The 288,358-nt window shown below is 46.5% G+C and overlaps 2 protein-coding genes across 2 annotated transcripts; both read left to right on the top strand.

Annotated features, from left to right (window-relative positions):
- The first annotated feature begins 122,601 nt into the window (after window positions 1–122,601).
- LOC146830223 (uncharacterized) lies at window positions 122,602–258,877 on the top strand. Its single transcript, XM_085604435.1, has 2 exons — window positions 122,602–122,730; window positions 255,656–258,877. The coding sequence occupies exon 2, from the start codon at window positions 256,716–256,718 to the stop codon at window positions 258,231–258,233; it is 1,518 nt and encodes a 505-aa protein (XP_085460561.1). The 5' UTR covers window positions 122,602–122,730; window positions 255,656–256,715; the 3' UTR covers window positions 258,234–258,877.
- Window positions 122,607–159,665, top strand: LOC146830224 (uncharacterized). Its single transcript, XM_085604436.1, has 2 exons — window positions 122,607–122,730; window positions 156,526–159,665. Exon 2 carries the CDS (start codon window positions 157,495–157,497, stop codon window positions 158,452–158,454), a length of 960 nt encoding a protein of 319 aa, XP_085460562.1. The 5' UTR covers window positions 122,607–122,730; window positions 156,526–157,494; the 3' UTR covers window positions 158,455–159,665.
- Window positions 258,878–288,358: the final 29,481 nt, after the last annotated feature.

Here is a 288,358-nt window from a genome sequence, read left to right as displayed (position 1 = left end):
CTGAGGCTGTTGGACATCAGAGAGGGCCCACTACTCTTCCCTCTGTAGTCCTGCAGCGGTATGTGAGTGGTGAGGACCCTGACTATTTTTTCAACAACTTTGAACGAATGGCCACCGCAGCCTCCTGGCCTGCCGATAAATGGGGTCCACTCCTGTCAGGTGACTTGCAGGCAGCCTATCAGGCTGCAACGGCACAAGGCGTGGTTCCCTACATTGACATAAAGCGCTGCATCATGGAGCGGCCGGGTGTAGACGATGAGACATATAGAATGAAGTTACGACAGATGAAAGAGGGATCCCAAGAGAACCCTAGAACCCTGTACTTTGGGGTTAAAGACATGGCTGATCGCTGGCTAAGACAAGCCACTACTGATAAGAATGGGATCATGGGCAAAATATATTTGGAGCAATACCTATCCTCCCTTCATCTGCCCATTCAGAGGTGGGTATGACAACAGGCTCATTTAACACTCGAAACAGCAGTGGAAATCACCAGTGCGTACAGCAGAGCCCAAGAGAACCAAAAAGGGCGGGAAGACCCAACCGGGAGACCCGGGGGAACCGGGATACATCGACCACCCCGTCCACCTCTAGTAAAGAAACAGGAACCTGTCACCATCATACCCGGAACCCCGATAGTCTGACCCCCGCCTGTAGGACCACAATGCTTTCAGTGTGGAGGGATGGGACATATTGCCCGGTTCTGTCCCCAGAAAGAAGAACCCATGGAAATAGGGATGGCCCGCAACTACTATTGCTCCCCCTCGGAGAAAAAATAAAACCCTCCCTATCGTTGCACAGTATCAGTGAACGGACAACCAGTTACCGCTTTGGCCGATACAGGATGCCTACAAAGCTTAGTTCAGCCCCAAGACCTTGGACCAGGAATTGGTCCGATCGATGGGACAGTAGCCATACGGTGTGTTCATGGCGATACCAAGCCTTACCCCACAACGCAAGTACAGATACAACACCCTCATGATCCGGGGACCACTCTGAAGGCGGGTCTCATACCTTGTTTGCCTGAACAAGCCATCCTTGGGAATTATTATCCAAACCTTACACAGTTGCTGAAAAATGATGCCCCAGAGGAAGAAGAATGGTGGTCCATGGCTCCCTTTTCCCAAGAAACAGATAAGGACTGGTCCCCGTTAAAATCCTGGAAAAGCCGAAAGCAAAGAAGGGCTGAAAAAGGCAAAACCCCGTTGGTTTTACCAGTCCTACAAGATGAGAATCCATGGGAAACGGAAAGAAGTTTCCATGCAGCACAAAGAGAAGACCCCATACTACAAGAAGCCTGGGACAAGGCCCTAGCGGGCGAAGACCCCCTCCACGTATGTCCCTACTTCTTTACTAGCAATGGGTTGCTATAGAGGAAAGGGAGTCCCACACAAACACCCCAGTTGCTGGTCCCAGGTCCATTACGAGAGGAAGTGTTATTCCTAGCTCACAGTCACCTCCTGGGGGGGCTCTTTGGTACCGATAAGACCGAAAAACAGATCACAGAATGGTTCTACTGGCCCGGCATATACCAGCAAGTCAAAAGTTATTGCCGAGAATGCCCGATTTGCCAGAAAAACAGCCGTTATCATCCTCCCTGGGCCCCCCTGCAACCTCTTCCTATCATAGGTGAACCATTCAGCTGGATAGGGATGGACATAATAGGCCCGTTGTTACCATCTAGAAGCGGGTGTCGTTATGTTCTCATGATGGTCGATTATGCCACCCGCTTTCCGGAAGCCATACATTTGCGTCCCCCAGATGCCCCTAATATCGCCAAGGCTATGATAACAGTGTTCTCACGGGTGGGTTTCCCAAAGGAGATCTTAACAGATCAGAGGACCACCTTTGTGTCTCGACTCATGAGGCAGGTATGTGTCCAGCTGGGGGTGAAGCAGATAAGGACCGCGGCATATCATCCCCAGACGGATGGTTTAGTCGAACGATATAACGCCACTATCAAGGCCACCCTTAAGAAGCTCCTCGCTCTAGAGTCTAGAAAATGGGAAGACATGTTGCCCTTGGCGCTATTTGCCATCAGGTGCAAAGAACAAAAGAGTACTGGGTATTCCCCCTTCGAATTGTTGTATGGCCATAAACCCCGTACATTTTTAGAGATGGCACAAGAGAAATGGGAAACCGAACCGAACGATTCAAAGCCGCTGATAGAATAGGTGTCTAATTTACGAACACACTTAGGACAACTAAGGACGATAGTCAGGAATAACCTGGAGGAGGCACAGACAGCACAAAAGGGACAATACGATAAAAAGGCAAAAGAAAGGTCCTTTGATGTAGGCGACTCCGTGTTACTAATGATGGCTTCCTCAGATCACAAATTACTAGTGCAGTGGCAGGGTCCCTATACTGTAGTGGAGAAGGTGACTCCTGTGACGTACCGCATTGAAACGGACCCGACCAGGCATACCTTCCAGATCTATCACGTCAATTTGTTAAAGAGGTGGGAGGGACCCCTGCTGGCACTCGTAAGCGTAGCGGACACACAGGCTCCTTTATTCCACCAGTGTGTGGATCCTGACCTTCCGGGAGAACTGAGAAGTGAATTATCGGAGGCGCTGTACCCTCTCCAGGATAACTTCTCCACCTCTCCGGGATGAACGTCCTTCTTTGAACACGCCATAAAAACTCCTCCGGGGAAACGGGTATGTCTTAGGCCTTACCGTTTCCCCGAGGCCCGCCGACAGACCATTAGAGACGAAGTACAACAGATGTTGCGGATGGACATCATTGAACCCTCTGTAAGCGAATGGAATTCACCCATTGTCCTTGTACCGAAGCAGGATGGATCGTTACGCTTCTGTATTGACTTCCCCAACAAACCCTTACCTGTGTACTTTTTCGCCACCACCGGAGTCATTGTTGTGGTGGTCCCGACGACCGGAGGAGTCCAGGGACTACCACTCCCAGCGCCACAAGTGGCTCACGCCGCAAACGTCATCGCTAGACGCCCGGAGGCGCACATAAGCGGCACGGGACTCTCGCAGCGCGGGTTCCCCAATGAAGGCTTACCTGTGTACTTTTTCGCCGCCACCGGAGTCATTGTTGTGGTGGTCCCGACGACCGGTGGAGTCCAGGGACTACCACTCCCAGCGCCACAAGCGGCGCACGCCACAAACGTCATCGCTCCGCGCCCGGAGGTGCACATAAGCGGCAAGGGACTCTCGAAGCGCGGGACGCACACGGGCGTGCCCGTGCCGTGCCTGGGTGAAGCACGGGCCAAGGGTGGGCCCGTCTGCGCCCGTCAGCGACTGGAGGAGACTGGACTGGGCTACCCCCTTTGCAATTCATACTGTCACTACACGGTGTGGTAAGGACTCTTTAAACAAAACGGGACAACGAAATAGTTAGCTGGGACTTAAGAAATATTAAGTGTTAACTTCTGTTTGGTAAATTAAAGAAGTATGAGCTCAAATAGACATAAGGGGGCTGCTGGCACCCTGGATGCCTTTATTAACAGAGCAGAGTCTCTTTTAACCCACGAGATACAGCTAGCAGAGAGACGCCTCTCGCTTGACCCCTCTAAACTAGCTGCATATAGACAAACAAACCCATCAACTACTAAGGCTCCATTACAGTCACCAAGGCTAAGTCCAACAGTGATTATCCATAACAAGCAACGCACATTAACTTCACCGAAATCACCCTTAATTGATTTGGACAATGTGGAAGTTATTGGAGATGGCCCAAACAAAAGGGGAATGACAACTAGGTTGCGCGCGCCAAGGTTAACTGAAGAATTAAATGAGACGGGGCAATCGGTAAAACATAGACAAACAAACAGGCATAGAAAAGACAAAACAAAGAAAGCAGGAGGGCATGGTAAATTTAAACCAAAATACCGATGAGCACCCTGAGATTGAAACACAGAACAGAACAGTTAGCACGCAGACAGAGACAGACCTTGGTATATATCCCTCTTTTTTTTAGAACAGACTAGGACAATTCTAGAGGGCTCTATAGCATCAATGCTAGAAACTGCTCTTGGGATAATGTTAACACATATTAGTGATCAAATGGATAAGAAACTTAGTCCAATAGGAATAAAGATGGAGCAACTGAATAGTGCAATAGAACATTTAAAAATTAGCAGCAATACCGTCCACATTGAAAAAGCCACAGGGACATATCCATTATTACAAGCAGAAGGGTTGCTAGCACAGCAAACTAAAATGAGTAATGTGGGTAAAGAGCAATTACCAGCAAATCATATACCAAAGCTGTTTGGCAGGGACTTAGATCAATTGGGTAGAGCATGGAATACACAAGATAATTCAGTAGGGCTTCAAAACAGTAACACTCAACATATAACTCCTAATGTACCAGAGACTCATACTGGTTTAAGACTAACACAAAGTCCCCAAGGGACTGACCCTATACCCAATAATGAAGTTTTAGGTCTTCCACCGGCCTCGTGCCCTTATGCGCTAATTTTAGCTGCAGTCCCACCGCTTAAAAGAGAGCAAAAAGAATCATGGCATAATTTGCGAAATAAGACGGTTGATTGGCTCACTAAACACAAACAATTCCATCCCTCGAACATGAAAGATATCCTTATGGTCCTTAGGGTTGGGTGGATAGGGAAATCCCCAAAGAATATGGTAAGCGATTGCGTAGTAGTACATTTTCGGCGACCACAGTTGGTAAGCAGAATACTAAATATGCATTAGGAGATATCCCCCCAAGGTAGTTGTATTACTGCTCTTCCACTGGGCTTTTTCTACAGACCCCGATTTGGAAATTCCCATAATAGTGATGGTACACAAGTAGTACTCTCCAATAGGTTTCAGGGGCTATCTGATCTAGATGCATTAGATTGACAACAAAAGATATTACATCAGAGAGATATCCAACCTGGGATTATTGGGCAAAATTGTGAAATGGTTCAAACTCGCTTAATAAATGTTCACAGTGTGGAAATGCCCCATTATGTCTTAGATTCTGGTAGGATACAGGAAACAAGGCAGTATTGTGTGGAGGAGAATATAAGTATTACTCAAGGCAATCTCTTAGAGATTCCATCTGACCACATGATTAGTAGTATTATAACCGAGAAATCTAATTGTAGTCCGAGTAACAACCTACATCTAGATGCTGAACGAGGCTCACGGTCAGAAATACGTCTTATTCATGGAATACAGCAGGCCTCAATAGGAATCTCAGAGATATGGAATGGAACGAGAGATAGAGCAGAATGATATTTGCCTTTTGCAGGAGACTTCGGCATTGGAAATCCCCCACAGAGTAGGATACAAGACATTTAATGTGTAAGCTATTCAGTCGGCTAGAGGTAGGCCATCGGGGGGCCTAACAATTTGGGTAAGGATCAGCCTTGAAGTTGATATAACCCAAATATCTTTACCATCACATGATATAATTGGGATCAAAATAATTGCTAGGGATGGAAAAAAGATCTATTTAATTAACATCTACAATAGACCGATCCCAGCAGTAAAGGAATCATCGGTGATAGACCAACTTGATTCCTTTTTAAATACATTGGAACCAAAGGCACGGGTAATTGTTGGGGGGGACTTGAATTGCTGCTTTGAACCAGTGGTGGGTTTTGAAAACCGTTTTGAGGGCGAAGATGCAGCAAAAAATATCCCTAATACAGAAAGCGACAAGCTAGTGCTGTGCACTGTGGCAGTGGCGCAAATTATGAAATTGACTATAGGGAATGGACTAAGAGCTTGCAATGGCCGTTTACCCTCGGATAGACCAAGTGCGTATACTTTCTGTAGAGGTAAATCTCGGAGCAATATAGACTATATAATGGTTTCAATGGAGCTATGGCCAATTGTCCTTGATTTGAGAGTGACCATAGACCACTTCAGCTGACATTATCAGCGCAGCTATTTCTTCCTGCGTTTTTGTGTAGTGAAGGAAATAATAATCTTGTAGATGAAACCCTAGTAAGTAACAACCGCCGAGCCCTTAAATGGCCATATATTCTAGGGAACACCCATTCTTTGGAATGCATTTATAAGACCTTCGCAGATATTATTTTGCCCTATATTGATAAACTACCTGATCCAATTTTAATGCTAGAGCTACATAATGCCCTGGTAGATGCATTAAATCCATTAGTGAGCAACACTCTGAAGGAAGGTAGTAGAGGCAAGCAAGATGAGAAACCAGGGATGAATCCTTGGTATAATAAGGAGTGTCGCGAAGCAAAGGCTGAACTAATAGTGGCAATCAAAACCAACAATGTAGACCTAATAAGGGAGAATAGGGCCCGTTACAAGAGAATCCTAATTAAAACAAAACAAATCTGGGAAGATAACATCTGGTCAGAACTAATAAGAGCTGCGAAAACAAAAGACCAGCTAAGTTTCTGGAGGTTAATAGCAAAAGGGAACAGGTCAGGTAGAGACACTAAGGATCTTTTCCCTGACGCTAATACCTGGGTTGAGCATTTTACTGGTCTTTACGCAGCAGTTGAAACTGACCAGCCTAATATTGCTGTCGACTTGGCGTCAAACTTAAGGATCGAGTATTTACATTTTAGTTTGGAGGAAACCATCTTGGCCATTGATGCAGTAAAGCCCGGGAAAGTCCCAGGTCCGGATAAAATACCAGGTGATCTGCTAAAGCACGATATTAGTGTTTGGGGACCATATATTAATTGTTTATGCAACGCAATAGCCTCGGGAATGCCAATACCTGAGTCATGGAAAGGGGGAGAAATTGTGACGATTTTTAAGAAGGGCAACCGCTATGACCCCGTAAACTATCGCCCAATTAGTTTAATTGACATTTTACAAAAGATTTATGCCAGGCATATTTTAAATAGGTTAAGTGATTGGATAGAAGAAGAAAATGTGCTTTCAAAATTTCAGGCAAGATTCAGAGTTAAAACCAGCACAATTGATCAAGTATTTAGATTCATGTGTATCTGTTGGAAGTATATAAATCTAAGAAAGGGCCATTTGTATATTGGCTTTGTAGATCTGAGAGCTGCATTCGACTCGATACCACGGAATTTATTATGCGATTCACTAAAATGCCAAGGTGTGCCTAGCGAATTGTTAGTACAAATTATGAGACTGCATGAGGAAAACTTCACTAAAGTGAGATGGGGACCACGGGGCGAACTCACAGAGCGAATCCCTGTAAAAAGAGGTGTGCGCCAGGGGTGCGTACTGGCGCCCACCTTATTTTCTTTATATGTGAATGATATTTCTGAGTATCTGTATGGTTGCGCTAATGATGCTCCTAAGTTGGGGGGGGAGATCTGGTACCAGCATTATTATTTGCTGATGATACTATATTAATATCACAGACCCCGAAAAGATTAGTGTTTAATAGATCGTTTTTATACATACTGCATTACTAAAGGCCTTGAAATAAACTCCAACAAAACTAAGTATATGGCAATAAATCCGGACAGATCATTTAAAAAGAATCTAGTACTAAATAACGAAAAACTAGAGTATGTGCAAAGTTTTAATTATTTGGGTATAACCCTAGATACAAAAATGTGTTGGAAACCTCAGTTGGAAAAAAACAAGATAATTCTTCTGCAAAATGTGGTGCCGATAGCCAAAAAACACCAAGCCAGCACTTCAAAAGCAGTTTCTCCAGCTTTGGAGGTTTTTAAACACAAAGCCTAATCAGCTTCCCTTTACGGGGCTGAAATCTGGGGGGAAAAAAATTGGGAGAAAACAAATTCTTTAGGAAAATATTAAGTCTTCCCATAAGAACTCCCCTGATTCCTATCACCATGGACTTGAATGTTAAACGCACTGACCCTGCTGCCCAATTAAGACCGCTCCTATTCTGGGTAAGACTTTGAATAGCCCCGGAACTGAAACACTATAGGGAAGGCCTAGAGGAGATATTAAAGAACGATAGGAGCAAGGATATTCCTTGGTTCAAGCATATCTCCTTCTGGTTCTCAAAGCTGGGTATATCTTATTTTTGGGAAGATCCGACCCAGCTGATATTATCATCAAAGAAACTGCTAAAAATAACCTTTTGGGCTCATATCCAAAATAATATGTTACACAGCTCCAATAAAGGGTCACTTACAAATAAGTTTCTTCTTTTGAAAGATGTTCCAAGTTTTGAGCCATTTATGGACGAGGTGCACCCACAATTAGCTAAGTCCCTATATGTAAAATTTAGGTACGGGGTGCTACAAACAAATGTTAACAGATCCAGATGGCGCAGCAATCCTGGAAGGGAAAGTAGTGAACTGTGTCTACTATGTCAAAGCGAAGCCAGAGAAAATGATCTGCATGAACATTTTTTCTGCCCATCGTATAACATACCAAGGAAGAAATGGATTATACCCATTTGTAAAAACTTGAACATTAGGGTTTGTAAAGAGGCAGAGAGAATTTTGAAAACTGACACATTGCAAGTAATTGTCTTTGGCGTAAGTAGGTACTCTTTTAATGTAAATCTCATAAGAGCCAAAGTAGGATTAAAGCTCTAAAGATGGATACTTTCGTAAACAATAGACGAACCGGAGGAAAACTGCACCTATGTTATAATCCTGCATAAAGTACTTTATGTTCCTTTTTATGTTGTATTAGGAAGTTGAAATATTTATATCCACGATAGAATGGTGGAATATTAGAATTATGAAGTGAGACCCACATTGATGTTACCCGTGGTATTATGAAATTACAAAGGGATCCTGTGAGGAAGCACAGTCTATATAGAAATGTTATTGAATTAGCTTAAATTGATTTTATGATTATAAATGCCTGCTTTTAGATATTGATTGTATTATATTGTTTTATTGGCTGTAGTAGGGGCTGGTTGCACTCCATAAATTCGTCCTAAAGCCCCTTATTGTGATGTATGTATTGTATAGTATTTATATTTTAACAAATTTATTTGAATTATGGAATGTGATTTAATATGCATCTTTTATGGTTCTAAATTAATCGAAATAAAGAATTCTTGACTTTAGAGAAGTTCACAAAATCTTAGAGTTCGACACATACCCCCTTCCGAGGGTTGACAAAATGGTCGAGAGAATAGGTCGGGCTAAATATATCAGTACCCTAGATCTGTGCAAAGGGTACTGGAAAATTCCCTTGAGAAAACAGGATAGAGAAGAGACTGCGTTCTCTACTCCTGATGGTTTATATCAGTTCAAGGTATTACCCTTTGGGTTACACGGGGCCCCAGCCACTTGTCAGAGAGCCATGAATGTGATATTACGGCCCCATGAGAGCTATGCTGGGGCATACATCAATGACTTAATCATCTATAGCGATACCTGGGAACAGCATTTGCTACATCTATCCCGAGTGGTACACACTTTAGGACGACATGGTCTCAAAATAAACCCAGCGAAAAGCCATCTCGCAGCTCAGACAGTTCGTTATTTGGGATACTTGTTGGGGTAAGAGGTTATAAGACCTCAAAATACCAAACTTACCGCCATAGCTAAGATACCCCTACCACGGTCAAAAAAAGATCTCCGAGCCTTCCTGGGTTTACTCGGACACTACCGTCGCTTTATCCTCAGATTCTCACAAATAGCTGCTCCCCTTACCAATCTCCTCCAGAAAAACGTTAAAACTGAGATAGTGCATGCCTTTGAATCCCTCAAGACCTCCCTCACGTCCGAGACAGTGTTAGCTAGTCCTGACTATTCACTTCCCTTCATCCTTCAGACGGATGCATCAGACCAGGGATTAGGGACAGTACTATCACAGGTCACCAAATAGGGGGCGAAACCCACACTATACATCAGCCGGAAGCTGTTTCCCAGAGAAAGGAACTACACAACCATAGAGAAAGAAGCCCTAGCCATTAAGTGGGCTATAGACACCCTGCAATACTATCTTGAAGGACGTGAGTTTATGTTATACACAGACCACGCACCCCTGGAATGGCTAGCTAGGTATAAGGGCAACAACGAGAGAGTCCTTAGATGGTTTCTGTCCTTACAGCCATATTGGTTCCAAACAAAACACCGAAAGGGATCTGAGCAAGGGAAGGTGGACTACCTGTCTAGGTTTCCCCAAGACCACAACCCTAGTAGAAAGACAGCAAGGGAAAGGGGATGTGAGAAGGCGAGCGAGGGGCTCACGTTCGTACCGGACTCGGAGGACCCTCCCAGTAGAAATATTGTGCCCTGTGAACTGCGATCCCCGAGAGCTACATACCAGACGGCAGAGGCAAAACGAAGAAACACACCCACCTCTCCTATCTCCCTACAGCGGGACCACGACCCGAGACGGAAGTGGGAGGAAATGACCTCGGAAGTCCTTTACCAGAACCAATGAAAGGGAGTTGGAGCGAAGGAGGGGCGTCTTGGACCGACGAGGGAGCGAGGACAAGCGGGAAGCAGAGTGAGGAGGAGAGGAGAAGCGAAGACGGTGAATTCGGGAGAAAGGACGAGGAAGAACTGCAGAACGAAGACGACATCGGAGAAGACGAGGAAACTAACGAGCGTGGGTGCCCACCGGAGGAGGCTGGAGAGAGGCCACAACTCAGGAGAGTTGTGGCGGAGCTACCTCCATGGTGACACCGAAAAAGTCAGAAGAGACTAATCCGTCCACCTCCAATCCCCAGCCCAGCGCCACAAGGACGGAGCAACGGTAAGAGAGTGACGGAACATCAGAAACTCCATCTGTTACCTCAATCACTGAGTATAAAAACCCCATCCTTGGAAAGTATATTCAGCATCCGCGTTTGTTTATCCGACCTGCTCTCCCACAATAGGACAATGCCTCTGCAGCAAAATTTTAAAGTAACTCTGTTACCCTAGCTGAGAACAACCCGGGGCTTTTCTTATACCCTTGGGGCAGTCTACAAAATTGATGCTGGAGCCTAAGGCTGGGAATGCTGTCAAATAACTGCTTTGATTGGCTATCTGTTGGCAGAAAAATCCATTTGAGATATCTATTGCTGTTTTCTATTTTTTCCGCATGTTATTCATTAATACGGCACTCTGTACATTCTGTACTGCAAATGTCTTTGTGCATGTATTCAAATGTCTGTAGTCTAAAACTAGACGATATGAACTGTCAGGCTTCATTACGGGAAACAAAGGATTGTATTTTATTGCTTGTCAATAGAATGCTTCAAGGGTACGCTATCCAACCCTCTTTTTTTAAAGGGAACGTTGTAAACTGCCTGAAGAATGGCAAGGATGCTGACGATCCAAATTCGTAACACCCTATCATATTATTCAATACGGATTTTAAAATTATTACAAAGTTGCTTGCCAAGAGATTTAATTTAATAGCCGCTGGATTGATCCACATAGATCAGAATGGCTTCGTCGAAGGGCGGCAGTTTGGGACTAATACGCACTATTTGGCAGAAGCTCTGGATTATTTTGCAGTTAATGACACAAGCTGTAGTGCTTCTGCTGGATGCGGAAAAAGATTTTGACCTTGTGGTCTGGGAAACTTTATTTAATATCTTGACCAGATTTGGCATCTCATCCCAGATCACAAGGTTTATTTAGAATAAGTACTGTAAAGCCGAAGCTGGCATCATTATCAATTCAGTAGAAGTGGGGCAAATGAAGGTGTTGCGGGGCACAAGGCAGGGGTTCCTGCTTTCCCCTATTTTATTTGCCTTCTTCATAGAGCCCCTGGGTAGAGCAATCAGAGATAACAATAGCATTCAGCATTCTATCCCAGAGATGGATACGATAAAACTGTATGCCAGTGATATCATGTTAATTTTGGATAGTAGGAAGAAGACGCAAGAAAAGGCTTTCCCAGGAACTGGGAGGGTATAAAATTAACAAGACGAAGTCCGAAATAATACTGTGTGGATGTAATCTTATGTTTTACACCCAGACATGGTTGTTTGTGTTAACTCCCGTCTGAACCGATATCTAGGCATAAGGTTCTCTTCAAAGATTGAGGATTTGTATGGTCTTAACTTCGTTCACCTCCTTTTAAAAATTCAAAATCTATTTTCTCAGTGGAATTCTATCCCGTTGACAGGAAAACCCAGAGTACTGGAAAAGAATGCTCTCTGCTAATAAAGGCCCCGACCTTGCCCAAAAAGCGATAAATAAATGGGAGAAATATGAAAGTTTAAAAATAAAAATAAGATGTGGAAGGAAGTTAATATACTTAGCTTTAGTGTCCTGAGGGGGGCTAATTGGGGTTGAATGCTTTATTTTCTAAGTGGCTTCTACACAGAACTCTGTCTTTCTTAACACATACTAACCCCAGTCTCCCTGGAAATTGTTTTAGATGTTTAGGTCATTCCACGGCCAATCGGACACATGTAATTAGTCATTGCTCATCCATTCGGGGATTCTGGGATGCAGTATTTCAGTATCTTGTAAATTAATGGAAGATTAATTTGGCTTCAACCACTTACTGGGTCTGTCCAACAGATGAGTAAAATTAGTATATATAGCAACAGCGTCAGCTCGGTCCCTTCTACTTCAAAATTGGTGGACTCAGGTGATTCCTACAATGAAGGACTGGCTACAGAAAATGAGTAGAGTTAGAACCAGCGAACAGCTATATGCAATTTGAACGGTTTGAGTCAAGAAAATTTGAAAAACGTTTGGGGGCAATGTCTCCTTTCTGAAGAATAAGGATGAGTTTAAAGGGACTAATTAAATGATCAAATCTCTTCTCTTGCATCTCGTTGCCAAGCATTTTATGATTGATCTTTGTTTTTTATCTGCCTTTAAGTCAACTGCATGTATACTATGTGTGCCCCAGGCGTATTGGTTAATAACTGTTTTTTGGTAATTTGCTATGTCGTGTGTATTTATTAAGCTATATAATATAAAATTTGTATGTATATTTATTGATTACTTGTATGATGAGTTTATGATGAATATTACCTGGAATGTATATTTATATGAATGAATGAATGAATGAATGAATGAATGAAAGGCATTTGTAAAGCGCATGGCTACCCGGAAGTGTCCCAGCGCTGTGGACCAACATGGACGGGGGCGGACTAAGGAAACAGTAGAGTTTTGAGTTGTTTTCTGAAGGTCTGATGATTGGGGATCAAGCGTAGATGGAGTGGCAAGGAATTCCAGAGTTTGGAAGCATTGTAGGAGAACGGTCGTCCGCCACTTTTGGATCTTCTTATTCTGGGGACCTCGGCCAGACGCAGATCATCTGACCGAAGTTTTCTGTTGGCTTTATATGGAAGGATCAGGGCTGAGTTGATGGCGGGGCCTGTTCCTGTCAGAGTTTTATGAGCTATACACAACGTTTTAAATTTGATGCGTTCATGCACGGGGAGCCAGTGGAGGGAACGTATTGACGGTTTTCCTGATTGTCTTTTGGATGAAACCGTCAGTAATCTGGCTGCGCTGTTCTGGACTAGCTGGAGTTTTGAAATTACTGAGGAGGGGGAGCCCAGATATAATGCATTCCCGTAGTCCAGCCTAAAGAGTATGAGGGATTGTATCAGTACCTTTTTGCTGGTGGGGGAAGGAGAGGGAGGATTTTCCGGGCCATTCTAAGCAGGCCGAAACAAGTTGCTGCTGTCTTCCTAGCCTCTGTCCTAAAATTCAAGTCCTGGTCCAGCCAGATGCCCAGACTCTTGATTTCCGTCTTGGGGGTAGGGGAAGAACCCATGCTAGATGGCCACATCAGGTTGGGGTGGAAGCTGCAGTGGTTACCCAAGACCATCATCTCCGTTTTTCCACTGTTGAGCTGGGATATATCCATCCATTTTGAAATGTCTTCTAGGCAGGTATAGAGACTATTGATGTTATGGTGTGCCTGATTGAGTGCAACCACCAGTTGCGTGTCGTCCGCGTAGGTCACCATGCGGATTCCGGAGGGGGCTACCATGGCTGCCAAGGGGGCCATATACACGTTAAAAAGGTTCGGGCTAAGAGAGGAGCCCTGCAGGATCCCACTTGTTAAGGTGGCCGGTTTGGCTATAACATTCTCCTCAAAACCCTGAAAGGTTCTACCTTCTAAGAAGGAGTGCAGCCATTGAAGCACGGTGCCCGTGACTCCTATATTCCTTAGACGGTTAATTAGGGTCAAGTGGTTCACTGTATCGAACGCTGCGCTTAGGTCGAGGAGAATGATGGCAGTGGAACCTCCTGAGTCGAGGATTTTTCTGCTTTCCTCTACTACTGCCAACAGGGCCGTTTCAGTGCTCTGACAAGGGCAGAACCCTGTTTGAGAGGAGTGAAGTAGATTGTGTGTTTCAAGAAAACCTGAAAGGGTTAGGTTAACAAACTTTTCCGTCAGTTTACTTATTCCTGGAAGAAGAGATATTGGACGGTAAATTCCCAGTTCAGCTGGATCTAGGTTAGGTTTCTTAAGTAAGGCCTTGACCATAGCCTTTTTCCAGCTGGGGGGGACCATTCCTGTATTTAATGAAGCGTTAATCAGGTTCAATATGTTAGGTGCTAAGGTGGCTACTTCTTTTTTCAGGATATTGAGTGGAGTTGGGTCCCTTGGTGATCCGCTCATAACGGAGAACAGCAAAGTGAACTGAGTTTCCAGGGGCAGAGGGGAGAAGATCTCAAGAATGGGTTTGGTGGTACGTGGATCTGTATTGATCTACATTTCCAAAGCTTCATCCCTCTGTGGTAGAGATTCAAGGATAGCTTGTACTTTGTTGATAAAGAAGTTTTCTAAATTATTGCACCGTTGGCCAGACGGGTCTGGGACAGTGCGGGGGACAGGTGATTTGAGTAATTTTTAAATAATGGTGAATGTTTCCCTGGGCGAGTTATGTGCTAATAGGATCTTATCTTCATAGTAAGATGCTTGTGCTTTTTTTATTTCTGCCTTATACGTATGGATAGCAGCTCTGTATTCAGATTTTTTTGCGGGGAGGAATTGTTTCCTCCATTGCCTTTCCTTGATATTGCATTGCTGTTTAAGTGCACGCAACTCAAGGGAGAACCAGGGGGCGTTGTAAGACCTTTCAGACTTTTTTATTCTGGTTTTAGGGAGGACTGAATCCAATGATTGTGCTATCCAGTTTGAGAAATCTTTGTTTGCAATGATTGGGCAGGGATTAGGTTGGAGTTTATTTTTTTCTAGTGCTTGAATCCATTTCTCTAAGGGAAGCTTGGACCAGGGACGGCCAATGGTCCAGGAGGGTTGAGAGGAGTGATTTGTATGTTGATGGGACCAGGAAAGGTTGATCAAGAAATGGTCAGTTCATGGTAGGGGGATAGGGTCAGATCCTTGGAGGTCCTCTAGACTTGAGAAAACCTGGTCTAAAAGGTGACCTTTCACATGGGTGGCTTGTAAATGTAACTGTAATGTAAATGTCAAGGTACTTATAGAGCGCACTGTCACCAGACGGCCACCTTGCGGTGTCGCCTTTGCGGTTTCCTTGCGCTGATACTCATACCGCTGTGGAACCCCTCCTGGCTTTCCCTGTGAAGTGTCCACTCCTGGGCACCCCCAGGGTGAAGCCAGGCATCCTTAGCGCTGTCGGGGCTTGTATAATCTTTTGCATCAATTGAAGCGCTGAGAGGTCCCTAGTCAGCTCGTTTGCGTTAGCAGCTAGTTTATCATCAAAGTGGAGATTGAAATCTCCAAGGAGGGGAAAATTGGGCGCTAAGCTTGCTAGGTTAGCTGCAGCCTCCAGTAGTGATTGACTGAATGAGCTCATTGCTCCGGGGGGCGATATATGAGGATACCTGTGAATGAAAGGCGGGGTGAAAATTCTATGTTGAAGTGAGTGTTCTTGAGAACACACAAAAAGGAATGGGGGTCCAAGGGGATGGGTTTAAAGACCTGCAAGAAGTTTTTTCCCCAGTGAGTAATCACAGAACACACAATTAACCTCTCGGGTCTGAACAACCTTAAAACCTGAGCATGGGAAGAAAGAATGCTATGATCAATCGGTGTCTAACATGACAGTGCCCTAATAAGGAAAGGAATCCCTTTTAAGGATGAATGCCCTCACTCACCAAAAGGTGACATGCTTCATCATTTGGGCTTTCTCCTCTCAGTGGGAAAACCTAGTCCCACTGAGGGCTACAACCACCGCACTGAGTGGTGGGAGCTCAGGGATGTTTTTCAATTATGTGGAGAATTAGGATGCTAAAATCCAAAAGATGAGCACTTGTGTGATGTGAGGGTGCAGCGCAAAAAATAAAATAAAAATAAGTGAATGTGATCTAAAACTGGCTAGTGCTAGTGAAAAATAATTTTTATTGGCTCATTAGCCCTGCCAGAGATAAAAAAAACAGTGCAAGGCAGTAACTATTGAAAAAAGGTCAACATGTTTCAGCCAATAACCATCTCAAGAGTATGTGTGGCTTTCATCAGGACCAAAACAAAGCTGCTGCTAAGAAGTGTAACAAACTGTTGCAGGGATTCTGCTTTTGCACAGAACTATGCGCAGGAGACCAGGACCTCAGAGAATTGTGGTGTACCAGAAAATCCTCCTCAGAACCCAGAACCCCTTATCCGACTAGCTTAGTATCCCATTCGTTAACCTAGATCTAGCTACGTGGTCCCAATGTATAGACAAACCAGAACAAGCGACTTAGATATTTCTCAGGAGTGGTGGGAATCTGAAATACCTGTTCGTACTTATTTATTAGTCCACAACGAAATAATACAGACACGGTAAAGTTTAAAGAGTTTATTTTATAAACCTCGCGTCCTAAGATGCAGTACTTTGGCTAACACGAGCAGACTAACAATACAGATCAGAATCATGAGACTTATTACAATACCATATATAATGAAAGGAGCAATCATACTATTAATGACAGTGGTTTACGGCCACACTCCTTTTACTATAATCTAATACATTATTATTATTAGACTATTAGAAGGTCTCTTAGGCTAACAGGGGGGACCCCATACCGTATAGATCAGCTTAGTAGAATCACATCAAAGGATCAGCTCTCACAGCATACACCAGCTCTTCTTGTTCGAATGAATGTAAAACCAAACTGTTCTGCAATATTAAAGACGCTCGTCCTTCAAACATTGGCAGCTGTATGCATGATATGTCTAACAAGTGTCTACGATCAATCTAAACACAACACTCTGTACCTTCTAGTGACCCAGACGCGTTCTTTGCATGCTGTACAGACCAAGGGCACATTGCACAGTTAAGAATGTATAACAACTGTTTGTTATTCTGTAGGGCAAAGACGAGTCAGCATTTTACAAAATGAATAACACATAACAACAGTGTCGTGTGCAGCGCAGCAGAAACAACAAGCTTGCTTGTTAACTATGATCTCGGTTATGCTAACTTAGTGTTGTAAATAGGGCGTGGCTTAGTCCATCTCACACCCCCCCATGATCGGAGCACTAACCAATAGGGATACATTTATAAAGAACGCAGAGTTCAAGTGATTTAGAACGGACTCAAGGGCATATAAGGTAAGTGTAAAGTCCGAGAATAAAAAAAATGTTCGTTTAAAAAATGAAAAAATGATGTGAAAAAAGGGAAGCAAAAGTTTCGTAGAAATTGAACAATTCTGGATGCAAGCTGCATTGACAATGTCAAACAGTCAATCCATGAAGGTATATGCACCGTAAGTTGCGACTGCTTCCAAGAGGAAATCATTGGAGCGTTCCGCAAAAGTATCTGCCATCCAGTTGAGCAAAGGAAAGGAACATACATGTTCGTCAATTATCGGAGCATTCAGCACCATGATAGGACAACTGTCAGTCTCCTCAATATAACTCCTTTCAAGGAAATCAATAGCTGCCTCTCCGATATCCCAGTTTCCACAGACTCCGTGTGCCGCACCCAAAGCCATAAACGCGACACCAGAACAGTCGAATTCATGAGCCACTAAGGGACACATTAGTTCATCAAAATCTGGGTCAGGTGACGCCAAGTTTGACAGGCACAAATCCAGAGCCCATTGGAAGGGACAATCTAGGCAATGAAAAACAGGTTGCACACACGTAAAAAAGGGAAACCGGAAAGACAATCCATACTTGACGCTTAATACCGCCAGTGGTAATGTGCCGTAGAAATCAAGCATCCGGCTACGAAGATGTAGCAAGCGCAGCATTCTGTCTTGCAGCTCCCAGTGTGCAGCCATAGCGAAGAGCGCAAATCAACAAGAGGATCCCAGCCACCAAAGCGAGGAGCAAGGGGAACCCTCCGAAGACACTCGAAAAAATTGAATGTAAAAATGCGGGGATCACACCAAAAACAGTCTGGAAAGATGTCACGAGGCCGGAGCCCACAATTTTAAAAAAATGTACAAGGCCAGTCGTAGACGAAGCATTAAAGATAGTTTGAATCAAAGTTCCAAAATGGAGGGGGAGGTCAGTATTTAAAAGAGCTTGTACCTCAGTGCGTGTGTTTGCAACATTAAGAAGAAATGTTTCACGGGATGAAGTTAACGCAACCTCTTTTTTAGACAAAAGAGCCCTTATTCTGCTCATCCTATTGAACTCTGCGTTCAAGGTTGGAATCGCTGGCCAGATGGATATATCGAGTTGGCCTTGCGGGGGTGGGAAAAGGACGTTATTACAGCAAACTACTTTTTGTGTAACAGTCACTATGTAAGGAATACCCACTAGCATCCCACAGCAAGCTTCACTATTTAAAAGCAAATAACTACTGTTGGCAAGCAGCTTAAAAGAAGACGTTATAACTGGCATTGGAATCCCCTTTAAGACACAAGCTAAATTAGGAGCGTGTATATTGCAAGCACCATGTAATTGTATATGCCAGCAAACAACAGAGTGATCAGGAGCGGAACTGCATTCTTCACCTTTTAAGTAAACTTCCTTGCCATCTCTCACGCATCTGTAAGTGAACGGAAGTGACCAAACTTCATGCAGAAACGGATCACCAAGTTGTTCATATCTGCCGATAGCATAATGTTTCATACACGAACTAAACTTAAACAAACTGAACGGTAAAGTTACTAATCCGTGTACTAACCACACGGCTGAATTTAACTCAGCTATAGAAAAAGGCAAAGGTTCTAATTTTTCAATGTGCAGCAATGCATAAGTAGCATCTTTCATGGACATGAGCTGCTGCTTGTCAGTCAAATTAAATGGAAGGAACAACGATGTAATGTTCATGTAATCCCAAGGGACTTTCCCTGCCTTTAACGTTTGCAATGTCCATGCAAACTGCATAATTGAACGCAATTGATTTTGACCATGATAAAAAAACAGATACATCATCTTGCACAATGTCTACAACAGAAGAAACGATATTATCTAATGTATAAATTCTTGAAGACAACGTATTAATACTATTATCTATCACAGCCAATACTTTTTCCATATTCGCCTGGTCAATAGCACGTAGTCTAGAGGCAGCCTCAATTTGCGACAACTTCCAAACTTCATTGTAAATAGCATAAGCCCATCGTTCAGTTCTACCATTAACAGGACCCTTAATGAAATCATTCAAATCTATTTTTTCATTTAAACGTGACAAATGAAGTTTAACTGAAGTTAAGGTGGAATGTTGCAGCCATGACTGACATAACTTACCTACAGAGTAGGTAGTCACCGTGTGTGAAGATGTGAAACGAGGGTCAACCCTAAGTTGTGTATACCCCGGGGTCAAATCCAGAAACCGACGTTGACAGGAATCTGAGCTTGTTTGCCATACTAGCCAACCCTCAGGATTCAATGTTGAAATATCGAAGGTGCCATTGGAAACAAGCGACTGCAACCCAGTAAGGGACAGATCTGAGTGATTTTCCCAACCAGGATAAGCGCCCAGATCAGGGATCGCGGGGGAAATTAATTTTTTAGATATAGCCAATCCAAAACAGGTTGTCTGAAAAATTGATGACTTTAAAAATAAAATATGGTTAGGGATAAGACAGGACAATGTTCCCATTGGGTGTAATTAACAAAATTTCTGAAAGTATTTGCTCTGTGTAGGAAATGTGTGCCATAATGCTGAAAACAATACTGCTCCTCATAGTTTGCAGTATTTAAATACAGATCTTCAGCATCAAATGCAGCATAATATTTTAAATCAGAAAACAGTGCTTCTATTGCTTGTACATCCCAATCATCTGAGCGGATGTTTTGTTTAACTACATCACCCATAGAAACACGAAAAACAGTTGGCACATTAATAACTGCGGTGGGACCATGAATTTGAAAGTTCACCGCATCCCAAGCAATCCCATCACGTACAGGCCAGGCGGTGATGTTCACAAACGTCTGGTCTCTTTTCATGATGTGTGATGAGGAATGGGGGGCCAAAGTTCCATCAATTAATTGAATTGTAGAACGTTCATTCAGGTAGTGTCCATTGATAAGTCTAAAAAACACTTCCACAAAGCCAATTGTCATGAATAAAAAAATACAAATCAGCACCAACCAGATGTAAGTCCAAGGTGCAACCAAAAAATGTCTCTTGAACCAGGCAAAAAATATAGAGATTTTGGAAGGGACAGTGGAAGTCAATGATTCAGTTTCAAAGGAAGACTGGGACTGGGCAAGTGTTGTTGTATTTAAAAGGGGCAAAGCAACTTCTGTAGGATAAGCATACTCAGGATCAGCGGGCAAACCACCAGCACTAGGTGGCGGATCATTAACTGTGATAATCTCAATGGAAACTTCAGGTACGATGATGGAGGGTGGCACCACAACAGAGTTTCTCAGCATTGAAGGGCAGGAAACCGAAGGTGTCATACTATGGAGAATCGGCCACCCTGTGTAGCTTGACATTTTCAATTGAAATGTACCTTTTTTCTTTGCGACCAGGAAGTGGTGGTAAAACAACTGTACGTGTACCCAATACTCCAAGCACTGGGACTGGTGCACGATAAGAGGGGCCAAACTCCTTCTTATTCTCCACCTTCTCACGGACCAGATCACCAACTCTAGGCAGCCAGCCGACCACCGGAATCAGGAGCGCTTCTTCTGATGCAGAGGGCACGTGTTCTTTTGCCAGAGTGTCTCTTGCTTCTTGTAGATTCTGCAATACAGCACAGTGGTCATCGAGGTCAAAAGGGGCGGCAGCCGCCGCCATGTCTAGACCATCAAGGTCCGGAACAAACATTCTCACTCCAAAGAGCATCATGTATGGGGTCCTCCCACCCAGATACCTTCTAGGGAGATTATTAAGTGCACGTTGGACGTCATACAAGTGGGCAAGCCAGTTCCGGCCTGTACCTAACACCTTGGCTGTCAACGATTGCTTTAGGTCACGGTTCATCCGTTCCACAACACTATTGCCCTCAGGCCGGTATGGAGACGAAAATTTGACTTGGACCCCCAAACTTCTCATTGCCTCTTTGTAAGCCTTAGAGGCGAACGCCGGGCCCTGATCAGAGTGAAGGGTACCACACGCAAAACTCCCTATAAAGACACGCAATACTTTGATGACAGTCCTGGCATCAGCACTCCTTTGTGGCCACACCCACAGAAAACGTGTGCACGAATCCACTGCAACCAAAATGCACTTGTACGCAGTATCAGAGGTAAAAGGACCGCAGTGATCTAAATAAACACACGCTAGTGGTTGATTAGATATATGCAGCTGCGTTGGAGGTGGACGTGCAACAGAAGAAGGTTTGATCTGCTGGCAAATGTCACATTCAAGTACATAGGCCCGCGCTTGTTTATACAAACCGTACCACCAGTAACGTTGCTGCAATAGAGAAACAGTCGCTGACACTCCAGCGTGCGCAGACGCAACACCTTCGTGAGCAGCTGTTATCAGATTTGGTCTGCAGTCCGCGTTGGGAATCAATCTATCACCAACGTCGTTAATCCTCACTAACGGGACGTTATCAGGACTTAAGTGATAATGGTATCGAGAAGGGAAACCTCTAGGGAAGTTTTTCCCTGTCTCTGTTGCCGCAATAGCTGCTAAGATGTCTGCATCTATCTTTGATTTTGATCTTGTAACTGCTGCTACTAAATATGTTGCCACTGCTGTTTTAGCTGCCTCATGAGCCAAACTGTTACCGACAGCATGGACACCAACTCGTTGGTGACCAAGAGTGTGAATTACATCCACAAGTGGCAAACTCCCTTTGAGTTCTGACACTCGAGCCCAAATTGTCTTATGCTTTACTGAGCAACCTTTGGAGTCACGAAAACCATTCATAATCCAAAAAAGTATATTGTCATTGTTAGATTGAACACAGTAGTAAGAGTCACTCACTATAAGAGTAGTGACTCGGTGATCAGCAAACTCAAGTGCAAGCACCAGAGCACGTAGCTCCGCCAGTTGCGCGGTACAATCACCCAATGACTGCGTATGCACTGCATCAGATTTGAACTCTCCATTCACGAAAGTACCGACTACAATTGCGCAAGCCGCTGAATAAGCGTGCCTTGATCCAGTTGCGGGTTGCGCCGACCCGTCAGTGTATATGACACAATGGTATTCCTCGATAGGGCGCAACGACTGTGGAGCTGGATGAACGAATTCATACTCCAAACTCTCTTGAGTCTGCAACGCTGCGTCAAAGATGTATTCGACGTCAGGCGAAGCTAAGGAGGCCGCCCATTGTATCCACCTCGGATACAAAGCCTTAGAATTTGGTACACTAGCTTTAGTGACTGCTTCAAGAGCAGGAAACGGTGTTACCACCAGCATGCGTTTTCCTTGTGATAGCGCTCGTTCTTTCAGGATCGCCATCTGAACTGCTGTCAAGACTTTTTCAACAGTGGAAAACCGCAGCTCAGCCGAAGTGTACAGATGAGATTTGTAAGCAATGGGGACTGTGTCACCCTCATTGAACGTTAAGTACGTGAAACCTTCCGCGCCTGGAACAATTCTAATGACCAGGTTGGTGTGGTTGTCACGAGTTTTTAGATATTTAGCTGTAAGAAGATCAGTTTGCAAAGTATATAATGCCAACGAGTGCTCTGGCAGCCAGCAAGATCTGGTATAAGTTGGTTGTATCAAGGCATAAAGGGCCTCATGTAGGTAGCCAAATACCGGTCGGTAACGGCCGAAATTCGGTAAATATCCCGTTACCGACCGGTATTCAGACAAGTGAGATGTAGGAGTCCAAAAACCACTTTTCGGTAAATATGAGGCGGTAAATACCGATTCATAGTTACCGAATTCTAAAATACCGATTCATATTTACCGAATACATTATTAACGAATCGGTAAATATGAAGTGGTAAATATGAAGTGGTAAAAATTTAAAATGACATGTAGGAGCAGTCGGTAATTAAGAAATCCAGGAAAATCGGTAAATAAGAGTCGGTAATTAACACGGATGGAAAGCAGGTGGTAACCATCAACAATGCACATAAGCAATCCCAAAATGCAACTGCGTGGACAACATGGCCGCCATGTACGTCATTGCAAGGCGCCTACGTCTACAGGCAGCAGGACTGAGGGTGTGGCGACGGGAGGAACAAATCTACAGACAGCGCATCACACTATTCCAGCTGACTGATGCAGAGATACATGAGAGGTACAGGCTACACCCCGAAACCATCATGGACTTAATCAGGGACCTTCACCCACTCCTGGACCAGCCAATAAGAAGGGCGCACGCCATACCCCCACATGTGCAGGTGCTCTGCAGCCTACATCTGTTGGCATCCGGCAGTTATCAGGTGGTGATAGCTGCGGTGGGTGGGGTATCCCAGAGTTGCCTGTCACGTTTCTTCAGGAAGTTCCTGGATGCCATGATGCAGAGAATGCACCACTACATAAGCTTCCCAAACACACAGGCTGCACTGCAGAAAACAAAAACAGACTTTTATCACATGGCACAGTTCCCCCATGTCATCGGCTGTATTGATGGTACACACATCCCAATCTGTCCTCCAGCTGACACAGAGCACATCTACAGGAACAGGAAGTCCACCCACTCCATCAATGTGCAGGTCATCTGTGATGCAGGGAACATCATCACAGATATTGTTGCAAAGTTTCCTGGGAGCACCCACGACTCTTACATCTTCCAGAATAGTGGGATCTACACACGACTGAGAGCCGGAGAATTCGGAGAGGGATACCTGCTGGGTAAGTAACAGTGACGCCCCTTGAAACCTGCAAATCAGAGTGTATAGAGGCATGTAACTGATGGTTCCCTTTTACTCATCCAGGCGACAGTGCATATGCATGCCGTTCATTCATCCTCACTCCCTACCTACACCCAGCAACCCAGAGTGAGAGACGATACAACGTGGCCCACAAATCTACACGCAATGTGGTGGAGCGCACGTTTGGACTGCTGAAGAGCAGGTTCCGCTGCCTCCACAAGAGCGGAGGCGCACGCCAGTACAAACCCATCACCTGCTGCAAGATCATTGCCACTTGTGCAATGCTGCACAACCTTGCCACGAAAAAAGGTACAGATGTGGAACTAACATATTTTGAGGACAACGAGGATGAGTCAGGCCAGCCAGAGGGCAGCGCAGCTAGAGTGCCAACTGCAATCGATGGGAGAGAGAGACGGGCAGAGATCACATGCAACTATTTCTGAGTAAGTGAGGGGACACAGCGAGTCGTGAGAAGTCATGACGTAGTTTAATGTGGCACCACGCCATGAACACATGAACAGGCCAATCTGGCAATATGCCATCTATACAATGAGTATGTCCAGGGTTACGTCACCCAATGGCAAGTGGATAAGCAGGGCCACATCAATGTTTGCGCATACGCGCTGCAGTGGTGGATTGCACGGCCTGTGCATCCTCACTAGAGCCAACCCCAAGCCGCCTGCTGCTCCTGCGTGCTTCTGGGACGGGGGGGTGTGATGCTGCTGCTGGTGTCGATGCTCTCCGCAGCATCCCCTGCAGCAGTTGTCGACGCCTGACTTGTCAATAGCACCCCTAGTGCACTTGTCACCTGCACCATCCCCCGTGACAGGTCGCTGCAGCACTGTGTTAGGCCCTCCTGCATCGTCACAGAGCGCCGGCAAAGTAGGGAAGTCGCAGTTGCCAGACGGTTGAGTGCCCTGCTGGTAGTGTCCCTTCTCTGGCGTTCCCGGCGCCGTGCTTCGATGTCAGCATCTAATTTGCTGCACAACTGCTGGATTGACTGGGACATGTCCCGAATGCCCGCAGCCATGCCGCCAATGTTTGTGTCCATGTTGACTAAGCTTGTCCTCATCACCCGCATGTGCCTCTGGACTGACATTACTGCCTTTGATTGCAGGCGCTGTTGCTTCAACATTTGGCCCTCGAGCCCCAAGAAGACACCATGGCCGTCAGTGGGTGCTGGTGGACTCTGGACACGCGACCTGCGGCGCCCTCTTGCTCCCGTCTGTGCTGCCTGTGAGGTGTGGGGCACAGTGGGATGGCTCCCTTCCTGGGGCCCGGTGCGGTCTTCTGGGCCCATGCTGTCGTCTGACGAGGTGTCGAAGGCTCGTAGCCTGGCTGCTGGACGCCTCCTCATTCTCACACCTGCAAGCGGAGATGTGGCCGGTGAATCGAACATGAGTGGCGATGCTGGCTCTGGTGGTGGTGATGCTGGCTCTCGGTGAGGTGATGGTGGCTCTGTGTGCGGCGTGGCTGGCTGCGTAGGTGGTGCGGCTGAAAGTGGGCCTGCTCCCTGGTCTGAACTCGTGGTGGCTAGAGGTGATTTTTGTGGCCGGTGTGCCGTCTCCCCTGCAGCATGCCCTGTACTGCATGATGTCACATCTGTGGACAGAAAAACAACATTGGCTCAGTGTCCCCGAAGGGCTGCATTGCAAGCGTCACAATAAATCATTTCACATTCCAATCTGTCCTCTGTATCCTTGTGCCTCGAGTGCGTGACATGCCTTGTTGCCCTGTGACATTTACGTCATGGTTAGTGTTGCCCTGACTACATCTCCCGGAATGCATTGCCTGTCTGCACTGACACGTGTGGACTGCAGTGTGATTCTCGTTTCACAATGGGGGATGTGGGATAGGGGTAGGGGCGGCTACATTGCTGTGCTTTCGTCTTACCTTGGTGTGTTGCGGCTCTGGCAGAGCTGTCGGCGTCCCCAAGACCCACGACGCTCTCTTGCTCGAGTGTGGCCGCCACCAGCTCCTCCAGTTCGGTGAGGGCAGGTGCCCTGTTGGTTCCACCTCCGGTCTGGCTGGCCTCCTTCTGGATGTCGCCCATCTTCCTCTTGGTCACAATCCTCAGGTCATACCAGCGCTTTTTGAGGACCTCAATTTCCCTGTGGGTCACTCCCACAGCATTGACCTGCGCCTGGATGGCCAGCCATATGTTGCGCTTTTCGGCCTCAGGCACTTGCAGGGATTGCCTCCCAAACAGCTTCTGGTGCTGCTTCACCACCTCCTCCACCAGCACCTGGAGTTCCTTGGGGCTGAATTTGAGCTTCCTCCTCCTTTCCCCTCCGTCTTTCTGTGTGCTCTGGCTGGACATGCTGTTCGTTTCCCGCTCGCACATGCAACTGCTCCCTGCCTCTCCTCTGCACTCCGAGCCTCTCCAGGGTCGGCTAATTATGTACACCTGCCTGGGTGTGGCCACTTCGGCTAATTGTGTACACCTGCCTGGGTGTGGGCAGTTCCTGGTTGGGTGGGCTGTCGTTGCACAGGATTAGCTGTTTCGTCAAGTCATGTGATGTTATTTACCGAATCCGTACGTACCGATTCGGTATTTTCCGATTCGATAGATACCACCTCGGTATTTTCCGATTCGGTAGATACCACCTCGGTATTTTCCGAATCGGTAATTATCACCTCGGTATTTACCGATTCGGTGAATTCCGATTCGTATTTACCGAATGTTACCGAATCGGTAACTGTTACCGAATTTTTACCTACATATAACTTACCGATTCTAATTTACCGATTCGGTACGGCTCGGTATTTAAGAACCGGTAACATTTATTTACCTACATGAGGCCCAAAGTGTCTTGATACGCTGGGCATAATCAGGAATGTAGGATCGACCGAAATTCAGAAAACCCAGTAAGGATTGAAGTTTTTTCAGTGTCGTAGGGATACGAAGGTTTGCGCATTTGTCAAGGAACTGCGGTGCCAAGCCTCGACCTTCATTATTGAGTTCGTACCCCAAGAACAACACTGTAAATTCAGCAACGTGCGACTTCTTAAAGTTAAACTTGTAACCGAAGTCCGCAAACATTGTCACTATGTTATCCACACGAGCAAGGTGCGGAAGCAACTCGTCGTCTGTCAGATAGATGTCATCGACATACGAGTATGCTTCTAGGTCTACCATCTCTAAGAGAGAGACCACGTGAGCGGCAAAAACTCCAGGGCTGTTTTTATAGCCCATCGGGAGCCTCTTGAACAATTTTTGTTTGCCACCCGAGGTAAATGCTGTCCACTCATAACTAAGAGGGGCCAGATTATGGCAATAAAAGCCATTGGATAAGTCGAGCGTAGTTTTGAAACGTTTTCTCACAAGACTATCTACGAGAGCCGAACTATGAGTATTCTGTACCGCACACGTCCGGCAATGTGAGTTTAAATGCCGGTAATCCAAAACTAGGCGGTACGACCCGTCAGGCTTCGTTACAGTGAATAAAGGATTATTCATGGGTGACACACATGTCTCAATTACTCCTTGATATTCCAATTGTTCAAGGATTGACGCGACGTGAGGTCTAGCCTCGCGACGCATGGGATATTGGGATTGAGGCTGGGGATCGGATCGCAATGGTATCTCGTGATTGGGAGAACATTTATCCCAGCCAACCTGATTACGATATAACGCAGGTGCAAGCACCTGCGCCCACTCCCCGGCCAACCTAGTAGACTCCTCCGTGGGCACTGCGTGCCCAAACGAAGGAAGTATAACTTCCTCTCCCCTAGGGGAGTCTAAAATGAAAGCCGGAGGCCAATCTTTCTCCGCCAAAAGAATATCATATGTGGTGGTAAGATTATCCCAAAAAACCCCTTTAATTTTGCGTTGTATGTCACCCTCAATATTAAGGACTATTTCAAATAATCTTTCGGGGGGGGCTACGCGAGTATCAGCAGTTTCTACTGTCACATAAATGTCAGTTGCTGTCCCCTCCAGAAATGGACGCAATGCTTCCCGCACTACTGTAACTTCCGCCGCGCTGTCTAGCAGCGTTAGTGCCCATGTCAGGTTCCGAAGCTGTGTCATGACCATCTGAGGCATATCTCGCTGAGATAGCAGCAACTTTCTTTTTCTGAAACGGTGGACGTGGTCTAGCAGCGTCTTCCTGCTTGCCTTTACCGTCAGTCTGGCGGGGCTGGTCACGACCCTGAGTGCCCCGTCCTCTTCCACGCTCTCCACCACCAGAGTGCGAAGTCGATGTTTCCTGTGAAGAACGAGGAGAGCGTTGTTCAGAAACCTGAAACCTATCAGGTGACTTAATACGAGTACGATCGCGCAAATCATAAGTGCGTTCACTATACGACTGAACTGGTGAGGCAGGACGAGAAACCTGTTTCTGTTGCTGCTTCTCTTGTTTTTTGGCTCGCCAACTTTGTTTAGGAAAGTTGGGCTTTTCGTCTTTTGTAGACGAACTCACCTTAGTTTGTTGTACTACATCAGGAATTTTGATGGTGGGCTTTACACCTAAGGCACTACGTCCAACCATCCTGTAGGCTTTCGCAATAATTTTTGCGAATTGCCGAGGCTTGTCTTCATCAGCCAGAAGCTCAAGCATATTGCCAACTTGAAACTGCATGGCATCTCCTTTGAGGTTGCCCATTACCATGGAACAAACCACATCGAAACTGTCGACAAGCCGCATTCCCAACTCAATAGCTGCCTCCGCACCATGACTTTCTTGAACTTTCTTGATGACTGAGGGTAGCACAGCCATAGACGGAGTGCCGTAGCACTTCGAATATGTCGCCGCAAAGATCTTGCCCCAATTGTCACAATCAACAAGCTCAGGGACCAGGTCTTTGGGCAAAGTAATGGTGAGTATCCTGTGTTTATCCACAGGTGTAGTGTTTGGAAACACGGCTTCTAATTGATCAAATTTTTCTGCAAGCCAGTAAGGAAATTCATCCTTACTGAGGGGGCGCTTGCCGACAACCGCGTTAACCATAACAGGGCTTATCACCACCGCGTGATGGTGATCCGCCCCGTGTCCAGCAACCGCAGGTGTTCCCACCTGAACTGTGCATGACACGTACTGCACTAAAGCCCTATGGACCGTAATCAGGGCTGTGTGTAGTGTTCTTAAATCACCCACTCCCACCGTCAGGTAGCGTGGGTGTGGAGTATATCCGGCCAGTACCGGCCATGTAGCTCCCGCAATTGATAACGGGCCCATTCTCGCCGGTACGACCTCATGGGGGAGGGCGCCATTAAACCAAATTGTATGCTGCCAGGCAGAAATAGGAATTTCCAGAGTCCGATACGGGGCATAAGCCGCAGGTGCAGCCAAGGCTGTATATTCGTGGAACAAATTATCGTCTGCATCCACCTCCGCAAAGGTCACCCATGAGTAAAACAACTCATACGGGTAGGTGGTATCAGCACTGACCACAAAAACTACGAACATCCCGTCATCAGGTACCCCATATGCCCTCAGATGAGTGCGCAGAGGAACCCGACTATGAGCGGGAATATTAACCGCCATAAGGACTCCTAAAAGAAGAACAACGATCTACTCAGTAGCACTTGGGCTCAAAATTTATAACCTTTTTAATTTTCAAGCTTGATAGAACCTTTAGTCTAAACCTAGGTAGGTTAAACCGTCACCCAAGTTTTCCGGAAACGAGAGCGAGGGTTGTTGTGGACTAAAATCTGCACTACTAAAGCATATCAGACGTTAAGACCAAACGTTAGGTGCGCCATGTTGCAGGGATTCTGCTTTTGCACAGAACTATGCGCAGGAGACCAGGACCTCAGAGAATTGTGGTGTACCAGACAATCCTCCTCAGAACCCAGAACCCCTTATCCGACTAGCTTAGTATCCCATTCGTTAACCTAGATCTAGCTAGGTGGTCCCAATGTATAGACAAACCAGAACAAGTGACTTAGATATTTCTCAGGAGTGGTGGGAATCTGAAATACCTGTTCGTACTTATTTATTAGCCCACAACGAAATAATACAGACACGGTAAAGTTTAAAGAGTTTATTTTATTAACCTCGCGTCCTAAGAAGCAGTACTTTGGCTAACACGAGCAGACTAACAATACAGATCAGAATCATGAGCCTTATTACAATACCATATATAATGAAAGGAGCAATCATACTATTAATGACAGTGGTTTATGGCCACACTCCGTTTACTATAATCTAATACATTATTATTATTAGACTATTAGAAGGTCTCTTAGGCTAACAGGGGGGACCCCATACCGTATAGATCAGCTTAGTAGAATCACATCAAAGGATCAGCTCTCACAGCATACACCAGCTCTTCTTGTTCGAATGAATGTAAAACCAAACTGTTCTGCAATATTAAAGACGCTCGTCCTTCAAACATTGGCAGCTGTATGCATGATATGTCTAACAAGTGTCTACGATCAATCTGTACCTTCTAGTGACCCAGACGCGTTCTTTGCATGCTGTACAGACCAAGGGCACATTTCACGGTTAAGAATGTACAACAACCGTTTGTTATTCTGTAGGGCAAAGACGAGTCAGCATTTTACAAAATGAATAACACATAACAACAGTGTTGTGTGCAGCGCAGCAGAAACAACAAGCTTGCTTGTTAACTATGATCTCGGTTATGCTAACTTAGTGTTGTAAATAGGGCGTGGCTTAGTCCATCTCACAAAACGTGCAAAAAAAGTTTGAAAGAAACCAAACCAGTTAATGCTCTTGCGGATACAATCTCGCTGGAACTCGCTTAATCTTCCCGACGGCGCCTAGAGACCCTTACGGGTGATTGTTCGCGCTTTAGAAATGTGGATTATTGTTGTGTGCGTTTGTGACTGTATTCAGTGTACTCTGGGCCTTTGCTGTTTGTCTCCTTACAAGTGACTTAATAGCCAGGGAATTGCCCACTCATGTTGTCCGGGGTTTATGTTCAGAATTATGTTGTAATGGCTGCTGTTGTAAGAGGTAGTTGCGATTGTGCTCTGCTAAGGCTCACGGCATTCCTTTTACTGGTGTGTGCTGGGTGGGTGTTCAGTCTGTCATTTGGTGTGGGGTCATACATTGATTGTGAACAGTAGGGGGCGTGAGCTCGCTGGGTTCAAGCATACGGTGCCACTGCAGTGACTCACAAGAGTGCAGTGCTGTCTAATGTGTTCCACTAGGAGTCATGACGAACTCCATTTCTATCTGCCCTTCCGTAATATCCCGAATGCACCTACCCCCTGGCATTGTTGCAGGGATTCTGCTTATACACAGAACTATGCGTAGAACCCCAGGACCTCAGTGAATTGTGGTGTACCAGAAACTCACCTCAGAACCCAGAACCCAGTATCCGGCTAGCATAAGTGTCCCATTCGTTATCCGAGATTTGGCTCGGCGATCACAATGAAAAGACAACCCAGAACAAGCGACTCAGTGTACTCTCAGGAATGGTGGGAATCGGAAATACCTGTTCGTATATTATTCTCACATCAGTCCACAACAAGAATAAACAGAGACACGGTGAAAATAAAAAGAGTTTATTTTTATAGACCACGTGTCCTCAGATGCAGTACTTTGGCTAATACAAGCAGACAAATGATTATAATTAAAACCATCAGCATCGTTACAATACCATAGAATATAAAAGGAGTGATCATGTTATAAATGACAGTGGATACTACCACCTTCCCTTTACGAAGAAGCTAATATTATTAATATGCTAATAAAAGGTCTCTTAGGCTTGAATAGGGGACCCCATACCTCAAAGATCAGCTTAGTGAAATCACATCACAGGAGCATCAGGAGTCTTCTCGCAGGAAGGCTCGTCTTCGGTCTGAACATTAAACATGATGTCTGCAATATTAAAAGCACCAACTTTCAGGTATTCGCAGCTGCCTGTGTGTTATGGCTAAATAGTGGGTCGATCAACCTGAAGTGGAAAACATGCATTGTCTAAAGACCCAGACTGTTTTTTACACTATGTACAGACCAAGGTCACTGCGCAGAGCTCGGGATGGTAACAACAGATTCCTCTCGTGTGAGGCAAAGCGCGAGTCAGCAGTTTGTTTTAAACAATAACATGTAGACGCAGTGTCGTGCGCAAAAGCAGCAAGATGGCTTTCTAACATCTAACGTGGTTATGCTAACTTAACAATGTATGTACGTATTAAGGGATTCCTTACTACATGCCCCCTTGATCGAAGCACTAACCATTAGGGAAGAAATGAGAGAACGCAGAGTTCAAATTCGACAGAGCAGAACAAGGCGTATTCAATTTCGAAACCAAGTATCGGTTAAGAGCAAGTTCGAAAAGAAGTAAGTAAGTAATGTTTATTATTTAGTTAATTAAAACCATAATAATCTAAAACAGGTAGCAAAAGCACAAAATTACAGTGAAGAGTTAAAAACAGCAATTTAGTATAAAATCGTTTTGGTTTTTAAAAATTCAAGCAGAAAATTAAACATCATTTGCCCAACTTCCGACCCTTTTTAGCAATGCTTTTTGAAGGCTTTAAGAAATTTGATCAGTCTACTATGCAATGGAGGGTCTGAGGGGCTTAGGCATGCCATTATTGCGGCTCTACAGGATCTAATTCTTCTTTCATTGAAACTTGTCTTTAGAAAGATTACACGTTCAACCCGCAATTTTTTACATGTGCAGATTATATGAATAAAGTCTTCTTTATAATGATTGCACAGCCGGCACGATATAGGGCCTGTGTGCCGCCAAGCTGGCTGCTCAGCCTGAGATGGTAATGTTCCAAAACGCAGTGCCATAAGTTGTTTTTTTATGTTAATTGAGTAAGTTTCACATAAATAAGCTGCCGGTGCGAGGGACTTATAGTGGTTTATCACCATCCAAGCATGCGACCTTGATCTTAGAATATTTTTGTCCAATAGCAATGAATGAGTTTTTGAAGCTTTATTTACGACTTGTTTGAACGATTGGTATGGTAAGTTTTTGTTCCATATTTCCGTCGTACATGTGACCGAAAGGGATTTACAAAGGTATTGATTAAAAGGAGAAGATGTATCTTGATTAAGTTCAGTCCAGATGGCCTTGTTGATTTTTGATTTTACAGCATTTAGCTTAAAGCGGTACCAGGTTTTCACCGTCTCATACCTTCTGCCAACGACTACATTTATGAGACCGAATTCCAGCCGGACCTGAGCTGGGGAAGCTGACCTTGGAATCTGGAATACTTTTTTGTAAATAGAAGCTATTAGTTGGTTTAGGAGCTCTCCATCCTCGCCATGGAACGCCGCACTGGCATATGTTAGAGTTGGCAAGATTTTTGCCTTCATTACGGTGAGCAAGGGTTTATAAGAGGGGCCCTTCAGCTTTTTGGCTAATAGGCTAAACGCAAATATTAGTGCACTTGTTCTCTGAGACATATATTTTTTGTGCTCCATAAGATTTCTTGAGTTGTCGATATAAAAGCCTAAGTATTTGTATTTTTTTACCTCCTCGAGTTGGACTCCGTTGAGCCAGATTGTCTGTTTTCTTAACTGTTTTTTCCCAATCACCATAGTTTTTGTCTTAGTTGTATTTATTTCAAGTTTGTTTTCTGAAATGTAGATTGACATTTCATTCAGGCATCTTTGCAGGCCGATCTTAGTTTGGCTCATTAGTACCACATCATCCGCGTAAGAAAGATGCGAAAGTCTCAGTTCGCCAAGCTTTGGTGGGTGGGAATTGGTACAATCTAGCCTTGGAGAGAGGTCAGATAAAAATAAATTAAAAAGGTGAGGGGCCAGAACACACCCTTGTTTCAAGCCTCTGGTGGTTGTCAGCTTCCTTGAGAGTCTGGACCCATCACCTATCTTAATTCTTAGCCAGGTGTTTGGAATAAAATAACAAGATGCCTTTTAGAAGCCTCTCGGGGATACCCCAGGCTCGCAGCTTTTTCCACAGAAGATGGCGATCAACGCTGTCGAAGGCAGCTTTTAGGTCTATGAAGCAGAGGTAAAGATGCAGTTTCTTCTGCTTACACTTGTTTGTAATTAGGGAGAGACCTAAAATGTTTGTCATCGTACCAAGGCCTTGTCTGAAGCCCGTCTGGTTTCCCGGAATTAGGTTATGGTCATCAGACCATGCCTTAAGCTCTTCAAGTACCAGGGAGGCATAATATTTGGCCTCTACATCCAGCAGGGCTATCAATCTGTAGTGCGCTGGGTTTGCTCTGTCTCCTCCTTTAAATAAAGGTGTCAAAATCGAACCTTGCCAGTTTACCGGTATGATGTTTAGTTTCTCTATTTCTTGGTATAAGTTGAGAAGGTGTTTGCCCCAAAACGGAATATCATATTTAAAAATTGCTTGGGGGATTCCGTTGGGGCCAGGTGCGCCGTCGTTTCTGCCTTTCTTAATTACTCTTCTAACTCCTTCAATTGAAGTGGACGAGTAACTTATGGCTGGGATCAGAGGGACATTTTCCTCCAGTGGATTTCTGACCACGTTCCGTTGCTCCTTCTGTTTTGAAGTTGCGACGTCAACTGGGCTGATGCTTTCCAATAACCCAGTGGGCTTCGCATGAACTGCCCCTTGATCGTCGGTGTTTCCCACTGATAGTTCTAACAAGGGAGCTTCCCAAAATCTCCCGGATAGAAATTCCACCCACTCAAATTCTTGTATGTTTGAGGATAACACTGTAACTGGTCGATTCAGGTTATTTATAATGGTCCAAAACTGTTTTGAATTGGATTTTTTTGAGCTACAGAGGAGTTCGGCCCAGAATTTGTCATTGCTCTTTCTTTTTTCTTCCCAAATGTCTTTTTTGTAACATTTCCTGAGCTATCTCACACTGTCCCATGCTGCTGTGTCAGGAGTTGTTCTTTTTAGCGTCCTTATGCATTTTTGGAGTTTGCGTTTCATGATTCGCAGACCTAACGTTGTTGTTTTTTCCTGGCCGATGGGCTGTTTTTGTCCTGAAGCCATTAATGATTTTAACTCAGCTGTGAAATTTTCCCATGCTTGTATTTTATCCTGGGCTCCAATTTTGCCAATAATTAACAAGTTTTTTATTTTTAGCTGTAATGTTTCAATTGTGTCGTTTGACCATTTTAGACGTTTTAGATCCACTGTGTGTATGTTGCCATCAATAGTTGTATTTACTTGATGTTTGGTAATTTTTGACCTAAAGTGTATCAACTGGTATGAATGGTCACTCCTGGTTGTAAACTCTATCGAAAACTGAGATAGGGATGGTATCAGCGAAGCTGAAATTGCTGTATAGTCCAGTCTTGACCTTGTCTTCCCCCCGTGGAATGTAAACTTAGGGGGGAAGTCATCTGCTGTTCTACCATTCAGAACTCTGAGCCCAAGAAACTCTAGGGCATTAACCAACCCTTGACCTATGCGGTCCACTTTTGGCCTTATTGGCTGGAATTGATGTGGGACGGACCAATATATGTTGTCTGCTGAGATAGATTCGTCCTCGTCCGGGGTATGAATTAGGTTTGAATTAAAGTCCCCTGTGAGTATCAAGTCCCACATGGGAAAGGTGCTCCGGATGTTAGTGATGATATCGATTAGTTGTTTATTGTGGGCCAATTTTTTCCTGACCGAAGGATGTGTGTATGTATTTATCAAAAGGACGATTTGTAATCTATTAGCAGGCCCTAATGACAATTTGATTAATTGAATATTTGGTCCTTCTGAATCCAGTTGTTCACTCACAATCTTTAACTCCGAAGAGATATAGACTGCCAAGCCCCCTTTAGGACGACCAAAGGTTTTGGTTTTGGTTGCTGGAACTGTATAGTAGATGTAATTTGCCAGTGGGAGTGCTTCTAGAGCCCAGGTTTCCTGCAAGGCTATTATACCATAATTTTCCCATTTTCTTGGGGGTTCTCCGTTCTCCAACCATTTTTTTGCCCCCGCGATGTTCCACGAGAGCACCTGTATGTTGCTTGAGTCTTGAGTTAATAATTTATTTTCTGTTGGTCAGGGACATGCTTTCGAAGTTAGCACTCCAGGCAACCATCCCCAGTTGTCCTTATTCCTGTGCATTCTATTTAGCCGGTCATTTTGTTGCTCCTCTTTCTGTGTTGTAGGGAGGTTGCCGCCAATTGCCCCTTTGAGTAATGTTTGAATGTTAGGTGTGTTATCATTTCGCCTTTGAACTTTTCCTTTCCTAAGGTTAAGAGCGTTGTTTAGAGGGCCGGGATAGCGGGGGGTCGCTGGTTTTAGCAATTTAATTCCCCATGCTTCAAATTGAACCTTAGAATCCATGATGTGCTGCGCGTCTTCTTCAGTCAGCCAGGTGGTCAGTGTTTGTTCCTTACTCTTTTGGTGTTCCATTCCTATGAATTCTACTGTCAGTAGATTCACTGATGTTAAGTATTTTAATGCCGGAATGTTTGATGTTAACTGCAAGATGTTCCCTCTATTTAATATATCGTGGGGTCCTTTTGAATCATATTCAGGGATTAGCAACAATTGCCGTTCTGTTGGTGCATTGCAATGGCCTGCGAGGGGCGTTGGGTGTTCTTCCTTATTTCCAAATGTAATTTGTTTTAAGTCACCTGTAATTTCGACTTTTATATTGGCCCGGTGGGACTCGAGATCCATCGCCGGTTGCTCAACCTGAGGGTCGTCCACCCAACATCCGGCGCTCGAGGAGGTTTCTGCTTCCTGTGCCCTACTCCTTAAAATTGTGTCGGCTTCTTGTATTAGTTGTGGTCTCTTTTGGTTTACCACCAATCCGTTGGTTCCCCCTGGTCTAAGCATTTGGAACTTGGGAATGACCGTTTTCAGGATAACTTTCGTGCTGTCACCGTGTTTTTCGTTCCCCATCTTTGGAGTTTCTTGGTTTTCACCATGTTTTTCGTTCCCCATGTTTGGAGTTTCTTGGTTGACAGGGAGTTTCCATGTTTCTCTTTGACCATCTACAGAATCTCTATTGATGTCATCAACCGATTCTGATTTATGTTGACCTTGATTAATTGCAGCTTTGTTTCTACTGCATTTTTCTTCAGGGCAATTTTGAGCTAACAAGTTACTAATCGTAGCTCGTTGTTCGCCGTGACTTCTCGCATCTTCAATGATTGTATCCATTCCTTTCCCTTTTTTTTTTTTCTTTGAGCTTTTCTTCTTTGTTGTTTGTTGGGTTCCAGTAAGAACTCCAACTCGGGACTCCTCTTTGTTAGGGCCTTGTTTTTTTTTTTTTTTTCTCCTGTTCCTTCTGCTTGTTTTTCAGTTTCTGCCGGGTCTAAGCAAGCTCGGGTCACCTCTTTATTTGGGCCTTGTTTATTATCACCCATTCCTTCTGCTTGTTTTTCAATTGCTCCCAGTTCTAAGCAAATAACACTATCGGTGAGGTCATCTGATGAACTAACCGAGGCTGTTGTTGTAAAACCAATCTATGGTAAGCGAAACATTGGATAGATCTTTGTTGTATGCTGCTCTAGAGGCAGAGACAATTTGTTCCGTGCTTTCCTGTTGCGTTTTTTTTGTTTCTGTGATAATTTTGGATCTTTGAAGCTAGATCTGTCCTGATTGTCTGTCTGTTTGTCTGCTTTTATGTCATTGTGGTGCTTTGGGCTTGAAAGAGCTTTATGGTTATCTGCTTTTACCTTTGTCAATTCCTTTTCTTTGGTTATGCCCTTCTCACCCAAGGTGGATTTATTAAGTTGAATTATCTGATCTAGGAGTGTTGGCAACAAGCTTAGTTTGTCTATTATTGGACTGCATGCGCACTGAACGGAATATTTTGCCTGGGCTCTGGAAATAAGATTGTTCATACTCGCCAGTTTAGTATTGATCCCTGCTATTTGTGTTGCTATAATGTTCATCAGATCTATTTGAATGTCCATCTTATCGTTTTGCATGTTGAACGCTGTTATTGTTGTCCGTAGTGTGTTCAATAAAGATTTAGATGTCTCCGAAAAGGAACTATGGTTATTAGCTGTTTCTCCTTGTTTCAACTGTGAATTGAAATTTTTGGTCTCCTTTGTGTCTTGATCTTGGTTAAGCTGATGAATATTATCGTCCCTGCTGAAGCTGGTGTTGGAGTACCTTTGATAGCTATTTGATCCCAGTGCGGTTTCCTGTGGCGTTATATTATTTTTGGAATTAGCATGATGCATTCCTCCCGCTATAGCAGGCATTTCGGATGCCGTTAATTGCATGGTGGCTTTGTTTGGTGATGACATTCTTAGAATTTGACGACCGTTGTCAATACATTCTTGGTCGTCTTGGTCCGGCTGGTGCACCTGAGCGGCTATATGAAGCCTTATTGATCTGGCATTGTTTATTACAGGCTTCGGGGTGGACGATGACATTTCCCCTCTGGTTGTTTTGAGTGTTGTTATTGGCGAGTAGGATTTTTCACAGAGACTTAGCGCCCTTTGGTCAGAGATTGTTAAACCTACTGTCTGATTCATGCGGACTGTGGGGTTAATTAGTTCTGTGTTGCATTCAGTGATATTGTGTATGGTACCCTCGTTGTTTAACCTGTATGCCAGTGCTATGTCAGAGCACAGACTCAAAACTTCTTTAGGTGCCGTTCCAATGCTGGTGCCGTTCATCAGCTCCTCCCTTTCTGTCGCTGACAGAACGATCTTTTCCTCTTCCAGGCTTGGTTTCCGTAGAAGCCACTGTTTGATAGCACAGGCTGAGTTATGTACCGCTTCCTTTTGAGGCTTATATTTTCCATTCCAAGGCAAAGAAAGTGTCTGAGGGGCTAGAGGAGTCATAAGGCCTGGGATCTCCGCTGTAGTTGAGAAAATGGCTGCACCAGGATCTTTCAGCAATAACAGTCTGGCACCATCCTTTGGGTTTCTAAACATTGTTGTAATCGGTGATATTAAAGGGCTTTTTTGCTTGATGATACAGCTTTCTGCTTCTGTTTTTGAGCCTTGTTTTTTCTTTTTCTTACTCTGCCTGTCGATCTTAATTTTCTGTGTGGGGGTCTGTCTAACTCTCCCCGATCTCATCTCCCTGGGTTGTCTGACCTCTGAGTTTTTTTTTTTTTTGTCAAAGATAGCAGGTTGGGACTTGACTGGTTGACTGTTTATGAAGTTATGCGGACAGACTCCTTGTTGGTGCGCCCTAAATTCTCAGAGTAGCTGATATTGATCGTTATCAACTCTGTTGGATTTATCAGGCCACTACGATTTTTTTTTTTCCGTTTTTCCTGCAGTTTATCTAAACTTTTCCTTACTTTTCCTTGCTGATCTGAGGCTCCTGTTGACTGCAAGGGCCGGATGCACTAAGAAGGGCTGGCCAGAGATGAGAATGTGGCGTGGATGAAGAGGGGGCAGTCTGAAATCCTATACCCCCACAGAGCCTCTGCCTTCACTTCGCCTCTCGATTCACCTCTCCTTGCCCCTCTTTCAACACGTCATGGTCTCAGGGTTATTCAACGTCTGGCCCTTGCAGCGGTGTCTCAGCACGGCTCACTACTCCTCACCCCCGGCTTTGGCTGCCGTCAACCCTCCTGCTAGGCTTAATTCACTTAAGTCACTTAAATTGCGCTTAAATCACACTTACTCTGGCATGCTGGTAGGTCCTTGTGATATCGCGATATATGCAGTGGATTTGCCGCTGCCCCCTTATTCTCAGGGATCACCGTCTTGCGGCTCTCCCAGACCAGGCTTGTACCCGTGGGCACTTCACGACGTCCACGTTCTCTGCTGCTCACTGCTGCTGCCGCTGCTCTGCTGCACTATCAGCAGCTCCTGCAGTTCCTGCTCTTTTTTTTTTTTGGGGGGGGAGACTCTCGTGGCTCGTGGCTCCTGCTGCTGCTGCGGGGGCACTGGTGCGGCACCTGCCACTGCAGAGGCAAAAAACGCAGCTTCCACTGTGAGGGGGAGACTCATGCGGCTCCTACCGCTGTGGCACTGATGCGGCTCCTGCCGGTTCTGGGACACTAGTCGTGCGGTTTTCAGGGCTCCGAGGCGAACCCCTCGCACCACAGTGACTCCTTGCAGGCAACCCCGCACCACCCCCACTCCAGTCCCGCTACCACGCGGCGGTGGCAGAGAACCGCGGGCCGGCAACGGCAACGAAAAGCAGGGAAACCGCAGCGGCAGCCACTGACAGCTTCTGGCTCCGACTGGGAACAGCTGACCGGAATTCTCGCGATGAAACGCCTCCTCTGATTACCAAACTCGAAAAGAAAAAAGAAAACGGGAGAAAAAGAAAAAAAATAAAACCTCAAAAAGGGAAAGGAAAAAAATGAAAAAAACGCTGTTTTGGCCAGCAATCCAAAGTCACCGGTAATGTTCAGTACATGGTAGAAAAAATATAGTGGATGACAGTTCACTCAATCCATGAACGTATATGCAGCATACGTAGCAACAGCTTCCAACAGGAAATCGTTGGCACAGCCACTAAAAGTTTTAGCCATCCAGTTAATCAACGAAAAGGAACATACATGTTCTTCAATGAGCGGAGCCTCTAGCACCATCAGAGGGCAACCGACGTGTTCCTCCAGATAACTCATATTCAAGAAGTCATAGGCAGCCCTTGCGATGTCCCAATTACCCAGGATACCATGCGCCGCACCACAGGCCATAATCCGAACACCAGAACAGCAAAACTCGTGAGACACTAAGGGCCTCATCAGTTGATCATAATCCGGCACCGGAGACACCGTGTTGGTTAAGCACAAATCCAGAGGCCATTCAAAGGGACAATCTAGGCAGTGAAAAACAGGTTGCACGCAGGTGAAGTAGGAATACCGGAAGGATAATCCATACGCCAGGCTCAAAGTCGCCAACGGCAGCGTACCATAATATTCAAGCATCCTGTCACGAAGAAGAAGCAGACGGGACAGGTTGTCGTGTGGCACAGAAAGAGCAGCCATTTCGTAGTATGAAAAGTAAAAATAGCACACCTGCCACCAGCGCCAGAATCAGCGGGACACCGCCAAAGACGCTCGAGAAAATAGAATGAAAAAATGCCGGAATCACACCAAAAATAGTTTGGAAGGAGGTCACGAGGCCTGAGCCTACAAGTTTAAAAAAATGATCCAGGCCAGTTGTGGACGAGGCATTGAAAATTGTTTGGATCAAAGCACCAAAATGCAGGGGGAGGTCAGTATTCAAAAGCGCCTGTACCTCAGTGCGCGTATTTGCTACGTGAAGGACAAACGTTTCTCGGGAGGAAGTCAATGGCACCTCCTTTTCGGACAATAGAGCTCTTATTCTGCTCATCTTGTTGAACTCTGCTTTCAAGGTCGGAATCGAAGGCCAGATGTAAACATCCAGCCGCCCATGCGGGGGAGGAAATAGAACATTATTGCAGCAGACTACTCTCTGCGATACAGTTACTATATATGGGATTCCCACTAACATCCTGCAGCAAGCTTCATTATTCAAAATCAAATAACTACCGTTTGCAAGCAGCGTGAAAGATGGTGTAATCACTGGCACTGGGATACCTTTGAGGACGCAGGCCAAATTCGGGGCGTGTACATTGCATGCACCGTGTAACTGAATGTGCCTACATACTACAGAATGATAAGGTGTCGAGGTACACTCCTCACCTTTCAGGTAAACCTCTGTACCGTCTCTTGTACATCTATACGTAAAAGGGAGAGACCAAACCTCATGCAGGAACGCGGTACCCAACTGTTCATATCTACCCATGGCATAGTGTTTCATGCATGACGTAAACTTAAAAAGCGCGAAAGGGAGCGTGATCAACCCATGTACTAACCACACGGCTGAATTCAATTCCGCCACAGAGAAAGGTAACGGTTCCAACTTTTCAATGTGTAACAATGAATATGTAGCATCTTTCATGGACATGAACTGTTGCTTTACAGTAAGGTTAAAGGGAAGGAATAATGATGTCGTATTCAGATAGTCCCAGGGGACCTTTCCTGCCTTTAACATTTGTAAAGTCCATGCAAACTGCATAACAGAACGCAACTGGTTTTGACCATGGTACAATACAGACATATCATCATGTACAATATCAACAATTGAAGAAACAATATTGTCTAATGTATAAATTCTGGAAGAAAGAGTGTTAATGCTGTTATCTATAACGGCTAATACCTTTTCCATATTTGCTTGATCAATAGCTCTCAATCTAGAAGCCGCCTCAATTTGCGACAATTTCCATACTTCGTTGTAAATAGCATACGCCCACCTCTTGGATCTGCCACTCACAGGACCTTTAACAAAATCATTCAAATCTATTTTGTCATGTAATTTTGATAAATGAACTTTGACAGATGCCAAGGTGGAATGTCGCAGCCAGGATTGACATAATTTCCCTACAGAGTAGGTAGTTACTGTATGAGAGGACTCAAACCGAGGGTCTACGCGTTGCTGAGTATACCCCGGTTTCAGACCTAGAAAACGACGTTGACAGGTATCGGAACTGCTTTGCCAAATTAACCATCCTTCACTACTAAATTTCGAAATATTGAAAGATGTATTAGAAACTAATGACTGCAAAGCAAGAAGGGACAGATCTGTGTGGTTATCCCAATTTGGGTAAGCGCCCAGATCTGGAACAGAAGGGAAATTTAGTTTTTTAGAAGTGGCCAATCCGAAACAGGTGGTCTGGAAGATGGTTGAATTTAAAAACAACATATGATTTGGTACAAGACAGGCACGATGTAAAGCTTCAGTTCCCTGAACCTGCCACGGTTTGGAACCCCAAACCGATTTAAGATCAATAGTAGCCTTCTACAGATCATAACCTTTGATTGACAACTCATCCATAAAGGACTTAGAATAGAGCAATTTGGTGTGTGTCAGTCTAACCTTCGAGGCAGACTCAGGCATCACTTTAAAATAAAAGGATGCCGGGTTGGAAACACTGAAATCAGTAAAATAAGTATACTTATCAACCAATGTAGGTGAACTGCCGAAAGAGGGGGTGGGACAGTGTTCCCATTGGGTAAAATTTACAAAATTACGAAATGTGTTCGCTTTATGCAGGAAGTGATTGCCATAATGCTGAAAACAATACTGTTCTGCATAGTTAGCCGCATTTTCATATAAATCTTCTGCATCAAAAGCGGCATAATATTTCAAATCAGAAAACAGTGCTTCAATGGCATGAACATCCCAATCATCAGAACGAATGTTCTGCTTAACCACATCACCCATAGAAACACGAAACACATTAGGTACATTGATGACCTCCGTAGGACCATGAATTTGGAATTTAACAGCATCCCATGCAATTCCATCCAAAACGGGCCAGGCAGTAATATTCACAAAAGTCTGGTCCCTTTTCATGATGTGGGACGATGAGTGGGGGGCCAAAGTTCCATTGATAAGTCTAATTGTAGATCTTTCTTTAAGATAGTGGCCATTCACCAGACGGAAAAATACTATTACAAATCCAATGGACATAAACAAAAAAATACTAAAAAAATACTTATAAGCACCAGCCAGATGTATGTCCAAGGGGGAATCAAAAAATGTCTTTTGAACCAACTAGCAAAAACAGCAATGTTCGAAGGGGAAGTATGAGGCAATGAGTTAGTGTCAAAGGAGAAACATGACTGGTCAACCGCCGTAGATTGTAAAACAGGCGAGTGACCATTTGTAGGATAAGCATACTCAGTCTCTTCGGGCAGACCACCAGCCGGCGGTATTAACAAGGGATCAGTAACTGACTGCATCTCGATGGCAACATCAGACAAGGTGTTAGAAGCAGGAACCAACACTGAATTTCTTTGCATTGTCTGGCAGGAAACTGCTGGAGTTAGACTAAGAAGTATCGGCCACTCGCTGAAGCTTGACATTGTCAATAGAGATGTACCTGTTTTCTTTGCGACCAGGAAGTGGAGGTAAAATGACTGTTCTTGTACCCTGCACTCCAAGCACTGGAACCGGTGCACGATAAGAGGGGCCGAACTCCTTCTTGTTCTCCACCTTCTCACGGGCCAGGTCTCCAACTCGGGGTAGCCAGCCGACTACCGGAATCTGAAGCTCAGCATCAGACGTGGAGGGCAAGTGTTCCTTCGAAAGAGTGTCTCTGGCTTCTTGTAGGGTCTGCAAAACAGCACAGTGATCATCTACGTCAAAGGGTGCGGTCGACGCCGCCATGTCTAGACCATCAAGGTCTGGGACAAACATTCTGATTCCGAAGAGCATCATGTATGGGGTCCGCCCACCCAGAGACCTTCTAGGGAGATTATTAAGTGCACGTTGGACGTTATACAAATGGGCTAGCCAATTCCGGCCTGTGCCTAAAACACGTGCTGTCAAAGATTGCTTTAAGTCACGGTTCATTCGCTCCACCACACTATTACCCTCAGGTCGGTAGGGGGACGAAAATTTGACTTGGACCCCCAAATTTCTCATAGCCTCCTTGTAAGCCTTAGAGGCGAACGCAGGGACCTGATCAGAATGGAAGGTACCACACGCAAAAGTTCCCACAAAGACACGCAAATCCCTGATGACAGTCCGCGAGTCAGCACTCCTTTGTGGCCATACCCAGAGAAAACGTGTGCATGAATCCACTGCAACCAAGATATACTTGTACGCAGTATCAGAAGAAAAAGGACCGCAGTGATCTAGATAAACACAACCAAATGGTTTATTAGATATGTACAACTGTGTTTGTGGTGGGCGCGCAACAGTGGAAGGTTTAATCTGTTGGCAAATGTCACAATCAAGAACATAAGCGCGCGCTTGTTTATATAAACCAAACCACCAGTAACGTTGTTGTAACAGAGATATAGTAGCGGACACGCCGGCGTGGGCTGACGCCAACCCCTCGTGCGCTGCTAGTATCAGAGATGGTCTGAAGTCCGCGTTGGGAATAATTCTGTCACCAACGTCGTTAATCCTCACTAACGGGACGTTATCAGGACTTAAGTGATAAAAATAACGAGAAGGAAAACCCTTCGGGTAATCACTTCCCTTCTCTGTAGCAGCAATAGCTGCCAAGATGTCATCATCAATCTTACTTTTGGATCTTGTAACTGCTGCCACTAAGTATGTAGCCACTGCGGTTTTTGCTGCCTCGTCAGCCAAGCTGTTACCGACAGCATGGACACCAAGTCGTTGGTGACCAAGAGTGTGAATAACATTCACGAGAGGGAGACGTTCTTTAAAGTCTGCCACTCGAACCCAAAGCAGTTTATGCTTAATTGTGCTACCTTTGGTATCACGATAATCGTTTTGAGACCAGAAGTGTAAATTGTCATTGTAGGACTGGACACAATAAAAGGAGTCACTTACTATAAGAGTCGTGACTCGGGGATCAGCAAACTCCAGTGCAAGCACCAGAGCCCGGAGCTCCGCCAATTGCGCGGTACAATCACCCAATGACTGTGTATGCACGGCATCAGATTGGAATTCACCATTTACGAATGTACCCACGACAATTGCGCAAGCCGCAGAATAGGCATGCTTTGATCCAATCGCCGGCTGTGCCGAGCCGTCAGTGTATATGACACAATGGTATTCTTCGAGCGGGCGCAAAGACAGAGGAGCCGGATGAACGAATTCATACTGTAAGTATTCCTGAGTCTGTAAAGAGGCGTCAAAGATATAAGTGACATCTGGTGATGTCAGAGTTGTGGCCCATTGTATCCACCGTGGATGCAAAGCTTTAGAATTTGGTACACTTGCTTTTGTCACTGCCTCTAGGGCAGGATACGGTGTTACAACCAGTATCTGTTTTCCATGCGACAGTGCGCGTTCTTTAAGGATCGCCATCTGTACTGCCGTCAGAACTTTCTCGACAATTCAGCAGAGGTGTACAAGTGTGATTTATACGCAATGGGGACTGTATCGCCCTCATTGAACGTCAAATACGTGAAACCCACTGCGCCTGGTACTATTCTTATTACCAGGTTAGCGCGGTTATCACGCGTCAGTAAGTATTGTGAAGCAAGAAGATCAGCCTGTAAAGACTGTAGAATAGCAGAATGTTCTAGCTGCCAGCTAGACTTCGAAAAAGAAGGTTGTACCAAGGCGTAAAGCGGCTTGATACGCTGGGCATAATCAGGAATATACGTACGTCCGAAATTCAGAAAGCCCAGCAGAGATTGTAATTTCTTCAGTGTTGTAGGAGCACGCAAGCATGCGCACTTCTCCAGAAAGTGAGGAGCCAATCCCTTACCTTCATTGTTGAGCTCGTAGCCCAAAAACAACACTGTATATTCCGCGATGTGAGACTTCGCAAAATTAAATTTGTAGCCATAGTCTGCAAAACTCACAATAATATTGTCGACTCGAGACAGATGTGGCATCAGCTCATCATCCGTGAGGTAGATATCGTCAACATAGGAGTATGCGTCGGGGTCAATTCTCTCTAAGAGAGAGACCACGCGAGCGGAAAAGACTCCAGGGCTGTTTTTATAGCCCATGGCTAATCTTGTGAACTGTTTTTGTTTGCCGCCCGAAGTAAACGCCGTCCACTGGCTACTCAGTGTGGACAGGTTATGGCTAAAAAAGCCATTGGAGATGTCAATTGTCGTTTTAAATCTCTTACGCACGAGACTGTCGACAAGAGCCGAGCTGTGAGTATTTTGTACCGCGCAGGTCCGGCAATGCGAATTTAAGTGCCGGTAATCCAAAACTAAACGGTACGACCCGTCGGGCTTCGTCACAGTGAATAAAGGGTTATTCATAGGGGACACACAAGTTTCAATAACACCCTGATATTCCAATTGTTCAAGGATTACAGCGACGTGCGGTCTAGCTTCACGACGCATGGGATATTGGGGTTGAGGCTGGGGCATAGACCGCAATGGAATCTCATGGCAGGGGGACAACCGGTCCCATCCCACTTGAGTACGATACACCGCCGGCGCAAGCGCCAGTGCCCACTCCTCAGCGTACACTTCAGCCTGGTCCTTAGGCACTGTGTGCGCAAAGGACGGGAGGATTACCTCCTCCCCTCTAGGAGCTTCTAAAATGAAAGCTGGGGGCCAATCTGCCTCCGCTAGGAGGATATCATAGGTGGTAGTCAGATTATCCCAAAAAATCCCCTTTATTGTACGTTGTATGTCACCCTCAATTAGTAAGACTATTTCGTAAAGTCTGTCAGGGGGAGCCACTCTGGTGTCAGCTGTTTCAACAGTAACCAATATATCAGTTGCTGTCGCCGCCAGAAATGGACGCAGAGCTTGACGGACTATGGTAATTTCCGCCGCGCTGTCCAGTAGCGTCAGCGCCAATGTCCGGTTCCGAAGCTGTGTCCGCACTATCTGAGGCATACCTTGCCGTCAGAGCAGCCACTTTCTTCTTCTGAAACGGGGGTCTTTGTCGTGCAAATTCATCCTGCTTGCCTTTACCCTCAGTCTGTCGGGGCTGGTCACGTGTTTGTGGAGCACCCCGACCTTTGCCACCGCCTCCGCCACCGGACTGTGAAGCCGATGTTTCCTGTGAAGAACGAGGAGAACGTTGTTCAGAAACCTGAAATCTATCAGGAGACTTAATAGTAGCACTATCACGCAGATCATAAGTGCGCTCACTACCTGACTGAACGGGAGAGGCAGGCCGAGACCCCTGTTTCTGCTGCTGCTTTCCCTGTTGTTTTGACCGCCAATTCTGTTTCGGAAAGCTTGGACGGTCATCCTTACCAGTGGCTTCCGCCTTACCCTGCTGCTTAATTTCGGGAGTTTTGATCACAGGTTTAACTCCTAAAGAGCTACGACCCAAATCTCTGTACGCCGACGAGATTATTTTGCCAAACTCCCGCGGCTTATCCTCATCAGCAACTTTCTTCAGTTCATTACGAACTTGGAACTGCATAGCATCACCCTTAAGGTTACACATTATCATGGTAGCCACCAGGTCAAACTGTCCGAGGAGCCGCATGCCTAATTCTATCGCAGACTCCGCACCGTGGTTATCTTGAACACGTTTAATAACGGAGGGTAGTACCGACATAGACGGAGTGCCAAAGCACTGCGAGTACGTCGCTGCAAAGACCTTGCCCCAGTTTACACAATCATCAATGTCGGGGACCAAGTCTTTAGGCAAACTAATGGTAAGGATCCTGTGTTTCTCCACAGGAGATGTATTCGGGTATACCGCTTCTATTTGGTCAAATTTCTCAGCAAGCCAAAAAGGGAAATCATCCCTAGTTTGGGGGCGCTTGCCCATAACAGAATTAACCATAACAGGACTAATGACCACCGCGTGGTGGTCAGTAGGCTGTCCCGCAACAGCAGGTGCCCCCGCCTGCACATTGCGTGACACGTACTGTACCAACGCCCTATATACTGTAATAAGGGCAGTGTGTAGTACACGCAATTCAGCCACCGTCACCGTGAGGTAACGGGGATGAGGCGTAAATCCGGCTAGTACCGGCCAAGTGGCCCCTGCAATTGATAAAGGGCCCATTCTCGGCGGTATAACCGCATGGGGAAGGGCGCCATTAAACCAAATACGATGCTGCCAAGCAGATATTGGTATTTCCTGTGTCCTATACGGTGTATAGTTCGCTGGCACGACAGTGGCAGTGTAAGAATGAAAGGAGTTATCGTCCTCACTCACTGCCGGAAGCGTCACCCAAGAGTAGAACAACTCATAAGGATGAGCCGCATCGGCTCCTACCACAAAGATGACGTTCATACCAGTGTCCGGCACCCTATACTGCGTCAAATGACGTTTCAGAGCTGCACGGCTGTGCGCCGCTATATCTACCGCCATAAGGACAAGCTACACTCGAAGTAATCAGTAGCACAAGGGTTCAATAACCTTTTTAATGATCAAGCTTGAAGAAACCTATATCAACAGAAACAGGTAGGTTTAAATCCGTCAGACTTGTTATCCGGAAACAAGAATGAGGGTGTTGTGGACTAATATAAGCACTACTAAGGCGTTTCAACTCATAGACCAAAGGTTACGTGCGCCATGTTGCAGGGATTCTGCTTATACACAGAACTATGCGTAGAACCCCAGGACCTCAGTGAATTGTGGTGTACCAGAAACTCACCTCAGAACCCAGAACCCAGTATCCGGCTAGCATAAGTGTCCCATTCGTTATCCGAGATTTGGCTCGGCGATCCCAATGAAAAGACAACCCAGAACAAGCGACTCAGTGTACTCTCAGGAATGGTGGGAATCGGAAATACCTGTTCGTATATTATTCTCACATCAGTCCACAACAAGAATAAACAGAGACACGGTGAAAATAAAAAGAGTTTATTTTTATAGACCACGTGTCCTCAGATGCAGTACTTTGGCTAATACAAGCAGACAAATGATTATAATTAAAACCATCAGCATCGTTACAATACCATAGAATATAAAAGGAGTGATCATGTTATAAATGACAGTGGATACTACCACCTTCCCTTTACTAAGAAGCTAATATTATTATTATGCTAATAAAAGGTCTCTCAGGCTTGAATAGGGGACCCCATACCTCAAAGATCAGCTTAGTGAAATCACATCACAGGAGCATCAGGAGTCTTCTCGCAGGAAGGCTCGTCTTCGGTCTGAATATTAAACATGATGTCTGCAATATTAAAAGCACCAACTTTCAGGTATTCGCAGCTGCCTGTGTGTTATGGCTAAATAGTGGGTCGATCAACCTGAAGTGGAAAACATGCATTGTCTAAAGACCCAGACTGTTTTTTACACTATGTACAGACCAAGGTCACTGCGCAGAGCTCGGGATGGTAACAACAGATTCCTCTCGTGTGAGGCAAAGCGCGAGTCAGCAGTTTGTTTTAAACAATAACATGTAGACGCAGTGTCGTGCGCAAAAGCAGCAAGATGGCTTTCTAACATCTAACGTGGTTATGCTAACTTAACAATGTATGTACGTATTAAGGGATTCCTTACTACAGCATTGTGACATATTATGGCTTTTTTGACTGGAATACCCGAGTAAAGAAATGCCGGACTCTCCCTATTTTCTTTCTTTGTGGACACACATGTAAATTTAGAAATCAAAATTTGCATCGACGAAATATATTTGACGATCACGTCTCTGCATACTTATCCTAAATGCAGCCCCTTTGAAAAGTCACGGTGCCCTTTTCCATGATAAAAGCTGCAGTCAAAGTAGGGCGACTGGGAGTTGGAAGGCCGCCTACGCCCACTTCACAAAATGTCACAGTCAAACCTCTCGTGCAATCCTCTCCTATAGTGATACCATTACAAGAGTGTCAGGAACTCTAGACAGATCTAGGGGCTCATTCGATTCCTGGGGGTTTCTGTGCTTCTGGGCATATGGGTTTATAGAAGACTCCACGCGGCAGCCCACCGGATACGATAAGCGCTCAGGCCCATTAACAGCCCATCATCCCCAGACTCACTGTAAATATTACTGAAAACTCAGACAAACAAATAACTTGGGGCAGCTGACCCGCGCACAGCCCCTCCGCAACGTGTACAGTGAGTCCAGAAGAGGGAAACGGGAGGCACGGGGGAGGGGGCTATGCTTCCTCTGAGCAGTATCACTATACGTGTTTCCAGAAAAACAAGCATTTGCAATGCAATAGGACTCGCATTTACGCGAGTTTAAGCTATTGCCATTATAAATGACAATGCCTTTTATTTATGTTTTAAAAACAAAAACAAAAAAAAGGCATTGATATTTGCAAGGTCAATAGCTCAAACTCGCGTAAATGTAAGACCTATTGCATTGCAAATGCTTTTATTAATTGTATTCATTGAATGTGTCTTGAACATGCTTGAAAGAAATGGTACCACATACATCACCTTGAACCTGTGGTTTTTGCCAGTGCTTGATCATATTGCATTAAAATGAGCATATCCCTGTATACCATATGTTGGTATGCATAGGTTAACAAACATATACAGTGCAATTGCATCGCACGATCCTGTATATAAACCCGTATGTATGGAATAAATTGCACATGTGTATGTATGGATTCGAAGTACCCTTCTGAGAGTGCAGGGGCCGTATGAATGAATGTGCAGACTTGCATAATACACTCCAGTTGTGTGCATGTGTAAATGTACTCCGTGGATAGTACACCCCGAACATGTGAATGCACTGGGATTATCCAACAGTGTGCATGAATGTATTAATGCACACCTGGGTGTATGTATGCATGAATAAAGCAATGCGCAAACTGGAATAACACTCCTGAGTGTGAGTATGAAAGCACACATTAGAATTACACACCCGGAGTGTGTATGTATGTTGGTACTAAAACACAGTATTATTAGTACACATACTGGAAACGCACCTTTCCGAGTGAGCTTGAATGCTGTGTTAATACGCTCACCGAAAACGGAATGATTCATGCCTGGCTGCCTCAGCGCTGCCCTCCCTTTCACAGGAAACTTCATTAGGGTACTCCAAGTTTTCCCATTCAGCGCAGCCCTTGCGGAGAAGTGTGTGTGTTTTTTTTTCTTTTTTTGTTTTATCCTCCGGTTCCTCGCTGTTGGTCGCTGTCTCTGCGCAACGCAGCCCTTGGCCACCTGTTTTACGCTAGCCGCAGACGTTTACACATACCAGCTTCGGCTGCTGGTGGTCTGACCACTGACTGCATAAGATAACTCAGCGCTGACGGTCGGTGGCCTGTGGAAGCCAGACCCAACCCTGCCCCATCCATATTTAGTGCCAGGCACTGTGCGCCCGGACCCTCGCCTCCAGCTCCAAGCAGAGACTCGCTGCCTCGAGTACACATGCGGGTACTTGCACTTAACGCATAGCTCCCCCTTTAGTGATCTTGTTATACTCCCACAGTTTAGCGGTTCTCGTGTTTTTACTTATTCCTCTGTGTAAGGGAGCATAAACATACTCCCCCCAAGCCATTTTTTGTTGGCTTTGTTGTGCCCCTTGTAATTACATCCATTTTATAGCGCACACGGAATCGCGTTTAGGCGCGTTGGACAAGCTTTTTTTTATTAACCCTCTCTGATAGTCATTCGGTTGGCTTGGGATGGGTCCAATCTGCCAGTCGCAGGTGATCGGAAATACAGACCTGCAACAGAGGTTGCACTTTTAATCGATGCCCTTTCAGGAAGTCAGACTTCAGTTGATGTACCCAGCTGATAAACAGTTTTCCTTTCTTGTTGAGAGACTTGCACAGGAATGGGTTTGATTCTGGGGTCCGTTTAGAGGCCCATAACAACGTTCCAATAAAGCTCCCCGGGTTCTGTGTGTGTGGGAACCTTTCAGGGTCCCTTGTGCCCACGTGCAGGCCTCTTTACAACCGAGTCCTCGGAATACCTAGACGCGACGGGGTGACTGTGTGAAGAGAAGTACGTCATCAAAAGAGAACTATGTCACAGTTTAAAATCTCATCTCACTGCCTGTCAGGATTGCGCATTTGTATCCATTACATGAGGCACAAGAACACGACTAACATTAACAAGGCATGCATGAGAAGATTCAGTATTGTAGAGCTATTTTGTAGAGTTACCGCTGGACACAACGGCAATCTCTGGGGTGGGGTGGGGTGGAGGGGGGAACCCTATTTAGAAGAGTGGATCATTGATATTCTAAATTGAAAGCGTATCCCAAAGGTACCAGTCTATTTAAAAGTTAAAATGCGTTTAAAATCCTTACCGCCACAGCAATTCATTTTTAGCATGTTAACATTTCAATTAAAAAACATCCTCCTTGGGGTGTCATCATCCCTCAATATGCAATTGTCAAGTTATATTATATTATCAGAACGCGATGTCCATTCGGTTATTTATTTTTTTGTAATTGGGGGATTTAAATATATCTAATGCCTTTCACATAAATGTCCACCAAAAAACAACCGGAATTGAAAAAGGAACAAACCAGGGATCACATACACACACAGCACTTACGATGTTATGATGTTCTCGCACATGTGCACATGTTCAGGGAGGTATGGCAAATTTGAGCATTTTGTATGACGGAAATAAACGTGACGTAGTAGCTCCTTTAAATGAGTGGTGCGCGCGCGAGCGCCACTGCGAGCCACGGCCTATTGGTGTCTATTACGCGCACCAAGCGCGTAATAGACACCAATAGGCCATGGGCGGAGCAATGCGCCCGCCTTTGGCCAATTGCGTGCAGTCTTTCATAAAAAGACGCACGCAAAGGCCAATCGCGTAGCACAAAAGGAATCGCACACGCACCAGCGTGTGCGGTTCCAGGATCCGTTTTCAAACCCCGGACAAAAGGGCTCTCGTCTGCGCGAGCACTGCTACGCAGTGCAACGCAGGGCGCAAGCCCTAAAAAAAGCATTTGCAATGCAATAGGTCGCACATTTTAAGAGAGTTTAAGCTATTGGCATTGTAAATGACAATGCCTTTCATTTATCTGTTTTAAAAACCAACACATACATAAAAGGCATCGTCATTTACAATGCCAATAGCTCAAAGTCTTGCAAATGTGAGACCTATTGCATCGCAAATGCTTGATTCAAAACAGACTTTGTTTGCTGGTGTGAGTTGAACTGGCACACAAAAAGAAGAGAAAAAGTAGCGCTGAAGGGGAGAGCAACAGGAAGTGGGGCTTGTGAGGAATCACAGAGGGTGGGTGGGTGAAACAATATTGGGGCACGGGTGGGGGAAGGAATATGGGGGTGGTGGGAGAACACAGAGGAAGAGCAATGGAGTGAGATGTTGCACCAGACGTATTCTGCAAGAAGGGTGGTGATTAAGTGCCTTGGCACGGGTGAAGCATACAGGTGAAAGGAGGAGAGTAGTGTGAAAACGGAGAGCTTAACAGGAAAAGGGTGGATATGAGATCTGGCTAAAGAGCTACAGCTGCCACTTTTGGAACCTGGTAGGAATCCCGGCATCGGTTGAACACCCTGTGATTCTGGGCAAGTCACTTAATCTCCCCGTGCCTAAAGCAAAATGAACGTGCCCTCAGGGGCGGCTGGTGTACACGGGTGAGATGGGTGTCGCCCTGCCCCCCTGGGGGACTAAAAAAAATGCCTGATGGAAAACACTGAGCAGCTAGAAATAAATTGTGCTGGCTGCTCGTGTGCAAATTTGGGTTTTTCTTTAAGGGGGTGGGGGGAATGGCCTTTGCTCTGCACATGCTTTTGGCTGGGCGAAGATTTCTTCGACCTGGAGCCAGAGAGCAGGGCAGTGACGACACACTAGTGGGTGTAGCCTGTGTCTCACTTGCAGAATAGCATTTCGATTTTGGGCGTTATTCCCTTTGCCCAGGGAGGAGTTGGAGGCCCTCCATTAATTTCATTGGCTGGGGGCGGGGCAGTCTGGCAGGCTTAGAGTTTGTGGGGGTGTGGCAGTGGCCTTTGCCTCTTCCACCAGACCCTCAAAAAAGTCTAATGGGGCATACCCAAATAACCCTCCCACGCCTGGGTAAGGAACATCTAATAAGAATAAAGAAACTTGGCTAAGAGGGATCAATCTCTTGTTTATTTTTACTCAAGAAACAATTAATTTTCTCGGTAATTACTTATTTCTTATAAAAAACTGTATTCATCATTATTTATCAGGGACGAATATCTCTTGGTGGACATCAGAACACTTCAACACATAATATATACAAATTTGAACAGACATGAAACAAAACAAAAACCTCTATCTACAATTTCATTAAATCATATGAATGCAAATACACATACACTTTATGTACACAGAAAATTATCAAATGTCAATTCCCACCAGACCCAGCAACAGTTGTTGTTTTCAAGTGATTGGTTTACTAGGGTCTGGGGAAGGAGTCCAAAGACCAAATCCAGTATTTTCCAGTTTTGTCTTGCTTCATCGTGGCTTGTGCGTGCTATCATTTCTATTGCCACGCTGTGCACTGCAGTCCTCTTGGTCACGGCGAGGAGCCCGGCTTGAGAACATCGAGGTCATCACGTCAGTAACGCACGGGTACCACCCACAACAACCTCCTATTTATAGGGGCACTACACTGTTCAAGTATTGTTTTAAATTTTTATCACTGCTGCGAATCCAATAATTTACTTTACTGACGCCTGGTGGCCCGGCCGGCAGGGTGACTTTGATTCTGTGGCGGTAGTTGGGGCGTAGGGGAATGTGGCTCTGAGGCCTTGGTGCTTGTTAATGTATGTTACATACACACGCGGCACAGGTTGGACTTGTTGGAAAACCACTCCCACACTAGAGGGGGTGGTGGTGGTCTCCCGGACACACTGTGGTAGCTTGGCTCGAGTGGTCAGGAATCAGGCTCCGTGCTAAGCATACAACATACCCAAACAATAACCATGCGTGCATCCGTTCCAAAAACAACTCTACACCGTAAAAATTATGAAAATAACTTTCTTTATCTGCTTTTTCTCTTAGTTGCTGATTGGAGAAAATAAATAACAATCACAATATACAAACTTTTTAGAAAGTGCAGGACAAATAAATACTTAATGATTCAATAAATAGGGGTGATCATAAATACTGAAGGCATAAATAAAAGTGCAATACAGACAGGCAATTAAATATTCTGAGGCAATAAATACTGTAACCAATAAATATTGTGCATCAATAAATACTGTGGACCAATAAATACAGTGGAACAATAAATAGGTTAAATACAATAAATACAGTGCCCCTAATAAATACTTAAAAGCTGACAGTGACACTCATGGAATCAGATCACTTTTGAATTCCTAAGGGCTGATTTGGCCCAGGCACAGCTTGTGGGGATGTGGAAGGCTTGAGGGTGTCTACTCCCTGGCTTGGACAAGGCTGAGGCCTAAACTGAGGTAGATAAAGGGGGAAATTACCAGAGACCTGGCTCTCTCTCTCCACACAACTTCTCTAGATTAGTCCCAGTTCACCCCTGGCACAGTCAGGTTGGTTCCAGCACCTCCCTAGCCCCTTAGAGCAGTCTCTCAGGTCTCCACAGGGCCTTAGGCGCCCTCTACTCCACTTACTGCCCTTTTTCTGATGCTCCGACGCCGCTGGAGTCGGGTCGATGCCGTGAGGCGGTTCCAGCTCAATGTCGGCGGCCTCGGCACAATGTCAGTTCTTTGACGACGCCGGCAGGCGGCTCCGGTCTCGATGTCAGCGGCCTCGGTTCGATCTTGGCCTCCGATTCGATGGCGTCGGGCAGTCTTACTCGATGTCGACTTCGGGCGGCTCCGGTCCGATGGCGACCTCGGCTTCGATGACGTCGGCCGGCCTTGCCTCGATGTCGACTTCCGGCGGCTCCGGAGTGCGATCCTCACTCCCGACCTCCGGTGCTCCTCACAGGTTTCCGGCGACTCCGGAGTGCGACCTCCACTCCCGACCTCCGGCACGATTCTCACAGGTTCCGGCGACTCCGGAGTGCGATCCTCACTCCCGACCTCCGTTACCCTTCACCTCGGTCTCCGACGACTCCGGAGGGCGGACTTCACTCCTCCGATGACGCCGCTCACTCGACCTCGGGTGACTTCCTCCTCGACCTCTGGTATTCCTCACGACCTCTGACGGCGCCCTCTCTCGACCTCTGGCGGCTCCGGGTACGACGTCTGCTTTTCCAGTCAGCGCCGCTTCCCCACCTCGGGCTCCAGGTCTTAGGCTACTCGACGTCGGACTTCAGGGAAACCAGCTTCCAGGTCAGGATCTTGCTGTTCTCTTGTTTCTAAGGCCTGTTCCTGCTGTCCAGGTCCTCAGGATGGTTTTTCTGACTTCTTCCCACACAGGGCTCTAGGCTGGGCTCCGTCAGTAGGGACTAGTATCAAGGGTGGGTTTATGGACCCCACTCCAGGCACAAGTTTCCACCCCTGCTGCTTCACTCCTTCCTCCTTCACGTTTGTGCTGCTCACTCTTCACCAGTCAGGTGCCAACTGCCAGCTCCAACTGCCAACTCTCTCTCTTAGCTTCCCAACATTCTAAACCGCCTCCAACTGTCACAGGGTTCTGGAATGTTCTGGAAGGTGCTGGTAGGTTCCAGTGGATGCTGGTGATGTCACAGGTGGCCACCATTTTGTGCTTCAGGCCCTCAGACAGAAGTTTCAGGGGTAGGTAAAATGGCTCCCTGAATCTGCAGCAACACTAAAAAGTCTGGTGGTTCCCAAAAAGGAAAAATTCAAACAGGGTTTGAGGCAAAAGTGGGACAAAATAAATAATGATGAGGAGGGACCACCCAAAGGGCTGACAGGTCTAACACGCGTCCCCCCCAGCTGAAAGTGGGGAGAGCTACCCAACCCCTTGGGAGTTCTCATCACTAAGGCGGAAATACCTTGAGAGACCGTCTGCATTGGCGTGGTCCACTCCAGGCCGATGTTCCACCTGAAAGTCCATCCCCTGTAGGGAAATAGACCACCTCAACAACTTGGGATTCTCCCCCTTCATTTGCATCAGCCAACGAAGGGGTCTGTGGTCGGTCTGAACTAGGAAGTGCGAGCCAAACAGGTATGGCCGCAACTTCTTCAGAGCCCATACCACTGCAAAGGCTTCACGCTCTATTGCACTCCACTTCTGTTCCCTGGGAAGTAGTCTCCGGGATAGGAAGACCACGGGTTGATCCAGACCCTCTTCGTTGAGTTGCGATAACACTGCCCCAATGCCATGTTCTGATGCATCTGTCTGGACAATGAACTCCTTGGAAAAGTCTGGGGCCCTTAAGACCGGGGCCTCGCACATGGCTTTCTTCAATCTCTCAAAGGCTTGCTGACAAGCCTCCGTCCAGACTACCCGTCGAGGTTGTTTCTTGGACGTGAGCTCCGTGAGGGGGGTTACGATGGTACCGTACCCCTTCACGAAGCGGCGGTAGTATCCCGTGAGGCCCAAAAATGCTCGGACCTCAGTCTGAGTCTTGGGGGGTTCCCAGGCCATGATGGCCTCGATCTTCGCCTGGAGGGGTTGCACCGCTCCCCTACCCACCAAGTGTCCAAGGTACACTACCGACCCCTGCCCGATCTGGCACTTGCTGGCCTTGATCGTCAATCCAGCTTGTCTCAGGGCCTGGAGAACAGCTTGCAGGTGACGCAAGTGATCCTCCCAGCTGTTACTGAAGACGGCTATGTCATCCAGATAAGCAGCAGAGAAACTCTCCATTCCGGTGAGGATCTGGTTTACCAGGCGCTGAAACGTGGCAGGTGCGTTCTTGAGCCCAAAGGGCATCACACAGAACTGGTAGTGGCCATTGGGCGTGGAGAAGGCTGACCTTTCCCTTGCTCCATCAGTCAAAGAGATCTGCCAGTACCCTGAAGTAAGGTCAAAGGTACTTAGATATTGGGCAGCTCCCAGCCGGTCAATCAATTCATCCGCCCTAGGGATCGGATGAGCATCAGTTTTGGTCACTGAATTCAGTCCCCGATAGTTCTGGTTGGGCACCCGGTGGTGCAGCTTTTGGTACTAACACCACCGGACTGGACCAGGGGCTGCTAGAAGGTTCGATCACTCCTAGCTCCAGCATCTTAGTGACTTCACTATGAATGCTGGCCTTCACCTTGTCTGACATCCGGTAGATCTTGGACTTCACAGGTGGGCTGTCTCCTGTGTCCACGTCATGGACGCACAGGTGAGTCCTACCCGGGACAAGGGAGAACAACGAGGAGTACTGCCCCAGGACCTGGCGACAGTCCTCCTGCTGTTCAGGAGTTAGAGATGGGGAGAGAATCACTCCCTCCACCGACCCATCCTTCTCTTGAGACGCAAACAGATCAGGGAGAGGCTCGCTTTCCACGTCCTCTCCTCCGTCAGTCACCATCATCAAGATGACTTCGGGCCTCTCGTGGTGGGGTTTGAGGCGGTTGGCATGCAGCACCCGCAGGGGCTGACGAGGGGTCTTCAAGTCCACCAAGTAGGTAGCCTTACCCTTCTTCTCCAACACCTCAAAGGGTCCTGACCAGCGATCCTGGAGGGCACTAAGCTCTCCTGGTTCGATCACCCACACCTTCTGGCCAGGCTCCAACTCCACCGGGTGAGCATTGTGGTCATACCACGCCTTCATCACTGCTTGGCTGGCTTCCAAGTTGTCAGAAGCTTGCTTCCACAACTTAGCCATTTGGCTCCGGAAGGCCAGCATGTAGCTCACCACATCCTGGGGAAGCTTTCTGGGAGTTCTTTCCCATCCGTCTCTCACCAGGTTGAGAGGTCCACGTACAGGGTGCCCATACAGAAGCTCGAAGGGGCTGAAGCCCACTCCCTTCTGTGGCACTTCCCTGTAGGAAAAAAGTAAACAGGGTAGGAGGACGTCCCATTTCCTCCGCAGGCTTTCAGGCAGACTTCTGATCATGCCCTTCAAGGTTTTGTTAAACCTCTCCACCAGACCATTTGTCTGGGGGTGGTAAGGAGTGGTGAACCGGTATGTCACTCCACACTCCTTCCACATTGCCCGCATATACGCTGACATGAAGTTGGTCCCCCTGTCGGACACAACTTCCTTGGGAAAACCCACTCGGGTAAAGATTCCCATCAGGGCCCTTGCCACAACAGGTGCTGTTATGGTCCTCAGAGGTATTGCCTCTGGGTACCGTGTGGCATGATCCACCAGAACCAGGATAAACCTGTGACCAGCTGTAGTTGGCGGATCTAATGGACCCACAATGTCGATGCCCACCCTTTCAAAGGGGGTGCTAACGACAGGAAGTGGTTCCAGGGGAGCTTTCAGCTTCACCCCTGTTTTCCCACTGGCTTGGCAAGACACACATGTCCGGCAGTAGGTATCGGACGACACTTTCATCTGAGGCCAATAAAAGTGTGGGACCAGACGGGCGAAGGTCTTGTCTTGCCCCAAGTGTCCTGCCAATGGTATCTCGTGAGCCAACTCCAGAAGGAAGGCTCGATAACGTTGAGGAACTACCAAGGCTCGTGACGATCCGTGTAGGGGTGCCTTGGGTTCACTGTAGAGGAGGCCATCCTCCCAGTAAACACTGTAGTTCCCTTCAACGTTCCCCGCTGCCTGGGCTTCGGCCTGTCGCCTCAGCCCCTCAAGGGTAGGGCACTCCCTCTGGCCCTGGCAGAATTCCTCCCTGGACGGGCCTCCCTCCACGTGCCACTCGGCCGGGATGGGTAGGTCCTCCAGGTTGGTAACGTCCCCCACCGCAGACTCCTGGTCCACCACCTCCGGTGGCCTATCCGTCCTACGGGGTGGGGACGCCGAGGCAGGCTCCTCCTGTCCTCGGTTCTTCCCTTGACTGGCAGCTGGCTGGGCCTTTGTTCCAGGCTCCAGCCGGAATGAACTCCCTCTTCGGGTAGTCGTGGACCTTGTGCTAACACAGGCCCAGTCAGGTGTACCCAGCATCTCGGTGTGAGTCCGGTATTCCACCTCCTTCCAAGCGTTGTGCTCCATGTCATTCCCCAGCAGACAATCGACTGGCACGGCAGGGCTTATGGCAACTCGAAGTGAACCTGCAACCCCCCCCCATTCAAAGGGAACCTCGGCCACTGGATAGTGGCCTGTTCTGCCGTCAGCCATCGCGGCTGGGTGGAGTACATCGGGAATTACCTGCTCTGGAGACACCAGTTGGCTACGCACCATAGTCATACTGGCTCCTGTGTCTCTCAGAGCCTCCCCTCTTTGGCCGTTGATGGTGACCCACTGCCCATACTTTGCGGTATTTGCGGGCACCTGGATCTTAGGAACCATCTCCCGTTCTCCCAGGGACACTAAAGTGACACCCGCCCACTCCCTTCCCTTAGTTAAGGGCATCTCCTCCCCGAGCACTACACTAGCTACTCCGGGGGTCTTTCCTCCAGTGGGAGGGGGTGGTCGTTTCAAGCACTTCGGATCTCCTTTATAGTGTCCAACGCCACCGCACTCATAGCAATGGACAACCCTTGGCTGCTGACTCTGGCCAGGATTAGGGTTTCTGGGCGGGTTAGCCTTAGGGGTGAATCCTGTTCCCTTCCCTTGGAAGTTATTTTGGGGGCCTTTGGAGAACTCCTTTTTCTTTTCCCCTCCCTCTTTCTTCTGGGGGGCGCCCTGTCCGGCCTTTTGAGTATCCCCTCCAGTCCCCCTTGTGGACACCCGGGTACTAGCCCAAATGTCCGCCTCCTCAGCAAGCTTCCGGGGACTGGTCAGCTTGCTATCCACCAGGTGTTGCCGCAGTTCAGGGAAACATTTCTCGAGCAGGTGTTCCTTCAGTACCAGGTCAAACAACCCCTCGTAGTTCCTCACTTCACTGCCCTGAATCCAACCTTCCAGTGCCTTCTTTGCATAGTCCAGGAAGTCCACCCAATTCTGCGTGCCCAGTTTGTGACTACCCCTGAACTTCTGTCTGTACTTTTCAGGTGTTAGTCCAAACTTTCTGATGAGCGCCAGTTTCATGGCGGGGTAGTGGGTCTGCTCATCCTCTTCGAGGGCCAATAAAGCATCCCTACCAGCTGGAGGCATGTACTTGTACAATCCCCCTCCCCAGTACTTCTCTGGAACCCCATGGGCCCTCAACGAGACCTCATAGGCCGCTAGCCACTTGGCGATATCGTCGCCCACTCCATAGCTAGCTACTATGTCCTTTGGCAGGTATGGTTTAGGTTCCCTGGTGATCTCTTGGGTTTGGCTGCCACCATTAGGAACAGGTTGTGCCCCGATTCTCAAGATCTGAAGATCTATTTCTTTCAGTCGTAATTCATGGGCCATCCTCTGCTCCTCCTTCTCCTTTTCCAGCCTTGCTAAGTCCCATGTGAGCTGTCTTTTCTCCCTCCGGTCTGTTAACTCCACCTCAGACAAGCCACCGCTAGAGGCACTGCTGCCCTTCCTAGAAATGGTTCTGGGCCCTGCTGACAGGTTCCCCACCTCAGGTTGGTACATCTCAGCCCCCTCGGGGTCAGGCTCTCCATCCCTGTCTTCCTCCTCAGCCTTGCTTTCTCGGCGTGCCTCCCCCCAAGCCCTTAAGCTGGTTTGCAGTGCACCCTTCTTTGCTCCTGGGGGACAGTACACCCCCTCCCGCTGGCAAAACTCCCTGAGTTGGGCCACAGTGTACGTTTCTAGATTTTCTAGTACAAACTCCATCTTGCCCACTCAGGTTAGAGGACAGGTTTTGTGCAGTAACTATGCAGGGGGGTACCTTTAATAATACCTCCTCCCACCACCAGAGTAAATTTGGAAAAAACAAAAACCCACAATTAGGAAGGCCGCTTTTGAGAAAACTCCCGGTGTAGGCCTATGGACTACCCACAGTTATTGTTGAGTATGCGTAGGCACAGCTCTATCCCACCACTGAACACCAATTTATGTTGGAAAACCACTCCCACACTAGATGGGGTGGTGGTGGTCTCCCGGACACACTGTGGTAGCTTGGCTCGAGTGGTCAGGAATCAGGCTCCGTGCTAAGCATACAACATACCCAAACAATAACCATGCGTGCATCCGTTCCAAAAACGACTCTACACCGTAAAAATTATGAAAATAACTTTCTTTATCTGCTTTTTCTCTTAGTTGCTGATTGGAGAAAATAAATAACAATCACAATATACAAACTTTTTAGAAAGTGCAGGACAAATAAATACTTAATGATTCAATAAATAGGGGTGATCATAAATACTGAAGGCATAAATAAAAGTGCAATACAGACAGGCAATTAAATATTCTGAGGCAATAAATACTGTAACCAATAAATATTGTGCATCAATAAATACTGTGGACCAATAAATACAGTGGAACAATAAATAGGTTAAATACAATAAATACAGTGCCCCTAATAAATACTTAAAAGCTGACAGTGACACTCATGGAATCAGATCACTTTTGAATTCCTAAGGGCTGATTTGGCCCAGGCACAGCTTGTGGGGATGTGGAAGGCTTGAGGGTGTCTACTCCCTGGCTTGGACAAGGCTGAGGCCTAAACTGAGGTAGATAAAGGGGGAAATTACCAGAGACCTGGCTCTCTCTCTCCACACAACTTCTCTAGATTAGTCCCAGTTCACCCCTGGCACAGTCAGGTTGGTTCCAGCACCTCCCTAGCCCCTTAGAGCAGTCTCTCAGGTCTCCACAGGGCCTTAGGCGCCCTCTACTCCACTTACTGCCCTTTTTCTGATGCTCCGACGCCGCTGGAGTCGGGTCGATGCCGTGAGGCGGTTCCAGCTCAATGTCGGCGGCCTCGGCACAATGTCAGTTCTTTGACGACGCCGGCAGGCGGCTCCGGTCTCGATGTCAGCGGCCTCGGTTCGATCTCGGCCTCCGATTCGATGGCGTCGGGCAGTCTTACTCGATGTCGACTTCGGGCGGCTCCGGTCTGATGGCGACCTCGGCTTCGATGACGTCGGCCGGCCTTGCCTCGATGTCGACTTCCGGCGGCTCCGGAGTGCGATCCTCACTCCCGACCTCCGGTGCTCCTCACAGGTTTCCGGCGACTCCGGAGTGCGACCTCCACTCCCGACCTCCGGCACGATTTTCACAGGTTCCGGCGACTCCGGAGTGCGATCCTCACTCCCGACCTCCGTTACCCTTCACCTCGGTCTCCGACGACTCCGGAGGGCGGACTTCACTCCTCCGATGACGCCGCTCACTCGACCTCGGGTGACTTCCTCCTCGACCTCTGGTATTCCTCACGACCTCTGACGGCGCCCTCTCTCGACCTCTGGCGGCTCCGGGTACGACGTCTGCTTTTCCAGTCAGCGCCGCTTCCCCACCTCGGGCTCCAGGTCTTAGGCTACTCGACGTCGGACTTCAGGGAAACCAGCTTCCAGGTCAGGATCTTGCTGTTCTCTTGTTTCTAAGGCCTGTTCCTGCTGTCCAGGTCCTCAGGATGGTTTTTCTGACTTCTTCCCACACAGGGCTCTAGGCTGGGCTCCGTCAGTAGGGACTAGTATCAAGGGTGGGTTTATGGACCCCACTCCAGGCACAAGTTTCCACCCCTGCTGCTTCACTCCTTCCTCCTTCACGTTTGTGCTGCTCACTCTTCACCAGTCAGGTGCCAACTGCCAGCTCCAACTGCCAACTCTCTCTCTTAGCTTCCCAACATTCTAAACCGCCTCCAACTGTCACAGGGTTCTGGAATGTTCTGGAAGGTGCTGGTAGGTTCCAGTGGATGCTGGTGATGTCACAGGTGGCCACCATTTTGTGCTTCAGGCCCTCAGACAGAAGTTTCAGGGGTAGGTAAAATGGCTCCCTGAATCTGCAGCAACACTAAAAAGTCTGGTGGTTCCCAAAAAGGAAAAATTCAAACAGGGTTTGAGGCAAAAGTGGGACAAAATAAATAATGATGAGGAGGGACCACCCAAAGGGCTGACAGGTCTAACACGACTCATACGTGCAGACAGGGGCCCAGGCACAAGCGGAACGGGAACACGCATTCCCTGGCTCCCGGTGCTGCCCTCACACTAAAACATGCATGCCCGAAGACTGTTTAAGTGTTGTTTTTCATTTTGTCACTGCTGCGATAATTTACTTTACTGATGTCTGGGGGCCCGGCTGGCGGGGTGACTTTGATTCCGTGGTGGTAGTTGCCGGGGGGTGGAGGGTGGATTAGAGGCCTTGCCCTGGGGGCATACGTACGTTGTTGTTGTTGGTAGCTTTTGGTTTCGTTTGTTGGGCAGCAGACAGTTTGAGGCCCAGTGCGCCTTTGTGTAACCGGCATGCCCCCAAAGGTCACTCCATACCATAGGTAGGTGGGGTGGTGGCGCTTGTTAGCGTATGTTACACACACGCACGCAGGTCGGACTCATACGTGCAGACAGGGGCCCAGGCACAAGCGGAAACACGTGTTCCCTGGCTCCCTGTGCTGCCCTAAGGGCCTCTCAGACTAAAACATGCATGCCCGAAGAGTAGGCCACGACTCCTGGGGGCCATCAGAAGCTTAATTAGCATCCTAAGATAGAGGCCCACAAGGCCCGTGATGTATGCCCACTTCCTGTGTCCGATGCAATATCTCAGAGTAGACCATATGTGAATGTGAGGAGGCCAGAAGTCAAATGCATTATTTTGCTCAAACGTGCAGAATCACGGAGAAGGAGAGTGGGCTTGCCACTGGGTGGCACGATCCATCCAAATTTACGTGACGGTGTCAGACTAATTGACTGCACGAGCGGCGTTTGTGATGACTTTCTGTATTGCTTCAATTGTCTGTTTTGTAAAAATTAAGTATGTTTACAGTGCCCCAAAGAGCAATGCAGTGTCTGGCACATGACTTTGACATGCTATAAAACACGACATGTTTATTTCCATTATTCCTCCTTGTCTCCGCCTGTTCTTCCAAGTTCCCCTCGCTTCTTCCCGCTCTCATTACAAATCAGATCTCGGGGTTCAGATTAGAAGCGCAGAGAGCTCAAGTAATCAGCGACCATACGACACAACTCTGTACAAAGACCCAGTAACGTGACTATGCAGAAGTGGGCATGCTGGCGTGACTTAACGTTTTTACCAATATGCGTCTCCACACCCGTGCTTATCTTTACAAACTACGAAGCCAAGGCTCGCCTGCCGTAGAGTCAAGCACGTGACCTTCAGGCTCCACATCGATTGCTGACTAGTGAACTCACCTCATTGACTGACTTATGTACTCACCCTACCCTTTCTAAACTGCTCTTTGTGACATCAGGGTTGGTTCTGAGTAGAACCTTGCTAGAGGTTCCATGTGGAATCTCACTATGTTTGGGTTCTTAAGTTGTCAGTTGCTGAACTGCTGTCGATGGCTGAGGTGAATAAACCGGACCTGACCATAATTTGGTGTTTATGAGTAATTTATTAATGTGGTAGACACCACATTAATTTGGCCACGAGCGTGGTACTCACCTCAACATCCAGCGAAGTATCCTGTATCCCCTTTTATCTTCAAGGAAATATCTGGTGATTTATCCTCCTCCAGCGGCTGAATTAATCACAGTTGAGAAGGTTTATGTCAAACTTCTCCAGCAGTAGCCAGTGTTTTCGCCGACACGTCGATTTGCAGAACAAAACTGGTGAGGAGGTCCACGGGAAGGGTATGAGGTTAAACGCATTTGCGTTTCACCTGTACCGTTAATCACAGGCCTTGGAAAAGTGCTGGAACGCATCTGCGTTCAGTCTTTGAAGAATATTCGGCGTGTCAACGTGTGTCGTCACACACAGGTGCCATCTTGCATCATTGGGAAGGAGAGAAAGGAAGATTTTCTGTAGCGGCTGGACGTGCGTCGTATCGCACGGAGGCCATTTTGTCTCTTTGGGAAGGTTTATATCCAGTAACATTGTTTGCGAGTTAATATGCTCAAGAGTGTTACGGAGTTTGAGCGTGATTTACCTGTGCATCATTTATTCATATCTGAAATATCAGTGACTGGAACATTTTGTCTATTCATCGTTATTTAAAGTCACACAGTTCTACAGTGACTAGCACACCTTCAGTATTAGTGTGTTTACATCGTTTACCGGTACTTCACTTTTCAATTTGTCTTTGACAGCTGACAGCCTGCACATTTATTGTGCCATTTCACTAGTACAGCGGTGATTGGCACACATTTATGAATTTACGTTTGGCACAGCTTTACAAATTTAAGTTTAGTAAGTTTTTGACCTAATTATTTTAGAGGTATACTCTTTGCTCCTTTGTGCATGAGTACAATTTTAAAGAAAAAAAAAGAGAGAGGCGGCTCATGTTTGGATTGTCTACCTACTTAAAAGGTTTATGTTCCTGCATGTATGCGCATGATTTTGATGCAGTGGAAACTCATAGTTTTTTGCTTAAAAATTTATAGTGAGTTATGTGTTGGTATATTTAAAAATATATAAAGAGCTACAGGAAGTCATTACAAGGTAACTCTGTGTTAGTTTAGATCTACTAATAAGGATCTTTTAAATTTGATAGTTTGTTACAGTGTGTAAAGTACATTACATTCCTTCTTTTGATTCTTATACATAATGCAAAACGTAATTCAGCCACCATTTTTCTTGACAAGCCCAGGAGAACCAACAATAAAGTGGCAGAAGATCTTCGAGAATTATGCGAAAGTTTGTGGGACAAACTTAAGCGCAGAATAAAAACATTCTTTATCGCACAATAAATCACCAACCACCACTTACTTGTTAGCAAAAAAGGCCACTTTATTAAGACAGGTGCCAAATCATAATTTTCTGCAATGCAATAACTTTCCAAAGTTTGTCTTCAAATCTCCCCAAACCTAACCCCCAATGTAAAAACCCCACCCCTAAACAGAATCCTGACCCCTGTGTGCATTTTCCCCTACTTCTCATTTCCTGTTCACGTGACTGCTCCCCCCCCTCCCCCGTTGGAGGATAGGCTAACCCGCTCAAGGCTGCCCACCCCCCCAGCAAAACCCCGCCTACCCAGGACACTATCAAGCCGGAAAAACAAAACACAAGAAAAACCTGTCTTATCGTGGCAAAAGGAAAAAGAACTTCGGTGTAATGCCAACACCAGGAAAAGTGGGGAAGAAAAACAATGGCTATGAAAAAAGAGGGTGGGTGGGTGGGACAAAAAGTGTAAACCAGCCCCTTCTCCCCGCTCCCGAGGGCCCAGTGATTTTCCCGCCCCTGCCTCCCTCTACTTATCACTTTCCCCGCGCCGCGCGCCCCTAATCAAATCCCCTAACCTGCACCTGGGTGGCCGCTCCATTGTGCGAAGCCACCCAGGGGGAGACCTGGCTCACGCCCTGCACCCCCTGGGTCCCCCCTCGCACAATAAATCACCAACCACCACTTACTTGTTAGCAAAAAAGGCCACTTTATTAAGACAGGTGCCAAATCATAATTTTCTGCAATGCAATAACTTTCCAAAGTTTGTCTTCAAATCTCCCCAAACCTAACCCCCAATGTAAAAACCCCACCCCTAAACAGAATCCTGACCCCTGTGTGCATTTTCCCCTACTTCTCATTTCCTGTTCACATGACTGCTCCCCCCCTCCCCCGTTGGAGGATAGGCTAACCCACTCAAGGCTGCCCACCCCCCCAGCAAAACCCCGCCACCCAGGAAAACCAACAGAGTTTTCCTGCCCCACCCATCAACTTGGTGGTAGTGCACAAACCCCTTTTCAAGAGCACCATATCTGTTCCTTCCAAATTTGCGCAATCAAATCACGTAACTCCAGCAGGTAATATGCTTACCCCATTGTAGATAAATGTACCCCATCCTCACGAAACATATACCCTTCGGTGCATTTTATGTTGGGATGAGCGAGGACCCGCACCCCATGACCCCCACAAAAGTGTCTCATAGTACGGTTAACCTTCCGTCTCGCTTTTTCCATCGCTGCATGATGCCGTGCTCCTCTCCAGTGCAACCTTGTAATGAACTCTGTCCAGATCAACTGGGTGCTCTCCCAAGTAGCCTGGAGGACCTCCAAATCATGTTTCATCAACTTTATTAACGACAGCCCTGACAAATCAACGAGGTCATTTTCACCCAAATGAATAATGAGCAAATGTGGCGGTCCCCTTCCAGAACACATCGTGGCCAGCACCGGAAACAAACCCTCCCAACGCATTCCCCCTTTGCCTTTCCATACCACCTCGTGGCTGGCACTGCGCAGTCCAAGGGAACGCCCACACATCTGTTGTTCGGCATAGACTGCAGCCCATTTAACGAAGGAGTGTCCTACTATCCATGTTGATTTTTTCGAACTTACGGGCCCCGGTGCCATACCTAGACAGAAAAACAATGATTAACCAAAGAAAAAACGAGGAGCTATGCAGAGACTTTCCGAACATATTTCTCACAACATTTGGACTTCCATCTCCCAATACGGCGTATGTCTGCCCAGGACCACCCCAACCTGGCCGCCTCTGTGGCTGCCCCGATCCGAAAAGAGTGTGTCCCAAAACATAAAGGGTTTTCTCCCAAAAGAAGAAGTACCTTCCTCATCACCGCCAGCAACTGAGCCACAGAAATAGGTTGCCCCGAGGCGTGGCAAAATACAAGACCCAGAGCAAAACCACTAGAAGCCTTGAAACTTTCCCATTCCCCGACAGGACAGCATAAACCGTCATCACTTCTGTTTAAGAAAACCCATTTACCCCTGCCCAGCTGATCCGTCTTTGACATTCTCAACCACAGGCTCAACCTGTGCCCCTCAATAAATACCTCATCACTGCGGATACCTGGCCTATGACGCAGCCCAAGCAGCTCTGAAGCTCTGAAAGCCCCAAAAAAACAACCATAAGAAACATAATCTAAACAGCCTGCACTCAGACTCATCATAACATACCAAAGGTATCTGCCGCAGCATTCTTTGCAGCAAATCATAAGTTACCGCCCTGCGTAACTGTTTCGTCCCCGCCTGCACCCTGCTTAAACCTTTGAGGACCCTTTTCACCAAAACCCCCTGAACCAGATCCCTCCCCCACCACAACTGCCCGTAAAAGGAAATCCCCGCCAACTTGCCAGAAATAGTAGTATGTGTGAGGCCTTTGTCAATCAAGTGTAACACAAAACCTAGCACCAGATGAGCATCGGTCCAACTCCCCCTATTCTCAGCACACAGTTTACCATAGCTCAAGAACTCTCTCCACGCCTGCTGATAGCTCCGTCGTGTAGAAGCCGCTATGGAGTTTTCCACGAAAGCGACAAGTCTCAATCCCCCCACTCCCAGACACACTGCGGGATTGGCGTCTTGGTGTGTTCCGCCCCAGGGGCCAGCCTGCGAAATCTCGCCCACTGTAAACGAGACAGAGAGTCCGCTATACTGTTATGCACTCCCGGGATATGATGCGCCTTAAACACAACATTGAGCTGTAAACATTTGAGCATAAAAGCGCGCAGCAAGCGTAAAACTCTCAAATCCCTGGCTTTCTGCTTGTTAATCAACTGCACCACCGTTAAATTGTCAACGTGGAAAAGCACTGAACGATTCTGAAACTCATCGCCCCAAACATATAGGGCAACCAAAAGTGGAAAAAACTCTAGAAAAGCAATACTGCGACCTTGCAACATCCAATGACGTGGCCAACTCTCAGCGCACCAGCGGCCCTCCCAAAAGACGCCAAAGCCATGCGCACCAGAGGCATCCGAGTAGATCTGCACTTGCCAAATCATGTCTTCGTCCGCAAAAAACAAAGACACACCATTAAACTCTGCTAGAAATGTCAACCATATAGCCAAATCAGCCCGTGTAGCCGCTGAAATACGCACTCTGTGGTGAGGAAGAAAAGCCCCAGACATGGCCATGCCCAACCTCCTGCAAAATGTTCTCCCAGCCCGGACCACCCTGCATGCAAAGTTAAGATAACCCAACAGCTTCTGCACCTTCCTGAGCTCCAACTTGTGCTCTTCAATCACAGAGGACAAAAATGCAGTGATTTCCTGAACTTTCCCAGCTGGCAACCTTGCTACCATCGCAACGGTGTCTATTTCAATACCCAAAAACACCATCGTCGTATTGGGACCCTCTGTCTTATCCGGGGCCAATGGCACACCCAGCTCCTGCGCCAACTTCTGAAAAGCCAGCAAAGCCTCCTGGCACTGACCTGTGCCCTGAACTCCAATGAAAAGAAAATCATCCAAATAATGACAAATGAGGGCATGACCAGTAACGTGAGTGAAGCACCAACGCAAAAACGAGCTGAAAAGTTCAAAGAGGGCACAAGAGATAGAGCAGCCCATAGGAAGCATTCGATCTACATAAAAAGCTCCCTGCATCTGCATTCCCAAAAGTTCAAAGTCAGAAGGATGAATGGGTAACAGCCTAAAAGCAGATTGGATATCACTCTTGGCCAATTGAGCCTCCCTCCCTGCCGATCTAACCAAACGCAAGGCATCATCCACAGAAGCGTAGGACACACAGGCATCGTCGGGCGATATGAAATCATTAATGGAGGAGCCCTCAGGCCAAGACAGGTGGTGTATCATACGAAACTCCCCTGCTTTCTTTTTTAGGGACCACCCCCAGTGGAGAGACAATCAAATTGGGCATAGGACAGCTGGAAAAAGGACCAACAACTCTTCCGGCCTCCACTTCACCCTGCAACTTCAGCTGAACCACCTGTGGCAACTCCTTAACTGACTTCAAATTATCGGACCACCTACCCAGTCTAGGCCCCTGGTAACCTATTTTGAAGCCGTCCTTGAAACCCCAAAAAAGCCTACTGGCGGCCTCAACATCTGGATACTCCTGCAACCATTGCCCCAAAACCTCCAACTTAACCGGAGTAGGACCCCTTTCCTGCAAACTGGAAAGCATTGCCCCTTCCCCTCTGCCCCCTGCCCATGTCACCGAACCGCTGGCCAGCGAAGCATTGCGTAAGGGGATGCCTTCCACCACACTGGGAACACTCATGCTTATATCGGCAAAACTGCCTATTGCAGAAACCCCTGTTGAAATTCCAACAGGCTCCAAAAATAGGGGTCTGACCTCTGCCCCCAAACCCCTCCCCAGGCTCCCCAGGCTGGGCGGGACGAGCGGGAAAGGGCCGATAAGAAATAGGTAAACCACTAGCCGTGTGCGTAGTAGCCGGCGGCTGAGAAGACGCCATCCATTTGAGCCACAGCTCGGAATCCACATCGCCCCAAGGTCTGTCCTGAGACACACTTAGACGAGCTCTGAACTCCTCATCATATGACAGCCATGCGAAACCCCCAAAGTAACTCTGAGCCTTCCGAATAATATCCATGTATTTGAAAATTGCAACCGCCCTATCTGGATATTTTTCACAATATACGCTGGCATATATCAGGAAAGCAGAAGACCAGTTCTCAATAGACTTAGGGACCCTAGGCCGCCTCGCCAGCTCCCACTCCTCCTCCTTGGAGCCCTCCTTTGCCTGAATATCACGGTGCAATAATTTGAAAACATCCACAAACTCATGACGCCAAATCCTGCTTTTTGTCTTGTCTGATAGATGCGGCATAGCAATCCCCATGTAAGGCAACTTTTTGTGTATATTTTTATCCTCCTCCACTGCCTCCGGGGCACCCTTACTCTGATCCGCAAGAGGCTGTGACCCAGGGACGGAGGCAGCCCCCCCCCCTCCCCTCACCCCCTGAAGAACCTTGCTTCTCAGAAGATGACTTGTCCCCCAAAGTATCCCCCCCAATGCCAATAGACCTGCTGGCTTTCGGCGGTTGACCCCCTGGCTGCCAAACCGACCACCACCCCGTCGTACCTGTAGACAATGGAGCTGATCGAAGGCTGCTGCCTTGCCGGTCCACTTGCTTGCGACTGGTAGCTGCCAGAGCCTGTTCCTTTGCATTGTCCGCACTAGACGTCTGCAAAAAACTAAGCACATGTGGTTGCCCCAAACAACCCCTCTGACCCTTCACAGCTTTCCCCACTCTTTTTCCCCCGTCACCATCCCCGTCTCTCAATTCCCCATCCTCCAATTCCTCACTGTCCACCTCCATATTCCCCAAAGCATCCAAAACACCAAAGCATCCAAAACACCTGAAGGTGCCCCACTGTTCCCCATCTTGTCCAAAAAAAAACCACTCCCCGAACCCAAATGCCACTGTGCATCCGTGTGAGCAGAGGGGTGACCTAACTGAGAAAGGAAATCCGCTCCAGATCGCCCTCCCGTAGTAGGCCCCCCAGACAGAGCCACAGTGTGCTCCATCCGTCTGGAACGCTGGCCGGCCGCAAACCGCGTGGCTAAAACCGGCATATCTTCCTGGAAGCCGCTCAAACCCTGTGGTTCCTGCTCGCCCTCCGCAACCTGTCCGCTGAACTCACCCTGCGAAACCAGGGGGCATGCGCCCAATACTGCAGGCGATCTGTCCGGCAACTGCGGGTAATCCACCCCTCCCTGTTTACTCCTCGGCCCCAGTGCGCCTCCTCCTGCTTGGCCTGCCCTCGTCCCCACCACACCCGGGGCCCCCTCCACACTTTGCAGTGACTATATCCCCGATGTCCCCCCAGAGGGGCCCTCAGAAGTGATGTCCGTATTAACGAGCACAGGCAATGCAGGTGCCGGGCTCAACAGAAAATTCTGCCCATTTAACTGCACCAATTGCGGACTGCTCTGCCACCCCAACCCCTCAGACCCTGACAGCGGGGGGGTAGCTTGCTCCTGAACCGGCCCGGGGGACTCCAGCCCACTACAACTCTTTGCCCTCCTTCCGCGTGTAGCACGCATAGGCAGCCCGCCGGCCCTGCCCCCAGCGCTCCTCCCACGAAGCCCGGTCGATGCCAGGGACCGCCCCCGCCTTCCCCGCACTGTAGCGCGCCTCCCAGCCACAGCAAAGCAGGCGGGCGCACGTACCTTCAGCAATGCGGACACCTCGTCGGAAGGGCCAGCCTGCGCCTCCTCACCCTCAAAACGGGCCGGTTCCAGACCCACCTCCGGACCCTGCGGGACCTCAATAACTGCTGCTGGCCCCGGGGATAAACAGGCCGCCACCGCCTTCGCGACCCCGCTGCTGGCCTTCCGCGGTGCGCGCGTGAGGCCCACCCATGCCTGTCCAGCAACTCCCGGCTTCAGTAGGTCGCTTCTGCCTGCCTCGCAGAGCACCCGGACCGCCTCCCGCACCGCCTCCTGGGACGTCATTCTTCCGATGCAGGCCTACGGTATGGCAAAATGGACAAAAAGTGTAAACCAGCCCCTCCTCCCCGCTCCCGAGGGCCCAGTGATTTTCCCGCCCTGCCTCCCTCTACTTATCACTTTCCCCGCGCCGCGCGCCCCTAATCAAATCCCCTAACCTGCACCTGGGTGGCCGCTCCATTGTGCGAAGCCACCCAGGGGGAGACCTGGCTCACGCCCTGCACCCCCTGGGTCCCCCCTTGTTACACTGTTTAGGGGGCGAGGGACAGGAGGTTCTTGAACATTTGCCAGAACTAAGTACTGCTGACCAGAGAACATTAAATGAGTACGAGATTTGTATACTGCAGTTGGATCGGCACTATCTCCCTCGACTAAGCACAATAATGGAGAGGTATCATTTTGGGCTGCGTGAGCAAAAGAAAGGTGAGTCTATTGAGGAGTTTGTTTCAGCTTTAAGAAAGCTTTCTTCTACATGTAAGTTTGGTGGTGCTGTGGAGGAAAGGATTAGGGATCCATTTGTTTTGAAATGTGCTCAAGACAAAATTAGAGAAGAATTGTGGTTAAAAGATGAGCCACCATTGGATGAAGTTCTGGCAATTGCCAGGTTACTTCTTAGCTTGTATCGAACTGAGTGGATGGATGACTGATGCTAAAATACATGTGGCCAAGCGAGGTGACGACTTTTAGGGTGGCCTCATCAATGTTTACTTGGTGTTCTTCTTAATTCCAATGCTGTGCCACAAGTCCAACTTCAGGTGGTGGATGATTCTATTTCTAGTTTGGCTGAATGTTTTGCGGATGTTTTTGGAGAGAAACTAGGATGTCTGAAGGGGTGAAGGGTTAACCTCTGAGCTGAGATACAAAAGATGCAGTGTAATTAAATGCAAATTTCAGCCTCGACAGCTCGAGTGTGCCAGAAAGGAGGCCAGTGGCGTGCATCATGTGTGTTTTCTTAATGTTAGTCAAGCCTCTCTTAGGAACTTGACTCACAACACCAGCTGGGGTCCGAGGTGGTTCCCTGCTGTGCTGGTGCCCTTGAAAGTCCTATTGGGTTGGGGGAGTGTTGTTACTTGTCAAATTAGATAGCTCTGTAAAGGCCAGCACAGTCAACATAAAAGCCCAATCTGTGGGAATATCTCCCAAAACTAGCATGCTTTTCAGCGAAATGCTGTGTTACTACACTTGAGGAGGTTGTGGGCATTTGCTTAACAGGGAAAATAAAAGAAGCCCCAGTGTGTTTACTTAGTGATGGTAGTAGTTGAAATGAACACCTCATGGCTTAGGGAGAGATGACAAGCATGTGTGATAAGATAATTTTCTCCATTATGCATTCACATAGGTTCTGCGTTGCTCTATAGCTCGAAGTACAGCGTGTGCTGCAAAGATTTACCTTGAACCTGCAGGTAGTGTAGCAGTGGTACCTCTAGAAAGAACCTGGAACTATGGAAGTTTTGTGTCATCTGAGCAGTGGCGGGCATGGGCAGAAGGGAGATACTCAGAGTCGACCAGCGCTCAGGCTCTGCACTGCACATGAAGGTCCGTCGATGAGTGGCATGATTGTTGGCATCGGCAGAGAGAGATCACAGGACCCTGCATCTTAGCACGGGCTGCTTCGGTGTCTATCCATGCTAATGCTACTGAGCTGCTCGTGGACCCTGCAGTGGCGGACATGGGAACCGTCTCACCGACCATACTGAGAGCTGCTGAGACGTTCTGTACACCGTCAAACAGAGAGCAGGCTGATGAGAAGTGCCGGCACTGTCCTAGTGAAAGTGTAGCCGTGCTGGCATCAAATACTGGTACATTATGATCCCATTCAAAGTATATCAGCCCTGATGAGAAGTGCTGATACTGTGCCCTTAAAATATAGCAGGCTGGGCTGGTGAGAAGTGATGATACTGTCCTAAAAAAAATAATAGCTGTGCTGATGGGAAGTGATGATACTGTTGCATTCAATTTATAAGAGCCCTGATTAAAAAAAAAAGAGTTGGTATTGTCCTATTAAAATTAACACATGAGAATCCTGGCACAGCTCATTAAAGTATAGTCATCTGATGAGAAGTGCTGGACTGGTACTGTCGCATTACAATATAGCAGCCTGGTGAAAAGTGCATTACTGCCATGTTAAAAGTATAGCAGGGCTGATAAGAAGTGCTGGCGCTGGCACATTAAAATATAGCAGCCTGCAAAGAACTGATGGCAGTGCCCCCTTCTAAATATAACAAAGCTGGTTAGAACGGCTGACATTGATCCATTACAAGCACTGTTTGAAGTGCGACATTTAAAACTACAGCATCTGCATCGCGGGGTATGAGTCAGAGCCAATTTTGATTTCTAGAGGTACGCGACAGGGCTGCCCCTGTTCACCCCTATTATTTTCTTTATATATAGACACATTTTTAAATATGTTGGAGCGCTCCCCAAGAATAGACTCTATGGTATGTGGGCTGGAATCTTGCCGAGTACTCGCCTATGCCGATGATATAGCGGTTGTTACACCTAACCCTATGGCCGCAATACAGGGAATTGAAAACTTGGCCAATAACTATGGTACCGCGTCGGGTTACAAGTTAAATACGGCCAAAACTCAAATATTGAGCTTAAATCAACCAATTACTAACGATCCAAGAAATATGACCGAAGTAACATACCTGGGGATTAAACTTCGCACTTGCTTAAAATCAATGGTCGAGGTCAATTGGACTAGTATCGAGCAGGCGACTAAAACACAACTAGATCGATATGAGTGTCTTCATCTCACTCTAGTTGGTCGTTGTAACGTTTTAAAAATGGTGATTTTACCAAAAGTTCTTTATTTTTTTCGATCTGTCCCACTTGAGATTACATGTACACAACTTCAAAAATTACAGTCAATATGTGCCAGATTCCTATGGGCACAAGGAAAAGCCCACAGAGCCATGCGTTACATGACACTCCCTCGAGAAAGAGGAGGTTGGGCGGTGCCAGACTTTACATTATATTACTACGCCTGTATGCTTCAACATATGCGTATATTATTATCTGGGGAAGAGGTGGAAAACACTGCAGAATATCCATCAATATTTCAAATTTTGTTAGGCACTGATGCCAATAAACGTTTCTTTATATCTCTCGAATTTAACTATTATAAGCGGACCAGATTTAAAGTTTTAATCGCAGCCTTTAAAATATGGAGAACTATAAGGAAATGGTATAAGATCACAAAAATCTCGCATTATACACCAACAACAGCATCTTTACTACTTCCGCCTGTTTTCTGGGACATGATTGCTAAGAAGTGGAGGGAATTTGGCATAACTTGCATTGGGGATTTGTATCTGGATGGGGCTATATCATCATTTACCGATCTCTCCGGGAAATTTGGTATACCCAGAAATAACTTCTTCAAATATCTGCAATTACGAGACTTTTTATCTAAAAGAGGAGGGATAATCGAATCTAACCCCATAGTAGAAGGGATAAGGCAGCGGGCTCGTATTGGGGTGTTATATAATATTCTTCAACAGACCCAAGTGGATGATCTTACCAAACACAATCTGCTCTGGGATATTAGGTTAGGGAGAATAGGCACTAACCTTGAAGAATATATTAACGTTGCGGAAAAAGGTTTTTCTCTCTGCCAATCTTAAAACACAATATTATAAAACAATGTTTAACCTCTACTATACACCTGCTAGAATTGCTAAGTGGGGAAGTTTAAATGATGGTAAATGTTTTCGGTGTGGTAGTGAAGCTGCTGACATTGTGCAAATTTTTTACACCTGCACTGAATTAGACACTTTGTTTTCTCATATTGAACAGTTTTTACTCGAAATATCAGGAGTAACCATCAAATTATCTGTGATGGATATGCTATTAGGGATGGACATAGAAGTTATACCTACTCATCCCCGATATAAAATGCGTTACTTAATTTTCTTAATTACAGCTATCACTAGGCTATGTATTGCCTCTATGTGGCTTCAAAAAGAGGCTCCAATGTTTGAACAATGGCGGGCAAGATTCTTTAATATTTTTTATATAGAATATAATTTATATGCTGTGAAAGGCTTGACTAAACAAAAGCTCGGTAAGGAAATCTGGGGATTAGTAATTGATTATATGGGAGACTGAGAACTTTATTCTCTTTATGTAATTTGGTTTAGCTGTATGATCTCCTTATAGTTTGCTCTTTGCTGCTAATTCGCTAATACATTTGCATCCGCTTATACTTGACTTTGTTAAATTTTAAACACTTATAAACTTATTTGTTGATTCTTAATGTATTATTTTGTATAAGACAACGTGTATACCATGAACTGAAATGAAATAAAAAAAAATAAAAAAAATAAAACTACAGCATCACTGCTCAGAAGTGCCACCGCTACTTCATTAAAAGCATAGCCGCCGTACTTTGAAGTGCTTATACTGTCCCATTCAAAGTGCATCAGCCCTATTGAAGTGCTTGTGCTGTCATTTAAAAGTATAGCTGCTCGGATGAGCAGGGCTGGTGCCATACAAGTACAGTATCTCTTCCCTGAAGTGCTAATAACATCCCATTAGAAGAACAGCATTCAGGCTGAGAAGGGTTTATTCTATCTATTAAAACCATAGCAGACCCGATGAAAAGTGCCAGTGCTAGCTGAGGAAGTACAACAACTCTAGTACAGAGAAGTGCAAAAACGGCGCCCATGAAAGTTCAACAGCCCCACTTCCGTATGGCAGTCACTGTCCAATTAAAAGGACAGCATCCCCACTAAAAGGGTTGATAATGTACCCAAAAACTATCTACTGAGAACAAGTAAAGATACTGAAAGATACGGTGTCATTAAAAATTCAGCAGCCAAGTTTTGGAATTCTAGTGCTGACTCATTAACAGAGCTGAGAAGCGTGGACACTGAACAATTAAATATACATCAGCATTGTTAAGAAGTAGCAACCGGTACTGTACCATTAAAAGTCCATCAGCCCTACTGAAGTTCCTGTACTGTTGTAATAAAGGTACAGCAGCCCTGCTGGCACTACTGCTTCCTGTAAAGGGCCACTTCTGGAAAGCGGATAGTGGCCGCCGATTAGAGCTCAGTTCTGAGTTGCTGGGGCTCCTATACATAGGGTGAAGTCAACCTTGTACCGTATGGCGACCGAGTTCCTGGGTGTATTCTAAACCAGCACAGTTCCAAAGAACATTATTAAGTATAAAAGGGCAGGGCGAAGTGGTGCAGATCGGGGTGTACATAATCTCCCTACTTCCACGGATAGAGTAATTTCACAGATACACGCACATTCACTCATCATACGCTTGGGCCCATTTTACTAACATACGCTCAAATACTCTACCAGCACTGAACCTGTGGAAAGAAAAACTCCTAAACACCCTGCATCTACACTGAGGACGATAAGACCTAGTTATTGTAACTGTCCTGTGTCATAATCTAAACAATCTATACAACAATAATCAAAATAGAGTACTCAATAATTGACAAGAAATAATCACCAACACCGTATTTAAAATTATGGTACTTTATCTAAAATTAGTCAAAGGAAATCAATCAGAGTAAATCATTTTTTTCATAATTACCTATTCTAGCTAAATGTCAGAATGGGTCAGGACAGGTCTCTCAGTAGAAGTCTCCCGAGTCGCCGTCCTCACAGCGTAGATCCTCACCAACGCAGGTTTGGGAAGAAGTGGCCTTAGACCCTCTCTAGGCTAACAATATTTATAATGTTTTTAACAAAAGAAAGCAACATAAAATGTTTTAGATATCCGCTGAACCGCTGAGCAGAGCGAGCAGGAAAGGATGTAGCATCGCTACATTTGGAAAATCTCCGCTCAGAAGAAATCACAAAAATAAAAAAAACAGAACAGGAACTAAAAATTAATAAAGTATCTCTCCACATTCACATTTCCTCGGAACTAACATCGTGATCTCAGAGTTCGTTCATTATGGCTCCTTTGTCCTCCAAGGCTACTCGGATGTATCTGGAGACTTGCCCAGAACTGCTGCTGGTCTCACGGAAAATTTTTAACCAGGCGAAGACTGTGGTCAGATGACTCTTGACCATGTTCAGCAAGGCCTTCTCATCACAAATCTCTCACTCGAGACCAGGCTGCAAACGGCGGCCATTTTACATTAGGCCAAAATAGACCATCTTAATTAAAAGAAACAAAAACAACGTTACCACAGCATAGTGATTAAACAGTGTTAACCCCACTAATACCCCTATGTGTATGTAATTATCTAGCCTTTGCAACATAGGAAAGCATTAATTCAAAAGCGTTTCGTGCTTTAAAATAAACAGCACTCAGCAACGTTTATTTAATAAAACATGCACATTATTAATCAGCAAAACAAAAGCATTCCCACGTGTCGTTTTTCTCTCATTAGTACGTATTGGTTAGTTAAAACATTTACACAAAACAAATAATTAGTAATTAATAATTAATATTTTTAATTATGACAAATAGACAAACTAGAGCTTAAAAACCCAATAGATTTTCATCAGAAAACTCTGCTCTGCCCTACTGAAGTTCCTGTACTGTTGTAATAAAGGTACAGCAGCCCTGCTGGCACTACTGCTTCCTGTAAAGGGCCACTTCTGGAAAGCGGATAGTGGCCGCCGATTAGAGCCCAGTTCTGAGTTGCTGGGGCTCCTATACATAGGGTGAAGTCAACCTTGTACCGTATGGCGACAGAGTTCCTGGGTGTATTCTAAACCAGCACAGTTCCAAAGAACATTATTAAGTATAAAAGGGCAGGGCGAAGTGGTGCAGATCGGGGTGTACATAATCTCCCTACTTCCACGGATAGAGTAATTTCACAGATACACGCACATTCACTCATCATACGCTTGGGCCCATTTTACTAACATACGCTCAAATACTCTACCAGCACTGAACCTGTGGAAAGAAAAACTCCTAAACACCCTGCATCTACACTGAGGTCGATAAGACCTAGTTATTGTAACTGTCCTGTGTCATAATCTAAACAATCTATACAACAATAATCAAAATAGAGTACTCAATAATTGACAAGAAATAATCACCAACACCGTATTTAAAATTATGGTACTTTATCTAAAATTAGTCAAAGGAAATCAATCAGAGTAAATCATTTTTTTCATAATTACCTATTCTAGCTAAATGTCAGAATGGGTCAGGACAGGTCTCTCAGTAGAAGTCTCCCGAGTCGCCGTCCTCACAGCGTAGATCCTCACCAACGCAGGTTTGGGAAGAAGTGGCCTTAGACCCTCTCTAGGCTAACAATATTTATAATGTTTTTAACAAAAGAAAGCAACATAAAATGTTTTAGATATCCGCTGAACCGCTGAGCAGAGCGAGCAGGAAAGGATGTAGCATCGCTACATTTGGAAAATCTCCGCTCAGAAGAAATCACAAAAATAAAAAAAACAGAACAGGAACTAAAAATTAATAAAGTATCTCTCCACATTCACATTTCCTCGGAACTAACATCGTGATCTCAGAGTTCATTCATTATGGCTCCTTTGTCCTCCAAGGCTACTCGGATGTATCTGGAGACTTGCCCAGAACTGCTGCTGTCCTCACGGAAAATTTTTAACCAGGCGAAGACTGTGGTCAGATGACTCTTGACCATGTTCAGCAAGGCCTTCTCATCACAAATCTCTCACTCGAGACCAGGCTGCAAACGGCGGCCATTTTACATTAGGCCAAAATAGACCATCTTAATTAAAAGAAACAAAAACAACGTTACCACAGCATAGTGATTAAACAGTGTTAACCCCACTAATACCCCTATGTGTATGTAATTATCTAGCCTTTGCAACATAGGAAAGCATTAATTCAAAAGCGTTTCGTGCTTTAAAATAAACAGCACTCAGCAACGTTTATTTAATAAAACATGCACATTATTAATAAGCAAAACAAAAGCATTCCCACGTGTCGTTTTTCTCTCATTAGTACGTATTGGTTAGTTAAAACATTTACACAAAACAAATAATTAGTAATTAATAATTAATATTTTTAATTATGACAAATAGACAAACCAGAGCTTAAAAACCCAATAGATTTTCATCAGAAAACTCTGCTCTGCCCTACTGAAGTTCCTGTACTGTTGTAATAAAGGTACAGCAGCCCTGCTGGCACTACTGCTTCCTGTAAAGGGCCACTTCTGGAAAGCGGATAGTGGCCGCCGATTAGAGCCCAGTTCTGAGTTGCTGGGGCTCCTATACATAGGGTGAAGTCAACCTTGTACCGTATGGCGACAGAGTTCCTGGGTGTATTCTAAACCAGCACAGTTCCAAAGAACATTATTAAGTATAAAAGGGCAGGGCGAAGCACTTAGGTTTAAAAAATAAGTAAAGGGGGCCCCATTGCAAGCATGCAACAGCCCTGGCATGCAAACCTTTCATTGTGTATTTTAAACTATAAAAAGTTCAGAGAAATTCTCCCGTACTTTTTATAGATTAAAATACACGATGAAAGGTTTGCATACATCGCATGCTTCACCACCTTTAGCTTTTAATATCCTATCAGTGTGTGCCGGCTTAAAGGCTGAGAATGCCAGAGGGAAACACAATTCGTGCACCCGCAGAATTCTTTCTAAAATTGTCTATTTTTTAATGCATAATTATTTAAGCTAATAACTTCAAGTCTGGCGCTTTATTTTTGAGCTTAGCAGATATGCACATTATGTAATTAATAGCATCATATGGAAGAGAAAAAGGAGGGAAAATGTGTAATATCTACCGCAGGAGTTATTTTCGTCACACAGATGGCTTGATTCTTTTTAGGTATTGCTGAGCTAGCGCATGCGCTGCTCTGCGAGAATTTTAGTGTGTGGGTTTACAAAGTGCTGCCACAGGCTTTTGGTGGCCTTGCGCTTGCATTCACGCGAGCGTGCACGCGCGCAGCCGCCATCTGCCTCCCTTCCAGCGCGATCACTGCTCGTCCTCGCGATCACTTTCACTTTCACCGCAATCGCTTTTACGGCCGCGCGGCTGTTACTTTTACGGCCGTGCGGCCAATGCTTGTTATGCTTGTTGTTATATCACAATATTTGCATCTTTTATATTTCTTGTTATATTGTAATAGCTGCATTTTTGTATGTATTAAGCCTTGCATGGTTTGCACAAAGCCGAAATAAAGGAAATGACGATGACTTGAACTTACCATTTACCCCTCTGACGCAGTCTGTCTTTGGTTTCGTACTCTGTCAGTGCCAAGGGGAAGGTACTACTTTAGTTCTTGAGGTCTGACCTGTCTCACAATAAGAGCCTTTCCCCTTTTCTGGTTGATGATGCTACCCACACCATTGAACCTGTGCTTCCCGCTCCCCATTTGGAACCTGCACAGCCCCCCACCACCCCAACTCCGTGCTGACCCGGTCTCCTCCAAGGGCTGGACATTACTGCTACGCTATCCATATCCAACTTCTTTTTATCAGGTAGTTTGCGAAGAGCCTTTCAATATGGAGAAGCTAGAATGACTGGCATTGCCAATGCTTGTTTCCGTGGCGTGTAGGGTTGGTGACTCAGACTGTAAAGGGTCTGCTGAGATATTTATAAGGTTAGGCTGTACTTGTTCAGCATTCCAGCGTGTCAACTATCACGTTATGTAAACCAAGTGTGAGACCAAGAACTGTGCGGTTTGATCCCCGGTATGTGGTTTTCTTATGAATTCCTTAAACGTGGTTTCCCTCTGTAGGACTTGGCCCTTTTTCCCTCATTTGTTTTCATTTTTTAGTGTTGCTGCAGATTCAGGGAGCCATTTTATCTACCCCTGAAACTTCTGTCTGAGGGCCTGGAGCACAAAATGGTGGCCACCTGTGACATCACCAGCATCCACTGGAACCTACCAGCACCTTCCAGAACATTCCAGAACTCTGTGACAGTTGGAGGCGGTTTAGAATGTTGGGGAGTTAAGACAGAGTGTTGGCAGTTGGAGCTGGCAGTTGGCACCTGACTGGTGAAGAGAGAGCAGCACAACAGTGAAGGAGGAAGGAGTGAAGCAGCAGGGGTGGAAACTTGTGCCTGGAGTGGGGTCCATAAACCCACCCTTGATACTAGTCCCTACTGATGGATCCCAGCCTGTAGCCCTGTGTGGGAAGAAGCCAGAAAAACTCATCCTAAGGACCTGGACAGCAGGAACAGGCCTTAGAAGCAGAAAGCAGCAAGATCCTGACCTGGAAACTGGTTTCCCTGGAGTCCGGTGTCGAGTAGCCTAAGACCTGGAGCCCGAGGTGAAGAAGCGGCGCTGACTGGAGAAGCAGACGTCGTACCCGGAGCCGCCTGAGGTCGTGAGAGGGCGCCGACGGAGGTCGTGAGGAATACCAAAGGTCGAGGAGGAAGTTAACCGAGGTCGAGTGAGCGGCGTCATCGGAGGAGTGAAGTCCGCCCTCCGGAGTCGTCGGAGACCGAGGTGAAGTGTACCGGAGGTCGGGAGTGAGGATCGCACTCCGGAGTCGCCCGGAACCTGAGAGGAGGAGCACCGGAGGTCGGGGGTGAGGATCGCACCCCGGAGTCGCCGGAAGTCGACATCGAGGCCAGGCCGGCCGACGTCATCGAAGCCGAGAGCGCCATCGGACCGGATCCGCCCGAAGTCGACATCGAGTAGAGACTGCCCGACGCCGTCGAATCGGAGGTCGAGATCGAACCGAGGCCGCCGACATCGGACCGGAACCGCCTACCGGCGTCGTCTAGAACTGACATTGTGCCGAGGCCGCCGAGACCGAACCGGAACCGCCTCACGGCATCGACACGACTCCAGCGGCGTCGGAACATCAGAAAAAGGGCAGTAAGTGGAGTAGAGGGCGCCTAAGGCCCTGTGGAGACCTGAGAGACTGCTCTAAGGGGCTAGGGAGGTGCTGGAACCAACCTGACTGTGCCAGGGGTGAATTGGGACTAACCTAGAGAGGTTGTGTGGAGAGAGAAAGCCAGGGCACTGGTATTCCCCCCTTGATCTACCTCAGTTTAGGCCTCAGCCTTGTCCCAGCCAGGGAGTAGAACCCCTCAAGCCTTCCACAACCCTACAAGCTGTGCCTGGGCCAAATCAGCCCTTAGGAATTGAAAAGTGATCTGATTACATGAGTGCTGCTGTATACTTTTAATTATTTATTGGGGGGCACTGTATTTATTGTGTTAACCTATTTATTGCTTCACTATATTTATTGGTCTACAGGACTTGTTGGTGTACAATATTTATTGGTTCAGTATTTATTGCCTCAGAATATTTAATTGCCTGTATTACCTGCACTTATATTTATGTCCCTTGTATTTATGATCATCCCTATTTATTGAATCTTCAGACAGTATTTATTTGACCTGCACTATTTAAGATTTATATATTGTGATTGACTTATTTATTTTTCCAATCAGCAACTAAGAGAAAAAGATAAAGAAAGATATTTTCATAATTTTTACGGTGTAGAGTCGTTTTTGGAACGGATGCATGCATGGTTATTGTTTGGGTATGTTGTATGCTTAGCACGGAGCCTGATTCCTGACCACTCGAGCCAAGCTACCACAGTGTGTTCGGGGAGTCCATCACCACCCTGCGGAGTGGGAGTGGGCTGTTTCCAACATAAATTGGTGTTCAGTGGTGGGATCGAGCTGTGCCTACGTATACTCAACAATAACTGTGGGTAGTCCATAGGCCTACACCGGGAGTTTTCTCAAAGCGGCCTTCCTAATTGTGGGTTTTTGTTTTTTCCAAATTTACTCTGGTGGTGGGAGGAGGTATTATTAAAGGTACCCCCCTGCATTGTTACTGCACAAAACCTGTCCTCTAACCTGAGTGGGCAAGATGGAGTTTGTACTAGAAAATCTAGAAACGTACACTGTGGCCCAACTCAGGGAGTTTTGCCAGCGGGAGGGGGTGTACTGTCCCCCAGGAGCAAAGAAGGGTGCACTCCAAACCAGCTTAAGGGCTTGGGGGGAGGCACGCCGAGAAAGCAAGGCTGAGGAGGAAGACAGGGATGGAGAGCCTGACCCCGAGGGGGCTGGTTTGTACCAACCTGAGGTGGGGAACCTGTCAGCAGGGCCCAGAACCATTTCTAGGAAGGGCAGCAGTGCCTCTAGCGGTGGCTTGTCTGAGGTGGAGTTAACAGACCGGAGGGAGAAAAGACAGCTCACATGGGACTTAGCAAGGCTGGAAAAGGAGAAGGAGGAGCAGAGGATGGCCCATGAATTACGACTGAAAGAAATAGATCTTCAGATCTTGAGAATCGGGGCACAACCTGTTCCTAATGGTGGCAGCCAAACCCAAGAGATCACCAGGGAACCTAAACCATACCTGCCAAAGGACATAGTAGCTAGCTATGAGATAGCACAAATAGAAAGGTCATCTCATTATAACTCAACTCTCTTCCTATCTTATTTCTCTCTAGACCTTGCCCCTTGGGTTGGCACCTTTCTTACCAGCCTACATTTAAAACTGCATGCCAGGCCTCGAAAAACAAGCATTGGCATAGCCAATAGGTCTCGCCTTTGGGAACTTATAAGTTTTTAGCCATGCAACAGTTGATGTTATTGCACCAAGGATATTGTGCTGCATAACTAAATACTTATAAGGTCCCAAAAGCGAGACCTATTGGCTATGCCAATGCTTGTTTTTAGTTGCAAGGAAATGTGTGAATAATGTCCTAAAAGGCTTTAATTGGCACTTGCCATTTAAAGTGCTGAACCACTGAAGTTGAGTGATTTCAAATTATAGCATAGAAGGAGGCAGTGTATAATTTAAACCCCTGGAGGGCTTTTCCATTGACGTTTTCTTTAGGATTCTTTCCAGTGAATTGAATTCTTCGTCTTCCCCTGCACTTTATGAGACACTTTTCTGATATCACACCTGACACCTGCAGCCAAATAAATCATGTAACATTATTAACACATGTATGTTGACTGAAATTGCCTGCCTGGGTGCAAGCAATGCAGCTTGAGTTAAAGGCCTAGTCCAGACTGAAGGTTCACTGTGGCACCCAGCGGTAGCACAAACCATTAGGCAATACAGATATTTGCCACGGCTGCCGCTGCCAACCATAAGATGAGTAGATTAGGTCAACACAGCATGCAGAATTCCTTTTTTGGGTTCCCCCTGACAAGTAACCAACTGCTTAGCCCACACTCCTGGAGAAACACAGTTCAAAATTCAGGAGGTGCTACTTCTATTTTTGAATTGGAAAGAGCTTGAGCAAGCTTCCTTTACAGAGGCTTAACAACTTATTGTGATTATTTGTAAGATAATTTGCTTTGACAACTGACCTAATGTGCTTTTTGAACAACCAAAAGTGGGGAGTAAAGCAGTGGGGAGTAAATCAAAAGACAGGAAGGAGGTAGAGGATGAAGTGGTTTGTGACAGATTAAAAGCAAGGTCATACCAGCCGCATGCCTGGGAACAGTGTGTAGTGGAGATATGAGGGTTCAATGGTACTCGTGTGCTTCGATTCCCAGTGCAGAACATTATCGGGCCTGGCCTGACTCAGGAGTGAGGTTTATTGCTGTCATCACACGCACTTGCAGTTAATCGCTTACAACGCAGAAACACTAACCCTTACCGAGTATGTATACCAATGAAGTGGAACGTCACTCAGACCCGCCAACTCAGACAATGTCTTCACCATGTGAGAGGGCTGGATCTTGGAGATTGGGTCTGTCTATGGCGCTGCTGTTTCAAGTCATGATTTCTAGCTGCATTCTTCCCTACTTCATATTAACTACTTGCTGGCTATCATTTGTATCTAGCACAGATACTGTGAGCCTCATGGTAGTGAAAGGGCCGGGCCCATTTGTACTGGATCTTTCTAGGAATGCCAACTGATGAATCTATTAAGCAGCATGAAAGTGTGAAGGGGAGACCATCAATTGAGTCAACAAACCAATTCAAGGTAACTCACCTCAATACTTAATAACTCACAGACAACTGGAACAGGTTAGTTAGATTTATTACAATGTCAAAAACAGTGGGACATAAACGCATCTCAGTACAGAGGAAAAAATAAAAAAACAAATTATTGTAGGCACCCCTTTCCCATATTTCCCTTCATTCACATACTCCAATGATGGTCACACAGCCTAGGATAGACCTTCCCACTGTGTTCTCCAAGTTCCTCTTCGGCAACATTTATTTTGCCCTTGGTTCCCGTGCCTTTTTCTGTGCAAAACTGACTCCAGAGTCTTGTATGTCTTACGGCATACAATTCTAACCTCTACTTTCCTTGACTAGCTGCTAAAATGAAGAAGTTACTATTCCTACGAGAAAGCTTCTCCACCAACAATGAAAACGTGAGAAAGTACAAATCCACAGAGCACATGAAATTTAACGTTAGTTCAGAATGAGAACTACCAAGGACTGGTATTTCAGGCCTACAACTTGAGCCAACATAAGAACGTATTTGAAGCATTCATGTTACATAACTTTAGTTTAGCACAACTACATTATAATTCTGCTAATGCGGATTATCAAACTAAAATGAAGCATTAATATTAAACCACAACTAAAACATTATGGATGTAACACGGGTTTCTTCACATGCGTAAATCCAGCCGTCGCGTCTAATGCCTATGTTATTTCGTTCATCGTCTAGATAATTGCTAAAATATGGCATGTAAATGCATTAACATGGCTTACATTTCTAACACACGTTTGCATGAAACAGGATTATATGTGGGTGCTCTCGACGTGTGGTTATGATGCACCCTGAATGAATAAACCCCAAAACGAAAATTCCACTCGTTTAGCAGTGTAAAGTAAGTCCTATGCGTATTCAAAAACAAGCTCTGTTGATGGGCATGAGCAGCAAGCAAGGGTTCATTTGCAAAGCAACAGACATTGTGTGTGAAAAGGCAAACAGTAATCAATGTCCCAGTCTAAAATGTCAAAGCGATACAAAAGGGGATGTTGGACGGAGCGTTACAGCAAATCAAACACTCACCCCTAGTCAACTGATCTGGGTTTAATCCATCATCATTCTTTAGCTCACTCCACCACCCCAGTTCAGACATGGCCATATGCAAATCAGTCTGATCCTGTGCCTCACGGGAACAGTCCAGCCCGAACTGCCAAGCCATGTCTTCCCTGGACCTGAAACAAGCATCCTGGGACCGGTTTCGGGTTAATAACCCTCGTCAGCCAGGCTATCTTGAATCCAGTGGCAAAGTGAGCAAGGGACCCACGTCTGGGCATACCTTGCCAACTTAGGGCGAACAAAGCGATACCAAAGGGGATGATGGACGGAGCGTTAGAGCAAATCAAACACTCACCCTCAGTCAACTGATCTGGGTTTAATCCATCATTCTTCAGCTCACTCCACCACCCCAGTTCAGACATGGCCATATGCAAATCAGTCTGACCCTGTGCCTCATGGGAACAGTCCAGCACGAACTGCCAAGCCATGTCTTTCCTGGACCGGAAACAAGCATCCTGGGACCGGTGGCTTGTCGGTTCGGGCTGGACTGTTCCCATGAGGCACAGGGTCAAGACTGATTTGCATATGGCTGGGTTCAAACTGGAATGGCATGGTGAGCAAAAAAACCTGATGGATTTAGGCCCAGATCGCTGTACTGGGGTGAATGTATGACATTGTTCTGCATTCTGTCCATCAAATGTTGTTTTTGCATTTGTCACCCCGAGTGGGACGGGTATGCTCAGACGTGAGTCCCGTGCTCTCCATGCCACTGGAATCAAGCTATCCTGGCTGAAGAGGGGTGAAACCCCGAAACCGGACCTAGGATGCTTGGTTCCAGTCCAGGTAGATCCTGGCTTGGCAGTTCGGGCTGGACTGTTCCCATGAGGCATAGGGTCAAGACTGATTTGCATATGGCTGGATTCAAACTGGAATGGCATGGTGAGCAAAAAAACAATGGATTTAGTCCCAGATCGCTGTACTGGGGTGAATGTATGACATTGTTCTGCATTCTGTCCATCAACTGTTGTTTTTGCGCCAGTCTAAAATGGCACCATTTCATCGGGGGTGAGGCAGATGTTGCCAGTGTGATAATCTGATAAATGTTTCTAATTCAAGCCATCATCGTAAGCAGGTCCTGTTTTTATAGTTAAAATGGATTTCAATAACATAACATGCATCTGATATAAGAAGGGGTCAACTGTTTAGATTGCACCTTGCAGTATTTTAATAACTTGTCTATAAAGCGCTTTCTGGCATACTTCCGAGACTTTGATGATAAGCCATTGGCATTTAGGACCATTCTGCATTACCTGGTTCATGGAAATTCCATGTTGCACTACTCACTGCTGTTTGTTCTGTGCATTATCTTACATCTCATTTTTACTTATGCACTATCTAGTGTCAAAATTTACACCCACTTTTTACTTATTCGCAGGGGCCATCGATTGACCCAGTAACTGGCAGAAAGACCAGCCAGCATCACTACAAGACTCAAAGCAATGCCCTACTCCATCACATCACTTGAATCACTAGCTAATTTTCTGTTATACAAAATGAATACAGTTGACCAGCTACTCCTCACACCATTTTTTTAGGCTTAAAGAAGAAGAGAAAATGCAGATGAAAAGTTTAGGACCTGATAAGCCTGAAATCAAGCTTGAACAGTCTACAAAAGATCGTGGAAAAGATTACACTAGAATATTCACTACTACATGGTATACAAAGAAAATGTTGCTTACTGCTAGCACTACTAAAAATTCGCTGTTCTGCTTTCCCTGCTTACTGTTTGGTGGTGAAGCACCATGGACAAAAACAGGAGTTACAGATTTAAAGCATCTCTCTGAAAAAATAAAGGCACATGAGGCATGTAAATCTCATCTAGATAGCTCAATAAAGCTTGCCATGTTTGGAAGAATGAATTTTGCTTCACAGCTGGATGACCGCTATCGCATTGGAATAAGGAATCATAACCTAGTAGTAGATAAAAACAGATACATTTTTATCTAAATTGACTGTGCTTTTTGTGGTGCTTTTGAATTGGCATTACGTGGTCACGATGAGCAGTAAGGCTCTTCAAATAAAGGAATCTTTAGAGGGCTAGTTGATTTTGTTGCCAGCTTAGACAGTGCAATGGACACTCACTTAAAATCAGCAACAGTTTTTAAAGGCACTTCCAAAACCATCCAGAACGAACTCCTGGACTGTATGTTAGAAGTAACATGAGACGTCATAATACAGCAGCTACGAAGCTCTGAATTTGTGGCTATTCAGGTGAATGATACTACTGATGTATCCACACAGACTCAGTCCGTACTGGTTTTCTGCTATATTGATGCCAGCAATAAAGTTGTGGAGAGATTCTATTTGTGAGAAGTTGGCCTGGTATATGCTGTCCACTAGTTATAGTGGGCACCTTGCACCAGTCCAAACAACCCCTTATTGATTATAGGTTAAAGACAACCTTTATTGAAAGCTATCCTAGTGGTAGCTATGGAGAGCAGCCTTCATGCTAAGTCTTGAATGAATGTAAAGCAGCTTCTTTTGCCAGTCTATAATCTCTTGAATGACCAAATAAAAGGCAACCACACCAGGTATATATATATATAAAATATATGTATTCATTTCTAAACACACCCTACTAGTCTCTTTATGAGGCTAGAGGTCCAAACACATAAGTTACACTACAAATATTACAGTAAATTAGCACAAATACACGTTCGGCCCTAGGGGCGAGCCAAACCATATACTAAAATAGTGGTATAAGAACCACGACTTAACTAGATACAAGGTCTAGAGCCTGTAGAATCGCTGGGACCCCAAGGAACCACCCAAGGTAGTGACACAGGGGCCGTGTGCAGTGTCAAAACACAGCCGCAAGCTCCCGTTAGCTTCTATGGGGAAAGTCACGGTTAGATTTTTAAAGATTAGGGACACTTAGAGATGAGCTAGGACCAAACCCTTTTGGAATTAGGAAGTTCTAGGGTCAACACCCACGGAAGCACCGGAGTACTCGTGTCACCTCACCCAGGGAAGCCAGGTGCATAGGTGTCAAATGGTGTCGGGTTGCGTCGTTGTTTTCAATGGGAGCTGGCGAAGAAGTGCTGCTGCCGGGAAGGGCACAATAGACAAATGCCCACCGATGTCGGGTGATTTCAGGTGAAGAAGGTGAAGCTTGACTCTTCAGCCACGTGGACCAGGTGGCGTCGAGGACGACCAGGAGCGGGATTCGAGCTGTCCCATGAAGGATGTCGAGTGCTGCAGCGTCGGTCCCCGGATTGGACACAACAATCCTTGGCAACGGCAACCCACGCAGAAAGGAGAAAGGCTTTGGTGCAGACCAGCGCGGTCTGAGGGACTTACCATGTGGTGGGGAGTCAGGGCACGTCTGGAGCAACCATAGAAGCCCAAGGAAAATCAAAGTTGCCTTCACAGGGACCCACCAGTCGACGGACCAGGGATCGCGAAGGAGCCTCGAGCTGAAGTGCAAGAAGCGGGCTCACGGAACACTCGTGGAGTGTAGGCCCACAATCTTTGGTGTAGATTGGACTCGGGGTGTGGGCTACAAGTAACCCAAAGCACGACTTCGAGAGACGTCGGGAAGTCCATGCACTTGCAAATGTGCACGGTGACCAGGAGTTCCGGTTCCACGTTACTCACAAGGGCTGCGGGTCTCAGCTTTGCTGGGGACTCGGGTCGGCCTCTGAGAAGTCTGGAAATCCTCTTCCTGGGCTGCAGATATTTCGGAGTCCGGCCGGAGATTCGGAGATGCAGACCGGCAATTGCTTCGTTGGTGCCTGCCAAGCAGGGGAGTCACTCCTTGACTGCAAAGGAGATTTCTTCAGTCCTCTATTCGTTAGTAGAGCGTCGAAGTTCCAGGATTCAGTTGCAGAGTTTCGTCCAGGGATATCTAAAGTCCTGTTGCCAGGGGTTCCTTACTTATACCTAAGAAAGGGGTTGGACTAACTCTAGGAACCCACCTATGGGAGGGTTTGGAAAGAGTGGTGACTACACCCATTTCCTTTGTCCAGTTTCGCGCCAGAGCAGGGGCTGGAAGCCCCTGAACCAGCTTGAGCTGGACTATGCACAGGGACACCAAATGTGCCCCCTGTGCAGGACTGTAAAGCACTCAGAGTGCTCCCACCCAGCCCCAATACACATCAGCCTGTCTGGGATGTGGTTACACCTCCCTGTGACAGGAAACCTATTGTCCAGGCCTCCCCTGCCGGAGTTTCGGTCAGCAGCAGGAGGGCAGACCCGTGTCTGTGGCTGCAGCATCCATTTTGTGATGCCAGGGCTCTGTTAAGTTGGTACCGGGTATACCGGTGCTGTCATGTCTCTCCCTCTAGAAGGGTGGGATCATACTCCCATGGTGTGGGGGTATGATTCCAAGGTGATTCCATGTCTTTCCTGGACCGGAAACAAGCATCCTGGGACCGGTGGCTTGTCAGTTCGGGCTGGACTGTTCCCATGAGGCACAGGGTCAAGACTGATTTGCATATGGCTGGGTTCAAAGTGGAATGGCATGGTGAGCAAAAAACCCCGATGGATTTAGGCCCAGATCGCTGTACTGGGGTGAATGTATGACATTGTTCTGCATTCTGTCCATCAAATGTTGTTTTTGCATTTGTCACCCCGAGTGGGACGGGTATGCTCAGACCTGAGTCCCGTGCTCTCCATGCCACTGGAATCAAGCTATCCTGGCTGAAGAGGGGTGAAACCCCGAAACCGGACCTAGGATGCTTGGTTCCAGTCCAGGTAGATCCTGGCTTGGCAGTTCGGGCTGGACTGTTCCCATGAGGCATAGGGTCAAGACTGATTTGCATATGGCTGGGTTCAAACTGGAATGGCATGGTGAGCAAAAAAACGATGGATTTAGTCCCAGATCGCTGTACTGGGGTGAATGTATGACATTGTTCTGCATTCTGTCCATCAACTGTTGTTTTTGCGCCAGTCTAAAATGGCACCATTTCATCGGGGGTGAGGCAGATGTTGCCAGTGTGATAATCTGATAAATGTTTCTAATTCAAGCCATCATCGTAAGCAGGTCCTGTTTTTATAGTTAAAATGGATTTCAATAACATAACATGCATCTGATATAAGAATGGGTCAACTGTTTAGATTGCACCTTGCAGTATTTTAATAACTTGTCTATAAAGCGCTTTCTGGCATACTTCCGAGACTTTGATGATAAGCCATTGGCATTTAGGACCATTCTGCATTACCTGGTTCATGGAAATTCCATGTTGCACTACTCACTGCTGTTTGTTCTGTGCGTTATCTTACATCTCATTTTTACTTATGCACTATCTAGTGTCAAAATTTACACCCACTTTTTACTTATTCGCAGGGGCCATCGATTGACCCAGTAACTGGCAGAAAGACCAGCCAGCATCACTACAAGACTCAAAGCAATGCCCTACTCCATCACATCACTTGAATCACTAGCTAAGTTTCTGTTATACAAAATGAATACAGTTGACCAGCTACTCCTCACACCATTTTTTTAGGCTTAAAGAAGAAGAGAAAATGCAGATGAAAAGTTTAGGACCTGATAAGCCTGAAATCAAGCTTGAACAGTCTACAAAAGATCGTGGAAAAGATTACACTAGAATATTCACTACTACATGGTATACAAAGAAAATGTTGCTTACTGCTAGCACTACTAAAAATTTGCTGTTCTGCTTTCCCTGCTTACTGTTTGGTGGTGAAGCACCATGGACAAAAACAGGAGTTACAGATTTAAAGCATCTCTCTGAAAAAATAAAGGCACATGAGGCATGTAAATCTCATCTAGATAGCTCAATAAAGCTTGCCATGTTTGGAAGAATGAATTTTGCTTCACAGCTGGATGACAGCTATCGCATTGGAATAAGGAATCATAACCTAGAAGTAGATAAAAACAGATACATTTTATCTAAATTGACTGTGTGCTTTTTGTGGTGCTTTTGAATTGGCATTACATGGTCACGATGAGCAGTAAGGCTCTTCAAATAAAGGAATCTTTAGAGGGCTAGTTGATTTTGTTGCCAGCTTAGACAGTGCAATGGACACTCACTTAAAATCAGCAACAGTTTTTAAAGGCACTTCCAAAACCATCCAGAACGAACTCCTGGACTGTATGTTAGAAATAACATGAGACGTCATAATACAGCAGCTACGAAGCTCTGAATTTGTGGCTATTCAGGTGAATGATACTACTGATGTATCCACACAGACTCAGTCCGTACTGGTTTTCTGCTATATTGATGCCAGCAATAAAGTTGTGGAGAGATTCTATTTGTGAGAAGTTGGCCTGGTATATGCTGTCCACTAGTTATAGTGGGCACCTTGCACCAGTCCAAACAACCCCTTATTGATGATAGGTTAAAGACAACCTTTATTGAAAGCTATCCTAGTGGTAGCTATGGAGAGCAGCCTTCATGCTAAGTCTTGAAGGAATGTAAAGCAGCTTCTTTTGCCAGTCTATAATCTCTTGAATGACCAAATAAAAGGCAACCACACCAGGTATGTATATAAAATATATGTATTCATTTCTAAACACACCCTACTAGTCTCTTTATGAGGCTAGAGGTCCAAACACATAAGTTACACTACAAATATTACAGTAAAATAGCACAAATACACGTTAGGCCCTAGGGGCGAGTCAAACCATATACTAAAATAGTGGTATAAGAACCACGAATTAACTAGATACAAGGCCTAGAGCCTGTAGAATCGCTGGGACCCCAAGGAACCACCCAAGGTAGTGACACAGGGGACCCACAGGGGCCGTGTGCAGTGTCAGAACACAGCCGCAAGCTCCCGTTAGCTTCTATGGGGAAAGTCACGGTTAGATTTTTAAAGATTAGGGACACTTAGAGATGAGCTAGGACCAAACCCTTTTGGAATTAGGAAGTTCTAGGGTCAACACCCACGGAAGCACCGGAGTACTCGTGTCACCTCACCCAGGGAAGCCAGGTGCATAGGTGTCAAATGGTGTCGGGTTGCGTCGTTGTTTTCAAAGGGAGCTGGCGAAGAAGTGCTGCTGCCGGGAAGGGCACAATAGACGAATGCCCACCGATGTCGGGTGATTTCAGGTGAAGAAGGTGAAGCTTGACTCTTCAGCCACGTGGACCAGGTGGCGTCGAGGACGACCAGGAGCGGGATTCGAGCTGTCCCATGAAGGATGTCGAGTGCTGCAGCGTCGGTCCCCGGATTGGACACAACAAGCCTTGGCAACAGCAACCCACGCAGAAAGGAGAAAGGCTTCGGTGCAGACCAGCACGGCCTGAGGGACTTACCATGTGGTGGGGAGTCAGGGCACGTCTGGAGCAACCATGGAAGCCCAAGGAAAATCAAAGTTGCCTTCACAGGGATCCACCAGTCCACGGACCAGGGATCGCGAAGGAGCCTCGAGCTGAAATGCAAGAAGCGGGCTCACGGAACACTCGTGGAGTGTAGGCCGACAATCTTTGGTGTAGATTGGACTTGGGGTGTGGGCTACAAGTGACCCAAAGCACGATTTCGAGAGACGTCGGGAAGTCAATGCACTTGCAAATGTGCACGGTGACCAAGAGTTCCGGTTCCACGTTACTCACGAGGGCTGCGGGTCTCAGCTTTGCTGGGGACTCGGGTCGGCCTCTGAGAAGTCTGGAAATCCTCTTCCTGGGCTGCAGATATTTCGGAGTCCGGCCGGAGATTCGGAGATGCAGACCGGAAATTGCTTCGTTGGTGCCTGCCAAGCAGGGGAGTCACTCCTTGAGCGCAAAGGAGATTTCTTCAGTCCTCTATTCGTTAGTAGAGCGTCGAAGTTCCAGGATTCAGTTGCAGAGTTTCGTCCAGGGATATCTAAAGTCCTGTTGCCAGGGGTTCCTTACTTATACCTAAGAAAGAGGTTGGACTAACTCTAGGAACCCACCTATGGGAGGGTTTGGAAAGAGGGGTGACTACACCCATTTCCTTTGTCCAGTTTCGTGCCAGAGCAGGGGCTGGAAGCCCCTGAACCAGCTTGAGCTGGACTATGCACAGGGACACCAAATGTGCCCCCTGTGCAGGACTGTAAAGCACTCAGAGTGCTCCCACCCAGCCCCAATACACATCAGCCTGTATGGGATGTGGTTACACCTCCCTGTGACAGGAAACCTATTGTTTAGGCCTCCCCTGACGGAGTTTCGGTCAGCAGCAGAAGGCCAGACCCGTGTCTGTGGCTGCAGCATCCATTTTGTGATGCCAGGGCTCAGTTAAGTTGGTACCGGGTATACCGGTGCTGTCATGTCTCTCCCTCTAGAAGGGTGGGATCATACTCCCATGGTGTGGGGGTATGATTTCAAGGTGTTTGCCACCAAACACGACTTGTTTCCGTGCAGCCAGTCCAAAGTTAGCATTTACCGTTTGGTTTTAATGCACTTAAGAGTATATGGTCAGGCTGCACCACTGACAACCCCGGAAAAGAGAGATCCCGAAGGCTGCAGAGGGGCTCAGCTCATGCCTGGGAACCCTCTCACATATAACCAAGCACTCTGCCTTCAGGATAGTTAAGGCCTGCCATAAGAGTGACTGATAGGTGTGTATGTGCAGTGATAGGTGAGGTATACTGAACCTATGCCTCAGTAAGGGGTGCATGCACCACCTTACCCAGGCTGCAGTAGCAGACCTGTGGTGTCATTTTGGGTGGCTGTCCAGGGGCGGCATAATACATGCTTCAGCCCCTGGTAGGCCTCTGGGGTACCTATGCCCTGGGTACATAGTATACCATATACTAGGGACTCACAAGGGTACCTCAGTATCCAATCTGTGGTGTACCTAAAGTATATGCAATCAATTTAGAGAGGAAGCAGCTAGGCTGGGGCCCTGAATAGCAGGGTCCCAGCCAGACTAAAGTTGAAAAACAGTGAAACACCAGCAAAAAGTGGGGGTAAACATGTGAAGCAGATCCTACTCTCCTACAAATAAAATGGAATGAAGTTTGAGATTTGTCATCAGTTTCTGGTGGCTGGGAAAGCAATCCGAACACTCGTTTCCTGCTCATTAAAGAGAGTTACTTGCTGATTGGTGTTGTGGACTTATTCTGAGTACCTTTTTTTGCTTCATCAATAACCTCTGAATACCCGAAATGGGTGGAAAAAAAACCCTTCAGAAATCTGCAGTACTACAGAAAAGCATCCACTTCTTCCGTACACTGATCTGATCTATAGCCAAAATATATTAGAAGCTGGGTTGTCAACCTTGACGCACATATATCTACCTTCAGAGGACACCAAACCTTCTGAATTCTCCTAAATACCAATTGATTTAATTTCCAATCACTGTAATCCTGGAATTCTTGAGAATTCCACAGCTATCTCATTACACTGACCTTGTAAAAACTCTGCCATCACAGACATTTTGTACTTACCACAATAATTCCAAAACTCTAGTGCCAAATCTGTCAGCTTCTTTGATCTGCTTCCCCTTAGACAATATTTTAGCTGTTCATTACACAAATTATTTATTGTGGAAGAAATGCAAATTTGTCTGCATGGTCTGAAAAACACTGAAGTGGAAACAAGCCCAAATAATTTACATGAGATAATCTCTCTCTTCATCCATTCACCCTCAATGCTTAAACTGTCTAATCTTGCACTGCAACCAATTTGGCTGTCATCCAATTCTACAACATACTCTGAGGACACGCCAAATACAGCTCCCCTTTCTAGGCTTCCAAGTTGTCTAAGTACCATGCCAGTTCCTCTCTGGCTTCTTTTGCCGAAGACAAATAATCGCCGTACCAAGCTCCCTTTCAAAGATGATTCGCTTTCAACCTTTGAACACACCAATAATGAGGGGAACAGCCTGAACAGAAAAAGTTAGGAGACCCAAAACTCAAGCAAAAATTCCTAAAGGAATTCGATCCAGATTTAACAAGCAATGATTCATTTCACTTTCTTGAAAGGAAGACTCAACAGTGCTGCAAACCCAGAAACTCCAATATTCTACTTGGAAGTATAAGTGATTTTTCCAAATTTATTAGAAAACCTAAATCCTGCAGCATCTTTGCTAATTCTCAAATGATCTACCAATTCTCTCAAATCCTAAGACGTAATTAGTAAGTCGTCCAGATACATAATCAAACGCATACCTCTCTCGCTCGACCATGCTGCTACTGGTCTCATTACCTTTGGGAAACACAATGCTGCTGATGCCATGCCAAAAGATAGACAAAAGAATTGGTAAAGATGACATCCCATCTGAATTGGAGTTAACTCTGACTCAAGTAATCCATATGAATCGTAAAATACGCATCCCACAGATCTAGTTTCACTAATCAATCTTCCTCCTGAAGGATATCGCTAAGTAGTTGAATTACCCACCATCTTGAAATTATGATATTCCAGAAACAAATTCAGATCTCTGAAATTTATCACTGGATGCCGTCCTTTGTCCTCCTGGTTGGCAGAGCCCCAGCACACTTACAGTTCGAAGTTATATTGTATACCAGGCAAGAAGTGGGATCTAACTATGCAAAAAGAGGCAATTTTCTACATGACCCCCGCTAACGAATGAGGATGAGACCAACCTTCCCCTAGAGAGTCTTCATCGTCTAAGTGGAAGAACCTGCAAAGGCCATCTCTGTTAGCATGGACAGTGCCAGGTTTGTGTTCCACTTTAATGTCCATTCCCTGTAAGGAGACGGACCACCTTAGCAGTTTGGGATTTTCACCTTTCATTTACATAAGTCATCTGAGAGGTCTGTGGTCAGTTTCAATATAGAAGTTGGATCCAAATAGGTATGGTCTCAGCTTCTTCAGGGACCAAGCCACATTGAAGGCTTCCCTCTCGATGGCACTTCAACGCTATTCCCGGGTGAGTAGCCTCCTACTAATGAAAGCCACGGGATGGTCATGAAGTGGTCAGTAATTTGGGATAGGACCGCTCCTATCTAATGTTCAGAGGCATCAGTCTGCACAATGAATTGCTTGTTATAATCTGGAGCTTGCAGGACAGGTGCCGAGCACATTGCTTTCTTCAGAGCATCAAAAGCCTTTTGACAGCTCACCGTCCAGTTCACCTTTTTGGGCATTCTTTTGAATGTCAGTTCAGTGAGGGGTGTTACTATGGTGCCATAATCCATCATGAACCTCCGGCAGTACCCAGTCAAGCCAAGGAAGGCCCTGACTTGATTCTGAGTACTTAGAGCCACCCAGTCCAGAATTGTCTGGATCTTGGGCTGTAGAGGTTAAACTTGGTCTCGACCACCAAGGTGTCCCAGGTATACAGCCTTATCTGGCACCAGTTTGCGTGGATAGTGAGGCCTGTGTTACACAAAGCCTCTAAAACTTTCATGAAGTAGATCAGGTGATCCTGCCAGCAATATTGTCAAGATATGCTGCACTGTGGGATTCCAATCTAGCAAGGACTTTGTTCACCAACATCTGAAAAGTGGCAGGTGCATTTTTCAAAAGGAAGGGCATCACAGTGAACTGATAATTCCAGTCTGAGGTCAAAAATGCTGATTTTTCTTTGGCTCCGGGAGTCAAGCATATCTGCCACTACCACGTTGTAAGACAAAAGGTACTCAGATACTTAGCCATTCATAACCTGTCAATTAACTCATTAGCCCTAGGAATTGGGTGCGCATCTGTTCTGGTCACAGCATTGAGGCCCTGTAATACGGGCGTTACGGGGGAAGAACCATCCATGCCCTTCAAAATGGCGGCGTCCCGATCCTCAGAAGACGAGGTTAGCGGACTAGTTACGGCGGCCGACGCGGGACTGACGTCACACGCCGGAACAAGAGGGGAGGCAGGAACACGGAAGGGGGAGGAGACGGCGGCGAGAGAGGAGAGTCAATCGGCGAGCGCGAAGGACAAGGAAGCGGCGAGAAAGCGAGCCACGGATCCTGTGGGAGAGCCGTGCGGTGAAAAGAATCAGTGGAGGAACAGAGAGGAAGAATCGGAGGGCCAGGGGCCACCACCCTGTATCGCTTCCGTGTCCAGACGTCCCCTGGAGAAACAGGACGCCGAGACACCCCACGCTACGGTCCTGGAGGATCATAGCTTCAGGTCAGTGCCTTTCCTGCATTTATTCAAACGATTGGCGGGGAGGGGAGAACAGGGAGGACGATCTAAACCAGGCACTAGATAGGACCGCTCTGTCCCTCACACCCTCTGCCCTCACAAACCGTGGTGCCTGTTCAAACAGGTGGAGGACCAACATCACTCAATAGAGAATTATAAACCAGACTACTGACTGGTGGTTGTCTTTGTGTTTTCTTTGTTTTTCCGGGGACACCAAGCCAAGCAAAGACCCTACAAAGAATAGATGGGAAGCGGTTATAAGAAGAGGGACCTGAGTAAGCGCACACCGGACTCCCTTGTACCTCGTTGAAAATATATATATATATATATATATATCTTCCACCAAAAATGCCCCTGCATTTAGGAACGCACTCCTCCAGCCAGTGATTTTTCCAAACCTTTATTTTCAAAAGGAGCAGGAACTGTTACTCCGATAATTGCTGTCCTCCTGCCTTACGCGTTTCAGAGCATCGTGCTCTTTCATCAGAGGCATTTGAAAACACACTTTGTACTGGCTCCCACAGTTCCCTGCGTGCTTCTGTATTTTATAGGCCTCCGGTGTGCCTTTCTTGTTAGATGTCATTATGATGCACACTGGAACTTGTGGTTTAACTCACGCCATTTTCTACCCTCCAGTGGGCTGTGTGTAGTTCAATCCATAACAAGGACCGGTAGCTGCCCTCTAGTGGGCCTCAGAGTGGCATTCCCTGTTCCAAAATTACAAGCTGGCTGCGCCGTCTTGACATCCCCAATTAATTCAGGAAAGACGATCCCATTTGAATTTGGAAGGGCGGTGCGTCTTCCTCACGGCTGGACTCGCCGTGTTTAAATCTTCCACCAAAAATGCCCCTGCATTTAGGAACGCACTCCTCCAGCCAGTGATTTTTCCAAACCTTTATTTTCAAAAGGAGCAGGAACTGTTACTCCGATAATTGCTGTCCTCCTGCCTTACGCGTTGCAGAGCATCGTGCTCTTTCATCAGAGGCATTTGAAAACACACTTTGTACTGGCTCCCACAGTTCCCTGCGTGCTTCTGTATTTTATAGGCCTCCGGTGTGCCTTTCTTGTTAGATGTCATTATGATGCACACTGGAACTTGTGGTTTAACTCACGCCATTTTCTACCCTCCAGTGGGCTGTGTGTAGTTCAATCCATAACAAGGACCGGTAGCTGCCCTCTAGTGGGCCTCAGAGTGGCATTCCCTGTTCCAAAATTACAAGCTGGCTGCGCCGTCTTGACATCCCCAATTAATTCAGGAAAGACGATCCCATTTGAATTTGGAAGGGCGGTGCGTCTTCCTCACGGCTGGACTCGCCGTGTTTAAATCTTCCACCAAAAATGCCCCTGCATTTAGGAACGCACTCCTCCAGCCAGTGATTTTTCCAAACCTTTATTTTCAAAAGGAGCAGGAACTGTTACTCCGATAATTGCTGTCCTCCTGCCTTACATATATATATATATATATTTTTTTTTTTTTTGGACACTCTTGTATCCCAGACTGTGTCTCTGAGTTACCCTTGCCTTGATCATTTCTTTAAACCCTAATAAACGGGCCGGAGTGTTCCTACCTCTTTTGGTCCTAAGAAATATTCAAAGTTGTACTGCCTATGTTGAGAAGGAAGAAAGGGCGGGGACCGGTTGTAGGCGGGGAGGTCAAAAAGCCCACAGTGGTGTCAGAAGTGGGATTGTCGTCCAGGGCTTGAAGATGACACAACCCGTGACCCTTCAAGACATCATCACACAGCTAGTTGAGGGACAGCGACATTTACAGCTAGTCATGGAACAACAAAATCAAAATGCCCAAAAGGAAAGGGAATCTTTCCATAAGGCTCTGACCGAACAGGCAGCGCTGCTATCAAATAACCAACAGGTGCAAGATACGGCCATTCTAAGGCTCACGGATGTTATCGCCAACACACGGGTGCATCCGCATGTCCCTGGGAGCGTACTACAGAAATTCCAAGAGGGAGAGGATCCGGATTATTTTTTTACAAACTTTGAAAGAGTAGCTACCACCGCTGCGTGACCCCCTGAGAGGTGGGGTCAGTATATCGCCCTGCTATTGTCGGGGGAGTTACAGGCCGCATACCAAGCCGCCAACCCCGCCGGCGTCACCCCCTATCAGGACATCAAGAAAGCCATCCTAGAAAGACTTGGGTGTGACCCAGAATACTACAGATCCAGGTTTCGCAAGGAGAAATGGGGGACGGGGGACAATCCTAGAGCCTTGTTTTACCGTATTAAAGATTTCGGAACCCGTTGGCTTCAACCCAGTACCGCATCGGTAGAGGAGGTGGTGGAGAAGGTGTTCTTGGAACAACACTTGGAAGCACTCCCCAGTAACACCAGAGCGTGGGTGAAACAACATCCGGGCCTGACACAACAGTCCGCCATAGAATTAGCCTGTGCCTATCACAGATCCCCAGACTTCAAAGCGCAGTCAGCAAGAGTCCCGACATCTTCCCTTAAACCCCTCTTTAGACTCGCCAGTGAAGGAGACAGACGACCCTTTTCTGTCACGAAACCAGTTGCTAAATCACTCCCAAAACCCTCTCCAGCACACATGGGGCCTCAGTGTTTTCGCTGTGCCGACTGGGGGCACATAGCTAGGAATTGTCCCTTAAATACCGATAGCACAGAGCCCATGGAGGTCGGGTGGTCCCGCGGACAGGTGTTAACGACAGGAGACAATAGACAGAGGTATAAGAAGGCTGTTAGGATCAACGGGAGACCGATAGACGATTTACTGGACACTGGCTGCCACCATACCGTCGTAGCAAAAGAGGTTCTTCCGGGGGCAAAAGAGTGTGAAGGGGAGACAGTACTAGTGTCCTGTGTACATGGTGATGTTAGGTCCTACCCCTTAGCCGAGGTATTGTTAGAGATAGACGGATACCCACAAGTTAGAAAGGTAGGGATAGTACCCGGACTACCTGAAACTGTGTTGTTAGGTACCGACCTTCCCCACTTCCATGAGTATCTAACCGGACTCATGCAGCCCGGGGATGAAGTAGAATGGCTACAGGAGGCCCCATTCTGTACTGAGTCCATAACCAGCCCCAAAGACAGGGAAAAGAAGTCACGTAGTGAGAAAAGAAGAGCTAGAGAACACTATGCACAGGCTTACCCTAGTGTGTCTTCATGTATGCTTTCTTTCCCAGACGATGGCACTACTCCTGCTTGCAGTTTTCGAGCGGCACAGAAAGACGACAGCACCTTGTTACAGGCCTGGAAGCAAGTGCAGGAAGTCGACCACAACAAGGTAGGCCCTTATTTTTTCATAAAAAAAGGTCTGTTGTATAGATCTGTTAAAGGTCCTGGCCGGAGGTTTGAACAATTACTTATTCCGATAGCGTTCAGAGAACAGGCGTTACAACTGGCACATAGTCAAACGGGGGGGGTCACTATGGCCAAGAACACACCCTAAAGTACCTATTGGAACGGTTTTATTGGCCAGGAGTGTATCAGGAGACAGCCAGGTTCTGTGCAGCCTGTCCCAGGTACCAGTTGATAAATCCCTCCAAGGACCGAAGGGTGCCACTGTATCCTTTGCCCATCATTGACATTCCCTTCCAGAGGGTAGGTATGGATTTGGTAGGACCACTAATAAAGTCCGCAAGGGGACACCAGTATATATTAGTTTTGGTGGATTACGCCACCCGCTATCCGGAGGCTATTCCCCTCACCAGTATGACCACAGTAGCAGTGGCCCAGGCTATGATCTCATTCTTTTCACGAGTAGGATTTCCCTTAGAGCTCCTAACAGATCAGGGAACCCCTTTCATGGCCAAACTAATGGAAGAAATATGCAAAATACTAGGAGTACAACAAATTCGAACAGCAGTGTACCAACCCCAGGTGGATGGTCTGGTGGAAAGGTACAATCGAACCATCAAGACCATCCTAAAAAAACTAATAGGGGATACAGGAAAAGACTGGGACCGAAAACTGCCTCTGGTGCTCTTTGCCATCAGAACACATGAGCAAAAATCCACAGGATTCAGTCCCTTTTGAACTCCTGTTTGGACGCACCCCTCGCACCTTACTGGAGATGGCCGCCGAACAGTGGACTGAAGAGGAGGACGAAGGGAAACCTCTTTTGGGATATGTACACACACTGAAGGAAACCTTAGCTACTTTATGGGACATGGTTCATCAGAATATGGAGAAAGCCCAAGCTAATCAAAAGGAACAGTATGATCGTACTAGCCGAATGATGGAATTGAAGGTAGGGGATAAAGTACTGATTCTGTTGCCCTCTTCGGAAAAGAAGCTGTTGGCAACGTGGCAAGGACAGTATACCGTGACCCAGAGAATCACTCCGGTGTCATACCGAGTTGCGGTACCCCATACCAATAGCCTTGGGCAGATTTACCATATAGATCTCTTGAAGAATTGGGAGGAGAGGGAATCCCATAACGGGGAGACGAGAGAGATACGACCAGTATGCCAGGTTACTATCAACAAACCCCTGGATATACATATGAACCTCGAGGGGGAGCCCAAGAAGGAGAGACCCCAGTTGGGATCTCAGCTTTTCCCCGAACAACGGGCACAGGTAGAACACCTATTGGACCGATACAAAGGGTTAAGTTCAGGTAACCCAGGACGTACCTCATTAGTAGCTCATGACATTATAACCCAAGAAGGGGTGAACCTGAAACCATACAGGATACAAGAAGTTAGGAGAAAAGCTGTGGAAGCAGAGGTGGAGTCCATGCTCAAGGCTGATATAATAGAACCATCTCACAGTCAGTGGCGCTCGCCCATCGTGTTAGTGCCCAAACCGGACGGAAGCCTCCGATTTTGCATAGACTTTCGCCAGGTGAACGCCCACTCCAAATTCGACAACTATCCCGTGCCCCGTGTGGACGAATTGATAGAGAGGCTAGGCGAAGCTAGAGTCATGTCCACTATCTATTTGACGAAAGGATATTGGCAAATTCCATTAACAAACACAGCCAAAAGAAAAGACAGCATTTTCAACCCCGTCAGTTTTATCACATTTCAAGGTGATGCCGTTTGGTCTCCATGGGGCACCGGCAACCTTCCAAAGGCTTATGGATGTTCTGCTACGAGCACATCAGGAGTATGCTGTCGCCTACTTAGACGACATAGTGGTATATAGTCAGGAGTGGGAAATACACTTAGCTCACCCCAAGAGCGTTTTTGATACCTTGAGGCAAGCCGGTCTCACTCTAAACCCAAAGAAAACCACCCTTGGGACACACCAAATAGAATACCTGGGCTACACCATCAAGGGAGGTAAACTTTTTCCACAACACGACAAGCTAGAGGCTATACAGAAGATTCCCCGGCCCTCTACTAGGAAAGAGGTTCGAGCCTTTCTGGGGCTAGTAGGGTACTATCGCAGATTTATTCCACAGTTTTCTGAGCTTGCTATCCCCCTCACAGACTTGTTTAGACACAAAACCACAAAGACCAAAATAGAATGGGAGAAGAGACAAGAAGATAGTTTCAATTCCCTAAAGAGCAAACTATGTAGCGCCCCTGTCCTGTCATGTCCGGACTTCAGAAAATCGTATGTACTACAAACAGACGCTTCCGATAGAGGTGTAGGAGCAGTACTGTCTCAACCAGATGCACAAGGTCTTCTGCGACCTGTATTATTCTTGAGTCGAAAATTATTCCCGAGGGAAACCAGGTATGCCACCATGGAGAAAGAGTGCATGGCTATTAAATGGGCTATGGAGTCACTACAATATTACCTGTTGGGGCGACATTTCTTTCTGCTAACAGACCACGCTCCTTTAACCTGGCTAGCCACTAATAAAGACACCAACGCCAAAATATTGAGATGGTTTTTAGCTTTACAGCCCTTTTCGTTTCAGACTATACACATCCCTGGCCGATTGCAAGGCAATGCGGACTACCTCTCCCGATTTCCTGTATCTGAATGGCCAGATCGTCCATCCCAAGGAGAAAAGCAGTGTAATACGGGCGTTACGGGGGAAGAACCGTCCGTGCCCTTCAAAATGGCGGCATCCCGATCCTCAGAAGACGAGATTAGCTGACTAGTTACGGCGGCCGACGCAGGACTGACGTCACACGCCGGAACAAGAGGGGAGGCAGGAACACGGAAGGGGGAGGAGACGGCGGCGAGAGAGGAGAGTCAATCGGCGAGCGCAAAGGACAAGAAAGCGGCGAGAAAGCGAGCCCCGGATCCTGTGGGAGAGCCGTGCGGTAAAAAGAATCAGCGGAGGACAGAGAGGAAGAATCGGAGGGCCAGGGGCGTCCACCCTGTATCGTTTCCGTGTCCAGACGTCCCCTGGAGAAACAGGACGCCGAGACACCCCACGCTACGGTCCTGGAGGATCGTAGCTTCAGGTCAGTGCCTTTCCTGCATTTATTCAAACGATTGGCGGGGAGGGGAGAACAGGGAGGACGATCTAAGCCAGGCACTAGATAGGACCGCTCTGTCCCTCACACCCTCTGCCCTCACAAACCGTGGTGCTAGTTCAAACAGGTGGAGGACCAACATCACTCAATAGAGAATTATAAACCAGACTACTGACTGGTGGTTGTCTTTGTGTTTTCTTTGTTTTTCCGGGGACACCAAGCCAAGCAAAGACCCTACAAAGAAGCTGAAGGGAAGCGGTTATAAGAAGAGGGACCTGAGGAAGCGCACACCGGACTCCCTTGTACCTCGTTGGATATTTTTTTTTTTTTGGACACTCTTGTATCCCAGACTGTGTCTCCGAGTTACCCTTGCCTTGATCATTTCTTTAAACCCTAATAAACGGGCCGGAGTGTTCCTACCTCTTTTGGTCCTAAGAAACATTCAAAGTTGTACTGACTATCTTGAGAAGGAAGAAAGGGCGGGGACCGGTTGTAGGCCGGGGAGGTCAAAAAGCCCACAGGCCCCTATGGTGCACGCAGAACCTCATCTCTGTTTTACCACCCTAGGTATGAGGTTTGGGGACAAAGACAACGGGCTAGCCCAGGGGCTCTCAGATGGCTCTATGATTCTCAATTCCAGTGCCATGCTTTCTTCAGCTTTGATGCTCCCCTTGATGTGATCAGACTGCCTATAGATTTTATTTTTGACAGGAAGGCTTTCGCCAGTGTCCACGTCGTGGGTAAACCAGCTAGTCTGACCAGGGGTCAAGGAAAAGAGCTCAGAACTGATTTAGGACTTGCCTGCAATCAGTCTGCCATTGGGCAGTGAGGGTGTCTTACAAGACCACTACCTCGACTAACCCATGTTTGGGTTGTTGGAAAGGAGGTCAGGGAAAGTTTCACTCTCTGCTTCCTTATCCTCATCTGTAACCATGAGTGTGGTCACATCAGCCCTGTCATAATACGGCTTAAGGTGGTTCATATGGGTGAGGTTCCTGGAACTACCAAGGTCCACCAGGTAGGTGACTTCCCTTTTTTCTCTAGTATGGGATAGGGCCCACTCCACCAATCTTGGAGAGCCCTAGGATCCAGACGGTCGAACACCCATATCATATGCCCTGGTTCAAACTCGACCATTGCAGCCATTTGGTCATACCACTGCTTCTAGAGCTCTTGCTGGCCTGAAGGTTTTTGTTAGCATTTTCCATGTTCTCAGTCATCAGAGAGTGGAGGCCCAGCACATAGTCCACTATGTCCTGTTTGGGTTGGACAAGAGAACGCTACTATCCTTCCCATATGAGGCACCATGGTCCCTTAACAGGATGACCAAACAGAAGTTTGAATGGGGTAAACTCCACTCCCTTCTGTGGCACTTCCCTGTAGGCGAAAAGCATAGATGGCAGCAGGACATCCAATCTCCTGTGGAGTTTTTTTTTCATAACAGATTTTATTGTTGACAGACAATAGAGGCCAAGACAATGTCCAGGGCCAAGCGTCGCATATGCAATATAACAAGAGGAAGGATGCCAATGTTTTACAAAGAGGCCCTCTGAAACATGAGGGTATATAAAAGAGGATCTGTACAAAATGAACATTACAAACCAAAAACAACGGTGTCACCTGATCAACATATCCGGCAGTTATACATGAGTCTAATATCAATATTACAGTACGTGCACAGCCAGGTCTAGAGCCTGCATCCGACATGAAATCAACAGGGCACATCTTCAATGTTTTGCGCAGGTGGAACTGGTTCAAGGAAAAGACTGCGATAGTCGGCCCATCGCTTCCATATTTTCAGGTGTTTCTGAGGGCAGCCGCACTCCTGTGGAGTTTTTCAGGGAGTCCTTTAATCATACCCCTCAAGGTCTTGTTGAATCTCTCAACAAGGCCATTACAAGGGGTAGTGAACCAGTATGTCACTCTACACTCCCTCCACATGTTTCAGGCAGCCAGACATAAAGTTGACACCTCTGGCTGATACCAACTCCTTAGGGAAGCCCACTCTGGTAAAAGTTCCAATGAGGGCACTGCACTAGCCACTGCATGGGCAGTGGTACTCCTAATGAGAATAGCCTCAGGACATCAGGTGGCATTAACCACTACCACCAGGATATAAGTATTTCCTGATGCTTTTGGAGGGTCAATGGGACCAACGAGGTTGATCCTTACCCTTTCAAAGGGAACCCCAACTACCGGGAGTGTAATTAAGGGGGCCTTTGGTTTCTCACCTGCCTTGCCACTGGCTTGACAGATGGGACAGTAGTTGCAGAACTCCTTCACCTTCTGGTTCATCCATGGCCAATATAAGTGGCTGACAAGCCTGCTTCACATTTGTTCTGACCAAGATGTCCAGCTAGTGGGATGTCGTGGGCAAACAGTAGGAGGAACTCCCTAAACACCTGAGGCACTTCCACTCGCCGAGTGGCACTAGGTTTTGGGTCTCTGGCCTCAGTTCAAAAGATCCCATCCTTCCAATAGGTTTTGTGGGAACCCCTAATATCACCACTTTCCTGTGCAGCAGCTTGCTGTCGCAGGCTTTCAAGAGTGGAGCCGGTTCTCTGCCCCTGGCCCAGATTTTCCCTAGAGGGTCCCTCTGGGTCCAAGAGCTCAGCATTGTAAGGCTCCAACTCCCGTGACTCAAGTTCCCTCTGGTGCTGACTCTTCTTCTCCCTGGGGAGAGAGGTCGGGTGTCTGTTTTGCGGCCGGTTCCCCAGTCTGCTTGTCTTTTTTCTTGGAGGATTGGGCACCTTTCCCAGGCTCCAACACCTGTTTTTAATGCTCTGTGCTTGGTTTTTGCACACATCCAGTGTGTGATTCCAAGAATTCCAGCATGGATCCTTAGTTCTGCCTCAGCCCAGGGTGAGGTCTCCAAATCGTTACCAAGCAAACATTCAACTGTGAGTGTTGGAGAGACCGCTACCTCTTTCTTACCAGCAACACCCCCCCAGCCCAAGTCAAAGGACACCATTGCCATGGGATGGTTTGCCATCACAATTTCAGTGTTGACTGGATAGGACCTTCCAGGAATGTAGTGAGACTAGTTTATGGGTCACCATGGTGATGCTGGCACCAATGTCTCTCAACCCTTCTGTAGTACTTGAAATTTTCATTCTCAGGGTAATATAACAAAGAACTTGGCAAAGAAGCTGAAATATGAAAAGACATCTTTATTAAAACTCAAATGAGTGAGACTACGTCACACAGAAGCCTTAGCAACTGAATGAGGCAGTCCCCAGAATGGTCTTAGCTCAGACCTTTTATACCATTTATTATGCCCTAGGCATGCAAGGGAGTTGTACCAGTCACATTCCTAAACAAATGAAAAAGCTAGAGAGGCAACAGGTGAGTAGCCTTTGGGGTTTTAGCAGGATATGAGCAAAACATTATAATTACAGGGTTTCATAAAGGTTACAGTTGACAAAGGTAAAAAGACCGGACAAAACCAACATTCTTCCTTAGACAAGCTGGACAAACCCATAATAAAAATGGTCACCTCCCCATCGTAAATAGACCATAAAAACAAGAACAGAAACAGATAGGAATAGGATAAAGCATGTTTGTGTGTAATAATTATTTACAATGTCCTGTGCTCTGATCCTTAATCTTGATCAGCTAAAGGGCAGGAACTGGCTTGGCAAGGTCGGCCTCAGGCAATAGAGTCAGCTTTCGCCAGGTCATGCAGGAGTCAGAACAAACCCAAGCTAAAGTGTATGTGTCCCAAATACTTATTCAGCCACAGTCAGGGCCTAAGTAAAGGGCAACCACAAAATGGCTGCCATGCAAAAAATGGAACCCAAGGGTTCAGAACAAAACCTTCAAATACACAGTGAATCCATTGGTGTAACATGATGCAAACACTCGTATTTGCTGAACTTCACTGTTTACGGTTTGCTGTTACCAAAATCATAACAGAATCATGACATTTAAAACACAGGTTCAGAATTCACGGAACCACAGACCCTCCTTTTGCCCTTACATAGGCAATCACTCAGTCTCTATATTTGCAATTGTGCCCAAAGTCCGTTATAAGCCTCTTTGGAAGGCTTCTATTGTCCATCAAATCTGCTTCCGTTGTCTTCTTCCGCGCTGGGCCTCTCAGTTCAGGCCTCTTCGTGAGAAAAGTACTGCTTAGTTGGAGTGCCCTCCTGGCAAACACCCACAGCTCACTCGAAAGTCTCAATGTCTTAAGGCAATACACCAGTGTCTCTCCTCTGTGGCAGGCACTACAAACAATGTGCTCTTCATTGATCAAGGGCACAAATCATCTCGTGCAGACCCAAGCACTATTAATTGGGAAATAGCTCAAGCTCAGCAGCACTTTCAGACTCCAACACTCATTATTTAGTGTCAGAGGACGCTCAAGCAGCTCTTTCATTGGCACCACAATATAGTGCCTTTTTCCAAACTTGAATCCTCAGGTGTACTGCCTTTCCGCCGGAGCAAAGGAAAAGAGGTGTGTGGCCAAAACTCAGGCCAAGGGGCTCAAGGGATTGCACACTGTCAGAGGTTACCAGCACATGACAGGTAGAGAAATGAAACCTCAAACCAGCTCTGCCATCAACAACAGGAATCCTTCTCTTTAGCTCTTTTACACTGAAACTTTTTGGTTTTGTGATGTCCAACGCCGTCTGATGGAGCAAGTACGATACCGTGTGCTGGCGATCGCTGTCCAGCTTTGCTACTTTCTGGGTGCTGAGACTGTAGGGCCAAGACGTCCGTCTTTCATCTGTAGCTGTCACTGATGGGAATTAGGCTTAAATCAATGTTCTGCAGGTTATTATGACTTGATACCCGCAGAATCTAGTGACGTAGGAAATGTGACACAGTTGTTAGTTTCCTTCAATTTAGTACAAAAACAGTTCATGGTTTTTAACAAGGGGCCTGCAAGCAGGTGGTCTGCAATCTTCAAAGGAGTAGCCATACACCATGGGCATAGAATACAAAGACAAAGGCAGAAGGGCAAAACAGGGTCTCTAGCATCTTCAATTGGGTTCTCTGCCATCTATAGCTACATGAGAATTCTATCTGAATGGATTTCCTCACACAGTGGCATTGTCTAATGGGGTAAACACATATTTTCCTCAATGATTAAGTCTAGGTGTTCCTCCTTATCTTAGAACATCTCAATAGAGCAGGGACATGTAGAAAACGTTCACATCAGGTGCACTATGCAATACACAGGCTAATAGTCAAATATGCAAACAAAAGACAAGAACTAGAGGGTCCTGATATTTGCATGATTAGAACACATCTGATCCCACCAAAAATTAAAGCAGCAGGAACAGAAGGGAACTGAAAACCAAATTAAAATAGACATTGATAATTCGTCATGTTCAAAAAGGTAAACATAAGATATCTCCTATTGAGATGGAAAACTTGTCTTACTATAATATTGAGTCAGTTAACCAGTCTATCACTACCCTGACAGTCAGGCTGGAAAACATTGAAGTAGGCCTAAGGAAAATTCTTGCAAACCAGTCTGGTCATACAAAAGGGAATTATACATAACATGGGGGTCCCTGGTACATCACTGCAGTCTGGAAGTGTGAACCTGAACAATAAACCTACAATGATAAATGGGCTGACTGGTGAAAGGAATACGGAAAAGGGAAATGGAACTAGGACACAACTAAAATCCCCAATAACTAAGCATGATGCGGCATTGGTCAGGGGAGAAGTAACAAAAGGAAAAAATCTATAGGAAGAACAAAAAAATTATTTGGGTGATAGTCAGGCATGTGACACAACACCAAGAGTACGGGTGATACACAAAGGCCAAAGTTACACAAATTTTAACTCTACCGCAGGCGACTACACCATATACGGTAATCCTAGCTAATGTTCCAGTTCCTTCTTCGGGGAAAAATGAAAACCTGGTTTTCTTTTTAAGGAACAAAAAGCCATATGCTACTTAGGAAACAGAACATCATTAACTAATGTAATATAGAAAGTAGGCCACCTTGAGTCACAGATCTATATTTTCATCCTTAGGTCCAATCAAGGATACATAAATGTAAGGCTGCCTGTTCCTTTAAGGGAAGGGGCAGTAACGTGACTAACTGCAGGTGACACACTTTGATCCTGATAGATCTCTTTTGTTTTCTGTAATACCATTATAGCCAATTTAGACATGCACTGGTAAAGTGCTGCCTGTCTTCCTCATAGTATGAAAACCATATCTGTGAAATTTATTATTATACCAAATCCACCCAACTGTTATGTAACGATACATATCGTCATACGCATCCCTTCACAACACAGGGGAACTTGTAATAGTATAAAAGCAACAACATAAAACAAAACATACAAACATTTTTTTAAAAAGCACAAATAAAAAAATGCACATGTCAAGCCATCAGATATAATCGCTGTATATCAAGCACAAGAAGCATAGACAAAACAATAGCATATGTGAATAAGCGGTGACAGACAACACCATGTCATGTACTTTATGCACTGTAAACCTGCAGCCCAAAACCCAATATTTGGGCCTATTTAATTTGTCAGGTTTAAAATCCTTACCCTCCTTTTGACAGTAGATCACCAGGCAATGGAAATCCGCTGTCAAATATAACTTTACTGTCTCTCTTCTAACATACAGGACCAGCAATAACAATTCATGATAGGACCAAATACACAAAAATAAATTTCCATTACTTAACTGTTACCCTCTTGTCAGTCACCTTGCAACATCAAGCCACCTTAGTTTTACCTTTCTGAAAGTAAAAATTGTTACACTGACACTCCATATTAATTTGGCACCTACAATTTCCACTGTGAAAAATAATTCTTAATTGGCAAATCGTTCTCACTGAGGCATGTAGCCTTCAAAATTTTAGAAAAGGGCTGCATTTTATTTTCTGTCTAAGACTTAATGCAACACTTCGTTTTCTGTCAAATAAAAGCAACTAGCAGGCATTATTCTTTTTTTTTTTAGAGCGGAGACACAAATGTATCAGTTCTGCAGAGCATTTAACATGATGTTGGGACTTTCGAAGAAACCCTTTTTTTTATATTTTCCCTTTGGAATTAAGTTCTTTAATTGTATTGATGTTCTTATGGAGAAACCAGAAACCCCACCTTTAGAGGCCCATTTAGCAAGGTCATTCTGCATTCCACAGAGACAAGGCCCTAATTTAAAAGGTCACAAATGTCAACATGACAGCCTTCTCCATTGTTTACAGGGAAACAAAAGATAGCATCTCAGCGCGGCTTGAGCCAGCCTCTGCAGCTCCCAGCTTCTGCCACTCTGAATCTGTCAAAGAAAGTAGGCCTTCCTAATTCCTCCTAACCTGCAACAATTCACTCTATTTTGAAAAATAATTTCTCCTTTTTAGGCGCTAAAAATTATCTCTACTCCCAGTTTATTAAACTACATTTACTGTGAATAATTCACAAAACCTAATAACACACATACCAGTTTTTAGAATAAATGCTTGTTGCAATGGTACTTATTTCATCAACCTTAAATGGATCTCACTGGGCCATTAAAAAAACAAAAAACAACCCCAAATGGGAACAATCCTGCAAATTTGTATTATACCTAAATGTATGCATTTACTAAAACCTGAGACACTTTAAAAGCTACTCTGAATGAAAGAAAATGCAGTTTAAACAGTGCTTTTGCCCAAAATCGACTTTGATATTTTAGGCATTAAAAATGAATATCCTACAAATTTCTTGCATAATATGCATTACCAGAATGTCTATTACACAACCCATGAGTCAGCCATTGAAAATATTAACTTATACTTAATAGAAATTAGCTTGTTTGCTCCTGCGCCAAGGGAAAATTGCACATACAAATGTCATTTTAGCTGTGCAACATAACTTAAATTAAATTTTAACGCTAGGAGGTCATAGCATATGTATTAAGCTTTATAAATATTAAAAAACGATTTTTGAAAGGCACTTATTTTTTAAATAATTTTTCCATAATTAATAATTTTCTTTAAAAAAAATAATTTTCTTCTAAAAAACCCAATTATTCGTTTTTGTGATAATTCCACATATAAAAGCAAGCTGCATCCCTTGCCTATCATTTTTGGACACATTAACTCACAAGCCTAAGCGCATAAGCCTAACTTGAAACGCGTCACATTTTTGCGCCACTTTCATTTAAAAAGGACGGTTATGCAAAATTCCACCCGTGTTTAACTGGGAAAGTGCTGGCTGAATGAACATTCCTATCAAATATACTGCAGCTGAAAATTTTGCCTGTGAACATCCAATACAATGCATCTAAGGAAAATGCTGTAAATTTATTAATTTTTTTGCAAAAATAGATAATTTCGTTTTTGGGGCCTTATGTATATCTATTGAATGTGTTTTCTAATTTTATCCTTTAAGCATTTAACGGCAGTTTTGTATATGTGCACAATTGCTCATTCTATAAATTAAAGAGCAACATATAGCTATTTTAGCACATCACATGGTTCATTTCTGGATTTTTTCTAAGTTTCTACTTAATATTAATTAATCAACATTTTACTTAACAGACTGAAAACATCAAGAAGACCCACAAACACACATTGAGCTCATTTCAGACATAAACAGAAAGGGGTCAAAAACTCAGGACACATAATACAGCGCGCTTTAGCCATTTTTCATAAATAGCGCCGTCGCAATTTACTCACAGAACCGTTTGCAGATACTAGTTGTAAGTCATATTTACAAGAGAAAAGAAAACTTTTCTCAATAGTGTTCCAAAAACTGCAAAAACAGCCTCACAGACCTTTATTTCCAAGAATAGCGGACCCATACTTTATTAAACGTGATGGGGCCCACGCCGTGTTTAGAATAGAGCTCATAAGTTGGAGTTCCCTTCGGAGGTATCAGACATGAATCCTCCAATCGGGAATCCCTGTTGCAACAAAAACCAAACCAAGTACCAAATTTGCTACGTATAGGCATCTTCGCTCACTAACCGAGCTTCAAACTTCAAGGGGCTATCTCTATCGATACACTCGCAAATGCACGAGACCCTCGATTTTTCAAAATTGCAATCTTCAAATAAAACTAAGGACCAATATTAAGAACCAAAAACTAAGAACCAAAGGACCAAAGAACTAGGGACTGGGTGCGACCCACTTATACTTCAACTAAAGCAGATGGAGAAAAAGTCTCTTCATTACCTGCCTACACAAATTGCAATTCGCGTATACAAACCTATCAAAGCTATACCAAACAAATAGTTGACCAAATTCTAACTGCCAAGTTCTAACTGCCAAGTTCTAAATTACCTAACAGTCCTTTTTTTTTTAAATACTTACGCCAAAAAGGTTCTCAGTCAGGAGTGACATCTTGTGGAGAGTCAAAGTCAGAAAGATCAGAGATATACTGGGCCGCAGAGACAAAGAATCCCCCAGAACCTCTGTGCACAGAGTACCTGCTTAGTGGATTTCTGTCCTGTTCTCCCCAGTAGATTTCTGTCCCCTAACAAGATCGCTCCTCCAGATAGCCACTTCTGATGATGCCTCCGTTGTTGGGCGCCATCTGTAGTACCAGTCATTATTCTTTTTTTTTTTTCTACTTAAAATTAGTTTTATTTATTTTTATATACATATATATTTGTTTTGTAGACCAATGGTGAAGCAATTGTAGATACATAGTTATGATAAAAAGATTTAGTTATTTATACACTCATATATATATATATATATATATATTAAAAACATAGAATATATAATATAATATATACATTTGTTAATCCAAACTAATGAATATCTATATATAATCATTTTTTTAACATAAGTATTCTAAACATTTATACAATACAATACACATATATTGTAGTACATTCTTCACTTCCACCCTCATCCCATTAACAACAGGATGCTGTCTGTATTTTTGCATGTAAGTGGGCCGGACAGCTAGGCTAAATCTACCTCCCCTAATAAAGTCGCCTCAGTGAGCTCTCTGGCCTGGCCAGTGCTCTTCTGGGATTCCATCTGGAGATTGGCAACAGGCAGGTGGAGTAGAGGCATTTTTCTTGTTTTTGCAGCCCGGGTCTCTAGTTTGGTGTCATAGGGACCTACAGTTCTGGCACCAAGCCTTCTTGAGATCCAGTTCTTAACCTGGTACCCACCATTGGGCTGTGAAGAGTCATGGGACTCACCCTCCTGAACAGGTTTTTGGGGGCCTGACAAAAAGTCTTTGTTTTTAGGGTTCCCCTTTTTCCTTTGGGGGGGGGGGCTTTTGGTCTCTTTCCTTTGATCTGCCCTGCCAGTGGTAGTTCTGGTCACCCTTGATTTGACCCAGTAGTTTCCCTTCTTTCCCAACTTTAGAGGAGAAAGTGGACCAGATGATTATGTAACTTCTCATTATAATAATTTCTTGAGAGAATCTCTTTCGTGATTAAACTGTAAAGCCCTTCCCATTCATTCACATTGTTACTTGTTAGCCACTCATCTAGTGTGTTCAGTGAAAAGTCGACAAAGTCAATCTGGGACTGACTGTGTTTTGAGAGTCTCCCGGAACCTTATCCTATACTCCTCAGCACTGAGTCCAAAGCCCTCAATCAGGGGACCCTTCATCAGGTCATAGACTTAGCATATTTTTCAAGTAATGTCAGGAATCTATTGCTGCATTTCCCTCAGAATAGCTCCCACACTGGAGGAGTCGAATTGTTGGGCTACTTTTCTACCTATGTAGGCTCTCTCGAATGCAGTGAACTATTTGGTGATAACATCACCCTCTGTGTAGTTGGGGACAATCCCTTTGGAGAGTTTAGATGCATTATACCCTTCCCTCTCCCTATGTACTTGTATGCTGCCACTAGAGATAGGTCCTAGGCCCATCTTTTTTCTGTGTCTTTCTATGTCCATGAGTTGGGCTTCTAAGCTCTGCCTCTTGGCCAACCTTTCTAGCTGGAAGTCCTCATCCTAGGGCATCGCTGCTATTTCTGAGGGGACTGATTCATGTCCGTTCTCAGCATCGTTTTCATCGGAATTAGCTTTTTCTCAGGACTTGTCTACTGTCTGGATAATCTTTCTCAAACTGCGCTAGCAGTTGTCTGAGATTGGCTGTCGTAGGACTTTGCCTGTTCTTATACTGTAGCCTTTTCAGAGGGTCCTGCACCGGGCGTGGTTCAGGTTTATGTAAGGGGTCAGGTCGAGCTCCTGATCCTGGCTACTGGTTTCAGGCATTATTGTACTAACATTGGGACTGTTTTGGAAAGAAACAAAAATCTACCAAAACGTTTTGTCCTAACTAGAGTACAGATCTTTAAATGTCTAACTACTTAGTTTCAGGAACTTAACCAAGGCCCAAGCAGTTAATTTTCAAAATTTTGAAAAATCGACCAATCAAAACTGACTAGACTAAAGACATTTTTTTAGATTTATTCATGTGATCACCTATTGACAAAGTGGTTTTAGCAAACGCAAAGTCGTAGATCCACCGCTGCACCACCAAATGTAGGAGGATGGCTCTCTGTATAGTGCACTAAAATTAAGTACACTATGTAGAGATTCCAAGAATCCCCACAAAGTGGTCAGAGGTAAAGTAGATAGTACTAACGATCTATTTTGTTGTAATGTAGGCGAGCAGTTAGGCTTATCCCGGGGTCGGGTTTGTTGTCACACACAGAGGCAATTAGCGAGTCACACGATCAAGAATAAATCTCTGACCAATTGTGTATAAAAATAACCAGTATCTTCATGTAGCAGTTAAGAAGCAAGACTACAAAATACAAATATACTTTGTGCACTTTTTATGATCGAATAAAGAGCTGCAGTGCAGTTCAAAAATGTAATACGTCTAGAATCTTGCCACTCTGTCGTCGATAAAGCTGAATAAATACCACAGAGCTATGGCCAGAAGGCAGCGGATCGATTGGAGTTAGGAAGACCTCCAACATAATTAACATTGCGGTCACTGGAAGGAGGCCAATGGGGTTCAATGGAGCCAAAGCACTGCCACGCAGGGACCGTCGCGGTCGAAGGCAGGAGGTGCAGAGTTGAATAGCGGAGGACCGCCACGCAGGTGCCGCTGTGGTTATGAGGCGCAGGACTCCGCCATGGAGTTTCACACGACCACGGTCACTTGGAGGTAGAAGCTTGAGTTTATTGCAAGGATGCAAGGTTCATTGGAGGCCCAGGACTCAGGCACAGCAGGCAGTGGAAACTTCACCTGGTTTAGGTGTACCGTGGTTCGTGGGCTGGTCTTGGTCGGCACTGGCAGCAGTCAGGCTCCAGGTGCGGGGCATTCCATCACTGAAGAGGAAGTTGCGCCACTGATGATGCTTCACGCCGTAGAAGCCACTGGCAGAAGGGCACATGCTCACTGAAGTGGAGCTGTTTTGAGCATCAGTCACTTCGCTGTGAGGATCTCTCGAGTTGATGGAGGCATGCAGATGTCGAAGTCCTGTTACAGTGGTGCGTCGCGTCGACACCAAGGGCCAGTTACCAACCATTGTGGTTTCTTTACCGGCGGTCGGCGGGACTTGAGCCTCTGGCCCAAAGGGAGGTTCTTGGCAATTGGCGAAGACTGGAGAGGCATTGGAGTTTCTTGGAGGTCTCTTCAGGGTTCAGGTAGGACAGCAGGCCTGTTCTGTTGCAGTTGGCAGAGTTTTTGACAGGTTTCTTCTGCAGCAGGGCTCAGTTCCTGGACCACCAGTGGTCGTCTTTCTCTTTTCGTCCGTCAAATCTGAAGTCAGGTGCTTGAGGAGCCACCTAAATACTGAATTTTGGGACATTTTAGAAGAGGCCAAGTAGTAGCCAATTGGCACACCTATCCGTAGGGTGCCCATACCATCTTTATGTTCACCTCACTTGGGGGGTGGGCATACCCTGACTCCTAACAGGCTACTATTCCCATCCTCAAGATGGCGGATAGTGAAAATTGAGGTCTACCTCGCCTGTCCCACCTGAGAGGTGGTACAGGGTGAAGGTAGACACACCTCCTGCTTTAACTAATTTTCCCGCCAGTCCTCCCGTCAAAAATGGAGCTGGACCGGCAGTCGCCATCTGCTTTTAACTTTTAAGAGAAGTTTGTAAATACCAATACCCATGTTCAAAAAACATAAGCAGCAATTTGTTGATGACATAGACTGACAGTTGACCCTCTGATTATGAAGCGCAATGAATGTGACAAGATAAATACAGAATTTAAAGGCATCTTTAGTTATTGCTTGGACATTCACACCCCACCAGCTCATGAGCGACCACAGGGTCGGGACCCACAGTTTGGGAAACATTGATATAGATGATCTCCTTCTTTAATAGTGGAGACAACATACAATGCAGTGGACTGGTGTGCTTCCAAGAGGAAGGCCTCATGGTTGCCTTGATTTCACTCATCTAAGTCTACCATATTTTGACTTGTTAAATTTGTGTCTCTGTAGCTGCTAGCAGAGAGACCCTCGTCAGTAAAATCTCTTACATAAGGATCGTTGCAGTCTTTTGTGGCCTCCCTGAGCCTCCCAAAGTAACACTCTGCCTCAGTTGCACGCTCTCCAGACTTATCAAAATGAACCACCCACTCGAGTGGCACAAGCTTGTCAGGCAAAACCCGCTAGAGCTTATCCTGACACACATTCACCTTGTTACCAGAGTTATCTTCCTAAATGTGCCCAGGGTAATAGATGCAGTTACTCTGTATGTCTCAACACCTCTCGGACCTAAAGTGGAATCCCCAATCCCGGCAAACGGCCTTCGCGGTCACTCTTGAAGCCTACTTAGAAGAACTTACTCTCTAAACAACCAACTCCATCTAGCCCTTTTTCCTTCTTCAACCTAAGGATAAGTGCTCTGTTCCAGGATCTTCGTGGCACGGATGTGCTGAAAGACTTGCCATGCTGAACTTCTGTTACCAAACATCAATATCAAATGTATTCTGAGACTGGTAAAGGCCATTTCTGTGGCCAAGATTTTCCTATTGTAGGCAACAAGAATATACCAGATTTCATGTTGCCCTCTATTGTCTTTGCTTTCGAAAATGAATGTCTCGAATTGCATCAAAATGACATCACTAATTGGCATAATGATCAGACTGTTGCCACAAGGAGTGTATGTCATTGTAAATCATGGGTAAGAGTATTAAAGGAGACAAGAATGCATGGGGGTGTTCCAGAAAAAGGCATTAGTGATGCCTCTTTGGGGGATACAGCTGGACCACTAGAGTTGACCAGAGTCTTATTGTAAATCTGCTTTAGATTTTCATGCAAGCCATAAAACAATGCTTTTCTTAAAGAGCATTTCCTACTTCAATCCAATTAAATATGTGGGACTTTTATAAAGCGGGAATGTATCAACAGGCAGTGTACAAGAGCGAGGTTTACAAAGAGGATGCAAAAGGGGCAGTGTCATGCACACTGGGGATGGGATGCGTAAGGGGGTTTACAGTGACAAATGAGAGGCTTGAGAGAATGGAATGCCAGTGAAGTAAGAGTTCCTATTTTCTGCTGTGGACTTGAATAGGGATGCAGAACAGGTATAGCAGAACAGCAAATGTGATTAGGATAGTGAGCAATGACATGGACTGCTGCACTGGAACATTACCATCCAAAGCCAAACACTGCTCAGGCGCCTCAGCCTACAATCGGCACTGCTTGCGGCCCGACAGCCCCCTTTCCTAGCCTGGACTGTATTTATTTATTATTTATTTATTTTAGAGTTTTATATAGCGCTAGCTAGAGCCGGAGGTATCAGAGCACTTTATATAAGGAAACAGCGTGTTAATAGTTACAGAAATGTCACATTAATTACGGACAAATTATAAATTTAATACAGGAGTTATTGGCAAGACGAGTGTCAGGATTAAAAAAGAATAGGGGGAGCTGGGAGTCCATTGAAAGGAGGCAGCGGCGGAGAGAAGGGCAAAACATATGTCCGAAGTCCGGCTGGGTAGGTGACGGCCAAAGCGGTGTGCCAGGGCCAATCTCCCCTATAGCTGTCGGTGCAGCTCCACCGGGAATCGGCCATGCGGTTCGGGCTCCGCCGGACGAGTTTCAAGATTCCAAAAGAACAGGGGGAGCTGGGAGACCAATTGGAAGGAGACAGCGGTGGAGAATAGGCGAGACGAATGTCTGAAGTAGATGGACTGTAGATGCTCTCTGATTCAGCCTGGCAGTTACTGAGGAGGCACTTATAATCAGGGCAACTGGAATTATGTGTCGGGGTGTTCCAAATTATGCAGCAGTGTTTACTAAATTGTGCAGCAAGAAAAAGGCAAAATGTGCAGCATAATGCAGCACAATTTTTGATAGTATTACTTCAATATTTTGTGCTTTTTACACATGGTAATACTGTCTGGGCAAATATTTCACTTCATTAGTAACACTTAAACAACCAAATACATACATAGAAACTGAAAGGTGACCAGTTAACCTTTGAGAATGGTCATCCAATGTGCGTGAACTCATATCACCACGTATCACCGTGTGTTTTGTAACTTTTGATCGTTTGAGCTAGAAACTTTTTTAAAATAAAATCTGCAGATTATGCAGCAGATGATGGAATATGAGGCAAGTCCTTCATTATGCAGAAAAAACCTGGAGCTGAAGAATCGCATAATTCCAGTGGTCTTGCTTACAACGGCATGGGTGAGTGTAGTAGAGCACTGAACTCATGAGTACAATTACCGTGGCAGTGTCATTGCTTGCTGTAACTTGTGTGGAAGTGTCACTTTACGTGTCACACATTTGGTAGTTGAATGTCACTCATAAGTACACTGAAACAATGGACATGTCACACATAAGCAACCTGAAAACTTGACAGGTATGACGTAAAAATAGAGGTCATACTGGTATAAACGACCCCGGTGGCAACCCTAGCTGATCCATAGCGAAGTCTGAAAACTATAACACGGTTTTTAACAAAGTGCCTCTTCTAATTAAACGTAACATATGTGTGCCCAAATTAAGTTAAAATGCCGATCCTTAAACTACAGGTTATTCGCAGTTATAATGTCAAAAGGTAAATATTGGAATTATTTATTCCTGCCTGCTCGGGTCTTGGGACCTCCCTGATGCATCTGTTCCTGTCCTCATCCATGTGCAGTGAGGGGGAACACTGGGGCCCGTGGTAGAACGAGACAGAGGCCCGAGGGAGGCGGTGATGCTGGGTATGGAGGGAAAGCACAGAGCAGGCAATGATCGCCTACATTAATTTCCATTCTGTGCTTTCCCAAATGTTGCCATGCACGTCCTGGTGACGTTTTAAATAAAGAATTTCGAACTCGGACTTCAGAAGAAGATCCTCTACTGTCACAGTTACTTTCGTTTCTTTCCGCACTAGAAGTGCATCAAGCAGCTCTTCCGGTCTGATGACGTCACTAGCGTGTCATTGGCCACGGCTCTCTATACTGCTGACGATAGGCCGTTCCCTTGAAACGTCTACTCCCACGAGTTACAAGGTCGAGGGACCCGGGCAAGTGACGCGTTTCCAGTTTCCATTTTACTTCCGGCAGTAGTCCTTGCTCATTAATGAAAACAAATTAATCAAGGACTGTGGGGGCCGCAGGACGGGCCTGGGACCTGATCTGAAGGTAACGGAGGAGTTCTGAATTGAAGGACAGGTGAGGAGCGGTGACCCGGTTGAAAAGCATTGGAATGGAGGGCTGTGGCGGGAGTATTTGTTGTTTATTGTGCTATCCTGTAACAGTATTCATTCACTCTCTTTCGGAGTGTCCAGCTGGCAGCGGTCACTAGGGTGTGTGGACAGAGCGCCTTTGAGTACACAGAGGCTAGGTCTCTGGTGGCTCTGTCTTTCCTGTTTCCGAGAGAATGCAAATATTTGAAAGGACACTTAAGGCAGCTACAGCAGGTATCACCTGATCATTTGTGCCTACACTTCTCCTTCCCCCCACGACACGGGATTGGGGGGCATAACTCAAAAAGATGTATAGCCCGAAGCCCCAAATTATACATTTGATTTTGAATTTCGGCCCTCCCTTACACTCAACATGGACCATTCCCCTTTTAACCCGCTGGGGGTTAGATCTGTGGTGTGTGTGCCTTCCTTACCTCGCCACCGATTCCCGCCTGTGTCCTATCATATTCTGACAGCTGAAGCACATGCAAGTGCTCGGGTAACTTTACCTTGCCCAGTCAGGGTGGCTCGTGTTTTTGAATTCAGCAACTGATGTGTTTGCTAAGCCGAACGTTCTCCTTCTATAATCTTATCTATCCGGCTAGTCGAGCTCCAAGGGTTGCTTACTGCCAGTGTCCTTTATTTGTTTTCATGCTTCAAGGGTTACCTACTGCCCATGCTCTTTATTAGGTCGAGCCTGGGCTGCGCATGCACTGCTGCGAGGCATGCAGTATTGGAGTAAGGTTTTGAAGCCCCACTCACTCTCCACCCATATTTTTAATTGGCTTTGTCATTGTCCTTCGTAAACGCTGGCTTCCAATTCGTTATTAGGCTTGTTAGTCCCTCCTTAGTACTGCCTGTCTGCATTTGCGGCATGGGCGCTTTTACAAAAAATAAAAACATCTGTTTGTCATCTTGACAAACAGATGCTTTTTTTTATCACAGCGCACCATGCCATGCTTTCACTTTAATGGTGACCACGCCCCTTTCTTTAGACGCTGCTTGTATAAAGAAAGGGGCGCGGCCTCCGTGAATGTGAAAGCGCGCATGGGCGCTAGTAAACACAAGCATTTGCAATGTAATAGGTCTCACATTTACGTGAGTTTAAGCTATTGGTATTGGAAATGACAATGCCTTTTATTTATGTTTTACAAACCAAAACATAAATAAAAGGCATTGTCATTTACAATCACATATGTGAGTACTCTTGTCAGAACTATGTCATTTTACTAGTGGCCTGCAAAGGGCTGAATAGGGCTATTCCACAATGATCAGTCTTTCCATACAAAGTTGCACATAAGAGAATACATGTTATTGATAATTTTTTCCATTTTGTACATGTTCATCATTTTCTATTTTTTAAGAATTTTTCTTTTTATAAAGTCTTAATTTGTAAAAATATACACATTTCTATTTAGAGATGTCAATGTGCAAAAATACCAACAAATGAATAGTAAACATTTCCTTTTTAACATGTGCAGGATATATTATTTACAAATAAAATACATGGAAAGACATATGTACATTCTGTTGATTCGTACCTATACCCCCAATAGAAACAAATGCTACCTCAAACAAACCATATTCTCACAAACAAAACAATCGCACACAAAAGAAATAAGTGGGAAAGAGAGCCTCTGTTCATTTGTATGATATACACCAATGATTATCAAGCAGACTGAATGAATCACAGTGTATCCACCTTGGTGTTCTCTTTGAGGGCTTTCCCATAATCTGGTCAACGTATGTTTCGGTGGATGTACATGACTACCATCTTCATCAGGACCACTCTTTCTATATATGTTCAGGTGAGTGGACGGGGGTCCTCTGTGGATAGGTCAAAAGATTGTTGATTAAATGCGAAAATAAGTGGACTGCCCTATATATGCCATTTTTATAATTTAATATAATAGGATCAAATTAAATCCTTAGGTGCAAGTATCGTGCATGTGCTCAAACCTCTTATCTAGGGAGTGCTTTCCCTCATGCTGGTAGGTTAGATTAGGTTTCTTTAGATTAAATCTGTATCCAGAGTGTTTCCCAAAGAGAAACAGAAGGATATATGGAAAACAGGACATGGAGCTAGGTGGTCCGAGTAGGATCAGTGAAGCTAGCAACTCTTATGCTAGATTTCTATGTTGGACATTTTATCTTTTTGAAACTCTGGCACATAACTAATGCAAAGCGGAGGACATCGTTGCCAATAAAAAGGGAAAGCATCAATTTCTTTCGACATTCATTGTCATTTACGATGCTAATAGCTCAAACTCACCTAAATGCGAGAACTATTTTGTTTTGATACTGGATGTAGCTGTATCTGAGGAGCCGGCGCACTACATTTTTATTTCATTCAGTTCACCTGCAAAGAAAATTGACAAATGTCTGCATGGTACTGGAGCAGAATGTGCACCTTAGCTGAGAGACCGCTCTGCTCCTATCTGCCTGCTTTAAGCAATGGGTACTTGTGAGGTGCACCAAGAAAAGGAGGAAACCAGGGCAGCTGCCTGGACCGGGATCTCTGACACTACTGATTCTAAATGATAATCAGAGCCTTTGCCTGATCTCCGATAAGTTAGTGAGTCCTGTAATTGGCCAGTCTCTTCTCAATAAAATTATATTTTTTAGCAATACATATATAATAATAAATTGTATTGGCAAGCAGTGGTAGCGTTACGTGTAAATGTGACCAACTTGAAGCAGGCCACTCGGGTCTCAATCAAGCTGAGCACCCCCAGCCCACCCAACCTCTGTGTGGATTACGTGATCTCTTGCAGCGTGGCCTGTTCGAACTTTAAAGACAACAAAAATTAGTCTGGCAGCACTGACTGCTCTCACGTGGGTCAGGGCGGTGCCTGGCCTGGTGTTTTTCTGGCAAGGCACCACCCATCCCCTGCGACCTCGCAGCATTCTCCGATTGACCCAAGGTGACATCTTTGATTTTTCGCCTGAGCTGCATGGCGTCTCGTCTAACACATACTCACCTCTCACAGTGCAGCTCTATGGAGAGTTTCTGCTGGCAGGATGTTTTTCCCTGCCCAAGTCCTCCTGGCCTCAGCAGTACCTGCACAAAGATGGGGGCACACAACGGAAGCAAAGCCTTTTTGATTTGATTATGCCGCAGGCTTGAGTCAGTCAGGTCTTGATTAGGCTTTTTGTGAAATTTTTGTTTTTGTCAGCGTAATCTTTGGCAACTATGTATTGCATGAAATGAACACTTTTTGGCATTTTGCATAAAGCAGAACTTTGCCTCATTTTTGCCTGATGTAAACTGGTTTGAGTAGAAAATGTCTACTCCAGAGATATCTTCTCCTTATACCAGTAACCCACCAGTACCTTGTGTGACAATACATGTAATGTCATGTGCACACCATCCTGCTGTATGCAGTAGTGTTTGTTGTGGTGCATAACAACCTTCCGATAGAAACTGTTAGCTTAAGATCTGGCTGTGCTAAATATTTCAGTAACTTTCATGGGCATTCCTCATTCACTTTCCTAAGTACTGTTTGCATGTAATTTGTGCAGCAAATGGTAACTGGTTTGAAGCAAATTCGTAGCTCTGCATTTTGATAAATGGTCTGTTGAGTTTACATTTCTCGGGTGTGTTGGGGCAACGATGATGTTGTGACATGTAAACACTGTAGTCCAATTTTCGTCTCTGGGTAATATTTTAATTTGTAAATTTATCCGGTTCCTAAAAAAGTGTAGGGGCAAAACTTTCTTAGGAGCCGGCCACTGGCACTATTGAAAGCTGGGGTTGACAAATACATGGACTGCAAATTCTTGTTTCTAACTTCATGGTTTCTGGTCATGGCTTCTCACCTCTATAAAGCGGTGTGGTCTTGGGCATTTGGCCTTCTTTTTTATATGTACTAATTTCTTTGCATAGAACCCTTTGGAGCACATGTATCCCGTAGATATTATATGGAATCTTAGACATTCAGCCTAGAGTTTTTGGTGCAGTATTATCATTAATATTGTGTGGAAACAGCCACCATTGCACACGCTGTATGCAATGCTACTCCGCCTTACTCGATGCCATACCACTCCACACAACTGCATTCCACTCTGCCACGCCACTACACTCAATGCCACTCCACGCAATATCACTCTGCTTTACACTATGGTACTCCACTCTATGCCACGCCACTCCATACAACTGCACTCCTCTCGATGCCACTCCACGCAACTGCACACCACTCCACTCAACTGCACTCTACGCCACTCTTTGCAGCGCCACTCCGCTCTACGCTGCACCACTCCATAACACTATACTCTACTTCCCTTTAGAACACTTCACACCATGCCTCTTTATACCAGTAACTGTTAGCCATACTAAATAGCCATACTAGTTTTTCACACCCACCAGCCTGTTTAATCTGTGGAGTCCACAGTCTAAATTAACTCAAGGAAGATTATAGATGCCTAGTGCTGCCTTTGTGCAGCTGGATAGAATGGTCCAGGTTAACCAGCTAATATCTGTAGGCTGTGCATTCAGATGGTTTGAGTGTTCTGTGCTTGTTAACATCATTGCCCATGTATGGCACCAATGCAGTGCTTGTCACAGGTCAGGCCTAAGGTGTGCAGCATAATTTCTATTTTGGCCCAGAAAGTCTGTGCTGGTGTGACCATCTGAGCTGCTTCACTCCGACTCCGAGGCAGATCCTCATCAAAAGGGACAAGTTTATGAACTCTTTACAAATTAACTTCATTAATGGCCGATACAGATTTTCTGGGGTTGGGAGCACCACCTCTGCATCACTCAACACTAGTGCAGCTCCACATCAGCACCACCTCAACATCACTCAGCACCATCACAATATCACTCAGCACATCACCACTCTAGCACCCCCTAAACACCACCGCTGCACTAACTCCGCACTAGTGCATCAGTGCAACAACGACTCGGTACTGCGGCAGCACCATCTCAGCATCCGTGCGGCACCACTTAAGCCACACTCAGCACCACCTCACCATTATTCAGCCACAGCACCACTATAGCACCACCTGACCACCACCGCAGTTTCAGCGCAGCATCACCTCAGCACAAGTGCAACACCACCTTACGCCAACTTCGCATCACTAAAGCGCAGCACCACTTTAGCACCAATCGGCGTCACTCTGCTCCACTTCAGCAGCACCACTTGAGCATCACTTAGCAGCACCTGAGGACCACCTCAGCATCAATCAGCACCAGCGCAGCAGCACCTCTCTCTCTCTAAAGCACATAAACACAATTTCATGCTCTCTCTTGTTTCTCTTTCTGTCACCCTATGTCCTTCCTGTGGGTGTCATTCTTACCCCATACACACACCCTCTTACCTCCGTGTTTCATTCTCCATCGCTGGCCTCAACGCATATCTATCTATCCAATCTATCCCTTGCAAAAGCAGCACTCCACACCAGCGTTCCTCATTAAGGCATTTATTCGAGTACAAAGGTGCACTGCCTCACAAACGTGTCTGTCTCCCCAACCATCAATGCCGACGCGTTTCGAAGGAATCTCCTTCTTCTTCAAAGGCTGGATGGAAAGTTATGTACACGCCTCCCATTTCACTTAAATTATGTGTTTCCACACCCCCCTGAATAGGAGGTCACATGGCCTGTGGAGCACTATGGGAGATGTAGTCTTATCAAACCAAGATGGTACTGTCCCTTCAGATTGTTGCAAGCCCGTTGATGGGCCTCGTGTGGCACTGTCCGTTTTAATCCCTCGCTGGTGTTCCGCGACGCGGTTCCGTTGAATACAAAAACCTGCGGCCCCCACTGATACTGGGGTGGTGCACGCTTGGCGGCAGGGCCGCCGCCTAATATCAACGCTCCAAACTTGCCCTTGCAAAAGCAGTACTCCACACCAGCGTTCCTCATCAAGGCATTTATTAGAGTACAAACGTGCACTGCCTCAGGAACGGGTCTCAGTCCCCCCATCCATCAATGCCGACGCGTTTCGAAGGAATCTCCTTCTTCTTCAAAGGCTGGATGGAAAGTTATGTACACGCCTCCCATTTCACTTAACTTGCGTGTTTCCACACCCCCCTGAATAGGAGGTCACATGGCCTGTGGACCACTAGGGGAGACGTAGTCTTATCAAACCAAGATGGTACTGTCCCTTCAGATTGTTGCAAGCCCGTTGATGGGCCTCGTGTGGCACTGTCCGTTTTAATCCCTCGCTGGTGTTCCGCAACGTGGTTCCGTTGAATACAAAAACCTGTGGCCCCCACTGATACTGGGGTATATATATATTACTTTATACAGATTTCACACTACCCACACAGTTTCTAATGTGTCCCATTGCCTTAAGTGCAGTCGTCTACACTCTGAATCCAGCACCTGTTGATTCTCCTCTGGTGTCCGTCTGCTGCTTGTGCTGTAATTCAGGTACTGTTTCCCGACCTCCACCCTCCTATTGTTTATGTCCTCCCCCCTCCCCCCCCAAACAAGCATTAGAATAGGTAGGAAGAAGTTGCCAGCATTGCACGGACAAAAAAACCTCCAGTATGTTAAGCAATACTCCGTCTGCAGTGCACCTCCCAATCTGTTGGTGCGTGCAGAAGTTATAGATAATGTGCTGCATGGCTAAACACTTATAAGTTCCCAAAGGCAAACACATAGATGAAATACATTATAATTTCAATGCCAATAGCTCCAACCCTCCCAAATGCGGACCTATTGCTTCGCAAATGTTTGTGACAGTATTACTTCAATATTTTGAAATTTTTACACATGGTAATACTGTCTATGCAAAGATTTCTCTTAACCAGTACCGGTTTAACAACCAAATACATTCATAAGCAAATGAAAAGTGACCAGTTAACCTTTGCGAAGAGTCCTCAACGCTTGCGAACACATATCGCCACGTTGTATAACTGTTGATTGAGCTAGAAACAATTTGCTTTTTGTTAAAATCTGCAGATTATGCATTATGTGGCAAATCCTTAATAATGTGGAAAAAAGCTGGGGCTGCAGAATCACACAATTCCTGTGGCCCTGCTTACAACGGCATGGGTGAGTGTAGCAGAGCACTGAACTCATGAGTGCAATTATCGAGGCGGTGTCATTGCTTGCTGTAACTTGTGTGAAAGTGTCATCTTAAGTGTCACACTTTGGCAGCGGAATGTCTCTCATGTACACTGAAACAATGGACATTTCACACCTAAGCAACTTGAAAACTTAACAGCTACCACATAACAAAGTGCCTCCGCTAATTAAACATGCCATTTGTGTGCCCAAATTAAGTTAAAATTTCGACCCTTTAAATACAGGTTATTTGCCCATTGTCCATGTGCAGTGAGGGGTGCAACAAGCTACCCAGCAGCAGCCCCTGGAGTGCTGGGGAGACTGGGGGCCAGGGGGGAACAAGGCAGGGGCCGAGGGAGGCGGTGCAGGTGGATATGTTATGTTATGTACTGGTCTAGAGTCAGATCTTCTGTTCATGTCTGCTGAAAGTCTTCAGGTCCGTGCTCTGCTGCTGAACCTGTAGCTTCTCAGTGCTCTGCTGCTGATCATGTATCCCCTCCGGTCAGTGCTCTACTGCTGATTCTGTAGCTCTGGTCAGTGCTGTGCTGCTTATCCTGTAGCTCCTCCTGTCAGTGCTCTGCTGCTGATCTTGTAGCTCCTCCTGTCAGTACTCTGCTGCTGATCCTGTAGCTCCCCAGGTTAGTACCCTGCTGCTGACCCTGTATTATCTTGTGTCCTAGTCATCCCGCAGGCAGACTCGCCTGCTTTATGTACATGGCTCCTGCATAGCTGCCAAGTGTTTTTATTGCTTCCCATGGTTTCCGTGTACTCAAGAGTGACAAGCTACTACCTATAGTGTGATACTTTCTCCGTAGTAAAATCAAGTAGCCGTATCGCTATGAAGAACTGAATATCCGGCATTACCGCCTTCTGTGCAATGATAAGCACTATAATGACTATATGGTCCATTCTAACCGCTTTAACCTCCATTGAATTTAGCCTGAACTAACCCAGTCCGTCCTAACTCCATTAACAGTATCAGAACAAGCTAGGCAGTGCCATGTTGTTGAAACCCTGTACACATCCATCACGTCTACTCCTGCTCAATCAGCTTTCACCTTGTTTATATCCATCCGAGCCAGCCCAGGCAGTTCAAAACCACTCTTGCTCCATTCCCAGAACCAGGGTGGCCGTGCCAGGTCCACTCTTGCTCTATTAACACCCATCAGAGCCAGCATGGTCCTGACCAGTCTCCGAATGAAAAAAACAAAAGGGGGAGAGGAGAGGTACTACTTTACAACAGTAGTTGGAGGTGGATACATCCTCCTTAGATAGTCTATAGACCATAAAGATCCACCCCGAGAACAGTTTATTTATGAATAAGTAACTTAAATGGCCTCCCGGGTCGAATGCGTTCTCCACAATGGTAGAGAGGAACACACCGTGTTGTTAAAATACCCCTCACACACCAAAAGGGCCCTTGGTGTCATGCTTCATCATAGGGGTCTTCCCGCCCCTCTACGGGATGGGGCGTGCTACTACCTACGACTATGTGGGAGCACCTTTTGGTCTGTGAGAAAAAGACTATGTGTTACGTGAGGGTCAGAGGTGGATAGGTATGTGGTGTTAAAAAAATACCCGGCTCGTCGGTTATAAAGAATTTTAAATGGACTTATGAGCTGGTACTAGTAAAAACAGGGGGGGCGGAGGTAAATATGCCTCAATGAGCTGTTCCTCCTTAGTCTGTCTACATGTTTCGAAGCTCCCCAAGCTTCTTCTTCAGGACTTGAAAGATCCCTGTCTACACTCACGAATGTACTATGTGATGCAAAATTATGCTAAGAATCATGAGAGATTGGGTGCATATCGACTCTCAATGCACCAGTTGGATACTTAATTAAGTATCATGAAAATTACTCTTCTGAAATAAAGAAGGGAGGCACATAAGTAATAACATTGCGACAGATAATAAAGCCAACCATGATACGCATGAATATGCCTGCAAAATAAGTGAAAATGAGTGATCTTGTATGTCTATATCATTGATCAGAGTGCAGTTCAATGGTGGCACGTACTGCTGTGATTAAGGAAGGAAAAAGCAACGCGCAGAGACACACAAACATTGAACATGAAGCACACACACTAATGCCAAAGGATCGGACTTGCGATCCCTAGGTGTATTAAGAATATCCTTTATTACTTAAAAAAGAAGAAAGGGTTAATGCCAGTGTCGCCAGGGCACTACGTATGAAAAAAAGGGGGGGGGGGGGAGGAAAAGCAAATTAAATGGAGGAAGGAAACCTACTCAAAAATGCGAGGTCAAATTGCCCCATGAACATTTAACGGGATGCCTGAATAGTCGACCTAAAAAGAAAAAGTCTTTGTGAAATGACCAAACACGGGAAATCGGGTGTGCCGTCAAAAGGTGACTGGGCAAGTCTCGTCAGCGGCTGTGCCGTACTCGCTGTTACTGGGATAGTTTCCCGTCGTCTTAGGTCTCCCCGCGGCTCCGATGGACAAGGAGTATAATGGGAGGGGGGGTATGTATATTGACATTGATTGGTGTTCCCGCCCTGGCATTGATTGGTGTTCCCGCCCTGGCGAGGAAAGTCGGAAGGCTAGGATGCCGACCGGCAGTGATAGGGAGTACATCTGGTTCAGGGATCAACCGGAAGTCACCAGGTGTAAGGGTGCGCGAAGTCGCTTGAAAGACACGTGTGACGCTCTGTAGATGCAGGCGTACTAGCGCGGTAACAAAAAGGGGTGGTAGATGGAGCGAAGGAAATGCGCTGAGGTCACGAAGCTGTAATACACGTGACCTGGTGAGAAGTGGTTATAATGTTGAAACCAACTGGGAAAGAAAATGATAAAACAAAATAAAAACGTAAAAGGTCTCAGAAAGAGACGCAACTGTCCTCCAAGTTTAGGTAGGGTGTTAATGCTGATGGAGAGGACATTTTACAGAAGAGAGCCCATAAGTGAACTCAGGGCGGAAGTACAAAGGACACTAATGGGAAAACTTTATAAGGTCAAACCAAAAGGGGGGTGCTGAAGGGACACTGGCAAGAGTAAAAAAAAAATGAAAAAATCTCATGGGATAATTTGTCAATGTCCCACTATTAATAATATGACCAAAAGGGTACAGGAGAGTGTCCTATAAACCCATTGGTTGAAGGTACGGGGAAAAAACCTTAGATAAACGGAAAGGGGGGCTCATGAAAATTGGTTCCATGGTATTTCATCGTTGAGCCCCTGGATGTTGGTGCCCAAACGAAAAACCCATCTTTGTTCTTTTTCCAGGAGGCCAACCTCACTGTTCATTTGCTCAATGACTGTCCACTTTAGGTAATTTATCCCATGATTTTTAGTAAGGTAGTGGGTGGCCATCTTTGTTGTGCTGCGTTTACAGTGAATGTTACTCCTATGCTCCCCTATACGGACCTTGACAGGTCTGGAAGACATTCCAATGTATTCAAGTTGGCATGGGCATGTGATCATATAGATGATGTTCTTACTGTTGCAATTCGTGAAACCTCTTTGTTCCCATTGGCTACCATTTCTGAATCGTAAAAACCTGCTTTTGCAGGTTAGGTGGTAAGTGCTGCAGGTGCCACAGATGTAGTGGCCCTGGACTGGGGGAAGAAGTTGATCCGCAGGTCTTATGCTTTGCTTCTTCTTGGGTCTGGTATTTACAAGCATGTCTTTCAGATTTCTCCCTCTCTTGTGTGCGAACATTGGTTTCGGAAAATCCAAATGGCAACTATTGAGGAGTCTCCAGTGCTTGTTGACCGCCTTAGTAATCTGATTGGAATGAGTATTGAAGGTGGTTACACAGATCGGGCGTTCCTGTTGGTCGTTGGCCATCCTATCTTCCAAAAGGGAGTCACGATTATTGTTTTTTGCTCTCTTCATGGCTTTATCAATAATGTCCATGGGATATTCACGTTGCATCAGCTTAGTTTTTAGATCCGTTGCCTGACTCTTGTAGTGGGTGAGTTCTGTGCAGTTCCTTCGAAGACGGAGAAATTGTCCGTACGGGAGGTTGTCCCTAAGGTGTTGTGGATGGAAGCTATTGTACATGAGCAAGCAGTTTTTAGCCGTGGGTTTGAAGTGCATCGTAGTTTTAAGGATACCTCCACTAGGGTAGATGTTAAGGTCTAAAAAAAAACAGATTGGTACTGAAGGTGGTACTGGTAAATTTCAGAAAATTGTTCTGATCATTCAGCCATATCATGAAGGCTTCAGTCGAACGGGTGTCACCTTCCCAAATCACTAGTACGTCATCTATATAACGCTTCCACAATTTTATTCTCTCAAAAAAGGGGTTTGTGGGGTTCAAGATTTTATTGGATTCCAGATGGTGTTTGTAGCGACCCGCTAGACTTGGAGCGAAGGTGCTCCCCATGCTGGTACCGTGTTTTTGTAAAAAGTACGAGTCCACGTACATGAAATAATTTTTAGTAAGAGCCAAAGATACACATGTCATGGTGTGTGATATTGCCAAAGGCCTGAGAACAAAACCTCCTCAATTATAGTCAATGTTTCGTCGTGAGGAAGACTCTTATAAAGGCTTTCCACATCAAGCCCCATTAGGATATGTTTAGATGTATCAAACTCAATATCCTGGAGTAACTGTAGTACTGCCTTGGTATCTTTAAGATAGGTATCCGTTGCTTGAACCATTGGGCGAAGGAATGCATCTGCAAATTTGGATAGAGGTTCCAAAATGGAATCAATCCCAGAAACGATAGGGCGTCCTGGTGGTTTTTCTAGATTTTTATGGATTTTGGGTATCGTGTAAAAGTATGGGACTTTGGGGGATTTTTTGGTGAGGAATTCAGCCTCCTTCTTCGATATCCAATCGTGGGCCGAAGCCTCTTCGACCATTGTAGCTATAAGGATCCTAGTGGATTCGGTAGGGTCACCACGGATAATCTCATAATTTCTTGTGTCATCAAGGAGTTTCCTGCATTCATAATCGTAGGAGGCGCTTGTATGGATCACAATTGCACCGCCCTTATCAGCTGGTTTTATGACAATGTCTCTATTGAGGGACAGTTGGCGTATTGCTTCTCTCTCCTCATTGGAGGTATTCTGAAAGGTAGTGTTGCTTGTCACGGATAGATCTTGCATCTCCTTCATAACGGCTTTCTCAAAAGCCAGTAATTCCACTGGTAGGACTGAATCTGGGGGGACAAAGGTCGATTTTAATCGGAGACCGGTGTCCTGACCCTACCGAATCCACTAGGATCCTCATAGCTACAATGGTCGAAGAGGCTTCGGCCCATGATTGGATATCAAAGAAGGAGGCTGACTTCCTCACCCAAAAATCCCTGAGAGTCCAATACTTTTACACGATACCCAAAATCCATAAAAATCTAGAAAAACCACCAGGACGCCCTATCGTTTCTGGGATTGATTCAATTTTGGAACCTCTATCCAAATTTGCAGATGCATTCCTTCGCCCAATGGTTCAAGCAATGGATACTTATATCTTAAGGATACCAAGGCAGTACTGCAGTTACTCCAGGATATTGAGTTTGATACATCTAAACATATCCTAATGGGGCTTGATGTGGAAAGCCTTTATACGAGTCTTCCTCACGACGAAACATTGACTATAATTGAGGAGGTTTTGTTCTCAGGCCTTTGGGAATATCACACACCACGGCATGTGGTGATTGAATGTGTATCTTTGGCTCTTACTAAAAATTATTTCATGTATGAGGGCTCGTACTTTTTACAAAAACACGGTACCAGCATGGGGAGCACCTTCGCTCCAAGTCTAGCGGGTCTCTACATACACCATCTAGAATCCAATAAAATCTTGAACCCCACAAATCCCTTTTTTGAGAGAATAAAATTGTGGAAGCGTTATATAGATGACGTACTAGTCATTTGGGAAGGTGACACCCGTTCGACTGAAGCCTTCATGATATGGCTGAATGATCAGAACAATTTTCTGAAATTTACCAGTACCACCTCCAGTACCAATCTGTTTTTTTTAGACGTTAACATCTACCCTAGTGGAGGTATCCTTAAAACTACGACGCACTTCAAACCCACAGCTAAAAACTGCTTGCTCATGTACAATAGCTTCCATCCACGACACCTTAGGGACAACCTCCCGGACGAACAATTCCTCAGTCTTCGAAGGAACTGCACAGAATTCACCCACTACAAGAGTCAGGCAGCAGATCTAAAAACTAAACTGATGCAACATGAATATCCCATGGACATTATTGATAAAGCCATGAAGAGAGCAAAAAACAATAATCGTGACTCCCTTTTGGAAGATAGGATGGCCAACGACCAACAGGAACGCCCAATCTGTGTAACCACCTTCAATACGCATTCCAACCAGATTACTAAGGCGGTCAACAAGCACTGGAGACTCCTCAATAGTTGCCATTTGGATTTTCCGAAACCAATGTTCGCACACAAGAGAGGGAGAAATCTGAAAGACATGCTTGTAAATACCAGACCCAAGAAGAAGCAAAGCATAAGACCTGCGGATCAACTTCTTCCCCCAGTCCAGGGCCACTACCCCTGTGGCACCTGCAGCACTTGCCACCTAACCTGCAAAAGCAGGTTTTTACGATTCAGAAATGGTAGCCAATGGGAACAAAGAGGTTTCATGAATTGTAACAGTAAGAACATCATCTATATTATCACATGCCCATGCCAACTTGAATACATTGGAATGTCTTCCAGACCTGTCAAGGTCCGTATAGGGGAGCATAGGAGTAACATTCACTGTAAACGCAGCACAACAAAGATGGCCACCCACTACCTTACAGAAAATCATGGGATAAATGACCTAAAGTGGACAGTCATTGAGCAAATGAACAGTGAGGTAGGCCTCCTGGAAAAAGAACAAAGATGGGTTTTTTGTTTGGGCACTAACATCCAGGGGCTCAACGATGAAATACAGTGGAACCAATTTTCATGAGCCCCCCTTTCCGTTTTTCTGTTTATCTAAGGTTTTTTCCCGTACCTTCAACCAATGGGTTTATAGGACACTCCTGTACCCTTTTGGTCCTATTATTAATAGTGGGACATTGACAAATTATCCCATGAGATTTTTTTTTCTTTTTTTTTACTCCTGCCAGTGTCCCTTAAGCACCCCCCTTTTGGTTTGACCTTATTAAGTTTTCCCATTAGTGTCCTTTGTACTTCCGCCCTGAGTTCATTTATGGGCTCTCTTCTGTAAAATGTCCTCTCCATCAGCATTAACACCCTACCTAAACTTGGAGGACAGTTACGTCTCTTACTGAGACCTTTTTACTTTTTTATTTTGTTTTATCATTTTCTTTCCCAGTTGGTTTCAACATTAGAACCACTTCTCACCAGGTCACGTGTATTACAGCTTCGTGACCTCAGCGCATTTCCTTCGCTCCATCTACCACCCCTTTTTGATACCGCGCTAGTACGCCTGCATCTACAGCGCGTCACGCATGTCTTTCAAGCGACTTCGCGCACCCTTACACTGGTGACTTCCGGTTTAACCCTGAACCGGATGTACTCCCTATCACTGCCGGTCGGCATCCTAGCCTTCCTGCCCTGGCGAGGAAAGTCGGAACACCAATCCATGTCAATATATATACCCCCTCCCACTATACTCCTTGTCCATCGGAGCCGCGGGGGGACCTAAGACGACGGGAAACTATCCCAGTAACAGTGAGTACGGCACAGCCGCTGACGAGAGTTGCCCAGTCACCTTTTGAAGGCACACCCGATTTCCCGTGTTCGGTCATTTCACAAAAACTTTTTCTTTTTAGGTCGACTATTCAGGCATCCCGTTAAATGTTCATGGGGCAATTTGACCTCGCATTTTTGAGTAGGTTTCCTTCCCCTATTTCATTTGCTTTTCCTCCCCCCTCCCCCCCCCTTTTTCATACGTAGTGCGCTGGTGACAATGGCATTAACCCTTTCTTCTTTTTTAAGTAATAAAGGATATTCTTAATACACCTAGGGATCGCAAGTACGATCCTTTGGCATTAGTGTGTGTGCTTTATGTTCAATGTTTGTGTGTCTGTGTGTTTCTTTTTCCTTCCTTAATCACAGCGGTACGTGCCACCATTGACATACAAGATCACTCATTTTCACTTACTTTGCAGGCATATTCATGCGCATCATGGTTGGCTTTATTATCTGTCGCAATGCAATTACTTATGTGCCTCCCTTCTTTATTTCAGAAGAGTAATTTTCATGATACTTAATTAAGTATCCAACTGGTGCATTGGGAGTGGATATGCACCCAATCTCTCATGATTCTTAGCATAATTTTGCATCACATAGTACATTCGTGAGTGTAGACAGGGATCTTTCAAGTCCTGAAGAAGAAGCTTGGGGAGCTTTGAAACATGTAGACAGACTAAGGAGGAACAGCTCATTGAGGCATATTTACCTCCGCCCCCTGTTTTTACTAGTACCAGCTCATAAGTCCATTAAAAATTCTTTATAACTGACGAGCCAGGTATTTTTTAACGCCACATACCTATCCACCTCTGACCCTCTCTCCTCACGTAACACATAGTCTTTTTCTCACAGACCAAAAGGTGCTCCCACGTAGTCGTAGATAGTAGCACGCCCCGTCCCGTAGAGGGGCGGGAAGACCCCTATGATGAAGCATGACACCAAGGGCCCTTTTGGTGTGTGAGGAATATTTTAACAACACTGTGTGTTCCTCTCTACCATTGTGGAGAACGCACTCGACCCGGGAGGCCATTTAAGTTACTTATTCATAAATAAACTGTTCTCTGGGGTGGATCTTTATGGTTTATAGCCTGACCAGTCTCCTCCAGTAGCCTCATCCTAATCTGAACCAGCCATTCCTTTCCAGTGCATGCAAACCCCAGTTCAAACCATTTGAGCAACAGGTACTAAAACCACAGGGTCGCCACATGGCTGTTTTTTTTACCGGCCTGCACAAAAATAAAGAAAATCACCTAGAGACGATATTTTTTCCCTCTTTTCAGTGCATACTTAAACCGCAAACATAATAAAAAAGGACTTTAGAATTTGTGTTCTAGAACTATCTGAATGATCTGTGACTGATAATTAAAAAAAGGCAGAAAAGCAGTACAAAAATTAATAACACCGCCTTTTATATAAAGTCCTGTTTATTATGGCTCACCTGTGTCAAGAGTCACAAGTGGCGCTGCCAGGCTCAGCCTGGGTATCTCGACCGGACAGGTAGGCAGACCTGGAGGAAATCAGATGGTGCTCTGCAGTAGTGAATATTTCAGCGAGAGACCGACCCTCATCAGTCTAGCGGCAGGCAGCTGGCTACAGTGGTGCACTGCCATCTGAGGGCCATGCCGCATGGACCCGAGAGGCACCATTCCCACTCCCTGGCAGCAGGCTCCGCACACAATGAAAAAGCAAAACTAATTTGCCCATGAATGCCAGCCAATGAAGGTCAGTGACGCTACTCCATTGGGGTGACCCAGATGCCAGAAAAACAAGGGGCAAGGTGCCACCTCCCAGATCCATGTAAGGACACTGCTTCATTCGGGATAGAATGATGATCTTGTGATAGGCAGACCTAGTGACACTGTGCGGTCTCTTAAGCTGCGGCTGGGTCTGCGCTTGAATCAATGCAGTCAGCCAATCCCAGCCCATGGCGTGCTGTGGTGGGGGTTCAGTTGCAGACTGCTTGTAGTGGCACATTTTAATTTCTCATAAAATAAACACATACAGAGACTGAGGCCTGTGCGCACATTGGGTTTCATCTGTAGCACAGAGTTCATAGCTAATGTAGGTCCTCTGCTCCGCCTGGCACGGTCTTGGTCTGTGCCTAGCAGCGTGCAAGTGAAGTCAAGGCGCTAATAATGCATGAACATGCATTTTGTAGTGCGGTGACGGGGTCCTGCACAACAAAATGTGTTAGTCTAACACCTTGAACTCGGCATGGGTGCTTCTGAGCACCAGTGTTGCTTCAGCGCACCACAGATCAGTCTGTGTCGCTGCCTCTAAGTGCCCTACCCTTTGGTGCGCCGTGGACCCCCTACACCCTCTGTGCTCCTCTAAGCCTCATGCAGCCTCAGTGCTCCTCCCTAAGCCTCCTGCTGCCACAGTGCTCTTCTGAGCTCTCTGCAGCATCAGAGCTCCTCAGAGCCCCCACAGCCTCTGTGCTCTTCTGAGCTCCCTCCACTCACCCCGTGCAGCCTCACTGCTCCCCTGAACCCCTGTAGCCTTCTTGCTCGTCTGAGCCCCCTGGAGGCTCGGTGCTTTCTGAGCTGCCTACAAGCTCCCCCCGAAGCATCAGCACTCCTCTGAGCTCCCTACACTCTCAGTGCTCCTCTGCCCCATTCTGATTCCTGCAGCCTCAGTGCTCTCTGCTCAGAGGAGCACTGAGGCTGCGGGGGCTCAGAGGGGCACTGAGACTGAGGGGAGCTCAGAGGCACTGGGGCTCCCAGCAGCCTCTTTGCTCCTCTGAGCCCCCCGCAGCCTCTGTGCTCCTCTGAGCTCCTGCAGCGTTTGTGCTCCTCTGAGCCCCCCTCAGCCTCGGTGCTCCTCTGAGCCCCCCTCAGCCTCGGTGCTCCTCTGAGCCCCCCTCAGCCTCGGTGCTCCTCTGAGCCCCCCTCAGCCTCGGTGCTCCTCTGAGCCCCCCGCAGCCTCGGTGCTCCTCTGAGCCCCCCCCAGCAGCCTCGGTGCTCCTCTGAGCCCCCCCGCAGCCTCGGTGCTCCTCTGAGCCCCCCCGCAGCCTCGGTGCTCCTCTGAGCCCCCCCCCCCGCAGCCTCGGTGCTCCTCTGAGACCCCCCCCCCCGCAGCCTCGGTGCTCCTCTGATCCCCCCCCCCGCAGCCTCGGTGCTCCTCTGATCCCCCCCCCCGCAGCCTCGGTGCTCCTCTGAGCCCCCCTCAGCCTCGGTGCTCCTCTGAGCCCCCCGCAGCCTCGGTGCTCCTCTGAGCCCCCCCGCAGCCTCGGGCCTCCTCTGAGCCCCCCCCGCAGCCTCGGTGCTCCTCTGAGCCCCCACCCGCAGCCTCGGTGCTCCTCTGAGCCCCCCCGCAGCCTCGGTGCTCCTCTGAGCCCCCCCCCCGCAGCCTCGGTGCTCCTCTGAGCCCCCCCCCCGCAGCCTCGGTGCTCCTCTGAGCCCCCCCCCGCAGCCTCGGTGCTCCTCTGAGCCCCCCCCCGCAGCCTCGGTGCTCCTCTGAGCCCCCCCCGCAGCCTCGGTGCTCCTCTGAGCCCCCCCCCGCAGCCTCGGTGCTCCTCTGAGCCCCCCCGCAGCCTCGGTGCTCATCCAAACCCCCCCCCCAGCAGCCTCGGTGCTCATCTAAACCCCCCCCCTCAGCCTCGGTGCTCATCTAAACCCCCCCCCCGCAGCCTCGGTGCTCATCTAAACCCCCCCCCGCAGCCTCGGTGCTCATCTAAACCCCCCCCCCGCAGCCTCGGTGCTCATCTAAACCCCCCCCCCCGCAGCCTCGGTGCTCATCTAAACCCCCCCCCCCGCAGCCACGGTGCTCATCTAAACCCCCCCCCCGCAGCCTCGGTGCTCATCTAAACCCCCCCCCCCGCAGCCTCGGTGCTCATCTAAACCCCCCCCCCCCCGCAGCCTCGGTGCTCATCTAAACCCCCCCCCGCAGCCTCGGTGCTCATCTAAACCCCCCCCCCGCAGCCTCGGTGCTCATCTAAACCCCCCCCCCCCCCGCAGCCTCGGTGCTCATCTAAACCCCCCAGCAGCCTCAGTGCTCATCTAAACCCCCCGCAGCCTCAGTGCTCCTCTGCAGCCTCAGTTTTCTTCTGACCCCCGCTGCCTCATTGCTTCTCTGCAGCATTAGTGCTCTTTTGAGCCTCCCCACAGCCCCAATGCTCCTCTGAGCTCCTATAGCTTCAGTGCTTCTCTAAGCTCCCTGAGCCTGTGCTCTTCTGACCTCCTGCAGCCTGTGCTCTTCTGACCTCCCTCAGCCTCCGTGTTTCCCTGAGCCCCCGCAGCCTCGGTGCTTCTCTGAGCTGCCTGTAGTCTTGGTGCTGCTCTGTCCCCCCCTCCCCCCACATCCTCGTTGCTTCTCTGAGCACTATGAAGCCAGCGTGCTCCTCTGAGCTCCCTAAAGCCCCAATGCTCTCCTGAGCTCCCTGCAGCCTTAGTGCACCTCTGAGCCCCCGAAGGCTAAGTGCTTTCTGAGCTGCCTGCAAGCTCCCCCAAAGCATCAGCACTCCTCTGAGCTCCCTACAGTCTCCGTGATCCTCAGACTCCTGGCAGCCTCAGTATTCCTCTGACCCTTACCTGCAGCCTCAGTGCTCCTCTGACCCTTACCTGCAGCCTCAGTGCTCCTCTGACCCTTACCTGCAGCCTCCGTGCTCCTCTGACCCTTACCTGCAGCCTCCGTGCTCCTCTGACCCTTACCTGCAGCCTCATTACCCTTCTGAGGTTTTCTGGTAATGTGGAGATTTTTCTCTACTTTGGAAGACTTTTGAATAGTAATATTTTACTATAATTTGGTAGCATGCCTGCTCCTAGCACACTTTGTAGGTTGTGTTGCTGTCCTGGTGGTACCAAAATGGATTTAGAAAGAAGTCAGCCGGCTCCCCTAGAGGGGACACCTAATAGGTACATGTATATTAAATACAGTATTTCTTCCATAATGCATAGTACACTGTGGAACAAATATATGAAAAAGGATCCTGATCTACGATGGCCAGTAAATGGGTCATTTGATTTTAAAGATTCAGTATGTAGAGCAGTGTCTGTTTAAACGAAAGAGTCAACAAGATATGTTTGAATGTGTACGAATGTGGGAGAAAGAAGTGCATGAGAGAGTGAGGAAAGAAGAAGCTATAGTAGAAAAAACAGCAAAAACAATATATCAAAACGCATTGGAATTGAAAAATAAGGATATGAAGGAAATAAAATAAAAGGATGGGGAGTATAGTTTAGAGGTAACTGGCCAGTACCCTATTAGGCCATACTTAATAGACCTCAAGATGATTCTATTTTGTTAGATCGACCTCCGCCCCCGTATAAGTTTCTCTCTGTCCTGAGAATGATCTTTCTGAAGAAGAACATTTTTCTTCAAATGAGAAAGGCGTAGATAAACAAAGTGGACGGCAGACTCGCTCTACTTGGACTACTGAATGCAAAGCCACTCTTAGATCCGCTGCTTGTTAAGCAGCTTGTGGGAATACTTCTGCTCCAGAACTCATAGCAGTGGTTCAGCAATGGTCCGATTTAGAGCAGTTATATTTTGTAAAGACGTTTACTTGGGAAGTAATACTTCGTTTTAGAAAACATTCTGGTGCTCTAGAGCCCTCTGATAAAATTCTGATTATAAACCGTTAAGTGATGGCACCTTTCTTTATTTACAGGTGCCCCATCTAATTAGGCGAGTGGTTAAAATGCGAACTGACGCATTACGATTGCGAGAGGAGAAAAAAGCAGCTGGTAAAGCTACAGCTGAACAAACAGTTCAGATCCCAGCGCGACAAGAAGGAGCTACAGGGACCGATAAAGACACTAGTGATACTGTAGTTACTGTAAAACCGATGCATGAAGCTGCGCCTTTGTTTGTTCCTTCAAAGGGTACGGGAACAAGTGACGATAAAACTTCAGATGATGCGTAGCGATATTGTATTTATTATTGGGTCCATACCCATTGGAGTAGAGCTGACGATATGGCTCTGAAGGCTGCTTTGCCTGATCCGTGAAAACAACTGGACACTTTTTATGAAGAAGTAGAAGGAGCTATTAGCTCCTTCACTATGACGTTGCCTGATATCGACATGTTTTTGGGACTTTTTTTTACCCCCTGATATGTGGAGATCGATTTGGAAGATAGATGATAATGTAGCCTATGGTGATACTTGGGTGCATTTAGAGGAAATAGATGCTGCTAGAGAACCTGCGTAGAAACCGCAACAGATGATATTAGATCTTCGTAAAATTATTGTAACTAAGTTGAAAACTCTTATACCCCCTAAGAAAATAGATTGGACTACATTAGCGTCTTGTAAGCAGAAAGCGGATGAGTCAGTTTCTGATTTCTTTACGCGATTTGAAGAGACATTTCATGACTTTAGTGGGCAGTCATTGACAGATGACACCGGTAAGCATCTGTTCATCGATAAATTTGTCGCCAACATGTTACCAGAAATAGCTAGTCACCTAAAGGCCAGCTAGAGGTCATGGACTAAGTCTTCCCCCGTCTCTCTTTTGAAAATTGCCCAGTATTATGAGCGACAGGAATTGGAAGCAAAAGGCAAGGAGGATAAAAAGGTTAAGGATTTAAAGACAAAAGTTATGTTGGCTCAAGTCTATGGTCCATCATTTAGAGGTAGTGGACGAGGTGGACGTGCGATGTATCGCCCTGGTGTACCTCCTTTTTCTTGAGCAACTTTGTCTTCTGATCAGTGTGCTTATTGTAAAGAAATTGGACATTGGCATTCTGAGTGCCCCCTTTTGCAAGGTCAACAGTATCAGCGGGGTAGAGGAAGCATGAGAGGTCACCCAGAGAACTGGGGAAATAGGGGAGGCATGGATAGTCGTACCAGAATTGAGGCTGTTGAACACAACCCAAATTCTTTTAATGCCTTTGATAGACGAAACCAATACCAAATCTCTGATTATTCGGCTGATGGTCCTCAGGATTCCGATTATGCATAGGAATGCTTAGGATGGGGTAAGGAACCGTTTTAGGTCCCAGTAGATCAGAAGGGTCCCTATGTCGATGCAAACGTCTTGGGTTCTACTGATCGGTTTCTGGTTGATACAGGAGCTACTCGTAGTGCTCTGTTTAAACAATTGGTTCCTAGGCTCCCTTGTCTGTCACAATGATAACTCGATAGGATTCAATGGGACACCTTCCCTTAGCCCACTGTCGCAGCCACTTGCATTTGGTCTTGATAAAGTCAATGCAACATGTCCATTTCTGCTTTTCCCCATACACGCTGGATAAGATTGTGGGTATCGATTTGCTTAAACATTTTCGTGCTACAATACGTTGTTCTCCAGAGGGTGTGCGTGTTATTTTAAACGATAACTATCCAATAGTTGAGAGATCTTGTCTTATTAAAGAGGATATTGCTTTGGCATCATTACCTAGCACTTTGTGGCCTACTTCAGAAACTGATGTAGGACAAATGGTTATCCCACCAGTACATATTCAATTGAAGGTAGGCGCTTTGTTGCCTCGACTGCCCCAATATAAAATATCTTTGGAAGGCGAGAAAGCATTGATGCATATTTTCAGGATTTGATCAGAGTGGGGGTTGTAGAAGAAGCTCCTTACAATACCTGTAATAGCCCTATTCCTATTTTGAAAAAAGATACTGACACTAAAGTTTACAGATTCATTATTGATTTGCGAGAAGTTAATAAAATAGTAATATCCCAATACCCGGTAGTCTCTGACATCACAACACTTCTTACTATGGTTCCTCCTACGGCAACTACATTTAGTGTAATCTATTTGAAAAAAGCATTTTTCTCAAAACCTATTCATCCTGACACTTTTGGCTCCTCTTATCACACTGAAAAGATGTTAGACTCTGAATCCTGCTACGTTATCTCCATTTCCAGCTTCTCAGTCGCGAGAGTTACATGATTGTATATCCCTTACTGAAGAACAAACAAAGGGTCGTGTTGACCTAAAAGATACGCCCCTTTCTAGTGTTGATGGGGAACTCTGGGTTGATGGGTCCTGCTTGAAGTTGCCTGATGGTGCTACGTCTGCTGCTTATGCAATTACAACACTTCAGACAGTAGTTGAGACGGCTCGCATCCCACAGAAGTCAGCTCAAGCAGCCGAGTTGGTAGCCCTGACAGGTGCATGTGAGCTTAGTACAGATCTGCTTGTTAACAGCTACACCGATAGCCAATATGCTTTTGGAGTTGCTCATGATTTTGGGCAACTCTGGAAAGAAAGAGGCTTTCTTACTTTTCATGAGACACAAATAGTGCATGGGGAATTAGTACATAATCTCCTTACTGCCTTGACGTATCCTAATAAAGTGGCAATTGTTAAGTGTAGCACACACAAGAAATTGACTGACAAAATAGGAGCAGGCAATGCCTTTGCGGATTGTACAGCTCGTGAGACTGCAATAAAGCGAAGTACTACACCCATGTATGTAGTCAAGTCACCGGCTGAACGTTCGCATGATGGCAGGTAAGAGGTGCTGGACATGCAACAATCTGCTTCTGTTGATGAATTAGACCAATGGTCTAACAAGGGAACATTGGATGATGAGGGTTGTTGGAGGAATAAAGAAATTACAAAATGGAAGTTACCCACAGCATATTTATATCCTATGATTCACATGGCATATGGGCCAGCACATGTTGGAGTATCCTCAATGACGAAACAACTTATGCAAGTTTGGGATCATCAAGATATTGCTGGCACAGCTAAAAAGATAGTCCAGTCTTGTCTGATTTGTCTCCAGTATAATCCTGGAAAGGGAACACTAACTCCAACAGGAGGGTTTGCCATACCTACTGCACCTTTTGAAGTTTTGCAAATGGACTATATTCAACTCGAGAGCTGTAACAATCTGAAGTATATCCTAGTAGTGGTTTGTAGCTTTAGTAAACGGATAGAGGCATACGCTCCGAAAGCTAATACAGCTCTTACTACAGCAAAGGTGCTCCTAAAAGTTTTTCCCCAGATTCGGCATTTGTCGAGTTTTGTGGCGTGACAACAGACCCCATTTCATTGGGCAAGTTGTTGATTACCTCATGAAAAGATTGGGAATTAAGCAGAAGTTCCATGCTACTTTTCACCCACAATCAGCAGGGCTAGTGGAACGTTACAATTCTACCCTCAAACTACCCCAAAACAATACGTTCATTCAAACGTTGCATCGTACCCATAATGCTACGAACATTACCACCTTGTGGGTGTGTGGAATGATGCCAGCTCATCAGAACAAGCATTTGCAATGCAATAGGTCTCGCATTTGCGAGAGTTTGAGCTATTTTTATTGTAAGTGACATTGCCTTTTATTTATATTTTGGTTTTGAAACATAAATAAAAGCCATTGTCATTTACAATGCCAATAGGTCAAACTCGCGCAAATGCAAGACCTATTGCATTGCAAATGCTTGTTTTAGTAGATATGGTTTTGCATCGAAAAACCATGAGGAGTAGGTGCATCGGAACGCCCATGCACATCCCATGGATCACCCTTTTGGCGCTGACTAATACAAAGCAGTGCAATATACTGCTTTGTGTTATTTACAAGTGGCTTTCCAGCGCAAATCAAGTTTTGCACTGCAAAGTAAATTGGGGGGAAAAAAGATTTAGCATCGATTTTGTGTCACAAAACAGCACAAAATTGTATTAAATATACCCCTAAGTAAGGCAAAGCAGTGCTTCGTACTGCTTTACATTAATTTAAAGTAGCTAACAAAAAAAACCCATTTTATGCCGGTTTATGTCACTTGTGATGCAAATACAGCGCATAATGTTGGTTAATCTGTCCCCTTGTGCCTATCCTGTAATGGACATTGCCCCCCCCCTTTCTGATTTAAGCCGGCATCTCATAATTGGCTCCTTCACTACCCTAGTTAGGGAAAATCATATGTGGTGTCCCCCCAAGGGTCTGTTCTAGGTATCTGCACTCGTGTGTCCACAGCAGAAATTGGAGTTTGAGACGTGACCCTCCGAAACAGCTCTAGCATAGAAACAGGCTCACCGGTTGCCTGAGGCACATCTGATTATGCATGCGTGACATGCCCCAGTGCCTCCCCGGGACCGACACGCGATGCTGGTGACTGGAAGTACACACGAGGAGAGGCTGCCATTTACCTGGCCACAAGAATAGGGAGTGGCAGCAACACCCACGCGGAAGGTAAAAATGGCGGCGTCTGGTTGGACGTGTATGTCATGAAGCCAATCTATGCAGTAATACAAACCACCAGCCGCCCACTTGTGGTGCACAGAAGATACACCCACTTCTGCATACAGATCACTGAGCGGACACAACAAGGGCACTGATGCATCCCAGCCTTACTGTTGCAATATAGACTACGTCAACACCAAAACAAACCAACACAAACACTCCTAAGAATCAAAACCATCCAACCAGCCTGCCGGATCAAAAAACAGACAGCAGCACCACCCCAGCCCTCAGTAACGTGCTCGCTTTCGGAGGAGCAAAGTGTCAAGTTTATACAGAAAGCCTACGGAAGTAGAATCTGTGAGTAAGCGAGTGAACTGCCTCCACACTACACACCCGGCTGAATACTCAGGTCCGGCAATGCCAGGCTTTTATGGACTGGTCGGTAAGAAAAGGGTTCTCCTGTCTGTAGAACGCTCAGGTGTTTTTTTGCACTTTAAAAAAGGCTTATTTACAAGCCCCTTGCACCACCTGTACGTCACTTTACCCCATATTAAAAGTGACACACCAGCGGTGCAAGGGGCTTGTAAATAAGCCGCGATATTTATCACAGTGGCCTCAGAACAGCAGGGGGCATCAATGGCAAACTCCCTAGGCATGAGCAGAATTCGGCATACTGCCCCGCGACAGTACCACAGAACAAGCATTGGCAAGGGACATCGGGAATAGGAGGGGGAGGGACCGCTGCAAAGCAGGAAGGGTTGGGAAGGATAGGGTCGTGGAAGCAGTGCTCCTGTGCAAGGGACGGGGGAGGGGGTGCGGCTTAACAACCAGAGCTGCCAACTTTGAAGCTGGGAAACTGGGTTCGAGTCTGGTGGGAGGCTCTGACATCCCATGATTCTGGGCAAATCACTTAATCTCCCGGTGCCTAAAATGAATGTGTCCGTCTGTAAGACAACTGGAGCTCATGTAAAGCACTCGGATACCTTTGTGTCGAGTTCGCCCATTGTAGAACTGTTAGAAGAAAAACTCCCTGTGGGGGTGAGGAGGGCATTGCACCGGCCAGGGGGCATTGCACCATGTGCAGCGCCAAGCGCATCACGGCTCAGGAGTGAAGGTGTGATCCGTGATCTGCATACAGCGCCCATAGCTGTAGTGTTGAGACTGCTTATGTGTGACATTTCCAAGTTTTGTGTGTGTCTGTATGCGACAGTCACGTTTTACGAGTGACACTTTAGCACCATTAGGTGCAAGTAGTTATGCCTATGTAATGAGATGCATTTCAGAAATTATTGTGTAAAATGAACAGAACAAGAATAGCTTCACACACGTTTGCTGTGTGCTCGTATCCATATAAAAACATGCTTCCAGCGCCGCAGCATTATTTAAAAGAACAGCCAGACGTGATGCTGTAACGGGATCTAATAAAAGCACGGTATATTCTAACTTCAGGTAGATCTGATTGATGAATTACTCATTGAAACTACATTCAGCCAAAACCTACGGAGATCGCTGCTAGCACTTCGCCTCTTCTCCGCCTCAGACAGAGGACCTCTCGCTGGCTGGCACACTGTCATGCGAGAGCACCTGGAGCAACTTGAAGGCAGAAAAGCGATATAAAAGTGGCGCGACATGGCATTTCAGTGCAGTAATGCGGAGATCTGCACTAAAATGCATTTTTCTAAAATATGATACGTGGCACTTGGCAGTGCAGAGTGCAGTGAAAGTGTGATCATGATCAGTAATCCGCCACAGCACCAAGTGCAGTGAAAGTCTGATCATATGATCTGCATACAGCGTCGTGTGCGGTGAAAGTATAATGATGTAGTTAGTTATCCCTGTAAAGCGCTAGCGGACCGTGTGTTGTACAGTCAAAGTATGATGATTGGTGTGCTCAGTTATCCGGGCTGTCTTTGAAGCTGTGTCTGGCTGGAGGTTCAAGCATCCAGTGATTCGGGGGAAAAAAAATCACATTATCTACATAATGTCCATCTGTAACGCAACTGGTACTCTTGTAATCGGCTCTGATATCTTGGGATCGAGTTCCCGCTATGTAAAACAAGAAAAACAAGCCTGGCGGAGCGTGGCGCGCGTGTGGTTGGGGGCGGGGGAGCGCATTCCAGGCGGGGAGCGGACCCTTTGAAGTGCTTCCAAAAGGCGGATTGCATGGCGGCACGATGCGCGTGATTGTGCGCGTGCTAGCAATGCAATCCGCTTTTTGGGAGCACTTTTCAAACCCGCTTTCTATAGTCTCGCTTTGCGATCGCTTACGCGATAGCAAGGTCGAGACCTAAAAAGGGAGGAACGCCTTTAATCCCTCTGCCGTTTTCACACGATGGCTCCTGCAAAGCCTGGTTTGCATTGTTGTGGGCGTCTGAAATTGCTAACATTACTTATTCTGATGTAGGTGGACTGAATGCCCAACTGAACAGAGCTTGTTACCCTGAGGAAGGAGATCCACAAGCTAAGGAACTGTATGGGAAATGGAGGAGTATTGCAGAGGAAATTCCTCCTTTTCCCTAACACTCGAACTGTCAAGGGTGATAGACCTCCTCTTATAGCTGTTACTAGAGCTCGAGCAGACCTTTGTGTGAGTAGTATTGGCAGTATCCCTGTGGGACAAAGTGACTATACTATAATATTGAACATTACTGGAATAAACCATAGCAGTTTTTTGTCATCACATAACACCTATTTCATTTGTGCAAGTAAAGGTTATTACCACCTACCTGTTGGGTGGTCAGGTAGCTGTTATGTGTCCTTTTTGCTACCACCTGTGTTTTTGGCACCTGCTTCCTACCACAAAGACTAATAAACTGTATAATGACATTTCTAGGAGTCGATTTAAGAGGACAGTAAATCATGATGAGGTGGATCAAACTGATACTGCATTACAGCAGTACGTTGACTTTAATTTGGGACTATTCTTCTTTGTTGGCGCAACCTTAAACAGCAGAAAGATCAGGCGCTTGACACGTGTTGTAGAGGCTGTAACCAATCAGACAGCCATGGCCCTTGGAAATATCACGGAAGAACTACAAATTGCGAGAGTTGTGGCGCTCCAAAACAGGATGGTTTTGGATGTCATCCTGGCAGACCGTACCACGCCCCTTCAGTTTTTGAGGCAATTTCCAAGCTGCACAAGATAGCCACTGAAATCCATCAGGATTCAGGAACATGGACTTTGACTGGATGGCTATGGACTTTGTTTACTTTATGGGGCTGGAAACTATTGTCAGCTCTATGTATATTTGTTGCGATTCTTTTCACTTGTTGTCTATGTATCTAATGTGGCCCGATGCTCTGTTCCCTTTGTGCTTCTACCTGTAGCTCATGTATACCAGCCAAACAAAATGTCAAGAATGTAAATGCCCAACTAGTAACAGACCAAAAATGAGTTAATGATGATTGATGTCCATGATATCTTCCATTCTCCTTCCAAATCATTGAGATGTCTGTAGCTAATTCTAAAAGGGCCATCTGTGGAAATCCGAAATAATTTCCCTTAGCATAAGCTGAAGCCATCTTGGTTGTAGCATCCATGATCTCTGTATTAGATGTACTGCCTCCTACAGCGCTTGAGGGTGTTCTATTGACGTAGTCCCCCCTCATGAGTGATTAATCAACTTGTTATTTGATATTCCAGCTTCAGTGCCAATCTCTATTTTGTTGGTCTAAGGACCTGTGGACAAAGATAAGGGTGACCCCTGCACCGGTGTGCCCCTAAAAAGGCACATTTCCACAACACCTTTGAGGTTCCTGCAGGCCTGGTGCTCCTGAGCCCCTTGCAGCCTCACTGCTCCTGTGAGCACTCTGCAGCCACAGTATGCCTCTGAGCTCTTTGCATCCTTAGTGCTCCTCTGAGATACTTGCAGCTTCAGTGCATCTTTTAGCCCTCTGCAGCCTCCGTTATCCTCTCAGCCCCCTGAACCATCTGTATGCTTTTGAGCCCTCCGCATTTGAAGGATGAGGAACAAGAGATTACAAAGGGATAAATCTCACATTTATTTGCCGACAAGGCACAATTAATTACCCTGACGTTTATCAATAGCTTTCCAACAAATAATTACCAATGATTTATTTTCACACACATGCCGTTGGTTCAGTCTCTGACCCACCAATTGATTTCACATAAATTAATCAAAAGCACAAACTATAATGTATACATATACATAAACTTATAAAAAGGACATATATATATATATATATATACATGCTTCCCTTTTGGTCACCCCACTGAGCCTTGATGTAATAAGCGGTAGACCTGCCGCTGAGCAAGCACCACCCCATATGAACGGGGCCACGAGCTCCGAATACGCTGGGCCCAATGTGGAGCACGGTGCATGGAATGTGTTGATTGGTACTTTATCATTATGGGATGAGAGTCCAGATGCCCTGCCTTCCTAGGAGATTGTGGGATCATCACGCATAGCGTACAACATACTGTTATTGGTGCACCGAGTGGAAGGTTCAACTATTTTCGTATGCAGTGGGCGTCGGAGAGTGTAGGGAAGGTATAATACCTTCTAGGTATTGAGTTCTTTACATTATTGTTGGACCACGTTTTGGCATTTAAGATTATAAACTTCTAGATTCCTTCTGTATATAGTTTTGAGTGTAGCAGCACTTTTTTGCAGGGTGATCACATGAGCAACGCGGAGTCTGTCGTATGGCGATCTGGCTTATCCGGACACCGATAGGGAGCACGCGGAGTGAGTCTCTCTTCTATTTTTTTGGGCTTACGTCGGAATACACTACGATGCGTAAAACAACCGAACGCTGAACGAAGGATCAGTGTGGATCGTCCCAACCTCGGTGGACAGACAAAATTGGGTTGCGATGTTGATCTAGGAAGGTAAGAGTATGGGAGTAGGAACGTGGAAAGTGAACGAGAGAATAGCCTATAATTGGCCCGTGATTTGTATACATTTTGTATATTTCTGTGGAAGGACAGCGATTGGCAGCTTACGAGAAAAGATTGCCAGGGAAGAAACTAGTGATTGGAGCTATATAAGGTAATTGCTTGCTATGATTATGTAGTTGTCGAGCATGGAAGCTGACCTGTAGCAAACATGAGGTTCAGAAGACCCCCTTCATAATTTTCGTATAGTTCTTCTTCCATGGATACAGGCAACACTATTCACTATTGGAATTTTGAAACGCTGAGGGCGTGTTTACTCTCGGGAGTGGAATCCCACCTGACCCCTGAGAGCTGTTGTTACCAAGGTATTGAGGCAGAGGGAAGTGGGCCCCTGCCATATTTCTTTTTACTGGGGAGCACCACTATAGGGATAGAAGCACAGAGCACTCTGAGTTGGCCTTTGTTTGTTTGACTGAATTACGATTAGGCACCATGTGGAGACCTGCAGCATGCATACTTAACCATCATTATTCGTGGCATAAAGGCCCGGTGGTGTAGCTGAGCAGGAGTAGTGTATCGAAGGTCACTTGCACTGGTTGATGGTAGGTTTTGTTGGGAGCGGTGTCACTGCATTGGCGCACTGTGTGGGCAAATATGGCATAGTATATTTGGTGTTTAGATATGTAATTAGAGGCTTCCATTGTTGTTTAGATATTGTTGTACCCTTGTCCTGAGGAAGCCGGAAGAAATTGACGGCTGAAACGTGACCGCGTCGACCGCTATAATTGAGGAGTCCAATCAATTCAAGCATGTTATAAGGTTGTGTACGCACATAATGAAAAAGTAGAGAGGTGTGATACCTCGTGTGCGAATAAGACTATCTCTCAGTGTATCACTCAGACACATGAGTGAACACTAGTATTTCGAATTGTCAGGGTATTGTAAAATTGTATGTAGTGTATATGTGTGTGTGTGTGTATATATTTATATAATTTGTATGTCATTTTTGTAAGTTTATATATACACATTATAGTTTGTGCTTTTGATTAATATATGTGAAATCAATTGGTGGGTCAGAGACTGAATCAACGGCATGTGTGTGAAAATAAATCATTGGTAATTATTTTTTGGAAAGCTATTGATAAACGTCAGGGTAATTAATTGTGCCTTGTCGGCAAATAAATGTGAGATTTATCCCTTTGTACTCTCTTGTTCCTCATCCTTCAGATGTTTCATCCCCATGTATAGGAGGGTCATTTGGGACCCCCCCCCTTTTTTGGTTGCTTTGAGCCCTCCGCAGCCTCAGTGCTCCCCCGAGCTCCCTGCAGCCTCAGTATTTCTGTGAGCCCTCAGCATCCTCAGTGCTCCCCTTAGTTACCTGCAACCCCCGTGTCTGTTCTGAGCTCTCTGCAGCCTTTCGTGCTCGCCTGGGCTCCCTGCAGCCTTATTGCTCCCTGAAGCCTTATTGTTCCCGAGCTCCCTGCATCCTTAGTTCTCCTCTGAGCTGCTGCACCCTTGAAGCTCTCTGAACTCCCTGCAATCTCAGTACTCCTCTGATCCCCCTGCAATTCCACTGCAGCATTTGTATGTCTCTTAGTTCCCTGCAGCCTCACTGCTCCACTGAGCTCCCTGTAGGCTTAGTGCTCCCCTGAGGCAACTGCAGCATCTAAACTTCTGAGCCCGCTGCAACCTCAGTACCCCCTTGGGCTCCTTGCAGCCTCAGTACTCCTCTGAGCCCCCTGCACAATCAGTGCTCCTGTAGTCTCAGTGCTTCTCTGAGCTCTTGCAGCCTCAGTCCTTCCCTGAGCCTCCTGCAGACTCTGTGCTCTTCTAAGCCCACTGCTGTCCAAGACCTCACTAAGTCCTCTCTGGCCTTATTGCTTCTCTGAGCTCCTGCTTGCGACAGTGCTCATCCACACTCCCTGCAGCCTTACAACTCCTCTGAGCCCCCTTCAGCCCCAGTGCTCTTTTGAGCCCCCGGCAGCCTTGAGTTCGTCTGATCTCTCTGCATCCTCAAAGCTCCTCTGAGCTGCCTGCAGCCACAGTGCTTCCCATGCAGCCTCAGCACTCCTCTGAGCTCCCTGCAGCCTCGGTGCTCCTCTGAGCTCCCTGCAGCCTCGGTGCTCCTCTGAGCTCCCTGCAGCCTCGGGGCTCCTCTGAGCTCCCTGCAGCCTCGGGGCTCCTCTGAGCTCCCTGCAGCCTCGGGGCTCCTCTGAGCTCCCTGCAGCCTCGGGGCTCCTCTGAGCTCCCTGCAGCCTCGGGGGTCCTCTGAGCCCCCTGCAGCCTCGGGGGTCCTTCTAGCCTTCCTGCTGCCCCCTGGGCTGTCTGTGTTCCCCGGGGCTCCTGCAGCCCAAGTGCTCCTCTGAACTGCCTGTAGCATCAAAGGAACAATGAACAATGGAAACTTTAGGAGAGAAATTGGTCGATAGATCCTGTATTGTACCTTTGTAATAACTATATGCATAATAGTCTCACACTGGAAGTTCCCTTTAAAATCACTTGCACATCTAGTGTTCACTTTAAATTGTATTAACTCATAAAGCGTCTCAACTTCAGAATAGGCCTGATGTGGTATAAAGAAATACAACCTGAAAAAAACATTTCTCCACATTTGTGGTTTTACACCTCTGAGCACATGTCATGTTAGACCCTGCATGATTGTAGTTCTGAGCTCTCTCTGGAAAGTGCTTTTTTCCCCTGTGGACTATGAACTTCAGAATTTTCATGTTTCTCCCTTGGTATGTGTGGAATGCATAGAGAGCTGGGAAAGAATTATTGGTGTTTTGGGAGTGTGTGCATAAAGAGTGCAGGACTTTGTGGGAAAATGGTTGTGTAAAAAAAGTATCAGTGAAAGGTTATCTGAGGTTTGTCTAGAGTCTGTTGTGTGTTCAGGACCAGGTCTCTTATCTGCGTCTCAAAAATACTCTCTTTACTAAGGTAACAAAATTTGGACCATGCAGGAGGGAGGTGGTCAGACACTCCCCGTCGTGCTCAGTCTTAGGGAGGTGACTTTTTGCCCAGCAGTCAGTTGTGGTGAGCATGATCAGTGGATTCTGGCAGGGGCGAGTGTAACTCTCCCAGATCCCACTGAACCTTTATCACACCTCTTACCCCAACCCCTATTCCCTTGGAACAGCATGGTGTTATTGTGGGGGAACACCTTCAGGACAAGATTGCTGGTGGGTGTGAGTGTGCTTCCTAAGGGGTATAGCTTACTGTACAAGGCTGGGGATGCTCTCATGGTCCTGGATTCTTATCTTGCGAGAGAAAGATGTTGTCTACCGTTCATCACCAGGCCTTGGCTGTCTTGAATCCCACATGTGCTCTGCGAGGTCGGGCTGCCTGTGTTGGGATCATAAATAATTCTTGGCTTTGTACTCCCATGTATGCTTGTGTGATATATGATTCACTGATGTGTGTCTTTTACTAGTAGTGGGTTACTAAATATAGAATATGTTCCTCTAAAGACCATTTGTCCGTGTCTATTCTCTGTTTGTTGTTTCGTGCTTCCTTACCCAGTTAGTCATTGAGTAGAAGTGGAGAAAGATTCTACTGCAACATCTCTATATGGATTTATGAAATGGCATGACACGCCCTCACATCGCTGCTTTATGGGAGAAAACGAACTTGCTTAGGACATTGTAGGTCTGCAATGTTATGAAACAGCTACTTAAATTTTAAATACTGTTAATTTGCTCAGAGAAGTAATCCAATATTACTTGCATTATGGAAGTTTACTTCACAAAGTCAATACGTTTCTAAGGCGGTTCCAGTAGTGCTTTCAGGGATCTGGTATTTGGAGTGTGAGTCATTAGAGGGACGGTTCACACACTCTACTAGTCCTAGAAGTTACTGGTCAATCTTGTGAGTACTAGTGCTGTAGCCAGGCTAGCAACCAGTTAAGTGTCATGTTAAGGGGCACACATTTTTTCAAAACTGAATAGTTCGGTGGAGGCACCAAATAGATCGACTAGTTAACCCCTTGCAATCAGAAAAGTGTACTTTTACATTTATGCTCTGTGACATTAAACCTAAAGATCTTGAGTGCATACCCCGTTGGTTTTCTCCTCCCACCGCCCTCCTTCTCTGCCTTTTCTCATCCAGTTTCTGTATTTTATAGACCCTTTGATGAAAGCAGGTACCTGATTTTATTACCACCATCACAGAGATTTGTTTCTCATTCACAGAATCAAAGAACCTGATAAAGAGACCTGCAACACCCCAGCACCAGAAAAACCCTTGGCATCATCACCAGATGATCAACTGTATCAGTGTGTAGAGTCTGAGAAAACCCTCATCTGGAGGTTGGACATGGGTACACACCCTATGATGTACTTTCAGGGGAGAAATAAAAAGGCCTAGTGTGTGAAAAAGCTCATGGAGAGCTCATCTTCAAGGACCGTCTTAAAAGATGCACACCATAAATCCTCTTTTTGAGAATACCTGGTGTGAAAACCTTTGGTTCACTCAGCACTCCCACAATTGTAATTCTAATGCGAAATTAGAGCAGTTAATCTGAATATCCTGAGGATAGGTCATACCAGTGTAAGGAGTGTGAAAAAAGCACAACCCCCAGAACATTTCTGTTGAAAAATCAGAGAATGCTTACAGGAGAGAAGATTTAGCTGTATATAGAATGTGGATAAACCTGCACTGAGGGCACTTAGCTGCACAGGCCTCAAATAGTTCATTCTGAGGATGGGTCGTACCAGTATACTGAATGTGGGAAAAGCTCCATTGAACCAAAGAAGCTGTTGAAAGACCAGAGAGTCCATACAGGCGATGAGCGCTATAATTGTTCAGAATGTGGGATTAGCTACACTGAGAATGGCACACTGGTGAAGTAAGAAGATAATCCGTGCTCATGACAAACCTTTACAGTGTAATGAATGTGAGAAACACTTCGCTAAGAAGAAATCACTGTTGTCATATAGTTCATACTGGTTAGAAACCACGTGACTGCACAGAAATTGGAAAAAGATTCACTGGTGACGCATAGGATAATGTGTACTGGTGAGGAGCCCTATCAGTTGACCGAATGTGAGAAAATCTTCACTTAGAATAGCATACAGTACATTCATCAGAGTACCCATTCTGTTTAGAAGCCGTATCACTGTACAGCACGTAGGAAATGCTTCAGTGAGAACGACACATTGATGATGCATCAGACAAGCCATTCCGCTGAGAAACCCTATCCGTGTACGGAATGTGGGAAAAGCTTCATTAAGACATACAGTTTGTTGAAACACCAGAGAGTCCATATTGGAGAGAAACCCTTCTACTGCACAGAATTTGGAAAAAGGTTCTCTCAGAAGGTCACACCGTTGAATCATCAGAGAATCCACACTGGTGAGAAACCCTATCATTGCACAGAATGCGGGAAAAGCTTTACTGTGAAAAGCAATTTGTTAATACATCAGAGAATCCACACTGGTGAGAAACCCCATCAGTGTACAGAATGTGAGAAAAGCTTTACTCAGAAGGGTACGCTGTTGAGGCATCAGAGAATCCATACTGGTGAGAAACCCTATCGGTGTATAGAATGTGGTAAAAGCTTTACTGAGAATGGTACGCTATTGAGCCATCAGAGAATTCATACTGGTGAGAAACCCTATCATTGCACAGAATGCGGAAAAAGCTTTACTGTGAAAAGCAAATTGTTGATGCATCAGAGAATCCACACTGGTGAGAAACCTTATCAGTGTACTGAATGCCAAAAAAGCTTTACTCAGAATGGTGCGCTGTTCACTCATCAGAGAATCCACACTGGTGAGAAACCCTATCACTGTACTGAATGCGGGAAAAGCTTTACTCAGAAGGGTACGCTGTTGAGGCATCAGAGAATCCATACTGGTGAGAAATCCTATCAGTGTATAGTATGCAGGAAAAGATTTACTGTGAATGGTACACTGTTGAGGCAACCGAGAATCCACACTGGTGAGAAAATGCATTTGTGTACTGAATGTGGGAGAGGCTTCACTAAGAAGAAAGCTATACTAATACACAGTTTTATCTTAAGGCCTCAAATAACCCTCACTGGTGAGAAACCATATGCGTGCAAAGAATATGAGGAAAGCTTCACTGATAAGAAATCGCTGTCGGCGAATCCATACTGATAAAAAACCTTTACATTGTTCCGATCTAGGAAAAGCTTCACTCTGATACCAGATCAGACAATGCATTGTGGCAAACATGAGAAAAGCTTCACAAGAATGCAGATATTGTAAAATAATCAGAGAATCTGTTCATTGTAGAAATCTCCAAGCCCAGAATGTGGAATACTAGTGAAGCAAGGGGACTTGAAATATATCCGTATTTGGGAGATTGAATGGATAGAAAAGCAAATCCAGAAGACCAATTCAAAATGCATTGAGTCCTCTCTTTCACCATACGTATTCTATTATTTGACAATTTCTTTATATTATAAACTTTGCCATCTTGCCCTGCACAGGGATACATGACTGGTAAATATAATTTTGTGCAGATTTGTTGAAATTAGAATGGCAAAGATCATCTTCGCCATGGTGTCAGATCAAGAGCTTTTTTAAAGTCCATTTTACCCCATTCACTTGCTTTCTAAGATTCCCTCGCCATGACAACTGTTTGTCCTTTTTAAAAAAAATACTTTTATCATAAATTAATATGCACAAATGTAGACACACACCTGTGAAAATAAATGTTATTTGCAGCAAAAAAGCATTTCTTACTGTGACAAAATTCCATGTTTTAGCCTCCGTGCAATGTGACTGACGTGACTAATTCTCGTGAGAAAACATAATGGCGTATGAATGTCCTTAACATCTAATATGCTGTTTATTATCATTGTTTGTTTTTTTAAAGACATTTTTATTTCATGAGTAGGTGAAATACTATACTGTTTGGTTATTTGTAGTGCAAGAACAAAAGCAATGCTTAATTTTGTAGTTGGGTGAGTTTTTTTTTTTGCAGGCCCCACCCCTGTATACTTTGTCCTACTGTTGCAGGATTTAGTGCTGTGTAATGATTCTGTAGTGCCTGTGGACCCTGCATTGAACTTTTTCACACCTTTATTTCTGGCTTCAATTCAATTGAATTCTCTTCCCTCCATTATACTTGTTTTAAAGTTTTGTTTTTAAAGTGTGCTTGTCTTTGTAAATATTGTGACACATTGTTTTGTCTTATATGGTTCCTTAATTTTAATTGTGGTCTATATACATGTTGTATTGTACTTTTATATGTATGTTGTATTATACACTGTTTTTGTATGCTTTAATTCCGCCACAGAGAGTGGACTAAATGCGTTGACTGTTTCTATACTAAACGAATAAAGAATACATGATGAACATCATGGATGGGATGGACTAATTTACTGTGGAAACTTACATCTGTGGTGCACTCCACACTTGGGATTGGTTGTTTTAGAGGGTTATGTAAGTGAGTGGCACAATAAGTCCTGCAGGCCCAGTAGTAGCATTTAATTTATAGGCCCTGGGTACATGTAGTACTTCTTTACTATGGACGTATGAGTAAATTAAATGTGCCAATTAGTGTAAGCCAGTTTTACCTTGTTTTAAGGTGCAAGCACTTTAGCATTGGCTACCAGCAATAAAGTGCACAGTGTCCTAAGTCCAACAAAAGCTAATTTCAGGAAAATGGAGGGGATCAGGAAAACATTTGGTGGAAGAGCACACCAAAGGCTGTCTGGTCTAATGTATTCTCCGCAGCTGAAAGCTGTGATAGCTACCCACCCTCCTGGTAGTTCTGAATAAACCATCTGCTTTAGAGTGGTCAGACTTAGGGCGATGTTTCACTGTAAAGTCTCCTGTAGGGAGTTGGACCACCTCAACAGTTTAGGATTCTCAACCCTCCTCTGCATGAACCATTTAAGGGGCATGTGGTCTGTCTAAACTCGGAAGTGCGTCCCAAACAGGTATGATCTCAGCTTCTTCAATACAAAGGCCACAGCAAAGACTTCTCTCTTAATAGCACTCTGCCTCCTGGAGAATAACCACCTATTTATGAACGCTACAGGTTGGTCTAGTCCCACCTCATTTAGCTGTATGATCACAGCTCCTATAATAATAAAGGGCATTTGTAAAGCGCACACCTACCTCAAAAGAGGTGTCCCGGCACTAAAGCAGGTCAACAAAGAAGCAGAACCGGGCCACTAATCCCCTAGCTTAAAGAGCCAAGTTTTCAGTGTCTTTCTGAACTCCTGTTCAGAGTTTACCATGCGTAAATGGGGAGGCATGTCATTCCACAGTTTGGTAGTCCCCACCTTGAACGACCTACCCCCCTGCCTACCTTTGGAGAAGAGGGGGACAGTGAGGTACCGACGGTGATTGGATCTTAAGAACCGCGCTTGGTGGTATGGGTGAAGTCTTTTCCTCTGGTAGCTGGTGTCCCTGCCTTGGATGGCACGAAACTCAATCGTTAGGGCCTTGTTCTCCTTGTTATCCTCCTGGCGACTGGGAGCCAATGGAGTTGTTTGAGGTGCGGGGAGATATAATGGCGCAGTGGGACCTTACGAACAAGCCTTACTGCCACGTTCTGCACCATTTGCAAGCTTCTGATCAGATACCTAGGCAAGCCCAGGTAGAGACCGTTAGCGTATTCCAGGTGAGAGGTCACGGGGGCATGAACCGTGGTCCTTCGGCTTTCTTCCGGTAGGAAGTCCAGGAATTTTCTGATGGTTCTCATCTTTCCAAAACAGGCAGCAGAGACTTGTCGGACTTGGGCCAAAAAGGTAAGGTCTTTATCCCACCTGACACTTAGGTTTTTGACCGAGTCCTTGGGTACAGGAGGGGCGCCAACTTCTCCAGGCCATCTTAGGCCTGCGGGTGGAGGGGAAGCTTGGTTAAAAAACATAAGACCTCTTTTTTTTTTTTTTTTTAATCGTAGTTGACTTTTAAGAAGTTATCGTTCATCCAGAACGCTATTTCTTTAACAGTCTCTGAAGGACTCGAAAGCTGCAACAGAGTGATCTTTAAAGGGAAACACCAGCTCTGTGTCATCTGCAGAGGATATCACCTTGACCCCCCTCCTAGCAATAAGAGCTGCCAGTGGAGTCAGGTAAATATTAAAAAGTAGCGGGCTCAAGCCAGAGCCTTGAGGAACTTCACATCTGAGAGGTTTCACAGATGAGGTGTACGGGCAGAGAAAGACTTGTTGGCCGCGGCTGTAAAGATAGGAGGTAATCCACTCCAATGCCGTCCCCTGGACGCCTATCTGTTTCACTCTTTCTAGCAGGATTGTGTGTGACACAGTATCGAACGCTTGTGAGAGATCGAGGAGCACTAGCATAGCCAATGAGACTCCATCCACAGATAGGTGGATGGAATCTGCTACTTCGAGTAGCCCAGTTTCCGTGCTGTGCCAGATTACGAATCATGAAGCAGCTTTTGGCTTTCACAAAGTTAGCTAGTTGAAAATGGGCCAGTTTTCCTAGTATTGGCCGGAGCCAATAGTAGGGAAATAGGCCTGAAGTTGCTGGGTACTTCTGGGCCAGCGTTGGCCTTCTTCAGGATAGGTAATGGGGAGGCATGCTTCTAAGTGGAAGGGAAGATCCCGGACTGAAGTGAGGTATTTCAGATGTGATTCGGGACAGGGTTAAGCCAGTCGGCTAGTAGCCTGAGCTGCCGAACTAGGCAGGAGTCCCCGGGCGACCCGGATTTGCATTTCCGCAGTTCGGCCAGAGACACCATGGAAAAGGAAGCATAAACCGGTATGCCTTGTTCTGAAGCATCTGTCTGCACAATGAATTCTTTGGAGAAATCAGGAGCATTGAGTACAGGTGCTGTACACACAGCCTCCTTAAGGATATCAAAGGCTTTGTGGCTGGCCTCAGTCCAGATCACCTTCTTGGGCAGCTTCTTTGATGTCAGCTCAGTTAAGCGGCAACCGTAGTGCCAAAGCCCTTAATATTCTTCCCAGAGTATCTAGTGAGACTCAGGAAGCCAGCACCTCAGTCTGAGTTTTAGGTGGTTCCCAGGTCAGGACAGTCTCATTCTTGGCTTGGAAGAGCTTCATCTTGCCCCCCACCCACCAGGTGCCCCAGATACACCATAGATCCCTGCCCTATCTAGCACTTGCTGGCATTGATAGTCAGGCCAGCCTGTTGCAGAGCCTGTAGCACCTCCTGTAGGTGGAGCAGGTGATTTTCCCAGCTGAAGATAGATATGTCATCAGGTAGGCGGCCTGAATGCCTCCATCCCAGCCAGGACCATGTTGACCATCCTCTGAAAGGTGGCAGGATCATTCTTTAACCCAAAGGTCATCACTCTGATTTAGAAGTGGCTCTCGGGGGTGGAGAATACTGACCTCGCTTTAGCCCCCTTGGTTATGGCAACTACCAGTACCCACAAGTCGTATCACGTACTGAGTAGCTCTCAACCTATTTATGAGCTCATCGGCTCGGAGGATGGCATGAGCATCAGTGTTGGTAATTGAGATGAGACCCTTATAATCCACATAGTTCTCGCCGGCGGTGCCTGGTAGGGCGGCTTTAGGTTACAGCACCATTGGGCTGGCCCGTCGACTATTGGAGTGCCCAATCATTCCCAATTCAAGAATCTTGGACACTTCTCCCTTGATGCTAACCCACACCTTGTCAGACAGTCTGTACATTTTGTTCTTTAAAGGCATGCTATCCCCAGTATGTATATCTCGAGTAAACAATTATTTAAGCCTAGGGGATGAGGGAGAAGAGGCAGACAAATTGTCCCTGCAACTGCTGACAGTCCCTCTACTGTCTGGGGTCAGGATAGGGAAGAGGTTGTCACCTTCCACTGACCCATCCTACTCCTAAGAAGATGGGAAGTCCGGGAGTGAGAGGTCCTTCTCCTCTTTCACCCCATCATCTCTCAAAAGAAGTATGGTGACATCAGGCTTCTCATAGAGTGGTTTGAGGCAATTATCATGGAGTACCCTTAAGGGATTCCGGAGGGTCTTGAGGTCCACCATGTAGGTGTCTCCTTCACCTCATAATGCCCTGATTGCGGTCTTGGACGGCCCGGAGCTCAACTGCCTCCATAACACACATTCCTTCCAGGCTGAAACGCCAACAGAGTGGCCTTGTGGTCATGCCAGAGCTTCATTGCCTACTGGCTCGCTTCAGATTCTCAGAGGTCTCTTTCCAGAAGCACTGCATCTGGTTCCTAAGAGACAACTTGTAGCTAACTACATTGTGGGACTTCATGGGAGCTGGCTCCCGCCCCTCCTTCACCAGATGAGGTTTCCTAGAAGGGTGGCCATAGAGGAATTTAAAGGGACTGAACCTTGCTCTTTTCTATAACTCCTCCTAGGTGAAAAGAAGGCACGGCAAGAGGACATCCCAATTTCACCTCATGGGCCCTGGTAGTCCCATAAATCATGCCTTTAAGGGTCTTGTTGAAGCCCATTAGTCTGAGGGTGGTAGGGTGTGGAGACTTATAAGTTACTCCACACTCATCACACATTGACTTCATGTATCAGTTGAAGATGGTGGGAGCGTGGAATAGCGTGTGGGAGGTCGAGAAAAGGGATTGGAGCACAAGATTGGGCATCAGTTGCTGGTCTCCTGGGTAGCTATTTGTACACTTGTTTCCTCTGCTCATTAAAGATAGTTATTTGCTGATTGGTGTTGTGGACTCATTCTGAGTACCTTCTTTTGCTACAGTTGACCTACCCCAAAAGGAGTCACCAATACTAATTGACACCAGTGCTTCCTTACCTTCAACAATAACCTCTGAATACCTGAAATGGGTGGAAAAGCATACCCTTCAGAAATCTGCAGTACTACAGAAAAACACCCACTGCGTCCGTACTCTGATCTGTTCTCCAGCTGAAATATATTAGAAGCTGGGTGGTCAACCTTGACACAAATAGATCTGTCCTCAGAGGACACCAAACTGTGTATTCTCAGAGATACCAATTGATTCAATTTCCAATCGCTGCAATCCTGGAATTCTTGGAAATTCCTCAGTTATCACATTACCCTGAACTGATAAAAATCTGCCATCAAAGATATTTTGTGCTTTAGACAATTCTAAAGCTGTACTGCCAATTTCATCAGCTTCTTCAATCTGCTTCCCTGATAGACAATATTTTATCTGTTCATTACACAAATTATTTATCCGTAGAAGAATCTCAAATTTGTCTACATGTTCTGAAAAACATCGTAGTGCAAAAAGACCTGCTTTCAAAGCCAAATAATTTATATGGCACAATCTCTGTTCATCCATTTACCCCCAATGTGTAACCTGTCTAATCTTGCACAGCAATCAAGTTGACTCTCATCCAATTCTACATCCTACTCTGAGGACACACCAAATATAGCTCCTGCATTCTAGGCTTTGAAGTTTTCTAAGCACCATACCAATTCCACTTCTTTTGCCAAAAACAACTAATCGCCGTACTAAGCTCCCTTCCAAAGATGATTCTTTTCAAACTTTGAAGACACTAGTAATGAGGGGGACTGCCTGAATAGAAAGACTGGAGACCCAAAAGTCGACCAAGCATTCTAAAAGAAAAACTGATCCAGAATTAACAAACCATGATTAAATTAACTTTCTTGAAAGAAGACTCAACTGTGTTGGAAACCCAGAAACTCCAATTTTCTGCTTGGGACTATGATTGATTTTTTTCAGATTTATTAGAAAATCCAAACCCTCTAACATATCTGCATATTCTCAAATTATCTACTAATTCTCTCAAATCCTAAGACTTAAGTAGAAAGTTGTTCAGATACATATTCAAATGCACTCCTCACTCGCTCAACCATGCTGCTACTGGTCTCATTTCCTTTGTGAAATACCAGGGTGCTGATGTCATGCCAAAAGGTAAACAGAAGAATTGGTAAAGATGACATCCCATCTGAATTGGAGATAATTCTGACTCGCATAATCCATATGAATCAGAAAATATGCATCCCTCATATCCAGTTTCACTGATCAGTCTCCCCCTTGAAAGATATCCCAGAGTAGTTGATTTACCTCCATCTTGAAATGGTGGTATTCCACAAGCCAATTCAGATCTATCAAATTTATCACTGGACGCCATCCTTTGTCCTTCTTTTCTACTTAAAAAAGTAACTCAGAAAGATTGTTTGACTCTTCTGGCATGTCTACAGCAGTACCTTTGTCCAAAATGTCAGCCACTTCTAAATCCACCAGAGATCTCTGATCCTGTGAGAACTCTACCATGTGTGGTGAATCTGTCCTGTCGCAGATTTCCCACAAATTGAATCGCATAGCCGTTTACAGTTTGCAGCAGATATGGGTCGCCTGTAATCAATTTCCAATTGTCTGGAAACAGATTCAATCTTTCGCTTGCCTTTTCTTGGGAAGAACAAGTGAGAATCTTTATACTTATCCTGGGACACGGTATTGCTCTTCCTCTTCCTGATGGTCCTCTACTCGACCTCCGTCTGTGTGGGAAGAATCATGTATTAGAATGGAATTCATGAAACGCCCTTCTTCCTCCAGAATTATACTGTGACCACTGGAGACCACAGTTTGATGAATGTTTCCTTCCATCGGCCTTTCGAAAACCTCCACTGCCCCCAAAGACTCTCCTTAAGTAACTTTGAGCCTTTTCCAAAGCAGTGAACGTGGAGACTACTTGCCAATTGTCTTCACCAAACAGAAGGCCTGTTGAATGCTCCACAAGTTCCCTCTTAGCAAGCTTGAACAGGTCAGGGTTAATATGCATCGTAAGGGCTTTACATCTCTGACAAATGGAAGCCACATTAGTGGCTCACACTAGACATATAGCTTGTCAGCTCCTTCCAGGCAGAAATTCTACCCGCACCTCTTTCCAATTCGCCACTTCGGTGTTATCCAAGATCCTAGCTAAAGGTCCTACCACTTCAGGAACACGGTCCTTGCACTGCTTTAGTGGGCTATAATATTTTCTTTGGACAGCTACCTAGTGTAAAGAAAAACATTATTAAATCTGACTGTGGGTCTGGAGTTACACACAGCATATTTTCTACCACTAGCCTCAGACATTTTGCCTTCATAACCTTCCTAGCTTCTCTCTCCATGGGCTTTCTCATCGAGAAGACTATGAACTCACTAACATGTGCCAAAGGCCACCACTCTGTACTTCGTGGATGACGAATGTCAACAAGATTAAATATCCACTCAACCAAACTCCAAGCTGTCATTCCAACCCTCTCCTTAAGGGAGATCCAAAACATATTCATCCACCTCATCAAAATAACCTTTACACTCCCTGTAACAAGTACTATTGGCAGCCCTGCTAAGTAGCACGCATCAGGAGTTAGACTAAAGCATTTTGTTGCCTGTATCCACATCACGGCACTAAAATACATTAGTCACGCATATTACAGCTCCCTCGCACTTCAGCTTGCTATGCTTTGCTGCCTGTGTTGTATTCTGTGTACTTAATGTACGTGTGTATTTACTCATTGTAATTACTTTTGCTGTTATTATGATGTGTTGTACATATTATTTCTCTATAGTATATTAGTTGTTCTTACCTATTAGTAGACTGTTCTTTTGGTGCTTTTTCTAGTGTGCTTCTGTCTTGTGTTCCGATTCTGGAACCAAGGTGGCAGCAGTGGGAAGTGGATTGTAGGAAAGACAGGACTATGGATGTTGAGCTTGCTTTTCTGGCTAATTTGATTGAACAAAACCTACATATGTCAATTTACCAACGGCAAGGGAACTATTCATTTGATGGGGCTCTATCACTAAAGCCTTCTCAAGGTCTGTATTTGTTGCTATGGTCACAGTGGCTAGGTGTCAGTCACTGATACTTTGTAATTATTAATTTCCACAGCATGGATTGTCTTTTAAAAACAAATTGAGGAGTTGCCAGTCCCGAGTTCTCCAAGCCACGTGGGTCCAGTATCACTATAACATAAACAAACCGTAAACGCCGGGTCAAACCAATGAGAATCTCTGGCACCATATATTGTTTCCAGAGTCGAATGGCTAGGTTGGAGCTATCAAGTCTTTCCTGCTGTCTGCACCACCCCCGCCCGAACAGGCTAGCAGCAAGCCATCAAGCAGTAAACTTTGTGGTGGTCAAGCGCACCTGAGACAGGATGTTTTCTTTGCCGGGGAGAGCACAGGGTTCTGCTACTCCTTCCTGCCCCAGATCCTAGGTCGTTTCTGCCGGATAATTGTTGTTAACTCTATTTGAGACAATTTGTAGAACACTCACCTGCCCTCAGGTCATGTATTTGGGGGTGGGGTTACATGTCCAGTCCGGTGGGTAGTCCAGTGCACATTTAAACACACAAGTGCCGGTCACCAGCTCTGAATCACTCATTTGAGGACTCCGATGACCGGGACAGACTAGAACCACCTAGTGCAGGGCTCGACAAATCCACGCAACCGCTCGCATTTGCGAGGTAAATTTAATGAGGTCGAGCTATTTTTAGGTCCTACTCGCCCTTTCTGGCAAGTAGGAAAACATACTAACTTTTGTCCTCGGTCTTTGAAAACGGAGAACATGTGACAAGATAACAAGATTTAAAGGCCTTTTTATTGCTCACCAAGCAAATGAGCAATAAAGATGCCTTTAAATCTTGTTATCTTGTCACATTTGCTCCGCTTTCAGAGACGGAGGTTAAGTAGGTTACTGTTAGGTCGAGGAGATTTTTCAAGGTACTAGACCTGCAGGACTAGTACCATTTTTCAGATTTTTCGAGAAGTGTAACACCTGTAGCAACCATACAAGCTGCTGGCCTCTCTGAGTCCGTTCTAAGCACAGAACCATAGGTGCATGTGTAGCAGATCTCCCCCCAAGGAGCTGCAATCGGGCCTACAGGTGAGAAATTGAGTCGTACAGCCTGGTGACCTCTGAAGTGGCAGAAACAACAATCGGGATAATGGGGTCACACGAAGGATGAAGGAAGTGAGGGTAGTAGAACAACTGCCAAGTTATGGAGCAAAACCTCAAGGGGAAGGGGGAATCGTGGGGGAAAGTAGAACGTGCAAAGAGCAGTTGCGAGTTGAAATAGAAAGACACCACTATGGTGGTATAGGGGGGTGGCAGGAGTCCTTTCTACAGTAGGAAAGCGAGGCCTGCTGATTTGGCCACAAACTGAAATCAGATAATAATCCCAGGGTTTTGGGGGGGGGGAGAGGGGCTTAAGGCAAAAACACAGCTGTGTGATAGGCAGTAACCCCATTGAGACTGTAGGAAAATTGTGAGCCTAACAACCTACTGCAAAGCGGTAGAGAATAGTGAACCTGGAGGTTAACAGTAATGATTCAGGTATTATGGCTACCAAGCTAAAACAAGAATTTGTGGGGAGAGGAAGCAGGATGGTTGCAGGAGATGGTGTTTACATTTGTTGTTTGTGGGGTTTAATAAAAGAGTCTTCAGCCTACTTCTGTCTGTGACTCTTGGAATCCACAAAGTAGAGACGAGTGCCACAGGAATCAATGTAAGCATGTTTGGAAGAAGAAAGACATAATATTAGCGCACATGTAATTAGGAACTCTGCAGCTTTCTCCAAGGCGAAACGGGTGTATGTGGCCATTCGTAAGAATATAATATCTACTTTGTTTTCCAGCAGCTCCAAGTGAGGTATTTTGGGCTACGTTTCACGGTGGCGGTTAACAGTGGCTCTATGTTAGTGACATGAGTCTGACGCACGTGCCACTGCATGTTACTGGGACAGTTACTTGGGTGTCCGTGATGTGCAGGTTAACTGTCCCACCTGCAGTACACATCTAGACAACTGATTGTGCATAGTGGGGAATGCAGTGGAGCACGCAAGGGTCACGTTGCATACAATGCGTGCCGTCATTTTGGTTTCGGTGATTACCTAATCTTGGGCAAATTACGCGGCTGGGTGAGACATAGTTCAAACTACAAGTATAACATGTGGAGGCTTCTCTTTCTTCAGGCTGGTTACACCAAAGGACCAGTGCTAAGTGCATCTTTGAATGAGGTAGCACAGGGCAGTCCGTCTGCGGAATGAAGGTACACCAGTTTTTGGAGGAATTATTTGGAGTAATATTCAGCCGATGGGAAGTTGTTTAATCCTGGTGACTGATTGGAAGTTGTTATCCCTGGTAATTGCAAAGCCTGGAATGAACATATTGGAGATTGATTTTGGGAAAGTGCTCCTAGCAAATCTTTCTGCATTGTTGGAGATTATTAACTGTTAAAATGTGTGCATCACAGGGCTACATGTTGATGCCACCTATTCCATTTTTAGGTCTCGGGACCATCCGGTCGGCAGACCGGAAGTCCGGAGATTTAATGACTTGGGAGAAGAGGGGCTTGAACCCGCCCCTCTTCTGCCCTGTTCTCCATTGGCTGGCCTCGTAAATGCTGGCCAGCCACTGGAGAAGAGGTCCCGTCACTCCGATTAGGCCCTGTCCTTTTCGGATCGGGGGGCGTGTTTTTTGCGAAAAGTCTCAGGGAGGAGACAACAGCAAAACACGCCCCCGAATCCGAAAAGGACACTGCCTTTCTCCGAGGCAATGCTCTGCCTCGGAGAAAGGCGGTGGTGTTCCTGGCGTCCTCTCCCCCTGCTGTTGGCTCCACACATGAAAGTAGATTGGCGTGTCAATTTGCATTTTCTGCGCTATCTAAAAAGCGGCATCGGACTGCTCGGCGTGGATGTGCCTGGAGGGATTCGGTTTGGTGTGTTGTGATGCACGAGGCTCTTCGCTCGCAATGGACACGCAAAGATTACAGTCTTGTTTTAAAATCAATCACCTGCAGTTTGCATCTAGGCGGAAAAGGCACTGGTTCGTGAAGTTGAACCTCATCTGCCATCGACCAATGAGCGTTCACTTCCCTGTTTCTGTTTGAGCTACACTGCCCTTGAATGTTTTATCCGATGGCATGTAGTTTAAACTGTAAAACCAGGAGAATTGCATTTCCTCTGCATAGGTCAGAGGCACTGGAATTATGCAACTTTAAAGCAGCTGTGTTTCTCGCATAATTATGGATCGGCCTGATAAAGCCATGTAATTCATCACCTATGGCAAAATCTGTAGATTTCCACAAAAACGAATTTGCAAAGGTTAACTGTCCACCTTTCTGATGCTTGTTGGTATATTTAGGGGTTATACTAGTACTAAAGGGGTGAAACCAATGCTTAAACAGTGCTCACAAGTTTAAAAATGGCGAAATAATAAAGTCATTAATACTATCACAAAATGTGCCCTGTTGCGCCTAACGATTTTCCTTTTCTTGACACATAATCGTCACCACAGGGCCTACGAGTGCCGTACGCCATGACAAAGTTTTCCACCTGATGTCTAGCAGGGAAACAGAAACAAATTGATTTTAAAGCCAAAGACAAAAACATAACCCGTCACTTGGGGCCAGTGTTGGGCCTCAGATGAACAGAAAGGGAAACTCTTCAATGTGCAGCAACAATAAGCCCTAGTTAAAAAAAACCACTATTTTTCACGGAATGATTCAAAATAATACAAAATGATACTTTAACTTCCAACAAAAAGAAAGGCATTTTATTGCATTCATTGGGACCCGAAATGGTCAGGGAATATAATCAAATGGCGAAGGAGAGGACTGGGGATGAGGTGGATGTGTATGCAAATGCTTTAGATGATTTGAATTCATATTATTATCCTACTGTCTGCTTGGCCATCGATAGGTATATGTTTTTTAAAAGGAAACGGGAACAAAAAGAGGTCCATACATGACTACATATTAGGTTTATGGAAGTTAGCCAAACCCTGTCGTTTTGGAGGTTTGCAAGATGAGCTGATACGAGATCAAGTCATTATGTGTTCTAAGTATAGATTCATCCAAGAAAAGTTATGGGTGGATGGTAAAGGTGCATTGAAAGATGTGATGACAACTGTCAGGAAGGGTGAAATCTCAGAGAGATGTTGAAAAGCTATGAGTGAGTTAGAAAGGAATGTGGATGTTGTGGGCAGAGTTAAACTGAAGGGAGAACCACTGATATTGAATGATGGTAGTAGTGATTCAAGGAAACAGGCTGATCAGGAGAAAAAGAAAGGTGCTGGTGTGACACGTTCTAGGCGTGGAAGTAGAAAACTTTGTTAAGAGAAAAAAAAGCTAAAGTGTTGTGGTGTGATTTGGCATTTCTTAAGGGTGTGTAACAAAACTAATAAACACAAGGATTAAGTGTATGAATAAGGAACAGGAACTAAATACTTCAGAAAGTGAGGAAATTTGCAATGGCAGTTGTGCTCTACATGTGCTCTACATGTGAAGGAGGGTGTGCAGCAACAATAAGCCCTAGTTAAAAAAAACCACTATTTTTCACGGAATGATTCTAACCGATGTCTTGGAGCAGGTTATAGCTAGGGTGACCAACTAACATGGGTGCAAATTCAGGACGGTGAGTGTAAACATTCAGGACAAAGGGTCAAAATACAGGACAATAATTCAGGACAGGAGGTCAAAATTCAGGACAAAACTTCGGGACAAAAGGTACGTTTTACAGACACATCAAAGGAGGTCGCGCAATAGAATATAATTAAACCCATCCATATCCAAACATATTTAATCATTTGCAAACCTATCCATCATGTATCCTTTTATCCATCATTTCACTCATCCATCCCTCCACCCACCTTTTCACTCATCCATCCATTATCCATCCATCCATCCTTTCACCCTATCCATTAGTACACTCATCCATCCACTCTTCCACCCATCCATTCACTCATCCATCCAGCCTTTTATACTTTCACCCATCCAGCCATCCTTTCACTCACTCATCCATCCACCCAGTCACTCATCCTTCCACCCATTCACCCTTTCAGTCATCAATCCATCCTCCCTTTCTGTCTCCATCGACCCTTTCACTTAGCCATCCTTCCTTCCACCCATCCATCTACTCATTCACTCATGAATCCATCCATTGACCCTATCAGTCATCCATCCACCCTTTCACTCCTTCACTCATCTATCCATCCATTTGTCCATCTACCCTCCCTTTCACTCCCTCATCCATCCTTTCATCCACCCGCTCACTCATCTGCCCAGCCATTCACCCTTTTACTTATCAATTTATCCATCCATCCATCCATCCATCATTTCACTCATCCATCCACCCATTAACTCACCCATCACCCACCCATTCACTCATCCATCCATCCATCTATCCTTTCACTCTTCCATCCACCCTTTTACCCATCGATCTACCCTTCCACCCATACATACATCTTTTTACAGTTTTTCTCATCCATCCTTCCACTCACACATCTACCTCACTCTCTATCTCACTACCTCACTATCTACCTCACTCTCTCACTACCTCACTCTCTATTTCAATACCTCTCTCTCTCTCTCTCTATCTCACTACCTCACTCTCTCTCTGCTAATGCAATAGGTATCACATATGCAAAAAAAAGCTAATGCCAATAGAAATGACAATGCCATTTATTTAGGGATACAAAAATGATTAAAAAAAAACAATGAGCAATACCAATAGCTCTACCTATAATGTTGCCGAGACCATTGCATTGTAAATGCTTGTTGCCAGATTCAGGGGGATCAGCCATTAAGTGGCATGAGTGGAAGGAGTACTTTGTTAACTATATGGAAATAATACAAAATGATACTTTAACTTCCAACAAAAAGAAAGGCATTTTATTGCATTCATTGGGACCCGAAATGGTCAGGGAATATAATCAAATGGCGAAGGAGAGGACTGGGGATGAGGTGGATGTGTATGCAAATGCTTTAGATGATTTGAATTCATATTATTATCCTACTGTCTGCTTGGCCATCGATAGGTATATGTTTTTTAAAAGGAAACGGGAACAAAAAGAGGTCCATACATGACTACATATTAGGTTTATGGAAGTTAGCCAAACCCTGTCGTTTTGGAGGTTTGCAAGATGAGCTGATACGAGATCAAGTCATTATGTGTTCTAAGTATAGATTCATCCAAGAAAAGTTATGGGTGGATGGTAAAGGTGCATTGAAAGATGTGATGACAACTGTCAGGAAGGGTGAAATCTCAGAGAGATGTTGAAAAGCTATGAGTGAGTTAGAAAGGAATGTGGATGTTGTGGGCAGAGTTAAACTGAAGGGAGAACCACTGATATTGAATGATGGTAGTAGTGATTCAAGGAAACAGGCTGATCAGGAGAAAAAGAAAGGTGCTGGTGTGACACGTTCTAGGCGTGGAAGTAGAAAACTTTGTTAAGAGAAAAAAAAGCTAAAGTGTTGTGGTGTGATTTGGCATTTCTTAAGGGTGTGTAACAAAACTAATAAACACAAGGATTAAGTGTATGAATAAGGAACAGGAACTAAATACTTCAGAAAGTGAGGAAATTTGCAATGGCAGTTGTGCTCTACATGTGAAGGAGGGTGTGCTGAGTTTGAGTGGGAAGTCTCGTGATAAGCCAGTTTGTGAGATGCACATTGCAGGTGTGGGCATAAATATTGTGGCGGATTCAGAGTCGATGTACGCAATTGTGAATCACGATGTGTGGAAACGTTAGAGTCAAGTGATGTTAACATTTTTATAAGGGATCATATTATATGATGGATTCTCATTGGGTTACCATTGAATTTAAGGGTAGGAAAGTTGTTTGTTGCAGAAAATGGTCTTTTTGGTTTGGGTTTCATTGATCAGAGGTATTTGGATATTTTTCTGGATCCAAATAGCCAGGAACAAGTCTTTGTGGTGAATGAAAATGTTGATGCAGGGAATAAGTAGAGATGTGAATTTCCTAAGGTGTTTAATTGGTTTCCAAAACAAGATTGTTTTGAAGAATGGTGAGTGTCCTGTGATCCACTAAGTATAGAATATTCCTGTTTTGATTTGAAAGGTAGTTGAACAGGAATTAGAGAAGCTATGTGAGCAGGGTATGACTAATTAGTTAAGTCTTCAGATTGGATCTCTCCTGTTGTGGTGGCACGCAAAGCTAATGGGAAAATCTGACTGTGTATTGATTTGCATGATCTCAACAGGAATATATTGGTGGACAAGTTCCCTTTGCCAAAAATACATCTACTGCCATCTAAAATAAAGGGTAGTAATTGGTTTTCAACTATAGACCTGTCGTCAGCCACTCTATTAGAAAATTGAGAGACTTACTGCTTTCATCATACTGGTGTGATGTTTTAAAATTGAAAGAATGCCTTTTGGTTTGGCATCTCATGGAAAAAATGAGGGTTGCCCGGGTACTCCGACTGCATCTGGACAAGGGATATACTCTGGAAACGAACAGTGATGCAGAGGAACTGATACATATACACTTCTATTGGGGGAAAACACAAATTAGTCCCTATCAATCAGTCCTCAATCTCTACAATTATTTCCTTTATACCAAACCAATACACACTCCAAAAGTGATTGTTAAAGCATATATTTGATCTTTTTTGTGTCGCTGAACACACATAAGGATACATACAAGACATGCATATAAATACAAACGTATAAAAATAACCAATCCTTCCTACCCGTTGTCTTTACATATGGATGCTAAAATTAAACACATAATTCAAAAACAGCAATCCTAGATAAAAGTAGGTAGTCCATTACACACTCTAGGGAAACAATCAACCCTCCAGAAAAGTCTAATCACAATCTTTTATATTTATCACAATCTATCAGACTCCTCCATGATGAAAAGTCGACGCGTTTCGGCCCTTTCATTAGGGCCTCATCAGGACAGGGTATACAAGAAATGTCAATGCTTAGGTCCTAACCGAGGGAGACTCAATCACAAATTACTTGTGAATCCACGGGTTCTTCAGTCTGTGCGAAAAACAGTATTGTCACTTGAAAACTGTGAGGGAGTAGGCATTTATGTCCCTTCACACTACATGGAAAGAGTCACTTCTATATGGCGAATGTCCCATATGTAGAAGTTTGGACTTCGTAAAGAGTCTACAAAGCCACTCATCCTGCTCAGTGTGCTGTAAATGAAACGACCAAGTGGGTGGCTGCTCAAGCAACGGCGTCCTTCGTGCTCTCGGCGGCGTCCTCTGTACTCTCAACAGCGTCCTCCGAATCGAATACAGAGATATCTGACGACACTTGGCAAAGAGCAGCTAAATCTTCAATTTATGTCGGCTATGAGAAGATTACGTATAAAATATTGACTTGCTGGTATCTTGCACCCCTTAGACTAGTGACAATGTTCGCGGGGTTGGATTTGTGCTAGAAGTGGTGGGGTGAGGGGCACCCTCATACATACATGGTGGTCATGCCCAGTGATCCAGACATTCTGGGTTGAGATCCAGAGCACAGTACAGACCATTATCACATTCAACTTCCACTTGAACCACTAACGATTCTCTTGGGCGATCCAGGGACCAACTGAATCTTTCCCACAACGACCCGTCAGGGCCGTCAACTCGTCCATAGACTCCTTGTGGCACGACTATGTGTGGCACAGATGTGGAAGTAACCACCTCCTCTTTCTTTAAATGTGGTGGGGAAAGATTTGGTCCATCTATGCTGGGGATATATTGGCTGTTTTTCATCCAAGACCGGATGGCAAAATTCAATGCTATATGCTGCCCCTTTTACTACTCTCATAGGCAGGAGAGATTCATATGGCAATGTCTAAAACAATACACACATCTGACATCCACATTACGTCTTCTTGCAACCCTGAAGAAGGATCTGTTGTAATGTAATTTTCATGTGAATGACCAAGGTGGTGTAGTATGTTGAATTAATTTCCTCATTACATCTAGGTGCAAGTGATCTGCTTTTCCCGTAAATTTTGAGCAAGGATTATTATTCCTAGCGGAATTGTACGATTTGTCAGGTTTACTTGTTTTCTATTGAAAAATGCAAACTAAAATGTTTTAATAAATAAAAAAAAAGGGTCTTACAGGGGAATTTCATAAATGCAAGTTTGCTACACATACAGTTAATTACTTGGGTCATGAGATTTGTAACCAAGGAATTAAACCCAAACTTGAATTGATTGAAGCTGTGAAAAATGTTATGTTATTAAGTATGTATAGCGCTCGAATACCTTTGGGTGTCTTGGCGCTGCCTTGAGCAGAAGAACTAGATGAAACATTACCGAGCTGAGCTAAAGCATAAAAAGCAATGTTTTCAAGGCCTTTCTAAACTGCGAGAAGTTTTCAGAACATTTGAGTTTCAGGGGAAGAGAGTTCCACAATTTGGCAGTACCCACGACAAAGCTTTTGCCACCACAGGAAGATTTTATAAATGTAGGGACCATCACGTTCTTCAAAGTTAGTGAACGAAGAGCTCTGGGGGGAATATACTAGCAAAATGTTTGAATAAAGTATTCAGGTCTAATGTTGTGTAATGCCTTAAAGGCAATACACAGGGCTTTGAAAGCAATCCTTCTCTTTAAGGGAAGCCAATGACGTTTGTGTAGTGCTATGGAGCCAGACTGATATCTGAGAAGAGTGAAGGCTAGCCGAGCTGCTGCATTTTGTAAAACTTGGAGTTTGGCAAGAAGATTTTACTGTATATTAAGGTATAAACCACTGCAGTAATCTAGTTTAGATCAAATCAGAGCTGTTACAACTGATTTTGGGAGAATAGGAGGAATGAAAGGAAACATTTTCCTATAATCTTTACAAGAAAAAAACGAGGAAGCAATTTGATTTACCTGATAAGCAAAAGTGAGTCTTCTGTCAAAAATTACACCAAGGTTTCTAACCTTGTCCACTGGTGTTGGTAGGGGGCCAAGCTCTTGTGGCCACCAGTCAGAACCCCAGAGGCAGGTGTTATTGCCAAAGCAAAGAATCTTTTTTTTCCGGAATTAAGACGGAGGCAGTCTTAGATCATTCAATTGTTTATGCTTATCATGCAGGACTTGAATGCTGATGCCGTGTGTGAAGGAATTGCAGGATCTAGAGATACTGTATGTAGTCTGCAAATGATACAATGGAAAAACCAAAGGATTTTATATGTTTAGCTAGTGGACTTGTGTATAAACTAAATAGGGTGGGACTGAAAGAGGGCCCCCTGTGGCACCTTACCAGGAAGAGTGGAAGAGTTTGAGGTAAAGGGATCTAAGGCAACCAGTTGTTCCCTATTGAAAGAAAAGAAGCAAGAGTGCAGGGACTGAATCCCCAATGCCCAGCTCAAGTACAAAAGCAAAGAGAATGTTGTGATGATGGTGTCGAACACCACTGAGAGATCTAATTAAATAAGAATAAGTTGTCACCTTTGTCAATAATAGTTCTTAGTTTTTCAGTTGCCGCTATAAGGGCTGTCTTAGTGCTGTGTTGATTACGGAAACCGAATTCAGAGGAATCTAGCATGTTGTTCTCATTAATAAAGGTGGATAGTTATAGGTTCAACGCTTCATCAATGATTTTTGCTGGGAGAGGAAGCCGGGATATGGGAAGGTAGTTGTTGAGGTCTAAAGATGAGACCATACTTTTTTTTATGAAAGCAAGAATAGAGGCTTTTTTTCCATACGTTTTGAAAAGTACCTGTCTAGACAATTTCATTAAAGAGAAGTGTCAGCTGTGTAGTAATGATCTCTGCAACTTGGTGAAGGATTTTAGGAGGGCAGGGATCACCTGGAGAACCTGATTTGGAGCTAGATAATAGATTAAAAACTTGATCCGGACTGAGGGGGGCGAAGTTGGAAAGAGACCGTTGGCTGTCAGTTAAGATATCTGGATGTGGGTTATCTGTATGTTGCAAGGTGCTGGCAGGAAAAGCTGAGAAGACATTTAATAATACTTTGGATTGAAAAGTGTCCAAGTAAATCACAAGCCCTTTCTGACCTGCGGTGCCATTGTTGCTGGCCACCCCTCGTTCGGGGCAGGGAGAGGTGACTAGGAGACTGGGAGCCGGGAGAGCTACATCCCCCAGCCTCCCTAGCGGTGCAGCATTCTGCCAACGCCATGGGGCCAGCTGCGCCAGGGGCGCCTACAAATTCCACCAGGGGCTCCCGTAGCGCAGGAAGCCCTTTCTGACCATTGTTGCCGGCCGCCCTTCGTTAGGGGCAGGGAGAGGTGACTAGTAGACCGGGAGAACGACATCCCCCAGCCTCCCTAGCGGTGCAGCGTACTGCTGCCTCCAACGCCATGGGACCAGCTGCGCCTACAAATTCCACCAGGGGCTCCCGCAGCGTGGGACGCGCGCAGGCAGTGCCCGGGCAAAGGGCGGGCCCGTCTACGACAGGAAGCGGCAGGGCTGGGTCACATCCCTTTCGCCCATTCTTGCAATGATTGCCAAAAGGGGTAAGCCTACTTGACTCTCCTGTGGACTACTGCACTGCCTAGGTGCTCCAATTACACCCAGGTTATCATTTGCGAGAGTTGATCTGTCAACTGTTCAATCTTCTGACTGGGGCTGTGACTGTGAGATCACATTATCCAGTGCCGACACTAGCCTGGGTTCCCAAAACATTGGTACTGCTGTATAAATTGAACATCTTGGCAGAAGCCTGGTTACTGTAATATGTGATGGTCGTTTAAAATAGTTTATTGGCGTGGGTGGCGGTGTTCTTTCTTTCGTAGACCATTCTAGCACCAGTTGAAAGCGTTTATTGCATTTTTATATAAAGGTGTGGTCAACGCATTGTTTGGGAGGTGGAGTTGCATTACCATATATAAATAGGAAACTCATATGCCCCCCCTAAATCTAAAACCATCAGTGCTCCTATTCTTCTCTTTCCCCCTCCTGCCCCCCCCCCTCACCCCCATCCCCGATTGACAAAATGCTGCAGAAAGCCATAGTGGTGGTTAACACAGAAATCGAGCGTACAGAAAGGCGGTTGTCACTCACACCCGACCTATGCGCGCCAATGGTTGACCCTTCCATTTTGTTAATCACTTCACAATCCCCCCCCCCCCACAAGGATTTACCATCTATGCCACCCCGGGATGCTCCAATTACAAAAAAAATAACCAGCAGAGGTAGAACTACTACTAGTATTCCAAAGCAGGGGAAACGTAAACGAACGTCTAAGGCAGGTCCCAAAAGAAAGAAACTGTGCGAGGATGCTATAGTCCGCATCAAGGAGGGTGAGGGACAGGAGCAACATCAAAACAGCCTTTTACCTCCTAGTACGGGTCTGAATCCTCCCCCTTGGGCACTAAATATGATGACAGAACTAAAGATTCAATTAAGAGTCATGGTCAAAGAAGAACTGGCCCCTTTTATTTAATAGTTTAGATACATTAATTGCAGTGGGGGAGAGCAGATTACCAAATTCGAATTTTGACCCTGCCCGCCCAATAGGAAGAGGGACAAACACGGGCGTCTAGGTGGGAACTCCTAACCCAACACCTCCGGACGGGTTGGGTGGAGAGGCTTCTGCAGGCACCACCACAACCCAAGAGACTAGGGACTAGAGTGCCAATAATCAACTGCCTAGCATGAGTTCAAACCCGGCTACTAGGCCACAGACAATTTCACCCCATCCTAGGGACACGGTTAAAATTATTCCCCCATCACATGGGTCTAGTGGGAACCCGAGTGGGCAGGCACCGATAGAATGCATAGATTCCTGACCTGAAACTGTAAACTTGCAGTGTATAAACTGACCTCCAGCCTGTTCCCTGTACGTAGTTGTACTGGTGGGAACTCCTGGAATTCCTTTCAAAAAGAGGGAAACTCAACTTGATCTTAGAAATAAATGCCTCTTTTGGTTAGTAAAGCATTGGCAGTTTGCCTATGGTAGAGCAGGGGAAGTTTTGACTGTACGTCGAGTCAGCTGGGTGGGTAATCGGCAAAAAACAGTTCTAGGGGACTGCATAATCCTTAATTTAAAAAATCCTAATACTGTGACCCACCTACACGACCAGACCATGAATCATCAGGACCCAGTGACAGGAATTAGACTCTACCCTTTAGAGTTCTTCTACCCCAGTATCAAATGCCCATAAGGGGTTATATTCCCCCCCTTTTCACAAGTTGGCACCTAAGACCCCTGGAGGGTGGTAGGAAAGTGCCCCCTATGCCGTTATTATTTTCATTCCAGTTACCGACAGATACGGGATTCTGGAGGAGGTAGACTGACAAGAGGAGGGCCCAATGGTGGACAGGCCTCCTGGTATGCAGGAGCGGGATCCTGATTCGGTAACTAGCAGTGGGCATGGGTAGAAATAATAGCTACTATCACAGACCCCACACAGATGACTGAATTGGCAGGTAGCGGGTTACAAATCAATGGGCCCTCTTGTATCCTATTAACTGCCCTGGTGAACAATACACTGAGGGAGAGTGAGCGCACACATCCAACAGTTAGAAATCATCTGACTCCATCAAGGGATACTAAAATGCCCTGTATTAAGAGTGCAAAAGTCTATAGATGGGGAATAGTGGGTCTGTCAATAGCGCCAGGTTAACCCCCGAAATCTTCCATGAGTTCAGGGACTTAAGCGTGAGGGGTACGCCCAGTGATAATGTGGGGCAAATCGTGGGCGAGCTAAAACTTGTTTCATGAAATATAGCTGGCTTGACAGGCAAGTTGCGGGACGAGCAGTGGCTCCTTTACATTAGAAACTTCCACATAATCTGCTTACAGGAAACTTGGGAGCCAGTAAATAGATTCTTTCTAGAAGGGTACAAAACGTTTTTTTGCCCAGCAAAACGGTCCAGTGTTGGCAGAGCAAGGGGGGGGGGTTTAATTGTTTATGGACTTAAGGATCCAGGATAGGTGGAAGCCTATGCCAGGAGACTCAGAGGTTTTACAGGGTCTAACTCTGGGTAGTAACATGTATCGCCTATTAATTCTCAATTTTTACAACGCATATTCAAACACACAGGGATCACACTCCTTGGACGAATTGAGTAGTCGGTTGGGAAAGCTCCAATCTTAGAACCACGCCCATGCAAAGCTAATACTAGCTGGAGATTTTAACTGCCACTTGTGTCCCAATTTGAGGAAGATCGAGGGTGATTGGTCGACTTGCACATTGGAAGAGTGACCACACATGGACGGGAATTGAGTGTCCTTTAAAGCCTTTATGGACCCGATAGTCTCACACCCAGATCTAGATGTGCCTCCTACTTATAAGTGGAGAGGCTGTGCTTTTTTTTACGGATTTCATTTTTGTCTCACATTTAGTGAGGAGGTTTATCGTTGGTTTTAATATCAGCAGTAGCATATATAGCGATCATAACCCCCTAATTCTATCACTCGTTGCCCCTCATAGCCACTCCGTGGCGTGTAGACCAAGTGGGGGGGACATTGAGAGCTACTGACCAAGGTAGGCGGCTACGTTGGGCGCAGGTGGACACTGTTACATTTAATAAATCCCTTTTTAGTAGAGGTCAGCAGGAGATCTAGAAAAGCCTAGACTTAGAAGTCCAGGATTGTGAAGTAGTTAAGGCATTCTCAGCCATTGCACAACTAGTGGATAGCCTACTTAAGGTACCCGTATCCTCTGGTCGTAGGGAGGAACCAAGATGGTTTGATGGGCAATGTTCGCAAGCCCATATAGTCCTGAAGAAGGCCCTAAAACAATTACCCAGAGATAGGGGTCAGATTGTGATATGCTGTAAAACGTATAAGCAAGTAGTCAGGACACGTAAGCGCCAATTACAGACGAAGGCTTGGGAACATCTAGAGGAGAGCTGCCGAGCTAAAAGACTCTGCTCTATTTTGGAAAGTCATTAATAGCCCATGCTTTACAGATGGGAATTGCCCAAACTTGGCCCATAATATCTTGCTGGAGCAGTGGCAGGCACATTTTGAGGGTCTATAATCATCCCGCAAGGGAGAACGAACAGCAGATATCGCCCATTATCCCATGTACAGACGTAACTGTTTTTTCCATAGAGGAGGTTAGGCTAGGAATAGATTGTCTTACACAGAAAAAAGCCCGGGCCCCTGACTGGATCCCGCCCGACCTCTTTCGGAGCAACTCGGAGGTATGGGCACCCATCTTGGTGAGGGTCCTAAATGCTGCAGTTGGAACAGGTATGTCCCCATCATGGTCTACGGCAACTATTGTCCCGATTTTTAAAAAAGGGGACAGGTATAGTCCGCATTGCTACCGCCCAATGTCCCTGATTGATGTGACAGTCAAGGTACTGGGTCGAGTGGTTTTGGCGTATTGGGCAGGGATCCATAGTATAATAACGGATGTTCAATATGGATTTCGGGCGGGGAAATCAACGGCGGACCAATGTCCAAACCTCTATCTTGTTGCTTCAAAGTACACCATAGCTAAGTCTGGGGCCCTCTACCTAGCCTTCATGGATCCTACTGCAGCATTCGATCGAGTCAATCGCTGCAAACTCTGGAATTTAATGAGAACGTTGGGCGTGGATCTGGACTTGATTATATTTTAATGGTACTACATTCAAATACATCCGCTGCGGTAAGATATACGCAAGAGGGAAACATCACAGACCATTTTAAGTGCACGAGTGGGGTGAGACAGGGTTGTATTCTAGCTCCCTTTTTATTCACACTATATATTAACGACTTGGATCGAGCACTAACCACATTGGAAGCAGACACCCTGAAAGTTGGCTCAAGACAAGTTCCTGTCCTTCTTTAGACAGATGATGCGATCTCCTGGTCCGCACGCCAAAGGGCTTGCAGCTTTTACTTGATGGATTTGTAGGGTTCATGAATGACATGGATTTGTCCCCTAACTTCTCGAAATACTATATAATGGAGATGGGGAAGAAGAGCAGGAAGACAAATATCTATACAGTAGGCCCACACACCCTTGGGAACGTACCCGCCTTTTCATATCTGGGCATCCTGTTTGACTAGAAATTGGGTTTTAAGCAGGTACTGGAGACAAAATGCCTTGAGCTGGCAAGGTTAACCGGAGCGATTAGTAGCTTTGCTCATAAATTAGGCAAATGGTCACCTGGGACAATAATGAAACTTTATAATTCTTTTTGTTGTTTCAAAGTAGTATATGGAAGTGAGGTCTGGGGATTTATGAAAACAAATAAATTACAAACTGCTGAAAATTGTTATCTTAGGCGTTTGTTAAAAGTTCCCCAGAGCACCCCTGCTTTTATTCTTCATGAGGAGTTGGGCTCAAAATGTTTTGCCGATATGGTGGCCGTGAAACCCCTCTTGTGTTGGGTGAATATTTGGTTCAATGCAGAGACAGGTTTCAACAGGCAAGTTATACAGGACTGTCTCTCGTTGGACCATGCATTGAAAATCCCTTGGCTGAAATACATAAAAGATGCCCTCACTATGTTCGGTAGATCGGACCTGTTTTCTCACCCAGATAAGGTGTGTTCACGGGATAAAGTGCCCATTAAGGTCCTGTTTTTTTAAATATGCCTCGGCACACAGGGATGAAAAGGAATTGATGAAATCCTCGATTAGAGACTGTTTTAATCACGTCAACACAAGGCATGGAATCATACCTATCTTTTATATTTAGTGCCCATGATCGTTTTTTAATCCCACGGTTCAGATTGAACCTCCTTCATCAACTATTAGCAGTACCTTCAGGGTATATGGCCCAGGATGATCAAAGAGGGCCCTGTGGCTGCAACAGTAGGTCTCCTCAGGATACCCTAAACTTTGTTCTCTTGTGTCCATATTATTCACATCCGAGGAGAAGGTTTTTGAATGGGCTTCTTAGGGAACGCAGATTCAAACAGGCCCGTGTGGCCCTGCTGTTTTTTAAAACTGTCTTTAGACTTTGCCACCCTTTTTAGTGTCTCGAATTTCTTAAGAAGTGCTTTAAAGCTAAGACTTACCAGGGGCACCTGTAAGGGGAAGATTCTCTTTTAAGGTTGTTTTCTAGTTTCTGAGCACTGTTTTTATCAAGTTTTTTTTCTCAAATTGTCGTGGTATCCCTCCTTTATGACCTTTTGTTTAATACTGATGTGTTGATGAAATTGTATCTTTTATGGACATATTTTATATGCCGAATAAATATTATTATTATTATTATTATCATTATGATTAAGTCACAAAAGGATTGGCTCACATTTGCATTATCGCTGTGCGTAGGAAATGCTCCTTGTCCTGCAAATGAGGAATTGCGCTACTTCCTAAAACTTGCTGAGTACTATTTGATGTTTATACAGGATTTTTTAGTGTAGACACTTGTTCTCAGACACCTGTTAAAGGTTAAATCTGAATTTTTGTGGTCTAATAAGTGTGTAAATGCCTTTGAGAGTATCGAAAATTACATAAGTAGTGCACCACCTTTTGAAGGTTTTGACTCAAATTTACTGAGCGTGATTAAAACGGATGCTAGTGATAAGGGTCTAGATCAGACAGGGGGGACGTGGAGTCCTGGGAAGGGGGTGTGCGCTTCAGCTGAAGTTTCATTAAATGAGTTTCCTGTGCTGTGAAAAGCCTTCATGCTGAACTGACTTAGTGTGATTACAATCAATGCTAGTGGTAAGGGTCTAGAGGCTGTTCTCACACAGATGGAGGCAGATGGTAAGGAAGTAGTGATAGCATTTACTTCACAGAGTTTGACACCCATTGAAGAAAGATATTCAGTGATTGAACGTGAGACCTTGGCCTGTATGTGGGGGATGGAACAATTTTGGCCATTTGTGCGGGGGAAGGATTTAGATTTAAGAACAGATCACAAGCCACTCACGAAAATACCTACTACTAGCAGGGTACAAAAAGTGTATACGCATATTGCAAAAATGTTGATCAGATTAAAAGATTTTGTTTACAAGGTATCGTATGTATCTGTGTTAAGAAATTGGGTTATGGATTGTCTCATCAGATTACCTTTACCATTAAAGGAAGTGCCAGTGGATAATTGTGAGGATTTCGCAGTAGCCATTGTAGAAGATGGTGCGGAATACAGCATTAACAAGAGTTAGCAGACACCTGCATATGAAAAGGATGGTGAACTTGTGAAAATCAAGAATTATCTGAAGGGAGGTTGGTCTCACATGAGAACTTAGAGTGTCAATCTCAGGAAATACTGGGAGGTACAAAATGAATTGAGTGAGAGCGTAAATTATGTATTGAGAACAAAGAAACTTATACCTCCAGTGAATGTGAGAAAAGATTTATAGTAGTCATGTTAGTCATCTAGGAAAAGCGAAAAATAATAGAAGAGATCAAATATTGATTGGTGTTCCTGAGTAGATAAGAACACAGAAAGACAGGTGAGGATTTGTGTAAATTGTTGCAATGCGGACAAAACACTTAACCCATTCCGTCCCACTTTAAGTCCGATTGTGTCCTAAAATAGTGTGGGAGACTATTGGAATGGATATCTTGGGACCAGTTTTGTATAATCCAGGGGAGTATAGTTATGTAATCGTTCTGGTGGATCATTTTTCTAAGTAGGTTGAGTTGGAGATTATGAAAAGTGCTAATATGAAAGCAGTGGTTACGTTTTTGGATGGGGTTTTTGTGCATGAAGGGTTACCCAAAACTTCGATTTAGTGACAACAGTGGTGGCTGGTGACATTTGAAAGTGGTGTGGCATAATAGTTTGGGATGAGTGCCCTGTGGTGAGTGAGCGTACCGAGCGAGCCCGACCATTAAAAGCGGGGTTCAGGGAGGCTCTCAAAGATGCATTTTCAAGGAGATTTGAGAACACAAGACGGTTAATAAAGCAATTGTAGTTAGGACATCATCAGGGAACAAAAAAAGAATTTAAGCCTTTAACCTGTAACACAGGCTGATACTACTTTGCGTATTATGCAGCCTCTGGTTGTCTTTTAATAAACACTCTTCTGTATTCCGAGAGCATCCATGGTCCTATCGTAAGGCAGAATACAAACCCCACGTACTGGAATACTGTTGAAACGTTCTTCCAGACATCCAACCATCAGCTCACTGAGCCATCATAACAGTCCCCACACTGGCTCAAAGCCTCTATGTGTTATTTACTTTAAGTTAATTTTTATTTCTTTATAACAGGAGTATAGCGATCAGACCTAAAAAAAAATTAACATTCTGATGAAACAAAGAAGTATTTGTGTGATATGTTGTTTTACACAAGAAAACAAATTAGATCTACAAAAGGCTTTCTTTGTGTCACTTAAAGCACACATATTGCATTAACTTACATCGTAACAGGTTATAAACTCTTTTCCGCAACCTTTTTGGAGTCCTATTATGTTCCTTGAAAGCCACCTCCAACACTCCCTTTTTGCATCTGGGAGTGCTCTTAAAATGCGATTAATAGATCTTGGTGCAGAACTTCTGGTCTGTAGCAAACACCGAAGCTAAGGAGCTCCAGTTCTTAATATAATAATGAACTATCATGATCCTTATCTACTGAGTTAGAACACTATCTTCCCAATACATTTTCTTGTTTCTGTGGGCAAATACTAGAAGCACTATACATACAATAAAACGGAAGTCCCTGAATTCGCTTTTCTTACCATTGGCTGCAGAGGGGATCACCTGACACTTGTTTGGATCATTTCATTTTCCTGTCTCCTGCAGCACACTTACCATGGTATATAAAAAACGATTCTCAGGGTAGCACTTACAAATGCAGAGAAAATAGTGCTGATGTTTCTCCGTTTGTACGAGCCCAAAATACTTCGCAGTGATGTAATAAATTATGTCACGCACTACACGATGTGAGGCGATAGTATGTATTTATTCAACCACACTTGCACGTGCAAAAAATAGTTTAATGAATCACCTGCCTGTGTTGCATGCAAGAATTCTTTACTTTCTCCACATGAAAGACTTCTTTACACATTGGAACATTTTAGTGATTCAGTATGAACAAGGGACATTGTTTTTTCGACTGAGCTAGTGCTAAAAAAAACCAAAATCCTAACGTAATAAAATTGTCTTGCGGTCATGCACTGCAATTTTATAGTGTGAACTATTCGCAGGCTGGATATGCACGGACATGGCTCTGTGTGCAGGTCTATGGCTCCTGACAAGTGAAGTTGTGTGTGGTGAGACTAGGGCATGGGTAGAACACCTAGCACCTTGACTGGAGCTTACTGTTAATGGATTTCCTTTGGCTGCTCAGACTCAGTTACTGCAGCTGGCATGGCAGTTTTTTGTTGTTCTTTTTTTAGGTTTCGCCTGGGCTTGCGCTGTGCTTGAGAAATCGATTGTTTTTAATATAAACTTAAAAGGGACTCCCATTCCGCCTCCTCTCTTTCCTTGCTTCTCATTGGTTCCTGTGCGTGCAACTTAGTTTTCCCCCATTTCTCTTAGCTGTAGCATATTTTCTTGCATTTATCAATGCGTGTTCCTCGTCTGCTTCTCTTATCAGTTTCCAGCAGCTGAAATACTGTGAACATCCACTTTGGTGGAATAATCTTTTCATAAAGGTTTGCCGCTTTTTACTCTTACAGAATATCTATATAGCAATTTATCACCCGGCGAGATTAAGTGATTTGCAAATAATCACAGGATGTTGCACCACCGACGCTCTTAACTGGGCTTCCCAGCTCTCGAGTCAGCAGCTCTGGCCGCTGCACCACATCTTCTCCACTCCGTCTAATCTTTAGGGGGACTCTTTCCTTCTCCCAGATGATTGATAAAAACAGCTCTTTATTCATCACATAAGTGAAACCGATGCATTACCAATGCTTGTTTCTTTCTGAAGCTCATGTCCTCTCTTTGTTCTTTCTTAATTGGAATGCAGAGAGACCAGCCAAAATTGCATTGACGCAAGGCCCCACCCAGGGAGCGTGGTTCGGCAATAAACACATCAAAAACACTTGAGGGGAAAAATAATTTGTTGGTCATTAATTTAAATGTCAGTGTTATAACGCAAACCAAGCGATTTGGACATGGTTTTTCTTTAGGTTCAAGGAGGACATCTCGAGGGCAGTACCAGGCTCTTTTCATGGCGTTACGGACTAGGCTGCGCGGGTACCCTTTGCTAGTCAGTTTGTTACTGAGCACTTCAGCCTCCTGGAAATAATCTTCTTTGAGTGAACAGTTCCTCCGTATCTGAAGGAAATGGGAGTAGAGTAAAGAGTCTCTGTGCGCATGGGGATGGTGGCTGTCATATCTTAGTAATGTATTGCGCTCGGTAGGTGTTGTGAAAAAGACTGGTAATAAGTACCCCGTCTTTATGAAGGACATTGAGATCAAGGAATGGAATAGAAACTTTGTCGTGTGTCAATGTAAATTTAAGGCCCTGACAATTGTTGTTAAGCCAATGGAGAAATAAGTGTAGGGTCGTTTCAGTGTCTTGCCAAATCATGAAAATGTCTATGTATCTCTTCCACTTAATAATGCCAGTTTGAAATGGATTAAAAGGTAACAGAATGCACTTCTATTTCAAGGGAATCCATGTATAGTATCGCTAAGTTGTGGGCAAAAACAGCCCCCATTGATGTGTCTTTCATCCGTTGATGATAATGATCATCAAATAAGAAAAAATTCCTAGTGAGGCAGATCTCTAAGAGTTGGGAGTATGAAGATTGTGGGGACCGCATGGGAGCAAGGCTGTTCATTTAGTGGTTTCCATCACAAGTAGAGAGTCAATTTGGGGGATATTTGTGTACAAGTACTCTACGTCCAAGGTACACTAAGTGTCCGTGATGGGGTCGAAGGGATGGTTTTCTATGATGTTAATCATGGCCATGCTGTCACGAATGTAACATTCAGTATGAGGGACAAAGTCCCTGATGATGTAATCGACGTATTGTCCTAGCGGCTCTAAAATTGAGCCGCAACCGGAAACTATTGGGCGACCCGGGGGGTTTCTTGATTTTTATGCACATTAGGCAGAGTATAAATAACTGGAGCGCGTGGGGATTTGGTGTTTAAAAACTGATGTTAATGTTTGCTCAGAAATCCCTGCTCGAGAGCTTGGTTTGTGACTTGCAGAAACAGTGTCTGTAGTTCTTTGGTGGGATTGGTGGGTTGTTTGCAGTAGTGATCTGTATTGGCCAGTTGTCTGTTAATTTCACTTTTGGATGTGTTGATCTCCTGAAAGACTATACCTCCGCCCTTATCGGCGGGTTTGATAATGAGGGTCTCGTTTTGCCGCAAGGTGGCAATGGCTGTCTTCTCCTCTCTTGAGATGTTGAATCGGATGAAGCTGCGTGTGTTTTCTAAATGCGCGACCTCTTTGAGGACCAATTTTTCAAATGTAAGGATCTCACTTGGGATCATATTGTAAAAGGGGGAAAAAGTAGATGGGGCGCAGTGGTCTGTTCGATGTATTGCTTAGGCGAGGGTTCTGCAGCAAATAACTATGTAATCTTATTTTTCGTAAGAAACATAATAGTTCCGTCTGTAGATCTAGAAAATTGCGATAGGTGGTTGGAACAAATGAGAGGCCCTTGCTGAGCACCGACATTTCATCATCAGGACATTTAAGATAAGCATGCCTGTGTACAATTGACTCTAATGACTGTGATACAATTGGAGAAAAGAGAGGGGGGAAGGAAATATTATTAAGATAGCACCAAACCAGGTACACACATTAAAAGAAATAACGGGCTCGTCATTTCAATGTTTAAGGTTATCAACGCTCCATGCAGATTCCAACCAAGTAGTATAATTACTGAGCAAGGATTGAAAAAGGCATGCTATAAGAAATAAGAGAAATAATATAGTGTCCTGCAACTCTTGATTGCGTGAATAGGCCTAAAGTTTTTGGAAAAGCCAGTGTCTGCTAGGAAAATTAATTAAAGAGCACATTTAAGTAAGTTTGGTGGCGAGCGGACAGAATAAACAAGCATTTGCAATGCAATAGGTCTCGCATTTACGTGAGTTTAAGCTATTGCCATTGTAAATGACAATGTCTTTTATGTTTTAAAAACCAAAACCAAAATAAAAGGCATAGGCATTTACAATGCCAATAGCTCAAACTCGCATAACTACGAGACCTATTGCATTGCAAATGCTTGTTTGGGGACCGGGCCTTATTTTTCTTCATTAAACTTTGACCAGACCAACAGAGAGAGAAAGATAGAAAGATCAAAAAAAGTTAAAAAGGGAGGAAGAGAAAGACAGGCCACCTTTGACAAATGGTTAAAGCAGAGATGAAAAAGAACCTGCAAGAGTGAGACAAAGAGACAGGAAGTATAAAGTGCTGGAGGAAGGAGGCATCAAGTGGACTTGAATTCAGACATACACTGTATTTAATGAAGACGGCATTCAGCAGCACGGGCGGGCGTCCAAGAAAACGTTGGGTTCATTCATTCATTTATTCATTCATCTATTCATTGCAGGTGACTAACTTGACAACAGACAGCTTTTTCAGAGCAAAAGGGGGGCAATGCTAGGCCCTTTATGGGGGTTATGCTTTTCCATGCCGTCTATGGCTCATGCATGTGTTCTGTGCACCTGCTAGTGTTGTAAGCGTATGATATGGTATTGACTCCTTGCAAATTTATTTGAAGAGTGCAGTTAATACACAGTCGCACTAATCGTTTTACTGTTAGAGCACTTTCACTTTTAGGCAATAGGCACCGCTCTAATAAATAAAGTGAAGCAATCCACTCCTCATGAGCGCCCATAATGAAAATCATTTTCCAGCACAAACACAATTTTGACATTATCAGAGACACGTTGACTATTCGAAGCTGGGTAAAAAATCAATGGTTAAAATGCCTTTTATTAATGTTTTAAACAAAAATAAAAGGCATTGTTGTTTGCAATGTCAATAGCTCAAACTTGCGTAAATGCGAGACCTATTGCATTGCAAATGCTTGTTGGTTCTGAGATCAACCCTGTTGAAAAGTCAATATTCGTTTGCTAATGTCCAGAAAGAACGTTTCCTAGAGTTAGTTGTTTCTCTTTTCTACAGGTAAAACGGGTACATTTTTATTATTTTATTGCACAATATACAATCACATTTATCAATGTATTCTATAGCGCACACTGCATAAATGAATCCGCTCTAGGCGCCGATGGCTGGTGTTATTATTACTCCGCTTAATGGTACTCACTGTCTCCCCCCCCCCCCCCCCCCCTCCCCCCCCCCCCTGAAAGGATGCGTGAGTGAGAAGAATCAACAGTATGCGCTTTGTTTCACACAGACCTATGCATTAATCCATGAGTCTACCTCACTGGCTTCGCACAAGGAGCATTGGTAGAGTATCCCATTGTGCCGGATCGGTACAATAACTCGCATTTAGAGTGGGAGGGACATGAATGAAGCGCTGACGTTTCTGAAAGCATGTTTCAACTGAATGGAATTCCTAGAAGGAGAGACAATGGGCCTGGAGGGCTGAATCCACTGGAAACTCCTAAGTTTTATGTCACGCGACTTAGACAGGCCTTCAGGGTGAAACACCCACTGATGCAGAAGACGTGTGAACACGCGCACGTGGAGCTCTGAGAGTTGTACACTCACAACTGTTGAATGGGCACATTCACCCCAAAAGTACACATGCCTTGGTCTTTAATACAAAGCCGGGTGGGGGGGGGGGGGGTTTAGAAAGGGCACTTACCCTCTCTTGTACACATGCTGGTGGATATATAGATATATCAGAGGAAAGGGGACATTTGGGTTCTGCTCTATCCCAACTTTCTCTCCACTGCACTCCTCACAATTACCTGCATCATTAACAGGGCAAGTCGTTGGAGTGTGATCCATGGCTGTTGTACCCCCCCCCCCCCCCCCCGCACCCGCCCTTGTCCCCTGCAGGGACCATATAAAGTTATGCTCCTGGCAGCTATAAAGTGCCCCATTACAAGTGACTCCTCGAGCCAGGCATTGCTTTTCACCAACATCACTTTGGGTGTTGGGACCTTAGGTCTGCACTCAGCTGCAAACCCAACCTGTCGCCCTGTGTCACGCTTTACAGCATCTCCACTGACGCCTCTTTTCACCAGCATCCACTGTGTGCTCTGGGGGCAGGGGTCGTACCCTGATGCTCAGCTGTCATCATGTCACTGACTTTCAGCCTGTCCTGGTTTCTTTTTTCATCATGCATGCAGAGGGTTTGTAGGTGTACATTACGTCAGTAGTGTTGGGGGAACCAGTCACTTTATGGCGTACAAAGGCGCCGGGGTGTCCAGTACCCAGCTGCCCCAGCGAAGAGGGGGCAACACTTCCTGTGTGCCGAAGATATTTCTGGTCGAAGTTTTAACTGCTGAATTAGAGGGTTCTTGTGTTATTGGGACAGGGATGTGTCTGATGACGTGTGTGAGGGGGTGGGGGAATGGAATTATTGTAAGGTGTTAGCAGCAGGAGAGTCGTCTATGAAAGCCATGTGTTTCTCAAGTTGTATTTTGTGGGTGACTGGATTGTATGTGTGTCTTCTGATAACGAGGCGCTGTGGAGTAGTCCCATGCGCCAGTAGGAGAGCTCTCAACTTTCTGGTCCCAGCGTCCGTGCTCAGCCAGTCCATGTTTCGTCTTTGCAGCTGGGCAGTTGTGGCACATTTGAGTACAGATCCAAGGGTGGAAAAAAGACCCCGGTCAGGATGAGCACTCACGCGCGATCCTTGGAAACTCGAGAGCTGTGAGGAATGATAGGACAGAGTTTTGTCCTAAGCTACCCCTTTCCTATGCCTTCCGCCCCCAACCCCAGAGCTCATAACTCCTCCCCAGTTCGCTCTGCTTTTTTTTTTTTTTTTTTTTAATTATCTAACTATTCCTTGCCTACAAACGACCCAAAAGTGCCGACTGACACATATCACCTGCCACATAAAGATGTCTGGTTACCTAAATCATTGTTGAGTACCTCCTCCAGGACTGTCTTCGCTTTGCATTTTGGGACTTGTAGTCGTTTCAGTCATAATTTGACCTGGGACACTTAGGACTGTTTCTTCAGGCACATACAGCACTGATGGGTTCCAAGGAGGACAGCAATGACGGACAAGGATCAAAAATACTACTGTGGAGGAGGCCTACAGATGGAGGCCTGGGAAGCGGGCACTGCTGCTCTGGTTGCCTGAGAGAGGATCGGGGCCTGTTTCTCCAAGCTGAGCTCCAGATGGTGACTGGATCAGCAGGCATAACTTCTGCTATGGATTGTGCAAGACAGCCTGCTCGCCCCCTGCCTATGCTTGCACCGCGAGTGAAGTTGGGACTTAAAACAAGGAAGACGTTAGGCCATAAGTGATGGATGGTTCACGGCTTCTGGAAGCGTGCGCCTACAACCGGAAGTAGATTCTAAGGTTTGGGATCCTTTGACGAGGACGGCCGCTGGCAGGCTCGGACATGTACTCCATTTTTAGGGATGAGTGCTGGAACTTTCCACTTGTTTTGGCACAGATGGCTCTTCTCTGCGATGACAAAGTATTTTAAATTGGACAGTACTGGCTTTTCTCATCCGGGATATTACACCCATCAGTGGGAAAGGTTCTAGATTTTCTCAGCGTGGCTGCTTGCTTTTAATGGGACAGTGATGCATTTTCTCGATCAAATACAAGCACTTCACCAAGTTTGCTCCATTTCTGACGCGGCAGTAATGGAACTACTCTGAAAGTCTTGTACTTATAAAGGCACAGAACCACTACTTATCAGGGGTCCTACACTTTAAGTGGGGCATTACTTGCACTTCTTAGGGCTGGTATACTGAGGCTTTGGGTCTGTAATGGCAGTAAGTAGCAGCGCTCATACACTTTTCACATGAAAATGATGGCACCTTTCAGGACTGATTATCTACTGTTTTGGTACTGGTACTTCTTGGCGGGGCTTCTGTACCTTTTAAATGGTCAATACCATTGTGTCACTGCAGGGTTGCTATGCAATAAACTAGAAAGTAATGGCTTTTCTCAGGACTGTTTAATTTTATCTAGTACTGATACTTCTCAGCAGGGCTGCTGCGCTTTTACAAGGGTAGTAATGGCATTTCTCATCAGGACATATGTATAGGTAACAATTGTCTTATTAACTAGCTTTTCCCAGCAGGGCTCGCGCTTCACAGGTGGGGTCATGAATACTAAGTCGAACCATACTCGTGCTTCTCGGTTGGGTTCATCCATACTTAGTCGAACCGTACTCGTGCTTCTCGGTTGGGTTCATCCATACTTAGTCGAACCGTACTCGTGCTTGTCAGCAGGGTTCATGCATACTCAGTTAAACTGTACTGACGCTTCCGAGCTGGGTTCATGCATACTCAGTTGAACCGTACTGGCGCTTCTCAGCAGGCCTGCTAGAAGGAGACCTGGAGCACGCATTTTTCTGTTCCAGTTTGGTAAAATAGCGAAGTGGGTTTTGCACCTGCTGGGAGTAATCTACTAACAGCGCCTATGGGAAAGAGAGACAAGGTCGCTCGAACGTTTATACTTCCAGGGCCGTTAAAATAGGTAGCGCTGTGTGAGGTAACCATGCCTCCTGATATTGTCGCTTTGAGACCAATGGACCATGGACGCAATACCAAACGTACATTATTTACAATAACGTCTAAACCCCTAGCAAAGACGCGCATGCTTAAAACCGGGACCGGCTCAGGGCGGGGGGAGGTTTTCGACACCGTTTATTCCACAAGCCGAGGGGATATTTTATTGCTGCATTTTAGTGCTGCAACCGTACCGGGCGCTTACAGGCTTATACATTATGTATCGAGGCCTGCGAGCTGTGCCTGACTCTGAACGCAAGAAAGCAAAAGACACACGGTTGATGGACGGAATGCAGAACAAATCAAAACATTCACCCCCAGTCAAGAGATCTGGGTTAAATCAATCTCACCATGCCACCCCAGTTTAGACCTGGCCATATGCAAATCAGTCTTGACCCTGTGCCTCATGGGAACAGTCCAGCCCGAACTGCCAAACCAGGTCCTTCCTGGACCAGAAACAAGCATCCTAGGACCAGTTACGGGGTTTCACCCCTCTTCAGCCAGGATAGCTTGAATCCAGTGCTCTCCATGCCACTGGAATCAAGCTATCCTGGCCGAAGAGGGGTGAAACCCCGTAACTGGTCCTAGGATGCTTGATTCCAGTCAAGGGAGGACCTGGCTTGGCAGTTCGGGCTGGACTGTTCCCATGAGGCACAGGGTCAAGACTGATTTGCATATGGCTGGGTTCAAACTGGAATGGGATGGTGAGCAAAAAAAACGATGGATTTAGGCCCAGATCTCGTTACTGGGGTGAATGTATGACATTGTTCTGCATTCTGTCCATCAACTGTTGTTTTTGCATCGGACTCTGAACGCAGCTTTGGTGTTGAGAGCAAAGACGCCACCGGCTCTGGAAGAAACCTGCGCACACTACATGCATTAGTACTCCGTGTCCTTGGAATCAGCCGACGGATACCGCAAAGGCAGGGACTTTGCAAGAACATCACACAGCAAAGTGTCAGATGCTCCTCAATGAGTGAGATGTGGAGAGAGAAGGTAGGGAAGAAATAAAGATAGTTGCATGCTTTGTGCTCTTGCAAAATAATTAAAAGGCGCTTATGGGGTAGCTGAGCATGGAGAATTGCTTTAAACCCGAGTTCCCTGGAAGCACATACCATTCAAGAGGCCGTTCACTTTCCTGTTGTGGGCCTTTTGAAAGGCCAGTACAGCGCCTTCTCTAAAGCTGGATTAGAGTCTGAACGATTGATTCAGCTGAGGATAAGTTGTAGTTATGAGCGTTATTGTACTCAGCTATTGCATTCTGGGAGATGGAGTTACAGTGCTTTGAAAATGAACTGCATTGCAAGTGTGGGGTGCTAGAAAGGCAGGCTGTGAGAGGTGGGGTTTGATATACAAGCGAGGAGGCTGAATGTAGGTTCTGACGATACTAGATTTATTATCAGGATAAGTTTGTACAGGAGATATGGCTTCAGTCTTTCCTCGTTCTGCTCTTGAGGTGCTCGGGGTGGCGCTGGACTGGGAAGCTGGCGCCGATGGTTCTGTTTCCTCCCTGGTCTCGATGGGGTCTCCCCGGAGGCTCATAGGAGAGAAGAGAAAAGGAGCCGTCAATTATCTAGTTATATGAAGCCTCAGAACCTTTACCAATCACCACACCCAGGAGTGACCGAAATAAGGTAGTGTTGTGTCTCTAGGGAGATACGATAGAAATGTGTCAAAGTGAACTCCCAACCTAGGGACGATAGTAATTCCGGGAGTGTTTGACTGTCGGTTTAAGACAGGAATGAAAACCAAGTGTTGGCACGAGTTCGGTGGTAGGAAGAAAACGATAACGAGGTGCAAAAAAAAAACACAGGAGAATTCCGAGGTTCGTAAACCCCCTACCCAACTCAAAACATTACCTAGGATTTGTGCACAAGCTATTCAGGCATTTTCCCCGGTGCTCCCCTCCCGTTGCGTCTTCTCCTGCCACCCGCTCACCCTCCCCGTTCACCCCCGTAACGTGACTCACCCGGCCCGCCGCAACTCTCCTGAGCTGCGGCCGCTCTTCCGCCTCCTCCGGTGGGGACCACCACTCCTCGCTCCACCGTTCTTCCGCGTCCTCTGCTTCCTCCCGGTCGTCCTCGGGCTCTGCGTCTTCCTGGGTCTCTGTTTCTTCCTGGATCTCCGCGTCTTCCTCGCCGGGTCCTCCGTAATCTCCTCCTCCCATCTTCTTCTTTATCTGCGTCCCTTTACAGCTATTGGTCCGTGCCTCCCCCTTCCGGTCGTTCAGTCCAGTCATTGGGCCGTGAACACTACTTCCTGGTTTGCTTCCGCCCCGTACCGTGTTTGTCCAACGGTCCTGCGGTGGAGAAACGGGACACAGGTGTGTGGTAGCTTGCCGTTTCTGCTCGGCCTTTAAGTTCCATAATGCACTGGGTTCCCTTGAGACACGGAGCAGCCTCTCCCACGGCGTCCCAAAGGTAAACCCCCATACTCTCCTTCTCACACAGGCCTGGCATGCCGCGTACTCGGTGACCTAGTCGCCCGGTAACCCTATCCATGGTTCAAATGAGCAGCGCCCTCAGACATGTTCTCTGACAGGATGAGAACTTGTTTTCTGTCATTCCTGCCTGATCCCTGGGTAGGGCCTCTCCTCTGAGAGGAATGTGTCACACAAAGTGACGGCTCACAACAAAGGCGGCCCTCCGCGCGCAGGCAGTGGGTAGTTTTAATTGCAGGGTCCCTGGGTGCTGGAGGGAAAGTGAAAGCGCGACATGCGTGCGTTACTGCTGAAATGTCGTGAGCCTTATGTGTGCATGTATGCGTGCACATCTCCTGTCTGACACGTGCACATCTCCTGTCCCCCTTCCGAAGAAAAATCGACGACAATAGATCTCGCCAAGCAAGCAACGCTTGCGCTGTGTTGCTAGGCGAGACCTAAAAAGGACACATACGCGTTTTCAAGTCTTGGGTAGATGTGAGGCTGATGGTACAGTCAGCGAACTGACCGACCTTGAAAAAAGAATTGAATTTGAACTGTGGAGATGGGGAATAGTATCACACAGGATCCCGCAGAATGGGCGGACAGGCTCTTACCATGAAAATTCATGGACAAGTATTGGAGGAACCCAGACCGCTTAGGGCGGCAAAGGCGATGGCGCAGTGTGTGCAGAATTGACCTGTCAAAAAAGGTAGGATTTCATAGGAGGACAAGGAAGGTGTGTAAATTTGACCACCTAAAGGGATAAAGGAGTGGATGCTTATCCATCCAGTGAGGGTTTTCTGAACAAACATGAACATCAGTTTTTAAACCCCAAATCCCCACACACTTCAGTTATTTATACTCTGCATAAAGTGCATAAAAATAAAGAAACCCCCCCGGGCCGCCCAACAGTTTCCGGTTGTGGCTCAGTTTTAGAGCCGCTGGGACAATACGTCGATTACTTCATCAGGGACTTTGTCTCTCATACTGAATGTTACATTCGTGACAGCATGGCCATGATTAACATCATAGAAAACCATCCCTTCGACCCCATCACGGATACTTTGTGTATCTTGGACGTAGAGTCCTTGTACACAAATATCTCCCAAATTGACTCTCTACTGGTGATGGAAACCATTCTCAATGAAAGGCCACGCCACCATGCTGTCCCCACAATCTTCATACTCCAACTCTTAGAGATCTGCCTCACTAGGAATTTTTTCTTATTTGATGATCAGTATCATCAACGGATGAAAGACACATCAATGGGGGCTATTTTTTTCCCCCAACTTAGCGATACTATACATGGATTCCATGGAAAAAAACGCATTCTGTCACCTTTTGATCCATTTCAAACTGGCATTATTAATTTGGCAAGACACTGAAACGACCCTACACTTATTTCTCCATTGCCTTAACAACAATTGTGAGGGCCTTAAATTTACATTGACACACGACAAATTTTCTATTCCAGTCCTTGATCTCAATGCCCTTCATAAAGACGGGGTATTTATTACCAGTCTTTCGCAAACCTACCGAGCGCAATACATTACTAAGATACGACAGCCACCATCCCCATGTGCTCAGAGACTCTTTTCCCTACTCCCAGTTCCTTCAGATTAGGAGGAACTGTTCACTCAAAGAAGATTATTTCCGTGAGGCTAAAGTGCTTAGTAACAAACTGACTAGCAGAGGGTACCCGCACAGGCTAGTCCGTAACGCCATGAAAAGAGCCTGGTACTGCTGAGGAAATATGAATTTTATGATCAGTTATGTCCCCTATCGTAGACCCCAACGGCTCCATGTGCATGCTATAAGTACATGTATGTTCCCTCCAGTTCCAGTTTTGAAGACGCAAATATATGTGCGTCCACCGTCAACATGTCCTCTTTCAGATCCGCCATGAATGGGTCAGATATTCCATTCCTAAGTATGAAAGGCCACCGACTTTATGTGGTTCACTTTCCACGTTTTACAGTTCAGGCGAGTAGGCCCTGAATTCTGCCATCAAGCCTTTTTCTGCCTTCTGCCTCTGAAAGCTCCAGTCCGAGCCCGCATCTGTATCCATGAACTTTGTCCTACTCCCTGCGCGGCTAACGGTGCCTGATCCGGCCTATTGCCTGCCAAAAACTGTATTTCACCTTCAAGATTATCTGCTCCGCTCCTCATCCGATGCATTCCTGTCTAGTAGTTTAGGTAAACATTCTTCCAGCTACCGAGCAAAGGGCCAGGCCTCACTGTCCTCATGCAAGTAATTCATAGCCCCTGTTACCATGGAAGATTCTTGCCCCCTCGCATCTCATGTAGACACTTAGACGCTTGTACACGCACTAACAGTCAGTATAGAATAGATTCCATCCTAGAAACCTTTCCTTTTGGATAACACAGTTCTTTAAACATAGGATATTAGATATGATTTGGGATTAGGTTGACATGACCCCCAGACTTCTGTCTCCACATGTAGAGCTAAATGTCAAGTCCCCTTCACTCTCTAGTTGCACGTCAATCACACGTCATGCGGCTGCGCACGCATCTCTGCCAAATATTTCTGCTGACATTGCAGGATTCTCTTATGGATCCACCCACTTGTGACATCATGTTTAATGACGTTTCTAGTTACGCCTATATGTACGCCTTTTTTCATTACGTATGTGTATTATTATCTGTATTATCAGCTGTTACGCCTCCTGCATCTGTCTTAATGTAATGCTTTTCATATAAATATCTTTACTTGTCAATAATGTATTGCCTTCCCTTCCTGAACCCTCGTGGTGATGGAATTTGATGCCTATGGTTCGAACCATAATTCCTTTGTAGAGGAATAAAGCCTTTCAGAACCTCTAATACCACGGATTCTGCCTCTTATTTTTACTGAGTTATTCTTACTAGACTTTACCGCATAAAAAATAGTACCGGTAATGAAATATTTACCACATAAATTGGCGCCCGAACAGGGACACTTTCTCATCTCACGCGCCGGCGGTGCGTTGCAGGCCCGGTCTCCTGCCACAGCTGGACGGACAACAACGCATACCCGCAGGATTTCCTGTATCTCCCTCCGGCCAAGCGGGGGTGACTGAGGCTGCGATCAACACCCAGACGAGGCGGTGAGAAGTGCGAAGTATCCCGACCAGAGCCTAGCTGAGAGAGCAAGATCCGAGGTATACCGAGGCCCACCAGGTTCCGAAGTTCCGAGTCCAGTCGAGTCGAGTCCAGTCCGGTCCAGTTCAGTTCAGTTTCCGAGGCCTTCCGTTCCGAGCTACCCGGTGAGTACCATTACCGGGGAGGCATTTAACGTGCACATAGTCTGTGCGGGTCAAGACGGGTTTGGGTACACAAATCCGGTCTGCACTGTTTCAGCAGTGTATCTGTACTGTTTAGCAGTATATATAGTATGTCTTGCATATAAATAAGTATTATCTAAATGTCAGTATTATGTCAGTAACTAGTTTTCTATTAGTTATCATCGTTCGTTAAAACTGTTAAGTGTTAAATGTTTTAATACGTTCTATATATTGTGGTGTGAATGATTGTTCATTATTGTGTTTATTGTATAAAGTGTGTTCTAGTAATAAGGCCTAAAAATGCCGCTCTTTTCGAAACTAAGACAGATCAAAACTAGAAAAGGTGTACTCGAAGAAGCTGTTCCCATCCCACCTAGGGACACTCCAGGGTACTTTATGTATCATAAGCATGGCCTAGATGCCGTATTATTTCTTGATTTATGGGTGGACTACACCAAAGAGTTACCAGAGAGTCAGAGATGGCCCGCAGCGGGGACCTGGGATGCAGATTGCATCATGAGAGTAGAAGAAGAATTATGGAAAAAGAAAGCCAGACAGTCACAGAAAGATGCCATTGAATTATGGCGTAAAGAATCATATAGACGTACAGAAAAAGCGCTCCGGCAGGAAGAGAAAGGTAGAGAGAATTCAAATAAAACCCGAGAAAATCTATTAATTGAGGAAGGTACCCGAGTAAACTCAGAACAAGTAGATAGACAAAGAAACACTCTTATGAATGGTATGTATCCTCTTCTGGCCGAAGGGTTACCTAAGGCTACCCCGGAAATACCAAAAGACTTAACTCCTCCATTGCTCCCGATAAAAGCACATCCCAAAACACATCCCAAAACAGCAAAGGACGTTTTCCTTTCCTCCTATTTAGATGACGTAGCTCCCGAGTATGCTAATGCCATACCACCCACACCGCTTGCCGATGGTGTTCAACACCAAGAGCATCCGTCTGTATCCCCGCAACTACAAACTCCTACACAAGTTCCCACAGGTCCGTCCGTTTCTACAGTTTTTCCCGCATCTACAATCTCTATCCTACGTCCAACGAATCCTTTCTTGCCCAGCACCTCAGATGGTGCTACAGGAGGTACGACAGACATGTTTGCCACACCGCCGCGAAATAAACAGACCCTTAGAGATTTAGCACTCCAACGTACACCTCAATTAGCGACATGTTTAAAGAACAGCTTGTGGATTGTAGATACGATCCAGTGCCAGGTAGACAGGACAAATTGCTCATATCATCACTACGTATACGACGAGCTACATTATATTTAATGACGATACCAGGAATGGTTGAACACCTAGACAATATATATCGCTTTGTCCAAACAGGGCGAGGTCCAGAAAGTATTAACGAAGCTATGGAATACCAGAAAGTGGATGTCCAAAGACAACTACTACGTTTTTTCATAAATTGCGTAATTAGGAATCAAGACAGGCCTGGGGCAGATCATGATACCATGCAAAGACTTGCCAAATGGGGTCAGAACATATCAGAAGAGAAACATGATAGACAGGCGTGTATAATCGCCATGTGTCGAAAGATCCGCAAGGAAGTAGAACGAATACATAAAGAAAGACGAGAAACAGACAGAGTAGAATCAGAAGAAGAGGAGGAGCAAGAATCAGAACAATTAGAAACGATAGCTTATGTAGGTAGAGGAAGACCCCATAATAATACCAGAGGTTTCAATGATCCGATACGTCCGATACGTCCAGAATATAATAGACATTTTCAAACCCCTATGTTAAATACAAGATCCCCTGAACACCTATTCCAAGCCGCTGATAAATTACTCCGAGATCGAAGGGGGTACCACATGCTCGATTCCATGGACGAACAAGAATTAGCCAGGTCAGCAGTACAATGGGCTGACAGTCCCAGCGAATACAATGATGATGTACTTGCACACACGTTTCTGAATCTTGACCCATACGAACAGCGTTTAGCTAGTATATACATGATTCAACACCTCCTTATATTATATAAAAGCCAACACTCCGATCCAGGACCCTTACCTGACATATTGACAGAACTACTCACGAATAAATGGAGAGGGTCAGGTACTGAATTGATTAAAGAAATTCTAGAATTTCGAAACCAATATTTAACTTTCGTATGCCCAGAACACGTTCCAGTTCCCATTATGGGAAGAAAAATGTATCACATAGATAGACAGAACCCGTTACGCGAAGTACACCCAATCAGAGGTGACGGTAATAACTTTACACGCGTGTTTGTGTACACGCCTATAACTAAACTGGAATTATTAGAAATGAAGAAAGTAGTACCCAGCCATGACAAGGATCCAGCAGGTTTCCACCGTGAAATAAAAGACATGTTACTCATGGGAGAGTATACCTACCCCGACATTATGAAAATATTAAAAGTCCTATTACCCGCCGGTGTTTATGAGAAACTCAAAGAAAAGGAATGGGAGGTGGGAGACCAAAAGATAGATTGGACAGCATTAGAAAACGAAGAAAGGGCCCGAGCTGCAGGAGCAGGGCTTGGGGAAAAGACTACAGCACTACCAGGGCTACTAGTGCAGGTACTGCCACGTTTATTAACTACGAAAAAGGAAGACTGGGGTGCAATATCGGCCTGTAAACAAAAGCCAGATGAAGACACTAGTGATTTCTATTCCCGATTTGAAAAATGTTTTGGTATAAATAGTGGCATAAAAGCCAGTAGTGAGTCATATCCACATCTGTTTGTGACAAAATTAGTTGAAAATTCTCTGCTGCAAGTCAAGAATAGAGTATTGAAATTCGAAAGTACCTGGCAAGGTAATACCCCATCACAGATGTTACAGATGTTACAATATCATCACAATAGAATTAGAGAAGAACAAGAACACGAACAAAGGCGTATGAAAGATATGAAAATGCTTGTTGCCCAGTCAGTTCCAGCCGATGGTCATCAAAAGGGTGATTCCGCAGGTCCAACGAAAGGGACATGCAACTATTGTAAACAACAAGGTCATTATATACACACGATTGTCCAGTCCTGAAACATAATATTGCCACAGGTAGAACCCAGGAGAGACCACGTCCACCTAGACAGGATCAGAATCAACAACAAATGTCTCAGCATGCACAACCTAGGTTAGCTCCGCAACAGCTAGCTCCGCAACAAGCAGCTCCACAACAGACCGTAGCACCACCACAAACGCAGCCGATTGCTGCAACACAAGCAACGACACAACAGATGTATCAGTATGCACAAGCAGATTATCCCGATTATCAGCGATATACATGAAATAGCCTAGAGAGGGAAGTTGGCTTACCCCTTATTGAGGTTCCTGTAGACCAAGAGGGACCTTATGTACATAGTGAACTATTAGGGGAAGACAGAAAGTTTTTACTTGATACAGGGGCAAGCAGAACAACTATAAGACGCAGTGAAGTTCCAGGGGCACCCCTCTCAGGCTCACAAAATATTTCCCTTGGATTCTCAGGAAAACCTATTATTAATGACGTAACACAACCTCTTCCACTCACGGTTGGTCCATTGACACGTACTACAGATTTATTGCTTACTAAATCATGTCCAGAAAACTTGTTAGGTATAAAAACATTGAAAGCTCTAGGAGCCATAATATGTTGTTCTCCGGAAGGAGTACGACTATTTTTACGTGACTTTAAAGGTCACTACGTGGGGGCGTGGCCAAGATGGCGGAGTAGGAGGACGCTACCTTCGCGAGCTCCCCCGACCCGGGCCCCAGAACACCCTTGCCGCTACTGGTCTCCCCCCGTCGTGGCTGCCCAACGACGGAGGAAGCGGCGGAGAACCAGCGGACCCCGCGAGGGGAGACAGACAACGCACCAGCGGGCACTTTCGGCGGCTGTGGACGACGGGGCGCGATCCCAGGAGGCGGCGAGCCAACCGGAAGTGCCGCGGAGCTCGGCAGGAGCGCCTACTCGAGTCCCGTGCGGAGGCCGCCGGAGCGGCCGGAGGAGGAGCTGCAGGTAGTGGCGCTGAGCGGGAGAGACGAGAGGGAGAGGTGCAGGAGCCCGGTTGTGGAGGACGGCCGACCCCCGGCCGGAGGTGGGTCTGGAGCGGCCTTGTGGATTTGAAGAGCCCTGCCAGGACCGGGACCGGCTAGCAGAGTGAGGCCAGCCCGCCGGGGCAGTTGACTTTGCGGTGGGGTGTGCCTGGCGGTGCCTCTTAGGCCCAGTGGGGCCCCAGCTGACAGCGGCAGACGGTGGAGGCTGTGGGGCGCTCACGGCCCCCAAGTAAAGACAAGACCTGGGCCCGGGGAGCTGCCTGCGTGGTGGCGTGCGGAGGTCCGTGGCTGAGATCGGGCGCTGGATGGCACGTTCGGCCGGCCTAGCGCGGCTGTAGAGCTGGCGGGAGGTGCCGCCCGAGGATCCCGACGAGGTGGTGAATGGGTGCGAGTGGACAGCCTGGCAAGCTAGGGCGGTCTCCCGCTGGGAGGCTGGGCAGCGCGATGGGTCCTGCAGTCGCTGGTGGGGACTGTGCGATTTCTTTCGGCGCCCAGGATGGCCGGCAGCAAAGGGAACAGGAAGGGGGACCGCACACTACCGGAGCTGCTGAGCAGGAGCTCGGCCCGGCCCGAGCGTGGACAGCTCTCCCCGGGTGAGGCTTGCAGATCGCAGGGAGCGAGCGGAGGGGAGCCGCCGGTGACTAGGTCTTTCCTGGAGTCGCTGTTCAGCTCCTTGCGGGAGGACTTTCAGACCCTCAAGCAGGAAGTGGCGGGGGAGGTGCGAGAGGTCCGGAGAGAGGTTGATGGCCTGGGCGAAAGGGTGTCGTCGGTGGAGGAAGCGGGACATGCCCGGGATGGGGAGCTCACACAGCTCCAGCAGGAAGTGATCCGGCTCCGGGACCAGCAGATTGACCTGCAGGCGCACATGGAGGACCTCGAGAACCGTTCCCGGAGGAACAACATCAGGGTCCGGGGCGTGCCGCTCGGAGAAGAGGGAGAGGACGCGGCCACCTACCTACAGGATTTGTCTCGGGAGGTCCTGGGGGAGCCGACAGCCTTTTCTGTCAGGATTGATAGGGCGCATAGAGTGGGCCCGCGGCGCGGGGCAGCGGCGCCCCCCCCGACCTTCTGGCCTACCTGCCGGACTACCCCCTGAAGGAGAGGATCTTGCGGGTGGCTCGCACTAAGCTTGACATGGAGTTCAGAGGCCACAGGGTGGCCCTCTTCCAGGATCTCTCTGTGGTCACCCTGCTGAAGCGTAAGTCCTTTAAAATTGTGACTGACTTCCTGAGGGAACATGGTGTTCAATACTCGTGGGGCCACCCTTTTCGCATTATCTTTCGCTGGAACGGAATTCTGCATCAGCTGCGCTCCCTTCAGGAAACCTGCACGGTCCTGGGCATCACGGCCACAGACGACGATGCCCCCACTCCACGTCGACGCCGGATTACCCGGGACGGCTGGCGGTCGGTCCCCGGCCGCAGGTCTTCGGCCACCTTGGGGAGACCGTACTCGCCCACTATCCGGGCTGAAATGGACAATGCGGTGCGGGAGGTCGCTCGAGACACGGCGACGGAGGAGGTTGCTCTGACTGCCTAAGATTTCTCCGGGGGGAGACCGACATTGCTTCTTCTGCAGGTTTGGGGGGCCTGGGGGGAGTGGGGGGGGTGAGCGGGGGGGGTGTGGTGGCTGGACGTCCACTTTCGAGACTTTTCCATAGACTTGCCGTTGGGCTGGCCTTGGACAATGGTTTCCCTGCCTTCCTTTTCCGGGGGACAGGGACAGGGGTTTGAGTTGGGCAAGGGTGGGTCAGGGGTGTTGGGGTATGGGAGGGGGTTGCGGGAGTTGGGGGTAGGGGTAGGGGTTGTCCAGTGCGCTGTGCAGGGATTTGCTGTTTTGTTAGCGCTCCCCCACATTGCCTTGTTTGGTGTCTCAGGGGGGATGCATGGAGTAGTGGAGTTGGGGGTCGACGGGGCGGTAGGGGGAGATCTGGCTACACTGCGGTTGGTGATTGATACTAGGTTGCGCGGCGCAGGGGAGGGAGGCGCTATGTCCTGCTTTTGGGAGTCTAGCTTGCGATTTGAGGGGGGGGGGGGTTTGGCCCGTCCGCTGTGGTCACCATGCAGGACACTCGCGCCTTGCTACGTAGTTCACACTATGTCTCCACATACTTTTAAGATTGTGACTCTGAATGTCAGGGGTCTGAACAACCCAGTGAAGCGGCGGGCGGTGCTCTCCTTGTTAGAAAACACCCGGGCGGACATCTGCCTCCTACAGGAAACCCATCTTTTGCCACAGGATACACATAGGCTGCGCTCTTGTAAATTTCCGACGCAGTTCTTTTCCTCCGGTGCTGCTAAGACGGCCGGGGTGGCGATATTGGTGGCTCGACACTTTAGAGGGGAACACATCCACAAATTTGCAGAAATAAAAGGGAGGATGTTAGCTCACAGGTTCCGGGTGGGGGGGATCACGTTCACGATAGGTTCCCTTTATAGCCCCAATGACAAACAGGAGCGGTTCCTGCAGTCCGCGGTGGAGGAAATTTCGGCTTCGCCGGACAGGCATGTCATCCTCGGGGGAGATCTTAATATGGTCTTTGACTCGGTGATCGATAGGTCGGTGCAACGCGCCCCGCAAGCCGGGGAACTCTCCGCGGGTTGTAAGGCTAGGTTAGAGGAGGTGGACCTTCGAGACCTCTGGCGCCAGAAACACCCCGTTGCCAGGGATTACTCCTACTATTCCCACGCGCACAAGACCTATGCGAGGCTTGACCACCTATTGGTCACCTCCCCGACACTGGCCCTGGTGTCCACGGTGGACATGGGGGTTATTTCCCTGTCGGATCACGCCCACGTAGAGGCCTCTTTTTGCTTGCCGCCGCTTGCCGCCCCGGCGGGGGTATGGCGCCTCCGGGATACCCTGCTGCACAGGAAGACAGTGACAGATCGGATTGAGCGGGTGCTTAGGGACTTTTTGGTACATAATGATAATGCTGACACTACCAGAGCCACCCAATGGGCAGCGCTGAAGGCGGTGATCCGGGGGGAGTTCTTGTCCATCTCCGCGGCGGAAAACAGGGAGCGACGGATAAAGAGGGAAGAGCTTACTGATAGAGTCCGGGAGCTGGAGTTGATCCATCGTAGAACTGGGGCCCCGAGGATTTGGCGGCAGCTGAAGGAGGCGAGGAAACTTCTTGCCGCCCTGGATATGGACCGGGCGGAGTATGCGGCCCTCCGATTGCGTCATGCTTTCTATACTGGGGGGGACCGTTGTGGCAAACTTTTGGCCAACAGACTCCGGGCCGCCCGGCAGAGCCAGTTGGTGAGGGAGCTCTCTGACCCCGCGGGCGGGGTGGTGGCGGATGGGGCTGGCATCGCGGCCGCGTTCCACGGGTTCTATGGAACCCTTTACGCGGGTGACCCGCCGGATGTCCCGGCTATGACCTCCTATCTGGAGTCAGTTACTCTGCCTTCCCTAGACCCAGGGCAGGCTGACCACCTGAACAGGGCCATCAGCATAGAGGAAGTGGTGACAGCCATTGCCAGACTTAAACACGGCAAAGCGCCGGGCCCAGATGGTTACTCGGCCCTCTTCTATAAGACATTCTGCGGGTCGTTAGCCCCTATCCTCACGCGCCTCTTCAACTCCTTTGCGGAACCCGGAGCCATCACGCCTGACCTCCTGAGGGCCTCCGTCACGGTCATCCCCAAACCGGGGAAAGATCCGAAACGCTGTGGCTCTTATCGGCCGATATCCCTCCTGAATGTTGACCTGAAACTCTACACTGGAATTCTGGCACGCCGCCTGGCTTTGCATCTGCCCGGTCTGGTCGACCCGGATCAGGCGGGGTTCGTGCCGGGGCGGCAGACGGTGGATAATACGAAACGAGTGGTCCACCTGCTGGAGAAGGCTTCCCGGGTCCCGGGTGAGAGGATGCTGCTTGCGGTTGACGCGGAAAAGGCGTTCGATCGGGTGCACTGGCCCTTTTTGGAACAGGTGTTGGTGAAGGCGGGCGTCGGGGAACGGTTCCGAACTATGATCCTTAATTGCTATAGAGGGCCTTCGGCGGTGGTCAGGGTTAACGGGCACACGTCGGCAGCTTTCCCCATCGAGAGGGGCACCAGGCAGGGCTGCCCGCTCTCCCCCTTGCTCTTTGCCCTCTACATGGAGCCGTTCGCTCAACGGGTGCGGACGCGGCCGGCGGTGGTGGGGATACGGATGGGAGGCTTTACCCATGCGGTTAGCCTCTATGCAGATGACGTCATCTTTACACTGGACACACCCCGGACATCGCTGCCAGCCTGTATGGAAGAGCTGGCGGAGTTTGGCGCGGTTTCGGGCTTTAAAGTGAATATGGAGAAGTCGGTGGCTTTAGACATCTCCCTGACACCTGCTACTAAGGCATATTTGCAGAACAGGTTCCCGTTACTTTGGTCCTCGGAGGCCATACCGTACCTAGGGATTCAGATTGCCCCAACGTTGTCAGCTATGGTTTCGGCCAACTATCTGGCCTTGGGTGCCAAGGTCAGGAGTGAGCTCAGCCGCTGGAACGGCGGCGCTCTTGCCTGGTTGGGCAGGATAGCTGCCGTCAAGATGACGATTTTGCCGCAGGTACTCTACTTGTTCAGGGCTCTACCGCTGCCGCCGCCTGAAGGGTGGATACAGCGGTTGCAGTCGGACGTGGCCCGGTTCATCTGGCGGGGGAAAAAGCCTAGGTTGCGTAGGTCCCTCTCCCTTTTGTCTCCCGACGTTGGCGGCATAGGTATTCCTGACTTTCGTAAATATTTCCAGGCGACGCAATTGCGTTACCTGGTCGAATGGTGTAAGTGGGAGTCGGATAAGCACTGGCTCTTTCAGGACCAGGCGGTGGCGGGGCGGCCTCTGCAGGAGATACCCTTCCTGCACCGGTCTCACCGCCCTAGGAACCTCTACGCTTCTCACATTACTAGAGTGCCCTTGCGGGTCTGGGATGCGACCTACCTCAGATACGACCTCCCCACATTTCCCTCGCCGATAGTGGATAATCCGGCCTTCACTCCTGGGATGGAGAAGGGAGCCTTTACGCATTGGCGGCAGGCGGGCTGCAGAGCATTATGTCACCTGTATGGCCCTGAGGGAATCATCCCGTTCACACAATTCCGGTTGGACTTCTCGCTCCCCGAGACGGAGAGGTACCGTTATGCGCAGGTTAGGCATTGGGCCCTTCAGCCACAGGTGAGGGAGAGGGCGGATAGGCGGCTCTCACCGTGTGAGAGGTGGCTGTTGTCCCGTACATCGGACTCGAAACTAATCTCGGATCTGTATAAGTTCCTGCAATCGCCTCCTACGCATTTCTATAATCCAGGGAGGGTGAGATGGGAGCGGGAACTTGGGAGGACACTGAGCCCCAAGGACTGGGATCACATTTCTTTTCGGGCGCGCCACTCAGCAGATCATATGGGTCTCACCGATACTTTCACTAAAGTGTCCACTTACTGGTACTATACGCCTGAGCGGATCCATGAGTTTGACCATAGCAAGACTGACACATGCTGGCGGGGGTGTGGACTCCGGGGTACACTCACGCACATTCTATGGGACTGTCCCCTACTACTGGGCTACTGGAAAGAAGTGTTGGACGAAATTGATTCTCATTTCGGCATAGAGCTCCCGCGCTTCCCTGCCTACACTTTGCTAGGACTCCCAAACGACCTAATGTATCCTCTCAAGTCCAGAAGGGGCAGGCAGATCGCCATTGCACTTGGGTCTGCAGTGCAGAACATCTTGATACACTGGCGTACAGATACGGTGCCCACGATAACCGGGTGGCTCCACCGGCTGTGGCATTTACTGGGGATGGAGAAGTTGTCCTTGGTGGTGGCAGGCGATGTGACACAATTCAATGAACTGTGGCAACCATTCCACTCGTTGCTGGTCACAGAGTTCAGGGAGCTCACTTGCCCGAGGTACCTTCGCCTACTGCGACTTACGGGCCTGCCAGCGCCAGATCAGTAAGGGGGACGAGATCCTCCTACCCGGCTTCCAATAGAGTGGGGAGAGGGGCAGTGGGTTGGCAGCGCACTGGACTGTGGGTGGGGTGGGTGGGGGGGGGGAGTTGGGGGGCGTTGGGGCATTTCAGGGGTGGGGGGCGTTTGTATTGATATGTTGTGTCATGCCAGACTCTGGCTCCCTTTCAATGGCTGATCTCATGTGGCTGTAGAAGAGTTTGGACGTGACATGCTTGAATAAAAATACTTTAAACATAAAGGTCACTACGTGTCCAGAGACATGGATCACCGACTGCAGAATTTACCTACACATTTATGGGCACAAGGCCCCACTGATGTAGGTTGCATGAACATTACACCATATCGAGTTACACTGAAAACAGGAGTAGTACTACCACGAATGCGACAATACAAGTTACCACCAGATGCTGTTGTGGCTTTACTGCAAATCATTGACGAGCTCATTGCACAAGGAGTGGTTGTCGAAACTGACTCCAATGTATGTAATTCCCCGATAATTCCGATTCTTAAAAGAACGGATCCAAAAGCACCACCAGTATATCGATTAGTTATTGATCTGCGCGAATTAAATAAATGCATTGTACCACAATACCCTGTGGTCCCAGATATCTCTTCATTACTCACCGCTATTGACTCAGAAGCAACGTTTTTCACTGTAATTGATCTCAAGAATGCTTTCTTTAGCGTCCCAATAGATCCGGAAAGTCAATATCTGTTCGGATTCAGTTTAAATGGACGAAGTTTTAAATTCACACGCGCACCTCAAGGATTTACAGAAAGCCCCAGCATCTATAGCCAAGCACTGAAACGAGAACTTGACAGTATCCACATGCCAGCTAACACTGCCTTGCTTCAATATGTCGATGATCTGCTGATCACCGCCCGAAGCGAACCTGAATGTGAAAAAGCGTCACTGACGGTTTTAAAATTTCTGGCCGACACAGGGCACAAGGTGTCCCCTTCTAAGCTGCAATTCTGTGTCCAGCGAGTTGTTTACCTTGGGCACTCGCTGTCCAAGGAGGGAAGGCAGCTTACACCTGATCGCATCCAGTTAATTGCTAACATGCCACCCCCCAAGACACAAAAGGAGGTGCGGGCTTTTATAGGCCTCACTTCATACTGTAGGCAGTGGATCCCTCAATATGCATTTCTAGCAAAACCACTCATCCAGTTGACAACACAGGAGGCAGCAACATCGACTGTCCTCCCTTGGACTCCAGAACATACACATGCCTTTGAAAGCTTAAAGAAAGCTTTATGCCAAGCACCTGTTTTAGCAACACCATGTTACAGTAAACAGTTTACACTCTTTGTTACAGAACGCGAAGGTACTGCCTTGTCAGTACTCACTCAGGAACAAGCAGGATCACACAAACCATGTGCTTATTTCTCTAGTATTTCAATTTCAATTTATAATCTTTATTCGGTTCTTAAAAAGACACCATAAAAGCACAAATACAATATAAATATGCGCAAATTAAAAAACACAGCAAATGATAGTCAAGTTAAAAGAACAAAAATATAAATATTTAAAATTTCTGTACTCAAGTAGAGGGCCAGGGGATTTATAAAATTTTGAATGTTCAGATCACGTTTGGGGTCCAATGTCTCTGGTATTCCTCAGTCTGGTTGCAATTCGAATAAAGTTTATCGTGCAAAACAGGGTGTAAGCATCCTCCGCTTCCTGTAAGAATCTCAGAGCCAATTTTGCATGTTTGAATTTTAGCTCTTTCAGGATTCCCACCAGGAACTTGCGTCTTGGCATTGTATAAAAAGGACACAGTAAAACAAAATGAAGGGTATCCTGCGGAGATCTAAGATCGCAGCCGCAGGTACCCTTCTCCTCTATTGTGTGGGTGAACCCAGATGGCACTGCAAGGATATGGTGTAACATGTTAAATCTGAAGCGGGTCATGAGGTAGCGATCCTGCGCATTGTACATGACCCTCAGATAGGGTTCCATCCCTTGCTTCGCAGTGAGGTCGTTGTACAAATGATTAGTGGCTTTGTGCTTCTCCTTTTCAGCCCTTGACGTTTTCAGATGTGTAAGAAAAAGTTTTTTAACCAGGGTCTTACTCTCCTGGGGCAGAGAGTGTGGGGCTAAAAAGTATTGTGGGCAGCCAATCTCTGTTAACGACTTCTTAACAAATTTCAGCCAGGGGATTTCGTGTCCTTTGTCTCTTTTGAGGCAGTCCTCGATAATCTGTCTCGTAAGGGCCGCCTCAGGGTTGGTCCATACTTTCACCCATGCCAGGAGGGGTTTGGATTTGATTTTATCCTCTAAAAATGGTTCTCCTACCTCTTCATGTATGATATGGGCCGAAACGCTCTGTGGGACTTTTAATATTCTTCGTAAGAATTTATTTTCTTCAGTCTGGAGCGGCTGTACTTTTTTGCCCAGAAAGCCCCACACTTCTGCCCCGTAGCTTACTTTCGCACAACAAATGGATCTGTATAAGGTCATAATTTGTTCGGGGACCATTTCCCTAATCTTTGCCCATACCCCATGATTGCCCCAACTGCACTTGCCAGTTTGGTAGAGTGCTTCTCAATCAGGGGTTTGAACGATAAGGCGTGATCAAATAGCACCCCCAAGTACATAAAAGACTTGACCTGATCTATTTTGTGTGACCCGATGTTGTAGGTAAAAGTTCCTTTTGTGGATTTCCCCGATGACATGATGTAGGACTTTTCTAGATTTGTTGCCAGGTCCAGTTTCTCCATAAATTTGACAAACCCGTCAATTAATTTTTGCAGTCCCAATGGTGTTCTAGAGAGCAGGACCGCGTCATCGGCGTAGAGTAGTACGGGCACTGCTCGATGACCAATTTGGGGTGAGTCAACTTTGAGCTTGAGGAGGTCCTTTTCCAGAGCGTTGATATAAATAGAGAAAAGGAAGGGCGCAAGGATGCATCCCTGTCTGACTCCACTATTACAGGTGAAGGGATCGGTCTTATTGCCTTCCTGACTGTACCTTACACTTGCAGGTGTTCCGATGTAGGTTTTGTAGAGTGTCGACTAGGGATTGGTCCACACCTAGCTCCTTTAGCATGGCCCAGAGCTTTCTCCTGTTTACGCGGTCAAAGGCCGCAGAAAGGTCCATAAACCCCATGTGTATTGACCCCCTCCCGGCGATGGTATATTTTGCAATCAGGAGGTATAGATTTAGGCATTGATCGGTGGTAGATCTGCCTTTCCTGAAGCCGTATTGAATTTCTGAGAGGATTTGTTGCTCCTCTGCCCAATCTTGCAATCTCGATAGGATGACTCGCCCCAGGACCTTAGCTGACACATCAATGAGGGAAATAGGTCGATAGCATTGGGGGTCATCACGGTTGCCTTTTTTGTAAATGGGGACTATGGTCGCCGTTGACCAGGACTGGGGGAGGCCTGCCTCCCCTGCCTCATTTAACACCCTCATAAGTAACGGAGCCCATAGTTCGGGTCTACTTAGGAATAGATCTGGTGGAATTCCGTCCGGGCCCGCGGCTTTGTTTTTGCTGAGCCCGGTGATTCCTAATTCGACCTCCTTCAAGGTGAACTTTAGCTTTACAGGCCGGTGGGCCTCCGCTAACTCCTCCTGGGGTTCCTTGTTTGAATGGTTATATAAGCCCTGGAAGTGTTTCTGCCATTGTTCCGGCAGAATGGTATTCATGATTTTGGGAGCCCCTTGGTCCTGGAAGGGGGGGGCATTAATCACTTTCCAAAAGGCGATAGAATCTTTTCTTTCTGCGGCGTCCCTTAAGTCTTCCCAGGCCTGATTTTGTATGCTTTGCTTGCGAGCCTTCAGAGCTTTTTTATATTCAGCTCTGTTCCGTGCCACCTTCATTTTGTCCCTTGGTTGGGCATGAAGGCTATCCTTCAGGTTTTTCAGCGCCTTTGTACAATTTGAATCAAACCAACGGGGGTTTAGGGGCATTTTGTTTTTAGCTCCTGGGGTGTATAAGGAGTTATTTACAACCTGTGCGATTTCTTCAAATGCCTTCACCACCTCAGCTCCGGTTACACAGAGGTCGAGACATTTATCAATTGCTGCTGGGGCTTCGAGTAATAGTTTTTTGTGAAAACTGTCCGCATCAATTTTGGCCCATTTAATTCTTCTGCCCTGGTCAACTACTCTTTCCGTAATGGCAGGTTTCTTTTGGGATGGGAAAACGAAACCCTCCATTTTAATGATTACCGGATTGTGGTCACTGAAACTACTGGCCTCTATGATGATTGTACTGATGCTTCTTTTTAGATTGGGAGAGACTAGTGCAAAGTCAATGTAAGAGTGACAACCTCTTCCTTTAAATGTTGGAGTTAATTCTCCTTTCTCGTTGAGTGTGGCGAGATCTAGGATTTGGATTAGGTTGTACCTTTTCATAAGTCTTTCTAAACCCCAGCCCTCAGTTGAATGGGTGAAGTGAGGGCCTTTCATAATCGTGCATCTAGACCAGTCGTTGTCTAATGGCATTAGTTTCTCACAAAGGTGACAATTAAAATCTCCCATTAGTATTATATCCGTGATGTTTGGTGTCATAGTTAAAGAGCTCAAACAGTTTTCTAATTCATTTATGGCTATTCCCTTCTCCGTTATAGCCGGTGCATTGTACCAGTTCATAAGCAGAAATGTTAGACTTGGTGAGGTGAACCTTAATACTTGGAGGTTGGTTGTGACCCATTTGGTGTTGGACCAGGTGCCCTTGATGTCTAAATTGACATAGACCGCGAGCCCCCCACTTGCTCTCCCCGAGATGGCTTTTTTTGCAGGGACAAAAAAGCTTTTGTAGCCTTCCAGGCTATAAGCGTGCGGTTCAGTGGCCCAGGTCTCTTGCAGGCACAAAATGTGAAATTTACTTATATAGCTGCGCCAGTCCTGAGATGCGAACTTGGCCGCTAGCCCTGCAATATTCCAGGTGGCTATTAGTAGGTTGTCATGAATCGTGACCTTGGGTGTTCTTTTTCCCTTGCCTAGCAGAAGCTTTGATTGACTATCCGTTGCGGGTGCAACAACCCGGCTTAGTTGCGGCCTGTAGGGGGTAGCGATTCTTCTGTTGGTGAGATGGGAATTGTCTAATGAGGGATTTATCCACTCCCCTCTACCCCGGTTAGTGTTCGATGGTGTGTTGCTGCCTCCTATGGTTTGCACAGGATCCGGAACGTCAATTTGGCCCTGGTCGCCTCCCTCTTTTATCCCTGTAGGTGGTAGAGTTGGCTCCTTCCTATATTTAATTTTTGAAGATGAGCGGTCCAGTCTCAGTCAGTCCACCCCTTCAAGTGTGCTGAACCTGTTCCAGTGAGCATACTGTGTAATGGGGGAATCATGAATTGGGAATACAGAATTTGGCCTTTGCCATTGCAATAGGCCGGATTGAGAACCCAAATGCGATATTCTGTCAGGGCCAATGTTCGGCCTGGGCCTTTGGGGTGCGAAGGGGTAAAAGTAGGATAGGCGAACCGGGTGGATTTGTGATCGAATGTGACTCGGGGGGGCGTTACAGATGAAATTCACGGCCGCCCTGTCTCTAAAGTTGACTGTAATGATATCCCCTGCGATGGTCTTAATACCTTTGCCAATCCACTCACCCCTTCTCACTGCAAGGATTTCCCCGTGGATGTTAGGGGGCAAGGGTCGATGTGTTTGCAGCCACTGTGTGCATTTATTTTTTAGTTCAATCTGTGATTCCCGTTGGCCCTCCTTTAAAGGGGGAATTCCTGTTAGGACGACTACGAGGGGCAGAGCCTCAGGCGGAAGATTGATTGTCTTGAAGCATGTTGGAGTGTTCTTATCGTCAGAGGTTGTCGCGATGGCACGCCGTGGAGACTTAGGAACCGCCTTGTGGGTTAGGGCCTTATTTTTTTCCATCGTTTGTAAAGATGCGGATGGAGGTTTATTATTGCCCATGGGTATTTGATTTTTATTTTTGCCTGCTTGCGGGGTAGAGACAACCTTTTGTTTTTCCTGGGCTCCTTTCTGCGGGACACTGGTGTTATTTAGTTTGTCCCCCCCATTGATTACTAGAGAGGCCTTATCTCTTGGTGGGCTACTTAATGTAGGGTCCTTTCGGTTTGTCAAATCCCGTTCCTGCACAGGATAGGTTTTCGGGCTGATCCCCTTATTATTGGCCAGTGAGGTCAGTCTATCAATTTTTGATATGAGGGGTTTTAGCAGCACCGAGATAGAGTGCTCCAGGTCTAATTTAAGATCCGCCACCATGTTGGTTATCCAGCATGGTATTCCCGGTGTGGATGGGTTTATGGGCGTGATCAAATTGTGGTTACTGGGTTTGACATGACCTTTTTTCCTCCCTTGTTTGTGGACTTCCTTATTCGGCATTGTTTCCGCGGAGGATATGTCGTTATCATGAGTATTTATTTGAGTGCTTGTTTGTGCACCATGTCTAGCCCTACTGATTTCGGCGGGTGGCTGGGCGCAAGGGAGGTCAACAAAAGATGGTGGGGTAATGGGCCGGCTAGTATCCATCTCCTCTGCCAAGTCTTTGGAAGATTCTGACAGGTTAATCAATGAATCCTGGGTGTCTTGAATGATAGTTACCGGGGGTAAGGACATTCTTCTCTCGGTGTTGGCTATGGCATCGGAAACCGCCCCTATAGTCCGTTTGAGCATCTTGTCAATAGCAGTAAAAGTCGGTAGTGGAGATGAATGAACCGATTTGGTTTTTGAGCTCGATCTTAGGGTAGGCATCCTTGTTTTCTTGGTAGGTTTCCTCATTACGAGGAGTGCTATATTGGATGGTAACGGGCAGATATACGTTGTGTCAAGGGAATGGCCAGTGATCCGACTGGCTGGCGAGGAACTATTAGCAGTGTATTATTAATAGGGGGGCAATTTTAGGGGGCTGGCCCAGCCCAGCCTCTTCTGGCCCCTGAGGGCCACAGAGGGCCCGCCCTTTGCCCGGGCTTCGCTCGGCGTCCCGCTCGCGTCCCGCTAAGCGTTACCGCGCTTTGTTTGTAGGGGGTGTTGCGGCCGGGGGCGTGGCTTGCTGGGGGTGCGGCCGTACACACCTGTGCGGCGCAGGGGCTCCTGGTCTCTGTGGTCCCTGCTTCACTCGCCCCCAATTGCCTTGCACGATGGTTTCTTCCTCCCGGGTGCTGGATGCTAAGTTTACACCTGCTGCCTCGACCCCACACCTGAGCGCCGCGCAGCGGCACCCGCGAAGCGGGTGCTGCAAGCTGTTGACGCGGAACTCAGGCGGTCAGTCCCTCCTGGGATACGGGGAGGCTGCGAGCGCCAGTAGCGGTTTTCTTTGGTGAGTAAGTCCCACTGTGCTCTGGGAGGGTTCGCTTTTCTACAGCGCTTGGACGGCCGGGGGCGTGGCTTGCTGGGGGTGCGGCCGTACACACCTGTGCGGCGCAGGGGCTCCTGGTCTCTGTGGTCCCTGCTTCACTCGCCCCCAATTGCCTTGCACGATGGTTTCTTCCTCCCGGGTGCTGGATGCTAAGTTTACACCTGCTGCCTCGACCCCACACCTGAGCGCCGCGCAGCGGCACCCGCGAAGCGGGTGCTGCAAGCTGTTGACGCGGAACTCAGGCGGTCAGTCCCTCCTGGGATACGGGGAGGCTGCGAGCGCCAGTAGCGGTTTTCTTTGGTGAGTAAGTCCCACTGTGCTCTGGGAGGGTTCGCTTTTCTACAGCGCTTGGACGGCCGGGGGCGTGGCTTGCTGGGGGTGCGGCCGTACACACCTGTGCGGCGCAGGGGCTCCTGGTCTCTGTGGTCCCTGCTTCACTCGCCCCCAATTGCCTTGCACGATGGTTTCTTCCTCCCGGGTGCTGGATGCTAAGTTTACACCTGCTGCCTCGACCCCACACCTAGTACATTAGATCCAGTAGCTCAGGCTCTTCCTGCGTGCCTGAAATCGGTGGCAGCAACAGCTTTAGCAATCAGACAAAGCGATGCCATAGTGTTAGGACATCAATTGACAGTACAAGTACCACACGCAGTAGAGGTTCTCTTGAACCGCACACAAACACAACACTTGACTATAGCGAGACTCGCGGGTTACGAATTAACATTGTTTCAGCCACACATAGAAATCAGACGTTGTAATACGTTAAATCCTGCCACACTGTTGCCAGTAGGCGGAACAGATCCATTGGCACATGATTGTGTCGAAGTCATTACTATCACGACGAAACCCAGACAAGACTTGACAGATATCCCTTTGTCAGATCCAGACTTGACATTGTATGTAGATGGGTCATGTATGAGAACAAGTACAGGAGAGTTAGTGGCCGCTTACGCAGTTACAACAGACACTGACGTCATTGAAACAAATTGTATTAACACTTTGTCAGCTCAAGCAGCAGAGCTCATCGCTCTGACACAAGCCTGTATTCAAGCCAAAAATAAGAAAGTCAACATATACACAGATTCACGTTATGCATTCGGAGTCGTCCATGACTTCGGCGTACTGTGGCGAGAGAGAGGTTATTTAACTTCTCACGGTGCCCACATCCAACACGGACCCCTCATTCAAGCCCTATTAGACGCGATTCATCTGCCTACTACAATATCGATTATGAAATGCAAAGCCCATACAAAAGTTACCGATATCATTTCTCAAGGTAATGACCTAGCTGACAAAACAGCTAAACAGACTGCTCAGAATCAGACTCATACAACTGACGCGACAAAGACAATAGTTCCGACACCAACACATTGCATGACAGTTAAGGATCCCGCCCTTGATGTAATTGACATACAGACACATGCTACACCAGAAGAAATAAAGAAATGGACTGAATTAGGAGGGATCCAAACAGATCAAGGATGGATGACGAAGGAAAAATCTATATGGTTTCTTCCCGACTCCATGGTTCAAGTCCTCATTAACACTATACATAGTCCAGCGCACCTAGGAGAAAAAGCTATGCTAGACAGCATTCAGCACATTTGGTTCAACAAACACTTGCGAGCAGCAGCTAAGCAAAAAGTTCGTACCTGTATGATATGTTGTCAGTTTAATCCAGGTAAAAGCATCCCCGTAGAGCAGGGTGGATTTCAACCTCCCGATCATGCTTTTGAAGTCCTCCAGATGGATTATATCCAGATGGAACGATGTCGAGGATTCAAATATGTCCTCGTAGTTGTCTGTGCTCTTTCTCGTTGGACAGAAGCCTACCCGGTTTCAGATTACACTGCCCCGACTACTGCCAAACAGTTAGTTCGAGAATTCTTCCCACGGTACGGTTTACCACGTGTTGTCTACTCAGATAACGGCCAGCCGTTCTCATCCGAACTAATGAAACATGTTTCCCTTTTGTTAGGCTACCAATGGAAATTCCACTGTGTCCGACATCCCGAGGCAGCAGGTCTTGTGGAACGCCATAATCAAACTCTGAAAATTAGATTGTCCAAAATATGTAGGGAAAAAGGTGTCGATTGGATAGTAGCCTTACCAGTTGCGCTCTTTTACATGAGAATGGTAGCACATTCTCGAACAGGGCTATCCCCATACGAGGTGATCTTCGGTAGACCACCAAATATGTGGGGGACGCCTATACCTCGCAAAATCACTGATGTTGACTGTAATATGCTGACAGATTACCTGGCTTCCTTGATGTCTGCACTACAATCTTGTCGTTCACAGGTAGCTGCAGCTTTTCCCGATAATACTGAGGTGAAGCCCCATGACGTGGTTCCTGGCGACCTGGTTCTGGTCAGGAATTTTGACCGAAAGACCCAACTGGAGCCTAGATGGACATCGCCAAAATTGGTTCTACTAACTACGAGGACAGCCGTGAAGATTGAGGGACGTAAAGGGTGGTTGCACTCGAGTCATATCAAGAAATTTTATGGACTACCATCTAGTGTGAACGCTCAGCCCTGCATTCCCTCACAGACAGACTCAAAGCTCCCCTTGGCTGAATTAACAAACTCTGAACTTTATAAACTGAAGTTAAGGTCTAGCAAGTCAGACATGTTTAAGTCCTCTCCAAGGTGAATCGGTTGAATTTGTCTCTGACATGTATCCTCTAGACCGGAATAGAGAAAGAAATCAACAGATGCAGCTTAAAAAGCATGCGTATTGTAAATCACTTCGTAGTCACTGCATAGTAACATTATTAATTTTGTTTTTTCTAAGTCTTCTGATCATCATTTCCAGCATACTATTGCACATGTATTACCCTATTCTTAAGCGTGCTTACAATGTAACTGCAGAACATTCTTTTAGCGAATTACCTCCGCATGAATTGTCCTATAGATTTGCGCTGCGCAATAACACATTCATTAGTATGTTACATCATTCCCATCAGACCAGCAATGCCACAAATTGTTGGATATGTGGCCGACTCCCTCCCTATCAGAACTATAAGGGAGTTTTGCCCCTCTTTCCCTATCCGTTCACACACAATGGCTCCTGTGGAGCATGGTTTAGTTTGATTAAATCCCTAGATTCAAATTCCGCAGTTTACCAAGACAACTGGGTATGGGGAAACCTGAACCTAGTTTTGCTTAAAGTCTGCTACCCTAACAAGGAGGGACTTCCCAAAAGAACAGGAACCGATCTAGAAAATGAAGTATATGGATTAGGTAATTTTACACTTAACCTCATGATCCTGAACGTTGAATCTGAAGCTACACCAATCTTGCCCGCCATGTCAGTATTCCCAGTAAAAGGGGAATTATGTGTAAGAAAGAATGGTTCCATACACATGGGCCATAGTAAATGCACCACTGTAATAAAATTCAGTGATCAAGGCAAGTCTACATTTAGAGCTTCCCGTCATTCCTACTTCATATGTGGCCAGACCGCATATATACGTCTACCTCTAGACTGGGATGGTACTTGTTACATAGCATTCCTTCTGCCACCTGTTTTCCTAGCTCCTCCTGATTATCATAGAAATACCCATTTAGTACACAATAGACAGCAGAGAGATCTCCCAATTGTCGATTACACTGAAACAGCATGGGAACAATACACAGATTTCAATAAAGGTTTCTTTCCCTATATAGGTACAGTTACTAATAGTAAGCTGATACGTAGATTAACCAGAACCCTTGAAGCAGTAGTGAACGAGACTACTTCCGCCTTAGGCAATTTAACAGAAGAGCAGTCTGCTATGCGGATTGTTGTGCTTCAAAATCGTCTTGTCCTTGACGTCATCCTGGCCGATAGGGGCGGAGCTTGTAGGGTCATCGGATCAAGTTGCTGCGTTTTCATACCAGAAAATTCGCCGTCAGTATATAAAGCCATAACTCGCCTTCATAAGATTGTGAGCCAGATACACCAGAGTCCAGGCACCTGGACTTGGTCTGGTTGGTTTTGGAGCGTGTTGTCAGCCTGGGGATGGAGAATCCTATCCTTCCTAGGTATTGGCTTTCTCATACTATTCAGTTGCTGCTTATGTCTACAATGTGGGCCAGCGATTTGTGGTCTGTGTGCCACATCGTGTATCCCACATCCAAGTTTTCGTTCAAGATCCCGGAAGAAGAAAGAAGAACAAATGATGCTATATGAACAGATCGATGGATTGATGAAGATCGATATCTCCTGAGGGTCCGTAGGGGACAAGGAGGGAATGAGGAAATATGAATTTTGTGATCAGTTATGTCCCCTATCGTAGACCCCAACGGCTCCATGTGCATGCTATAAGTACATGTATGTTCCCTCCAGTTCCAGTTTTGAAGACGCAAATATATGTGCGTCCACCGTCAACATGTCCTCTTTCAGATCCGCCATGAATGGGTCAGATATTCCATTCCTAAGTATGAAAGGCCACCGACTTTATGTGGTTCACTTTCCACATTTTACAGATTCAGGCGAGTAGGCCCAGAATTCTGTCATCAAGCCTTTTCCTGCCTTCTGCCTCTGAAAGCTCCAGTCTGAGCCTGCATCTGTATCCATGAACTTTGTCCTACTCCCTGCGCGGCTAACGGTGCCTGATCCAGCCTGTTGCCTGCCAAAAACTGTATTTCACCTTCAAGATTATCTGCTCCGCTCCTCATCCGATGCATTCCTGTCTAGTAGTTTAGGTAAACATTCCTCCAGCTACCGTGCAAAGGGCCAGGCCTCGCTGTCCTCATGCAAGTAATTCATAGCCCCCGTTACCATGGAATATTCCTACCCCCTCGCATCTAGGGTAGACACTTAGACGCTTGTACACGTACTAACAGTCAGTATAGAATAGATTCTATCCTAGAAACCTTTCCTTTTGGATAACACAGTTCTTTAAACATAGGATATTCGATATGATTTGGGATTAGGTTGACATGACCCCCAGACTTCTGTCTCCACATGTAGAGCTAAATGTCAAGTCCCCTTCACTCTCTAGTTGCACGTCAATCACACGTCATGCGGCTGCGCACGCATCTCTGCCAAATATTTCTGCTGACATTGCAGGATTCTCTTATGGATCCACCCACTTGTGACATCATGTATGATGACGTTTATTAAATTACACCCATATGTCCGCCTCTATTAGTTACGTATGCACATTTTATCTGTATTATCAGCTGTTACGCCTCTTGCATCTGTTTCACTGTAATGCATTTCCTATAAAACTAATTATCTGTCAATAATGTACGCCCTTCCTTCCTGAACTTTCGTGGTGATGGAATAGAAGCCTGCAATTCGAATTGTATTTCCTTTGTCAAGGAATAAAGCCTTTTAGAACCTCTAATACCACGGATTCTGCCTCTTATATTTACTGAGTTATTCTTACTAGACTTTACCGCATAAAAAATAGTACCGATAATGAAATATTTACCACACCCCACCAGTGGTTTTTAGGTCTCGGCTAGCGATGGCTGCGCTTGCGCAGTCTCGCTCGCGAGACATAATGACTTGGGAGAAGAGGGGCTTGAACCCGCCCCTCTTCTTCCCTGTTCTCCATTGGCTGGCCTAGTAAATGCTGGCCAGCCATTGGAGAAGAGGTCCCGTCACTCTAATCCTGCCCCGTCCTTTTCGGATCGGGGGGCGTGTTTTTTGCGAGAAGTCTCAGGGAGGAGACAACAGCAAAACACGCCCCCCAATCCGAAAAGGACACTCCCTTTCTCCGAGGCATTTTCTGCTGTGCCTCGGAGAAAGGCGGTGGTGCCCCGGCGTTGCTCCCGCGCACACACGCTATCGCTTTTACTTTCGGAGCTTTTCCAGTCTCCCCTTTGAATCTAATGACCCATAAAATGTCCCCTTCTGCCTTTCCCGTTCTACCGTCCCCCGAACCCCCCCCCCCCCATCGCCGTCCAATCTAATTCTGCCCCCTCCGTTGCTCCCTTCCTGGCCCTCTTCACTGTTTCTCTCCCTGCCTCCTCCCCCTCAGGGGACAGGACATTATCGGAAAGCGAGAGACGTGCAGCAGAGCGGAATACGCCGGGACAGACCGAACCTCTTTCAGGACTCTCACCATCAGACGATCCCTTCCTTCCTTCCTCGGCCTCTTCTTAGTGCGCGTGCGCACCAGCACGGAAAGCCACTTCCGGGTAGACGGAAACGCGCATCGGGACGGTGCACGAAGGGAGCTAGGCCGAGCTGACTGAAGTTATAACGTAAACTGGCAACACAAAAGGCTTTCTCAGTAGTACAGTTCCTTTCTCACACGATGCGCGTTTTCATTACGGCAGCAGTGATGTGCGATTTTTCTGTTTTGCACATTTAATAGAAAATTTTGAAATACAAACAAAATGGCATCTCTTTTGCGTAGCGGCGTAGTGTCAGGAATAAAATAGTTTGCAAATTATTATATTCGGGAATATGCATTCTGGTACTTGTAGTTCCTTATAACGTTGGTATAATAAAACCTCTCTACCCGAATGGCGTTAACTGTGTTACCCACAATTCAATGCGCAGAGTAAAACTATCTAGCGGAAGTGACGTTTGGTCGCTTTTGTGACGGCTACCAGAGGCCGGAAGTCGTTTCGTTTTCGGCGGCGGCGGTGCGGAGCAGCAACAGAACATGGCGGAGTATCTTGCATCAATCTTCGGTACCGAGAAGGACAAGTAAGAACCCCAGAAAGAGTCACAGGCTTTGTAGAGGATGGGAGCTTGGTACCGGTACCTCCGGAGGCCTTTGGGTGGAGGGAACCTCGCAGGACAGAATCGGTCAAAGGAGAGTGGGCCTTACTGTGGAGCGAGAGGATTGGGGCGCGCTGGGAGTTTGTGAGGTGGCAGAATGGAGGCGCTGGTGGGGCAAGGGCGGTGGTGTTAACCATTTGAAAGCGAGAGGATGGAAACAGTTTAAACATTCATAGAAGGGCTATTAAATTGGCTAGTGACACCCTATTATGCGAGCAGGTGTTGGGAGCCCCTTAACTGGCGTCATATCCCATATCAAACGAGTGGGCAGCAGAGTTTGCAGGCAATTACAACCTGTGAAAGAGAATCGCGGGGCCTAAGACCGTGAGAGAATGGATGCGACTTGGCGGGCACATGGTCTAGGAGGAGAAGGTCTGATAGTGGCAATGGCACTTATGTTCTCTGTTTTGGCTGAGGAGAACTTTAATTTATCAGCATGTAAGGAGTGGTAGGATAACTTGCGTACAGGTAATATGTGGATACTAATGAGGCTGCAGTTCAGACAAACATCTGTTATGTACAGAGTCAACACTTCATGGAACAACACGTTTGGGTTCGTCTTAATTTGAAATTGTCATGTTTTACTCTGTTGGCTTTGGCCAGATAACTGCTCGCTTTGTTTAGTGTACTGCATTTCAAGTCCCCCTCCTCCTAAATATTCTGTTTTGGCGGTTTGGTTGAGTAGGGCCACTAGTATTTTGTGGTTGGAGACAACTAAATTATGCGGCATGGTTGACTAAATTATTCGGCAAGAAAAGACTACTGTGATAGTATAACTTCATTTTTTTCACACTTGTTAACCATGTCTGATCGCAGGTTCCTGTATCAAAATAAGGGAGTGAGTAGTATTAAAGATTGTCGCCTACACTGTCCAGGCTCATATGATTTATCAGTAGAGTGGACCCACTATTAATAATGCTTCTCTCCAAGCCCCCCCCCCCCTTTTTAGGTCTCGGCTAGCGATGGCTGCGCTTGCGCAGTCTCGCTCGCGAGACATAATGACTTGGGAGAAGAGGGGCTTGAACCCGCCCCTCTTCTTCCCTGTTCTCCATTGGCTGGCCTAGTAAATGCTGGCCAGCCATTGGAGAAGAGGTCCCGTCACTCTAATCCTGCCCCGTCCTTTTCGGATCGGGGGGCGTGTTTTTTGCGAGAAGTCTCAGGGAGGAGACAACAGCAAAACACGCCCCCCAATCCGAAAAGGACACTCCCTTTCTCCGAGGCATTTTCTGCTGTGCCTCGGAGAAAGGCGGTGGTGCCCCGGCGTTGCTCCCGCGCACACACGCTATCGCTTTTACTTTCGGAGCTTTTCCAGTCTCCCCTTTGAATCTAATGACCCATAAAATGTCCCCTTCTGCCTTTCCCGTTCTACCGTCCCCTGAACCTCCCCCCCCCCCCCCCCCCCATCGGCGTCCAATCTAATTCTGCCCCCTCCGTTGCTCCCTTCCTGGCCCTCTTCACTGTTTCTCTCCCTGCCTCCTCCCCCTCCCGCCTCTCTCTGTCCAGGCTCTCTCCCTTGCACCATCTTCTTCCCCTCCTCTCGCTCCCATGGTGCGTTTTAATGACCCGTAAAATGGCCTCTTTCATATGGATCTGAACAGTCTTTCATTGTCTGCTGCGCTAAACTGGAGTGCTGTGCCCGCTTCGGTCACTGGTCTGCCGTTCGCCTTGCCACTAGAAACCCTGTGCACATGCGCACTACTATACCATCGACGAGCCCATCCTCACATGAGCCAGCCATTTAGATGAACATGAGGAGTTAAACTTTATTCTTGTACTTTCCTCGCTTGTGAGGGCCAGTTTGTGCCTTTCCCCACCCCCTAATTGTGTGTGCTCATTATACTGGCGTCGGTGACTGACCAGTTCTCATGCTCCCTTTGTGCGGTGGCCATGCCTCCCCTTCGTTAGGCTTGAGGACTTTGAACGTTTCCGATGCAATCGGACCTGGGTTGTTGTTTCTTCTTCCCATCTTTCTTTTATATTACCTCAAGTTACTGGGATTCAGACTCAACCACTGCTTTTGCATATGAAACTCGAGCGCAGTTCTCTGTACTTTTATTCTCATTCTTTTCTGAAAGGACACCACCACCCCAGTAACTTGGAGCAGTGTTTGATTTCAGGGTTTAATTTGACTAACATGTCCTGCGCAGCCACATGCTGCGACTGGAACAGCATGCTCCAGGAAGTTATACTGAACTTTGCAATTAAACCATTGCTGATGCGATAGGCAGTAAATCGTAAATCGTCCATCACCAACTCTGGAGCAGTCTTGACTGGAAAGGCAAAGAATAGTTTTTTTTAAAGCTTTTTCTAATCTGTTCTGAATTTTTTAGCACTTATTTCTCCACATGGCTTCTCAACCTTAAACAAGCATTTACAATGCAACGGTCTCGGCATTGTTAAAGTTAGAGCTATTGGTATTGCTCATGACAATGCCGTTTCTTTAAATGTTTTAAAAACATAAACAAAACTAATGTCACGAGCAATGCCAATAGCTCTAACTTTACCAATGCCGAGACCGTTGCATTGTAAAACTGTGCGGGGATCCCTGCATTTTATGAATGTGACTGATGCTGGCTAGCTTCCCGTTCAGAGGTCGACAGGGTGACATCGCGTCTACGCTCGGCCCGTGCATGTTAAATCCACAGTTCTATATATGGCTCTCTAATAGCAGGGTGAGCGTCGAGCTTCCTGTTCTCAGACACAGCCTGGCTCCCTCACACCGATGGCAAAATCTGTCTCCTTAGCCTTCCCTGCAGAATGATAATTTTGTAATTTTGCAGAGTGCTGTTGCATTAGGAGCCCTGGTTGTCAAGGGCGCCATGTGGTGTTTATTGGGAGCAGGCTTTAGTGGTGGAGGTGTTTAACGTTGCCTCTATGCACTCCCCCGCCCCTACCCCATGCTGCTTTCCTAGAAAATGTTGTCAAGGGGGGGCAGCCTGCTGCAGTGAGCAGATGTGCTCTTGCCACAGGAGGGTCTAACTGTTTGTCCCACCTCTCTCCCTGCAGAGGCTGTAATGTGGACATGGCATGCAGCACCGCGCTTCCAGGCGCCTCCCTTCTGTTCGAGCTATTGTTCGTTTTCTGTCAGATATCAACCTCCTTGGAAAAGATGGAGAGAAGGCGGGAGTAGCAATAATTCACTAAAAGCTTGTTTTACGTCGCAATTGATTTAAGCTGAAGGGTGTCTGGGAGAAAAGCTATCGAAAGATTATCTGATCTTTTTTTTAAAGAGAGAGAGAAAAGACCTGGTTAGCTCTTTGTCAGAGCAGTCCACGCAATTTTACTAAAACTAGCTTCTTGAATTGGGGGAGGCTGCTGTACGGGGAGCCAGTCCTAAATCTGATTATCCCCTTGTTTCTTTGCACTACCGCTTCCCCGTTGACATTGCAACTGCCTCTGGCTGGAGGGGAAGGAAACAGCCAGAGCTTTAAAGGGTATGACATTCGGAACAAGCCCTGCGCGCGCGGAGAGCCGCAGACCCAGAGGGCAGGAGCGGCAGCATGTTACATTTTGAGGGCGAAGGGCTAGGTTTTCATGCGTTAGGCACTGACATTATTCATGTTTATTAAAATACGTTACGGATGGAAAAATCAAATTAACAATACCAATATATGCAGCTACTCTCGATCAGCAGGTGCTACTACAAAAATAGATTCATTACATTAGAGGGGGCTTTAAATATCACAAACCCCAGCCCCAAATCACATTGTTTTCTTAATTATATTTTTTTCCTACAAAGTTTGCAACAAATCTCTGATTATATAGGTTTTTAATTAACGGACGTAAGTTTTATCCAGCCCAGGGAATCTCGTGGCACCTACCTCTTAAAATACTGAATCAAACATAAGACTTTCTGGCATTAGAAAATGTCTGCAGCGGGCATACACCACACAATTAGCCCTCCAACGTCCACTGATGTATCTACGTTCTAAAAGAAAAAAATTAAGCAGGTAGATATTTTCAAGAAGCGACAGGACGACTTATTGCCACATTCAATATACTGAGTGCTAATATGCACGTTCAGGCGCGCAACACCCATTGGACTCAAAGGGCTTCAGCCACCCCGTCGTGTGTGGCAGCCGGGATGAGACAGCTTCCCGGGCATCCACACAGCTGCACCGGAGCACTTCACGGGTCTTTAAAAGACTGTTTGCATGTTAATGAGGCCTCGCTGTTGTTTCATCCCTTCTAAGAGCCCCTGCAGATCCACTATGCCTATTGCTTAAAGATCCAGCCCCCCCCCCCCCCCCAAATTTTTTCTTAGCCCCGCCCCCGAAATTTGGCTCTAGTTGCGCCTCTGTGCACGTTCATACCAATAAAATGAACCACCCCCCCCCCGCCGCACCTTTCAGGCGCTAGCTGTGCGTGTGCTTGTATTCAGCAACCGACCAGAGATTACCCGTACACAGTCTGTAGTAACCTAACAGAAATGGAAGCTTTTCTCAAATCCCACGTATGCGCTTATTAAACAATGTCCGTTTCTCGCTGCACAATGTAAAATCGGCCATGTTTTCTTCACTAAATTTGATATTTCACGGAACAGGACGTTTGAAGACCTGGCACAAACATTATTCATGGTACGAACTGCCCTGTGCTGCGACACCTTTGGGTACCCCCGCCTTAATCTGGAACCACCTCCACCTGTATGATTTCTGAAACTCTCGGGTTGACCTGCGTCACGTGTGCATGTATATCCCGTTGTTAATTTCTCCTGTGAACTCTGGTATTTGTCGTTCAGCTCTCGGCGACTTATGCAAGCAGAGCTACCCAGTGGTCCTATGACAACCGACCATGGCAGCCATTCATGACTTTTCAGTAAACAACACTTCGCTTTGGATAATATGTAGCCTCACACAAGAGAAAGACCTGTATAACTACATTTCCCAGAATACACCGTGTTGGCTAAAAAGCCAGGTTAGGATCAAGATATCAAAAATTATATTACCAGATAATGCGCCTGAAAATGAGAGAGACTGGAGAGCACTCAAGCCTTCTGCAGCAGCCGCACTCGGAAAAGAGGGGTCTGGCCCAGTACACAGCCCTGCCAAGTTTCTCATGTAAATGTGCACCATCTTCATGTGTAACTTACTGCTCAAGTCCAGGTGTTTTGTTTACGTTCCGCGATGTGTAGTCTTGTTTATGCCATTATACAACCAGGGCTGCAAGTCCCAGAATTCACAGAACAAACATTTACAATGCAACGGTCTCGGCATTGTTAAAGTTCGAGCTATTGGCATTGCTCATGACAATGCCGTTTCTTTCAATGTTTTAAAAACAAACACATAAACAAAAATAATGTCATGAGCAATGCCAATAGCTCTAACTTTACCAATGCCGAGACCATTGCATTGTAAATGCTTGTTAGCAACATGGTAGCATTCTACCCAGTATTAGGTTGACACCTTGCTTCCCTTACAGGCATTTATCCCTATTGGATCCCTGGAGCACGCGGCTGTGGCTCCCTCATTAATTACGACTGAAACGACATTGAGCGTTTCCCATCACTGGATGGGTAAGCATCCCCTCCTTTATCCCTTTAGGTGGTCAAATGTACACACCTTCCTTGTCCTCCTATTAAATCCTACCTTGTATTAAATCCTGCACACACACCGCCATCGCCTTTGACGCCCTAAGCGGTCTGGGTTCCTCCAATACTTTTCCGCGAATTTTCATGGTAAGCGCCTGTCCGCCCATTCTGCGGGATCCTGTGTGACACTATTCCCTTTCTCCACAGTTCAAATTCAATTCTTTTTCAGGTCTGTCAGTTCGCTGACTGTTCCATCAGTCTCACATCTACCTCGTATCTACACAAGACTTGAAAACGTGTATGTGTCCTTTTTTATTCTGTCCACTCGCCACCAAACTTAATTAATGCGCTCTTTAATTAATTTTCCTAGCAGACATTGGCTTTTCCCAAAACTTTCGGCCAATTCACGCGGTCAAGCGTTGCATGACACTATATTATTCACGCGGTCAAGCGTTGCATGACACTACATTATTTCTGTTATTTCTTATAGCACGCCTTTTCCCATCCTTGCTCATTAATGAATCTACTTGGTTGTAATCTGCATGGAGCATTGTTAACCTTAAACATTGAAATGACTATTATTTCTTTTTAATGTGTGTACCTGGTTTGGTGAACTCTTTTTTTTAATTAATTGTAACCCCCCCCCCCCCTCTTTTCTCCAATTGGATCACTGTCATTACAGACAATTGTACACAGGCATGTGTCTCTCAAATATCCTGATGATGATTGTTAGAATCTGGGGTCTCTGGTTGGCGCAGGTATGCACTTGCGACAAGCGGGGACCCTTTCCTCTAAGTCAGGGCGAAGGATTACTCTTAGAAAATAACCCCTGCTCACCCTCTAGGTAACGTGGCACGAGCAGTCAGGCTAGATTCCAGAGGGCATTAGGTTAAGTATTCAAGGTGTCCCACAATAACCACCAACCCACCACACAGAGACACAAGGCTGTATTGATAAAAATAAAGTTCTTTATATAAAGTTCTTTAAGCAGGCTTTAAAAATACAGTTCTTCACTTAAAAATGAGGTTCCAGTTACTTGTAATTATTTTTAGGGAGTCCACAGTTCTCAAAATGGTCACTTTTGGTGAAATCTGCACCTTCTGGGGGCCTGTACGTCTCGTAGGGCCTTCCGTACGCTTTGTACCACTATTTGGACGCGTCGTGCCATTTCTCATGCTTCTCGCGTGAGCACGCGTACTAGTACTCCAGCCGTACGGACCGTACCTTCGTAGGTATGCGTCGTACAAGTCCGGTACGCCTCTTGCCAAACCTCACGCTTCCCGCGTGAGCAACGTGTATATCTTGAACGCTGGACGGACCGTACAGGCGCAGGGACGCGCCGTACGACTGGGACGAACCGTGCCAAGGCTCACGCTTCCCGGGACGACAGCGCAGGTACGGACCGTACGAAGAAAAGTATGTGTCGTATCAAGGCGCTCTGGCTCACAGTACCTTTGTTCTTTGGGGGCAATGTTCCTGGTGGCCTCAGAAGACCGTAGAGGGGTGTCCCACGTCGCGTTGCTGTCCCTCTTGGTCAGTGGACGGCGATGCTTCGTGGGGCGCTTCTGGACTTCACAGGGCACCTTGGAGGTCAGAAGCCGGAGGGGCAGCTCGGAGGTGACTTCTCAGCGCGGCGCGCTGTCGGCTTCGTCCAGATAGGCGAACCAGTGCGCCGCCGGTCCTCGCAGTGGTCTCTACGGCCAGAGGGTCGCAGAGGCTCGGTGCTTGGGCACAGCAGTCTCTTCCTTACGTTGCGAGCTCCGGCTTGAGGGGGCAGTTGTTTACTTTGCTCAGGCCAGACGGGGCAGGCCTTTACGGTGCTCACAGCAGCACAATCGATTCAGGAGTCGCGTTGCTCAGCGAGAAGGGTCACACAGGTTCTCTGGGGTCAGCGTTGCAAATCCACCCACAGCAGCTTCCTCTTCTTCCAGGGGAGGGTAGCGCCCACTGTTCCTGGGGCACAGTTCAGGGGGCAAGTTCACAAGCAAGCCCTTGGAGATCGTTTCAAAAGCACAAGTTGAATTTCAAAGTCTTTCTCAGTCTTTTCCTCCTCTCCTTCAGCAGCAAGGCACTCACCACAGGCCAGTCTCTCAGGCTTAGAGACAGTACTCCTCCATGCAGCTTTCCCAGGTCCTTCTCTTTGGGCAGAGGTTCTTCTTGGCGCAAACAGGATCTCATTTCTTAGGGGCAGGGCTCCTTCTTTTATAGCAAGTTTCTTTTGTTCTTTGTCGCCAGGGGGCCTGTGCCTGGCCCAGTCCGGTTCTGGAGCACTTTGTTGTGGTGACTCTGCTCTTTCCTTTCAGCGCAGAGGGCAGAGACATCAGCCGCTCCACAGGGGGCGGAGCCAGCATTGTGATGGCAGAGCACAGGTCTATTCAGAGTCAAGGTGTACTCCTCCCACCCATCCTGGTGTAATCTCTCTACCCACCACCTGGCAGCCAGCCTGTCTCCTGGAATTCCCCAGCCCTGCCCCTCACTGAAACTAGGCAGCACACACACAAACAAAGCAGAGGCGGACTGAAATCGCTAAGCAAGTAAATACTAACTTTCTAAAAGTAGTATTTACAAACGCAGGATATTAAAATAAACTTTACTAAAAGAAGTATTTTATTATTCTGAGTTCAGGCATACTAAACTTGACTTTCTACCATGCTCTCTGAGTCCGCTGGGATTACAGCGTGTAGTAATTCCAGCAGCCCATTCTGGCCTATGGAGAGCAGGTAGCCTTCAATAGTGAAAAACGAAAATGGCTGTAATTCACTATTAGGACATGCCACACACATCCGGGCATGTCCTACCTTATACTTGCAATGCACCCTGCCCTTGGGCCTACCATAGGGGTGTCTGATATGAAGAAAAGGGAAGGTTTAGGGACTGGCAAGTGGGTGCACTTGCCCAGTCAGCATGCCTACCAGACTGCACGCAGGTTCTGCAATGGCAGGCCTTAGACACACTTTTACGGGCTGCTTCTGTGGGTGGCACAACCAGTGCTGCAAGCCCACCAGCAGCATTTTGATTACCAGCCCTGGGCTCTCCTGGTGCACTGTACTAGGGTCTGACAAGTAAACCAAATCAGCCAATCATGGAATCACTAATCCATATATCAATTTACAATAGGGAGCACTTGCACTGTGGCACTGGACAGCAGTGGCACAGTGCCCAAAGCATCTAACACCAACAAAAACACGAGGCAACAGCAAAAAATGGAAGGGAGACCCACGCCAAGGAGCCAGGTCTAACACTGCCAGTCCTAGTGTAGCATTTGATGGGATAGCATGGAGGAGCATTTTAGTCAGCTGAGGTTTGGCTATTGCATTTCTCTTTTTATTTTTCCTTGGCTAATTAGTTTTACATGTCCTTCCTTATACCTACAATTTGGGCCTACCAGAGGGGTGACTAATATGTAGTTAAGTGAAGGTTTGGGGACTGGCAAGTAGGTGCACTTGCGCAATCAGCGCGACAGTACCAGACTGCACGCAGGTTCTGCAGTGGCAGACCTTAGACACATTTTGCTAGGCCGCTTGTGTGGGTGGCACAACCAGTGCTGCAAGCCCACTAGCAGCATTTGTATTTACAAGCCCTGGCACTCCTGGTGCACTTTACTAGGGGCTGATAGTAAACCAAATAAGCCAAACATGGAAACCAATCAACATTTTACCATAGGGAGAGCATATGCACCTTAGCACTGATCAGCAGTGGTAAGGTGCCCAGAGTCCTAAAACAGCCAACAACCGGTCCGAAAAAATAAAGGAGGAAGGCAAAAAGTTTAGGGATGACCCTGCAAAAAGGGCCAAGTCCAACAATGATCCATTTTTTGTTTATGTGGATCGAAACGCCGTTGACACTCTAAAACGCCTTATGCACTGCTCTGAATTGCCATTTAATGTGTAAAGGTGTTCTTCTGCGATTTGTTTGTCACATTGAGAATTTTGTGTGTAACAAACCTACAGCTTTGCCTGAGCCTTTTTATGTGTCCTATTGTTTGTTCTGTTTTGTTTCAGTAGGATGCAGGCTTGTGTCCCATTTGGAATTTTTTGTTTATATTGATTTCATTGGATTCAAAATATTAAATATTAGACCTCTGTCCATCTGGACAAGTCTAACAAATATAGTACTGATTGGGTCTATATTCATTCCCTTGTTCCTATTTTTATTTCTCTAGGGACCACTGTTCTCAATAGTAATTCATCAGGCTTGCAAGCAGGTCTGGTAGAAAGCAGATGGCGCTCTGCAGGTGTGAATATTGCAGTAGAGAGACCGACCCTCCACGGTCTAGCCAGTGGGCAGCTGGCTACAGGGGTGCACTGTCATCTGACGGCCATGCTGCTCACTGGCAGCGGGCAATGCATGCCATGAAAAAGCAAAATTAATTTGCCCATGAATGCCAGCCGGTAAAGGTCAGTGACACTACTTAAGTGGGGTGGCATCAGTTGCCAGAAGAATAATGGGCTAGGTGCCACCCCCAGATTCATGTAAGTGCACTGCTACCGGGTAATGATTGACTCTGGATAGAATGATTATCTTGTGACGGGCCGACTGAGTGACGTGGTACGGCCTCTTAAGCTGCGACTGGGTCTGCGCTTCAATTAAGTCAGCCATGCCCCAGCCCATGGCATGCTATGGTGAGGCTTCAGTTGTAGACCACTTGTAGTGTCACATTTTATTTTCTCATAATATAAGCTCAGTCAGAGACTGGGGCCTGTGCGCAGAGTGGGTCTCATCTGTAGCACAGAGTTCATAGCACTCGCTGTGCTGGTCTGTGCCCATCAGTGCGCAAGTGAAGTCAAGGCGCTAATAATGCATGACTATGCATTTTAGCGTGGTGATGGGGACCACCACACACAAATGTGTTAGTCTAACACCCTATATGTGGAACTTGGCATTGCTGCTTCACAGCACCTGTTTAACCGTAGTGCACCTCTGACCAGTCTGTTTTGCTGCCTCTGAGCTCCCTACAGTCTCTGTGCTCCTCTGAGGCCCCTGCAGCATCAGTGCTCTTCTGAGCTCCCTCCGCACTCAGTGCTCCTCTGAGCCCCCTACAGTCTCTGTGCTCCCCTGAGCTCCCTGCAGCTTCAGTGCTCCTGTGAGGTGTTAAACCTTTGGTTCTCCTTTGACCCCCTGAAGCCTCAGCGCTCCTCTGAAATCCCTACAGCCTCAGTGCTCCCTACAGCCACAGTGCTCCTCTGAGCCCCCTGCAGTGTCCGTGCACCTCTGAGCTCCTACAGTCTCAATGCTCCTCTGAGCCCCCCGCAACCTCATTTCTTCCCTGACCCACCCAGTAGCCTCAGTGCTCTTCTGACCTCCGAGCCGCAGTGCTTCTATTAGTTCTCTGCCACATTTGTGCTCTTCTGACCCCTCCACAGCCTCAGTGCTTCTCTGCTTTCCGAGAGCTTCCCTGCGCTTCTGAGCTTCCCACAGACTGTGCTCTTCTGAGCTCCCTCCACACTCAGTGCCCCTCTGAGCCCCCTGCAGCATCAGTGCCCCTCTGAGCTCCTGCAGCTTCAATGCCCCTCTGAGCTCCTGCAGCTTCAGTGCTCTTCTGAGTTTCCCACAGCCTCCCTGCTTCTCTGAGCTCCCTACAGCCTCAGTATTCTGAGCTCCCTCCACACTCAGTGCCCCCTGCAGCATCAGTGCTCCTCTGACTGAGCCCATGCAACCTCATTGCTTTTCTGACCCCCCCTGCATTCTCCGTGCTCTTCTGACCCCCACTGCCTTAGTGCTTCACTGAGCCCCCTGCAGCCTCAGTGCTCTTCTGAGACCCCTGCAGCGTCAGTGCTCCTCCGAGCCCCCTGAAGCATCACTGCTACTTCCGAGCCCCCTGCACCCTCAGTGCTTTTGTGAGCTCCATGCAGCTTCAGTGCTCCTCTGACTGCCGCAGCCTCTGTGCTCCTCTGAGCTATCTCCACTCCCCCTGTGCAGCCTCACTGCTACCTTGTACCACTGCAGACTCAGTGACTTTCTTGTTTCCCTGCAGCCTCTGCACTATTCTAAGCTCCCTGCAGCCTCAGTGCTCCTCTGTGCCCCCGCAACCTGAGTACAGCATTTGTACGTCTTTTAGTTCCCTGCACCTCAGGTAGTCTCTGAGCTCCCTGCCGCCTCAGTGGTCCTCTGAGCTCCCTGCCGCCTCAGTGGTCCTCTGAGCTCCCTGCCGCCTCAGTGCTCCTCTGAGCTCCCTGCCACCTCAGTGCTCCTCTGAGCTCCCTGCAGCCTCAGTGCTCCTCTGAGCTCCCTGCAGCCTCAGTGCTCCTCTGAGCCCTCCTGCAGCTTCACTGTTCCTCTTAGCCCTCCTGCAGTCTCAATGTTTGTCTGAGCTCCCCTCGGCTTTCTTACCCCTCTGAGCTTCCTGCAGCCCCGGTGCTTCTCTGAGCTCCTTGCAGCCCCGGAACTCTTCTAAGCCCCATCCAGCCTCACTGCTTCTCTGAGCACTCTGCAGCCACAGTACGCCTCTGAGCTCCTTGCAGCCTCAGTGTATCTCTGAGCCCCACTGCAGCCTCAGTGATCCTCTCAGCCCACTACACCATCTGTATGCCTCTTAGCCCTTTACTTCCTCAGTTCTCTTCTGAGCACCCTACAGCCTCAATGCTTCCCTGAGCGCCCTCCAGCCTCAGTATCTGTTCTGAGCTCCCCGCAGCCTCAGTGTCTGTTCTGAGTTCCCCGCAGCCTCAGTGCTCCCCTGAGCTCCCCGCAGCCTCAGTTCTCCTCTGAGCTCTTGCATCCTTGGGGCTCCTCTGATCTCCCTGCAGGCACAGTGCTCCTCTGTGCCCCCGCAACCTGAGTGCAGCATTTGTACGTCTTTTAGTTCCCTGCCGCCTCAGTGCTCCTCTGAGCTCAGCCTCAGTGCTCCTCTGAGCTCAGCCTCAGTGCTCCTCTGAGCTCCCTGCAGCCTCAGTGCTCCTCTGAGCTCCCTGCAGCCTCAGTGCTCCTCTGAGCTCCCTGCAGCCTCAGTGCTCCTCTGAGCTCCCTGCAGCCTCAGTGCTCCTCTGACCCTCCCCTGCAGCTTCGGTGTTACTGACTCCGCAGCCTCAGTGCTTCTCTGAGTTCTCTGCCACCTTAGTGCTCTTCTGAGCCCCCCCTGCAGCCTCAGTGCTCCTGTGAGCTCTGAGCGCTTCAGTGCTCTTCAGAGCTTCTTGTAGCCTCATTCCACTCTGAGCCCCCTGAAATCTCAGTACTCCTCTGACTGAGCCCCCACAACCTCAGTGGCTATATCTCAGTAACTGGTGCATACACCACCTTACACAGGCTGCTGTAGTAGACCTGTTGTGTCATTTTAAAAGGCTTCCCAGGGGTGGCATAATACATGCTGCAGCCCCTGGGAGGCCTCTGGGGTACCTATGCCCTGGCTACATAGTATACCATATACTAGGGACTGATAAGGGTACCCCAGAATCCAATCTGGAGTGTACCTAAAGTACATGCATAACCAATTTAGGGAGAAAGCATATAGACTGGGGTCCTGATTATCAGGATCCCTGTCAGACTAAGTCGAAAACCATCAAAGCACCAGGAAAAAAGTGGGGGTAACCATGCAGTTAGACCACTTTCTTAGTATATGGTTCGGTCTCCCCCTGGAGCCCACTGTGTATTGTGCTATTTACTATCATTCTGTTGATTTTAATATTGTGTGCTTTGTGCTCTAATCTCATAGAGATTAGTAGAGAGTGTTTAGTAATAAATACATATTTTTTTATAACACTTGTGTGGTTCTCCTTTCATTTGGTTATTCAGGAGGTTCTGTTCTGGTAAAACAAGCTGCTTTACAATCCTTCGAGACTTAGCCTGAAGGCTGTCCTCCACAGCTACCACTAGGATAGCTTTCTATAAAGGTTGATTTTAACCTAATCATCAATAAGGGTCGTTTGGACTGGTGCAAGGTGCCCACTTTAATTAGTGGACAGCATATACCAGGCCAACTTCTCACATTGGTGGCAGCGGTGGGATTCAAGCTTGCTATTGTTTTACCAGATAAATCCCATCAAGTGATTTAAGTGAAAACCACTTAAGGTATTAGGTACATATAACTCAAGACTAGAATACCGTAAGTTCTAATGAACTTGGAGTTGGGCAGTCAAGGGTCTAGCACACCCTTTCTCCAACCCAAGAGAGTTTAGTTCCAAGGTTAGGTAGGTGCCTACACCACATAACACTAGTATGTCTTCTAAAGGAGAAGCCAGTGGCTCTCTGCCAACTAGGTATGACCATCTCTCATTTCAGGAATTGAGAAATATGTGTACATCTAGGAAGCGGAGGACAGGGAGAAGTGCAAGCACCCAACGTCTGGTAGAGATGTTGCTCTTAGATGACCTCAGAAAGACCCCAGGGTCTGATGAAGTAGAAAAAGTGGGTGGGACAGGAGGTGAGGAAAGACCAGGAAGTAAACACTTCTTTGAAATGGATTCTAACCCTGGCCAGGAGGATCAAAATAATTCCAACCTGGTAAATCCAACTCTTCCTTTAGGTGGAGCAGAAGGCCCCAGTGGCCCTCTCTTTACTCCACCAGAGAGAGTACAAAGTTACCTAGAAGATCAAGATCTCCTTCTGAGGAATCTAGTCATTCAGGTACTTCTGTAGGCACCTCTGCTTCTCATAAAAGAGACTCCTCTTATGATAAAAAGGGCCAATTACTAGAGTATGAGAGAATCAAACTTGGGCTCAAAAGAGAGCAATTGGCCTTTTACAGGGAATCCCTAGAGCTTCAGAAATCTTCCAGAAGGTTGGGGCTAGAGCCCCATGGCGGCAGCAACAGTGTCCATAGAACTAGAGAGTATACTCATGATCATAGGACCCTGAACAAGGTAGTCCCTCTCTACCAGAGTGGGTATGACATCCACAAATGGATAACTGCACTAGACCGGGCCTATGAAGTACAGAGGGTCCCTCAAGAGCAGCGGGCAGCTATCTTGTGGCTCTCCTTTGCTGACAAAGTTTGAGCTAAGCTTCTCACTATAAGATAAGAGTATGCTGATAATTACAGTCTTGAAGAGCGCTCTCATTGATGGGTTTGGCTTAACCACTGAGCAATACAGGATTAAGTTCAGAGACACCCAGAAGACACAGACTCAGGACTGGGTTGACTTTGTAGATTGTGCTATTAAGGCTCTGGAAGGTTGTATACATGGTAGCAAGGTGCATGACATTTTAGGATTGTACAATTTGATTATGAGGGAGCAGATCCTTAATAATTGTCAAAACCAGCTTTTACACCAGTACCTGGTGGACTCAGATCTGACTTCTCCCCAAGAATTGGGCAAGAAGGCAGATAATTGGGTCATAACCAGGGTGAAGCCTAAGAATCAGGGTGGTGACCAGAAGAAAGATTCTTCAAAGAACCAAGATAAAGGTGGGGATAAATCAAAAGATAAATCCATAACAGGGCCCCAAATGTCCTCCTCTGGGGGTGGGTCCCAAACTCCTTCCTTCCCTGAAAAGTAACCTTATTGCTTAGTCTGTAAAAAGCCAGGCCACTGGAAAAATTATCCCAATTGTCCAAAGGTCAACAATAAGGAAAATGTTCCTCCCAGCAATACTACCACTCCTCATGGTACTACAAGTAGTAATCCCCCAGGTGGTAGTAGTGCGCCCAAAAAGGTAGGTGGGTTCTCATGGGGAACTGAGGTGGACCTTGGTTTAGAAAGGTCCCCCTCGCAGGCCTCCTCAGTCTGTGATGGTGGCATGGGATTTGCCACTCTTACTGTCAGTCCTGATTCTTTGGGCAAGTACAGACAGGAGCCACTAATCAATGGTCAGAAAGCTGTGGCCCTTTAGGGACACAGGGGCTAGTGTCACCATGGTGACAGGAAACCTAGTACCACCTCAACAGCTTTTACCTGAGTTTAAGTACCAGGTGACCAACATTGATGGTATCACAACCGATCCCATGGCCATAGTCAATCTCAGCTGGGGAGGGGTACTCGCCCAAAGAGAGTGACAGTGTCTCCAAACTTGCCTGTAGATTGCTTGTTGGGCAATGATCTAGAAATGTCATCCTGGGTTGAAGTTGAATACCAGGCCCATTTAAGAATGTTAGGCCTCCCTGAGAAAGTTGGTGGGACCCATAGGGCCTCAGCCCAACCCCAGGGAAATTTTGGAGTGGTGAAGCCTGAAAAAATGGCCCGCTCTACTCCACCAGAGAGCAGAAGGGTGTCTTCTTCCCCCCACCCCCCCCCCCAGACTATAGGTAAGGGTCAGCTTCACCCCTTGTGAAGGAACTGCCCCAGAGGTGGTCAGACCTGGCCTGGCAACACCCCTGATGGCAGGGGACCCTTCCAAGGTGGTAACCAGTCTGGAGCAGGTATGCTGTCTCTCTACCCTACCTCAATCAGCCTAGGTCTGCAGAGGTCAAGGGACCCCCAAGGGCCCACTGTCCAGAGGAACCCCCTCATCGACAGATTAGGGACACCCAGGCTAGTAGCCCTAGCCAGGTGAAAATTCCTCAACACACTGAGGGATCCCTCTTACCATTGGGTAGGGACCTCCCCCAGATGGACTCTACTGGGCAAGGGCAAACCTGGTACCAAATGGTTCCAAACCTACCCTCTCCCTCCAGTGTTCCAACCAAAGGGCCCCAACTCTCAGCTGTAGGCAGCCAGAGGTTGACCCTTAGGGACAGATACAACTCAGTCATGGAAAGAAAGGCCTCCATGGTGACCAGTTCTCTGAAGAAGCGGAGACCAACTTTATTAGGGCCTCACATCTATCCACGGACTCCCCACCAGCTTTTTACTTTGCCAACACACACCACAGGTAGTAAGCCCAAATTTTGGAGAAAATCCAATACCCTTAAGGTTAGGGACTCCTTAGTGACCATTACACAGGGGGGTATCCATGTGCAGGATCTTCCTTATATGGCCACTTAGTCAATAAAGTCTCAACTGGGCATGGTCAGCCTCATCTCCTTTCATTTGGGGGGGGGGTTGTTATGTAAGAAGGTGGAATCTGACTGCATGGTTACCCCCACTTTTTTCCTGGTGTTTTGCTGGTTTTTGACTAGTCTGACTGCTTTCTCCCTAAATTGGTTGTGCATGTACTTTAGGTACACTCCAGATTGGATACTGGCGTACCCTTATCAGTCCCTAGTATATGGTACACCATGTACCCAGGGCACAGGTACCCCGGTGGCCTCCCAGGGTCTGAAGCATGTATTGTGCCACCCCTGAGAGGGCATTCAAAATGACACCACAGGTCTGCTACTGCAGCCTGTGTAAGGTGGTGCACGCACCCCTTACTTAGATATAGGTTACCAATATCTATTCTAAATCACTACACATATAGACCTATCAGTCACCCTTATGGCAGACCTTATCAATCCTGAAGGCAGGGTGCTGGGTTTCATGTGAGAGGGTGCCCTTGCATGAGCAGAGCCCCTCTGCAGCCTTCGGAACCTATTTTTCCTGGGTTTTCTGTGATGCAGCCAACCATATATATTTGAGTGCATTATAACCTTGCGATCAATTCTAGCTTTAAAACGGCTGCTTAGAAACATGTTGTGTTTGGTGTCAAACACCTTGGAATCATACCTCCCCGCCAGTAACTGGCGGGAGAGGTATGATTCCACCCTTTTAGAGGGACTTGTGTGAATCACCTGTATACCCGGTACCAGTTTTCTCGAACCTGGGCATCACAAAATGGATGTTGCCATCTACAGAAACAAGTCTGCCCTCCTGCTGCTGAGCTGAGCTTAAGCAGGGGAAGGCTTGACAATAGGTTTCCTGTCACAGGGAGGTGTGACCACTTCCCAGACAGGCTTTAGTGTATTAGGGCTGGATGGGTGCACTCTGAGAGTGCCAGAAAGTCTGCACTGGGGGCACATTTGGTGTCCCTGTGCGTAGTCCAGCTCAAACCGGTTGCAGGAGCCATTTGCTTCTGTTCTGGTGCGAAACTGGACAAAGGACATGGGTGTAGCCACCCCTCTGTCCTGACCGTCCCATAGGTGGGTCCCCAGAGTTTGTCCCACCCTTCCTTGAATATAAAGTAGGAACCCTGACTACAGGACATTTGATTTTACCTGGACTAAACTCTGCTACAGAAACAAAGTACCTCGACTATCTACACTTCGTTGGACGACTGAAGAATCTCCCTTGGAGTAAAGGAGTTACTCCCTGCTGAAGCAGGCACCTTAACGCATCTGACTGGTTTGCATCTCCTGAGCTCCTGAGGACTCTGCAACACAGGAGGTGGGTTTCTGCGCATCCCTGAGGTTGATCTGACCTCTCAGCAATTCTGAGACCAGTATCCTTCGTGGGGACCGTGCAACCCAAACCCCTGTTCACTGTGTACTTTTGCAGCAGCATATGCTTTTTGGCTATTCCGGAGGCTGTGCTTTCGGCTACGTGTAGTCCTGATCCCGAGCAGAACTTCCACTGAAGATTTCCGGCCTACACTCCACGAGTGTTCAGTGGACTGGTATTTCATGATTCAGCTCGAGGTCCCTTCGCGATCCCTGGTCTGTTGGCCTGTGGGTCCCTGTGAAGGTAACCTTGACTTTCCTTGGTCTTCCCTGGTTGCTCCAGACGTGCCCTGACTTTCCATTGCTTTGAGAGTCCCCAGGACTGGTCCTCACCGTAAATTGTCTCCTCTGCCCGCCTGGGTTGCCGTTGCCAAGGCTTGTTGGATTTTGATCCGGACGCTGACAAACCCCCCCACCACCCCCCCCACCACCCCCCCCCCCCCTCCCCAGCACTCAACATCCTTCATGGGACAGCTCACCTGTGAACTTTGGCTGTCATGGACGTCTCCTGGTCCCTGTGGCTGCAGAGTCAAGCATCCCATCTTCACATCTCAAACACCAGTCATCGGTGGGGCATTCATCTATCGTGGACCTGGTCACCCTGAAGTGACCCAGACTCTTTCCCTCACCCCCCCCCCCCCCACCCCCTCCTCTGCTTTCAGGTTCTTCTCATCTCGGATCCAGGCTTGGATCCCACTGGACACTTCATCTTTCAGGCAGCAGCACTTCTTTGCATCCTGCCATTGAAAACAATGAGCGTTTCCAACACCATTTGACCCCTATGCACCCAGCGCCTCTGGGATAGGTAACACATGTACCTCAGTACTCACGAGGGTGCTGGCCTTAGAACCTTCTATGTTCCAAAGGGTTTGCTTGAAGTCCTCTCTGAAGTGTCCTTAAACTGTATTTTTCCAACCGCAACTTTCCCATTGAGTTGTACGGAGCTCGCGTTTGTGTTCTCACACTGCACCCGTCCCCCCATGGTTCCCCTGTGTCACTACCTTGGGGTCCCAGCAATTCTATGTGTTCTAGGCACTGTGTTTAGTAAAGTCGTGGTTGTTATACCACTTTCTTAGTATATGGTTTGGCCTCCCCCTGGAGCCCGCTGTTTTTTGTGCTATTTACTATCGTTCTATTGATTTTTAATTTTGTCTCATAAAGAGATTAGTAGAGTGTTTAGTAATAAATACATATTTTTTTTATTATAACACATGTGGTTCTCCTTTCATATGGTCATTCAGGAGGTTCTGTTCTGGTAAAACAGGCTGCTTTACATTCCTTCGAGACTTAGCCTGAAGGCTGCTCTCCACAGCTACCACTAGGATAGCTTTCTATAAAGGTTGTCTTTGACCTAATCATCAATAAGGGTCATTTGGACTGGTGCAAGGTGCCCACTTTAATTAGTAGACGGCATATACCAGGCCAACTTCTCACACGAGTTCTCTGCCACATTAGTGCTCCTCTGAACCCCTAGAGTCTCAATGCTTCTTTGAGCCCACGAAGCCTCAATGCTTCTCTGAGGTCCATGCAGCCTCAGTGCTCCTCTGAGCAGCCCAGCAGCCCGTAGGCTCGGTGCTGCTCAGTGCCCCCCACAGCCTCTGTTCTCCTCTGAGCACTATGCAGCCAGAGTGCTGTTCTGAGCTTCCTACAGTCTCAATTCTCCTTTGAGCCCCCTACAGCCTCAGTTCTCCTTTGAGCCCCCTGCAGCCTCAGTTCTCCTTTGAGCCCCCTGCAGCCTCAGTGCACCTGTGAGCTTCTGCAGCCTCAGTGCTTCTCTGAGCCCCTGCAAACTCAGTGCTTCTAGGACCCACCCTGCAGCCTCAATGCTCTTCTGACTGCCCCCCCCCCCCCGCAACCTCAGTTTTTTTCTGAGCCCCCTGCAGCCTCAGTGCTCCTCTGAGCCCCTGCAACCTCAATGCTTCTCTGACCCACCCTGCAGCCTAGTGCTTAGGTGCTCTTCTGAACTTCCTGAACCCTCCGTGCCCTTCTGAGCCCCCTGAAGTCTCAGTGCTCTGAACCCCCTACAGCCTGAACTCCCTGTACCCTCAGTGCTCCTCTGAGCCCGCTGCAGCCTCAGTGCTTCTCTGAGCCCGCTGCAGCCTCAGTGCTCCTCTGAGCCCGCTGCAGCCTCAGTGCTCCTCTGAGCCCCCTGCAGCCTCAGTGCTCTTCTGAGCTCCCTGCAGCCTCAGTGCTCTTCTGAGCTTCCTGCAGCCTCAGTGCTCTTCTGACCCCCACTGCCTTAGTGCTTCTCTGAGCACCCTGCAGCCTCAATTTTCAAATCCAATCAGGTGTTTAAGTGCGACTATTCACCCGTAAGGTAGGATCTCAAGGCGCTTTGTGGGGGGGGGGGGGGGGGGTGTAAGGGAGGTTTGCAGGTTCCAGTCCATCAAGGAGGGGGTCTGTCGAAGAGCCAGGTTTTGAGGTTTCTTGCGAAGATGTGGAGAGGTGTTATCTGTCTGAGGTGGAGCGGAAGGTCGTTCCAGGCTCTGGCCGCGTGAAAGGAGTAGGAGTGGCCTCCTGATCTGGTCTTTCTGGTGCGTGGGACCACGGCATAGGAGAGCTGGGCTGATCGTAGAGTCCTTTGGGGTGCGTGGAATTTGAGTCGGCTATTCAGGTATGCTAGTCTGGTGCTGTGGAGGGCCTTGTGAGTGTGGGTTCGCATCTTGAATGTGACTCTAGCTTCGATGGGGAGCCAGTGGAGTGTGCGCAGGTGCTGGGAGATGTGGCAGTGTCTTGGCAGGTTGAGGACCAGTCTTGCGGTGGCGTTTTAGATGTTCTGTAGCTTGCGGGTGAGGTTTTTGTTTATTCTGGCATAGAGTGCATTGCCTTAGTCGAGCCTGCTGGTGACCAGGGCGTGAGTGACGGTCTTTGTGTTCGAGGGGGATCCATTTGAAGGTCTTGCGTAGGAGGCAGATGGTTTAGAAGCAGGAGGATGAGATGGAGTTGATCTGGTGGTCCATTTTGAGCTCTAGTCCAGGATGATTCCCAGGTTGCGTGCGTGGTCGGTGGGGGTGGGCGGGCTTCCGAGGGCGGGGGGGCCACCAGGTGTCATTCCAGGCATCTGGGTTTAGGCCCATGATTAGTACTTCCATTTTGTTGGTGTTTAGTTGTAGGCAGCTGTTTTTCATCCATTTGGCGACGGCTTCCATGCCTTCTTGAAAGTTGTGTCTGGCGGTGTTGGGTTCGTTGGATAGGGAGAGGATGAGTTGGGTGTCGTCTGCGTATGACACAATGGTGAGTCCGTAGGTTCTGACGATGGGGGCGAGCGGAGCCATGTAGAGTTTGAAGAGCGTAGGGCTGAGGGAGGACCCCTGGGAGACTCCGCAGGTGGTTGGTGTGGGGTCCGAGAGGAAGGGGGGGGGTCTGACCCGCTGCGTTCTGTCGGAGAGTAAGGAGCGGATCCAGTGCTGTTTCTCCTTTGTCCAGTAAGATATGGATGTCGTCTGTTGCGGCGAGGAGGGTGGTTTCCGTACTGTTTTTTTTTTTCTGAAGCCGGATTGGGAGGAGTCGAGGATGTTGTGCTCTTTGATGAATGTGGCGAGTTGGCTGTTGATGGCTTTCTCGTTGACTTTCGCTGGGAACGGGAGCAGGGAGATGGGTCTGTAGTTTTTGAGGTCGGTGGGGTCCGCCGAGAGTTTCTTCAGGAGGGGGTTGATCTCAGCCTGTCTCCAGTCGTCAGGGAACGAGGCCGTTGCCAGGGAGCAGTTGATGGTGTGGCAGAGCATGGGTGCTATGGTGTCGGTGGCTCTGTTGAAAATGTAGTGGGGGCTGGGGTCCGTGGGGGCCCCGGAGTGGATTGACTTGATCGTCTTCAGTCTGTCTTCGGTGGTGAGGGCTGTCCTCTGAGCTCCCCCACACCCCATGTGCAACCTCACTTCTCCCCTGATTCCCTGCAGACTCAGTGTTTCGCTTGTGTCTCTGCAGCCTCAATGCGCGTCTCAGTTCCCTTTTCCTCAGCACTCTTCTGAGCTCTCTGCAGCCTTGGTGCTCCTCTTAGCAGCCTGTAGGCTCTGTGCTGCTCTTTGCCTCCCACATTCTCGGTGCTCCTCTGAGCCCCCACAGCCTCTGTGCTTCTCTGAGCACTATGCAGCCAGTGTTCTTATGAGCTCCCTGCAACCTTAGTGCTCCTCTGAGCCCCCTGTAGGCTCAGTGCTTTCTGTGCTCCCTGCTTCCTCAGTGCTCCTTTGAGAGCTGGACAGCTTCCCCGCGGCCTCCGCACTCCTCTGAGCTCCCTGCAGCTTTAGTGGTCTTCTGGTCCCCCCGCAGCCTTGGTGCTCATCTGAGCTCCCTCCACTCCCCCTGTGACACCTCACTGAACCCCTGCAGACTCAGTACGTCTCTTGTGTCCCTGCAGCCTCAATGCTCCTCTTAGTTCCCTATAGCCTCGGCACTCTTCTGAGCTCCCTGCACCCTCGGTGCTTCTCTTAGCAGCCTGTAGGCTCGGTGCTCCTCTGAGCCCCCCACAGCCTCGGTGCTTCTCTGAGTTCTCTGCAGCATTAGTGCTCTTCTTACCCCCTTGCCAAGGCCTCAGAGCTCCTCTGAGCTCCTACAACTTCAGTGCTCCTCGAAGCTCTCTGCAGCCTCAGTGCTCTCTTGAACATCCTGCAGCTTCAGTGCTCCTCTGAGCCCCTGCAACCTCAGTGCTTCTCTGACCCACCCTGCAGCCTCCGTGATCTTCTCTCAGTGCTTCTCTGAGTTCTGTGCCACATTAGTACTCTTCTGAGCACCCTGCAGCATTTGTGCTCCTTTGAGCTTCCAGCAGCCTCAGTGCTCCCCTGAGTGCCTGCGGCCTCTATGCTCCTCTGAGCTCCCTGCAGCCTTAGTGCTCCTCTGAGCCCCCTGAAGCCTCAATGCTACCCTGAACCCCTGGAAACGTATTGGTCCTATGAGCCTCCTGCAGCCTCAGTGCTCCTCTGAGCCCCCTGTAGCCTCAGTGCTCTCGAGTTCCCTGCACCCTCCTTGCCCCTCAAGCCCCCTGAAGTCTCAGTGGTCCTCTGAGCCCCCGGAAGTCTCAGTGGTCCTCTGAGCCCCCGGAAGTCTCAGTGGTCCTCTGAGCCCCCGGAAGTCTCAGTGGTCCTCTGAGCCCCCGGAAGTCTCAGTGGTCCTCTGAGCCCCCGGAAGTCTCAGTGGTCCTCTGAGCCCCCGGAAGTCTCAGTGGTCCTCTGAGCCCCCTGAAGTCTCAGTGCTCCTCTGAGCCCCTTGAAGCCATAGTGCTCTTCTGACCCCCGCTACCTGAGCACTCCTCTAAGCTCCCTACAGTCTTCTTGCCCCTGTGAGCTCCATACAGTCTTCTTGCCCCTGTGAGCTCCATACAGTCTTCTTGCCCCTGTGAGCTCCATACAGTCTTCTTGCCCCTGTGAGCTCCATACAGTCTTCTTGCCCCTGTGAGCTCCATACAGTCTTAACGTTCCTCTCAGCCCCCTGCAGCATCAGTGTTTCTCTGACCCTTGCATGCAGCCTCAGGGCTCCTCTGAGCTCTCTGCAGTGTTAGTGCTCTTCTGCCCCCACAGACCGATGCTCCTCTGAGCTCCCTCCACTCCCCCTGTGTATACTCACTGCTCCCCTGAACCCCTGCAGACTCAATGCTTCTCTTGTGTCCCTGCAGACTCCATGCTTCTCTTAGTTCCCTACAGCCTCAGCACTCATCTGAGCTCCCAGCAGCCTCAGTACTCCTGTGAGCCTCCCTGCACTCCTGGTGTTCCTTTGAGCAGCCTGTAGGCTCGCTGCTCCTTTAAACCCCCCACAGCCTCAGTACTCCTCTGAGCACTATGCAGCCAGTGTGCTCTGCTGAGCTTCCTACAACCCTAGTGCTCTTATGAGTTTCATGCAGCCTCGGTGCGCCTCTGAGCCCACTACAACCTCGGTGCTCCTCAGAGCTCACTACAACCTCTGTGCTCCTCTGAACCCCCTGCAGCCTCAGTGCTCCTCTGAACCCCCTGCAGCCTCAGTGCTCCTCTGAACCCCCTGCAGCCTCAGTGCACCTCTGAACCCCCTGCAGCCTCAGTGCACCTCTGAACCCCCTGCAGCCTCAGTGCACCTCTGAACCCCCTGCAGCCTCAGTGCACCTCTGAACCCCCTGCAGCCTCAGTGCTCCTCTGAACCCCCTGCAGCCTCAGTGCTCCTCTGAACCCCCTGCAGCCTCAGTGCTCCTCTGAACCCCCTGCAGCCTCAGTGCTCCTCTGAGCACGCTGCAGCCTCAGTGCTCCTCTGAGCACGCTGCAGCCTCAGTGCTCCTCTGAGCACGCTGTGCTCTCCTGATCTCCCTGCTGCCTCAGTGTTCTCTTGGGCTTCCTGCAGCCTCAGTGCTCCTCTGAACTTCTGCAGCCTTGCTGCTTCTCTGACCCACCCTGCAGCCTCAGTGCTCTTCTTACCCATGCAGCCCCAGTGGTTCTCAGAGTTCTCTGCCACATTAGTGCTCTTCTCGGATCCCTGCACCCTTATTGGTCCTTTGAGCTTCCCGCAGCCTCAGTGGTCCACTGGTACCTGTGTCTCTATGCTCCTCTGAGCTGCTGGAGTCTCAATGCTCTTCTGAGCTCCCTGCACCCTTGGTGCTCCTCTGAACCCTCTGAGGCCTTATTGCTTCCCTGAGCTTCCTGATGCCTCAGTGCTCCCTGCAGTCTCGGTGTTCTCTAGGCTTCGTCAGCCTAAGTACTTCTCTTAACTCTTTTCAGCATCAGCGCTACCTGCAGTCTCCTCTGAGCTCCCATGTAGCCGCAGTGCTCCTCTGAGCCCACAACAGCCTCAGTAATCCTCTTAGCTCCCTGAAGCCTCAATGCTCCCCTGGACCCCTAGAAACTAATAGGTCATGTGAGCCTCCTGCAGCCCCAGTGCTCCTCTGAGCCTCCTGTTGCCCCAGTGCTCCTCTGAGCCTCCTGTTGCCCCAGTGCTCCTCTGAGCCTCCTGTTGCCCCAGTGCTCCTCTGAGCCCCCTGTTGCCCCAGTGCTCCTCTGAGCCCCCTGTTGCCCCAGTGCTCCTCTGAGCCCCCTGTTGCCCCAGTGTTCCTCTGAGCCCCCTGTTGCCCCAGTGCTCCTCTGAGCCCCCTGTTGCCCCAGTGCTCCTCTGAGCCCCCTGTTGCCCCAGTGCTCCTCTGAGCCCCCTGTTGCCCCAGTGCTCCTCTGAGCCCCATGTTGCCCCAGTGCTCCTCTGAGTGCCCTGAAGCGTCAATGCTACTCTGATCTCTCTGCTTCCTTAGTGCTCTCCTGAGCTCTCTGCAGCCTCACTGCTCCTCTGAGCTCCTGCAGCCTCACTGCTCCTCTGAGCTCCTGCAGCCTCACTGCTCCTCTGAGCTCCTGCAGCCTCACTGCTCCTCTGAGCTCCTGCAGCCTCACTGCTCCTCTGAGCTCCTGCAGCCTCACTGCTCCTCTGAGCTCCTGCAGCCTCACTGCTCCTCTGAGCTCCTGCAGCCTCACTGCTCCTCTGAGCTCCCTGCAGCCTCACTGTTTGCCTGAGCTCCCTGCAGCCTCATTACCCCTCTGTGGTTCCTCAAACCCTGTTGCTCCTCTGAGCATTCTGCAGCCTCAATGATCCGCTCAGCCCACTACACAATCTGTATGTCTCTTAGCCCTCTGCAGCCTCAGTGCTCTTCTGAGCGCTCAGCCTGAGTTATTCTCTGAGCTCCCTGCAGCCTCAGTGCGCCCCTAATCTCCCCAGCCTCAGTGCTCCCCAGAGCTCCCTGCAGCCTCAGTATTTCTGTGAGCCCTCTGCATCCTCAGTGCTCCCCTTAGCTACCTGCAGCCTCAGTGTTCATTCTGAGCTCCATGCAGCTTTATTGGTTCCCTGAGCTCCCTGTAGCCTCAGTGCCGATCTGAGCTTTTTGCAGCCTCAGTGCTCCTCTGAGCACCCTGTAGCATCTGTACGTCTCTTAGCCCTCTGCAACCTCAGTGCTCCTCTAGGCTCCTGCAGTCTCACTGCTTTTCTGAGCTCTTGCAGCCTCAGTACTGTGAGACGTTGGCCTGGTATATGCTGTGGGCACCTTGCACCAGTCCAAACAACCTCTTATTGGTGATAGGTGAAAGACCACCTTTATTGAAAGCTATCGTAGTGGTAGCTATGGAGAGCAGCCTTCAGGCTAAGTCTTGAAGGAATGTAAAGCAGCTTGTTTTACCAGTGTATAATCTCTTGAGTTGCTAAATGAAAGGAGACCACGCCGGGTATATATATAAAATATATGTATTTATTCCTGAACACACCCTACTTGTCTCTTTATGAGGCTAGAGGTAAAAGCACATATGTTACACTTCAAATATTTCAGTAAATTAGCAGAAGAAAGTGGTATAAGAACCACGACTTGACTAGACATAAAGCCTAGAGCCTGTAGAATCATTGGGACCCCAAGAAACCACCCAAGGTAGTGACACAGGGGACCCGTGGGGGCCATGTGCAGTGTGAGAACACAGCCGCGAGCTCCCGTTAGCTTCTATGGGGAAAGTCGCGGTTAGAATTTTTAAGTTTAAGGGCACTTAGAGGGAGACTAGGAACAAACCCTTTTGGACTTAGATGGTTCTAGGGCCAACACCCACAGGAGCACCGGAGTACTCGTGTTACCTCACCCAGGGAAACCGGGTGCATAGGTGTCAAACGGTGTCGGCTCGCGTTTTCAATGGTAGGAGACTGAAAAGTGCTGATGCCATGAAGAGGAGGAATGTCCGAAGAGATCCAAGCCTGGATTGAAGATGTGAAGAACCTGAAAGCAGAGGGGACAGAGTCTGGGTCACTTGCCAGTGACCAGGGGCACGATAGCCGAATGCCCACTGATGAGTGCTTCAGGTGCGAAGAGGGGAAGCTTGACTCTTCAGCCACGAGGACCAGGAGGCGTCGAGGACTGCCAGGATCTGGATTCGAGCTGTCCCACGAAGGATGTAGAGTGCTGCAGCGTCAGTGCCCGGATTGGACACAACAAGCCTTGGCAACAGCACCCCACGCAGGAAGAGTACAGATGTTTCGGTGCGGACCAGCAAGGTCCTGGGGACTCCCCAAGTGATGGAGAGACAGGGCACGTCTAGAGCAACCAGGGAAGCCCAATCAAAGTCAGAGTTGCCTTCAGAGGGAACCACCAGTCAACGGACCAGGGATCGCGAAGGAGCCTCGAGCGAACACACAGAGGGTGGGCTCATGGAACACTCGTGGAGTGTAGGCCAGCAATCTTCAGTGGAAAAGGTGCTTGTGTTCTGGGTTACAAGTAACCCAATGCACAGCCTCCATGGACGTCGAGAAGCTGATGCACTTGCAAATGTGCACGGTGTCCAGGGGTTCTGGTTCCACGGCACCCACGAGGGCTACGGGTCTTAGCTTTGCTGGGGGCTCAGGTCAGTCTCTGGGAAGTCTGGAAACCCACCTCCTGTATTGCAAATTCTTTGTCATCCGGCGGGAGCTTCGGAGATGCAGACCGGACAGATGCGTCTTTGGTGCCTGCCAAGCAGGGGAGTAACTCCTTTACTCCAAGGGAGATTCTTCAGTCATCTAGTCGTGTAGATCGTCGAAGTTCCGGGATTTCTGTATCAGAGTTTTGTCCAGGTGTAATCTAAAGTCCTGTAGCCAGGGGTTCCTTTCTTTACCAAAGGAAGGGGTTGGACATACTCTGGGGACCCACCTATGGGAGGGTCGGGAAAGAGGGGTGGCTACACCCATTTCCTTTGTCCAGTTTCGCACCAGAGCAGGGACTGGTAGCCCCTGCAACCGGTTTGAACTGGACTGTGCACAGGGACACCAAATGTGCCCCCAGTGCAGACTTCAAAGCACTCCTGGAGTGCTCCCACCCAGCCCTAATCCACTAAGGCCTGTCTGGGAGGTTGTAACACCTCCCTGTGACAGGAAACTTACTGTCCAGGCCTCCCCTGCCAGAGTTTCGGTCAGCAGTAGGAGGCCAGACCCGTGTCTGTGGCTGGCAGCATCCATTTTGTGATGCCAGGGCTCTGTTAGCTGGTACCAGGTATACCGGTGCTGTCATGTCTTTCCCTCTAGAAGGGTGGGATCATACTCCCACACTAGTTACTGGTGTGGGGGTATGATTCCAAGGTGTTTGACACCAAACACGACATGTTTCCGTGCAGCCAGTCCAAAGTTAGCATTTACCGTTTGGTTATAATGCACTTAAGAATATATGGTCAGGCTGCATCACAGACAACCCCGTAGAAGAGATTCCGAAGGCTGCAGAGGGGCTCTGCTCATGCATGGGCACTCTCTCACACAAAACCAAGCACCCTGCCTTCAGGATTGATAAGGCCTGCCATAGGGGTGTAGTGATGGGGTGAGATATAGTGAACCTATATCTCAGTAAGGGGTGCATGCACCACCTTAATCAATCTGCAGTAGGATACCTGGGATGTCATTTTGGAGGGCTTCCCAGGGATGGCATAATACCTGCTGCAGCCCCTGGTAGGCCTCTGGGGTACCTATGCCCTTGGTACATAGTATACCATATACTAGGGACTTGTAAGGGCACCCCAGAATCCAATCTGTGGTGTACCTAAGGTACATGGAATCAATTTGGAGAGGACGCAGCTAGGCTGGGGTCCTGAATAGCAGGGCCCCAGCCAGACTAAAATCGAAAAGACAGTGAAACAGCAAAAAGTGGGGGGTAGCCATAAGAAGCAGATCCTACTCTCCTACACGTGCTCCCCTTAGCTCCCAGCACTCTGTGCTCCCATGAGCTCCATGAATCCTCAGTACTCCCGTGAGCTCGTTGCAGTCTCAGTAATCCTCTGAGCTCCTTGCAGCCTTCGTCCTCTTCTAAACCCTCTTCAGCTTCAGTGCTCCTTTGAGCCCCTACTTGCCTCAGTACTCCTCTAAGCTCCCTGCAGCCTAGGTGTTCCCCTGAGTACCCTGCAGCCTCAATGCTCCCCTGAGCTTCCTGCAACCTTAGTGCTCCCCTAGGCTCCTTGCAGCCTCAGTACTCATCTGAGCCCCTTGAGCATCAGTGCTCCTCTAGTCTCCTGCAGTCTCATTCCGTCTCTGAGCTCTTGCAGCCTAAGTGCTCCCCTTAGCTCCAAGCTGCCTCAATGCTCTCCTGAGCATAATGCAGCCTCGGTAATCCTCTGAGCTCCTTGCAGCCTCAGACCTCCTCGGAGTCCTCTCCAGCCTTAATGTACCTCTGAGCCACTGCTTGCCTCAGTCCTCCTCTAAGCTCCCTGCAGCCTAGGTGTTCCCCCGAGTACCCTGCAGCCTCAATGCTCCCCTGAGCTTCCTGCAACCTTAGTGCTCCCCTGACCGTCCTGCAACCTCAGTGCTCCCCTAGGCTCCTTGCAGCCTCAGTACTCATCTGAGCCCCTTGAGTATCAGTGCTCCTCTAGGCTCCTGCAGTTTCATTCCGTCTCTGAGCTCTTGCAGCCTAAGTGCTCCCCTTAGCTCCAAGCCGCCTCAATGCTCCCCTGAGCATACTGCAGCCTCCGTAATCCTCTGAGCTCCTTGCAGCCTCAGACCTCCTCGGAGTCCTCTCCAGCCTTAATGTACCTCTGAGCCCCTGCTTGCCTCAGTCCTCCTCTAAGCTCCCTGCAGCCTCAGAGTTCCTCTGAGCCTCCTGCAACCCCAGTGCTCGTCTGAGCCCCATGCAGCCTCAGCATTCCTCTGAGTTACCTGCAGCCTTGGTGCTCCTCCGAACCCCCCCCCCCCCCGCCTGCAACCGCGGTGCTCCTCCTAGCTTTCCTGCTGTCCCAGTGCTCCCCTGGGCTCTCTGCAGTCTGTGTTCGCCGGTGCTCCTGCAGCCCCAGTGCTCATCTGAGCCCCCTGTAGCCCCAGTGCTCCTCTGAGCTTCCTGTAGTATCAGAGGAACACTGAAGAATGGAAACACTAGGAGAGAGACTGGTCAATAGTTTCCTGGTCGAGCTGCATCAAGCGAGGGTTTTTGCAAAAGAGAGTGACTTTGCCATGTTTCCATGAGTCACGAGAGAGATGAGACATCACTGATGGGGCACCGATCCGACGTGTGAGTGTGGCTGGAAATTTCCAAGGACAAAATTAGGCATCACTGAGAATGGGTTTAAGACCCTGATTGGGAATGCGGTTAATCATCGTTGTATGTATCACTTATACAAAAATGTTAATTGGTCACAGGCGAGTGCATACACTATAATCATCCTGTATTGTACCTTTGTAATAACTAAATGCATAATCGTCTCACACTGGAAGTTCCCTTTAAAATCACTTGCACATCTAGTGTTCACTTCAAATTGTATTAACTCATAACGCGTCTCAACTTCAGAATAGGCCTGATGTGGTATAAAGAAATACAACCTGAAAAAAACATTTCTCCACATTTGTGGTTTTACACCTCCGAGCACATGTCATGTTAGACCCTGCATGATTGTAGTTCTGAGCTCTCTCTGGAAAGTACTTTTTTCCCCTGTGGACTATGAACTTTAGAATTTTCATGTTTCTCCCTTGGCATGTGTGGAATGCATAGAGAGCGGGGAAAGAATTATCGATGTTTTGGGAGTGTGTGCATAAAGAGTGCAGGACTTTGTGGCAAAATGGTTGTGTAAAAAAAGTATCGGTGAAAGTTTATCTGAGGTTAGTCTAGAGTCTGTTGTGTGTTCCGGACCAGGTCTCTTATCTGCGTCTCAAAAATACTCTCTTTACTAAGGTAACAAAATTTAGACCATGCAGGAGGGAGGTGGTCAGACACTCCGCTTCATGCTCAGTCTTAGAGAGGTGACTCTTTGCCCAGCAGTCAATTCTATGGTGAGCACGCTCCATGGTCCCTGGCAGAGGTTGGTTGCACCCTCCCAGATCCTCCCTGACCCTTTATCACACCTCTTACCCCACGCCCTACTCCCTTGGAACAGCATGGTGCTATGTTGGGGGAATACCTTCAGGAGAAGATTGCTGATGGGTGTAAGTTGGCTTCCTATGGGGTATAAGTTAATTTGCAAGGCAGGGGAGGCTCTCATGGTGCTGGATTCTTATCTGGCAAGAGAAGGATGGTGTCTACCCTTCCTCACAGTACCAGGCCTTTGTTAATTTGGATCCCACATGTGCTCTGTGAGGTAGGGCTGCCTGTGTTGGAATCATAAATAATTCTTGGCATTTTACTCCCATGTACGCTTTTGTGATTTATGATTCACTGATGTGTGTTTTTTGCTAGTAGTGGGTTTCTAATTATAGAATATATTCCTCTAGAGACCAGTTTTTTGTGTCTACTCTCTGTTCGTTGTTTTATGCTTCCTTAGCCAGGTGGAGTCAAAGAGTACAAGAGGAGAAAGATTCTACTACAAAATCTCCATATGGATTTTTAAAATGGCATCACACGTTCTCACATCGCTGCTTTATGGGAGAAGCCTAACTTGTCTTAGGACATTGTAGGTCTGAAATGGTATGAAATAGCTCCTTAGATTAGAAATACTGCTAATTTACTCAGAGAAGTAATCCAATATTACTTGCATTATGGAAGTTTACTTCACAAAGTCAATAAGATCCTAAGGTCCTCTAGTATTTGGAGTCTGAGTCAGTGGAGAGACTGTTCACAAACACACACTACTAGTCCTAGATGTTACTGGTCATTTTCGGAGTCGTGGTGATGTAGATGGTCTAGCAACCAGTTAAGTGTCAATGTTAACGCTCACCAATTCTTTCAAAACTGATCAGTTCTGATCTGATTGGTGGAGGCACCAAATGGATTGAAAAGTTCACAAGTTGCAATCAGAAAACGGTACTTTACATGTATGCTCTATCTGTAACATTAAACCTTAATATCTTGAGTGCAGACCTGTTGCTTTTCTTTTCCCTTCTTCTGTGCCCCTCCCCTTAAAAATCACGCTTTCCTCATCCAGTTTCTCTGTCTTTTATAGTCCCTTTGGTGAAAACAGCTCCCTGATTTCATTCCCACCCTCACAGAGACTTTTCTCATTCACAGAATCTAAGAACCTGAAGAAGAGACCTGCAGCACCACAACACTAGAAAAGCCCCTGGGAGCATCACCAGATGATTAATCCTATCGGTGTATAGAGTCTGAGAAAACCCCCAGCAGGAGGTTGGACCTGGGTACACACCCTACAATATACGTTCAGGGGAGAAATAGCCCTAGTGTGAGAAAAAGCTCAGGCAGAGCTCATCTTTATGGACAGTTGAAAAGATCCACACCAGAGATCATCTCTGTGATATACGGAGTGTGAAAACCTGTACTCTGACTTTGTACCTCAGATAAGTACCTCAGATGTTCTGTTCTAGTGAGAAAAAATACTAATGCAGAATGGGAGATAAGCTTCACTCAGCACTCGCACAATTTTAATTCTAATGTGAAACTAGTGCAGCTAATCTGAATATCCTGAGGATAAAGCATACCAGTGTAAGGTGTGTGAGATAAGCGTGACACCCAGAACATTTCTGTTGAAATATCAGAGAATGCTTACAGGGGAGAAAATCTAGCTGTATATGGAATGTGGGTAAACCTGCACTGAGGGATCTTCACTGCTCAGGTTATCTACAGAATAGTTCCATCTGAGGATAGGTCATACCAGTGTGTGGAATGTGAGAAAAGCTCAACTGAACCAAAGAAGCTGTTGAGAGACCAGAGAGTCCATACAGGTGATGAACGCTATAATTGTACTGAATGTGGGAAAAGCTTCTATGAGAATGGCACACTGGTGAAGCAACATATAATCTGTGCTGGTGAGAAACCTTTTCAGTGTAATGAATGTGGAAAAAGCTTCACTGAGAATAAATCACTGTTGTGATATTGTCCATTCTGGTTAGAAACCATGTGACTGTACAGAAAGTGCAAAAAGATTCACTAAGAAGGGCCCACTGATGAAGCATAAGATAATTTAAACTGGTGAGGAACCCTATCAGTATATCAAATGTGAGAAAATCGTCACTTGGAATAGCATACAGTACATTCATCAGCGTACCCATACTGGTTAAAAGCCTCATCACTGTGCATAATGTAGGAAATACTTCCGTGAGAACGGTACACGATGATGTATCGGACGACCGATTCCGCTGATAAACCCTATCCGTGTACGGAATGTGAGAAATGCTTCGCTGCAAAGAGCAAACTGTTGGTACATCAGAGACTTCATAATGGGGAGAAACCCCATCAGTGTACACAATGTCAGAAAAGCTTCATTGAGATATACAGTTTGTTGAAACACCAGAGAGTCCATACTGGAGAGAAACCCTTCCACTGCACAGAATGTGTGAAGAGCTTTACTGTGAAAAGCTATTTGTTGAACCATCAGAGAATCCACACTGGTGAGAAACCATATCAGTGTACAGAATGCAGGAAAAGCTTTACTGCGAATGGTGCACTGTTGAGCCATCAGAGACTCCATACTGGTGTGAAACCTTATCAGTGCACAGACTGTGGAAAAAGGTTCACTATGAAGAGCACATTGTTGGATCATCAAAGAATCCATACTGGTGAGAAACCTTATCAATGTACAGAATGCGGGAAAAGCTTTACAGTGAAAAGCAATTTGTTGCAGCATCAGAGAATCCACACTGGTGAAAAACCCCATCAGTGTACAGAATGCGGGAAAAGCTTTACTCACACGGGTACGCTGTTGAGCCATCAGAGAATCCATACTGGTGAGAAACCATATCACTGTACAGAATGCATGAAAAGCTTTACAGTGAAAAGCTATTTAGTGAAGCATCAGAGATTCCACACTGGTGAGAAACCCTATCACTGTTCAGAATGCGGGAAAAGCTTTACTCTGAAGAGCACATTGTTGAATCATCAGAGTTTCCACATTGGTGAGAAACTCTATCAATGTACTGAATGTGGAAAAAGCTTCGCTTTGATAAGTCATTTTTTGAGGCATCAGAAAATCCACAATGGTGAGAAACCCCATCATTGTACAGAATGCGAAAAAAGCTTTACTTCGAGGGGCACACTGTTGAAACATCAGAGGATCCACACTGGTGAGAAACCCTATCAGTGTACAGAATGCTGGAAAAGCTTTACTTTGAAGAGCACACTGTTGAATCATCAGAGAATCCATACTGGTGAGAGACCCTATCATTTTACAGAATGCGGGAAAAGCTTTAGTCAGAAAGGTTCGCTGTTGACCCATCAGAGAATCCATACTGGTGAGAAACCCCATCAGTGTACAGAATGCGAGAAAAGCTTTACTTTGAAAAGCCATTTGTTGAAACATCATAGACTCCACACTGGTGAGAAACCATTTCACTGTACAGAATGTGGGAAAAGCTTTACTGAGAGGGGTACGCTGTTGAGCCATGAGAGAATTCACACTGGTGAGAAACCCTATTGTTGTACCGAATGTGGGAGAAGGTTCTCTCAAAAGATGTCACTGTTGAAGCATCAGAGAATCTATACTGGTGAGAAACTGCATTGGGTTACTGAATGTGTGAGAGGCTACACTAAGAAGAAAGCTATCTTAAGACATCAAATAACCCAAACTGGTGAAAAACCCGATCGGTGCACAGAATATGGGGAAAGCATCACCGATGAGAATTCACACAGTTAATGCATCAGAGAATCCATACTGATGAGAAACCTTTTCATTGTTCTGAACCTAGGGAAAGCTTTACTCCGATACCCTCATTAAAGGCAATTCACTGTGGCAAACGTGAAAAAAGTGTCACAAGAATGCAAATATTGTAAAATAATCAGAGAATAAGTTTGTTGTATAAAACTCAAATCCTAGAACGTGGAATACTAGTTAAGCAACAGGACTTGAAATATATCGGCATTTGGGAGATAGAATGGATGCAAAAGCGAATCCAGAAGACAAATTCAAAATGCAATAATTTTCCTCTCTTTCACCATACTTGTTCTATTGTTTGACAACTTTTTCATATTTTAAACCTTGCCCTCTTGCCCTGCATGGGGATACGTGACTGGTAAATATGATTGTGTGCGTAATTGTTAAACGTATAAAGGTAAAGATCATCATCACCATGGTATCGGACCACTTACTTTTTTTTAAGACCGCAATGTCCCATTTCTAATAATCCTTCTCTATGACATCTGTTTGTGCTTTAATAAAATACTACTTGTATCATGAGTTTATATGCACACATGTAGACACACAACTGTGAAAATAAATGTGCAATAACACACCATTTTGAACAACAAAGCAAGATTAAAACATTTCTTACTGTGACAAAATTCAATGTTATAGCCTCAATGCAATGTAACTGACTTGAGAAAATATTTATAACTAATTCTCATGAGATAACATCATGACGTATGAAGATCTGTAAACTAATATGCTATTTATTATCCTTGTTTTTAAAGACTTATTTTAATTTCATGGGTAGATGAAACGCTATACTATTATGTTGTTTGACGAAGCAAAAAGACAAAAGCAATGCTTAATTATTTTTTTGCTGGCTCCCAGGATACTTTTTGCCCTACTATTGCTGGATTTTGTACTGTGTAATGACTGTGCCTGTGAACCCTCCACCCGAGGCCTTGGTGCATGCACTCTTAAGAGTGTATGTTTAATTGGCTTATCTCCAATTGCTAAATGTTTACTAATACATTGGTCCCTAATGTATGTCACCCGATATATTCGGGGTCTATACAGTAGGTATTCCTCATGGACTGCAACTCTTATTGTGCCACCACGAGTATGACAAGGTGTAACATTTCTCCCACACTGCCTTTGCATGCCGGCAGAGCAGCGTTAAATCTGCTAACTAGACTTTGCCATTTCAGCTTGTGGCCAAGCCCAAACCTTCCTTTTTAATATTTGTAAGTCACAGCTAAGGTAGGTCTAACAAGCCACAAAGGCAGGGTGCATTAAATTAAAGAGAAGGATATCCGTCATATTTTACATGTCCTGACAGCAAAAACCCTGCATTGTCGTTTTTACTGTATTAAGACGAGTAGCCCCATTAGTTAGTGTGGAGTTGCACACTGAAAATTCAGTATTGCGAACCTTCCAATGGGACTACTAAAGGTGAAACTTTAAGGTTTCAAAAGAATCATTGCAGTAAATTAAACTTGTTGCGCAAGTTGAGTTTAATGTAACTATTTTATAAATAGCAATTATTAGAAAGATGTTACTTTGTTGCCCAAAACTTTCCTGTAACCATCTTTGGTTGCAGACAACTGCTGTCCTCAAAACGGCCTTCTGCCCTCCTGGGGAAAGGCGAGAACAACTCTCAAGAAGAGCAACAAAGGCCCTGCCCAGGAGAATAGGTGTGATCTTCTGGTAGGATGACCAGAGGGGGTGTGAGCCCAGAAGGCGAGCTTGAAAGGTGAAGCCACTGTTGTGTGTTTCTTGCATGACCCATTGTCGTTTCCCCTATGTTAGCGTAACTGTGCACGTTGTAGGCCGCTTTTATTTTGCACACATTACTACATAATAAGCTTGCCTTTCTGCCACATTATATTTTCACTCAACCGGCACATGCTTTAGTATTTTATTCTTTTCCTGGTATTTAGCCTGAACACACTAGACCAGGTCAAACAACAATGCCCCTTGTTATTCTCTTCTGTCAGTCACTGCTGTTTGCATGTACATATATCTTGTCATATACCTTGGGACAGGGGTTCTGAAAAAATACACTGAGCGGAGGTCCTGAAGCAAGAGAGCTGCACCAGCCGAGATGTAGAACATCCACCTATCTATGCTGAGGTACGGGGTCCGCCACTAATCCCGGAGACCTGTAATATATAATCATTTGGCTTCAGTAGAACGACGGGGGTAGGCTTAACTGTCTTATAACATGACAGGGCTTTTTATGGTTTATAATTTGTTAACCATGCTAATGATATTTTTGGTGTGCATTTGTGGTCTAATTGTGGCACAAATACTGCGTCTTAGAACTCAAAAGTTTAAATTATATTTTAAGCTTCCTTCGTGTCTCGTGTTTATCTTACTGTGGACAAGTACGAGTAGGAGATCGAAAGGGTGTGTCCTATTACCGCAATTCATGAGAGAGTTTAGTGTTGTGTTCTGGGATGCTAACTCAATTGTTTCTCTGGAAAAGTTAGGAGGGCAAGTGAGGCACTATAGCTAGCTGGACTCGGTTTCATAAATACGGAGGTGGTATGGTAACTCAGTTCCTACATACTGATGTTCTATGCTTCCAAGCATAGTTCTGTTAATGAACAGAATCCATGAAACATGGCACTGCCAACCTTTTGGTCTGGTAGCTATTTGCTGGAACCCTGAGTAGTGCTTGTGCTTATCCACAATACCCTCACACCTTTTACCGAGACGTCTGTGGTGTTGGGGATTAATCCGCCACAGTTTTTAGGGATCACCAAGTTTAGTTGGTTTTTCAAGCTTGAATATTAAACGGTTACAACTCTGTTTGTGTTATACTTTGAATCCTTTGGTAGTTAGTTGTGGTGCAACTTACTGCTATTATAGCCTTCTGCCGACCGACGGTCTATGCACATATAACACAACATGGAGTCCCTAATGGAAGAGCTCCTGTAATCTTTGTAGTAGAAGCAGACACTGCCTTCCGCTTTGAAGTTGTTTATTCTTGAGTCACATCTCAAGCTGGTGATGCTAACACTTGTCATGAATACACTGTCCCACAGGCACCTGCTGCATATAGACCTTTGCACTTGTAGAAATTCCTCTTATGGTCTGGGAACTCCAGACCTGGTTGAATGGCACCATTCCTCATGTGCCTGGGCCACTTTGAATGGGTCTTCGCAGCAATGAGGTAGCTACTTGGCTGGCATTAGCTGGATTTACATCATATCCAGGCAATCTAAATCTCGTGTAAACCTGTGGCTTGTACAATGTTCTGGTTGTCTCTTATTTTTCATACATTATTAGCTGGTCCAGCTAGACTTGGCCTGCAAACACAATCCCAGTTTCCTGAAGCGCCTATTAGTCCTGTAATTGTTCATTCCGTTCTGGGCAAACGCCCCACTAATGGAGTATTTTTGCTGCAGTCTATGTTCTTTGCCATGGCCTTCCTTTGATGGCCATTGTACCAAATGTCCTCAAACAGATACAAAATGAACATGGGGCAGGTTGTGACCTAGATTTGGGGATGAAACTAATGGGTAATTTTCTTGTAGTCTCAGAAATGATTCTTTCTAATATTAAAGGTGAAGTAGCGTCTGGCTATACATCCCATAACATAATCCCATAACATAACTTAGATATTCAAATTGAAGGTGACATTCAACGCACCATTAAAACCACATTCTGGGAAAATCCCCCACAATTTGTACTCTCATCCTTACCAATCGGAAGTATGTAATTCTTCCTTCCTTTTCTCACCTTGTCCTTTATGAAGTCAAACAAGATTATGCATCTGAATTGGCGCTTGCATTAGCCCCTGCACTTTACTGTAATAAGGTGTTTTGGGATAAGGATTCCCCTTATGTTATTCCTATAAGGTCCATTCCACAGGTACAACCGTATTATCCTATCAAACGGGGCGCCAAGACACCCTTTAAAGAAATTCTCTCCCAATTGAAGTACCAAGGGGAAATAGAACCCTGTGTCTCTCATATTAATAACCCTTTTTTCCGGTTTTAACGCAGGATCATTCCAATTACATTGTCTTACATTAGCAACATTTGATTAGTCATAAATGCACTTTCCCAGTGCAACTCACACACAGTACGGTACTCATTAATAATATAGTCCGTAAAAAATACAAAACCACCTTGGAAATTTCCAACAGTTTTTTCAGTCACAATTTGGCTCCTGAGAGCCAAGATTGAACCGCTTTTAGCTCCCTGGGTTCTCCGATGTGCTATCCATGACTTCCTATGGGCTATAGGAAAAGCCCAGGATTTTTTGCGGCACGATTTGTAGATCCTTCATGACATTGACCCTGATGCTCTCTCCTATGTAGATGATATCTACTTGATGGACGATTAATTAAATCCCCATTTGGCCAGAGTAGATCGCATATTATTGGGATTTGCTGAACTTGGATCCAAGTTCAACTTTAAGAAATCTAATATAGCTTTTCTAAGTGTCCTTTTCCTTGGCTATGAACCTACAAATGAGGGAAAGAGTCTTGCCACTCATTTGTTGGAGAAATGTACACAATTGCAACCTCATACACACTTAAAAAATTACAGTCTGCTAGGATTTCTAAATTTTAGCAGAAAAGACATTCCTAATTCTGCACAGAGCATGAAACCTTTTTATGCATTAATATGCACCGATTCTTTTTCACTGCATGCTGGAAATCAGAACACACAAATACACTCAAATCTTTACAATCTGATTTGCTTAAAGCACAGGACCTGCATACATGTGTCAATAACACTAACCTGGTCATCTGTATTTTACTGGGTGCAATTGGATTTACTTACAGCAGCTTTAATGAAGATTAAACAGTGCTATAGCCTAGAAATTGCATTTACATTCCGCAGTGGAAATGCGTTCTGCTTCCACTGAAAAAATACTGACTACCGTGCAGATGGCTAGCATTAAAGAATGGCCAATCGCTCAACAGAAATGCATTATTGTCGTCACACCCGTGCCAGCCTTAGAGACTGTCACCAAAGCTAGCATTTCTAACGCTAAGGCCCTCCATCCTAGATGGATACAATGGGCTACATCCTTAACAGCTGTTGATGTCCACTTTGTCGTTGATGTCCACTTTGTCTTTGACCCTTGTTTTTACAAACACAAGAATCTTTACAGTATGAGCATGTAGATCCTCTGCCATCTACCTTTCTGCCTCTTGATCAGTATAAATATATTATTTAAACTGATATAGGTTCAAAGCAGCAATATGCGACTGCATGCACCATCATTCTTGGTATTATGTTAGATAGCATTTTCCAACCTCAAACAACTCGTACGCAGTCTCTAGTAGATTTCACTGTGCAGTTAGCTGAACTGAAGGCTTTGCATCTTGCACTTGAACGTTTGGATTCTAAATTCCTCACGCTTATAGTATGTGCTTCAAATTACTGTGTACAGTCCTTTAATGATAATTTACATTCTTGGCAACCAAATGTATTCAAGAATTCAAAGAATGCCCAATCGAGCTTAAACTGCTTTGGGTAAAGGTGGCAGATCTTAAAGCGAGGTTGCCACAAACTCGTAATACATTCACGGACTCATCTGAGTGTAGCAGCACATACTATAGAGAAGTCTCTGGCTGATAAAGCAGCCAAATCTGCAGTAATCACAGTTACATGCTCTAAAACTTGTATCGATAAAGATATCTTGGCTGCCGTTAATGCATTAAAAAAAGGCTCCTCTTTACCAAAGGGGATTCCTTCTAAATACACTTATCATTTAAATAACCAGCATGTTCCTTTTGTAGCTATTCCTGAGGTTGGCGATCATTTGATTTCTAACCAAGACCACAGACTTGCTTTAGTTGTGGCTGCACTTGAAGGTGTTGCTACCGCGCATGAGGCAGTGGCAGCAACAATTTTGCTGCTACAGCAACAGTATTGGGGGCAGGGTTTATATCAGCAGGCCAAACAATATGTCCTGTGTTGTGACATCTGTCAATAGATTAAAAGCTCCACCATAGCTCGTCCACATCAGACACATCTTTTGATTTCCAACAAGCCTTTACCTGGATCATTGTGGTCTACTGATTTCAGATACTGTATTTAAATTTATTTTTGTTGTGGTGGGAGAGTCGAATAGCACCTACAACTAAACTGTGGCTACAGGACTTGACGTACTGCCGGGACCAGCTCACATGCTACGCGGAGGAGATACCGTCCGCTTCCAAGCCCCGTGACATTTGGAGACCGCTCACAACGTATCTGCTGTCACTTACTGATGTATAATGTCCATACTGTACTTGTAATGCTACCCTGTTCACCCTCGCCCTACAAGCCGATACCTGTTTTGCCATGTCTGTAACTGGTTATATATGATATCCTGTTTTGCGACGATGTAATCTCAATACTGTGATATTGATATGTCAACTGTACTGATGCCATACATTTGAAATAATGCAATGTTCTGTATGGTATTTGAAAAGCAAAAATAAAATAAATAACAAAAAAAGTTTTGTTGTTGTTGCGTTGCATCGATGTACCTCTCATTGAACTGTCTTGACAGTATTTGAAATTGGATGTGCCTGCTGTAAAACTAAGAAAGTTGGTTATAAAAAAAAAAATATTTTGGTTGCAGTTGATTCTTGCTGTAGATTCCTTTGGGTTTGGCCACAGCGCTCGGCTGACGCTCGAACTTTTATTAAAAATGTGCAAGTCTTTGCCAGCACTTATGTGTGCTGTGCATTCCATTCGGACCAGGGTCCGGCTTTTGGTTCTAAAGCATACCATGATTCAAAGAAGTCCCTGGGGTACAGGTACATTATTCTTCTACATATGGTCCCGAGGGTAATTCTGTTGAAGAAAGAATGAACTGTGACTTAAAGTATTCCTTAACGGCTAGTGTATTAGGTACTGGGCATGGTTGATTAAACTATCTCTATGGGGTTCAACGAGCTCTTAATAACCTCGCTAAACGATCTCTGTGTGGACGGAGCCCGTACAAAGTACTTTTTGGCATCAAGATGTATGATCCAGACCTTGACAGTCCAGAAATTGCTGCGGCTGCCGCAACCTTTGACAGAGATAACCACTGTGCCATCTTACAGGACCTACACAAATCCTGTGATGCACAATCCAGCAAATACTTGCCCCTACGTCTCTCTTTCTGAGTGTAGACATACAGATTACAGTTTCCGTCCGGCTTCCTTAGTTGGAGATCTGGTTTGAGAGACGGTGGTGATTAAGAAGGAATTTGGTCCAACCTACCGTGCTCCTGTCCCGGTGCTTGGCTTACAGGCTACAAGAACTATGATCTTGCCACTGCTTCCTGGTTCTAAAGACAAATGCTTGGTCTCCATCCAACATGTGAACTTGCACCATGTGGCTGATTCTACACAGTATGCCACGAGATGTTTGTGCTCCAACAAGAGACATTTCTTTGCAGCCCGTGAGCACCAATGATGCTGCTCCTCCCTGGCTGGGGGGAGGAGGCTGAGTCATCCGACAACAACATGACCAAAATAATGACTGTTTCTACTACTGTGTCTACTGCAGCTGTCCTTTATACTGATCCCCCTGAGGGAGGATCCCTCTGTTGGATTTTTTGAGTCCTACTATTGAATCCCAGCCTCCAGCTAAGTACCTCCTTTTACTATATGAAACAAAATGATTTTTCCTCAAAGTTCTGTTTTGCATCCGCCTCCAGTACAAATTTGTGTTTTTATTTAATGCCTGCATTGGGTATATGTCTGGATCATACTTCCCTTAGTTTTTTGTTCATGTGGATTTGATTTGTGACAGTATTTTTCCTGTTGATCGATGCCACTGCCTCCCGGAGCTTTTAACTGTGGGACTGGTCGATATGGTGTTGGCCCCCATTCTTCATTTAATGCCTCTAATCCTACTGGTCTCGCACACTTTTTTAAAGTTGTTGGCTCTGGCCTCGTCGGTTTGTTCCAAATTGTCATTTGAATAAAACCGGCTTTTATCCATTCCATTTTTCCAGTATATTAGGAGGATTTCCGTTGCTGTTATTCCTTTTTTGCAGCATTCTCCTATTTCTACTTCTCCTCAATGGATGTTCTTTTGCGGGCCCTCTAGAACTACAACTGCCCCAACACTAACGTGAGCATATGCTTCAGATTTTTTTAAATATTTCTACTACCAGAGCTGGATCTTAACTGGTCCTAAACATTACACCCTGCCTGGTTTACCTGCGTACAACCTGTATTCCACTGACTCTGGTGCCCCTTTGAATGGACACTTTAAATTTGCCTGGCTTCGCAGACACCCACTGCTTTGGACATTGGACTGCTAATGAGTCCCTTAGCTAACCCATTTTCAGGATTGTCCCTCAGGTTTGCGACTTCTTCACAAGGCAAGGTTTGAGCCACTCACTTTTGAGGAAATATGTGCAGCGGCACATAGATCACGGAATACAGGCTCTACTAACACGGATGCAGCTTGTCCGGTAATTATTCCAGCATCTTCGGGGACTGAGGATCATGTCTGTTCTTTAAAATGTGTGTCTTGGGCTGTGGATTAAGTCATCTTGCACTGAATCCGACTCCTTTGTGGAGCCCCTTGTCTTTCAATTGACGAGTGTCACAATGGATTTCTCCGAATCGCCATGATTTGATTTTTTCCAAGTTAACAATTCCTTTAAAAAATTCAGAATATGATTTTTACAGGCTATGCTTTGAGCTTGTTTATTTTTAAATTACATTCATAATATCTAGTGCTATTATCCTGCCCAAAGGGAGGGTGTTGTGTGTTTCTTTCAAGGCCCATTGTCGTTTTCCCTATGTTTTTATTACTGCACATGGTGCAGGCCGCTTTTATTTTGCACACAATACTACATAACACTCTTGTCTTTGTGCCACATTTGTTTTCACACAGATCCTGCATATCTTTATGTATTTTATTCTTGTCCTGACATTTGGTCTGAACACACTAGACACTGTCAAAAAACAGTGCCCCTTGTTTTTCTCTGATCAGTCACTAGCACTTAGACATAACAAGATAATGCAGCTGCTGTTTATTAGCACACCTATCTTGTCATATAACTGAGGACAGGGGTTCTGATAAAATACACACTGAGCGAAGGTCCTGAAGCAAGAGTACTGCTCCAGCCGAGATGTCGAACATCCACCTATGTATGCTAAGGTACAGGGTCCGCCACTAATCCCAGAGATCTATAATATAAAATCATTTAGCTTCAGTAGAAAGAGGAGGGGGGTAGGCTAAACTGTTTCATAATATGACAGGGATTGTTATGCTATATGGTTTGTAAACCATACTAATTATAGTTTTTGGTGTGCATTTGTTGTCTAATTATGGCGCAGATACTGCATCTTTGAGCACAATAGTTTAAATAAATATTATAAACTTCCTTTGTGTCTCTTGCTTATCTTATTGTGGACAAGTACGAGTGAAAGTGCAAAAGGGTGTGTCCTGTTACCGCGACCCCTGAGAGGGTTCAGAGTGTTGTGTTCTGGGGTGCAAACTCCCTTGTTTCTCTGGAAAGGTTAGGGGGCAAGTGATGCACTATATCTAGTTGGGTTCTGGCTCATGAGTACTGAGGTAGTATGGTGACTCAGTCCCTGCATGCTGATGTTATCTGTTCCCAAGCATAGTTTTGTTCGTGAGCAGAATCCCTGCAACACCACCTTTGAAGGGCAATTGGAAGTCCTGTTAGGAAGGGGTTGCTCTTTTGTTCAGACAGACAAGCTGGTTTCTCCGGTGCAGAGGGAAAAGCCATTGTCAAACAGTTTTTTCAAGGGGAGTTTAACACCCAGGTAGCTACACCTATGGGATGGGCTAGAGAGCTCCACACACACAGAGAAAGGTCCAACCATGTTGGGAGTGGGCAGAATCGTGCACACTGGGATAGCTTAATGCCACATATAAGAAATCATTTTTTTTTATTGAGGGGGGTGTTAACCCTTCTCAAGCAACAACCACCATTCTTGTCAGGTGAACCACAAAAGGTTGCCAAATTTACCTGTGCTTAACCCTCTGGTAGTCTGGCCCAAAAGCAGTCAGGCTTAAATTATAGGCACTGTGTTGGGTATTTATGCAGCAGACAAACTGTAATCAAGTGGAAACACAGCACAAGAATCATCCCACACACTAAATAGAATAAAATGTAATAAATAAAATGACTTAAAAACAAAGTAAATAAAAGTAGTAGGATTGGAGTTATACATTTTTAAACTTTAAGGTAGAAAATAGCGCCAAAAAGAACTAAGCGCCCACGACTGGTGTCTGGTCACACAAGACCAGAGTGATGGAGCACAGTTTGGCTACATGGAGTGGATTGGGCACGGTCCCTGCTTACCTTCAGCTTGAAGTCCCAGTCAAGATTTCTACGTCCTGACTTGGTCCATTTTTCAGAAGTCATAAATCTCCAGATTGATGAAGCTGCAGGCTGTAGCTGACCAGGGCTTCACAAGGCCAGATACCCCTTCTGAGAAGGGCAGATGAACAAGATTTGCTGCTGCGGAAAAGAATGTAGCTGGAGCTACCGCAAAATCAGACCGACCAGTGATGCACCTTGGATGGATCAGCAAGCAGGTAAGTCCCAGGCTCTAGTCCCGTTTAAGGCTACTTTTAGGTGGAAAATGTTGTAAGTCCCATGTTTTAGGGTTAGGCTGGTACAGCACCTTTAGCACCACTTCCAAGGATCCAGGACTGGTTGGAGACCACTTAGGGGTCATGACTCACTTCAGGCAGGGTCCATGTGCCGGTTCAAGGTTGTTGGAGGTTGTTGTGTTCCTGTAGCTCAGAAGAGGAGGCCAACCAACTGTCCCTTGGGGTCTCTCTGGTAATCCTATGTTCAAGCAGCAAGGCAGTGAACTGAATAGTGGGTCTGATGGTCCAATATGTATACCTGGTACCAGCATTTGCAGTGGGAGAGACTAGCAGGTCTTTCTACATCTGGTTCTGAAAATGTCCACCCTTCCCGTTACCAGGCTCCAAGAGGTCTAGGGTGACAAAAAGCTGATGTCAAGCTCTTTGTAAGTGTACTAGAGGTAGCCCTTTGAAATTTAAGTCTGCCAGGGAACTGCACCGCTCCTCTTATCCTGCCAACACCTAGACCCCGTTGTCTCACTGGCTTTGAGTAATACAAAAATGCCTCTCTATTGACAGTCATAACCCCGAACACAGGCTGCAGGCACCAAATGGCTAGGACATGAAAATGTAAACTTTCTAAAAGTGGTATTTTCAGAATTGTGACTTTAAATCAGACTTTAATAGTAAAGAGAATTTTAAATTACAATTCTTTAGAGTCCAAACATTACATGTCTACATATTCCCAAACAAAGGTTACCAGTTACCAATTATCTGATGTAATAAGGTAACCCAACATTATCATACGGGAGAGGTAGGCCTTGCAGTGAAAACTATTATTTAGTTTTTCACTACCAAAACATGTAAAATTTGACAGTACGTGTCCCACTTTTTAACCCTTTCGCCGCGGCGGGAATACCGCCGCGGCGCTGGGAGGTGCGGGGGGGGCAGCGCGGTGGCACTGTGCTCATGACGGAGCCGCTCCGTCATGAGCCACGGTTGAGCTGTGCTCATGACGGAACGGTTCCGTCATGACTCCGCCCATTTGCGTTGTCCCCCCGCACAGGCGGGGAAACAGCGCCGCGTAGGCGGAGCGGCCGCCAACGGCCGTGACATGACGGAACCGTTCCGTCATGAGCACACGGCAACCGTGGCTCATGACGGAGCGGCTCCGTCATGAGAGGGGAAGGGGTTAAATACAATTCACATTGCCCCATGGTCTCTTTAGGATTTGCCTTAAGGATGAGATATGTATACAAATGGAAGGTATAGGCTTGGCAAAAGGTTGATTTTGGCATGCGAATTGGCAGTTTAATGGTGCAATGACAGGCGTGAGATATGCTTTAGAGGGTTATGTAAGTGAGTGGCACAATAAGTGCTGCAGGCCCACTAGTAGCATTTATCAATCAATCAGACAAGCTTGATATGATTTAAAATAAATTATAAAAGCATGTAATACAGAACATCATAAAACATAGTTAAAATACCTTTAAAAGAAAAGTGAGAGTTCTTCAGGTTAAATATTATAAGATTGTTCAATACAATGAAAGCAGTCACTTGCTATGTCGATATATACAATAAATTGCTGATTGGGTACTACAGTGTTGGTTATTTTCAGCACTCGCTAGCTCTGAGTTATGTCTAGAAAGTTCGCTTATCAGTCCTCTACTCAAGCTCTGTCTTTGTGGGAAGAATCGTGTATTAGAATGGAATTCATGAAACACCCTTCTTCCTCCAGAAATATACTGTAACCACTGGAAACCACAGCCGGATGAATGTCTCCTTCCTTCAGGTTTTCCAAATATTCCACTGCCCCCAAAGACTCTCCTTAAGGAACTTTGAGCCTTTTCCAAAGCAGTGAACGTGGAGACATATTTGTTAATTGTCTTCACCATACTGTCACCAAAATGATGGCTTGTTGAATTCTCTACAAGTTCCTTCTTAGTATGAATTGAATTGAAATAAGCTTTATTTCGATAAAATATATCTTAAAAAGCACATACAAATGTAACATACAAAGTGAGCACAAACCGTAAAAAATGCAGTAACAATCATGCAACCCAAGATAAGCAGCAAAAATTTAAAAAGTACATATAGACATAATAAATAAGACAATATAAAAGGAGAGTATATACAAAGGGGAGAATCAATCATCCATCTTAACTAAGGACTACAAGGGCTTTATTTCTTAACAGCCAGGACCACCTCAAGAATTTCGACAGAGCGCAGACATGGAGAGGTCGAGCATCTGATTTCAGAATGCGCAGGGCTATGCGGTGGTCACGTGTTCCCAGAGTTTTGCATAGGGGATTAAGCCAATAAGATCTTGGGATTTTGTATTTCGGGCATGCGAATAAAACATGTGCAATTGATTCAATTATGGACTCACAAAAAGGGCAGTATGGTGATGTCTGGGAGGGTGGTTTCCAGCGTGCAGTCAGCTCACGAACTGGGAGAGTGCCAATCCTAAACTTAAGATAGAGGGATCGGTCATACGGCTTTTGAATTATATCGAGGTAAGGCTCGTAGCACACTACATCTTTAATCATGAGGAATTCAATAGTTCTACTGCCACCAAGGGAGCTAGAATTTCTTTTTGCAATCACCCAACTCCAGTAAAGTTTCTTAAGCTCTGCTTTTGGGGGAGAAGTTTTATTATCCCATGCATCTTTAAGGCCGAGATCAAGAAGTAGAGCTTTGACATCTTTCAACCATTTAATTTTATGCCAAGAAGGGATGGATAGTATATCAGATAAACCCTCCGCGTATTTAGCTTTCTCAGGGGTCCGCCAAATCCGGGCCCATAGGAGTAGGGGGCGTACTTTTGCCTGGTCTTTCATTGAATGGCACCCTAGGTCCATTAGTAACGGAACTAGAGGGGTGCTCTGCGGAAGTGCCAACAGTTCCTTATGAAAGCTAGATTCAGACTTGGCAAGCTCATCAATGTTAGTTAGGCCCCATAGTTCGGCACCATAAAGTGCCGAGCTCACACCTTTTGCTTTATATATGTCCAGAGCTGGAGCTATTGGCCGGGACATGGAGGATCGATGCTCCCTGAGGAGGGCGCCCGTAACCCTCTTGTAGGTTAGTAACATTTTTCGTAAATGGGATGACCAGGACATAGTGTCTGTAATGCGAATACCCAAGTAATCGAATTCGTTTACCCGCTCGAGAGTAACCGAGTTCAAAACTGGGGGCCGCCCTAACTTTCTAGGTGGATTTAAGATTAGGTACTTGGTTTTGGTAGTGTTCATAATGAGGCCTCTAGCACTACAGAAAGCTTGAAAGCTATCAATCAGGATTTGTAATCCCTTTGGTGATTTGGATAGCAGGAGAGTGTCATCCGCGAACAGGAGGGTTGGAATACGGTCGCCCGCCAGGGATGGTGCATCAGAAGGGACTTTTTTCAGATGATCCACTACACCATTCACATAAAGTGAAAATAGGGTAGGGGCAAGAACACATCCCAGGCGGACGCCCCTGTTCACCGGGATTCTCTCCGTTTTCTGGCCCTGAGGCCCCCATCGCACTTGGGCATAATTTCCATCGTGTAATTTCATTAGTAAGGCCAACAAGTAAGGAGGAATATTCATGTTGGCCAAAACACGCCACAAAGTATCGCGGGGGACAAGGTCGAAAGCTGTTTTCAGGTCGATAAAGGCAAGATAGAGACTACCATTTCCAAGAAATACGACCTTCCAATAAAGGAGAAACAGTCTAAAGGCCTGCTCTATGGTGCCTGTCCCGACCCTAAAGCCTGCTTGGTAGTCTGAGAGGATATTGTTGTCATTTGCCCAAGATAAAATCCTCTCCAAAATCACTTTCCCAGTCACCTTCTGAGATGAATCAATAAGACTGATCGGGCGATAATTCGCAGGATCGTCTCTAGCTCCCTTTTTAAATATGGGAACAACCTCCGCCCCCTTCCAAGACTCGGGGACCGGGGCGCCATTATCGATGGCATTGATTAAGGTAGAAAGAAGCTTCCCCCATCTAGATGGGTCAAGTTTTAAAACATCGCCAGGAATGCCGTCCGTGCCAGCTGCCTTCAGGGGAACAATAGACTTAATGGCAAAGACTACTTCCTTTTCAGTGAAAGGAGTAATGTTCGAAGCTTTCAGAAGGGGGGGGACGTCTTCGATAGAGGGTGTCCCCAAATCTTCCGACCGGGAAGAATAGAGTTTAGAGAAATGTTCGAACCAGGCCATGCTCGTGATGTTACATGTTAGAAGTGCATGGGCTGGTCTGGTTTTGGATCTAATTATTTCCCAGAAGGAGCCAGAATCTCGTTTGAGAGAAGCCTCTCTTAGTGTCTGCCAATACTGTTCTTCCCAGAGTTTTTTGGCATGAGAGACAGTAATCTTATAGTCCTTCCTAGCCAACTGGATCTTGGATGTGGTCCTAGTTTTAATGGCCGCAATTAGGGCAGATGTTTTTCTTCCTGCAAATTGGTGTATACCACCCATCAGTGGGGGTGCGTTTGGTCACACCGCTTGGTGGGCCACCTTTACCCTCTATACGGAATAAATTACCCAGCTTGCTTATAGTATCTTGAAAGACCAAAAAAGCCTTATCAAAGGGAGTCTCGTGGGTACTTAGTAAGGCCAGATCAGCTTGCACTTCCTGCAATATTGATCTTATCAGATCAACTTTTACATCATCTAGGCTCACGTTACGCCATTTAAGGCGTCTCTCGCAGTTGGCGGGACATACCTCATGGGTTTGCATAGTGCTAATTACTGGAAAGGGCAGAAACCCACGTATATCTTCCCATAGTGATTTTATACTGAGGGATAGCTGATTGTGGTCGCTATCGTGTGAGGGGATTATTTCCATATCTACCTCATATGCCCAGAGATTAAGATCAAGAAGTATATAGTCGATCCGAGATGTATGATTGGTCCTATTGTAAGTGTGCGTACCTTGAAGGTCAGAAGGTGTTCTGCCATTTGTAGCCCTTAATCCAAACTCGAGAGTCATAGTATTTAAAAATATGGCTGTTTTCGTCCATCTCTTTATAGGAGTTAAGGATAGCAATGGGATGCCTCTTTTGAAGTCATCCTCAAAAAGATCGGGAAGATCCAATGAGGCGAGAGGCTCATAGGAACAGTTGAAGTCACCGGCTATTAGTATATGGGATGTATGGTGGGACTTGCGCAATTCACCCTCAAGGAGTGGAAATACAGGCGATAATGCACGACCGCTAAGACCCCTGGCGTAGACGTTATAGATCACAAGAGACTTCCTTCCATGGGAACCCTTTAAAGTAAGTTTTGGAATGTCAGGGGAAACAGTACAAACCTGCCTTACAGAGCACCCAATGGAGATGTTAACCCAAATCAGGAGACCGCCCGAGGGGCGACCTCTTCCTGTTAATGGTAAGATGGCCGGTATAAAGAAAGTGGTATAACCGACCATATGATGGGGCACTGTACTCCATGTCTCCTGGAAGATACAAATGGAGTAAGGCGTTAAGGAGTTCCAATCTGGAAGGTCAAATTTGCTAGAAAGACCAGCTACATTCCAACTAAGAACCTTAAGAGAGGAAGCATCGGTTGCTACATCTTGCGTTGTGATGGGACCAGGAGAGTTGGAAGAATCCTGTAGAGTTATATGGAAAGGACGGCAACGGACAGTTGCTAGCCTGATGAAAAGAGGTAGACTGCAGGCTACACTGCTGGATATTTTGGGGAAATTCCTCAGTTAGTGCGGTAAGCGCAATTGGATCTTTAATTTTTTGGGCTCCTGCAGAGGGATACATTTTGTCCCCAGAAAAAGAGGATTCATGTCAATAGGAACCATAGCGCCCATAAGGGGCACAATACCTATTTTGGACAAAAGGAAGGTGGGCATTTCCACAAGGAGGCCAATTTCCCATGAAATATTCATCCTGAGGCTGGTGAAGAAGGGGGGGGGTGTGAATGATAGGAATACACAGGGTCAGAATAAAATTGACTTAAGTCTAAACATTCTATCCCGCTGGTATTAGAGCCTGGGTGTCCATTATTACAAATTAGCTTGGTTACATGGGGATCCCTAAAATTTATAATGACGCAATCACCAGACGTTTGCTTTGGTCTATTCCCCACCCAAGAAACCCTCCTAACATGAAGAACATGACCATCCAGGTGCCTAGGGAGTGGCCTATTAATGTTCAGCCAGTATGTCGTCTTGTTTTTTAGCTCGGTAAAAGATTCTGACTTGCCAGCTTTAAGGTGTGGAACACCTGTTAAAACAGCAACAAAGGGCTGGCACTCGGGTGGAAGATTAATGTGGGGTAGTTTTTCCACAGGGTTACTGGCAACGCCATTCAGGTGGTCTTGGGCTGGGTCGTTACTAAGTAGTTTGGAAGAGTTCTGCGCGGGTTTTGCAGCGCAACCTGGTGCTTCAAGAATAGCGGGGCTGTCGCTTAAAGCAATGGATTGTTTCTTCCCCTTGGATAAAGTACCCGATTGAGATGTAGATGCCGGAGACTTAGTACCAGGAAAAATAATTCCATTCTTTACCCCTGGGCATGAGGCCGCATTTAGGTGTGATGGAGCAATTTTGGAAGCAGGGTCAACGTGTGTAATTTGATGGGGGTCATTGATTACACGATTTTCTTGGCCCATTTTTGAGTGCAGCTTAATTAGAGATTTAAGGGAAAAGAAGTTGTCCAAAGAGGACTGTTCAAACTTCTCAAGCCTCTCGGACAGTATTCTCACTCTTTCCATCAGAGGTAATAGAAGGGAGTTAATAAGTGACTTGATTTGGTCGATAAGCGGGTGTTGGAATTCTGGAACCTCTAGCGAATCAGAATGTAAAGGGCGCTGCTCAGCAGAGTTTGTGGGAACTAAATTAGGGGTCTGTACAAGAGTTGGTCTAGACCTCTGGTGGTGAGGTTGAGAAGAAACTGTACGACCTACTTTCTTTTCGAGAGTGTTACGCAATTTCCCTTTGCTTTTCTTGGGGACTTTTGTGTGGTCCTCAATGTTACCGCTGCCCACTCTTTTACTTTTACTTAGAGTGGGGTTCGGTCCTGCTGGGGTAGGTGATTCGGGGGAAACACAGATTTCGGGGGAAGGAGATGTGTTATTAATAGATTCAGAGACAACTAATGAGGTAGGGAAAAGAGGAGAATATGATAAGTTGAGCTGTGAGTGTGAGCCATGGGCAATGGGTCTCGCAAGAGGCACAGCCACAGTGGGTGACATGTGTTGTGTGTGTCCCATTGGCGTTCCATCGGGTAAAATTTTATCTGGGGCAGGAGAAACAGCGGAAGCAAACTTTCCAATTGAAGAGCGTTTATCGTTGTGCGCGTCAAGGGACAGACGGCGTTCAGTGAGGGCAATTTCTTTTTCAAGAACAGAACAAGCGCGAATAATAAAATGGTCTAAGGTGCCGCTCACTGACGGCCCGCCTGAAGCGCCTCCCCTACCCGACCGGGTCGACATTGCCATTAACAGATGGTATGGGAACAGTATAGAACGTAAGGTGAGGCTAACAGTATGTTATACGCTCAAGAACCCAATATAAGTACGGTCAACAGCAAAATAGTCACATTACCGTCCTGGAGCAAGGACAGGAGACCTGGAGGATGGGCCCGGCCTGGCCTCCCTCGGCCCCTGACGGCCACAGACGGCCCGCCCTCTGCCCGGGCTCAGCCCGGCGGCGCCCTCGCGCGTCCCGCGACGCGGGGGGAGCCTCTGTTAATGTAGCGCCTCCAGGCGCGCAGCTGTCCGTAAGGAAGTCCGGTTAGAAGCAGAGGATGTCGGGAGCTGTAGTTCCCCCCTACTGCGGCCAACGATGGAAAGTGGCGGCGAGGGGAACACACAGCGTCAGCGTCCCGTGTAGTGCCTGGTGGTCTGCTGGTAAGTCTGCTGCCTTTTAGCTGAAAGAAGTGCCCCCCGCTCCACCGAGGGAGCCTCTGTTTATGTAGCGCCTCTGGGCGCGCAGCTGTCCGTAAGGAAGTCCGGTTAGAAGCAGAGGATGTCGGGAGCTGTAGTTCCCCCCCCTACTGCGGCCAACGATGGAAAGTGGCGGCGAGGGGAACACACAGCGGCAGCGTCCCGTGTAGTGCCTGGTGGTCTGCTGCCTTTTAGCCGAAAGAAGTGCCCCCCGCTCCACCGAGGGAGCCTCTGTTTATGTTGCGCCTCCGGGCGCGCAGCTGTCCGTAAGGAAGTCCGGTTAGAAGCAGAGGATGTCGGGAGCTGTAGTTCCCCCCTACTGCGGCCAACAATGGAAAGTGGCGGCGAGGGGAACACACAGCGTCAGCGTCCCGTGTAGTGCCTGGTGGTCTGCTGGTAAGTCTGCTGCCTTTAAGCCGAAAGAAGTGCCCCCCGCTCCACCGAGGAAGCCTCTGTTTATGTAGCGCCTCCGGGCGCGCAGCTGTCCGTAAGGAAGTCCGGTTAGATGCAGAGGATCTCGGGAGCTGTAGTTCCCCCCTACTGCAGCCAACGATGGAAAGTGGCGGCGAGGGGAACACACAGCGTCAGCGTCCCGTGTAGTGCCTAGTGGTCTGCTGGTAAGTCTGCTGCCTTTTAGCCGAAAGAAGTGCCCCCCGCTCCACCGAGGGAGCCTCTGTTTATGTAGCGCCTCCGGGCGCGCAGCTGTCCGTAAGGAAGTCCGGTGAGAAGCAGAGGATGTCGGGAGCTGTAGTTCCCCCCTACTGCGGCCAACGATGGAAAGTGGCGGCGAGGGGAACACACAGCGTCAGCGTCCCGTGTAGTGCCTGGTGGTCTGCTGCCTTTTAGCTGAAAGAAGTGCCCCTTCTTAGTAAGTTTGCCCAGTTCTGGGTCAATATGCGTCGTAAGGGCTTAACATCTCTCAAACATTAAAGCCACATTAACGTCTCCCATTAAGAATATACCTTGTTGGCTCCATCCGTGCAGAAAACATACCTGCACCTCTTTACAATTCGCCTCTTTAGTGTTATCCAAAATCCTAGTTAAAGGTCCTACAACTTCAGAAACCTGGTCCTTGTACTGCTTTAGGGCCCTATAATCTTTTCCTTGGACAGCTACCCAGTGTAAAGAAATAGCTATTAAATCTGGATCAAGCCCTTGAATAACAGACTTTATTTTCTACCACTAGCATTGTACACTCTGCCTTCATAACATTCCTAGCTTCTCTCTCCATTGGCTTTCTCATCAAAAAGGCTATAAGCTCACTATCATGTGCCAAAGACAACTGTTCTGCACTTTGTGGATGATGAATATCAACAAGAATAAACATCAACTCTACCAAAGGGTTTCTAATTTCACTTTTAGTGTCACGTCAAACACATGATGATTGATGGAGTGCTTAAACTTTTCAACCACTCGCCCCCATTCACAGATCTGGGTTTAATTCATCATTCTTTTGCTCACTATGCCACCCTAGTTTGGACCCAGCCATATGCAAATCAGTCTTGGCCCGGTTCCTCATTTCCTCATGGCAACAGCCCAGCCTGACCTGCGAGGCAAGGTCCTCCTTGGACCGGAAACCAGCATCCTGGGAACGTTTTCTGGGTATTACCTCTAATCAGCCAGGCTAGCTTGAATCCAGTGGCACAGCGAGCACTATCCGGGAGCACAAAGCCGAGGTATTTTGGACTGCATTCCATGGCGGCTGTTAACAGGGTCTGCATGTCAGTGACAAGAGGCTGACGCAGGCACCACTGTGCGTCATTACAACAGTTACTTAAGTTTGTGTGTCAGTGACGTGCAGGTTAAATGTACCTCCTGCATTAAACATCCAGACCGCTGAATGTGGATAGTGGGGATCGCAGCAGAACACACAAAGGTCACATTGTGTAAAATATGTGCCACCATTATGGTTACGCTTGTGACCTAATCTCAGGCAAATTACACAGCGGAATGTGACAAAGATCAAATTACAAGTATAATGTTCAGGCTGGTTACGCCAAAGGACAAGTATTGAGCACAGGGAAGTCAGTCTTTTGTACTACAGTTTTGGCAAGAATTTCTTGGAGTAATATTCAGCCGATGGGAAGTTGTTTATTCCTGGTGAATGATTGGAAGTTGTGATCCCTGGTGATTGTGAAGCCTGGAAACATGTTGGAGACTGATTTTGGGAAAGTGCTCCTAGAAAATGTGTCTGAACCGTTGGTGGAGTTTATTAATGGTTGAAATGTGTGCATCAGTGTTACGTTTTGCCACCACCTATGCTATGTTTGCCAATACCAGTGGGACCTGCCATGAAGTGGCAACAGTGAAAGTAGTACCTTGATAACTATATAGAAACAATACAAAATGACACTTTAACTTCAGAAACTTCAGGCATGTGAAGGATAGAATGAAATTCGAAGTAATCTTGCTAGGATGGAAACACATTTAACAAGCCGTTAAGAGTTTTTATCATCACAGCACACAGGTGCGTATTCTATTCTCCTGGCTATTGAAAACGTGACTTGGAGAATATGGGTGAGATGTAACATTATTCAGGAGTATACAGAGTTAGATAAGAAGTCTTGGGAGCACATTGGGGAGGAGGGTGGCTCTTATGCACTGCAATCCTAATTATACACTAGTATACACCAACTGTGTATTTCCCAGGAGCGCCATTACCCTACATAATCCACTGACCGAAAAGTCCATTAAAATCGATAACTGCACCCACCGCCTCTAGGAGACGGTGTGGGAGAGCATGCTAAACTAGCTCCCCCAGTGGACCTGGATTCCCCAACGAAGGCAAATATCATGGCAGAAATAATGGGATCCCGAGAATTCCTGCTGGTGAAGAATGACAGTGGCTCTTGAGGTGGGCCTACTCCGTGCTAACTGCCGCAAAATCCCAGAGAGGGTTACTGAGGCAGAGGGGCAAGTCACAGTGCTCCAACAAGAAGTAGAGGCCCTAAAGAAGATGATGTCCGTGCTCCATACGCTCCCCTCACACATGGAAGATAGGATTGAAGATGGGGAAGGGCACTCGAGGAGGAACAACCTTCGCGTTGTTGACTTCCCCAAGAGGGTGGATGGGCAGTCCATTGAACTGTTCCTCAAGGACAGGATCATGACGGCCCTGAAGCATAGACATCTCTCTAATTTGTTCACCTTTGAGAGGGCCCACCATGCATTGGCGCCAGTAGGTAAGCCTGGGGTAGTACCTCACACTATTATAGCCTACCTGCTTAACTTTAGAGGCAGGGACGCGATTTTGCACTGTGTGAGGATTCGTGGGGCCCCCCAGTTTGGGGGCAGAAACATTATGATCTTATCGGACTACATCTTGAGGGTGCAGTACCTCTGCAGGGACTTCATTGCCAACCAAGAAATGCTTATGGGAGCGTGATCTCTGCTACAGCCTCATGTTTCCGGTAAAACTAAGGGTACATTTTGAGGGAAAAGTAGTCTTTTTTTTTTTTTTTTTTTTTTTTTTTTCTTCTTCTTTTTTTTGCCACCCCAGAGGAAGCCAATGACTGACTGGACACGAAGGTTGGGATTCCACGTAAATCTTCATTGATCACATCGAGCAGAGCAGATGGGAGTGGTGCTAACCGGTGGATAACGAGATCACATAGGCACTCTGCAGATTCTGGACCGAGTTCTGATATTTGCTAAGGGTGGGCAGTAAACTCCGCTCCGCTCATGAAATATGCAGAGTTTTACCCACTCCACACTTCACTTGGACTGCCGAATTGGGCAAAAATACTCTGCACATTTCGCCGCTTGGTGGAGTTTACCGCCAACATCTACTTGTGGAACGCTTGCCGCCCCTCTGTTTCTTCCTACCTTATTTTCTGGCCTTCAAATGAGCTTGCTATTTTGCATCGTGCACAAACATATGGTTTAAGCACCTAAATAAGGCATTTCTTTTGTTCAAGTTTTAAAGTAACACAGCTGGCATGTCACAGTTCGGGGAGCTACGGCTCACTGCGGGTCTTACAGGGGGTCACCCTTGTGCAGGAAAAGGCTGCCATTATAAATTTGCTCCCATGGCTTTCTTAGAAAAGGGATGGTGCTTGTATGTTTACCATTTAGAGCAATGCTACATAAGTGTGGTTATGTATTGTAAGCCATGTGAAGTGAACGTCGCTGATGGGAAGCATTTTTATATTACTTCCTACACGCCAGACAAAATATTTTTAAAGGCAACACCTTCTTACTTTGCCGAAGGCTGGTGGAAATTTCTAGTCATGCTAAGCTACATCATACTAATTGCACTTGCATGCCTACCCTAACTCAGTCCGAGCCCTAGATGAGTTCTGTTGCTGCTGATGTGAGTGTGATCCTGCCTGGGCAGAGTTTATTTATTCTCTGGAATTAATCAGCCTCAGCTGATTAGCAGGGTATGTTAAGTTTGGGTCAATAATATTAAACAGCAAGGTAGGGCTGAGGAGAGGGTGGCGTCACACCAGGAAGTAGTAAATGACGATCTGCCTGACTGCCAGGTAGCTGAGCTACTCCAACTCGTGGGACTATGGACGTATGCAGGGCTTTGTGTATAGCTTCCAGAAGAGTCGAAGACCTGCTGAGAGAGACCAAGACCGAAACAGCAACGTGGAAATCAGAAGTAGCTGAGCCTCACAACCATAGCGGTACACTCAAATAAGAGGTGCTCCATATGTAAGATTAATGCAAAACCTCGTTAGCTTTCACAATTTTATCTGTCACCACCCCCACCCACCCCCATTCTTTCAATTGATTCCTCTAGAAGTATACTACGTTTTGGAACTGCATAACTGCACTCTTGGTTAGTTCTGTAGGGAAGTACACCCTTTCTTGCTTTACATGGTGAGCAAAAAAAACAGCCTGATATTTGTTAACCCGCTTTCTGTGCACTCCCCTGTATTTTCAAGCATATCAGCAGTTCATAATATGGAACCATCTCAGCATGGGGCCAACTCCGCCCACTTGTGGAACTTCAAGGACGATAGTTTTCTGGCAACTCCATGCCATTCCGCAGAGTGAAACTCTGTGAGCTCTTCCCAGCCCTGGCATCTGCCTAACTGGAAAACCCTGCTGGATACCCGTGAATCATTCCAGACCCACTGAAGAATCTGAGGCTACCGTACTGACAGCCCAGAGTAGGGGCTGGAGTGAAGCCATCAGATAGGAGGACCGGCGAACTTCCGCTAATTTGGCTGAACATGTAACAAAATGGCTTTTACTTTCCAGATCTAATGCAGGTCTGGATGGACTCAGTGGCAAGGACTGTCTATAGGGTGTCTGTGTGGAAATATATTGTTGGGGCAGTAGTTGCTTGATGTTACTTTGATTTCAACACTATATATTTTCATTATTGCATGTGGGTGGTATGATGTTTGCTAGTGGGAAGCCCAGGTGGCTTTGGGTCTCATTGTGATTGATATGAGTTCCTCTGGCCTTGCTACCATGGCGTGATGCAAGACTCACAGATCATAGCATTACACAAGGTTGACGCCTCAGCCTCTGACTGGGCATTGGGGTGGTGGGACAGCAAAGTTGGCCTAGCTGCCAAGGGCCGCAATTGTTCAGACTCACTGCCTATGGGTCAAGGAGAGTTACAAGTTGTTTCTACTGTTTGATGCTGTTTGTATAGATAGAAGCATTGGCTGTACTATGCTCGAACCATACGCTTGGTAAAATATATGACTGTGGGGCTGAGGGGAGAGAAGGAAAGCTGCGCAATGGGATATGAGAGTGCGCGCTCCATGGGGTCTATGACTACCACCTGGACAGTTTTAACTTGGAATGTGTGGGAACTTGGTCAACCTGTAAAAAGAAATAGAGTTTACTCCTATATCTGGCATTATGGTGTTTCTGTGGCATTCTTGCAGGAGATGCACACTTGGGGGGACTGCATCACACACTTGAGACGATGTTGGCAAGAACAGGTCTTCGTAGCCTCTTATTCCAGTTATGCTAGGGGGGGGTCCTGATTTGATTGGCACCCAGAGTCCCCTTTGTGGCCAAGGGAGTTAAACTGGATCCTGAGGGGAGATATGTTGTTGTCTTGGGAGCACTGGATGCTACAGATATGTGTTTATTGAATGTACATGCTCGTAATGTGAAAGACGAAGACTTCTTTGGGTTTGTGGTGAGTGCGGCTACACAACATATTGGCCTTGAGGTCCTTCTGGCCAGGGGCCTGAACGGTGTATTGGATGGTGGTTTGGACCTTCTCCCCCTCTCCCCCAAGAATGGACACCAAACCTGCGATGACAAGTGCTCTCCAGGAGATTATGGCTGGTATAGTTAGACAGGATATATGGAGGGTGAGATACACGCAAGGCACAGTATATTCCTGCTTCGTGCACATGATATGGACATGTAGCTGACTTGATTGTTTATTTTCCGGAGCCCTGCCGCAATACGGGAAGGATGTCTCCTATTTAGCACAGATACCTTTCCGACAATTCGCCTTTGATGGTTTCTTTTTGGATGGCTAGGGAGGCCTCCAAAGTGCCGTTATGGAGGATGCTGGCACATATTTTGCCTGACCCGCTGTTCTTCAATGCGGTTTCAGAGATTCTGGCGCTTTGCTTGACTGAGAACCGGAAGAGCGTATCGGCGAGAGCCGTGGAATGGGATGCCATGTAGTTGGTGCTGCGTGGAGAATGTCTGAAAGTATCCCGTGGTGTAAAACAGCTGTCCAAGTCCTTAGATGTCCTGGAACAGAAACCTTGCGATTTGGAGCACAGTGTGATTGAACCTCTTCAGAGACTGCTTTAATGGAAGGAATGGAACCGAGAGATGCTGGAGACATGGGGCCATTTAGATACATTTGTTTGCTCGGCTATAAACAGTGGTTCCACATGGATAAGGCTAGTAGATTACTTGCCACACTCCTCCATAATGAAACTTGTAGTCCTTCACTGGTAGGGATCCGGGACACGAAGGGGCAGGTGGTATGTGTGCAGCGGGGTATAACAGAAGTCTTTGCTACAGACCTGCAAAAGAGGTTTATGCAGCACCGCTAGGCAGCTCCCCTCAGCAAGACACATATTTAGCAGGTCTGAGGATGGTCTCCTTAGCGAGTGAGGAGAGGCATAGTCTAAATGCTATAACTAGAGAAGAAATAATGTTAGCGATATGGGCATTGAAGACTGATACTGCCTCAGGTGGGGACGGCTTGCCGGCAGAAGTCTACCTTTGCAGGTAGGGGTCTATGGCAGACCGATTACCGGAGGTGTATAATGAGGCATACAGGAGGGAGGCTGCTTCTGGCCTTGATGATTGAGGCGCTTATTGTCATGCTGCCTAAGCCTGGTAAGGATGTTTCAGAGGTGACATCCTATCAACCCCTGTCGATGTGAATATCCTCAGTAAAAATTTTGCGTCCCGACTATTGGAGGTTAATCCGTGGCTTGTCCATTAGAACCAATGCGGATTTATATAGTTCAGAAATACCCTATGCAATTTGAGATGAATCTCTTTGGTCATACTCACGGCCACTCTCGAAGAAGGCCATTTTGCGCTAGCACTCCTTGAAATCGAACAAGCATTCAATTCCATGTCATGGGAGTACTTGTGGAGGGTGCTGTGGAAGTTAGGAATTGGTGAGGGTTATCTGAAATGGGTGCAACTGCAATACAGTGACCCGACAGTGAGTGGTGGGGGGTGGTTTTTCCTACACTGTGGGACCAGACAGGGCTGCCCTCTGTCTCTCCTGCTATTCGCACTGGCTATGGAGCCACTGGCTTACTGGCTCTGGGATGTGCTACGAAGCTTGGGAATACAGATTGGGGGGTGTTCTTTCTTTATGCAATTGACTCCTTGCTCTATCTATTTCAGCCTATTTACTCGGTCCTCCATATGTTAGCATTCCTTGTCGAGATTGGCAAGGTATCCAGGTTCCACGTTAACCACTCTAAATCTAAACTGTTCCCGTTAGGTGATTTGGTCGGCAGGCTGGAGGACGATCTTCCCCAATTGCATCGTCCGTGGGAAACAAATAGTGTTGGGTATATGGAGATTAAACTCAGAGATAGGATGCCAGAGTTTGAAGTTGCAAATATAGCTAGAGTACTGAACAGATTAAAATCATCAGTAAAACACCCTACGTTTATCCTTAATGGGGAAATTGGCGTTAGTGAAAATGATCATCTTGCCCCAATGTCTTTACATTTTTCAGAGCACCATCTTTGAGATTCCTAGAAAATACTTTGAGAAACAGGATAAGCTGATAGTCGAACTACTGTGGTCTTCATGGAGGAAATGGGTTAGTCCGTCTACTTTTAAGCGCACATAAGGTAAGGGAGGTCTCGAATTACCAGACCTGGAGCTCTACTATCTTGCACCTCAACTACAACATGTGGTGCATTGGATGGACAACCTTGAGAACTGGGTATCCAGATTGCTGGAGGGTACTTGGAAGAACATTCCGCTCACTGAATTATTGAGCGGTATGTGGGTTCCAACTTCTATATACCCTATGTGTTCAGATAGGTTTGCAGGACATGGTAGAGATCAGTCCGACTGGTATTGTGTAGGGCCCCATTTGCATCGGACATGAATATTTGTGCACTACTCCTATTGTTGCTTATCGGACATTTGATGCTTATAACCTGGTGGCGAGAGGGTGGCTGTGAAACCTTGCAAGGCGTATACCCCAATGGTGCCTTTATCACTCTTACAGACACCATGGAGACATTCCACCTGGGGCCTGGTCAATTCCTACAGTTTGATAAAATAGCAGCAATGGCTCGTGAAATATGGCCCTCCTTCCTAGAAGACCCCCTTGGAAACACAGACTAAACTGGCGGATAGTCAAAGGTTGATTTTGCACTTCGATAGGGCATTGAACCTCTGGTAGAACTTTTGATACAAGCTAAATGGCATGAAGTATTGGAGGCGCCACTTATGAACATGGAATGGGAGGGAATTCAAGAAAGGGTGAAGACCACCTCTTCTAATGTCCAGTATAAATTAATTCAATTCAATGCGATACATCAAGTTCATCTCGCCCCTAGTACTCTGCATGTAATTGACCCTGAGTGTCCCTCCTCCTGATCCCGCTTCACCAGACCAGATGCAGACTTTATGCATATGATCTGGGGGTGAATATTGGGAGGCAATCTTGAAATTCCTGAATGAGGGCCAGAAATGTAGGGCAATGCCTGTTAGGGTGGATTCCAATAAAGAAAAAATAACTGAGTAGGAAGTTCCTCCAGCTGGGGCTCATAAGGGCCAAACCCCAAATCGTGATTCGATGGATGTCGTCAGCAGCTCTGACGATTGCAGAACGGATGAATGGGCAAATGCAGAGGAGTGCCACAGGTGTAAAACAAGTAGGGATAATAAACTTGCAGCAATCTCACTGAGCTACTGGACCCCCAGATGCCCTACCCCCTTAAGCATGATTGTGAGATGGAGTTAGGGAAGGCAAAATGTTTAACCATAGAGGGGGCGAGGAAGGTGCACAGTGTTATCGTTAATGTAGAGAATGTATGATTGTTATGCCTTCTGCACTGTATATGGTTAGTTATATGGTATCTAATACTGCATTGGGGAAACTGATTGAGTCTGCTGGGAAGAGGAGTGGAGGACCTAGGCTGTTATCATAATTTTACATGACATTCTCAGAAGTGTTCCTGCAGTATGCTTGTATTATGTTTATTGTACAAATGCCAATAAAAATGCATACAAAAAAGCCTCTCAATAAGCCAGTTTGTGAAATGCACATTGCAATTGTGGACATAAATATTGTGGCTGATTCAGGGTCACTTTACACAATTGCGAAATCAAGATGTGTAGAAAGAGAGGTGATCAGAGAAACAGAGCCAGATGGTGTTAACCCTCACTGTTTTAAAGGTGATCCTATTCCTATGATGTGTTTTCGTTGGGTACCTTTGAAGTTAAACGAAGGAAAGCAGAAGGAAAGTTCTTTGTAGCAGAAAACGGTCCTTCTGTTTTGGGCTTCATTGATCAGAGGTATCTGGATATTACCCTGGATCCAACTAGCCCGGAATAAGTCCTTGTGGTGAAGGAAAATGTTGATACAGGGAATAATTGGAGGTGTGAATTTCCCAATGTGTTTTATGAAAGTGTTGGCAAGTTGGACATTTTCTGACACAAGATTGTTTTGAAGCATGGTGTGTGTGTTGTGATCCGCTAAGTACAGAATATTCCTATTCGAGAGAAAGTTGAACAAGAATTAGAGATATATAATTGGGTATAATTGTATCAGTTGAGTCTTCAGATTGGATCTCTCCTATTGTGGTGGCGTGCAAACCTAAAGGGAAAATCCAACTGTGTATTGATTTGCGTGATCTGAACAGAAATATATTGGTGGACAAGTTCCCTTTGCCAAAAATAAATTAAATGCTAACTAAAATAAAGGGTAATAATTGGTTTTAAACTATAGACATGTCACCAGCCTATCATCAGGTGCCACTCCATCAGAAAAGGAAGAGACTGTCTGCTTTCATCACACTGGTGGGGTGTTTCCAGTTTGTAGGAATGCCGTATGGTGTGGCATTAGCAGATGCAGTCTTCTAGGGGCTAATGCATGAAATCTTAAAAGGAATAAAAGGAGTGTTATTTTCCCAATATGACATTCTGATTATAGGCAAAGATAAAGTTGAACATGAATAGTGACTTAGGAAGGTGCTGTTTGTTCTAGGAAAGAAGCGTCTTACAGAGGAATTCTGTAAATGCAAGTTTGCCATGCATACAGTCAATTATTTGGGTCATGAGGTATGTAACAAAGGAATTCAACACAAGCTTGAATGGATTGAAGCTATGAAAAATACTCCTTTTCCTTGAAATAAGGAGGAATTGTCTGCCTTATTAAGTACTATTTTAAGTGTATACAGGATTTTTCAGTGTAGGTGCATGTTCTCAGACAACTGTTAAAGGTTAAATCAGAATGTTTGTGGTCTAATGAGTGTGTGAATGCCTTTGAGAGTATCCGAAACAACATAACTTGAGCACCATCTTTGAAGGGGTTCACATGAATGTACTGAGTGTGATTACAATGGATTCTAGTGGTAAGGGTCTCGTTTGTGCCTCCTCTGCTTGTTTCTTGCTCTGTTTTGCCTTCTCTGCTCATTTTTCTGCCATCTGTGTTGCCTGTTTCAACTCATTTTCTGCCCTCTGTTTTTGCCTTTCCTGCTAGTTTTTCTGCCCTCTGGTTTGCTTTTTGTTAGAAATGGGGGGGGGGGGTCTCTTGTTGGTAGTGACTTGCACCCTGTCCAAGTAGGGATCCTTAATCTAGTCCGGGTAAGGGAGCTACACACCCAAGATAACACCTGCTCACCCCCTTGGTTGCTTGGCACAAGCAGTCCGGCTTATCCCAGAGGCAATATGTAAAGCATTGGTACATATACACACAATAACACAGTGAAAACACTATAAATGAACACCATACCGGTTTCAAAAAACAGCCAATATGTATCTAAATAGAACAAGATCAAAATGATAAAAATCCAACATACACAAGCAAAGATATGAGTTTTGCAAGAATAGACTTAAAAATACTGTTGCAGATCGATCTCCGTGATGTCGAAGTCCGGAGCGCTGCATTGTCAACGCGGTCGAGGTTTTGTGTTCATCATGTGCTGTGACCAGGGCTTCGGTGCAGGCAGTGGCGCGGCGTCGATGCAGAAGTGCTGTCGTCTGTAGACCCGGGGCTGTGATGTGAGACAGGGCGATGCGTCGTCCTTTTCAAGAGCGGGGGCATCAGCCACATCGAGGACAGAGTTAA

The sequence above is a fragment of the Triturus cristatus genome, chromosome 5_1 (assembly GCF_964204655.1).
Source record: "Triturus cristatus chromosome 5_1, aTriCri1.1, whole genome shotgun sequence".
Taxonomy (NCBI): Eukaryota; Metazoa; Chordata; class Amphibia; order Caudata; family Salamandridae; genus Triturus; species Triturus cristatus.
Note: the sequence above shows the minus strand (reverse complement) of the source record. Positions and strands in the feature narration are given on the sequence as shown.

Bases quoted from the DNA above. Each gene is read 5' to 3' on its own strand.
- LOC146830224 (XM_085604436.1), top strand. From the start codon at position 157,495: ATGATGCATCAGACAAGCCATTCCGCTGAGAAACCCTATCCGTGTACG.
- LOC146830223 (XM_085604435.1), top strand. From the start codon at position 256,716: ATGATGTATCGGACGACCGATTCCGCTGATAAACCCTATCCGTGTACG.